The sequence below is a fragment of the Gorilla gorilla genome, chromosome 7 (assembly GCF_029281585.2).
Source record: "Gorilla gorilla gorilla isolate KB3781 chromosome 7, NHGRI_mGorGor1-v2.1_pri, whole genome shotgun sequence".
Taxonomy (NCBI): Eukaryota; Metazoa; Chordata; class Mammalia; order Primates; family Hominidae; genus Gorilla; species Gorilla gorilla.
Window position 1 is genome coordinate 71,466,307 of NC_073231.2, and position 288,358 is coordinate 71,754,664.

General features: G+C 36.8%; 1 protein-coding gene and 1 long non-coding RNA gene across 5 annotated transcripts; both read right to left on the reverse strand.

Annotated features, from left to right (window-relative positions):
- Positions 1-45,345: 45,345 nt before the first annotated feature.
- Positions 45,346-228,110, reverse strand: LOC129524112 (uncharacterized). 4 transcript variants are annotated; one of them, XR_008667766.2, is made up of 8 exons: positions 228,033-228,110; positions 187,551-187,859; positions 182,415-182,540; positions 126,336-126,448; positions 123,171-123,251; positions 76,511-76,674; positions 49,187-49,372; positions 45,346-46,688 (listed from the first exon to the last, which is right to left on the reverse strand). It is a non-coding gene; the product is annotated as an uncharacterized lncRNA (long non-coding RNA). The 4 variants fall into 4 exon arrangements; XR_008667765.2 differs by lacking the exons at positions 45,346-46,688; positions 49,187-49,372; positions 76,511-76,674 and having other exon boundaries at positions 119,454-123,251; XR_008667768.2 differs by lacking the exons at positions 45,346-46,688; positions 49,187-49,372; positions 76,511-76,674; positions 187,551-187,859; positions 228,033-228,110 and adding an exon at positions 182,928-183,444 and having other exon boundaries at positions 119,453-123,251.
- Positions 228,111-278,916: 50,806 nt separating this feature from the next.
- On the reverse strand, positions 278,917-282,833 carry PPDPFL (pancreatic progenitor cell differentiation and proliferation factor like). The gene is made up of 5 exons (XM_004046994.4): positions 282,518-282,833; positions 282,115-282,213; positions 280,864-280,941; positions 280,667-280,766; positions 278,917-279,770 (listed from the first exon to the last, which is right to left on the reverse strand). Exons 2-5 carry the CDS (start codon positions 282,167-282,169, stop codon positions 279,758-279,760), a joined length of 246 nt encoding a protein of 81 aa, XP_004047042.1. The 5' UTR covers positions 282,170-282,213; positions 282,518-282,833; the 3' UTR covers positions 278,917-279,757.
- Between the last annotated feature and the right edge of the window lie 5,525 nt (positions 282,834-288,358).

The following is a 288,358-nucleotide window of genomic DNA, read 5'->3' on the forward strand; positions in this document are numbered from 1 at the left end:
ATAGACTCGTATGTAGTGTCTTAATCTTTATTTTTTAATTAATTGTATGTATTTGTTTCTGATGATAAATATTTTGGTGTTAAATTGTGCACCGTATACATTCTGTATTACTTTTTCTAGTATTTTAATATGGTGCATATTTCAATTTTTTTTTTTTTTTTGAGAGACATTCCTTCCCCTTTTGCTGCAGCTTTTTTCCTTTTAGTCTGCCCTCCTCTCCATTCTTGTCATGTTTTCCTCGTGGTCTTTCTTAAAATGAATTGAACAGAATATATGATCATATATTAAAACCATATAAATGGAAATGAAATAATTAAACTTGTCTATTTTTAATAATAGAAACTAGAAACTATGCATTGTTGCAGTAATACTGGACAACTCACCTTCAGATAATCTGTTCTTTCAGACACATGCAAGCATCATTATATAGTAGAAGACAGTTCTGTTCAATGAATACAGAAAGGTAAAAAAGTTTAAGAAAATCTCCTAAATTTGATGAGATTTACTGTATTGGCATAAAGTAGTATATTACGCATTTAAATTGCTATTCCATTTATCTATTTTGTGACAAAATTACTGGACAAAATTATGCTACTATAAAGTTAGACTACTTTGTACTTCAAGCAAATATTGCCTATAGTTTTATAAGGTAAACACCAAAGCAGCTGTCCAGACTGGTCATGCTGATCACAACACATGAAATAAGTCAATGGTGCAGCTCTGCCTGTCAATGACACTGCAATGCCTATCCAGACATCTTTTCAAAAAATAAGCAGAAGAAAAAAAATGTTCAGATTTTGGACTTTATTTATTTTTTAAAAAAGGAGTTAGACATGACACTTTTAATGGACTTTAAAGTCTCCCTATTCCTAAATTATAAGTTTTAATAACATGAATAGAAACTCAATTAATAGTATTTTTAATGCACAAAGATTTATGAATTGTATGCCAGTTTTAACTGTACCTTCCCTATTATTACTAGATATTTGTAATTCAGTCATTGTCAATAGGCTTCCCTCGGTTCACCTTTGGATACCATTACTGGGAGGTGGACGTGGGGACAAGCAAATCATGGGATCTGGGTGTTTGCAAAGAATCTATTAATTGACAAGAGGAAGTTCTGCTGTCTTCAGAACTTGGCTGTGGACTGTGGTTTTGAGAAATAAAAAGCTCCTCTGAGCTGGTAATGCGCCTTTAACTACCTTCTGGTTACTCCAAATAGACATTTGTTTGGATTTGGATATTGGAATCATTTTCTCTTATAACATTAGCAATGGAGCCACTGCACCCATTTCTTGCTTCTTCAGATTCAATTAATGATGATTATCCTCCTTATCTGTCCTGAAATGAATCTTAGCACTACCAAATCTCCGGTTTATCCTGAGCAAGACAAATAAACCTCTAGCCACAAAAACATTTAGAGAAAATCACTTTACGTTCAAAGCTGAAAACCTCTCCTTGGTGCAAAGTTACAGCACAAAAATATGGAACATTTCATAAATTATTAATACAAAGTAAGTAGACTTAAAAATTACATTTCAAAGATTAAGTATTGTCACAGTAGTCTTTTGGATCTTATGTTTAAATTTCTGTTCCAATAAATACATTCTAAGCTCTCAGAAAGAATAAAAAAACTAAATAATGTAAATAGCATACTGTAACAGTGATATCATCAAATTTGTAACTCAGAAATGTTGCTGCTTTTTTGCTCCCTACAAATAAATAAATAAATATAACAAGTTTTTATTAAAAACCATGGGACAAGAGGTGTAATAGGAGTGCTGAGGTCTACAAAGCATGGTCATTTTCGGAATCTTTATTCAGTTGCAAATAAATAGCTAATGTATCAAATAAATGAGAAGTGATGATCTAATATTGATCATAAGGATATGATGAATTCAAACGAGAAATATCAGTGGATCTTCATGAATAGGAATTTAGCAAAAGTTTAGAATATGGAAGAAAACAAAATTCTTACTGATACAACAGCATCATTAAAATTGAGAAAAGCAGAAAAATATATATGTATGAGGGATCTTTCTTCACTGGAACATTAAGTTCTGGAGATTAATGGAAACTGACGTTGTTTTTTAAAAAATGTAGAATCAGATTTTAGAAAAATGTAAAGACCTGAAGAACTCTTTAAACTTCAACTTATAGGCCAGAAGGAGCCTTCTCCGCAAGGAGGACACAGCAGAACTGTGTGCAGTGTAGCTGTGGTAACCAAGTAGTTGATGATGGGAAGTTCTTTATAGAAGAATTCCAGCTAGTGCATGCAGAAGGAGTGATTGCATTTGGATACCTTGTTTTTTCAGCCCCCAGTGGAAAATAAAAATGGGTGGGGGCAATGAATAAGGATCACCTATAAAATAATTTCTTTTAACTATCAGAACTATATATGATTAAGCCTCCAGATTTATCAACAAATTTACAAAAAATGTAGAGTATAAGGAACATGAACAATGACACCATGGCGATGAAATGGGGCAGATCATGAATATGTAAAATCTTGTAGAAAAAAATAACTTAGTTTCAGTAAAAACAATGTATTTATAGATGAATACTTATTTATCAATAAAATGACATAATCTGTGAGTTAAAAAAAAATTCCAGAGCCAAAATATTTTTAAAATGTAGTTGGTGTGTAAATGAAACAAAATTGGTCAAATGTACACAATAGTTAAAGTTATATGTCGAGCATATGAGAATTCATTATATATTCTTTGTAATTCTGTGTTAGCTTTAACATTTCCATAGATAAAAAGTTAAAACAAAGTGAGAAAAGACCTCTGTGGTGGCTTTCAAGAATCTGTCCTATCCTATGACTCACTAGGAGACCTAATATCTGGGTTGAATCTCTCAAATATTCAAAGATTCCTCATTAGAATAAAAGTAATTTTTATTTAGAAAACCATGTAGTTTTTTTAGCAGAACTGCAAATGTTAAATGTAACATAATTAGTACAATATTGAGACATATGTGTGAAACCCTTTAGAATGAATGGAATATGAGACCAGTTAAAATGAAAATTAGTCTAATTTCTGCAGGGCAAATACTTCTCTTCACGGATATGAAATGTTCTTCTGAAAACTTTATCTTCCCAAATGTAAAGAAAAAAAACTTCAGAATTTTTTTTAGAAACTATTATATCAATGTCAGTTTAGAATTAACTTGTTGAAGATTGATAGATTCTCTTTTTATTTCCTATATTTTGAACACTGCAAAATTTCAAGTTCACAATGCTACATTGGCACAAGAAACTAAGGTAATACCCTCTGATGTTTTAACACCTGATAATATGTTTTTGGAGTAATTTTATGGACATGCCTTTAAGAAAGTGGCATTTCAAGAGTAATACTGTATGTTATACTCACTGTAACTAGATACAAATATGCCTTATAAACAATATTTTTAAGATTTCTGCTCTACTGCTTTTGCCACACATGAATTCTGTCTAGACTTTGAGGACAACATTCAGTTACAAAGCCCCAGTAAGCATATTTAACAATACTTACATTATCACAAAATTATGAAGGTGCCCAATGTGCTGAGGCTTTGCCCTTTAACATGAGCAATCCGTGTATTTGTGCTGTGCTTCTCTGGAAAAAGTGACTTCAACACTCTTTCTGGGCTGTAATAATAGAGTGCTTTTCCTCTCCAGAAATGCAAGTCTCATGACAATTACCACAATGGAAATAGGGGTTGAATGAAAAAATGTGAATGTGTTGTCAAAGTAATCCCAGTGAAACTTTTATAAAACAAAATTATATTTAGAGTGATAACATAACATATTGAGAGAAAAACGTGCTTGATGGGGCAAAAGAAAATTGAAAATAAGAGTGGTTACATAATGAAAGCAAAGCAAAATCTTTTGGAGAGTGTTATGGAGTATTACAATATTTGCATTTTTATATAAATTAGTGACATTAATCAAACTAATCATTACCTTTACTTCAGTCTCAAAGGACCTCTGAAAACTCTTGATATTTATTCAAAAGAACAAAATGTGATGAAATTTAATACAGTAAGATTCTTGCAATTTGGGGATCTTTTAAAGAAACTACCAGAAAGCAAATTATTTTCATATTTATTCAGTCTTTCATTTCATTCTTTATTATTTTTTGGTTTGCTATTAACTTTCTTTTCACCAACTGCCAGTTTGAAAAATGTCTACATTATTTACAACATCATTCCTGAATTATCAGATTTCATGTTGTACAAATGAAAACCTCTCATTCAATCTTCTTTATATTATCATACCCTAAGGTTTAGGAGTAAAACAACATCTAGAATTAATCAGATTGAAATTTTTATTCTATGCCCTTGTGCTGGCTAAGGATATACACCAAGTTCAAGAAGAGTCCGTAGACTCCTCTGTAGAAGCCCTTCTGATGCTGGGACCTGTGGCTGCTCTGCCTCCCTGCTTCCAGAGCAGTGGCGCAGATGACAATGTCCAACCTCCAGAAAAGCTTGAGACAGCAGGGCTGGCACGTGGGGCCTGGCATGTGATGAGAACTAAGCATTCCAAAGAAAGAGAGATGTAAAGAGAAAAAATTCCTTTCAGCTGCATTTTGTCCCTACATTTAAAATTATTTATTATCAAATTCCACTCACTAACTCTAAACTCAAAAACCACTCAAATCCTAACTATATGTGCTCAGAATTCTGTACCTAGAATAGTGCCTACCACGTGGTAGACACTTAAGAGAAATGATGGTAGAAATGAGATGGAGTAGACAAACTGCAACACATCATGCTTAGATATCAGATGACACCAGCAAAAGGGGCTGTGTAATGTTATTGGTGAAGCACAGCACACAATATGTTTGCGGCAGTTTTTGAAACTGGCTTTGATTGTATTCAGTAAAAATCCTGGGGAGAAAGCTATATAAACGATTTGAGCTTAAAGGAATTATATATTGATTAATGTTCTTTCTTTGCTGTCATTATCATTGCGATAATTTTATCAATCATGTAGCTGTCCAATCGCTAAATACTCTCAAAAGGTTTAATGTGTTGTTTATCTTTTATTCATATTTTCAATATATCTTTTTATGAAGTTCTGCAGGTGGAGATGGTCATATGTGGGTTGCCGAAGCTCTCGAACTCTTCTTCATTAGATCGTCTGTGTTCTCCCAGATACCACCAGTGAAGTATCATTTTGCCTTCAGTTTATACTTTCTAGCAATAACAAAAATATATTTTTAAATAGGAACAGAATATTTCATCCCCTTTATGTTGCCTTATTTTTTAAATAATCTATGGCTATGCAAACAGTTCCCTGTAAAGACAGAACAGAAATAATTATGCAAAGCTCATTTTGATTTATGAAAATATTTATGGTACTATTTTTTAAATATTTTTCTTCCATTCAGTCCTTGTGAGAATACACTGTGATGGTTTTGACCCTCCTAAATGTCCTTAGGCTTAAATGACCTAACTTAGAATCCCATATTTGTATTATTAAATTATAATTTTTATTATAATTTGTTATATCAAACAAAGAATGCATTTATGTAGATGTGATTGAATAGGAAACATAAACTACTGCCTATTATCTCGCATGTGCTTCTCTAGTACCTTGGCACTCCAATATGTCTATTTACAGTAGGAGAAAGTTTGGGAAATTTACAGATATAGTGAAATTAAGCAATTAATTAAAGTACTTCCACTTCCAAGTAACTAACACATCAATGAAAAAAAATCATAATGGAAATTAGAAAATGCTTTTATATGAATGAAAATTGAACACACAACAAACATATTTATGGAATACTGCTAAATAAGGGCTTACGAATGCATGTATAATGAAAACCTGCCATATTTAACTGAAATCAATAGCCTCATATTCTCGAATCAACAGCCTAAACTTTCACCTTAAGAAATAGTCAAAGAATAGCAAACTAAGCCCAAAGCAAGCAGAAGGAAGGAAATAAAGCTTAGCATTAAAACAACAAAACAGAGACTAGAAAACAGTGGAAAAAAATCCATGAAAAAATGTTTTTCATATGTGATGATTTGTCTAGTTTTGGCATCTTATTCTGTGGCCTCATAGAATGTGTTTGGCAGTGTTAAATCCCTTTATATTCTTGCAAAAGTTTGTGAAGAATTTATGTTAATTCTTTTTTAAACATTTAGATAAAGACACCACAGGAGGCCGGGCGCGGTGGCTCACGCCTGTAATCCCAGCACTTTGGGAGGCCGAGGCGGGCGGATCACGAGGTCAGGAGATCGAGACCATCCAGGCTAACACAGTGAAACCCCGTCTCTACTAAAAAATACAAAAAATTAGCTGGGCGTGGTGGCGGGCACCTGTAGTCCCAGCTACGCGGGAGGCTGAGGCAGGAGAATGGCGTGAACCCGGGAGGCGGAGCTTGCAGTGAGCCGAGATCGCGCCACTGCACTCCAGCCTGGGCGACAGAGCGAGACTCCATCTCAAAAAAAAAAAAAAAAAAAAATACATACATGAAGCATTCTCTATTAATAGAATAAAGGACAAAACCACATGATAATCTCAATATTTAGAAAGAATATTTGTAAAATCCAACCTTCTTTCATGATAAAAACAAAGAATAGAAGGAAATTTCTTCACCTGATAACATCTGTGAAAAACCCATAACTAACATTTTACCTAATTGTAATCCACAGAATATTTACTCCCTAAGATCAGCAATAAGCCAAGAATTACTGCTTTGGCCACTTCTATTCACCACTGTACTGGTGAATCTAAACAGGGCAATTAGGCAAGAAAAGGATACAAAAGATGTATTAATTGAAAAGGAAAAAGCCATATTTTATTTGCAGATGATAGAATCTTATGTACAGAAAATTCTAAGGAATCCACAAATAAAAAATACCATAAGATTAGTATGTAAAAGTAAAGTAAACTATATTTCCATATACTGGTCATAAAAATATAAAAATGAAACAAAATAATTTCACTTAAGTAATATCAAAAATATACTTAGGAATAAATTTTAAGAAATAAACATAAGATTTTTAAACTGAAAACAACAAAATGTTGAAAAAAATTAAAGAAGACAAATAAATAGAAAGATATCACATGTTCATGGATTGGATCACAATATTTTTAAGATGTCATTGCATCCCACATTGATGTACAGATTCAACATAATCCCTATTAAAATTCCAGCGACCTTTTTGGCAGAAAAATGACATTTATTTTAAAATTTATTTGGAAATCTACGGGATTCAAAATAACTAGAACAATCTTGAACAAAAAGAACAAAAGTTGGAGGGCATATGCCTTTGTGTTTAAAAACTTACTATAAAACAAAAGTAATCAAGAAATATGGTACTCTTAGGATGACCATATAGATCAATGGAATAGAATTGAGAGTCCTGAAATAAACTTTTTCATGTAATGTCAACTGATTTTTAACAAGGGTCAATGGAGGAAAGAGCAGCCTTTTCGAACATAGTGCTGGGAGAACTGGCTATCTACATCAAAAAAAAATTAAATGCTATGTCACTTCATAATTAAAAATTAAATCAAAATGGATTGTAGACCAAATCATAATGCTATCTCTATAAAACTCTTATCTGCCCCAGCCACCTGCTAAAAATACTTGAAGCTCTGAGATTTCTAACCTGCTTACAAGATTACAATTTACCCTGTCATCATTTTATACATGCTGGTAGAAGTCACAAGTCTCCTGTGTATGAAAAAGTACTTTAGGACTCAGCAGGCAACATCAGTATCATCACTGTTGCCTTCGACTCCCATGCAGGTGGACCCAGAGGGAGGCCTGCACATGCACAGGGTTATGTTACAGGCGCTGAGCTCTGAGCTGTGCTCCGTGATTAGGCCTTGTCCTTTACTCTGGAGAGAGACACTATATCTTCCAAGACCATTTGCTAACAAAGGCCTTTGAAAAGATATTCTGGAACAGATGGTAGTCGGAGCCTTGCTTGCAAGACAGGCAGAAATGCCCGACCCAGGGGAATTGTCTCCCAAACCATCACATCCATATTCCTGGAAGGAAAAGGGCAAAGGACCAGTGACATCTTTACCTTTTTTAAGCCTACTCCTTTTTAAATAGCATTAGCATTCAAGAAGCCTTTCCAACAACTTATTTCTTTTCTTTTCTTTCTTCTTTTTCTTTTTTTTCTAATTTCAGTCATGAAAAAAATGATACAGTATAGTTATAAATTCTTAGAACAGTCACACATTTAAATTGAGTTGTTTATTTTTTTATAGAGCCTTTATAAGGCTCTATATCAAAACATTAGGAGTTGTTTCTATTTCTACTCCTGGGCTCTTAATATTATCCTAAATGTTTTACATGACCGTGTATTAATTTTTTAACTTGAAAACAACAAAGCTAATTTCAGTCATGAAAAAAATGATACAGTATAGTTATAAATTCTTAGAACAGTCACACATTTAAATTGAGTTGTTTGTTTGTTTATTTGTTTGTTTGTTTTGAGATAGAGTTTCGCTCTCGTTGCCCAGACTGGAGTGCAATGCCCCGATCTCAGCTCAGTGCAGCCTCCTTCCCTCTGGTTCAAGCAATTCTCCTGCCTCAGACTCCCAGGTAGGTGGGATTACAGGTGCCCGCCACCATGCCCAGCTAATTTTTGTATTTTTAGTAGAGACGGGGTTTTACCATGTTAGGCAGGCTGCTCTCCAACTCCTGGCCTCAGGTGATCTGCCCACTTAGGCCTCCCAAAGTGCTAGGATTGCAGACATGAGCCATCGTGCCCGACTCCAACAACTCATTTCCAGTTGGCCTGAATTGTTTCACAGGACAACTCCTATCTATAAAGAAAGCCAGTAAAGGTCATTTTATGGTAAGGCACAGCACTGCCTAAAAAGTTGGAGGGGAGAATGGATATTGGAAGAGCAGCTATTAGTGTCTGCTTCTGAGTTTATATTTATTTTATCTCCCAAGGGACATTCTAAAAATATAAAATTTATGTTTGTCTTTCAGGCTAAAAAGTGGAGTCTCTCATTTGTGTTATATTGCTCACTAGCACTCAGTAAACATTTATTGACTATGGATATTTTTAGAGTTGCAGGTTTTCTATGGTCATTTTCACCAAAACAATGCTGTAAAAATTATGCAAAAATTATCTGTGCTAGATTTTCTTTTAATGTAAAGGCTTTTAATCAACAAAATGCATTTGTATAACAACAGTCACCCTCTGCTATATTTTGTTTTTGTAGAAAAACTTTTCAGTTCCTACCCCATATTACCACTTACTTCCTAGATTCAGTAAGGTCTCAACCGAAGTAAGAAACTTAACATGTAAATGAGCAACACTATCTTATATATATTGACATGTTATCACAATTATACAAATTGTGTATATTCAGATTTGTATAATTATTACAAATCATAATTTCTTATATTAACAAACAGAGGCATAAAAAAAGCACTCTTAAAAAACCTGTTGATTAGAAATCACTATAAAAAAGAGAAAGGGGATGGAACACAGAAAAGCTATGGCATTAACACGTCAAAATCCCTCAGAGAGGGCCTGTGACATCTGTAGGAAGGATATGATATGGCTTTAAAAGAGGGCGGGGCTGCCTATCCCAGAAATGAAGGGAAAAGGACTTGAGACAAATCAATAAACCTGGCCTATTTTACTATTTTTCCTAGGTACAGCGATCCATTTAAAAAGTACACAGCACATTAAAATTAAGTTCCAAATTGATGTCCTTTATAAGGCTCTATATCAAAACATTAGGAGTTGTTTCTATTTCTACTCCTGGGCTCTAAATATTATCCTAAATGTTTTACATGACCGTGTATTAATTTTTTAACTTGAAAACAACAAAGCTAATTTCAGTCATGAAAAAAATGATACAGTATAGTTATAAATTCTTAGAACAGTCACACATTTAAATTGAGTTTTTTAATTAAATATATGGTATTAGCAAACAATCAAAAAAGAAAAATAAATAAGTCACAACAACAAAAAATAAATAAAAGGCTTTCTGTTAGTTCCAAGTTTGTCTTTAAATGTATGTACAAATGCAAAACATTTACTGACATTTTCAGAACAACTTCAGCTGTTTCATTTTTAAATGCATATACACCCTATTGCACAAGTGTGGGTAAAAGTTATCATACAAGGAAAAACGTAAACTAAATATCCTGTGCAATTATGAAAGAACAGGCAAAGAAACAAAGTGAAATTCTAGAAGAGTATTAGCTTATGAGGTTGCACCAGTGGCTACTAATGGTTAATTAATTATTATTTATTAATAATGACCTCATTTTCATTTTAGAATTTCCTTTTTCTTTTTTGCACGTAGCAACAACTATGAATATAAACCTTTACCTAATACTTTGGCCGCGGGGTTCTCATTTCTTGTCTTTTTGAGGCATGAAATAACAGAATGTTATTAACTTCTTTAGGGTCAAAGATCCCATATGCTTTGTCTTTAGCAAACTAGATTTATTTGATCTGACTGGATTTGCTATATTTGTTTATCTGAGTTGTGTGATTAATACATGGGAAATAAAATACAAATAATGAAGCACTTTGGAAGAGAAATATTTGACTTACAAAATCATAACAGACATAACTAGTAAAATGTGCAGGTGTGTTCACAACACCTGCAAGAGTATAATCTACAACATCACAAAACAAAATGAAAACTCTTTCCAGCCCTTAAACTAGGCTTTCTTCCTTCAATATCTACATCTGAGAGTTTTCTACTCCTGCAGTCCTCACAGTAGGTGGTTCAATGTGCCTTTTCCTGCTTTCTTTGCTTGAATATTGTCCAGAGTACATGCTAGTAACTACATAGTGTGACAAGACTGTAAAATACAGCATTTTGCTTTCAATATAATGGAGAACTTGTCAGAAAATCTAGATTGTACCTGTGTTTTTCTTCCCATGCTGTTCCCAGAATTGTTTTTGCTTTTTCACCTAAGGGAAAAACAGAATGGCATACAGAAAGGAAAATGAACATTTGAGGTTTCAGTTACTGCCAATAAGTCTTTCTATTGGCTTTAATACAGCCACAGTGGAAATACTTGAAGGAAATCATCCTTATCAACATTTTTTAACTATATTAAAGTTAACTGGATATGTATTGAATATTCAGGGATCCTTCTGTGCATGTGTTTAATTACTTCGGAAGGCATTGTGTCCCTTGTTATCATAACAATACCGTGTAATGCGTCACTCCAAAGCTCATTGCCCCAGTCAACAATCATTTATTCTTGCTCACACAGCTGTGCTGGCTGGGGGTTGTCTGACCTAGGATTGGATTGCCTGGGCTTGGCTCCAAGCTGCAGCTTGGGTATAGAGTGCCTCCACCTTTCTCTCTCATACCTTAGACCTTGGGTTACCTGATGCATGTTCCCAAGTTGATGGCAAGTGTAAACTGGTCCTTTCCTCCCGTCACATCTGCTGATATCCCATTGGACAAAGATCAATCAAACATCTATGGAACTGAGAAGTATACATCATCTTCTATGGGGGAACTGCAATGTCATGTGGACAAGGGTGTGGATACATAAAGTGATGAACATAAAGCATGGTAACACCAATAGAATGTATTCCATGCTTGTTGTATATGACACATCATTTTATATCATACATAATTACATGGGTATATATACATATTCATAAGAAAGGTGTTTTAGCATTTCTCCATGCAACTATGATGCATACAATTTTAGCAGCATTTGAGTAAGCAGTTGTCCACATGACTCACACATGGCAAGTTCTCCCGTGCAGGCACCGATAGCCATGGTATTTCTTACCGGGGGGGTGGGGGGAGGTCACTCTGACTTTCACATCTGCTTATTGCTATGCTCTGTGACATCACCCAATTATGTCTCTTAGATCCTTTTTTCCGACATCTGTCCAAATTAGTTACCAGAACTGAGATCTTAAACTCCATCAGATTTTATGAGTGCACAAGAGGAAATATTCATCTTCTGAGAGTTTGAAGACATTAATTTTACTCTAGCAGCTGTTAAGCCTGTTTTCCATGTCAACTACACGTGGTTTATGTTTGTATGCAAAATGTATGTTGCAATGACATATGTATTACAATTTCACAATTAGAGAAAAGCCATCATGACTTGACATATCTATAAACTCTTGGCAATTATTTTAATATTCTGAAAACAAGTTAGAATTTTAGTGCTAATTGCATATATCTAATTCTTTTTATTAGAACTACATCTGCTAAACAGCATAAATTAGGAACATTTACTAGGTATTTTAATTATGTCTCTTGTCATTATAGAATTATTTTCTTTGACAAAAATTTATATCATTTCATTTTATTTACTATTCTCTAAAGATCTGTCATCTATTAAATGTGCAAATCTTATAAGAGAAAACTTTATAAAGCCACATGTTGTATCAAAAGTGAATACTTTTCTAATGTTTTTTATTATAATAACCTAGATTTATTATTCCTGACATTGAAACTTTAAAATTTCCTATTTGAAATAGAAATAACTTGAAACAGCCGGTCTAGGGAAAACATGGTTTCTCAAAACTAGGAACTGAAAAAGAAAAAAGTAAATGCATTTATATAGAGAGATAGTAAATAAAAAAGCACACTTTATAGCTTATAAAACTAAGATGCAATTATTCATTAAATAAGCCATTCATTAAATAAGCATTGAACACATGACAGTCGCCTATGCAAAGTGCTGGGTATCAATGTAAGTAAAATACACATCTCTTAACTTTCAAGAGTATGATCAGGAGGTTAAGGGATCTGTAGGAACAAATATATAAACAGGAAATGATGTTAAGTATTTAAACACACACTTAATATGATGGGGGATTATGACACATTAGGTGAGCCAGGTATGGGCAGAGGAAAACAGGAAATAAGCCTAAGATCATTGCTGTATTACATGATACAATTACGTCAAGTAAAAAAAATATTTAGTGGATAATTTTCTCAATGGAACAGGCCAATCAATGCAGAATTGATTGTAAAGTGATTATGATTCTTGTGCATGCACAGGTGCAAACCACTGCCCAGGGTCAAAGGAGTATCTATCTCGATCTCACATTTTCACCCATAGAAAGAGCCAGGGTCTATACCCCTCAATCTATGCACACTCTCTGTTATAAATATATTTAGCCATCCAAGTAAAACAAACAAAAACATGGTATAGGTTTTCCTATTGCTCCCCTAACAAAATCTCACGTACTTACTATCTTAAAACAATACCCATTCATTAGCTTACATTACTCTAGGTCTAACGTCCTGTATGGCATGGCTGGATTCTCTTCCCAGGGCTACGTGGGGCTGAAACCAAGGTGTCAGTGTGGACTGCTGTTCTTATCTGAGGTGTGGGATCCTCTTCTAAAATCCCTGGTTGTGGCAAAGTTCAGTTTCTTTCCACACTTTCCATGTGGCCTCTTCATCACCATCAAGCCAGGCTTGGTATGTGGGGCCTTTCTGGTTCTTAAAATGCCCTTTTTCTCCTGCTTTTAGGAGCTCTGTGATCATATCGAGCTCATCTGGGCTAATTTATTTATATTCACAATATCCATGGAGTACATATGGCATCCTGTGGGCCTTTAGCCTGCCTTCTATGAATATAAGACATTATTTCCCCAGAATGAAAATGTATATGAAGAAAGAGAAATATGCCACTGGAAAGTAGTTCAAATAATGAAAGTCTTTTGCTTGTTATAGCCTTCCTTTTTTTCTGTTCTTTTTCCTTTCCTTCCATAAAAGATTTATTATATGCTTTTAGGAAAATAACAAAAGCAGAATGTTTGCTAACCATCTATGGGTGAAAGAGTAGCAAATTTGGTTGAAGGAGATGTTGTAAATAATGGTATGACAATTCCTGGGACTCTGGGAGTCACTTAATAAGGAGACAGAAATAGATTCAATGCCAGTGTGCCCCTAATGAGAAAAGGGAATTCTTTTACTGAGGCCTATAATCTTGGGAATATGCTTTTAATTAAAATTATAAGTCTAAAACTTTTACTATTACTATGACTGTTTATAGCTCCCAATTTAACTCATGTAACAGAGGAGTGAGTGGATGGGTGGGCTAGACTTAAGATAATAAGGGAGTAAGGAGTGAAAGAAAACCCCACCTATCTCCTCACCTGAAGGCCCTGGACACGTCCACCCTGCTTTGGGAGTAAGGCAACAGGAGATTGAAATCAAGTTGGCAGTTGAGTTTTGAACTGTATTAGACTCCACAGTTCAATTTCCAAGAATTGTATGAAAATAAAACTAGTATGATAAAAGACAGACATCCAGTACACTCATTCCTTCTTCAATGTTCTATTTTATCATTATAGCCAGTGCCTGTGGCAGGCACACTCTGAGATGGCCCACAGTGTTCTGTCTCCCAGAATCCATACCCTTGTGTAATTGTTACCGCTTCAGTGTAGGCTGGATCTAGTGACTCTTTACTGAAAAATACAAAATGGCAGAAATGCTGGGATGCCACTGATTTTGCTAGGTTATCAAAAGGCTGTGGCTTTTGCCTTGAATTTCTCTCCATGCTCATTTTCTTGCTTTCTGTAATACCTTACAAAAGGAGAAGCAAGCTGGCTTAATGAGAGCAACTTTATGGAGAAGTCCGTGTGAGAAGGAATTGGTATCTCTAGCCAACAGCTAGGGAGGGTCTGAGCCTGTCAGAAACCAATGAATGAGTTTGGAAGCAGATCTGTCAGCCCCTTTCAAGCCTTCAGATGGCTGAAACTCCAACTGACACCTTGTCTGGAATCTCATTAAGCCATGAAGCACGTAGCTAAACACATTCTTTACCAATATAAACTGTTAAGTAATAATAATCTATTGTTTTAATCCATGTTTTCAGGTTATTATAGCAATAGATAACAAATATGCATAGTGCTCAAGTTTAGAAGGGATTATATGCCATTAAATTCACATTGCAAATATGAGTATATGGATTCATTTTTCCTTATAGGCAATATTATAAGCAAAAGTCAGACTCCTGGACAGCCTAGCAGAATGGGATTACTTTTATAAAAAGATGACCAAAGTGTTTGCATAAAATATTCTTCACATTTCATAACACCAAAGCAAAAGAGTACTTCACAGCTCAGGGGAGATTGTAAAATACCCAGATCACTTACAGAACCATGGGGTCATTTCATCTCTTTGACTTGTGGTATTTATTTCCACCAAGTTCTTTTTAATAAAGTCTGTGGAAGTTTCCCGGGTAAGTTCAAGGTGTTGTTCTTTCTGTAGTGCGTATTTCAAAAAAAAAAAAAAAAAAACAAGCTGACATTCTAAGCCTTTCAAAAGAATTCTTCTTCTCTTTTTTTGTTTTATAGAGATAAGAAAAATCAAATATTGTATTTCAATTAAAGATACAAATCATTTAAAAGATCAGCCATTTATTAATGAACAAATATGTTGTCAAAGAGGTGACAAGCAATGGTTTCAGTGATTTTATTTTATTTTCACTTCAAATTGCTTATTCCAGCTCTAACCACCTACATTATTATTATGAGCTGCTGTTAATTGAACCTCTATTTTATTCCTCTTTGTCCAAGAGCTCTACAAACACTCTCTATAATCCTTAAAATAACTCCACAAATGGAAGACATTATTTCCATTTCACAGATGAGGAAACAAAGTGGGAGTTATCAGGTAGTTGTCTGCCTATGAAATGGAAGAAAAGGCATTTGAATTCAAGTTTACCTAGTCCTAAAACTAGAAACCTCTCCTCCTCATGGTTCTAAAACACAGTATTACCATAATCAATAAATTAATTATTTATTGAAAATTAATAAATAAATATCATTCATAATGGCATTTGTCCCCAGTTTTTATTCCTTATTAATATAAAAAGCTTTATTTTCTGATGGATTATGCAATGATTATTTCAGGATCTAAGCATAAATAAAACAAAAGTCCCTACACATTTGTCAGATATAATCTGCCTACCAACAGGTTTTTTTTCGTTGACTGACAAGAAATATAATAATGGCCAATTTCTTCATGCTTTGTATTTAATAGTGTTAAATTGCAGCCTTCAATAACCTTTTTAATGTATTTCAATTTACATTTTCTCACAACTGGTAATTTTATTCTCAAATTCCCAGAAAATAAGAATAAAAAGGATTTACAATATGAATCTGCATTTTATTCTGGATTTATATATTAATTCCCAGGATCATAATGTTTCTCATTAGTGGCTAATAAAAGCTTCTAGAAGGGCTTCTCCTTTAAGGTTGTTTTTAATTACTTTCATCTAGAAAATTAATTTAACATAGATTATTTAATGATACAGTCACCAAATTAGCATTTACCCTATCTTACTATCCAGATATAAGGTATTCATTTAGGAAAGGTTAACATTTATCCAAGATGGCTGTATTTCTGTATATATTTTTTCAATTGCAACTTAGAAGTTCTGCCATCCCTGGTTCTATGGTAACTAAATTTCGATGAGTGATGTGCTGGAACCAGCTTGAAGAGGCTTAAGAAAGGTGATTGTTAGCATCTCTTCCAAATTCTCAGCTTCAGTGATGTTACATATACAGTTTGAAATCTGCCTAGTGGGAGTATTTACATCATGGAGAATGGAAAATGGTACGAACCAGGGCTTTAATCTTAGGCAAACCATTTTACTAGTTCACTAAAGATTACAGCCGGGTGTGGTGGCTCACACCTGTAATCCCAGCACTTTGGGAGGCCGATGGGGGCAGATCACAAGGTCAGGAGATCAAGACCAGCCTGGCCAATATGGTCTCTACTAAAAATACAAAAATTAGCCGGGCATGGTGGTGGGCCCCTGTAGTCCCAGTTACTCAGGAGGCTGAGGCAGGAGAACAGCTTGAACCTGAGATCGTGCCACTGCACTCCAGCCTGGGCGACAGAGTGAGACTCTGTCTCAAAAAAAAAAAAAAAAAAGATTACGATCCATGAGGAAAAATGAAATAACAAGGTGTTTTTTACTTAATACAGTAAGAAATTTTAAAAAGTATTAACTATAAGAAATACTAAATTTTATGAATATACTGAAATACAATTTAGCATATTTTAGATGAACAAATTAAGGTTTTGGGAGCTATTACAATGAGAAAGTCACAGAAAAATTTGGTAAGCAGAATCATTTGCAATGTTTATTTGGTAGACAACAGAGTCTGTGAAGTCAAATGACAATGCCACACCTAAGTAAATTTTGTTTTAAACAAAGTTCTCATAATTTATTTTTTAATGTTAATTGTTAGCCTGTCGGATTGTCCCTGTCCTGCCCACCATCATAAGTACAGGAGGAGAAAAGAGGCCAACAAAGGGGAAAGTATGCCAAATCTCAGAAATTCACTAAGTGACTATTTCAAACAGTTAACTTTTCAGCTCTTGAAAAAGTGTGTTTATCTAGCATAAAGAAAGCACCATTAGCAGATGAACTGAGATGCAACAGAAAGGTATTTTTGCATAAAATGTAAAATATTTTAGGTAAAACTGTTTTGAATTATAATTGAGTACAAACCTGATTTATGCCAAGAATAGTTTAGTGTGATTCCTCTATTTAGCTCAAAAATAAATAAATAATCATGGTGAAATGGCATGTATTATCCAAACATGGCTGTTCTTGCTGTATATTCAGATTGCACACTGTGGTCCTGCAAAGAATATATTAACAAACTAATCCATAGAGCTGAGCCCAATGTGGGGCTCATATATCTGCTTGGTTTTGTTCTTTAATAGCAATGGAGCTCTTCCACCATGACAGTGACTCAATGGCAGGTTTCACTATTTCAACAGCCCCATCTTGGTTGGAATGATACAGGCGCACATACCTTCTGAAGAGTATTCCTCTTAGGCAGTGCTGGGGCCCAGAATACCTCAAAATGAAGGCCTGAAAAGCAACCTCAGCAGCTGAGGTTTCTTTCCTGCCATCCTGTGTCTGGCCCCTCATTCTCCCCTGAGGCCAGTCCTAGAAAGGAGAAATTCTCTTCTTCAAGGTGGGTCATGGAAACCTAAGCCTCTTTTCCCCAAAGCCAGCCACGAAACCTAAAAATTACTCTAGCTTTCCCTACCAATTCTGTGTAAAAACTGGCCTTAAAAAATTGTCTGACCTACCTTGTTTGATTTTGGGTCATAGGACTCCCATTCCAAATAGAGACCTGCCTCACCCAGACGGAAGGAAAGCTACGCAGAGAGGCCAAGAAGAATCGAGACAGACAGACCCTGCCAGGGGTCCCCACTCAGTCTATCTGCATTAGATCCTACCTTTTCATCTCATCAGGTTTCTATACAGCTATCTATACTCTGTTGAACCTAAGCATAAAAATGCGCAGTTTCCCCTCTATGTGGGGGTCTTCATTCTGAAGGCTCTCATGTCACATAATACTATGATCAAATAAATTTAGATGCCTTTTCTCCTATTAAACTGCCTTTTGTCAGTTAATTTTCTGTGACCCTTCAGAGGGTGAAGTGGGAGTTTTCCCTTCAGCCCTACAGCAGCTTCAAAGTTTTACCTTTTCTATAAATTTCATTGCATTTAAAACATCATGTTAAGCCAATAAACAAATCATTTCATTTTAACAGAATGAGACCACAAAAGACATCAAAAATTAGTTAACATTTAGTTTAAAAATTAAGCATCTTCTCCTGGCTAACATGGTGAAACCCCATCTCTACTAAAAATACAAAAAATTAGCCGGTCGTGGTAGCAGGCGCCTGTAGTCCCAGCTACTTGGGAGGCTGAGGCAGGAGAATGGCTTGAACCCGGGAGGTGGAGCTTGCAGTGAGCCCAGATAGCACCACTGCACTCCAGCCTGGGAGACAGAGCGAGACTCCATCTCAAAAAAAAAAAAAAAAAAAAAAATTACGCATATTCTAAGCTATCTGTTATCAGATGTAAAATTAATTGAATTTATCATACTGGAGTTTTCTTTAAGAATTAAACTTTAAAATAAAATTTTATCAAAACATTGCATATTTGCAATTCACTATTTATTAATTCAATTCATTAACCTTATAATAAGCTAACAATTATTTCAAGCCAAGACAAAAGAATATTAATAAATATTATACTGTAGAACCCTGACAAACCACAAAGGCAAATTATTCCAAAGTAAAGGTAGTATTTGAGAAAAGCTAAACCACATCTAATTGTGGCTGTTGGTTCCAATAATTCATTAAAATGCTTGGGCAAGGTAGATTTATTTATGGCCTGAAGTTACATGAAATAGAGAAAGGGGATAAATAGTCTACTCAAAAGAGGAAAAAACGTTTAGCAGAGGATACAAGAGTTGCATTCATCATTGTGTGATCACTTCACAGTTTCACCCAACATCCTGTCATTGTTGCACCAATTCTCTCTGTTTTTCACTACTTTAAAAGGCCTGTGAAGTATCCAGAGCTAGCCCAACTCAAGGTTAAGGGACAGTCCTCCAGGCTGCCAGGCGTGGGCAATTCTTCTGATATTAGCTGTAGGTACAGGGTTCCCTGGGGCCACCCTCACTTCTGACTAACTGGCTGCAGCTATGGGGGCCCCACAGAGTCCATGATGATTGATACTTCTCTAGAATGACCCAGAGCCCAGGAAAGTGCTGTATTTATGTAGGGGCAGAAAGGTATGACACCTTTCCTCACCCACCATAAGGGTCACTGCCAACAGCCCTGTAACAAAAGACAGGTTAACAAAAGAAAAAGCATAACAAATTTATTTAATCAAAGTTATACATGATGAGGGAACTGTGAGAAATGGAGACCTAAAGATCCAGGGGAAAGTGTGTATTTATATGCTTAGATTCAACAAAGAATGGAAAGTCATGTGGAAATGTGATTGGACAAAAGGGTATGACCTCACAGTAACAGACGGAAGGGGAAACCCAACAAGGCTTGTGTGGTCAGAGTCTTCTTGGTCTCTGTGTATAGCTTTTCTTCCTCCCCACCCAGATATGGGGCAGAACTCCTCTGCATGATGGTCTTCAAGAGAGAAAGAAGAAAGTGATTTTTCTGGACTGTTTTATGACTTTTTTTTATGACTCACCTTGGGGAAGAGGAGTTCTAGTTTCTATGACCTGCCTTGGATAATTTCTATCTTTTGCTTTGGGGGAGAAAGACCAACGAAAGACAGGGCAATGGGAGGTCAGACAGACTTGCTTCTGAGGCCCTTCTGGTCTCCTTCAGTTCAAAGTGTTCAGCACGCCAAGGTGCCATACTTTGGGGTATCGTCTTCTGAGCCTCAACACCTACAGTTAAGATTTGATCGTCCCGTAAGAATATAAATCAGAACCAGGCAAAAGAACGGATGCATAGGGTGGAATTTGGGGCCGGGGGTTTCCCTTGCCATGCTCCTGTGTCTTCAGGGTGCCCTCCCCTCCCAGTGTGGATGCGCAGCAGTACTCAGAGGACTGCACACAGGAGCCCCCAGGCTGCCCAGGCTCCAGAGCTTCCACTAGGGCTTCGTTGCATAGGCATAGATGACTCAGGACCTGTCCACAGGGATAAACTCTATTTCCAGTCCCCCAGCCCCCAAAGGCCAGTCAATTTCACCTGTCCCAAAGCCTCAACTTTTAATCACATGATTGGTTTTTCTGGTTGGTGTCACCCAGAGTCGTCTTGTTAGCATGAATGATTAAGTATGGTCTGAGGGATCCACTGTGAATAGGGTGAAACTTCTATCTCAGGAAATTTCAAGGGCTACAAGTCACTGCCCAGGAGCCTGAACATAAGCCAGATATCTCTTTGGGTAAAGTTAATCATTCACTATACAGATGCCAAAGACCAAATCTGACTTTTTAACATCTTATTCCAAGCGCCTAGAATTATATGCAGCACGTTAACAGCATCTTGACAAAAAATTGCCAATAATTGAATTGAAAAAAGGAAGGAAGGGAGGGAAGGAGTAAGGGAGGGAGGGAGGGGAGGGGAGGGAGAATTGTTTTAGTTCCCATTAAAATAATATTTATCTGCACTGTTCTCTAAAAATATCTTACCATTTGGTAGTTTTTTTCTTTTTAGGTAATAAAAGAATGTATAAAGTCTGTTGCTTTGTGTTAAAGTTCATCTGTTAAATATTTCTTGTTTTGGCCTCTCAGTCTTTATTTCTCATTATTCTACAATTCAGTTAATTTTCTCCATTCAAACTAATCTTTTAGTAAACACATATTGACAAGTTACAACTTTCTTACCTCAGCACCACAAAGCAAACTGTGTTTATAATCAATGATATTATATCAATTCTTATTGTCATTATAAACCTCATTATCCCTATGCAATATGGCTGTATGTCCACCTTCTTCAGGAGAATCTACCTTCTTTCCTTCAAGCTTGTGGCCTAGCATGAAGTCAGGCTTTGGCTTGATAGGATAGGTTATGACACCTAACAGACTACATTCTATGATCTTACCTAATAGGTATTGACTATAATTTAAATGACGCAAGTTTCAATCCTGTAGTCCTGATGCATGATATAAATCCGAAGAGCCCAAAATCTGTTGATTCAGAAGACAGAAGTGGAAAAGACAGTACTTATTAAAAACTGTATTAAAAAATAGAAGCACTAATATTGTCTAGCAGCTCTACCTCCTTTTTTTTTTTCCGGCTCCTGTTAGGTTGTTAGGTAATGTGACATATTTGAGAAATTAAAATCAGTTTATAGGAATAACAACAACAGCATCAAAGAGTGAGATATTCAAGCCGTATTCTCTAGGTTTATATAATCACTTTAAAACACACGTAAGTATTATTAGCATCAGAAATTTTTGTACTAGATGTTGTGAGAAATAGTGATTATTGCATAGCAATGCATGAGTTTTTTCTCTTTAGAACCTGATAATCTAGTCATGAAAAATGATGACATATTCAAGGACACAGAGGAGGACAATAGGTTAGATATAGGAGGGTCACATTAAGCAATGAGAGAATCTTCTGGATCCCTAGTCCCTATTTACAACTCTCTAAAGTATTATCTCTGGGCACCCACCTGCTGATTTACCTCCTGTACTCCTCAACTATGACCTGGGGACTTGCTACATGGAATCAATAGCTCAGTTAGGATCCAAGACACGGAACCCAGACCTGAGACCAGTCATGTGATTCCCTGTGGCATGGACTGAAGTCCCTATTTGGAGAAGGGGAAGAGGAATTTTCACCAGGAAGTGGGTTGGATGACAGACAAGGCAGAGATTCAAGAGTCAGAGCTGAATCTCTTAAAACAAAAGTGTGAATTATATTTATTCCAATAAGTTTACTGGGTGGAACTATATAAACTTTTCTCTTCCTCCTCATCATTATTTTCCCTTTTCTTATTGATATTAAACATATAATGCCTCCTGAGGAACCTATGTTTTCTCTACACAACCGACTTATAGTAACTGAGTTGTAGCACGAGTTAATTTTTTTGTAAGTTTATCACATAAATTACTATAGAGCAATACTCTTCAAATAATTTTTTTAGACATCTAAAGTAAGTTAATTAATTGATGGTGTAAAATTCTTAAGCTTGACCATCAAAGTGAGGTGAATATTGAACAGGAAATAGTAGCCTTGAAGTAAGAGTTCCATACAAGTCCCAGCTCCATCAAAATTCACGGTTAGGAAAGATACTTGAGCTCTCTGACTTTTTATATTACTATGTACGCAAAGCTCCTAGGCTCATTCCTGACATATGAAGAACCCAGTAAATGGAAGTTATTACTATTATAAACATTTAGAGAAGTCTAATACAGGACAAAAAATATCAAAAATATTAATATTAGGCTGCAAATACTCAGGAAATTGGTGCATTGTAATCTATATTTTTCAAAAATATTTGCTCTCTAAAATGTTTTTTCTATTTTTAATATGACAGCAATGGTAGCGAAGTCTTAGTCCAGCAACACTTTGCTAGAATAACTTTGAAGACATAAAATAAAAACAAATAACAGTAATAAGTGTCCTTACCCATGAGGTGTGCTATGAAGACTTGATGGTTGCAGTGAGAAGATGAAAGTGCTGTGAAGAAATAAAATGCCTGACATTACATTTCATAACATTTTCACTTTTTTGAAAAATTGCCAGCTTTATTAGAGTCTTCTACAGTTTCAGTGAAAAAGCTTGTGGAATAAGGTGGTATTTATCATTACCACCACTTCAAAGGAAAAACACTACCTCAGATTTTAATGGCATCAATGTTCTAATTATTTTCCAATATGACTGGGCTACCACAATCCTATAGACAACATAAGTAAATGAAATCCAAAAGATTTCAAAGAAAAATACACTCAATTTTAATAAATTAGCATTTGTTTTAGAGGCTTTACTAAAATGGAAAATACGCTTTTTTATATTGAACAACTGAATACTTTTCTTTCAAATATTGTGAATTATTCGTCTTCTAGATATAATGATATTTGCAAAGCAACAACAGAAATTACTGCTAATTGCTATAGTGAGCAACCAAACCCATGCAGTGAAATCATTAAGCAACTTTATTTTTGTCCCTAACTGTTCACTTAAATATATTCTCTTGAGAGCTTGTTTGGAGTTTCTATCAGGGGAGCTCGGTAACTTGTATGCCCTGAACAGAAGACCAGTCGTCCTCTACTGGGGATGGTCATCCTCTTCGACCAAGCGCACAGCTTCGTGAGGGACACACGTGGAGCAGTGAGGGAGGAAGAGGACACCTGCCTAGGCAGCCAGATCAGCTGAAACAACCCTGGCGATCAATGGGGTGACAGATGTTGCAGCCAGATCACCCTCACATCCAATATATTCTCTTTAAAGAGCTCTTCTCTTGACCCTGGATAAAATTCAGGGCATGTACATTTTAGGGTAAGTAATGTCTCTGCATGACTGGATTGAGCTATCAATTCTATGTAGCTAGCCCCCATGTTGTAGGTTTGGTGTATAAGAGCTAAGTCAGTGTGTGGGTGCCCTGAGATAATACTTTACAGAGTTGCAAATGGGGACTAGGGTTACAGAAGATTCTCTCAGTGCCTAATGTGACCCTCCTATATCTCATCTGTTGTCTTTCTCTCAGTCCTTAAATATGTCATCAATTTTTATGACTAGAGCTTCAGATTCTAACGCGAAAACACTGTGGACTGATATGCAATAATCACAAGAAATAATGAAACCTATTATTTCTTGTTCCTTAGAAATACTGAAAGGCCCTCCATGCAGTAACAAATATATCTAACTAAACGTGGTCATAACTTTAAACTACATTCAGAGCCACCCTCTGCCCCACACCCTGCTAAAGGTGTGAGGTATGATGGAAGTGTTTTGTCCCTCCTGCTATATTTGTAAGGGTCTGCGACCAGGCTCTTTGGGACTCACAAGCATGAAAAAAAGATTCACTCTGGTCAAATCACGCCCCTAGTTGTAGAAAATATGAACTCCCTATGGCTCAAAAGTCAAAAGCAGACCCAAGAGGCCGTGGAAGGGTGAGGGAGTGGCCAAACTCTCTGTGTTCTTATGAAGTGTTGCAGAACCTGTTTTTCAGCAACCAATCAGAAAAGAGTTTCTGGAAACAACTGCATCTGGAAATTTCTGAGCTGACCACCAACAGACACCTAGAACTACCCAATTAAGAAACACTGGTGATTGAGGTTTAAAGACCATCTAATCCAGGCCCTGTCCTTACACCGCTGACTCCTCTTTCCTGCCCTGCAAGGTTTTTGCCTTTATAACCCCTAACTCTCTGACCACCACCCCTACTCAGAGCACACTTTTATTTTGCACCAGAAGTTGTATCTCCACAATCTGCAGGTTGCTTTTAGAGAATAAAATTCTCCATTTGCATCTGCAGATCTCATTAGTCTCATGTTAACATTCTCTCCTAGCATTATTTCATGGAATTTTCAACACTCACTCTCTCTGCCACCACAATTACTAGGGTTCTCTCACTTGCAACTCCCTAGTTAGAAGAATTCTCTCTCTTCCAGCTGATCACCGATGTCATGTTCTGTAAAAACACCAAATCACAGTGGCTTAACACACACACTCACACACATGCACACACAAGTTTTATGAGATTGTGTAAAAATCAGATGTGAACATTAACAGCCTCTGCTCCACACATCCAACTCAGGTGCCCAGGCACCTATGTGAGAACATCATCTAAAGCATCTGCCCTTCAAGGCCCTGACTGGAGAATAATTTGTGGGATATTTTAAAAGCTAAATCTTAAAGTAGTCTTTGTCATTTCTGTCCATCTTTCATTGAGTAGAACATATTCTATCTGCATTCCCAAGTTCATTGCAGCATATTCACAGTAGCCAAGATATAGAAACAACCCAAGTGTCCATCGATGGGTGAATGTATAGGAAAAAAAATACATATATGTGTGTGTGTGTGTGTGTGTGTGTACACATATAAATAGGCCAGGTAAGGTGGCTTACTCCTGTAATCCCAGCACTTTGGGAGGCTGAATCAGATGAATCACCTGACGTCAGGAGTTTGAGACCAGCCTGGCCAACATGGTGAAACCTTGACTCTACTAAAAATACAAAAATTAAGCTGGGCGTGGTGGCATGCACCTGTAATCCCAGCTACTCAGGAGCCTGAGGCAGGAGAATCACTTGAACCCAGGAGGCAGAGGTTTTAGTAAGCTGAGATTGTGACAACAGCTCTTCAGCCTGAGTGACAGAGTGAGACTCTCTCTCAAAAAATAAAATAAAATATAAAAACAAGTGTGCATATTTATGTGTATATATGTATAGATATACGTATAGATATACATATATCTATACATATAGATATACGTATAGATATACATATATACACATATGTATGTATATATACACATATGTATGTATATATACACATAAAACTAGTACACATACATGCATATGTGTATATACACATATGTACATAATGTGTCTACATATATAAAATGTGTATACATATATGCACATATATATGCATATGTGTGTATACATATATACACATATGCATACATATATAACATATATACATATGTGGAAATCCTGCCATTTGCAACAAAAGGGATGAAATTAGAGGACATTATGCTAAGTGAATTTAGCCAGAGGCGGAAAAAAAATACTGCGTGATCTCACTTGTATGTGGACTCTAAAATATAATAAAATACATAAAAACTGAGGGAAGAATGTGTTTACTAGGGGTTGGGGATGGAGAAAATGGAGAGATATAAGTCAAAGGGTAGAAAGATGCAGTTTTATTGGATACATACGTCTAGATATCTAATCTAAAATGTAAGGATTATAGTCCATAATATTGTAGGAGGGTAGATTTTTACATACTCTTACCACAAGCAAAAAGGGAAGGGAAAACTATGTGAGCTGATAACATGTTAATTTACTTGGCTATAGTAATCACTTCACTATGTATATCAAAACATCATGTTGTATATCTTAAATATGTACAATAAAACATAAATAAATTTATTTTTCAGAAGTCAGACATATTTGCAAAGCATTCAAGGAAATGTAGTCTTCCTCTGTGTCCAGGGAGAAAATAACAAGGGTTGTCAACCTCCTCTTATTGGGCTCCTGCTTTATTCCCTGTGAACTGTCCTTTTCCACAAGTCTGGTGGACCACTTGGATGGAATCTGAGTAACTGCATCCAGTTCTCGTGTAAGCAGCCTACACGAGTCACATTGATCTACAGAACCTTCCTATTTATTCTTTGCCCCAGCCATCGTCCTGACAACAGGATAACAGATCCTCACACAGTCACCTCTCCTAGGCCTGCCATCAGCAGAGCTTGTTGGTCTTTTCTCAGATATAGGTTAGAAATCTATCATGGCATCCACCTTGCAAAAGCTGTCAGAAGTGGACCAACTACTGCCCCTTTCACTAAGCAGCTAAAGTAACAGGGTTCTCCATCCCTTTTCCTTGGATATATGGAATCTCAGAAGACCCACAGCTGTCTCTTCTTACCTCAGACTTTCTCCTCCTGCTGTAGGCTAAAAGTACAAATCAGTTTTATCTCCCTACCCTTGGAAGTGTTGATGGTGGTGTCAAATATCTCTTTGGAATGAGGTGTCTATCATCTTTGTCTATTAGCCAAACTTATGGCTAAAAAGTGGCATGATAATACTTTCCTATATATTTAAAGAGTGCAGTAAGTTTTCTAAGTAATCTCCTATATGGGACAAAGATCATATGATTAGAATAATATATGTTTATCATGGTTTTGTGGTTTGATAGAAAAGATTCCTATACATGAAAACAGTTCTCTTCAGTGTGACTCATAGTAACAACAGGTTTGCAATTATTTCAGCAAATTCCATTGAGTTCCTATTTGGTGCCAAGCATTAAACTAGTTGCCATGAAGTTTCTGCCCTCAAAAACTTCATATGCTATTGGGGAAATTGACTGTAAAAAAAATAATAAAGATGTTTGATGATGCTATGGTACAAGTGGAGAATGTGAATGGAAGGTGATATCAGACTTTGATTAGAGAAGCATCCATATTTACTGGATTACAACATCAACTAATGATGCCCCTCATTAACAGCTGGCATTCTTCCCCTCACCATCACTTCAACAAAAATTGCACAACTCTCATTTCTACCTGAAAATGATTGTGGAGCTCTTAGTAGAGTATGTGTCCAATGGCCACGCTCTCCATAATAGGAAGTCTGTCTTTCTAATTCGATGTTAAATGAACTTAAGTGGAGCTAAAATGTATTAGTAATTAACCTTTCCTGAGATACCATATGTAGCTATTCGCATCTGAGAAACATTCAGTTCAAAATGCATATACTCTCCCAGAATGGAAATAAATTATATCTTTATAAATATCAGGCAAATAATAAATCACTTTCTACAACTAACACCTACCCACTACTGCTTGGTAACAAAGAAAGTTCACAGGCTCTACTGCAACCATTAAACACTTTTGCTGCAGGTTCATTGCGAATGTGCTTAATGATATTCTTAGTCAGATTTTTAAAATTCCTTTCATTTCTTAGATTATTAAAGTCTTTGTTATTAATGGGCATTTGATTTTATCTAGTTTTTCTTCATTTATTGAGATGATTATGTTTTTAATGAGGCAAATTTCATTAATCAGTATTCTGTTAAGCAAAATTTGTATTGTAACTGTTCAACCAACTTTGTATTTCTTGAATAAACAACTCTTGATTAGTGTGTACTATCATTTTTATGTATTGCTGTATTTTTGATTTTTTAAACATTATGTTCCTAATAACATATTTGCCTTTCTCTCTTTCTTCCTTCTTCCCTCTCTCCCTCACTCTCAATTTTCCTTTCTCATTTACTTACAATAATTTTTGGATTTGAAATAAAAATTATGTTGACATGAAGAAAATTAATAAGTAATTATTTCTAGATTTTGGACAGATTTTTGTACATAAGAGCTATTTCTTTCTTAAATTTTTAAAGAATTCACCAGTGAAAACATCTGGGTCTAATGTTTCCATTCTGGGTCTAATAGTTCCATTAAAGAAAACTTTATTTTTCAAATTAAATTTCTTTATTTGTCATAGAAAAATTTAAATTGTTCATTTTTTCTTGTTTCAGGTATATGTTTTAATTCATAGATTTAAAATTTTTATCTACATCATCAAATTTATGTAAAATTGTTCATAGTATCTCTGTAAATCTTCATGTCTGCAGAATATGTTATGATGATCATATATGATTCCGATATTGGTCATTTCTGCTTTTGCTTTTTATCTTTGATTAGTCTCAATAGTTGTTCATCAATGTTACTTATAATTTACAAACAAACCTTCGGCTTTGTTGATTTTCTCTATTTAAATGTTTTATCTTTCTTCTATTTACATACTTATCTCTACAACTTCCTTTTTTCTGTTTTGGGGATTTTTTTTTTTTTTTTTTGCTCTTTTTTTCTTACTTTTTGACATAGAGAATAATATGACATGAAGTTTAGATCACTAATTTGCAACTTTTTCTTTTTAATATATGCATTAAAAGCAATATATTCCCTTTAATCCCTACTTTGGCAATACCCTATGTGTTTTCATGCATCCTTTTTTAATCCTGTTCAAAATTTAGAAGATTTTTGTCATGAGTACTTTTTGTTGTTCACAACCTATTTAGAATCGGTGTGCTTAATTTCCAGATTTGGAGCTATTTTAGTTTACTTTCTGTTGATTTCCAGTTTAATGCAACTCTGGCCAAAAAACATTCTCATTGTGAATTAAATCATCTGAAATTTGTTGCCTGTTTTATGGCTCAGGTAAATCTCCCAACTGCACTTGGAATAAGTGTGCATTCTACAGTGTTTTACAATAACTAACATATGTCAATTAGGTCCAGGCAGTTAATCACATTGCTCAATTTATGTCTTTACGGATAATTTTCTCTGTATGTTACATCAGTTATGGTGAAAGGTGTGTTAAAATCTCCAAATACACTTGTCTATTTCTGCTTTTCTTGACAATTTTTGTTTTATATATGTTTGAAGATATATTATTAGATGCTGTATTGGTTTGTTTTCACACTGCTATAAAGATACTACCTGAGACTGGGTAATTATAAACAAAAGAGGTTTAATTGACTCACAATTCTTTATGGGTGGAGAGACCTCAGGAAGTGTACAATCATGGTAGAAGGTGAAGAGGAAGAAAGGCACATCTTACATGGCAGCAGGAGAGAGTGAGAGTGAAGAGGGAACAGCCGAACACTTTTAAAATCATCAGCTCTCATGAGAACTCATGCATTATCACAAGAACAGCAAACGGGAAACCATCCCCATGATCCAAACACCTCCTACCAGGCCCCTCCCCCAATACATGGGGATTACAATTCCAGATGAGATTTGGGTAGGGTCACAGAGCCAAACCATATCAGATGCATACAAATCTAGAGGCATTATGTCTTTATGTTAGATTCTTTTTCATCATGAATTATAATTCTTTATTTCTAGCAATACTTTCACTTCTATTAAACATACATTATATTTTAACTGCTATTAATTTCTCCACATCATATTTCTTCTGCTTCGTTTTGCATAATATATATTTTTCTACCATTTTATACTCAATCAAGTTGTGTGCCCTTTGTTCAAAATGTAATTGTATTTAACTTGTAATTAACATATTGGTGGGTCCCTCCTTTTTAAAATCCTCTCCGACAAGGTTTTGATTTTGAATTAGATTTTTTTGTCCAGCTAAGTTATATTTAATGTAATTACTGCTCTATATATTGTATACTTACTTGCTTTTCCTTTGTTCCTCATGTTGTTTTCTTCTTTAGTCCTCCTTTTTTGCCCTTTTATATTTGTATTAATCTTTATTATGTTTTCATTTATCAATTATTTTATTGTAACATTATTGGAATAGAAATAAAGGAAGACCACCTAAATGAGAAAAGAAAAACTTGTTAATGCAGAGATTGCTACAGGAAGGAAGGCAGCCAGACTCACTCTGTTTTGACAGAGACTCACAGGTAGGCAAAGAAAGTGGAAAGTTTTATAGTAGAAAATATGTGTTGTGATGAGGCTATTGGTCTGGGGAAGCTGGAGGTGGCTAACTTGAAGGAGCATTCTATGTGATTGGCTAGAGATCCATATTTGGCTTTCCCTGGATGGTCCTAAGATAGAAGCAGGGATAAAAATTAGGGAAGTTGGCAGTCATTGACCAAGTCCTGACCATTTGGAGCTGATAGCTATAGTTTTTGGTGGTTGATTTCCTAAACTGGCTGCTGCAGGGTTTCTGAGTTGGCACCCTGGGCTGGCTGCTGCAGAGGTGTTGGTCAGAGTTCTAGTGTCTTGGGTGGTCTGTCTGTTTGTTGTCTGTAAATTCAGTTTCTCCACAGCTTTTTTGTTTTGCTTTTGTTTTTTGCCTAATTGTTCTGCCTCTACATATTTCTAGAACCTTTGATTGTATACCATACCTAATACATAGAAGAACTCTGGAGATCCCAGATAATATAACTCACACACCTTTCCTGTGCTAAATAGATAGGATGAGTGATTGATCATCTCATTCCAATGAGAAATTGATATGGGGCAGGTTTGGTTCACTTGGACATGTAGAAGTTTTCGGTTTCTAGCTCCCTGGACTCCTGTGCAGCCCCTATTCTCAGCAAGTGTTCCAGGGAAAACTAGCCATAGTGTTGAATCCCTGCAGGTTTTGAGTTTTTTAGTGCCAATCCCTTATGAATGAAAACACTCTACTGATTTCTCTTTCTCCCAGTAGAATCTTTCTGTCTTATACAAGCAAAGCTGTCCTTACCCAAAATATAGGAAAGTGCCTACAAAGGAAAAACAGCCAGATATTACCAAATTACCAAATTTTAATTTACTAAATCTTTGTTTTTCAGATATGCAATGTCATTACAATGTGATTTATGCATTTTAGTCAGCTTTTCTAACTATTGTACCAAGAGCATTTGTCTGCTATGATGTACAAAGTCTGACAAAAAGGAGTTAATATTCAAAGAATGTGTTTATACCAATAACTCTAATTTCAGCTTAACACCAAGGTTTTTCCCACTTTTATTAAACAATATTTCTATTTTCCTATGCACAGTAAGATAGTTGATTCCCAAATGATATATCTACTCATTGCTCTATAATATAAAAATGTATGATTTTAGTATGACTAAAATCAATTATTCTATCAATGAAAATTTTAAGCCTAACTTTTAGTTTTATTTATATTTTTCTATGCATATATAGTCAAAATTATATGGACAATTATATGGTTCAAATTTCTCCCCTAATGCATAAGATACCTGAAGAACAACAAAAAGAGAAGAAATTGTGTGTTCTAGTCATCTCCACTTTTTTCCAGCACCAGCATAAGCAAACTCTGTCTCTAGTTGCCACAGTCAAAAAAAGAAAATGAAACAGGACTAGAAGATTTAGTCAGATACTCTCAATGTCATCAAAGAGTACCGCATGAAGAGAAAGAAATGTATTTAAAATTTGCTATGAACTTAAATAGTCCCTGATAGATATTAAAGGAAATTACCATCCACTTTTCGAGTAGCTCTCATTATAACAATATGTTCCCCTCTGCACTTTGTGGTTTCCTCAGAAATACAAGCAATAGTCCTCTTTATGAATAACACTCTCAAGACATGAGCAGTGCAGGTTTGTCCCAGGATGGAGATGGCTTCTCCTAGGACACACAGGAAGAGTCCCTCTGCACTCAAATTTCTGGCTTCCACTTAGTCACTTCAGGCTCTTCATGTTAAGAGCAGGCAAGGACACAGGTCCCCACCCTGGCAGGCATAGTAGACCTTGTCATAGGAGAACACAGAGCTGGTATTACATACGAAGCCTGAGAAGGACATGAGAACAGCTTTTGTACCCTTGGGTCCATGTTTGCCAATAAGTGAAAAGGCGAAGCCGCCACACTCTGAGAAGACATCATGACCGGTGTTGCAGATCCCTTGATGATAAGGATTTGGATCACTCAGCCAGGTAATCCATTGTACCCTGCAGAAATGCTCATTGAAGATGACGTCAATAGAACATGGTGAGAGTAGTGGCAGAAAATGACTTCAAGAAGATGAATGGGAGTAGAGTAATGAGCATACTTCATCTCAATAGAATTCATCTGGTAATGGAAATCCATTTTCCAAGAGGGAGAATATGGAACCAAAGAACACATGAATGGACTGTAGTGTGTTGCCTTCCACAATTTCTGCCAGGAATATTTTCAGCCGATGCTCCCGGTGTGCCCCCTGCTTATGCTTCTTGGTCAAAGAGCACAGCCTCAACACAAACCATGCTTCTCCCCGGGGGCAGCCAACATCCAATTATTGATGTGTAGACTCTGTCTCTGCCTCTATTCCAGACAACTCTGAAAAGCCATCCCAACTCCAGACCCCTGCTAGGATCAACTAAGCACTCTACTGCAACTGCATCACAGCTCAACTTCATCACCTGCCCAGCTGAGCTTTATCTTTTCCTTATAAGCATCCGGAAAACACTATCCATGAAACCTCTTGCATCTAAATCTTTGACTCAAAAGCTGTTTCCCAGGGACATCTAACGAATAAAAATGCATTTATTTGGTGACAAGGATATTCTGCCTAGCTGGTTTTCCCTAAAGAGAATCCAGGAAGGATTTTTGCATAAAAAAGTTGTGTGGGAGGTCATTGAATGAAGATTGGGACAGAAGGCAGCCTAGGCAGAAAGACCAGAAACAGTGTAAACAAAGACCCTGATATGACTAGGGAACGGTGGAAAAAGTTGCGGAAGAGAAATCTTGGGTATGTGGATAGAGTGGAAATGGCTGAGGTAGAAAGGTTAGAGCCAGTCTGTGAAGGGTCCTGTGTTCCCCCTCACACTGGGGAAGAGCAGTGTCACACGGAGTTCTCAGTGCATCCAGAGTTGACTAAAATGTATGCCCTTCTTTAGCTACTGTCCACTTGGAGAAAAATAACCAGTGTTTCTCTAGTATTATGGATCAAAGTGGTGACTTACAGGATTTCATTTAAAGCCCAGTAGATGCCATGGCCCAAGAGATATAATCCATCTTGCATTGCCTCACATTTGTTTTCCTGAAAACTCAGCAAGATAATGTAATTGAAGAATGAGACCTTCATAAAGGGCAAATGTGAATATCAAGCAGGGAAGTGAAGGAAGGACGACTGGATTTGGAATTCCAGGAGCTTTGGAAGAAGTTGGAGTAAAGTAATCATTTGATTGTGATCTTTATTATTGAGAGCTGTGAGGCCCAAGAAACAAAGAAATTGTTTAAACAATTATATATACTGTTGACCCTTGAACAACAAGGTATTGAACTGTGTGGGCCCGCTTATACATGGAATTTTAAAAATAAAATATACACCAAGTATGCCTGCTTCTCCCACCTCCCTTGCCACTTCCTCCACCTCTTCCGTCTCTGCCACCCCTGAGACAGTGAGGCCAACCCCTCCTCTCCCTGCTCCTTCTCAATCTACTCACTGTAAAGACGATGAGGGAGAAAAATTTTATGATGATTCACTTGCAGTTAATGAATAGTAAGTATATTTTCTCTTTTTTATGATTCTCAATAATATTCTACTTTCTCTAGCTTACTTTATTATAATAATACAGTATATATATATATATATAAAACACATACAAAATATGTGTTAAGTGGTTATGTTATCAGTAAGGATTCTGATAAACAGTAGGCAATTGGTAGTTAAAATTTTGGGGAGTCAAAAGTTATACACCAAGTTTTGACTATGTGGGAGGGGGCATCAATGCTGCTAACCCCTGCATTGTTCTAGGGTCAACTGTATAGTGTGTGTGTGTGTGTGTGTGTGTGTGTGTGAGTGTGTTTGGGTGTATATACAAACTGAACACAAAATTATAGAAAAGATTCAAAAGAAAATTTCCCACCATACTTGAGTTACTGAGATTTTCATAAGCCCCTTGAGTTCTCTAATAACTTCTATTTCTTTTTGTTTACTTCTTGCGGTAAGAAAAAATGGTGGTCATGAGACTAGCAAAAAGAAATCACAGGGAAGTAAAAAGCAACAGCATGCAAATTGTTTTTTACTTTGCACAAGATTCCTTCCGACTTGTGATGCCAGAGAACAGCTAGCTCACCTTGTTCTTGGCAGACCCAAGAAACTACCGCTGCCATTCATCACCTAAACAGTGGTTACCATTTGTTGGAAGTGCATACTTGCTGTCAAGGATTGCTTGTCAGAGATACTCTGAGAACACAAGAGCTCCCAGGCTGCTAAGTTTCCTCATCCCGGGTGATCTTTAGCTATGAAATCACAGCTCACACTTACCCTCCAGTAGTACGGTCCTCTGAGCTGAGAGCTTCTGGCCCTTTTCCTCCCGTGTTGTTCCTTTATTTCTAACATGTTATCCTTGGATACAGCAGAAATGCATGGGAGGTGGCCCAAGGTTCAAATTCCAAATATTGGTTTATGTAAAAACAAATACATATCTATTTTTGGCCGGGCACAGTGGCTCATGCCTGTAATCCCAGCACTTTGGGAGGCCGACGCCGGTGGATCACAAGGTTAGGAGATCGAGACCATCCTGGCTAACACGGTGAAACCCCGTCTCTACTAAAAAATACAAAAAATTAGCCGGGCGTGGTGGCAGGCATCTATAGTCCCAGCTACTCGGGAGGCTGAGGCAGGAGAATGGCATGAACCTGGGAGGTGGAGCTTGCAGTGAGCTGAGATCGTGCCAGTGCACTCCAGCCTGGCGACAGAGCAAGACACCGTCTCAAAAAAAAAAAAAAACATATCTATTTTTTGTGTGGATGAGGCAAATGGGGGCTTATATTCATATCTAAAAGAGTTTCTTTCAATAACACTACAACAGTATTTGTCATTCAAGTTTATAATGTTGAAAACTGTTCTTTTAAAATCTACTCACTTCCACTTCTGCAAGTTTCTTTTTCACAAACTACAGACATTTTGCCTGTTAGGAAAATATTAACATAATACATTTCCAGATCCATGAGAAATCACAGCATCTTGTCCTGGCTCTGCTCCTGTGTTCTCTCAGAGGGGTTATCAGAAGTCAGGAAAATAAGTTTTGTAGGTGGTCTACAATCCTTGCTCCAGAAACACTGAAATTTAAATTTTCAAGATAGAAAAAGTACATTTATTTCAATGTATTTAAAACAAGTAAAGTCAGGCATTATAATCTCATGCTTCAAAACAATTCAATTTTTTCTACCAGATAATAGACCTAGCAAACTCTTGATGATAGTGTCAACAACAAAACTATCAGGAATAATTCACTCATTGACAAGAAGGAAACCTTCACATCCTTTCAGAAAGAAGCCTACATGTTTCTATGCATGTGTCAGGTATTTAAAATGTATTACTTGTGTGTCCTTTGCTTCTTTTGTCTGCACTTAATACTAATGAAGATACAGAAAATTACTTTATGAATGTTTCTCAGGGTGATGCCAATAGGAAAACTCAACATTCTCTGCTCTCGCCATCTCAGATACGAGCAGAATATATCAGAATAATTAATTCCAACTGATGCTAATAAGAGGAATCATTTAACTATAATTTAACATAATTATGTTGAGGATAACAGGGGGCGAGGAGGATGACCTCTCTCCTCTGCCTCAGGGTGTTGTTACTCATCACTCTGCCCCAGGAGCAGAGGAAGGAGAGCCTGCTGCAAAGCAAACCACCAGTTATCAAATAGTCAGCTGGGCCAGAATTAGTTATATATGCAGTAAATGAACACTCATTTGAGTATGACCTTTTCCTCAATATATTTTGGATAATTTCACATCTTAAGAGTACATTTCAAAAGCTTTTGTCAACTACCAATAACCTACCTGAATTTAAATTGACTGAACATTTTTCAAACCTCATCTTCTTTTACCAGAGTTTCGCTTTGCTGTTGGTATTTTCTGAATGATTGCATTATGCCTTACCTTCTGTATACTTCAGGTGCAAATCTCAGTGGCCACCTGTCATCATCCACATGCTTATCTTCTATAGTGCTGCTTCATCCTACAGCCCACACACAACCCTTTGGATATTCTCCACTGCATCCTCTTTCATCAGAAACATCTTGATATATTAATCAGAAATCATGCTTTACAATCTGCAAACTCTCTTATATCTACTCGCCTTCTCATAGCATTGTCTTGACTGTTTTGTGAGAAACCTGGTCTTATCCCAAGGCTCATTTAATCTTTCTCTCTTCATTTGCCCTTTCATCTCAGGATCTTAAGGTGACATAGTGTTTTTTTAAATTTACCTGCCATATCTTTGAAGCATTGCCCACTCCACAATCCTCCAAAATGACCTGCTATTTCAGCCTCTCTCAGAACTTATTGCCATGCTTTCCTCCCCATGCTGCCATCTGTACAACTCATCACAGTCACTTCTTTATTTTTAAAAAATGTTAGCACCTGTCTACTGCATTTCAACTCCTGCCATCATTGTCATCAGCAGCAGCCATAGGACAACCCATTCCAAATCCCAGTGTCTTGGTTCATTGGCTTTCTCATCCCCTGTGGTCTTCTCTTCACTTTATATCAGAAACCCACTCTCATGCTCGTATCTAGGACACAGCCCAGCCAGAAATGGCATCAGCACTAAAATACCAGGCTGACCAACATGGTGAAACCCCATCTCAACTAAAAATACAAACATTAGCTGGGTGAGGTGGCATGTGCCTGTAATTCCAGCTACTCGGCAGGCTGAGGCAGGACAATTGCTTGAACCTGGGAGACGGAGGTTGCAGTGAGCCGAGATCGCGTGACTGCACTCCAGCCTGGTGACAGAGTGAGACTGTCTCAAAATAATAATTAAAATAAAATAAAATAAAATAAAATAAAATAAAATAAAATAAAATACTAATTCCAACCCTTCTGCTAACCAATCTTCACCTCCTTTTATATTTCCAGTTCACTGATGCAAACTTTTTCTATTAGTCATGCAGTCTTTCCTGTTTTCTTTTCTCTCCCAGCATTACTTAGATGTCATGGTTTTTATTGCACTAAATTGACTGCAAATAACCTCGGAAGACTTTTCCTATATTTTGCTATGATTCCAAAAAATGAAAATGTAAGAACACTGTGGCTGAGCCCAGCAGTTGGCCTGCTCCAAAGAAGCACAAATATATTTGAACACATATTTTGAAAAAGTACAAAGCCAGGATGACTCCCTTCGTATTAAATTTCCGATAGAGTACATCAAACATTTAACATTGTCTGGAACTGTTTATCTCACTAATAGCTTTCTTTGTATCTTTCCTTCTTCCTTTCTATAACAGTTTAATGACAAAATTCACATACCTTAAAATCAATTCTTTTAAAGCGTACAATTTAGTAATTTAATATATTCACACAATTGTGTAACCATCATGCCTAACTTTAGAACATTTTTTATTTCCCTTAAGAAACCAGAAGTATTGTTAAAAATATTATTATTTCTTGGTAAATTGTCATGACATGCTTATTGGAAATCAATTGACCCTAAATGTGAGGATTTATTTCTGAACTCTCAATTTTGTTCCACTGACCTACCTGTATTGTGTATGTATATGTCTATTATGCCAATATTACGCTTATGCTGTCTTGATCATTCAAGCCTTGTATAGTTTTAAAATAAAAAAAAACTGTGAGTCCTCTATGACTTATTCTTTATTCAAGATTTTTTTGGCTATTCTGTGTCCCTTTAATTTCCAAAACCCAGTTTTGAGTTAATTTCCCAATTTCTGCAAGATAAAATAAAATAAATAAACAAGTTTAAAAAGGCAACTGGAAATTTGAGGTGAACTGCACTGAATTTGTAGATTCATTAGGAAGTATTGCCATCTGCTATGGACAGAATTGTACCTCTCCCCATCCACATGTTGAAGTCCTAATCCCCAATGTGACCCCTATTTGGAGATAGGGTCTATAAGGAGGTAATTAAGGTTAAATGAAGTCATAAGGATGGGAGCCCTAATTTGGTCTGATTAATAGTCCTATAAGTAAAGGAAGAGAGAAATCACTCATTTTCCTCTTGCGTGGACAATGAAAAGATCATGAGAGTACATAGTGAAATGGCAGTCACCTACAAGCCAACAGATGAGATCTCAAATGAAACCTGTTATGCCAGCCCCTTGAATTTGGACTTCCAAGACTCCAGATCTGTGAGAAATAAATTTCTGTTGTTTAAGACATCGAGTGTATGGTATTTTCTTATGGCTGACCTAGCTGACTAAAACATCACATAAACAATGTTAAGTCTTTTGTTATAATAACATAATGTGTCTTTACATTTATTTAGGTTTTAATTTTCTTCAATGATGTTTTATAGTATTCAGTACAAGTCTTGTGCTTCATTGTTAAATTTATTCATCCTATTGTTTTTCTTAACTTCATTTTCACATTGTACGTTGTTAGTGTATGGAAATGCATTGTACTTTTGTGTGTTGATTATGTATCCCACAACTTTGGTGAACTTATTTACTAACTCAATAGTTTTGATGCAGATTTCTTAAGTTTTCTCTGTAAAAGATCAGGTTATCTGAGAATGGAGATAATTTTACTTCTTTCTGTCCATTTGGGTAACTTTTTTTCCTCTTGCCTAATTACTCTGGCAAAAACTACAGTAAAATGTTGAATAGAAATGGCAAGAGTGGACTTCCTTGTCTTCTACCTCATCTGAAGGGAAAGCAGTCAGTCTCTCACTGTTAAGCATGTTTTTAGCTGCAGGGTTTAAGTGGAACATTTAGGCTATTTATGTTTAAGGTTAGTATTGATATGTGAGGTGTTGTTCCTGACATAATGTTGTTAGCTAGTTGCCTTGGAGTTCCAATTGTGTAATTGCTTTGTAAAATCTGTGATCTTTGTACTTACAGGTCTTTTTATGATGAGTAGCATCCTCTTGTTTACATGTTCGGAACTTCGTTGAGCATGTCTTATAGGACCAATCTAGTGGTGATAAATTCGCTTAGTATTTGCTTGTCTGGGAAGGACTATCTCTCCTTCAATTAAGAAGCTTAGTTAGGTAGGATATAAAATTCTTGGCTGGCAATTTTTTTGAAAGGGGCAAAAAACAGGCTCCCAATCTCTTCTGGCTTGTAGTGTTTCTGTTAAGTCTGCTATTAGTATAACGGGATTCCACTTATAGGAGATTCATCATTTTTCTCTAGATGATTTTAAGATATGTTCTTTCTCAGTGGTATATCTAAGAAAGATAGTCTGCTGTCTATATGCTTGTTGACATTTGTTTTGTGTCATATCTCCCAGGCGTTGCCTAATTTCTTGTATCTGGATGTCTACATCTCTAGCAAAATAAAAAAAAAATCCTGCATTATTTCCTCAAATATGCTTTCCAAATTTCTTTATTTTTCTTCCTCTTCCTCAGGAATTTCTGTAAATTATATGTTTGATCACTTAAATAATTTCACATTTCTCAAAGACATTGGGTTTATTTTTTTCTTTATTTTTGTCTGACTGGGTTACTTTGAAAGACAGATTTGACTGATCTTCAAGCTACAGAATTATTTCTTCTGCCTGGTTTATTCTATGGCTAAAGTTTTCAGCTACACGTTTAAATTCCTTAAGTGAATTTTTTATTTCCAGTAGTTCTTTTTTTTTTTTTTTAAATATATCTATCTCTTTCTTCATTTCCTGGATTGCTTTTGTGGTTTCATTGTATTGGCTTTCAACCTTCTCTTGGATCTCAATGATCTTCTTTGCAATCTATACTTTGAATTATCTATCTGCCATTTCAGAGTTTTCATTGTGGTTAGAGTTCTTTGCTAGAGAGCTAGTGTGATCCATTGGTGGTGTCACAACATTCAGGTTTTTCATGGTACCAGAATTCTTACACTGGTTACTTGTAATCTGGAGAAGCTGACACTTGTTGGTTTTGAATTTACTTTTATTTATATTGGGTTTTTTATCTAATTTTATTCACGGATTTATTTGTGCCCTCAACCCCTGACAAGGGTGTTACTGTAGAGGATTTGTGGTAGGGTATTTTAGCTTTGCTTCTGTAGCCCTCTGTTCTTCCATCAGCCAGATTTATATTGGGTTGTGCAGTTTAACCTACAGGCCAGTAGGTGATGCTTATGGGTAAGAGGCAGCTGAGGCAAGAGCAGATGGGTATGTACTTGATCTTTTGTTTATTGTGAGGTGTTCTCTGTTGTTTCAGATGATGCGCTGGACTGTACAACATCCAGTGCCCTGAGCTTCCTTTTTGCAGAGGAGAAGGTGAGATGCACCTAGGCACAGCTGGACCACCTGGCTTGCCCATGGATGTTTCAATGACAAGCACAGGTACCAGCATGGACTAGAGTGCCTGGGGGAGCTTCTGGTGAAATGACCTACGTCTCTGGGTGAGGTAAGGGGTCTGCACTAGCTCCACCTCCCAGAAAGACCAGAACGCTGTTTCCCTATCACACCCCTATCCCAGGGCTCAAGAGTTTCTTTTCAGACACACACTGTTGTCTATCTCCAGGCCACAGAATATGCCTCTCCTGCTGCTCTCCAGGGGAGTGGTTTCCAGCAGATCCTCTTTACTCACCCCAGTATAGACATCTTTATGGCTTGCATGTTATCGGATTTGGTAACACTGCTGCTTCATGTAGAGGGGGAGAATTTTCACCTTTTGGCACATGTGCAGCTTTAAAAAAATAGATAGGACAGGAAAAAATTACAAACAAAAATGTATTTAAAAAAATAATTGCCTACATCATTATCTTTCTGGTCCTCTTTATTTTTTCAAGTGGATTTTAATTATTGTCTAGTGTCTTTTCATTTCAGCATGAAGGACTCCTTTTATAATTTTTTTATGACACATCTGCTAGGTCTTCTCAGAGAGAATTCTCTGTTTTTGTTTATCTGGGAATGTCAATACATCATTCATTTTGAAGCATTGATTTACTAGATGTAAAGTTATTGGTTGACATTATTATTTAGCACTTTGAACATGTCACCTTTCTGCCTTATGATTTCCATGGTTTCTGATGAGAACTCAGCTGATAATCTTACTGATAATCCCTTTTACACAGTAAGTCACTTCTAGTATTGTCTTTGGTTTTCAACAGTTTGACTATGATACATGTGCATGTGGACCTCTTTGAATGTATGCTAGAGTTAATTAAGCTTCTTGGATGTGTAGATTAACATCTTTCATAAATTTTGGAAATTTTTAGCCATCTTTTTGCCCCTTTCTCTCTCTACTTCTTCTTCCTGGACTTCTATTATGGTACACAGGTCGCTGAGGCTCTGTTCACTTTTCTTCGTTACTTTTTCTTTCTGTTCTTCAGACTAGATGATTTCAATTGATCTATATTCAAATTACCTGATTGTTTTACTCTCTTAAATGTTATTAAGCTTTTCTAGTGAATTTTTAATATCAGTTATTGTATTTTTCAACTCCAGAGTATCTATTAGTTTCATTTAAAACTCATTTCTATTTCTCTTTAGTGATATTATTTAATGAATACATCATTCTCATACATTCTTCCAATTTTGTAAACATATTCTCCCTTTCTTCATTAAACATATTTGTAATAATTGATTTAAAGTTTTCATCTAGTAAGTCTAGTGTCTGAGTTTCCTCAGAAACAGTTTCTATTGACTTGTTTTTATTTTTCTGTATGCAGGACAAACTTTCCTGTTTCTTTGTATGCACCATAATTCTTTTCATTAAAACCAAAAATTTTAAATAATGTAATGTGGTATAATTTGAAATAGACCCTCCTGCTAGTGTTTGTTAGTATTGCTATTGCTTGTTGCTCTCATTATTGCTGTTGTTTTTTGTTAGATTCCTGAAATAATTTTTAGGGTGTCTATTTTTTTTCCAGTATGGTTGTTAAATTCTCTTAGTTAAGGAATTAACTAATCACAATGCAAAAATTTTCTTAAAGACCTTGAATGAATATGTCTCCCAGCTTTTGTCAAATAGCTTTGCGTGTGTGTTATATGCGTTTTTCAATACTTTAGTAAACAGTCATATTATATGTTTGTACAGGACCTTAAAGTCAGCCAGAGGTGAGAGCTTAGGGCCTTTTTGGGTCTTTTCTGACCCTGAACATGTACATGTCTTTCTTGAGTCCTGTGAATATGTCAGACCTATTTCCTGCATCCTATTGATATCTCATTCCTAGTTTTCCTCTGAAGGATTCTGGCCAGCCTTTTGGTATCTCCAACTGGAACTGCCACCTCAGGCATCTGTAATATTAATCATTTGACACTCCTTATTTTTGACAAATGCTCTCAGCACAGACTTGTTTACATAAACTAAATTCTGAGTTGCATCAAATAAAGACAACCCCTGAGATTCTGTGGGGCATGGCCTTTGGAAAGCTCCAAGCTCATTGTGCATCTTCCAGTGTTTCCTTGGCTGCTGGTTTTCACAGCTACTGTCAATGTAAGGTTGGTCTTCAAGCTGATTGTGGTTATGTGGAAAGACTGAATGGGAATAGGGCAAGTTAAGAGGCTACAAAATTTGCTGTTTTTATCTGGATTCAATGTTTGTTTTTAAAGGTGTCTTGCATTGTTTCAAGCTTTTAATTTAATGAACATGTTGAATTTGACACTTTTGACAATGTTCTCAGTGCTTTTTCCATAATGGTGAATTTTGAGTCTTTGATCTGCCATTCTGGGAATGTTTCTCTAAATACCTCTCTTTCTCTCTCTGAAACAAATCTTTCTAACCTTCCCTGTCTCTTCATATCTATATACCCTCTTTCTCTCTCTTTCTCTCTCTTTCTCTCTCTCTCTCTCTCTCTTCACCATCCCAACCCCCTCCTCTCTCTTTTTCTCTTTGTGTACAGGTAACTGCATACCGCTTGGTAAAATGAAAGGGATTCCTCTTTCATTTTCTCAATATCACTCTACAAATCCGTCTGAACCACTGTCAGCTTTCTTCATCTTCCCTGGAATAAGAGTGAAGGGTTTGTTTTTCTCCTGTCAGGCACTTACCTTCCTCTCCTGCTTGAATCTTTTTCTGGCATTTTCAGAGCTTTGTTTTTGTGGATCTTCTTTGTCTCCTGATCAGCTGCATGCACTCTCTGGCTTTCACTCTCCTTGTCATCTTCTAACCCTCCCTCTCTCCCTCTGGGCTACCTCATTCCAATCAGCACCAAACTTAGATGAATCACTAGAAAGATGAAAAGACATTGTCATTGGCCTAGAAAAGTCATTCATCTCTGAAATTAGAAATTTTTCCCTCAAAACAAAATTTTATGTAGGCTGATCATAGCCTGCATGAGCATCTCATTATACGGCTGCCTTTAAAATACCTCCAGCACATCAGCCATTATGCTCTGAGCACACTGGCTTTATCCTAATTTCTCAAGCACAATGAAAGCTGTTTCCATCTTAGGCCCTTTGTAAGGTTCTCTTTCCTTGCCATGCCTAAACTGTAGGCTTCAGTCACATTTCAAAATAATTGTGTCATATTAATGCATCCAATTATTTGTGTCTACATGCATTTTACCCAACAGTCATTTACCCTTAAAAATGAATTACCACACATACCTACTCATGTAGTAGTCCCTGGATTTTTATTTAAATTAAACTTATGACTTTATTGAAAAAGATGGTGGAAAGTAATATGATTCTAGACAGCTCTATCACTTACTAATTGAGTGGATATAACATAAATTACTTTGTCTCCATAAATCTTAGTTAATTGATCTATAAAATTAGAATAATGACACTTACTTGCTTGGGTTGTTGTGAGGATTAAATAGGATAATAAATGTATTATGTGAATACCTGTAACTACATTAGCTATTACTTTTATCACTGTTTTAAAATTAAAATGATCATAAGAAAAGTAAAACTGAAGTAATCATCTTCAGAAAATGTCATGGGCATTCATCAGTATAAAAACAATTAGTCAGAGTATAAATTCTAAAATATAATTATAGAATGTAACAGTACATAATTGTTTCTAAAATAAATTAAGACTGAATTTTTATGTTAACAAATGAAGTTAAAGTCAGTAGAGAGATACAGTCTTACATAGGCTGTGATATTAAAAAAAACTTTACCTTATTTAAAGGGGAACTAAAATTTATCTAACAACTATTTTTCTGTTGTACACTGCAATTGATTAGATACATGCTATGTCATTCCGTTCTCATTGGAATCAAATTTAAAAGTCTTATTATTCTTATCATATAGAAAACTGGGAGTTGGAAATCTTAAGTAACTTACAAAAAATTGCATAGTAATTGAGATAGAAACGAAAACCTATTGATATCGACTACTAATTCTGGTGTTTCTCTTGTACTATACTTCCAAGTTATCTAGTATTATTAATTACCATTGGATTTTGCTAATAAATTGTTTTAATTTTTCTTACAATGTTTAAAAATATGTTCATTTCCTCATTGTTTTACACTTAATTCTGAAATTAATATTTTACTTAGCCTTCATTTTAGTTCAAAACAATTCAAAATACACAAACTCCAAATTTTATGATGTGTTAATATATGTTCTTACTTATTTATAAGAAAAGCTCATTTCCAACTCCTTCCACAATGGATGTGCCTGATTAACAAAAGCTCTGTTCAAGACCTGAGTCAGTGCCCACATTTGTTCTATCTGGAGGGATGACCATCTTCAACAAATGGTTTCCAAGATACTGTATTTGTCTCTGTCTAGTCAAAAGAGGAGGAAGGTATTTATGTGCAGGGCGTGACAGTGGTGTACATAATCAACTCACACTCTGTTGGATAGAACACAGCCATGTGGTGGATACTATAAAGTGAGTTTGAAAAGTTAATTTGTTGTGTAAATACTTAACCAGTGTCTGACACATAATGGAATATCATCATTAAAGTTTATATTATTTGCAAAAAGTAAAAAAAAAATCTATATTCAATTTAAGTTAAATACAAATATTTTTCAATTCTCTAATTTTTCAGGAATACAGTCATAGCAAAATTCTACTTGAGTTTTACTTCTATTTCTCTTTTAATCATATTAATCTCTGGCAGTTTGGTGACAAATTGAAAGTGTTAAGTGGTATCTTATTTTCTTATTGTTTCTACTTTAAAATCTTTGGATTTAGGGGATAGCCCACAAATAATACACTTTTGGAAAGCTAGATAAATTTTAATTCTGAAAACTTTTATTCAAATTATTAAAAGATTCTATCATCTCTTTAGTAATTCCTTTTCTCTTTTCCTTTCCCTAATTGGCAATAGGCAAGAGTATACAGAAAATTGCAAGTTTTATCACCATTTTGATAAAAGGCCAAAATAGTTCACCAAGTTACTGTTTAAATCCTTTCAAATTGTAAAAGATAAGAGTATACTAAGTTTACTTAGAGCCCATAACAAGCGTTTAAAATTAAAGTTTATTCTTATAATAAATAAAAATGTAATTCTTGTACTAAAACCTTCCCCAGAGAAATTTTGAAGATTCCCATGAAATTGTGTTAAGTTCTTTGAATTATTACGGCAATTTGACAAAATTTAAATAAAACACTTAACATTTAGTTTGCATTTGTGTCTTTGTGACAAGACATAACTTCACTGTCTAAAAGATTAAGACATTTCCGACTTCCTTGAGATAAACACAAAAGTGTATAAACGAACTCACCATAACATAAATGTTTGCATTTCCGCAACATGTTAGCATAAAAAGGCAATACAATAAATCCGGATGTATGTTAAGTTAAAAGAAAATAAACACCATATATTGGATTTAAAAAGATAATTTAAAAATCATAATTGACCAATAGTCAAAATAGATAGGTTATGTCTATGTATAAGAAGGTTTCACTTTTTTCTAAATTTGTTTGAATTAAGGATATAGTCTAACTCAAATCATTAGTCTAATTTCTTTTTGTATATAGTGTGATCTCAAGAGCTCTTTAAAAGTTCACACCAAATGCCACATTCTTTACATAAAGATATTTAACCAAATACTATACACACACACACACACACTCATTCACTTTCAAACCATACTGTGTCCGCAATTAGTGGGTTCTTGGTCTCGCTGACTTCAAGAATGAAGCCACGGACCTTCGTGGTGAGTGTTACAGTTCTTAAAGATTGTGTGCCCAGAGTTTGTTCCTTCTGATGTTAGGACGTGTCCGGAGTTTCTTCCTTCTGGTGGGTTTGTGGTCTCGCTGACTTCAGGAGTGAAGCCGCAGACCTCCGCAGTCAGTGTAACAGCTCTTAAAGGCGGCGCATCCGGAGGTGTTTTTTCCTCCCGGTGGGTTCGTGGTCTCGCTGGCTTCAGGACTTCAGCTGCAGACCTTTGTGGTGAGTGTTGAACAGTTCATAAAGGTGGCGCCTCACGAGTTGTTCATTCCTGCCAGTGGATTCCTAGTCTCGCTGGCTTCAGGAGTGAAACTGCACTCCAGCCTGGGCTACAGAGCGAGACTCCATCTAAAAAAAAAAAGAGAGAGAGAGAGGAATAATGTTGGATTTTGTTGAGGGGTACTTGTTTCTGTTTTATCTGCCAGTTATTTATTTTAGATTACTGCTATAATTAAGAATACCCTCCTGAAAACTAACTCTAAGTTAATGTGGTTCTGAGGGATGTTCATTTGGGCCATGGGACAAAATATTTAAAAGTTCTTACTTATGGTTTTCTATTTTCAGGACCAGCTATTTTGAACATATTTCCTTTTTAGCTATACAGTTGTGCCATAAATAGTGTATGTAGATCTTACCCACGGGATCTATTACAGACAGACTCTAAGTCAACCCCCGAATGATCCACAGCTCCCAGTGTTCACACCTTTGTAGGATCTACTCTCTTCGAGTGCATGCTTCCCACCGAGAGAATATAGCAAAGGTGAGGAGATGTCACTCTTAGAATTATGTTCCTATATAAGACTCTGTCTTGTAGAACTCTTCATTCTGGAGATTTTTCTTGCTGGCTCAATGAGGTTGGTAATGGCTAAAAAAGTTATGCGGCAAGGAAATAAGGGCAGCCTTTGGTAGCTGAGAAAAGCCACAAAGTGTGAAGGGCAACCTCTTGGAGGGGAGGGCAGACTCTAAGAATGGAGAGTGGCCTCCAGGAGTGAACGGTGGCCTCTAAGAGTGAAGGGCAGCCTCTAAGAGTGGAGGGTAGCCTCCAGAAATGAATGCTGGCCTCTAAGACTGGAGGGTGGCCTTCAGAAGTGGAGGGTGACCTCTGGTAGTGGAGGGTAACCCCTGGGAATGAAAAGTTGCCTCTAAGAGTGGAAGTTGGCCTGTAGGAGTGGAGAGTGACCTCTAGGAGTGAAGGGCAACCTCTAGGAGTGGAAGGTGTCCTCTAGTGTGGAGAGCGACCTCTAGGAGTGAAGGGTGACCTCTAGGAGTGGAAAGAGGCCTCTAGGAGTGGAGAACCACTACTGAGAGTGAAATAATCCAGGAACAGAAAGACAAACACTGCATGATCCCACTTATATGTGGAATCTAAAAGTTGTTCTCATAGAAGTAGAGAGTAGAATAGTGGTTACCAGAGGATGGGAAAGGGAGGGGAGAGTGGAGCAGGGGAGAGATTAGTCAATGGGTCCAAAGGTACTGTTGACAAGGAGGAATAAGTTCTGTCATTCTATTGCATCGTAGGATGACTAGAGTTAAAACTAATGCATTATATATTTCAAAATAGCTAGAAGAGAGGTTTTGAATGTTCTCATCACAAAGAAATGATCATTTTAAGCTGATGGATATGTTAATTACCTAAAGTTGATAATTACACAATGCATGCATGTATCAACATGTCACATTTTACCCCATAGATATATACAATTATTATGTGTCAACAATATATTTTTAAGTTAAAATTTTGTCTTTTTTTCTGTGATGAGAATTTATAAAAAATTAATTGGTCTAGTGAAATCTTGTCTTATGAAACAAAGTTCACCAATATCAACAATTATGTTAAGATTTTGGAAGTCAAACTTGCAAAGTTAAAGTTACCATAGAGTTAAATCACTTTTGAATAATCCACCATTTAGAATTCTGTTCTCTAATCATCTTACAGGCACGTGAAAGCAAGTGTCCAGGTGTGCGCGTTACAGCCTGCCTTCAAGCATTCACTTTATTTTTTGCATTCACTTTGTATTGCTGGTCCTAGGCCTCTTTCCTTAGACTTTTCTTGCCCTTCTGCCGCCCTGCTGTGCACCTCTGAGGGCTTATTTTGAGTCCCGTGCTTGCTTGTCTCCTAGGTCAGTAAGATTCTAGATGAGTTTGAATGGAGGATAAGGGGATAAGGGCTGAGAGAATCCAGGCCATGTCTCCTTTCTCTCTTGCTGTCACAGATGGCAAAACCTGCCATGTGAGAGTGCCCTCCGTGCCTGCAAATCCTTCTGACAGGCCTGCTGTGTTTCTGATTTTTGCTAGGTAACCCCAATCCTGGGTGCTGGTGACAGGGACTCTTTCCTATGTCACTTCAGCGTGAGGTTGCTGAGCTCTGCATCCCCTGCTTGGCTTCTCACTTCTTACGTTACCAGTGAAACTAATTCTCTATAAATTTCCCTGTGTCTTAACTGTGTTCAAATACATGGAGTAGCTTCTGTTTCATGGTTGGACAGTCATTCACAACCATGCTATTAAAAACTCTTAAATAGTACAAATTAATAAGTTTATGACTTAATTGAATAAAATTGTTGAATAGTTTACTTAATGTTGAAGAGTTTATATGCCACTACCATTATCATAAATAATATAGGCATTAATAATGTACACATTATTTGATCATATCCTTGGGATAGTGCCACAGAGTCAAAAAGTCTGGAGGTTTTAAGACCCTTAATGCATTATGAAGTTATTTTTCATCAAGGCTGAACGGATGCAATGTGCACTCCAATGAAGGCTAAATATCATTATTTTAAAACCTTTCGCTAATTTCATGAGCAAACATTTTCAGTTCTTGCTGCTGTGTAACAAATTACCTCAAACTTAGTGGTGTCAGACAGCAAGCATTTTACTATGCTCATGGATCCAGAAGCTCAGGAGTCTGGCAGAATCAGCTGGCTGCTCCATTGCTCCTCTTGGATGCTGATACCACGCCTGGAACTCGGTTGGCAGAAGGCTGGTCCTGAGGGCAAACGGTGACTCCCTCACAGAGCTGATGGCTTCTGGGAAACAACAGTGATGCCCATCAGCACCTCCCTGTGGACCCTCCAGCATGACAAAGGACATCTCACTCTGCTGTCAAGGCCTCAGGAAAATCAAGTGGGAGCTGCATGGCCTTTTCTGACAGCCTTGAAAATCACCCAGATCACTTTCACCATACTGTGTTGGCTGAAACAGGAGCAGGTCTGCCTGGTCCAAGCGCATGGGGAAGTGGCAAGGTCACATTCTAGAAGAGCAGGTGGTACCAGAAGATTGTTCCTGAGAATATAGCCTTCTCAAAAAAACAAATGAGAACACTCTATATTACGTCTCAGAACTTCTTTTTAAAATTTATTTTCTGATTTGAAAAAATAATAAACAGTGTTAAAAGTTGCAGAAAGATCCCTGGAAAAAGACTGTTAACAGAAGTATTGGAAAATGAAAAAATATATGTCTCTTTTATGCTCCTACCCTTATTTATAAAATGAATAATAATCAAACATTAACATTCATAATCCATGAAGATAGTTAAATTCTTGTGAGAAAGAAAAATACCAATATGGAAAAGTACACACTGATCATTCAAATGTGCTTACCAAAGATACCAGTCTTCAGGTCTAATGTATCTTACCCATGTACACAAGCTTGAGAGAAGTCTTTGAGCAGATGTCAACTAATGTAAGAAAAAAAATCCCTTATGCTAAAACTTCCAAAAATCCTAGCTCACTCTTCATCTGAGGAAAATCTCTAGCTCCCTCTGTTGGGAACATTGAAATTTACACACTAAACAACCTTCAGAACATACGGGGAACTCTCCCATCCTTTTAAAATGGGAACTCATCCAGGAATCTGCCCTGTGTCCCTTGATAAGACATGCTGTTGAATGGCTTCCTTCTTAAATATCTTATGCTCCCTGAGGCTTTCTATAAATTTGATTTTAGCTGAAACCTGACATGTGTTGCTGATAGTGCTTCAAGAATGCTTCAAGAATAATGAAGAGACTGTACAACTTATAAAGCAAGAAGAAAATATGGGTAACACATTAAAAGCAATGTTTCTTTGTGACACTTTTATAATAACCTTTAAAACCAATATGGTCTTCCATCCAGTCATCTGTGATTTACATATAAATTTGGGAAGTTATTTTGTATATTTGTTGCAGCAACTTCTCTAAACACAAAAATACCAAGATGATCACCAAATAGACTTATTAATTATGTTACTGAGTTATAGTCCAGGAAACTCAAGTTCACCTATTTTCAGCATTTGGCTATCAGTTGAATTCTGCTTTGGATTTAGACTCCATGCTGGTGTCAGTGAGTAGTGTGATTTCTCACAACAAATTTTCCTTTTCCTGTTCTTTCAAGCCTTAGGTGTGGTGCATAATTTTTTAAATGACAATAGGTAGAAGTAACTAGGTCATTGAGTTGAACCCAAACATAAACAGAGAGGGAAATTTAAATGAGTAAATGTGAGTTTTGAAGATCCAAAGAATGGGATTTTCAGTCATACCTTTCTCCCTAGTGAACTTACTCCCTAGTAATCCAGCACTTTGGGAAGCCGAGGCGGGTGGATCACCTGAGGTCAGGAGTGTGAGACCAGCCTGACCAACATGGTGAAACCCTGTCTCTTCTAAAAATACAAAAATTAGCTGGGCGTGGTGGCAGGCCCCGGTAATCCCAGCTACTCGGGAGGCTGAGGCAGGAGAATCGCTTGAACCTGGGAGATTGCAGTGAGCCAAGATGGCCATTGCACTCCAGCCTGGGCGAGACTCCATCTCAAAACAACAACAACAACAACAACAAAAACACAATATTATCCTCACAGAGCTGTTGAATAGGATGAAATTAGTTAATATGTTTTCCTCTATAAAATGTAAAATACCTACTTCATAGGAGTGTGGTGGGAGTAAATGTGTTATGATATACAAAGCACTTAAAACAATTTCATATGATGTTATGACTTACATGTTAAATGTAACAATTCTTAAGCACTTTATCAAACTCATTACATTTTATAGGCTCTCAATAAATAGTAGTAGCTCCTCATGGCATTTGTAGGAGTAACAGACTGTAGGGACAATGCCTAACCTCTTTTTAGAATGTTACTATTGCCAGTGCTGGCCAGCCAAGGTCTTAAGGACACTTCTGTAGTTGAACAGATTTCTGTTTATCAGTAGCTGATGCAACAACAGAGATTTCACATGATCAGAAACCATGGGGTGTCAAGCCCATTAGGAAGGGCTTGTTATAGAACTGGGTTTGAAATTAGAGGATTAGAGTGAAGATTCAAGGAATCATTGTTTTGCTCTAGATAGGGTGCTCTCTGTAGAGGGTTTCTATAATAAGTTATCCATACAATTTTTATCTAAAAGGTGGAAGGCATGGAGTGGGATTAAACATGCACTTGGTAAAGAAGTACCTATTGTTTATAATAGCTCAGAATAGGGTTGCTATCGTCTGAATGTTTGTGTCTCTTCAAAATTCATACGTTGAACTCTAATTGCTAAAGTGATGGCACAGGAGGTAGGGTCTTTGGGAGGTAACTAAGTCATTAGGGCAGAGCCCTCCTGAATGGCACTAGTGCCCGCATAAAAGAGGCCCCAGAGACCCCTCTCACCCCTTCTGCCATGTGGACACAACTAGGAGACAAAATCTAAGAGGAAGTAGGCCCTCATCAGGCACCAAATCTGCTGGCACCCTGATCTTGGACTTTACAGCCTCCAGAATTATAAGAAATAAATATCTGCCATATATAAATCACCCTGTTTGAGGTATTAGTCAAACTGACTAAGACAGTAGTGTTTAGTCATTTCTCTAGTTTGCACTCTCCTTGTTTACATGTTTTTAGGCAGCACTGTGAGGTGGGTATTGTTTGCTCTGCTGCATGACATTTTGGAGTGCTGTTGTCTAATGTGTTATGTGAAATTTCTTCTGTTCAACACCACAGGCCAGCTGCAAGCGTGAGGCCAGCTCCCAGCTCACCATCATATACATACACACACACACTAATATTACTACTGTCAATAGATATCAACTTTTTGTAACATAAATCTAAGAAAAGTACCATATACATATACACATATACCAATATTACTACTGTCAATAGACATCAACTTTTTGTAACATAAATCTAAGAAAAGTACAGTATTATTATTTATGTTTTCTTTCTCCTCACTGCAGTTTTACATATCACTAGCTAGATGTTTTATCCTAAAGATTTTTATCTTTAGGATATGGGGGTTTTATAACTTTTATCATGACACCTCCAAATCCAAGATTCTTTTATGAGCACTTAAATTTAGCCTGTACACACACCCAGCTGTATTACATAAGCTCTTCCAGAATCAGGCTTCAGTTCCCCTTACCGCCCCCACACCCACCACCTGTACCACCTGCTGTGGCTGATGCACTCCTGCCTCCACGCCTTTACTGGCTCTCTTCTCTCAGCTTGCAAGACACTTTCAGAAATTGTCTTTTATTTGAATAAATTTAAATTAATTGCATCTTAGGCTAATAATTCTAAGGAACCTAATTTTGATAAGTAGAATCCATAAACATTGGTTGGTATGCTTATCAAATTTGAGGCATCTCACCAGATTGAGATACAAAAATAAGGCTGCATTTCACTTAATATTTGAAATAAAGTGCTTCTGAGCCCCACAGGTGAGGTTAGTGTGCAGTTCATTCCTCCATTTTCAGATCCTTTCTGCAACATTATAAGAACATTAGAACACTCAACCTCAGGGTTTAGTCCAGCTGCCTTGTACATTGTCCTCATTAGCAGAACTCAGCTGCCACAACTACCACTGGTGCTGAGGCTCCAAGTATACTGCCACACTATTTTCACCACCAACACTGGAGGTCTGGAATAAATGGAAACTGGGAGATTCTAAATATCTGCAAACTTCTGATTTGCTGCTTTTCCACTGAAGATGCCAAAACACCATGCGTTTCCTCATTGGTTCTGAGGAAGGCCACAATTCCAAAGTATTCAATGTTGTTTATGGCAAAATTCATCTGGACTTATAATAACATCATTCTTTATCATTTGGCTTTTCTTTTTTATCCCCTTCTTGTACCCCCACCAGCTCACACACACAGACATACTTGGATTCATGCTGTTCCCAACGTGCCATGGCCCATGATGGTCATCAGGAGCTCCAGAAGCAGCCACACACCACACCTTGACACCCCTTTACCAACTCTCCCATAAGAGAATGCTCAGATATTGAGCCCAAGGCACTTGTTTAAGAAGAAAACAACAAAAACTAAAAAGAGAATAAAAAATAAAAAGACATACTTTGAAATGAGTTTCTCTTTTAAAATAAATGTGCATTCTTGGTGTCAGATGACTTCCGTCAGGGCTATTAGAATTCATGAAAGTCCTGCTACCTACATTGATCTTCACAACAAAACGAATAAAAACCTTTATCCCATTTTTCACTAGAGAAGTTAGCTCCTGTGAAAATATTCTCACCACTTTCCAAAAGCATTTAGAGCAGAGTTTCAGAAAACAGCAGCCTTCATCAAGATTTGCAAATGCCTGTTTCCCTAGAAGCAACACTTGCTGACTCTTAAAAGAAAACACTTTATTCTGAAAACATATTTAAAATTCGACTTATCAGCCTCCATATTACATAAAGTCTGTTGATTCGTCTCTCACTGACTTTGGTATGATTTGATTTTTGTTAATGTTGAATTGGTGGTTTGGGTGTTTGCACTGGGGCATGTTAAGACTGTAGCCCCTTATAAAATACCTCAGAGGGAGTGTAGGATCACGCATTTCACACTTTATGTAACTCAACTCAGCATCCAGTCCAGTGTTTGCAAATGATGTTTAGTCATTTTGTTACTTACCCGGTTATAATTCACTGTTGGTTTTAGAGCTTTGGGTGAAGAACGCTAAAATAACTCAAATAATAATTTTAGATCATAAGGAAACTCGTTACGTAAGTTCAATGAGTTCCTTCTTAATTGACGTATATTTCAATACTTGGACTTTGATAAAGTTATTTTATAGGTCTTTTCATTAAATTAACTTAGAGAATTGATTAGCCATAAAACAGGAAACAGCATATGTGTAGTCAAAGGAAACCTTTTCTTTGATAAAAATACTTTCATAAATATTCTGAGAAAATGAAAACTTCCAGATTATAATGCTATTACTGACATAATACATTTATTCATAATAAGTAGAGAACTGTTAAAAGTTATAAAATTTGAAAAGAAATGTATATAGTAACTTGCTAATTTAAGTTTTTTTTTTCTTTTTCTTTTTTTTTTAGACAGAGTCTTGCTCTGTCACCCAGGCTGGAGTGCAATGGCTCAATCCCGGCTCACCGCAAACTCCACCTCCAGGTTCAAGCGACTCTCCTGCCTCAGCCTCCTGAGTAGCTGGGATTACAGGTGCACATCACCATGCCCGGCTAATTTTGTATTTTTAGTAGAGATGGGGTTTCTCCATGTTGGTCAGCCTGGTCTCGAACTCCCAACCTCAGGTGATCCGCCCACCTCGGCCTCCCAAAGTGCTGGGATTACAGGCATAAGCCACCGTGCCCAGCCCAGTAATGTTTTAATAAATACCCATTTAAGACTTTTACCTGACACCTAAACTCATAACAAAGATATTTTAAAATGTTAGATTTTCACTCACATTAGTATACATTAACAATTTAATGAAATGCAAAAACATAATGCACTACTGATCCTGTAAAATTAATTTAAGTGTTTTATTTTTTGCTCTCCCCCATAAGGATGGGTGTACTATATCCCCTTTTATGGGTGGATTTGCAAGAATCTGTAGAATGCTAAGGCATGTTTTGGCTCAGGAATTATTAAACTATACTCCAAGAATATCATTTTTAGGTTTCTTGTTTCTTTCTTCCAGGCTGTTCCTGGTTCTTTGCATTCATCATTTAATTTATGCACTTTGGCTGTCTCCAGGTGGGAACTTGTGAACAAGCTTTGGTGAGATTCCCACAGGATATTACACACTGCAATCTGGCAACAGCGTACATCTCTAACATGAAACAAAAGGAAATGCTCTGAAAACTTTTGATTTTCTAATTTCTATATCCAGAAGACAATTTCATCATTTATATTGTCGACTTTTCCAATGAATCTGGCAATGTTCAAGATGTTCATCCTGTACACCTGGAAACCTTGCCAAACAGACAAACATCCCAGAGGTTCAAAAAAGTTGAGGACTAACAATAATCACTGGTGCTGAGCCGATTCCAGCGTCTCCTGAATGAGTCCGCTGAAGTCTGGATTTGGTGGGCAGATTCTGGAGCGAGGTTCTGGGTGCTGCTGGTGCTGCTGGCTGCAAGGGACAAATGGGCTGACCCCTCGAACAGACGACCCGAAAGATTGCACAGGACTCTGACCCCTACAAGACGGCCTGGAACATGCAGGCCTTGCTCAGCAACAGTAGTCAGCACTGGAGCATGCTTCAGAACGTAAATAGCTGATGGAGAAATACTCAGCTCTTCCTTATGAATAATAGTCGTGCTTCACAACCAGGCCTTGCCATCTGCTGTGATCTTTTATAACCTGTGTTCTACTCTATTCTCAGTTACCAGATGGTGGGTTCCAGTTTTGTAGAAAATCCACGTTTACATTCTTTTCACCTTTTCCATTCTCTTTTCCCTCACAGATACCTACACTTAGCCTTTGCCTCTCTCAGTTGTCTTGTAACCTGGAGAGCATTTGTGGGCAAAAAGAAGAGAAATTATAGACAGTGACCTAAATTCTAATAATAACCTCATCACTAGCAAACTGCCATTTTAGTTAATTCATTGAAATTCTCTGGGTTTGACTGACAACATGGTAATAAAAACGCTTCTACATGCCTGTGTGTTGGGTCCTATCCTTAGAGCTTTTCATGTCTGATTTAATTTTCATACTAATCCCACTTCACAATGGAGGACAATAAAATTTGAAGAGTTTGTGAATTAGCAAGTATGGTGTCATTCATTATTAGCAAGACCAGAATAATTTCTGCTCTGTGGAAATAATATTTGTTTGAAAGACACAATGCAATATTATGATGCAACAGCAATACATACTGTTTAAAAAGGATCTGAATACCAGTAACTTTTAATATTCCCTGTCATTCCTAATTCTCAGTGCCACAGATTATAGACATTTTACTATATTTCCATCAGGGGCTGATATGTGGTATGAAAACTACTTTGATAGCATAATAAATATGTTTCTAGGGGGAAAGAGGAAAAGGATTAGAAAGTCTTAATGTTGTATCTTGCTTCTGGTTAAATTTTAGGTTATATATGTCATATGATAATTTGTAAGACCTTAAAATCTGGTTTTCTCTTTTCTTCTGACTAGCAATATCCATGTGGGATTCTAAAATTAAACTTTTAAAGTTGAGGCTGACAAGCAGTTGATTGTTATTCATGATTGAATTGACTGCATTTGTCAGCTGTAACACACTTCTGCTTCCTCATGTGGTTGGTTCAGAGGCTCTCCAAAGAAAGAGAAAATATATAAGACAAAGTAACCTAAGAAAAATTCTGAGCACATTTATAAAATGTATCATCTATCTGTCTATCTATCTATCTATCTATCTATCTATCTATCTTATCTATCTATCATTTTTCTCTCCTGTCTTTAGTATTTGTTTCTCTCTTCACTTCCTTCAACCTCATATTGAATTTTCCTCCAAGTGTTTAGTCCTAAGCAATGTCACATTTAGTGATTAAATGTGGAATATTAGAATCTCATACATTTAGTCAAAACCCTTCATTTCATAGGTGATAGAATGTAACCAAAAGAACCAAAATGACTTGTTCAAGCCATCTGGGAATTACCTGACAAATTTAGAAAGATAATCAAGGATACTATTGCTTCAGTATGTGGGAGTCTTTTGCCAAACTGTACAAAAGGGATAAACTAATAATTAATTGCAATTTAGCTTTCATTATTTTACTACCAAAATAATCATTTCTTAAACGTGTCACTTACATTTATTCTCTAAATTTGGCAGCAGTCCATTAATACATGTTAAAAATAAATTTTAAAATAGGAACTTTCAGTCAAGGCAGAGTAGCTTACACCTGTAATCCCAACACTTTGGGATGCTGAGGCAGGAAGATTGCTTGAGGCCAGGAGTTGGAGACTAGCCTGGGCAACATAATGAGATCCCATCTTTACAAAAAATAAAAAAAAAATTAGTCAAGTGTAATGGCTCATGCCTGTGGGCCCAACTCCTCTGGACAGTGAAGCAGGCTGATTATTTTAGTTCAAGGAGTTCAAAGCTGCAGTGAGCTATGATCACACCACTGTACTCCAGCCTGGGAAACAGATTGAGATTCTGTCTAAAAATAAAAAAAAAATAGTAAAATAAAAAAAACAAAACGATATAGGAATGTTCAAAATGGAAATAAGATTTTGACACAGAGACATGCATTTTTCAATAAAGGACAACATAAATAATGTATGCTGAATCAATATTTGCACCTATGATACAAACAATTCAAAAGAATAATGGCAATGATTATATCTAGCACTGAACTCAGAGAAGTTTGGAAAACATCAGGTTGTGAGCAGGCTAGTCACCAAGTTAAGGGTAGAAGTGCTGTATTCACTAGGACTTTCAAGTTTCTCCTTCTCAAGAAAGCATGAAACAAAAATTAATAATTTTTTTAAGGCTCAGATCCACAATGTATTCGTCGGTTTTCACACTGCTATAAAGAACTACCTGAGACTGGGTAATTTATAAAGAAAAGAGGTTTCATTGACCCACAATAGTTCTTCATGGCTAGGGAGGCCTCAGCAAACTTACAATCATGCCAGAAGGTGAACGAGAAGCAACACCTTCTTCACAAGGTGACAGGAGAGAGAAGGAGTGAGGGGGAGACTGCCACACACTTTTAAACCATCAGCTCTCAGTTCTTGTGAGAACTCACTCACTATCATGAGAACAGCATGGGGAAAACTGCCCCCATGATCCAATCACCCCCCACCGGGTCCCTCTGTCACATGTGGGGATTATAATTCAAGATGAGATCTAGGTGGGGACAGAGAACAGAACCGTATCCCATAAGACAGAAGGACTATAGGAAGCACATGCCTGGGAGGTTCTGGAAGCCAGGGCTAGTGGTTGTTATTCCTGTTTATATCAATTTTTCCAGTCATTGAAACTAGAATAATTCATCAAAGAAAAGTTTTGTATCAAACTTTCATAAACTCATAGCAGAAATGTTTAAGAAAATATTTCAATTTCCTTACCTATATTTTTCCATTTTAATTTTACACTGGAACAAAAGCAAAATTAAGCAACACAATATGTCTCCTCAATGACTATTACTTTTTTCCTTTAGAAAAACATTTTTACTTTTGAAAAAAACTACTGCTTAGTGAATAAAATAATGATTAAGTCAGTCTCGATGGCACTAGACATGAATTTAAGACTATTTTATCTTTAAAATGACTAGAAACAGTGAAACTATATAATGATTACATGTTTATTTTTCTATTTAGTTATTTCCAAAACTCTTTAGATTTCAAAATGAAGAGATGGAAACCAAAGTTAACCCCACACAATATTAAATCACTTGGTAGAATTGTAGAAGAAAGGGATGCCAGAGCAAACCAAAGCAATCCCCTCATTTTCCACTGGAGAAAAACGAGGGTGAAGAAAATGAATGGCAAGGTGATACGGCTACAGCTCTCAAGAGACAAAAATGGGAGTCAATATTTGCTCTCTTGATCCACACTCCTTCAAAAAGGTATCTCTTTCTTTACAAAGCATGTTTTATTCAATTAATATTTATTGAACAGGTTCTATGTTGAGGTACTATGCTAGATTCCCAGAGGAAAGAGCTTTGATGAGATGAATAAAAAACCAGTTACATTTCTATTATGCAAATACTGTCCTAAGTGAAGGAATTATAAGCACAGCCCCATGAGGAATCAAGAAAAAATAAACAAAACAGAAGCTATGTGACAATTAACCAACATAGTAATAAGTGTAGCATGACAAGAAGACATCTTGGAAGCATAAATGATTAAATGTATCTGGAACAAGCAGGAATATAAGACCCGTGTGAGTATCCCCATCATCGGAGAATATGTGTGGGAGAGCAGATGTTTAAGAAGATTGTATGTGAGAAAAAAAAAGAAGGAAGGTGAGATGAAAAAAGGAAGGAAAAAAGACAGTGAGGGAAGGAGAGTTTGGAAAATAGAAAAATATTTCAGGAACAGACTGAAGATGTATATAGTGTATTGTGAAGATGTATATAGTGTATTGTGAAATGGCAAGTAATTGTTCGTGACTCAGAGTATATTTCAAGGAATAGCACAGGAAGTGTTGCTAAAAATACTCGCAAGGATGAGATCATGAGTGGTTTGCTACACCGTGTGAGGAAGTTAGGCATTCTCCTTTGGGCATAAGAGAGAAATTCTAAGATTTTAAGCAGAGGTCTGGATTGGGCACAGGTGCCTTACAAAACTGGGGCTGCAGAACACTTCAGAGGGACAGGAGAAGAGTTGCATAGGGATTAATCAGAACTTATTCCTCCAGGATCCAGCAATCGAGGGAGAGAGACATTTAAAAAACTAAGACAGTAGACCATAATCACGACTTCTCAGGGGCATAAGTGAGTGTTGAGAAAAACCAAGTGTTTATTTTTATTAAGAAAACAGTTTATTTTGAGGGGTCAAAATGATTTTGACAGATCAGAGAATAAAAGAAATGGATTTGATCTAGAAAAAGGAGATTGACTAAAACCCACAGACTTGAACGTGTTTGCCTCACATACATCTCTCAGAATCTGTTTCACAGGGCTTTTGTCCTCAGAGGGCTCAGCCTCCGCAGACCTCCAACCAATCCTAGCGTTCAGCTCCCAGGGCTTGCGGTGTCATAGGCAACTGAGAAGAATAAAGTTTGAAATAGCATCAAAAGAAGATTTCATATCCAAACACGAAATGTATTCCATGTTAAGGAAAATATGGTGAGATAAACCAAATACGTCAAGCAGGAAACCAGGGAATCCCAGAAGTGGAGGAATGTTGCCAGATAGTTCAGAAGTGGTCCTTCCAACGATGGAGAGATAATGATGACCAATCCATCATTGCATTACTTCTTAAATTTTTGTTTTCTTTTATTTATGCCTTGAAGCAAGGAAGGTAAAATGGTAAAACAAGAATGGCAAATAGATCCCTTCTTCCACAAAACTGGTCACTTGCTTTGAGCAGTAACTTTGAAGGACTGGGAAAATATGGAGCCAAAAAAAAAAAAAGTGCCAGGATTCCAACATGGCTTGGGAAAGTTGATGTGGCCTGACCGGTGTGGGACATGATACATGAGGATGCATGTACTCCAGGTGAGGCAATCAATGCAGTTAACATCCAAATCCTTCAGAAAAGCCAGTCACCCGGGGTGGGGGCTTTCTTTTAGGATCCCAAACCAGCAAGGGGCTTATGACCTCACTAGGAGCCTGACGCTTCCCACTCCCGCAGCTTCCCAGACCACTCGGGTTAGAGCAGGCATAGTGGTGAGATGGCTGAAGAAGACTTAACAAGGACCATTACTAGGAAGAGAAGAGAGACACAGCTAAAAAAAAAAAAAAAAAAAAAAACGGCCAGAAAGGGGAAATGCGGGTAGAGAAACCCAGTATTGTTATTTAGTTTGTGGGAAATTATTATGTTTTCCTCTCACATCTTTATTGACTGAAATCAGGGGAGGTAGAAAAGTTGGTTGTCACCGTACAAAGAGTTAATCTGTGTGTGTAAACACGAAAGAGTAGGAGAGAGAGTGTGAAAGAGACCTCTGTGAATGGGAGCCCTCCCCTTGACAGTGATGGGAAGCCCCAGCCAGCTCCCTGGGTTCTCTCTGAGGCCTTTGGGCATGGACGGGAACCATACTGCTGGCTTTCATCGGCCTCCAGCTTAGAGACAGCAAACTGTAAGACCTCAGCTGCCATAATCGTGTGAGCCAGCCAATCTTTACAATACATCTCTTTCTATATGTGTATATCTGTATCTACATCCACTGATTCTACTTCTCTGGAGAACTCTGACTAGTACAATAATATCTGCCAAATCAATTTAAATTCTCATCCATTCATGCATTGTTCTTTTTTTCTTTTTTAGTGATGACATTATTAACCTTCCTGCCTCTCACAAAGGGCTATTTTTGGCTATTAGGGGCTAAAGAAATGAATGAACACATCCACAGCCTGCTGGAAGGCGGGAGCATGACGGAGCAAAGATGAGACACTTCATCTAGAGCCCTTGGAATCTCTTTCTCATCCCTGCCTCTACTCTACCTCAACTTCTGCCTGTAAGACAAATGTAAATGGCACTTGGACTTCTCTAGGTGAGGAAGGACATAAGCTGTGTTTTGTATTTCAGATATACTGACTTTGAAACAATTAAATAGATGCAGAAAAATCTCCACCTTTTTTTCCTCCAAAATAGCAATTCTCCCATTTATATATTATAAAAGAGTAAGTGGACACAGTAGATATAATATAGTATGTTATGCATTTATGATACAATTTTTCATGGCCTTTCACAAAATATTAATCACCACTCATAAAGAGCAATGCCAGGTAAGCATCAATTTTCTTTCAGTCTTTCGGCATTTTAACTATGCTTTCTGGGAACTTCTTCATGCCCTCAGGGATCACAGGTGATAAATAAATAGATATATTAATTTTAAAAATTGATCTTCTGGAACAGGATTGTGCTCTGAGCTGCTTGCCTTCAAAAATAGCCTTCTCTATAAATTATAGAGTTTTAATCTACTTTTCAACCCTTATAACTCATCTGCTTTTTTTCTTAGATAACTCTATTCTGCATGGCAACCAATGAGTTTTCATCTGAAAGCAAAATTTTTTCCCTGTAACATGACTTTCAAAAAGCAACTAAAATTCACATTTTGTTAGCCTTGGCTATAAATATAATTATGTTTCCATTATCAAAATGAAAATGGTGAAAAATATTTTTCAAAAGGTCAGTGTTTCCACACGGACTCACAATTACAATTTACTGATTTAGTACACATATTGTATCTCTAACTTACTACACACGTGTAGTGTGTGGAATCTGGGGTACGGTAAAGTAGGAAGCCCCAGGAATCTGTCTCCCCACCTAGACAGCAACTGCACTGGCATAATCTGTTGGACGTAACTATTTTGGAACTCCTGAGTCTCTGGACGGCTTGCAAATTCCAGGGGAAGGCTTGGACAGTAAAGTGCAGTTAATTGCAGTCAATTTCAGCTCTTAGCCCAGAAGCAGCTACACAGTCTCTATCCCAGCCCCATGGCTGGAAGCCGGCCACATGTTCCTGGAGCACCCTAAACACAGTGTGCAGTAATCAAGGTGGGATAATTGACCACGTTCTCCAAATATCAAGAATTTTTTTTAATCTAATCACTGATTGGGGCTTCTGATTACAGCGGTGCAGACAAAGAAGATGAGCTATTTTTGTACTTCCTCTCATTGTTGGAAGCCCCTTCCTTTCCAGTGGAAGTGACTGTCTGGGTATTTAAAGGTTGAACACTCCTTTACTTCTTTGTCATTCTTATTTTCCCCCTTTTGGGAGTCAGACATGAAACACAAAAATATTCGAAAGCAACTATATTTATAGGAGAAATTAGAAAGTCACTGTGCAGGCTGGGCAAGGTGGCTCACTCCTGTAATCCCAGCACTTTGGATGGCAGAGGTGTGTGGATTAATTAAGGCCAGAAGTTCAAGACCAGCTGGCTTATCATGGTGAGACCTTATCTCTACAAAAATAAAAAAGCAAAAATTAGCCAGGCATGGTGACACACACCTGTGGTCTTAGCTACTCAAGAGGTTGAGGTGAGAGGATTGTTTGAGCCTGGAAAGTGGAGGTTGCAGTGAGCAGAGATCCCACCACTGTACTCCAGCCTGGGTGACAGGACAAAATACAATTAAAAAAAAAAAAAAAAAGACACTGTGCAAAGCACTACCTCAGAAATAACTTAAGAAGACCTGAAGTTTACTCTTCAGGCTGATCCTTGGCACAGAGACAGCCCATAGCAATTCAAAACATTTTTTTTTTAAATAGCAAGATACACACACACACAAAACAAAGGGGAAAGGGGATAATTTGATTTCCAGAGTTACCTCATTATTATATTCAAATGTCCAGTTTTTAGCCAAAAAAAATCACAAGACATATTGAAAAACGTGAAAGTATAACCTATTAACAAAAACAACAGAAACTGACACTAAGTAGGACCAGATGGTGAACATGCTAACAAGACTTTGAAACAACTGACAAAGATACTCAGGCATGGAGAATGTCAAGAAAATGATACATGAATAAAATAGAAATAACAAAAATTGATAGAAAAAAACTAAAAATAAACCAAAAGAAATTCTAAAGCTAAAAAGTATTAAAATAAAAATTCACAAGGATTCAAAGATAGGTTTGAGCAGACAGAAGAAAGGATTGGCAAACTTTAAAGATAGGGCAATGGAAACTGTTGAGGCCAAGGAACAGAAAGAAAATGGATTAAAGAAAAGTGAACAGAGCCTAAGGAGCCTGTGGGATGCCTCAAGCAGGCAACATACTCATTGTAGAAGTTCCAGAAGGAGAAGAGAGGAAGAAAGGGGCAGAGAGATAATTATGGTCTTCCTGCTTTGTACATAAAATACAGTGGTTCCCTTTTTTCATTGTTGAAACTGCCAAAAAAAAATGGCATTTTGATTTTTTCCTGATTTCCCTTTAGTTGCCAACAACTTTAACATGTTGCAAATGTTTCACTCAGTTGTATATTTCACAGAGAGTAATCAAGGCTTCTATAACCCCTATCCCTGTCCCTGCCCCCAATGTTATTGCTTTGGGCATAAGGAAGAATAAACTACTTCAAAGTGACAATGTTTTAAATTGCCCAATTATTGCCCATCATCTAGAGCAGATATTTTGATACATATGGCCATCACTAAGTTATACAAGATACAGCTGAGGTTTCCTTTCAAGGCTACTGAGAGGTTCTGCCCATATGTTTTGCAAGTTGAGTGACTCAGTGTTCAATTCTCAGTATTATAATATGGTCCCACAGCCTTTAATATATTATTTGTAGTAAAATCTCATTTTTTACATTTGATCTTTTTAAGTAGCTGTGTGTGAATTTAAATTCTCATTACTTATGTTTAAGAAATGATTTATTAAGGTCACCAAACATTTGTAATGATATACATGAGGTAATTTTACACTTACTATGCTGTGAAGATTTATGATCATAGTTTATTTTACAGGAACATTGGTAGCTCTAACTATTAATTTGTTTGATACTTAATTTGTTATACATCCCTTTCATTCATACATAAGATTTACTGATTTATTAGTTATGCCACATAATTCAGGCATTTTTAAATGTAGGGGAGTTGGACAAACTAATTCTTGGGCAGTCTTAGTGGCCTTTGTAGTTTCTCAGATCTTCAGGTCTTTAAGAATAGGTGGTTATTTATTTTTGGAAAATGCCCTACATGAGTTTGCTAAAGGTTATGCAATAGTTTCCTGAAACATTTTTTGAATTGACCTCTCTTGCATTTTCCTTTTCTTGACATGTTATCTATGGCCATTATAACAAGAAGTGTGTAGATTCCCAAAGTATCCTGAAGATATAGAACTAAATCTGAATATGAAAGGAAGAAGATGGTTTTCTGAACTCACTTTCTGTTCTTGGCATCTCTGACTTACAAATTGACAGAGGGAAATTTGAGACTGTACTATTATTCTAGATAGTTAAATTCAAAGTACCTTCTTTAGTTGAGAAAGAATATCACAAGCTCTTTTCAATACCTTACCATAGAGAAATTAATAGTGAAATTTGTATTTTGTTACTCATAATCAATACTTGCCATTACAAGTATTTGTTAAAGTAAGTATAGCTGCCGTAAACCTGCAGCCATTTCCCAGTAACAACCGCATATTATGGAGGATACAATACAAATTTCTGTCCACTCCTCTGGCCACCACATATTTAAATGCATTTTTTCGTACATGTAAAACACATGCATTTTCTCCCCAAGAGACAGTCCAACAATAAAGTGGGTGTGACAGCTCAAAGTGGGTATGACAAAATTCTCTCCATCAGCATGTCATCTTTTTGGTCCACCTGCTTACAAAATTAAAAACAAGCTATCTGCCTCCTGCATGTATATACCAAGTATACAATGGTGGGGCATGATTACGATAATCACAAGAAAAACGGCAACTGACGAAAGGGAAGCTTGGGGTCCATGCTGCAGTCACTGATCTACGGCAATGATGAAAACCTGATGGCCAAGTTGTAGAAAGCACCCTTTTCCCAGAAGGATGTGGAAAGACCCTCAATTAGACTCCAGCCCTTCTATTTGGGGAGATTCCCTTGTGTGACATCCTTTGACTCTGGCTTGACCCTCTGTGGGGGCCCTCCCTTTGACATCATCTCCCAGGGCCACATCTGATGGGGTTTGGGGGATCTTGTCCTTAGTGGAGGGTAAGCAGCTTTTAGCACCTTTTATTCTGCTGGGAAAATTTAAGGACCTACAGGCAGTCTTGATACCCACAGAATTTTTTAGTAAGCAATAAAAAGAAGGAATAGACTTCTGATTCATTTGTTTCCTGTCAATTTGATGTGCCTGCACTCACCTAAAGTTATTTCCTAGGAATTGTCCTCAAGCCCACATTTGCTCATTATTTCTCCATCCCCATGCATTTTTTTCTTTCAATTGAATTTTGGCTACCATCATGCCATCTGAAGCAACAACACTTAGTTGAGAATGAATCGGCTTAAATCTGGTCTCTGTTCTAGAATTGTGTCCCCATTTTAACCAATTAATCCCTGCAGAGGCTTTTTTGTTCAAGTCTTTTTCAATATTACCTCTTATGTTTGCAGCCCCAAAACAGTAAACTTTTCCAACTCTGCATGGCCCAAATCTCTGTGTTCTCGTTTATCCTTTGCCTCCAATCATAAAGGAGTCAGGTCTTGTCTGAGTAATTAGCTGTCTCTCCTAGACTAAAAAAGGACTTAAAAGCATCAACCTAGATTGAAAAATATACTTTTAAAAGGAGTTTTCATTTCCCCAATGATCAACAGTCATTACTTGACATGAAATTTTTCATATTATATTTTATGAATCTGTGAATGTTTTATACATCAGCCTAATTAAAGAAGGCTCCCCTTAGATTTAATCCAAAGGCAAGGAATAATTAAAGCATTTTCATTTATATTATAGTATATGTATACGGGGAAAAGTAATAGATATTCATATTTAATATTCATCTTTATTAAAATTATCCTAATTATGCACATGAAGTTGTCTGGGTCAGAGACAGATTTCTTAGTAAAATCTCACAGTAAACAATAAGTATGTGGGTCCTCTTGCCCTAGTCATGTCTCCTGGGGTGCCATAAGAGCCAGGTCAAGTGTTCTGCACAAGTAGCCGGGCCCCCCTTAGAAGTATAATGTGCTGGAGTCAAACTCCAACCTTTTGAAGGGAAATAAAACCTCTGGAGGAGCCAGATTGTCCCATGCATTGGGCCCTTTACCACCTAGACATGTTTCCAAGTTTCCAAGCCTCTTTCCTCCTTGAATTGTAAATACAGTCATCCCTCAGTATCCATGGGAGTGTCCAGGGACCCCTCAGATATCAAACTGCATGGACACTCAAGTTCCTTATATAAAATTGTGGAGTATTGGCATATAACTTATTCACATCCTCCAGTATACTTTAAATCATCTCCAAATTACTTATAATACCTAAAACAATATAAATGCTGTATAGATACTGTTTATACTATATTGTTTAGAGAATAATTACAAGATAAAGGATCTCTACATGTTCAGTACAGATGTAACTATCTTCTTTTTTCTTTCAAATATTTTCAAGCCCCAGCTGGTTGACTTCCATGGATGTGGAACCCACAGACATGGAGGGATGACTGTACCTAAAAGGAGAAGGTTCTTCTGTCCCACGGACCTTAGGGCTTAACCTGAGGACCTAGTCTGGGCTGGAATATTTGCGCTTCTTAGGAAGATCTGAGAAGTTTTATTATGCTCTAGGAAAAAAGCAATTGACAGGACAAATGTCTCTAGACCTAATCCTTTTAATATGTCTAGAGTCCAGGAGGTTGGGGCTTCTAACGGGAGCATTGAGAAACCCACAAAAGTTTTACTCCATTCTTGTTGTAAGACCCAATGTCTGGAGACCAAAGGATAGCTTTTGAGGGAGCCTCATTCTGTAGGGGCCTTTTCAGGTATAGCATGTTTGCCTGAAGACCTTCAATATGAACCTAGACCAATTTTAATTAAAAAATAAAAACTGCTTCCAAACCCTGCTCTCTGTCAACAACCACTGTTCCTTATTTCTCTCTGGATTGTAAGCGTCCCTAAAGACAAATGTTCCTACAACTTTTTCAGTATTTCCGATTGCTTCTGTGGGGGAATACCCAGATATAGCCCACATGTGAAAAAGCAAGGTGTGGAATAGTGGGCCTGGTACACTACCATAGGGGAAGAGTGATAAAAACAGCATAAATAATTGCTTATTAAGACGGAATTTTATATATAGACGTATGTGCACTCCATGGATGGAAGCTACATTTCTCTGAATTTTTAATAGTTTTGATTTTAAAACTTCTAAACAATTTACATAATTAAAAAATAAAAATAAAAGAATCCCTACAAATATACAACAAAATTAAATAGTTAAAACTGATCATATATCATGTTGATGGCTAAAACACACAAAGAAGAGACATTTAAAGTCCAAAGAAATTGTGAAGTGTATTCAGTAATCATATTCAGTAAGAATATGGCATAGTTTTCTGAAACCGTAGTAAAACAATCATAATTTCTTTTAAAGACATTAGAAGCCAGAATTTTTTGCTAAAGAAAAAAAGAGGCAAACTATGAAAATAAAGTATTAACTGAAAACATTGCTGTCTTAAATTTGAATTGGAAATATCAGTCTAAACTTACAATTAATGTTTCTCTTTGCCTAACCCAAGGTTATGACAATTTTCTTCTATTATTTTTACCTAAAAGGTTGGTAGTTATGCTTATCACAAGTAGGTCTGCAATCAAACTGCAGTTGATTTTGGTGTAGGTTATAAAGAAGAAAATTCAGTTTTTTCATTTTCTCCCCTGTGTTCTGAAGTTAAATTGTTTTCCTAATGCAGTATATGTTTTATTTTGTTGGATTTTCATTGTTATACTTTTAAGAAATTTTGGATTTCTATTTCCTAACAATGTTAAAATATTAAAACACTTTTATTTGACTTAACCCCCTTAATTTAAATAATTATTTTATGTGTTCTACTTTTACATATATTTGTATTACATGTAATGAAGTTACCCTTTCTGTTCCTCTTTCTATATGCATTTCTGTGTTCAAATCTGCAATCATTTATCTCTCACTTGAAGCACTCACTGTAATAACTTTTATAACTATCTTAGTGTACCATCCTTTCAATTTATTTTTTGAAAACATCTTTATGTCTTATTAATATTTTAATTTTCCCATGATTTAAATGTAGATTCTATTCTTCCAGCTTATGAATGATGTCATTTCATCGTCTGGCTTCCCATCATTTTCACTGAGAAGTTAGCTTTAGATTTAGTTTTGCTCTTCTGAAGGTAATATGTCTTTTGTTAATCTATTCGTAGGGTTTTCTCTTTGCCTTTCAGCATTTCGTTATAACTATTTCCTTTATATTTATTCTGCTTGGCAGTAGCAGAGCTTCTTAACTCTGTGGGTGAATCATTTTCATCAGTTCAGCAAAATTTTTAGCCATTATCTCTGCTCTTTTGCATGTTTTTTTCTGGAGTCTCTTTCTGAAACCCTAATTACACAATATGACATTTTCCCCACATATTCCTTATTCTATTTCCTGTATATTTTTTCTTTCTCTACATGTCTCTGTTGAATATTTTCTACATGTCTTCTACTTTGCAAGTGACATATTCTTGTGTCTAATCTCCTAAATCCACTTATTGAGTTCATAATTAAAGTAAATATATTTTTAAATTCTGGAATTTTCATTTAAAATTTTTACAAATTCTAATTCTCTTTTCATACATTTTCTCCACCTTCCTATTTTTTGTAGATATTAATGATAGTTATTTAAAGTCCTTGTTGCTAGCCCCATATCTGAATTAGGTGCAGATATGTTTCTATCTTCTGTGTTTTCTTTTTTTTTGGCTTTTTAATACAATTCATATTATTTATGTGTCTAGGAATTGATAGGCTGCCAGATATATGTATAAGCAAGGTTCAATGTAGTATCTTCTTCCACAAATGCTCAGCCTTTACTTTATTAGCCAGACACAGTGGTGAGGAATCACCTGATCCAATCCTGGGCCGAGATGAATCTGGCACTTACTAATTCGGGAAGTTTCCATCTACTGTGGTGCTTTCCTATAAATATTGTGAAGCAATCCTGACTTCGAAATGAGATAATGGTGTTAGCAGCACTGTCCTTCTCCTAAATAGGTCTCCTAATAGGTGACAAAATATATTTGTGATCCAGTTGAGAAAATTTGAACACGGATGGAATATTAGATAACATTAAGAAATTATTGTTTAACTTTTAGTTATAACTATAGTAATGTTATGTTTTTAAAAAGTATTTTCTCTTAGAGGTACACACTGAGGTATTTGCAGATTAAATTGAAGTCATGTTAAAAAAATTGAAAGAAAAAATTAGGAAGTCAGAGCTGTAAGAGAGAAAAAGTACAGTTGACCCTTAAACAACACGAGTTTGAGTTATGTGCGTCCACTTATACCCAGATTTTCTTCTGCCTCTGCCTCCCTTGAGACAGCAAAACCAACCCCTCCACATCCTTCTCTGCCTACTCAACGTGAATATGATGAGTATGAAGACCTTTATGATGATCCACTTTCATTTAGTGAATAGTAAAGATATTTTCTCTTCATTATGATTCTCTTAAAAACATTTCCTTTTCTCTAGTTTACTGTATTGTAAGAATACTCTGTTGTACATATAACATACAGAATGTGTATTAATTGACTGCTTATGTTATTGGTAGGGCATCCAGTAAACAGTAGGTTATTTAGAGTTAAGTTTTGGGGGTGAGTCAAAAGTTATGCTTGGATTTTCTACTGCTCAGAGTCAACACATTGTTGCTGACCTAACTCCTACATTGTTCAAGGGTCAACAGTAATATCTTTTACTCACCCATCACAAGGTTTATGGATGAGGCATCTATAACAAAAGACAGATTAGTAATGGAAAAGCATACACGTTTGTTTAATGTAAGTCTTAGGTGACTTCAAAAATGAAGAACAGGGAAACCTGTGTATCTTCACGCCGAGTTTTTTGAGTGGACAGTCATGAAGAAGCATGATTGGACAAAGAGGGTATGACTTAATGGTAATAAACTGCAGGGAACCTAACAAGGGTTTGTTCAGATTCTTCTGTATGTCTCTGAGTCTTTGAGAATAAGAACGTTTCTTTTCTCCAGGCATAATAGAGAGGGCACCTCTGGAATGAAAGTTTTATGACCTACTTCAGAGGAAGGTCAGAGAATTCTTTTATGACCTGCTTCAGGGAAGAAGGGTGAAGAGAAGATGAGAGTGACCCTCCAGGTCTGCTGCTCCCTAAATGCCACGGTGCCATATTTTTGGGTAGCATGTCCTGAGCTCCATCAGTTTATAGAGGAAACACAATTATCCATATGTATTTGAACACATATGGATAATAATATGTTCATCATTATAGAGGATGAGTTTTAAGGACATGTGGTTTTATTATACTGTTCTCAGATCTTTTGTGTACAACTTGAAATTTTCACAGTAAAATGTTAAAAGGCATTTTCATTTGATTTACATTCAGTCCTATTCATTTCAACACAATTATTCCATATGGAGTCTAAGTCTTTCTCCTTTCCACCAAACCCCAGTGCCATCCTCAGTTTTATCCCAGTGGCTCTAAATTCAGAGTATGTATTGGGATGAGTTGAAAGTGAAAAAGGTAGTGATGCATTCTCCCACTATGAGGAGGAAATTCCGTTTCCTTTCACTGCTCTTTTTGGTGGAGCAGAGAGGCAGATTAAGCAATAGATACCTTCCCTCTTAGACGGCCAGTAGTTGTCAGGCTATTTCATTTTCTGTTGGTTCTATTGGAAGCACACCTTGATTGTAGTTGGAAAGATCATGATCTCCCTATCCTATCTACAGGAAAGGAGGAATGGAAGAACACAAAATACTGGTAGAAAATACATGATGAAAACACAACCATAAATGCTAACATATTAATAATTACATTAAATATTAATGGACTATATATTCTAATTAGAAAACAATTGTAAAATCTGTACATTTAAAAAATACATATTTCTGAGTCATTCCCTCAGTTCTCCACCAGATCAGGAATTTTGCCCTTATATGTTTATGATGTACCTGTAGCACAAAACACTCACTTTCAGCATTCTAACAGAAAGCTTTCTCTATCTCTGGCTTATAGAAGACCATTATGAACTTGCTTGTAGAGATTTAAGTGCAAATGAAGGTAATTTTATTTTGTAGAAAATTTTTACAGTATCTCTAAATTGAAATTTTTTAAAAAATCACATGAATAATATATACAAGGATGATATGATTATATGTTTTCATTCTTCATTAATGGGGAAAGTATAAATGCCTTTGAGCTTTTTTTAACCTTTCATGTTGCAGGTTGCTAATAAAGCTTGATGTTTTCAGAGGGTGAATAGCAGGCATTTAATACTGTTTACTAAGATTTAAAAGCTGCCAAATGATGTTTAACCAGCACTTATTTCTTCATTCAACTCAATATCAACCTAATAAAATAACACACAGGCAGATAAATCATAAGCTACAAGAATGTAGGTGCAGGCATACTTTGAAGATATTGAGAGTTTGGTTCCAGGCTACTGCAGTAAAAGCAAATATCACAATAAAGGAAGTCACATTATATTTTTGGCTTCCCAGTACATATAAAAGTTATGCTTATGCTATGCTGTAGTCTATTAAGGGTGCAATATCATTATGTCTAAAAGGGCAATGTACCTTACTTAAAGAATACCTTATTTCCAAAAAAATGCTAATAATCATCTGAAACTTCACTAAGTCATAATCTTTTTTCTGGTGGAGGGTCTTGTCTTGATGTTGAAAGTTGCTGACTGATCAGGGTTTGGTTGCTGAAGGTTGTGGTGGCTTTGGCAATTTCTTAAAGTAAGAAAACAATAAAATTTGTTGCATTGATTGACTTTTCTCATGAAAAACTCCCCTATAGGATGCAGTGCTATTCGATAGCATTTTACCCACAGAATTTCTTTCAAAATTGAAGTCAGTTCTCTCAAACTCTGCTGCTGCTTTATCAACTAAGTTTATGGAATAGTCTAAATCATTTGTTGTCATTTCAACAACGTTCACAGCATCTTCATCAGAAGTAGATTTCATCTCAAGAAACCACATTCTGTGCTCATGCATAAAAAGCAACTCCTCATCTTTTAAAGTGTTATCCTGAAATTACTCGTGTTTTCACTCGTGTTTTCAGGCTCCACTTCTAATTCACTTCACTTGCCATTTCCATCACATTTGCACTTACTTTTTCCATTGAAGTCTTGAACCCCTCACAGACATCCATGAAGGGTGAATCAACTTCTCTAAACCCCTGTTAATGTTGATATTTTGACCTTCTTTCATCATTATCTATGGCAGCCATTGCATTGCAAAATGAATTTCTTAAATAATAAGACTCGAAAGTAAAAAATACTCCTTGATCAATGGGCTGCAGGATAGAAGTTGTGTTACCAGGCATGAAAACAACATTAATCTCCTTGTATATCTCCATTAGACCTCTTGAGTGACTAGGTGCACTGTCAATGAGCAGTAATATTTTGAAAGAAATATTTTTCTAAGAAGTTGGTCTCAACAGTGGGCTTAAAATATTCAGTAAACCATGCTGTAACAGATCTGCCGTCATCCTGGCTTTGTTTTTCCATTTAGGGAGCACAGGAAGAGTAGATTTAGCATAATTCTCAAGGGTCCCAGTATTTTTAGTATGGTAAATGAGCATTAGTTTCAGTGTAAAGTCACCATCTGCATTATCCCTTATCAGGAGAGTCAGCCTGTTCTTTGGAATTTTGAAGCCAAGCATTGACTTCTTTCTAGTTATGAAAGTCCTAGAGAGCATATTCTTCCAATAGAAGGCTGTTTAACTACACTGAAACTTTGTTGTTTAGTGTAGCCACCTTCATCAATTATCTTAGCTAGATCTTCTGGGTAACTTGCTGCAGCTTCCGCACCAGCACTTGCTGCTTCCCCTAGCACTTTTAGGTTATGGAGATGGCTTATTTCCTTAAACCTCTGCTCCTTTCAATCTTTTCTTCTGAAGCTTCCTTACCTCTCAGTTTTCATAGATTTGAAAACAGTGCCTTGTTCTGGCTTTGGCTTAAGGGAATGTTGTGGCTGGTTTGATATTCTACCTAGACCATGAAAATGTTTTCCACATCAGCGATGAGGATGTTTTGCTTTTTTATAATACACTTGTTTACTGGAGTAACACTTTTAATCTTTTTAAAGATATTTTCCTTTGCACTGAAAACTTGGCTGTTGACTGTAAGAGGGAGGCCTAGCTTCTGGCTTATCTCTGCTTTCAACATGCCTTCCTCATTAAGCTTAATTACTTCTTCCTTTTGATTCAAAGTGAGAGTCTTGCGATTCTCTTCTCACTTGAACACTTAGAGGCCATTGTAGGGTTACTAATCAACCTAAATTCAATACTGTGTGTCTCAGAGAATAGGCAGTACAGAGGAGAGGGAGAGAGACAGGAGAACGGCCAGCTGATGGAGCAATCAGAACATGCACTACATTTATCTATGAAGTCTTCTGTCTTACACGGGTGCAGTTTGTGTCGCCTCAAAACAATCACAACACTAACAACAAAGATCACTGGTTACAGATCATCATAACAGTTATCATAATAATGAAAATTTCAAAATACTGTGAGAATTACCAAAATGTGACACAGAGACATGAAGTGCCTCCCTGCTGTTGATAAAATGTTGCTGATAGACTTGCTCCATGCAGGGTTATCACAGACCTTCCATTTGTAAAGAAAAAAAAAATATTTGCAAAGTGAATAAAGCCAAGTGACTGTATCTAAATGCTTTAAAGAGAAACCCATTGATATGTAATTAAGTTATTCTGATTATTCTTGGCATTAATAGTCAATTCAAGGTTCATACAATTACCTGTTCATAGATTTCCTTTCAGTGGTGCTAAAATTAACTCATTTATCATGCTTCATTTTATATTTAGTTCCTATGGGACATACAAAAATGATTTTTTTTCAATAAGATTTAATTCCAAGTAACTATTTCCCATTAGAAAACTCTATGAGGAGCTTGTACAGGAATATATCTCATAGTCACCAAAAAGGACATTTTTTAACTTTGTTGAGACCAAGTAAATGATGTTTTCCATTTATCAGTAATATCACTTTTTACCCTGCCTTCAAGCTTTTTCTTGTGTTACAAAAATTCTATTTCTAATAGCATGTATTAACATGTCTGCTAGCTCAGAGGCCTTTTCTATTTCTTCCAGTTATTGGTTTTGATGGTTACAAATAATCAACATCAATGTTTTGAAAGAAGACAAAATAATAAAACACCACCAAAAATCCCACATACGTCTGAATATACATTATGCAAAAAAATTACATTTACTTTTCAAAGGAGTTAGAATAATATCAATACTTCTTTTTCATCTAAATGTATGTCTGAATGCCCACACGTAAACTCGAAATATTCATTGAAAAGATCAGTGAATTCTTCAGAATTGTGGCCATAGCATTAAAATCTTTGGAAAAATAAATATGCTTTTACAGGTTTTTAAAAAAACCAATGTCATCTAAATTATCAATTATCTTTGGTATATACCATCCTGCCGAAATAGTTAGAAAAGCTACAGTAATTAATATATGTGATTTCTTTTTTTTTCACATGGGGCATATCAAAAAAGTTCCAGTAAAGGGAAGAGTACATGTGTTTTATAGGGGGAATATTGCAAATTCCCTATTTTTGCATTAAGTGATATTTTTATTGAGTCCTTGATAATGTAGATTTTTTGGAATGACAGTAGAAATTTCATTCTGAGTTGCAAGGAATGGACTGATTGAATAATCTTATATGTGTGAGGGGCCATAATAATGGCTTATCACATATAGTTTGCCTTGCCTTGGGAAGTGATCCTGAAGTTTAAATCAAAAAGAAAAGTAACCCTAAGGATTATGAAAACAAAGAGATATTTAGTGAATTTGAGGCTCTATAATGTTTCACAGAAGCCCAATAGGAGTATGATAGCAGATACTCAAAACAGAATCGATCGGGTAATAATCATGCTGTTCTGTTGGCTTTGCTCCAAGAATATTTATGCATGTAAGGAAAAATGCAGAGAGGAGTTACTTTATTCTGTGCAGAATCTTTGCCTTCATAGGTAGAATAAGCACAAATTGACAAGCTCCTGCTGACTAGTAATATAATAATGCCATGGACCATGAGAGCGAAATGAAGAGAATAAACTAGGCAGCCCTGATTTCCACACGAAAAGCGTAGAGAGTAACTCAGCATCCGGGAGGAAGGATTAGTAACAGCTCGCATAATAAGAGTCCCACGAAAATGTTAAGCTTAAACATAACTGAAAATTCAGTTGTTATTTTCATTTCTGTTCTACAAACTAAAATGAAAATCAAAGACCAAAATGATTAAGACATCAATCCAATGTCTAAGGACAAGTAGGAGAGCCATTTAAAAACTTATTTCTGCCTGTTTTCAAATACCTTGTGTGGTTTGTTTCTTTGTTTTATTTTTTAAACTTTTCAGCTTTATAAAGGCTAAAAACGAAAGAGGTGTTCATTATGCAGGACAGACTAAGGCAGGCTGCAGTCCCAAACGCCTCAGTGCCCGCAGTCTGCAACCGGAAACTCCGCCGCGTGGCCCCTGCCTAGCTCTGCCTCTCTCAGGGCTGGTACCACATTCAGGCGAAGTGGCAGCCTCTGTCTAGGGCATTGCCAGCTGCCAGCACACAGTGTCTTAATTTGTATTGTTGCTGTAACAAATTACCACAAACTTAGTGACCGAAACCAACACAAACCTATGATCTCATAGTTCTGTGGGCCAGAAGACTCACCTGGGTCTCAGCAGGCTAAGATGGAGGCAGGCGGGGCTGTGCTCCTTCTGCAGGCCCAGAGGAGACTCTGTTTCCTCACCTTTCCCAGGTACTTGCTGTCACCCACGCCAGTGGGCTGAGTGGTGGCCCCCCAAAAGGTGTACACACATCCTGATCTCCAGAACCTGTGAATATTACCAGATACGTTAAAAAATAAAAAGAAAAAGTTTATTTTATATGGAAAAATATGTGATTAAGGATTTGAGAAAAGAGACTTATGCTGAATTATCTGAGTGTGCCCTAAATCCAATAAGTGCCCCTTATAAGCATGACACAGAAATATATTTAGCAATCTCACAGAGGAGAAGGTGAGGTAAAGATGGGGGCAGAGATGGAAGTGATGGGGCATAAGACAAGGACCGCAGCAACCACCAGGAACTAGAAGAAGCAAGGAATGGAAATCCCCCTAGAGTCTTCAGAAGGAGCTATCTTGCTGATACTCATGGACTTCTGTTGCTTGGAACTGTAAGATAATACATTTCTGTTGTTTTAAGACACTACCTTTGTGGCGATTTGTTCTGGCAGCCCTGAGAAACTAACACTCTTACATGCCTTACCTCCCTGCCTTCATCCCTCATATTCAAAGCCAAAAATGGCAATCGAGTCCTTCTCGCAGTGCTTTCTCTCTCCTTTTCTTTTTCTTTTTTTATAATTTAATTTTATTTTATTTTAAGTTCCAGGATACATGTGTAGGACGTGCAGGTTTGTTACATAGATAAACGTGTGCCATAGTGGTTTGCTGCACCTATCAACCCATCACCTGGGTTTTAAGCCCTACAGGGCTATTTATCTTGATGTTCTCTTTTCTCCCTCCACCACCCCTGAAAAGGTCCCAGTGTGTGTAGTTCCCCTCCTTGTGTCTGTGTGTTCTCATTGTTCATCTCATACTTATAAGTGAGAAAATATGGTGTTTGGTTTTCTGTTCCTGAGTTAGTTTGCTGAGGATAACGGCTTCCAGCTCCATCCATGTCCCTCCAAAAGACATTATCTCATTTCTTTATAAGCTCCATAGTATTTCACGGTGTATATGTACTACATTTTCTTTATCCAGTCTATCACTGATGGGCATTTAGGTTGATTCCATTTCTTTGCTATTGTGGATAGTGCTGCAGTGAACATATGTGTGCATGTATCTTTGTAATAGAATGATTTATATTCCTTTGAGTATAAACCCAGTAATGGGACTGCTGGGTCAAATGGTATTGATTCTAGGTCTTTGAGCAATTGCCATACTGTCTCCCACAATGGTTTAACTAATGTATATACTCCCACAGTGTAAAAGCGTTCATATTTCTCCACAGCCTTGCCAGCATCTGCTGTTTCTTGAATCATTAATAATTGCCATTCTGACTCGTGTGAGATGGTATCTCATTGTGATTTTGATTTGTATTTCTCGAATGACCAGTGATGTTGAGCTTTTTTACATATGTTTGTTGGCCACATAAATGTCTTCTTTTGAGAAGTGTCTATTTATGTCCTTTGTCCACTTTTTAATTGGATAGCTTGTTTTTTTTCTTGTACATTTATTGAAGTTCCCTGTAGATTATGGATATTAGACCTTTGATGGATGGATAGATTGCAAAAATTTTCTCCCATTCTGTAGGTTGTCTGTTCACTCTGATGATAGTTTCTTTTGCCGTTCAGAAGCTCTTTAGTTTGATTAGATCCCATTTGTCAATTTTTGCTTTTATTAGAATTGCTTTTGGTGTTTTTAATCATGAAATGTTTGCCTGTGCCTATGTCCTGAATAGTAATGCTTAGATTTTCTTCTGGAGTTTCCATAGTTTTGGGTTTTATAGTTAAGTATTTAATTCATCTTGAGTTAATTTTTGTATAAGGTGTAAGAAAGGGGTCCAGTTTCAGTTTTCTGCATATGGCTAACCAGTTTTCCCAGCACCATTTATTAAGTAGGCAATCCTTTTCCAGTTGCTTGTTTTCATCAGGTTTGTCAAAAATCAGATGGTCATAGATGTGCGGGCTTATTTCTGATATCTCTATTCTGTTCCACTGGTTTATGTGTCTGTTTTTGTATAATTACCATACTGTTTTGTTTGCTGCAGCATTGTAGTATAGTTTGAAGTTGGGTAGTGTGATGCCTTCAACTTGGTTCTTTTTGCTTAGGATTGGCTTAACTATATGAGCTCTTTTTTGGTTTCACATGAATTTTAAAGTAGTTTTCTTTCTAATTCTGTGAAGAATGTCCATGGTAGTTTAGTGGGAATAACCTTGAGTCTATAAATTACTTTGGACAGTCTTTTCACAATATTGATTCTTCCAATCCGTGAACATGGAATGTTTTTTCCACTTATTTGTGTCCTCTCTCATTTCCTTGAGCAGTAGTTTGTAGTTCTTTTTGAAGAGGTTCTTCACTTCCTTTGTTAGTTTTATTTCTTGGTATTTTATTCTTTTTGTAGCAATTGGGAATAAGAGTTCATTCGTGATTTGGCTCTCTGTTTGTTTGTTGTTCGTGTATAGGAATGCTTGTGATTTTTGCACATTGGTTTTGTATCACTTATTCTAAAATCAATCATGTAATTGGAAATAAAACACTCCTCAGCAAATGCATATGAACTGAAATAATAACAAAGAGTCTCTCAGACCACAGTGCAATCAAATTAGATCTCAAGATTAAGAAACTCACTCAAAACCATACAACTACATGGAAATTGAACAACCTGATCCTGAATGGCTTCTGGGTAAATAATGAGGCAAAAATCAAGAAGTTCTTTGAAACCAATGAGAACAAAGAGACAACATACCACAATCTCTGGGATGCAGCCAAAGCAGAGTTAAGAGGGAAATTTATAGCACTAAATGCTCACATCAAAAAGCTAGAAAGATCTCAAATTGACACCCTAACATCACAGCTAAAAGAACTAGACAAGCAAGAATAAACAATCCCCAAAGCTAGTAGATGACAAGAAATAACCAAGATCAGAGCTGAAGTGAAGGAGATAGATAAATAAAAATACTTCAAAAAATCAATTCATCCAGGAGCTATTTTTTTGAAAAAAAAAATAGACCATTAGCTAGACTAATAAAGAAGAAAAATAGAGAAAAACCAAATAGATACAATAAAAATGATACAGGTGCTATCACCACTGACCCCACAGAAATACAAACAACCATCAGAGAATACTGTAAACATCTCTATGCAAATAAACTGGAAAATGTAGAAGAAATAGATAAATTCTTAGACATATATACCCTCCCAAGACTGAACTAGGAAGAAGTTGAATCCCTGAATAGACCAATAACAGCTTCTGAAATTGAGGCAGTAATAAATTGCCTACCAACCAAAAAAAGTCCAGCACCAGACAAATTTGCAGCTGAATTCTACCAGAGGTACAAAGAGGAGCTGTTACCATTTTTTCTGAAACTATTCTCAACAACTGAAAAGGAGAGATTTTTCACTAACTCATTTTTTGAGGCCAACATCATCCATATAACAAAACCTGACAGAGATGCAAAGAAAGAAAACTTCAGGCCAATATCCCTAATGAACATTGATGCAAAAATTTTCATTAAGGAACCAGGAGTCATCCTGGCAGATGGGAAACAGGACTAGATTGCAGCTCTGACTCAGATGGACAGAACAGCATGCAGAGGCTTGAATTGTGAATATTAGCTCCTGATAGACTGCAAGAACAAACCAGCAATCTGGAGAGGATCCACGGGCCCTCTGAAGGTAGTGGACTACTCCTGCGAGACCCAGGAGACACCCCAAATACTGTGAGTGTCCCAACTGCAGAAGTGGGAAAAGGAGACCATCCATTCCCTAGCATACACTGCCACTGGAGAAACTGAAGGTCTGTTTGCTGGAGAAGTTTCTGACCATACCTGGAGCTGAGTTGATTTAGACAGCTGAGCAAAATACAGGGGTAAGGAAGCAGCAGAAGGCCCTGGGAGCTCACTGGGTCCCCAAACAGGCTATTCCTGCCTGACACCACAGGGATACATTGGGAAGGTGGCCAGAGGAATGGGAGAGAACACCATGGAAAGAAGGAAATCTACAGCTGAACTTTGTGACAATTTGAACAGGGTGAGACACCTCTTGACCAGAAGTCGGGGGAGGGTGTGAAACTGGTGGGCAAACTCCACAGGCAGAGGACAAACCAAGCCCTTTTCTTTGGCAGCTGGGAGGCAGGTAGCCTGGGGCAAGTTTTCAAGCCCATCTCACCCACCTCCTGAAAACAGACTCAGGGCTGTTAAGGGTAGCACAAGAGGAGTGAAACTGGCCTTTCAGTTTGCATGGGAGCTGGGTGAGACCTCTGACTGCCAGCTTTCCCCCACTTCCCTGACCACCTGCACGACTCAGCATAGGTAGCCATAATCCTCCTAGGTACACAATTCTATTGACCTGGGAACCACCTCCCCCCACCCCATCCCCAGAGCAGCCTCAGCAAGACTCGCCCAAGGAGAGTCTGAGCTAAGACAGGCCTAGCCCTGCCCCCACCTGATAGTCCTTCCCTACCCACCCTGGCAGCTGAAGACAAAGGGCATACACTCTTGGGAGTTCTAGGGCCCTTCCCACCACCAGTTCCTCTCCATACTACCACAGCTGATGCTCTCTAAAAGGCACCACCTCCTGGCAGGAGGCCAACCAGCACAAAAATAGAGCATTAAACCACCAAAGTTTAGACCCCTCATGAGTCCGTTGCACCCCCACAACCACCTCCACCAGAACATGGTATCCATGGCTGAGAGACCCATCAATGGTACACATCACAGGACTCTGAGCAGACAACCCCCGGTACCAGCCTGGAGCTGGGTAGACTTGCTGGGTGGCTAGACCCAGAAGAGAAACAACAATCACTGCAGTTTGGCTCACAGGAAGTCACATCCATAGGAAAAGAGAGAAAGTACTACATCAAGAGAACACCCTGTGGGACAAAAGAACCTGAACAACAGCCTTCAGCCCTAGACCTTCCCCCTGACACAGCCTACCCAGATGAAAAGGAAGCAGAAAACCAACTCTGTAATATCACAAAACAAGACTCTTTAAACCACCGCCCCCCACCCAAATCACACTAGTTCACCAGCAATGGATCCAAACCAAGAAGAAATATCTGTTTACCTGAAAAAGAATTCAGGAGGTTAATTGTTAAGCTAATCAGGGAGGCACCAGAGAAAAGCAAAGCCCAATGCAAAGAAATCCAGAAAACGATACAAGAAGTGAAGAAAGAAATATTCAAAGAAATAGATAGCTTAAAGAAAAAACAGCTCAAAATTCAGGAAACATTGGACACACTTATAGAAATGCAAAATGCTCTGGAAAGTCTCAGCAATAGAATTGAACAATTAGAAGAAAGAAATTCAGAGCTTGAAGACAAGGTCTTTGAATTAACCCAATCCCACAAAGACAAAGAAAAAAGAACAAGAAAATATGAACAAAGCCTCCAAGAAGTCTGGGATTATGTTACACAACCAAGCCTATGAATAATCAGTGTTCCTGAAGAAGAGAGAAATCTAAAAGTTTGGAAAACATATTTGGGGGAGTAATTGAGGAAAACTTCCCCGGCCTTGCTAGAGACCCAGACATCCAAATACAAGAAGCACAAAGAACACCCAGGAAATTCATTGCAAAAAGATCATCTCCTAGGCACATTGTTATGAGGTTATCCAAAGTTAAGATGAAGGAAAGAATCTTAGGAGCTGTGAGACAGATGCACCAGGTAACCTATAAAGGAAAACCTATCAGATTAACAGCAGATTTCTCAACAAAAATCCCTACAAGCTAGAAGGGACTGGGGACCTATCTTCAGCCTCCTCAAACAAAACAATTATCAGCCAAGAATGTTGTATCCACTGAAGCTAAGCATCATATATGAAGGAAAGATAGTCTTTTTCAGACAAACAAATGCTGAGAGAATTTGCCACTACCAATCCAGCACTACAGAACTGCTAAAAGGAGCTCTAAATCTTGAAACAAATCTTGGAAACATATCAAAACAGAACCTCTTTAAAGTGTAAATCAAATAGGACCTATAAACAAAAATACAAGTTAAAAAGCAAAAAAAAAAAAAAAAAAAGTACACAGGCAACAAATAGCATAATGAATGCAACAGTACCTCGCATCTCAATACTAATATTGAATGTAAATGGCCTAAATGCTCCACTTAAAAGATACAGAACCACAGAATGGATGAAAACTCACCAACCAATAATCTGCTGTCTTCAAAAGACTCACCTAACACACAAAGACTCACATAAACTTAAAGGGTGGAAAAAGGCATTTCATGCAAATGGACACCAAAAGCAAGCAGGGGTAGCTATTCTTATATCAGACAAAACAAGCTTTAAAGCAACAGCAGTTAAAAGAAACAAAGAGGGGCATTATATAATGGTAAAAGGCATTGTCCAACAAAAAAATCACAGTCCTAAACATATATGCACCTAACACTGGAGCTCCCAAATTTATAATATAATTACTAATAGACCTAAGAAATGACATAGACAGCAACACAATAACAGTGGGGGACTTCAATACTCCACTGACAGCACTAGACAGGTCATCAAGATAGAAAGTCAACAAGGAAACAATGGATTTAAATTATACCTTTAAACAAATGGACTTAACAGATATATGCAGAACATTTCATTCAACAACTGCAAGACACACATTATATTCAACAGTGCATACAGCTTTCTCCAAGGTAGACCATAAAATGAGCCTCAATAAATTTAAGAAAATTGAAATTATATCAAGCACCCTCTCAGACCACAGTAGAAGAAAACTAGAAATCAACTCTAAAAGGAATGTTCAAAACCTTGCAAATACATGGAATAAATAACTTGTTCATGCATGAGCATTGGGTCAAAACCGAAATCAAGAAGGAAATTTAAAAATTCTTCAAACTAAACAACAATAACGACACAACCTATTCAAACCTCTTGGTGGTGCTAAAGAGGAAAGTTCATAGCCCTAAACACCTACATCAAAAAGACTGAAAGAGCACAAACTGACATGCTAAGGTCACACCTCAAGACACTAGAGAAACAAGAACAAGCCAAACCCAAACCCAGCAGAAGAAAGGAAATAACCAAGATCAGAGCATAAATAAATGAAATTGTACAAAAAAAATACAAAAGATAAATGAAACAAAAAGCTGGTTTTTTGAAAAGATAAATAAAATTGATAGATTATTAGCAGGATTAACCAAGAAAAGAAGAGAGAAACTCCAAATAACCTCATTAAGAAACAAAACAGGAAATATTACAACTGGCACCACTGAAATACAAAAGATTATTCAAGGCTACTATGAACACCTTTACCCACATAAACTAGAAAACCTGGAAGAAATGGATAAATTTCTGGAAAAATACAATCTTCTAGCACAAATCAGGAAGAATTAGATACCCTGAACGGACCAATAACAAGCAGTGAGATTGAAATGTTAATTTAAAAATTACCAGTTAAAAAAAAGTCCAGAACCAGATGGATTCACAGCAGAATTCTACCAGACATTCAAAGAAGAATTGGTACCAATTTTTTTGACGCTATTCCACAAGATAGAGAAAGAAGGGAACCTCCCTAATTCATTTTATGAAGCCAGCATCACCCTAATACCAAAACCAGAAAGGACATAACCACAAAAGAAAACTACAGCCTGATATCCTTGATGAACATAGATGCTAAAATCCTTAACAAAATACCATCTAACCAAATAGAACAACATATCAAAAAGATGATCCACCATGATTGAGTGGGTTTCATACCAGGGATGCAGGGACAGTTTAACATATGCAAGTCAACAAATGTGATACACCACATAAACAGAATTAAAAACAAAAATCACGTGATCATCTCAATAGATGCAGTGAAAGTATTTGACAAAATTTGGCATCCCTGTAAGGTTAAAACTCTCAGCAAAATCAGCATAAAAGGGACATACCCCAATGTAATAAAAGCCATCTATGACAGACCAATGGCCAACATAACACTGAATGGGGAAGAGTTGAAAGCGTTCCCTCTGAAAACTGGAATAAGATAAGGATGCCCATTCTCACCACTCCTCTTCAACATAGTACTGGAAGTCCTAGCCAGAGCAATCAAGAGAAAGAAATAAAGGGCATCCAAATCGATAAAAAGGAAGTCAAACTGTCACTGTTTGAGGATGATATGATTCCTTACCTTGAAAATCCTAAAACCTCCTCCAGAAAGCACCTAGAACTGATATAAGAATTCAGCAAAGTTTCTGGATACAAGATTAAGGTACACAAATTAGCAGCCACCAAGGAGAAATTCAAATCAAGAACTCAAACCCTTTTACAATAGCTGCAAACAAACAAACAAACAAAAACACTTAGGCATACACCTAATCTAGGAGTCAAAAGACCTCTACAAGAAAAACTACAAAAAACTACTGAAAGAAATCATATTTCTTTCACGACACAAACAAATGGAAACACATCCCATACTCATGAATAGGTAGAATCAATACTGTGAAAATGACCCAAAGCAATCTACAAATTCAATGCAATCCCTATCAAAATACCACCATCATTCTTCACAGAATTAGAAAAAAACAAGTCTAAAATTCATATGGAACCAAAACAGAGCCTGCAGAGCCAAAGCAAGACTCATCAAAAAGAACAAATCTGGAGGCATCACACCACCTGATTTCAAACTATACTATAAGGCCATAGTCACCAAAACAGTGTGGTCCTGGTATAAAAATAGGCACATAGACCAATGGAACAGAATAAAGAACCCAAAAATAACCCAAATGCTTAGTGCCAACTGATCTTTGACAAAGTAAACAATAACATAAAGTGGGGAAAGGAAACCCTTTTCAACAAATGGTGCTGGGATAATTGGCTAGCCACATGTAGGAGAATGAAACTGGATCCTCATCTCTCACCTTATACAAAAATCAACTCAAGATGGATTAAGATCTTAAATCTAAGACGTGAAACTATAAAAGTTCTAGAAGATAACGTTGGAAAAACCCTTCTAGACATTGGCTTAGGCAAGGATTTCATGACCAAAACCCAAAAGCAAATGAAATAAAAACAAAGATAAACAGTTGGGACTTAATTAAACTAAAGGGCTTTTGCAAGGCAAAAGGAACAGTCAGCAGAGAAAATAGACAACCAGCAGAGTGAGAGAAAATTGTCACAATCTATACATCTGACAAAGTACTAATATCCAGAATCTAAAATGAACTCAAACAAATCAGTAAGAAAAAAACAAAAAATCCCATCAAAAAAGTGGGTGAAGGACATGAATAGACAATTCTCAAAAGAAGATATACAAATGGCCAACAAACACATGAAAAAATGCTCAGCATCACTAATTATCAGGGAAATGAAAATCAAAACAATAATGTGATACCATCTTACTCCTGCAAGAATGGCCATAATAAAAAAATCAAAAAACAGTAGATGTTGGCATGGATGTGGTCATCAGGGAACACTTCTACACTGCTGACGGGAGTGTAAACTAGTACAGCCACTATGGAAAACAGTGTGGAGATTCCTTAAAGAACTAAAAGTAGAACTACCATTTGATCCAGCAACCCCACTACTGGGTATCTACCCAAAGGAAAAGAAGTCATTATACAGAAAAAGATACTTACACATGCATGTTTATAGCAGCACAATTTACAACTGTAAAACCATGGAACAAACCCAAATGCCCATCAATCAACAAGTGGATAAAGAAACTGTGGTGTGTGTGTGTGTGTGTGTATACACACACATATATACACATCTATATATGAATATATATATGATGAAATACAATTCGACAATGAAAAGGAATGAATTAACAGCATTTGCAGCAACCTGGATGAGACTGTAGACTATTATTCTAAGTGAAGTAACTCAAGAATGGAAAACCAAACATCATATGTTCTCATTGATATGTGGGAGCTGAGCTATGAGGACGCAAAGGCATAGGAATGATAAAATGGACTTTGGAGACTTGGGGGGAAGACTGGGAGGGAGGCAAGGGCTGAAAGACTACTAACATGGTGCACTGTATACAGCTTGGGTGATGGGTGCACCAAAATCTCACAAATCACCACTACAGAACTTAATCGTAATCAAATACCACCTGTACCCCAATAATTTATGGAAAAATTAATTTTAAAATAATGTAAAATTTGAAAACCTTCAATAAAATACTGGCAAACCAAATCCAGCAGCATATTAAAAAAACTTATCCACCACAATCAAGCTGGTTGCATCACCAAGATGCAAGGCTGGTTCAACACATGCAAATTAATAAATGTAATTCATCACATAAACAGAACTAAAGACAAAACCACATGGTTATCTCAATACATGCAGAAAAGGCCTGTGATAAAATTCAACATCCCTTCATGTTAAAAACTCTCAATAAACTCGGCATTGATGGAACATACCTCAAAATAACAAGAGCCATGTATGACAAACCCACAGCCAATATCATGCTGAATGGGCAAAAGCTGCCAGCATTCCCCTTGAAAACCATCACAAGACAAGGATGCCCTCTCTCACCACTCTTATTCAACATAGTATTGGAAGTTCTGGCCAGGGCAACCAGGCAAGAGAAAGAAATAAAGGCCATTCAAATAGGAAAAGAGGAAGTCAAACTGTCTTTGTTTTTGGATTACATGATCCTACATTTAAAAAACTGTCATCTCAGCCCAAACGCTTCTTAGGCTGATAAGCACCTCTCTCTCCTTTTTTTCTATAGTCAGTTCCCTTGGGCCATCATCAGCAAATGTCCCCTGTGTTTAAGAAATAAAGTGTATTCAAATAGGAAGAGAGGTAGTCAAACTATCTCTGTTTGTGGATTACATGATCCTATGAAAGCCCCATCGTCTCAGGCCAAAAGTTTCTTAGGCTGATAAGCAACTGTCTTTCCATTTTTCTATAGTCAGTTCCCTTGGGCCATCATTAGCAAATGTCCCCTGTGTTTAAGAACTCATGTGATTATGTTCCTGGGGATAATCTCCTCATCTCAAGGTCCTTATGTTAGTCACCGCTGCAAAGTCCCTTTTGCCATGTAAAATAACATAATCACAAATTCTGGGATCAAGCTACGGAGATCTTTGGAGGCATTATTCTGCCCTTTGCAGAGAGTAAAAGACAACATAGTGTACCACATTAGGTTTCTTATAGTGCTTCTTCCTGGAATGACAAACATCATTTCCATTTATGTTTTATTGGCCAAAGCAAGTCATATAGGCATGTCTGATTCCACAGTGCAGGGGTATGTAATCAACATGCAAGAAAGAATATGGAATATGATAATGATCATACACTCTATCCAAGAGAGGCCAACTGCTTTACTGTGACACAAGGACACATGGAACTACTCAGGATGTACCATGAAAAAGACTTCAGGATGCAGAAAATATTAAGATGGGCATCTGTTTGGAAGGGAAATTTTTATACACTGTGGTAATATAAATAAACTACAAGTGCCACAAGAAAGGGTCAGACAAGTATCATAAAGGAATCTCATTGTAAATCATCTGAAAAGATTCATTCATTAATTTGAGGAAAGCCACGGAAGGTGTTTATGAGAGGTCACCACAGAAGATGGAGATTTATAGCCAGATATTTTTCTCTTCATCTTTTAAAATCAGGCCTGTGTATCAGTTCCATGTGGAGGAATTCCTGACCTCTTAGTCATACCAGGGTAGGTTCAATACCTCTCCTCAGTTTCCATAATAATGTGATCCACATTTTTAAAAACCCCAAAACCTTGTTATGCCATTGTGTACTTTTAGGCAGAAAATTGTCTTCTTTATGCAGGTATCATATTGTAACATAGTTCATTGAAGTTGCTCAATAAACTTCGAATCAATAAAAGGATTTAAAGTCAGTGAAGAGCTGATGAATGGAAGTGTTCTAAAAATATGTGAGACAATAAGTATATTTGCTAAAATATTGAGAAGTTAGAAGATATTAGACCTGAAAAACATGTAATGAAGTTGAATTAATCCATTTCCTCAGCTGAACATATACCTATCATCTACTAAGCTCAGGCATGAGGGATGACATGAGAAAGGGTCTGTCCCATTAAGTTAACAATGTAGTTATGTTAAGGGTTTCCAGGTTTTTGTCATCCTGAACAAAGAACTGGACAAAACACACGAATAAAGCAAGGAAGGAACGAAGTAACAAAAGCAGAGATTTATTGAAAAATGAAAGTACACTCTGCACAGTAGGAGTGGGTCCCAGCAAGGTGGTTAAGAGCCTGGTTACAGAATTTTCAGGGCCTTAAATATCCTCAACACATTTCCCATTGGTTACTTGGTGTACACCCTCTGTAAAGGAAGTGGTGGCCCATGATCTGTCTGATTGGTTGCTGGAGGGGACCAATCAGAGGCTGAAGTGAAGATACGAAGAAGTACTTTCAATTTTTCAACTGCCAAGCGGAAAGAAAGGGGAAGGTTGCAAAGAGTCCTTTTGTTACTTAGGAGTGGAAAGTTGGAGTTTTCCTTTTGATTTAGTTCTAGGAAGTCAGCATGAATCTACCTTAGGTTTCCTTTCTCCAGACCCTATTCTGCCCTCAGTAAGCCATGTCAGGACATCAACCCAATGTACCCTATCCAGGAAAACCATAGATGTCAAATAAATGTCAGACAGATGCAAAAAGATAATATGAACTGTGAAATTAATGTTTAAACAAGCATGTTGATCCACTATAATTAGGGTTAATGTACTATTCAACAACTGTCCCTATATATGTTAACCTTTCTCCTCTCTTTGAGTGGACCTCATTTCGTTGACACTTAAATGAGAAAATATCTGCCATTTAAATAAACACTTTGTTTTAAACATGGCTTTTCAAGATCATAAGAAATATACTTTAATCTTGTGCAAAAAAAGACATTATCCACCATTTGAATCTCTGTGCCCACTTGTTTCTATGTTTAGATTATGTGTTTTTACATTTCACATTAAAAGTGTAACTACTGGCCATTTACTTATTGCTGAGAACTCACAGACACTGATATTTTAAATATTTAAACAAGTAAAAATGCTTATTCAGAAAGAAAATTTTTAATTCAAACTAGAAGACTTCACCTTCAAGTAGGTCCTGGCCTCTAACCAGCGGAAATCACGCTATCGTGTTAATCACTTCCCTGCTATCCGGGTGGCCTTATTTTTCAACATATGCCTGTCTTTAATTTTCCCGCCACAACAATTAGAAACATTATGTGTGGTTTAGCAAAAAGCCTAGAAGTGATTTCTTTGTGGCTAGAGAGGCACAGGAGCAGAGTGTGCTGGCTCTTCCAGCATAAACGCATTTCCTTGGCGCTCCTTCCATTCACGCATACTTTTAGCTGCCACAGACGGAGTCTAATTCACTGAAGAAATTCACATCATTGTGATTCTCTGAGCTTCCATGAATTAAACTGGCATTTGCTATTATAAACCTCTGTTTTTAGGATTTTATAATAATTTTGCTGAGAAATATAATTTGATACAGAATTATACCGAATGGCAGCTAGAGCAGTACATCTTTTGACTGGATTTAAATTAAAACAGAAATGAAGGCCATTTTAGCAGCTTTAATTTACGCAACTGCAAAGATGTAATAAAAACTGTGCTAGACCCTGAGTTTATTCCAAAATGCTGTCTGTTACGCTGCAGCAGTTTGTACACCATCAAAGCTCCAGGGAAGCATTGAGCGGGAGCACTAATATCCTTCCTCAGACCCACGTGATGCCTCTCTCTCCTGTGTTTATGCAAAACAAACATTACCCAACAAAGTCTCCTTTGCTACTGCATTCAGTTAGCACTCCTTCAAATAAAACGCCTATTCGGCAAAGCAGGCTAATCCCTATGCCCTGAGCATTCTCTGATACAAATAACTAAGCATGTTTTTTCCATGAAGTAAGCAGCAGCCTTGGTCCTCCTTTTCAACCCTAGATACTTCCATTTATTTTGGTGAAAGAAAATCTAGCTTAGGAATCCAGTCATTATTATCACTGCTGTGAGCACCATCATTATCATCTCAGGGTATTAAAAATGAAACAAACTACATTAGCAAGGATTCTGCTGCAAATAACCTAGAACATTTGACCTATTTGAAGCTTAAAGGAATTAGAATAAGGTTGCCCACAACATTTTGGAAGGGCTGAAGAAGTTACTCTATGCTTTACTTCCGGAAATTAACTAGAATGATGCTGCCTGCCAGAGCAGACGTGAAATCTGTGACACTCATGAACTGAGGAACCAGGAATATGCCTCTGGAATGAAGCTCACTGTGAACTGCCAGCCAGGATCAAGACCTGCACCCTGCCTGTGTTGAAATTCCATCGTGAAATGAACAGCACAAGTCTTTTCAACGCTCAAGATAGTTAGGACCCAACATTTCCATAGGAAAACCCAATGCCTGTCCTCTCACACCTACCAGAACAAAAGCATGTGATCTCCAACAGCATCAAAGCCTTTACTTCATTCCTTCGTCCGTATCTCACATCAGCGTCTGATTCCTTGAATCCAAATCCCATATGGAATCCTAACTACCAGGTAATCTGGTAAATCTTAATGTTTAACTATCCAGTTTCTACAGTAAAGGAAAGCATATTGGAAGACTGTTTTTAAAACATATTTGGTTGTAAAAAAAAAAAAGAGAAAGAGAGAGAACATACTTTACATGACAATGCAGTACACATAAATCCACATACGCAGATAGACAAAATCCTTTTTGCTGTTGTACTTACCACTCATTCAACTAAAATTGCCCTTTCAACAAAGGAGGCTAATCCCTATGCCCTGAGCGTTCTCTGATGAATTTAAGTGTTTTCTGTCCGTGAAATAAGCAGTAGCCTTGCTTTTCCTTTTCAACCCTGTACACCTTCATTTATTTTCAATAAAAGAAAGTGTAGCTTAGAAACCTAGTCATTATTATCACCATACAAGTATATTTACATACACGTGTTCTAAAATAACACTAACTCTCCCTAGGTGTGAAGCACCCAGATATTTTCTATTCTATCTACTATTCTGGTCGATTCTAATTTATATTTTCACATTTGTTACAGGCATTTTATTTGAAGGAGTGCTAACTGAGTGTAGTAGCAAAGGGGATTTTGTTGGGTAATGTTTGTTTTGCTCTGGAGAGAGATGAGCCTGTATTATAAGGATGGTGAAATAAATATTAACTATCGACCTACCATATCTACCACAGAATGTTAGGGATAATTTATTTTCTTTTCTTTTCTTTTTTTTTTTTTCCTTTCCTCCTTCTTTTTTTTAAATTTTCACCAATCAGACAGAAAATAACAGATGTTAGCATGGATGCATAGAAAAGGGAATGCAATGTACTATTGGTGGGAATGTAAATTAGTACAATCTCTATGGAAAACAGTGTAGACATTCCTCAAAGAACTAAAAATAGAACTCCCTTTTGATCTGGCAATCTCACTGCTGTGCATCTACCCAAGGGAAAATAAATCATTATATCAAAAAGACTTGTATTCTTATTGCAGCAGTATTCGTAATCACAAAGTTATGGAATCAACCTAAGTGTGCCTCGATGGATGACTGGATTTTTTAAAAAGTATGTAATGGAATACTACTCAGTCATAAAAAAATGAAATCATGTCTTGTCCAGGAAAATGGATTGAACTGGAGGCCATTATCTTAAGTGAAACAACTCAGACACAGACAAACATCACACGTTCTCACTTATAAGTGCAGTCCAAATAACATGTGCACGTGGACATCAAGTGTGGAGTGATAGACATGGAAGACGTGGAAAATGAGGAGGTTGGAGGTGAGTGGATGGTGAGAAATTACTTAATGGGTACAATGTACCTTACTCTGTGATGGCTACATAGACAGCCTAGGCTTCACCACGATGCAATATATTCATGTAACAAAATGACACTTGTACCACATACATTTATAAAAACAAAAAAACTTTAAAACGTTAAAAAAATAATTTAGTTGAATTCATTCATATTTTAGACAAGGAAATGAAATAATGTTTCTAAAATCACACAATCACTTTAATAGTAGCAAATTTGAAAACAGAAATTAGATCATTTGGCATTTCATTCTAGAGACCTGACATTCATTCTACAGAAGCTTATTGAGTTCCTATCACACACTGACAGATTTACAAACACTATCCTGTTTCACCCTCAGAAAACTCTGAGACATAAGTATTATTATTTACCTGTCAAAGAAGAGAAAATTGATACTCAGATTAAGAAAAAAATCTCCCCAAAGCTTAACTGTTAAGCCTGGGGTTCAAACCCTAAATTGTGAGACCGTGGGGGTGTCTGTCTTATAATCCCCCCCCACACGATATCTTTTAGAGTGTATGCTATTCAACAGCAATGATTACTACCAATACTAGTAATGCAACTAAAACAAAAGGGAACTGATAATGATAAGGTTATTTATTACCCATCCATTGTTTATGAGTCATAATGTTACATGTACTATAAAATTAACTTAATTTCCTGAAAGGAAAGTTGTATTGCTCCTATTTTATAGGTAAGGATGCTGTGAATCAGTGAGGTTTACTGCAACCCTCAAGGTCACACAGCCAGCTATTAGCAGAGCTTGGATATGAACCTGGATTTCCTTGACTCCATGCACAGACCAGGCTTCCTAAATCAGCTAGCCTGACTCAGTACACACAAACTCTCAAACCTTAGTTTCTCATTTCATGGAAGTCACTATCTAAGGACTATAAGAAAAAACAAAACAGAACAAAAATACTGTGAGAGCAAAAATTCATAGCACTTCCTGAGTACTTCACATACTTCTTAGGTATTTGCCCATTATCTGTTAGCATATTCAGTTTTCAAAATAAAAGAAATAACATGTACCACAAAAATTTCATTGATACAGAGACTTTTATTAACCCTGTTACATATCTTGCTTATCTGAGGTCAGTGAAGTTATCTAGCCAAGGTTGCATAGCCAGGAAATGGTAGAGGTGGATGTTGAGACACGGAGTCCAGCCAGAGGCCAAAGTTTATGGAAACACAAATAATAGTGAATGTGAACAGTCAAGATAGGGAGATCTAGCTGTTTGGGGTGCACAAAAGTTTATGGAGGTGAAAGCATTGGATATGTTAGGTTAAGGATTAGTAGAAATGAGCTGTGTTATAAAGAAGACAGAACAATTGTTCCTCATTCACTTATTAGTAAAAAATAAATACATAAATAATTCTAAAAAAACTCACAAAGGCCAGGAAAAAACAAGGCTTTTACATGAAAGTCGTCTTAATTATACATACCATATATTTCTGGAGAATAGTGAGATAAACTTAGAAAACTGAGCTGCAGCCCAAAGTTGGAAGGCTTCAGATACTGAGCTAAGGAATCAGACTTAACTTCATTATGTCAAAGGTGAGCCCTTTAAAGAATCAATCAGGAAATATTGATTAATAATCAAAGCTGATTCAGGACTCCATGCCTTTTTCATGCTGTGACTCCAACTGGAATCCCTTTCTCTCTCCCTTCTTTTATGCCTGTCAATGTCCTGAACCAGGATAAAGCTTATTCATCTTTAAGGATCTGGTATGAACTTCACATCCTCCTGAATATCTTTTTAGAACTCAGAAGTCTGGATTAAACGTAGCACTTCCCTTTTATTTTAACACTCATATTAGTAATCTATATTAAAATATTTAGTTTATGTATCTTTCTGTCAATCTAGACTGTGAGTTCTTTGAATACAATTGTGAATGCACAGTGCCTGGCATGTAATCACTTATTAATGGATGGGTAGAATAAATTTCTGAATTTGAATGAATTATCTCAACCACTAATTTAACACATCCTCTACTTTAAGAATTAGTGTTCATATGAGTACTTTTATTTTTTCCATTACATTGTTTCTCAATGTCCAGATGCAAGCAATGAACCTGTAAACAAAATATCTACATGCTTACAGTTCATATATTTATATATAGATGCAAAATATATATAATCACGTAATAAATGAATAACATTGAATTATGCACTTTCAATCATATTATGAATAATTCAATGAATATTTATTATGCAATTATATATATATATTGCATCTATATATAAACATATGAATCAATTGTGGCCCCTCGAATTTAAATGCTGAAGTGTTAACTCCCCAGCACCTCAGAATCTGATTGCATATTTGGAGACAGGGTCTTCAAAAAGATAATTAAGTTAAAATGATGTCCTTAGAACAGGCCCTAATCCAATATGACCGGTGCCTTACAAGAGGAGGAGATGAGATGACATACAGACAAAGGGAAGTCCATGAAGACACAGGGAACAGAAAACCATCTGCTAGCCAAAGAGAGCAGTCTGGGAGAAGCCAACCCTGGCAACTCCTCCATTTCAGAACTTCAGCCCCCAAAACTTAGTGAAAACAAATTTGTGTTCTCTAAATCACCCAGTCAGTAGTTCTTTGCTATGACGGCTGTAGCAAACTTATACCATAAGCATTAGAAGGCAAAGAAATGAGCTTTCTAAGTCAGTAGCCATTAATTCTGACACTGAATTATGTGTAGGTACATGGCTTCCCATTACTGAGCTGCTATCCTTGGGGGAACATGCTTTTGCTGCTCCTTACTGTTGGAGCTAAGTGGGGTGGCTCTTGTGTCCACACGGCATATGGCACCTCATTACTGAATGTGTAAGTATAATGCAATGATCCAGTTCCAATAGTAAGAAGATAAACATGAAGAAGTGGGTACATGGATGTGAGTGTGGGGGATAGAGGAGAAAAAAATCAGCAACGGCAGTTTCCTCACTAAAGAGTTATCCGCAGGCCATGATTGAGTTGAATAGCTCTACTTACTTCATCCATATGAAGGCATTTCTAGTGTCTTCCATATCTCTACCTCCTCTGAGGCAATTTATCCACTCTATCACATAAGAATTTCAATTCTACACAGATTTTTAGTGCTGGAGTATGGTGCAGATGAGAGAAATAACCATTTCCCCCTCTCATATTAACTTAAAGCACCATTTTTTTTCTAAATTATTTCAAGCAACTCACTTGAAATATGTGTTGCCCACTATAACTATAATAACCACTGATACACTGGCAAAATCACACTTCTGGGACACATGGCTTTGAATGGTATATTTCAAGAGTTTGAGACGTGCATTCAGGATATAAGCTTTGGAAAACAGGTTATTTAAGGCTTACAGTAGCTGAATCTCAGATCCCACTAGTATTTAAACTGGAGAGAGTTGGTCCATGCATCAACCTCAGACTCACCTTTGATTCAGTTACAGCAGGGCCCTTTATGCACAAACTTACATAAATTATTTATTCAAGTTTTATCATGCTTGTACTGACAGCCTCTCAGCAAAATTAGAGGAAGAGTGTTGAATTGATGAATTAATTGAACTATTAATGCTTTGTATCTTTCCCAGACACTAACCTACCCTGCTAAATCCTCCCAGTGCCACTAGATTGGCTGGCCTCCCCTCAATCCAGTAAAGTCTCTAATCTTTGCCAACCTTTCTTTTTAATTCGTAACACTGAACACAGAGCCCGAGTTTGCCCCCAGGTAGTTTGTGCTGTTTTCTGCTCCCCTATGAAGAGATTCATTTCCTGGAATTAATTGCAACTGTGATTCACTGTGTCACTCACAGATATTTGATCTAGATTTTTCTTATTTTTATGAAAAGGTAGGATGTCTTCTCTGTCTTTTTTATCCTAACTGCTGCATTAAAGCCCATTATTTCTTGAACCCATTTCAATCAGGCTACTGTCACCTTTTCTCCATTGAAAGGGGTCATGTCCAAGTTAAGAATGACCACACAATGTCAAAACCAATGGCCAATTATCGGGCATAATTCACCCCCGATATTTCACATAGGTTCTTTTCTATTTTCCCTAAGTGCTGGCTGGTCTGAGACATAAAGGGACAGAGTACAAAAGAGAGAAATTTTAAAGCTGGGTGTCCGGGGAAGACATCACATGTTGGCAGGTTCCCTGATGCCCCCTAAGCTGTAAAACCAGCAAGTTTTTATTACCAATTTTCAAAAGGGGAGGGAGTGTAAGAATAGGGTTTGGGTCACAGAGATCACGTGCTTCACAAGGTAATAGAATATCACAAGGCAAATGGAGGCAGGGCGAGATCACAGGACCACAGGACTGGGGTGAAATTAAAATTGCTAATGAAGTTTCCGGGCACACGTTGTCATTGATAACATCTTATCGGGAGACAGGGTTTGAGAGCAGACAACCGGTCTGACCAAAATTTATTAGGCGGGAATTTCCTTGTCCTAATAAGCCTGGGAGCACTACAGGATACTGGGGCTTATTTCATCCCTACAGCTTTGACCATAAAAGACGGCCACCCCCTGAAGCGGCCAGTTTAGAGGCCTACCCTCAGGGATGTATTCTCTTTTTCAGGGATGTTCCTTGCTGAGAAAAAGAATTCAGCGATATTTCTCCCATTTGCTTTTGAAAGAAGAGAAATATGGCTCTGTTCCACCCGGCTCACCGGTGGTCAGAGTTTAAGGTTATCTCTCTTGTTCCCTGAACGTTGCTGTTATCCTGTTCTTTTTTGAAGGTGCCCAGAATTCATATTGTTCAAACACACATGCTCTAGAAACAATTTGTGCAGTTAACACAATCATCACAGGGTCCTGAGGTGACATACATCCTCCTCAGCTTATGAAGATGACAGGATTAAGAGATTAAAGACAGGCATAGGAAATCACAAGGGTATTGATTGGGGAAGTGATAAGTGTCCATGAAATCTTCACAATTTATGTTCAGAGGTTGCAGTAAAGACAGGCGTAAGAAATTATGAAAGTATTAATTTGGGCAACTCATAAATGTCCACAAAATCTTCACAATCCACATTCTTCTGCCATGGCTTCAGCCTGTCCCTCTGTTCAGGGTCCCTGACTTCCTGCAACAGCCAATCATAAGGGTTCTATTAATGGCCTCTCAGAAACAGTGAGCAGTTGACTGTCTCCTTGTCTTCATATACATTTTTACTATCCTCACAGACACTGCTTTCTTGATGCTTTCCTTCTTACCTCATTGGCTATTTCTTCTCAGTCTTTGCTGGATGTCCCTTGGTCTGACCTCTAAATGTTGGAATACACAGTGTTTCACAGTTGGATATTCAGAACTCTGTTTCTCAATCTACACTCACTCTTTACAAAGAACTCATTCAGCTCTACAGCTTCAAAGGTCTTCGGTATATCAATATAGGTGTGATGTGAGGCTCCCACTGAGATTCCAGAACAGTGTATCTACTTACTTAGTCACCATCCCCACTCAGAAACCTAATAAATAACCCAAACCTGATGTGATTAAACAAGCACCCTTGCTCTGTCACTCCCTTTTCTTTCTCTTCCCTTACCAAATCACTCTTCTCTTTCTCTTCTTTATCTTGGTAGATGTCATTACTATTTACCAAGTTCCTCAGACAGAAATGTATGAGGTATTTTGATTGTTTTAGTATTTCATTACCAAAAAACTTTACAATCAGTCAGTTCTACCTTCAGAATATATTCCCCCAATTTGGCTATTTTACTACCTCTCTGCCCTCCACCACAGTCTATGCCTTAATTATTTGTGTCTGTTACTAAAACGGCCTCCACCGTGGTCCTCCACCTCCACCGTTGCCTATTCCACATGTTCTACTCCCCACCTTGCAGAGTGTTTTTCTTTTAATATTTAGAAAAATTTTATTCCTATAAGTAAGTGTATTGTCAAAATAATCTTATAAAATAAATTAGGAAATCAATTTTCTTTTTCCAAAATGCTTTAACAGTGTCTCACACATTTAATAAAATGTAAACATCTTGTTTTGACCAACAGGGACCTTCAGGAACCAGCTCTTCCCCTCATCTCCTTGCCCAGCTTCACTGCAGCCATGTGGGTCTCCTTCCTGCACAAATCATCAAACTCATTTCTGCCTTAAGTCCTTTGCTTCTATGGTTCCCATGAAATATTTACCCCCAGATAGCCACATGGGTTGTGCCCTCACATATTCATGTCTTTACTGGCCTAATCCCTCTTCACAGAGGCCTCCCCTGACCTTTATTACAATACAGCCACCACCAGCCTCACTGTTGGCAACTTCTTCAGACTTTTATAAAATTCATTATTTTCAGCGACTCTTCTTTACATGAAATTATACTGCATATGATTGTCCTTTTTTGTCTCCTCATCTACCCTCAAAAATACTTTGCTTGTTAATTAGCTACCATGTTTCTGTATTCAAAAGGCAAAGTTTCTACAATTAGTATCTGATTTGCACTGTATGTGCATGGGGAGGAGTTGGACTAGAAGATCTTTGATATAAATCTATTTCATATTGCTTCAACATATTTTAAAACCTGCTTCACAGGAAAGCAGTTTTATAACCAAAATTACAGTCTCTGACTAACTACTTTTGTAGACTTGCATTGCAGTACCTGAACTGCACCTCCATATTTATATACTACACAATATTCCCAGAACCCAGCTGGTATTGATAGACAAAAGAAGACAGTCAGTTGTCAAGTGCTCACTTCAGAAAAACATCCTACAACAATTCTACTAATCAGTGTTCTGTCAGTAATGCACTTTCAATCAGCAATGCATTTTCAAAATGTATTTATAATTTCCTAACCCATGGAATAAAGCATAAGTTACTCATGAAAACAATCATTAGAACTTTCAAAACCAGTTTTTAAAAATAGTCTGTAAGTGCATATGCAAGAGCTGCACTTGCTTGTCAATACCAAGTGGGCAGTCTGGTTGAGGAGATAAAGGAGGATTGGAAACACATTCGTGGCTTTCTTCCAGTATTGTGTGAGAGGGACTTCATCTCCACCTGTCTTTGTGTCATTAACTGTTTAGCCAAAATTAATAAAAGTATAGAATCAGGGATATTTGGAGGAACAATTTCATAGGTCAAATATAAATTTACTAGGAAGCTAAATTATGTCTAACAATTTAGGATTCATAAACATGATTTTAAACTCAGGGAGGTGAGATTTAAAGATGACTGTAGCTAAGAAAGCAAAGGCTTACAGAAACCTGTACACAAGCAAGTCAATGTGTGTTTGGCACTGTCTGAAGAAGGTGCGTGACAAGCAGCAGGTGTGTGCAGCAGCAGCAGATGTGTGCAGCCCCAGGGACGACAGACTATGGCTCAGAGACACGCACACATCCTGTGATTCCTGTTATTCTATCACAAAGCCCACCCCATTCTAATTATGACCACATGTGCTTTCCTGTGCAGATTTTCCTACACTGAAAAGAAGCAGTGCTGACCATGAGGATTTTCTGGTTCTCCTATCTTTCCTTTTCAAAATGCAGTCTTTTATTCCCTGAATCATTGGCCAAAGTCTGCTCTAATCTATGACTCACCAAAATTTGTTACTGGCTCTGCAGAGTTAAGGAGAGGGCCACAGTTCAGGGTAACATCTTCATATGAGTTCCGTTTGTTGAATTATTTCCTGAGGGACTAGCTTTTCTTCCAAACCAATATTTCAACCCAAATACCTCTACTTCTAGTGTGGAACTGAGTTATAACCTAAGAATATGAAGGCATCTGATTAATTTGATTGAATCAATTGAATGCATTTATGATGGTGAAGAAAGTGATAGATTTGAGATTGCTGAATGAAATAGAAAATGACTGAAACAAGACAAGAATGTAGTATATATACACAATGTGAAATACCATTCAGCCTTAAGAAAGGGAAAAAGTCTGTCATTTGTGACAACATGGATGAAACTGGATGACTTTATGTTAAGTGAAATAAGTCAAACATGGAAAAAAATACTGTGTGTTTTCACTTATATGTGGAATCCAAAACCTGGGGAGTGGAAGAAATGAGGACATGATAATCAAAGGGTACAAAGCCTCTGTTAGATAGAAGGAATAAGGTTGATTTTTTTTTTAGATCTACTGCACAATGTGGTGAATATAGCTAACAATTTAGTACTCTACATTGCAATATCACTGAGTAAATCTCAGATGGTCTCATCATGAAAAAATCTAATATTTGAGGTTATAGATAGATCAATTAGCTTGATTTTTCAATTCACATTGTATTCCAAAATCATAACATCACTTTGTGCCCCATAAATACATACAACTATAATTTGACAATGAATAATAAAAACAAATAAATAAATAAAAAGCCTATATTGAGACCACATAAATAGCACTGTAAAACATAAACAAAACAACTTTTCTATAGAAATTTTAAACTAAAAAGTTTTATAAAATGACAAAAAGAAACATCCATTTATATATATGTTATATGTATCTCATATATATGCAGACACGCATATAGTGAAGGATATATGAAATTATGTATGTATATTTCATTATCTATATTACAAACAATTAGTCTATAATGTGTATCAGCCCTTTGTAAGTTATGATAAACTTTCAATAGGCATTGATTAAACTGAATTAGTTGAACCAAATATTGTAATACTGAGGGTACAAATCACTCAAAGAGGAGGTAGGGAGGAATTTTGAAAGTCCAGATTACATTAGAGCTGTGCTGAGAAAAGACTCTAACTGATGGATTCTTGATCTATCAGTGCCTTCATTTTGAATAAATATGGGGTATTGGGGAAAAAGCCACTTCACAATGTTTTTTCAAGATAGTCTTTAGCCCAAAATACCCCAAACCTTGTAGGTGTTATACATCATATAACATATAACATATATTATATATATATATATGTGTGTGTGTGTGAATGTACATATATATGTGTGTGTACATATATGTGTATATACATTTAAATATATATTTATTTGTAAAATATGTATATATAACCATCTTTCTTTGTCACATAAAGAATGCTCAGTTTTAGGTGAAGAAAATGACTCTCTTCAAGTTATACCACATTTGTTCTATTATTTTCTGCTTTTGTGTTTTCTTCTTTCTCCCCACACCCTACCCCAGAACTTGGCACACTGGCACATAGCTGCTCGTTGCCTTTCAGTGCCAGCAGGAAAGGCATTGATCAGTGGCATGGTGGATTCAAACCTACACATCCTACCAGTCTCTTTGGGCGTCCAGTCTCTTTTGGACTCTTTGGGAGTCCAGGACAGTTAGCAAGCCAGGGACTCCCAGGGAGCCATGTGGTTATATCAGAAAGTACTAGACCAAGACTCAGGAGGTGTGGGCCATGGTCTGGCTCTTTCATATTCAATTGTGTGACATTCTACAAATTGTTTCATCGGTATACACTTTATCATCTTCATTGCTAAAATAGAGATAACAATAAATAACTGATCTATATTACAGAATTTCTGTGAGGATCAAGTGCAGGAAAAAAAAGGAAATATAAAAGAATCTATTCCCCCAAAATATTATTTGGCTCAAATGCTACTATAAACACACAGTCTCTGTATAATGGAAATGATCAATGAATCCTAGGATCAAAGTCATTTTTAATTCAACACAGAAAAATTTGGAGAGGACATTGGGGATAGAATGGAACATAACCTGGATCAAATAACAGCAGATTGTAAATTCATGAAACTATAATCAACCATTCAACTTGATTAGGTTACCAGAGTAACACACAGCAACTTAAAATACATAATTTCTACACCATGCCCATTGGGCAGAAATCATGGGCTTTGTAATATCAAATTAGGTGAACTATGTTTAGTGATAGTAATAACATTAATTAACATTATTGGTCAATGACATTAGAATACCAGGTACTATTCTAAGGATGTAATAGATGAAATTTTCAGAGACATATAGTGCTATGCTTCCTGGAATGGCATAGATAAATTATCAATAAAATGGAATAATTACTTAACATTTAGGGAAGAGCAATATGAGTTCAAGTAACTCATTTTTTCTATTCCTATGAAGTTAGAATGTATTCTTCTAAAAACAGGTCATGGGATCAATTTTCCTACATACAATGTGCAGTTCTCCTCTTAGAGTTTCTAATCAAGCTGGGTAAAAAGGGAAATACATGAGCTCAAATCACCATATGGAGACAAAATATCTGGAAGTGGAGCTCAATATTAGTATTTTATCTGATCCACATAAAATTTGATTAATACTTCACTTAGGATGAAGAAGTTTCATTGGACTCCATCACTTCTTCCTCTGTGCTCTTCCTACAGGTTGTAATGCAACCTAATTGTTTCATTTATCACACAAGTGACAATCAGAATCATTGCAGGAAACAGATCCCATGGGAGCATGTTATCTGGAGGGTAGTTAATCAGAGAATAAGGTGCTTTTTAAGATCTCCAGAAGGACTGAAAGAGGGAACTTTACTCAGGACCTCTTGGGAGACTGTCAGAATCTCAGACAACTGACACTTCTGCTGCCTGGAGTAGGGGTTCTCAAGACCTACACAATGCAAATCCACTGCACAACCTGTGATCCAAGAAGCTGTCATAGCTACCAACACTAACATAGCTGCAGGTGGCAGGACCCTGAGACTCCAAATTTACTACCCAGGAAACTAGATACAACACCACAGGAAAACAATATGACATAACCTTGTCGATAACCAAAGATGTTAAGAACAGATACAACACAGGCATTCCTTGAAGATATTGTGGGGTTGGTTTCAGACCACCACAATAAAGTGAATCATTTGAATGTTTTGTTTTCACAGTGCATATTAAGTTATGCTTGTGCTATACTGTATTGTGCGCAATAACATTATTCCTAAAAAGACAATATATAGAACTTAATTTAAAAAATGCTTTATTGCTAAGAAATGCTAACAAATTGGGCACATGCTGTTGAAAAAACGGTGCTAATAGACATGCATGATACTGAGTTGACATAAACTTTTGATGTGTAAAAACCACAATATCTGTGAATCACAATAAAGTGGAACACAGTAAAACAACATATGCCTGTATAGCACTTGCCTCAGTTTCCTCTTCTAAGTCTCAAATGAAATGCAGCTAATTGGTGGATCCAGAATATGAGCTGCCAAGGAGTTGTAAAAAAATTTAGCTTTCAGATTCTGCAGCAGAGGATGCACTACAGGGAAATAAGTGCCAATCAACCACATTCCGAAGTCCAGTTTGGCGATTTGGCATTCTAATGAATAAAGATTCATTAGATCTGCACAAAGATCATTCTAGCTGCACTTAAAACCCAAGTAAGGAGTAATGTCAGGGAAGATGGCAGAGGAGGAGACACTATGAATCCGTCTTTCTACCTTGAAAACAATTATACTGAACAGAAACTCTCTGAAGTAGCGATTGAACCTCTGGAGTATATTTTAATGCTTTCAGCTTCCAGAGGAAGGCTTGGCTGGGAAATTGTGGTTAGTTTTGGTCAATTGCAGTGACTACACATTCTCTACCTCACAGCCCTCTGGCAGGCAAGTGGGCCCATCTTTCTGGTGCAGCTTGCTAGAGCCAGGGTGAGAATTCAGGACCTTGTCCTCTAAATGTTGGAGTTTTGTGTTCTGACTGCTGATGGCTGCTGTTGCTTGCTGAGGTTAGGACAGAGAACCTGGCTGTCATTGCTTCATCTCCAGCTTCTGGAAGTTTCCATGGGAGTTACATGAACGGCACCTGTTTTATTTCTTTATCTTTTTTGGCACCCAGGCCAAACATTAGGACATTTAAAAGCAGCAGTGCATATGGCAGAATTTGTAAAGCCACCTCACATGCCAGCAGTAATGTATTATGCAAAAAAGTCAAAACAATTAGTTTAGTTTTCTATTAGTTCGACCCCATGCAATTAACTACTGCTCTGTCCAATACTGGACCCGCAATCCTCATGAACACATCAACTCTCCAATGAGAGTCCTGGAAGTTTCTTGTGTAGTCAAATGGCACAAACTCTAAAGTTATCAGAATCCTGCATTCAGGAGAATCTGTCAGGGTCCTATCCATGAACTCCACCAAAGAAGCAAGAGTTGGACTGTAGCTAACCACAAACTGCTTTTTGAGAAGAAAGAAAGAAAACAATAACTGTCTGTGGTTGAAAAAGTCCAAGACAAAATTTAAAAAGGCCAAAGACAAAATTAACAAGGAAATTTGGCTATTTCTGTGGCACACAACAATTGAACATAATAATTATTATTGCTGATAGCATATGCTAAGACATATCAGAATTATAGGAATCTGATACAATTTTGGAACACATATTATTAACACATTTATATAAATATAACCCAAAGAATGTTAAAAACAATTTCATGTTTGACAATGCTTCCTGTATGATTTTCACATATCAAATAAGTCAAATATGTCTGCCTTGGACTTCAGGGGCCCTAATATATAAAACTTAGTTTGAGGCCAAAAGACTAAACTTAGAATTTGGAAAGTTTGTGAAATATCAAAGGTTTAAAACACTTGATATTATGAAGTATTACAGAATCACAAGTCATTGTAAAATAAGTCACTTGTTTAGCCAAAGTGGAAATCCAAAGATTTTATAAAGCACAGAACCTTTACCCTTTGATATCAAGGAGACAGTTTCCCAATGATAAGACCCAATAAAGATAGCATAGGCCAAACTGGATCTGTCTGTCTCATTCCTCTTTTCTTTCTTTCTTTTTTTTTTTTTTTTTTGCAGTTTACTCAAAAGGTAAACAAAAATTCTTTACTACCTCTTAATACTACACAAAAATCTTGTTTGAAAGAGAAAATCAAATTTTACCTTTGCATAGTATATTAACACTAAAGCTAATTTTAATGAAATTTTATAAACAAATCCATCTGGTGAGATTTCTATAAATCTTCCATAAACTTTTATAATTGTCCCATTCTTTTCCCCAACTTTTTATATCGATTTAGTTTATATCCATCCTTCTTTGTAGTCCTTCAATTTCAAACAATCCTAAAAAACCTCTAAACTAGGCAAACTTATTTTCTCTTTCAATAAAAACTACATTTCTATGTCTTCTTCTAAACTTTTTACCAAAGATAAATCTTACTTTTAAAAATAGCCTTTGCATATAGAATTGCTTCTTTCATATCTAATAGTTTTAATTACATAAATAATGACTATTCTAACTCTTAGTAACCCTAGTTCCAGTGATAAACTTAGGATTACTTAATTTAATATAACATTTAGATTTTAAGTTACTGAAGATAATTTTGAAACTAGTTTTATTTATTAAAGATTACTAACATCACATGAACTAAAAGCAATTCCTCATGAAAATGTTCTTGCAAAAGCAACATAAAAGAGTCTATGTGGCCAATAATTATTCTTTCTGCACTTTATGCAAATAATCAGGCCAAATATAATAAGACTAAAATTGATTTTCCAAATCAATTAGTCCTACTATGATTTGTTGTTGGTAAAAATGGGGGACTGGAGAGAGAAAAATTATGTTTCAAAAGAAACTATAGTATACCTGCTATTAGATTCTAGCATTGTTCATTATTTTTGAGTTTTTATTATTTGTCTACAATTCAGATTGGATCCTGAATTCTTTTCTGTCTACAGGTCTCCAAACTAATGATTTCAAATGTTTCTTCCATTTTTCTGGTTTGGAATCACTAGAAATTAAAACTGGTTTTCTTAAAGCCCTGCAAACTGCAGGTAGACAAAAACTTCAGGAGAAATAACAGAAACATATATACAGAAATATACAACCTTCATGCCTGCCTGTTGATGTACTGACTCCCCAGAAAGTTCATTTGAATGCCTGATTTGAACTATAATCTAGAAAACTGTCATATTGCCACTGCAAACTGAAGATGCTTCAGAGACCAGAAAAAACAGTCTATAGACTGAGTGCTCTGCACATTAACCTTTGTTTTTCTTGTTTCTCTAGAAATAACCTCTTACTAAAGATCTGTTCACCTGCATCATATATAGGGGCCTAGCCCATGCAATGACACCTCCTGGAATGGGAGACAGTGGTTTAACTGAACTGGTCTATTCTCAGGACTGACTAGAAGAAGATATAGAACAACGTATTTAAATTTGTTCTTTTCTGTTTATTTCAATTTGTCTTTTCACTCCTTTGTCTACCTCTATCTAACAACCTCTAATCCAAATCTTTCCAAAGCTATCAGGTGGGCTTTTAATATATGAAATTTTTTTTAAGTTTCAAATTAGGGACTGAAGGAAATCAAAATATTTTACCTCAACATATATTTCTTTGACATATTTTAAAATGGCTACAATGGAGCCAGCAGACAGAAGTGGCCTTGCAAATTTGTCTTCAGTGGGGGAAATGTGCATCTGTAGAGAATCACCACTAATGCACCCAGGTCTTTCCTTTCTAGGCTTTTCCTGGATCTAAGAGAGACTGAGAGTTTGACACCTTTAAAAGCCCGAAAAGAAACACTTACCATCAATTTTCTCTGAGGACTGCTGCTTATGAGACTTCATCTACATAACAAAGCCACCTTTGCTAGCCAGGCCTCTTCCTTTCTCCCTGTCATAATCTGTCTTGCACGAAACCTGATTTAGCCACATAATCTGTTTTTGCCCATGCTTTAAACCTGCATTCTTTCTGCATCTCTGAGATGGTACATAAGCTTCTGTACCTTGTTGAGGGCGTGGGCCTTCATTCTGAAGCCTCCCATACACACAGGTTAAATAATTTATGTCTTTTCTCCCACTAAAATAGTCCTTGATTATATTGAAGAAATTTCCTTCTATATCTAAACTGTTATGTGTTTTTATCAAGAAAGAATGCTGGACTTTATCAAGTGCTTTTTCCACACCAATTAAGACAATCTTGTGGTTTTTATCTGTCATTTAAGTAATGTGATGTATCACATTGATTTATTTGTGTATGTTAAACCAGTCTTTCATGTCAGAGATAAATTCCACTTAATCTTGATTTATAATCTTTTTGATGTGTTATTGGATTTGGTTTGCTAATATTTTATTAAGAGCTTTTGCATCAGTGGTCATCAGAGAAATTGGCCTGTAGTTGTCTTTTCTTGTGAGGTCTTCTCTGGCTTAGAGATCAAGGTGATTCTGGTTTCATATGATGTATTTGAAAGGATTTCTTCTAGCCGTACTTTTTGAAAGCACTTTAAAATATTAGTATTAATTTTTATTTGAATGTTTGGTAGAATTTAGGCATGGAGCCATCTGGTCCTGGGCTTTTTTGTTGTTGTTGGAAGGTTTCTGATAACTTCTTTAATTCCTGTGTCTGTTATTGATCTCATCAGGCTTTATATTTCTCCTGACTCAATCCTGGCAGGTTATGTTTTTATAGGAATTATCCATATTTTCTGCCAATTTGTGGGCATATAATTACTTATAATTTTCCTTTATGACTATTTTTATTTTGGGGTATCTGTTATAATTTATTTGATTTGGTTTAGTTGAATCTTCTTTCTTTTTTCTTAGACTAGTTGTGAAGTTCTCAATTTTATTTTTTCAGAAAAGTCAACTATTAATTTTATTGTTTTTTTCTCCCTATAGTCTTTGTCACCTCTGTTTGATTTATTACTGTTTTAATTTTTATCATTTTCTCCCTTAAGCTAATTTGGGGTTTTAATTGTTCTTCCCTATTTACTTTCTTTAGGAATAATGTTAAACTAATTCTTTGAGATTTTCTTTTTTAATGTAGACATTTATTGCTGTAAACTTTCCTCTTATAATTACTTTTGCTGCATCCCATAACTTTTGGTATGTTTTGTTTTCATCTTTGTTTACATTACAATAACTTTTTTATTTCCCTTTTGATTTCTTGTTTGACCCATTGATTATTCAGGAACGTATTTTTAAATTTTCATGTATTTGTGGATATTCAAATTTTCCTCCTCTTACGATTTCTAGTTTCATATTGTTATGACCAGAGAAGATACTTGATATGATTCCAATATTCTAAAATATGTCAAAACTTGTTTTGTGGTCTACCATGTGATCTCTCCTGGAGAACATTCCATGAGAACTTAAGAGAATATGTATTCTGCTGCCCTTTGGTAAAATCTTTCGAATATGGCCATTAGATTCATTTGGTTTTTGGTGTTATTAGCAAAAGCAAAACTAGACAAGTGAGACAACATCAAATTAAAAAGCTACTGCACAACCAAGCAAACACTCAGCAAAGTAAAAAGACAACCTATGACATAAGAAAAAATATTTTCAAACCATTTATCTGATCAGGGGTTAATATCCAAATATGTAAGAAACTCTTGTGACTCAATAGCCATCAAAAAAACAGCAACAAAACAAATAGCCCTATTTAAAAATGGACAATTGCCTTTAGTAGACATTTCTTCAAATAAGACATACAAATGGCCATTAGGTATATAAAAAGATGCTCAACATCACTAATTATCATGGAAATGCAAAGCAAAACCACAATAAGATGTTATCTCACACTCATTAAGCTGGCTATAAGACAAACAGACAAAAAAAATAGCAAGTGCACATGAGATTGTGAAGAAATCAGAGCCCTCGCGTACTGTTGAAGGAGATGTAAAATTGTGCAGCTGCTATTAAAAACAATATAAAAATAAATAAAAACAGAATATCATATCATCCAGAAATCCCATTTATGTGCATATATCAAAAAAACTGACATCAGGATGTCAAAGTGATATCTGCGATCTCATGTTTATTGCAGCATTATTCATGATATCCAAGATATGGAATTCATCTAAGTGGCCATCAATGGATGAGTAGGTAAAGAAAATGTAAGATTTACATACAATGAAATTGGTGACAACATGGATGAATCTGGGGGATTAGCTAAGTGAACTAAGCTAGTCACGGAAGTTCAACTATTGTGTGATTCTGGTAATAAGAGGTATCTAAAATAATCAAACTAACAGAAGCAGGAAGTAGAATGGTGGATTCCAGGGACTGGGAGGAGGGGGAAATAGAAAGTTATTGCTCACTGGGAATACATTTTCTGGTATGCAAGATAAATAAATTGTGTACAACATAGTGCGTGTGGTTAACAGTACAGTATTATGCACTTAAAAATTTGTTAGGTGTATGGATGTTAATTATTCTTACCACAAATAAAAGAAAAACAAGCAAATTTTTGGAGATGATAAATATATTTATTGCCTTGATTGTGTTGATGATATCATGGGTGTTTTTCTGTTTTATCTCCAGATGTATCAAATGACATACACTAAACATGTGCAGGGTTTTTAAATATAATTTTACCTTAATAAAGCTGATTTTACAAGACCTGTCAATAGCAAAATGACACTTTTTTTCCAAGAAATGGTGCTTTGAAAATTGAATATTCACAGGCAAAAGGATGAAACTAGACCATTACCATGCAACATATGCAAATAATAACTCAAAGTGAATCAAAGTCCTAAACATAAAAGCTTTTCATATGAAACTCTTAGATGAAAATGCAGAGGAATATCATGATTTTGGAGTTGGCAATGATATCATGGATATGACACCAAAAGCACTGTTAACAACAATAGAAAAATAGATAAATTGGACTTTGTCAAAATTAAGTACTTTGTATATTGGAGGACACTATCAAGAAAGTGAAAAGCCAATACATGGAATGAGAGAAAATATTTGCAAATCAGTATTTGTGAATGGGTTAATATCCAAAATACAAAGAATTTAAAAACTTCACCATAGAACAAATAGCCCAATTAAAAAATGGGCAAAGGATTTGAATAGACATTTCTCCATAGAAGATAAGCAAATGATCCATTAACACATGGAATACACAAATGACAAATAAGCACAGGGGGTCAGGTTCAACATCACTAGTCAATATGGAGTTACAAATCAAAACCACAATAAAACGCCACTTCACACCTACTGGGATAATAATAATGATAAGAATAACTAAATGGAAAATAGCAGGCATTGCTAGGGATGGGGAGAAATTGGAAGTTTCACGGATTTCTGCACTATGTAAAATAGCGCAGCATCTGTGTTGCATAGTTTAATTATTCCTTAAAAAGTCAAATATAGAACCCAGCATTTCCACTCCTATGTATATATCCATAATAATTGAAAGCAAGAACTCACAAAAATATTTACAATGTTCGTAGCAGCATTATTTACAATAGCTGAAAATCAGTGGGACAACCCAAGTGTCCATCAGCAGATGAACACAGTGTGGTGTACACATATAATGGACTCACATTCAGCCATAAAATGGAAAGCAATTTTATTTGCTACAACATGTATAGAACTTAAAATATTATGCTAAGTGGTGTAAGGCAGAAACAGAAGGGCAAAGTGCTGTATTATTTCACTTATGTGAAGTACCCATAATAGGCAAAGCCATAGAGACAGAAAGTAGAATACAGGGAACCAGAGGCCAGGTGGGAGGAGGAATGCAAAGTTATCGTTTAGTGGGTACATGGTTTATGTTGAGGATGATGAAGTTGTTTTGAGTACAGATACCAATGATGATTATACAACATTGTGAATGTGTTCAGTGCCACCAAATTGCACATTTATAAATGGTTAAAAAATGTTATGCCTGGCAGGTCATGGTGGCTCACGCCTGTAATCCCAACACTTTAGGAGGCCGAGGCAGGCGGATCATGAGGTCAAGATATCCAGACCATCCTGGTCAGTATGGTGAAACCCCATCTCTACTAAAAATACAAAATTAGCTGGGTGTGGCGGCATGCACCTGTGGTCCTAGCTGCTCGAGAGGCTGAGGCGGGATAATCGCTTGGACCCAGGAGGCAGAGGTTGCAGTGAGCCGAGATCACACCACTGCACCCAGCCTGGCGACAGAGCGAGACTCGGTCTCAAAAAAAAAAAAAAAAAAAAAAGTTATGCCTATTTTACCACAGTGAAAAATAAACCTACTAATAGCATCAACTTTATCACTCCACCTAACACAATCCAAATTTTGTTTTTGTAAGGAAATCATGACCTCCTCCCCAAAGTACTAGGAGTCTTTGTGGTTTTTTTTAGGGGATGTTTGTTACTTTTTTGTTAATTCTAATTTGCAAATTAACATCATGTCACTTAAAAATAATTTTAAAAAGAGTAACCATCAATATACTCTATGTAAAATAGTAGCAAAAGAGAGAGAAGAGGAGCATCTTGTTTGACAGTAATAAATACATACAGAACAAGAAGACCAAGGGACTGTTAGTGCTATCTTTGCTTCATGTGGCCACACTTAACACTTCCTTCCTCCACTCTCCATTCCACGTATCCTTTACCCTCAACTAGAAAGTTAGCAGGTCAGCATTTTTTACCTGGTGGGCTACTAAGCCCTCATTTTTTCAAGCGATTCTCCTGCCTTAGCAACTCCTGAGTAGCTGGGATTACAGGCATGTGCTACCATGCCCGGCTAATTTCGTATTTTTTAGTAGAGACGGGGTTTCTCCATGTTGGTCAGGCTGGTCTCGAACTCCCAATCTCAGGTGATCCGCCCGCCTAGGCCTCCTAAAGTGCTGGGAGTACAGGCATGAGCCACCGTCCCTGGCCTACTAAGCTCTCATTTTTAAGGGGTCCTAAGCCTTCACTGATGGGGTTACCCTTGTTTTTCATTAACTTTTACTACCAAAAATGGCAGTACTAGTTTGAATCCTAGAGGACTCGCTGGGATCTCTATATATCCCTCTCTAAGCACATTGCATAGTTGCAGTCATATGAACCTGTTTTTCATAAACCTAGCATCAGACAACAGAGGAGTCCCCCCCCCCTTTTTTTTTTTTTTTTTTTTTTTTCAGATGGAAGTCTTGTTCTGTCGCCCAGGCTGGAGTGCAGTGGCGCGATCTCGGCTCACTGCAAGCTCCACCTCCCAGATGCACGCCATTCTCCTGCCTCAGCCTCCCGAGTAGTTGGGACTACAGGCGCCCGCCACCACACCCAGCTTTTGTGTGTGTGTATTTTTGGTAGAGACAGGGTTTCACTGTGTTAGCCAGGATGGTCTTAATCTCCTGACCTCGTGATCCACCCGTCTTGGCCTCCCAAAGTGCTGGGATTACAGGCGTGAGCCACCACGCCCAGCCCACTTTTTTATTAGTTGGTTCAGGGCATCAGAATTCCAAATGGTAAATTTTTATTTCTGTGGAAGCATTACAGTTCCCCCAGTGGAGACATTCTGCTCTTAGATACTAAAATCACTAAACCAGTGTAAACCAAGTTCATGGATATGGAAAGAAAAATTTTGTGTGGTGATCATTAAATATAATAGCAGCAGATGCCACTTCGCCTCTACCCTTCTCATCCAGAACTCTAATACTCTTGAGTATGAGAGAAACTACAGAATGTATTAATCACTGTTTCAGAGAAAGTTGCAGGGTGGAACCCTAATCTTAGAAGGCACCACCTCCCACCTGGTGACATAAGTGGTCTTGAATCTTCCATTTTATTGTTCTGTAAGGTCTGAATACATAAAAGAGCATGGTATTTGGTGGCCACGGCGTCATCTCTTTTACTATTAAGTCTGTAGGACAGAAGTGGTGATGTGTGGAACACTGTGGTGATGAACAAGCATTCAGGACATCCACGATGGTGCTTGCTAGAAGCTTGGTGGACACTGAGTATAAATCCATATCCAGAAAAAGTTTCCACGTCAGGGGACGAAACTGCTCTTCCCTCTAGAATATATTGGGCCCAATTTAACTCAATTTAAAATTGATGTTGGTTTCAGTGCCATGCAACCGAAACTTTTCATGGAAGAGTTTCAGTTTATATTTGTTCTCCTGGTATAACTATTAAGAGTTATCCCTGTCCTCTCAAAAGTATCCAGATGAAGAGAAAAATTATATTTTCAGCTTCCATGCTGGAGACTCATATTGGTGTTATCTTTTGGCAATTTGGGCTCTAGCGGTTGTATTAGCCAGGTCATCTTTGGGCCCAGGAAGCTAATGTTGAGCTTTTACAGAACCTACATCTGTATAACCATGCTTGATTAATGAGGATATATATACATATATATCCTTTTGAAAAAACACTCCAGAGTTAAGTGTAGGCCAATTTCAGTTTCCATTTCTATTCTAGTAGCCAATGTATCTCCTAAATCCTTATCTTCAATAGGAGACTCATTTTGGATGAACAACTGCAATAATTTGAGTTACTTTTTCCGTTGTGTATGACAGACCATCAGACTCTTGCTATTCAACAGTATATATATATATATATATATATATCTTCACTTCCTTTATCCTTTTTTCTTTCTTTCTTGTTTTTTTTTTTTTTTTTTTTGAGATGGAGCCTCACTCTCTAGCCCAAGCTGGAGTGCAGTGGTGTGATCTTGTCTCACTGCAACCTCCACTCCCAGGGCTTAAGCGATTCTCATGCCTCAGCTCAGACTACAGGTATGCACCACCACACCAGACTAATTTTTTTTTTTTTTTTGTATTTTAATAGAGATGCAGTTTCACCATGTTGCCCAGGGTGGCCTCGAACTCCTGAGATCAGGCAATCCACCTGCCTCAGCCTCCCAAAGTGCTGGGATTACAGGTGTGAGCCACCATGCCCGGTCCCTTTATCCCATTTCTATTTTGACTACCCCAGAATCTTATCATTTAAAATGTTAGCTATTAACTGATTTGGTAGTAAATACTTTATTAAGTTTTCATGCCAGAAACATAATTTACTGTACTTATTTAAAGCACTAAATGACGTTTGTGCTTACAAAGAGAAGTGTGACCAGCCTTTATGCTGGGAAAGAAAGGCTCCCAGAAACGAACTCATCAGAACTGCAATCTATGACACTGTTATGAGGTTGGAGCATCTGGAGGCTGCTTTTGAAGCAGATGAGTTGAAGAAGGCAGCACAATAACCAAAATTCAAGGATCGAAAGTCAGAATCAGAGAGCCTCGCCATATTGGAAACACATGTTTCTCTCCACCACTAGCGAAGCTGGTGGCTTCTATTGGAAATCTGAGTATGGCTACTTCCTTCTTGACCCCTGGGCATGAGAAACTGGATGTTGGAATACTCTTGCAGGGAAAAGGGGGCAAAGCAAAACCACACACAAGCAGAAAATGTGGTTCCAGAACCCTGTTCTGTAGCTACAAACAGCAAAGGAAGGCAGAATATGGCTTCCTTTTCATCTTTACCTTCCAAATCTCAAAGGATGATTCTAATTGTTGAAATGTAATTTTCATCTAGAACTCTTGCTGCCAAGAAATATAGGAGCATGAGTTTTTGTTTTTCATGTTCTTCAGTGGAGGAACACACTAAGAGAGATAAGAATGGATGCTAAATGCCAAGAGATCATCTTCACACACACAACAGATCATCAGCACGTGATCTCATATGTCACCCTGTGCTTGTGTATGTGAACGTCTTAATGGTGGTACCCATGACTAAAACAGAACACTTGTTATCTAGAAAGCACCCAAAATTTCTTCAGTTGAATTGACAGATTAAGTGAAAATATTTACAAGTGGGAAATATTTATATCTATAAAAATGATGTTTTTATACAAGGAATTGTAATGGATGTGGTGGAGTAAGTTTTCTACTATGTCATATGTAGGACAGATGAAGAAATCAGTAATGTTTTACCAAGGAGATAGTTAATTCAGTGAAATGATGACATAATAGCTTTTACATGCCTCAGTAATTTCCACGTAGAAGAGAGATTTTATATATCTGGCAGAAGTAGAAAAAGTTGAAGCAAGGTATTAATGAAAATTTTAGAAAGCAGGCTTTTGGCTCAATTTGAGAAACAGATTTCAAACTTCTAGAAAATTCAGGAAATATTGCCTTGTGCTGCCACATGTTTTGATTACTGGATGGTGTAGTGTGGGCCAGGAGGAATGCATTCTTGCTGTGTTCTTCTCGAGTAGACTGAACTACAGCAAAAGTTTCCCAAAATGTTTTAGGAAAATTGTCTCCTTGAAATGTTTCTAATTGTTGTTTAAAAAGATTCTGAGATCAAATACATTTATTCAATCCTGAATGCCTTCTATCTTTAGTGCAGACTCCTCCCCAGAGATTTGTGCATTCTAATGAAAATTATGAATATCCAGAAGCATTAGTATTTATTTTTACTGCAGAAAACTTGTACAATAAAAACAAAACCAAATCAAACTAAACACCTTAAGAAAATGAGAAAACATTGAGGAAAATTTCCAGGACATTGGTCTGGGCAAAATTTTCCTGAGTGATATCCCACAAGCAAAGGCAACCAAAGCAAAAATGGACAAACGGGATAAGATCAAGTTAAAAAAGTTTTTGCACAGCAAAGGAAACAACAAAGTGAAGAGAACCCCAGAACAGAAGAAAATATTTTCAAACTACCCATATGACAAGTGACTAATACCCAAAATATATGAGGAGCTCAAACAACTCCATAGGAAAATATCAAATAATCTGATCAAACAATGGGCAAAATATCTGAATAGACATTTCTCAAAAGAAGACATACGAATAGCAAGTAGGCATATGAAAAGGTGCTCAACATCATTGACCATCAAAAAATTGCAAATAAAACTACAATGAGAAATCATCTTACCCCAGTTAAAATGACTCATACCCAAAAGACAGACAATAACAAATGCTGGTGAGGATGTAGAGAAAGGAGAACCCTTCTACGATGATGATGGAAATGTAAATTAGTACCAGCACTATGGAGAATAGTTTGGAGGTTCCTCAAAAAAAGTAAAGATTGAGCTACCTTATGATCCAGCCAACCCACTGCTGGGTATATACCCAAAGAAAGGAAATCAGTATTTCAAAGAGATATCTGCACTCTCATGTTTGTGGCAGCAGTGTTTACAAGAGCTAAGATTTGGAAGCAACCTAACTGTCTATCAATAGATGAATGGATAAAGAAAATGTGGCACATATATACAAAGGATTACTATTCAGCCATAAAAAATGAGATTCTATTATTGGCAACAATATGGATGGAACTGGAGATCATTATGTTAAGTAAAATAAGCCAGGCACAAAAAGAAGGCAAATATCGCATGTTCTCACTTATTTGTGGGATCTGAAAATCAAAACAATTGAACTCATGGGCATAGAGTAGAAGGATGGTTACCAGAGGCTTTGAAGGGTAGTGGGGGGTTGGGGGGGAAGTGAGTGCTCAATGGGTACAAAAATTAGAAAGAGTAAGACCTACTACTTGATAGCACAACAGGGTGATTGCAGTCAATAATAACTTAACTGTACATTTTAAAATAATTAAAAGAGTGTAAATGGATTGTTTGAAACACAAAGAATAAATGTTGAGGTGATAGATAGCCCATTGTCCATAATGGGATTATTTCACATTTAATGCCTGTATCAAAGTGTCTCATGTATCCCATAAATATATACACCTACTATGTACTCACAAAAATTAAAATCTAAAAACTTTTTTTAAAAGTATGAGAAATGCTTTAGGGGACCCTGAAAAACATGGTTAGGCATCATAACATATTTAATTTTGTTTTTTTACCTCATACTATGATGTCTCCACTGTGGGGTGCACAGCATGTCAAAGAGGTAGTAAATGAGAGAGGGGAAGAAAAATGTGAGGGAAGGATAAGAAAGAAAGGGTGAGGAAAAGAAGAAGGAAAAGTAAAACAAGCAGGAAGAAAATGAAATATAAAAGGGAAGAAGAAGAGAGGAATGATGGTTGGGATTTATGCACATAATTGGCTCTAGGTTATATCAATTCTTTTGTACTCCAAACCTTTTACTTTTCATTGTGGAATATAAAATACATCCCAGAAAAACGCCAAAAAAAAAAGCATTCTACAAATTTGCAGATTAAAAAGCTTCAAGTCCCTCACAGCCTTTTTAAACGTATCTGCATTTGTTACAACGTCTTTGAGATGATGAAAGATATTCCTACCCAACAATACTGTTTAGATTCAACATGGAGGGTGAGTCTGGCCATGACCTTCCTAATCCCTAACAGCTGCATTGCTGCCTGTTCTTAAGAAGCTGTCAAGGTTAGGAGATCGCTGTCCTACAGGAATGATTTTTTTTTTTTTTTTTTTTTTTTAACAATAGTCACAACCTAGAAAATTTGAAAACAAGGCATTCAGGGTGATTCAGGAGAGTGGCACTCTAACAATGCACTTAAGAATAGGCTATATTGCAATATGATACACTTCATGGTTACTTAGCGAAGAAAATCAATCTGGAAGAAAAGCATGGTTGGTTAGGCAGTAATTTTTCCAGAAACCAATATAAGGAACACCACAAAGAATTAGAAACACTGACACTAAAAATCGTTAGACTTCTGCACAGATGAGGGATTTGCATAAATCCCATTTGATGCCAAATAGACAACAGTATTGATGCTGCTCTCTGAGGATAGAAGGATTCAGATAAATTATTCTGTGCATGTAAAACCAGAGGATCTTCTTGCAGTTGCTAAACACAGCTTTGAAAGACCATCAGATACAACCTTCATGAGCTAACAAAACTCAGCCTGTATACCTAACCCTTGATGGTGCTTCTTGCCTTTCTTTAGTAAATGAGTAAAATCAAAAGTTGTTTAGATGGAAAACAAGCCTTGGGTTTATGCACACACTGCCTTGGGGAGTTGTGCAAATACATTATTTCAAAGGTAAAGGTTCAATTATAAGCTTATTTTCTAATTGATGTCACTTTACTCTGCAGGGAAAGATGCTCATTAAGTGAAGTGTTTCACAGCCTGGCAGGAAATGTAGATATAAAGAATGTTCTTGCCTGTGCCTTCCTCTTTCTAACAGATACATCAAGTCATCTAATGTCACCAGCTCCTCATACATTATCGCTTTAATATCCTCAGCTTCCTTATTGTACCACAGGTAAACATTTGCAATGCTTGCATACTAACAGTCTATTTGAGATGCAATTACTATACTGGCAGTACTCCAGGTCACAAGATGGAAATGTCTTAAGGAGCAAGAAGGAAGAAAGGTGGAAAGATTTTTCCACATGATTATTTCACATTGAAGCTCCATCAATGTGTCTCGTGTTTTGGGATGCCAGTGAACTCAGGAGAAGCCACTCTTAAATGTTACAGAGGAAATAAGCCAAAACAGACCATCTCCGTATTTGATATTGGTCAGGTGTTGCCAATTATTTCTTTTTTAAAAGAATGCACTAAAAACTGTATTTTTAATTTCAACAGTTTTGAAAATGATGAATCAAAATGTCAACTATCTAGAAAATTATTGTGTAAATTTGCCTCCTTTAACTTTGCAGCATTTTCTGATTTCTCTGTCTTTCCCTCAATTTAAAGATAAGGAAACGGAAACTTTGAGAGCTAAATGTGTTTCTCAAAGTCACTTGGACAGATAAAGTATCTGTCTTGCATTCCACATTTTGTTATTGAAAGGAGTGTGGGTGAAAGAGAGACTTTTCTAAGGGTCAGGAAAAGTAAATAATGTAATGTGAAGATTACATCAGAGTGGAGAGAGTTGGACACTAGCTAGAGTAAAACAGAAAGGTACAGACTGGAAAAAAGAATTTCCAGAAAACCTTAGGAAAATAATGCATAGGACATGGGCACGGATGGAAAATAATGCACAGGACGTGGGCACGGATGAGATGTGCAGCCAGTGAGGCTCATACATTTCAAAGTTATCTCATTTTTCAGGCTGGAAATAATTGCCTGGGTTTTCATAGACTTATCATTGGCCAAGAAAGGCTAATCTGGCTATTTCAGGATGGAATATGTTATAGGCCTAATTTGCCTCCACTTGAAACTCTATCTGTCAGCTGGAAAACTGGCTGCCCTTGCTTTTGCATTATATCAGTCCATCATGATCTGTATTTTGGTATAAATTGTAATTCTTGACTTTCACAATGCAATACTAGAGCTCTCCCTCCCACCCTTGAGACAAAACTTCATAAGGAGTTTTCAGTACAAACTTTAAAGCATTATTTATCTTCAAAATCCTGATTATTGGTTAAAGAGACAGCTCTCTTTTACCCACTTGCCTGATTCCTCAATCTGTAAAACATGCTATTCTTGACTCAATATCTATAAAACTACTGTGGAGCTTAATCTCCATGGGAAATTATTTCTCATTATAAGAGCTCAGTTTTCTGCCTACATAGTGAAAGTGGACAGAGAAAAGTAAGTAATACCAACAATAGACCTAATTACAGCATTCCTAAGAAAACAAAACATAGCTACATGATGGTGAGCTAAAGGATGTTAAATTGCCTTTCATAGGGCAACAATAAAGAAGTTTCTGAGGCTATAGATTTAAGCGACTCTTAGATTACTTTAAAGACAAACACAACCCTGTATTTGTGATATTGTTATTTATTTTAAAAGAATAAACATTTGGCTAATAAAAATACATAGGATGGGTAGGGACAGGAAAATATCACCTAAATAGTGTGACCACATGGAGTTTCTGGCTAGAAGACATGAACTTCAAATCTGACTTCACCACTCAGTAGCTGAAGTCTCTTCATATCTCTGAATCTCAATTTCCTATTCTGGAACATGGTAGTAATAATAATATTATTATTATTTGAGTATGCTCAAACCAAAGGTTTTCTTTGAATTACTAATTGAAATATGTATGCAAAATCAATGTATAAGCTGCTATTCAATATAAATACGTATGTTAATTTTTAAAGTATTATGAGCTGCCTTAAAAAAGGTTTGAAAAACTAACTTAAAGGAATGTACTTTTCTGATTACAGTTTTCTAAAAACAGATTTTCCAATAAAGCTGTATAACTAGAATCACTGATTCTTTTCTTTGCCACAGAAAGTAACTTAAGGCTGCCAATATGCAGTGTTGTTTCTTACTGACTTGTAAGCAGTTACTCAATATAATGCCTGTCACCAATTCCCATCCACTTTCTTACCTAAATGTTACTGCAACCCCTTCTTCAATTCCCTTCACAGATGAGCTACAAACTGAAGAATACATTCTCCCAAGTAGTGTCAGCAATTAAGGCATGGAAGAGAATGCACCTGGACCCTAAGGGAGCAAACAAGTACACTGAAGAAGTGAAGAACTTACCATCCCAAAATGTGCATAATTGGCATATTGATTATTTCAAGCTGAAAAAATTAGAGAAATTGTAGTTTCAGATAGGGTGAGCTCACTGTTCTTCCTACATGCAGCAAGCCATAAAGATTCCTCTGGGAGAGGTGCCCTCACCATATTAGGGCAAGGAAACAGCCCTTATCACCAGAGATTGAGAACTGGGTGGCTGCAATGGATCCGAATAATTATACTTATCCAAATAACTCTTATCTTCAGCTAGTTTTACACCCCACTTCCATATATCTCCTAGTCAACTCCCCTAGAAATTCACTGCCCCAGCCAGATTCTCTTTGTTCTGTCATTTCTTCTCAAATGTATTGTTCTTTGTCTAAAATGTATAAGAACATCTTGCTTTGGTCACTTCTTCAGACCTTACTCTCTTATGAAGAGCATAATGTACATGTAAAACTAATGAAATCTAGGTATACTTTTGTCTCCTTAATATGTCTGGTGTCAATTTGGTTTCTAGATCCAGCCAAAGAGCCAAGTGGGGGTTGCAGATGACCTCCAGCTCCCCTGCCACACCCTAGGGGAAGGGAATCGCCACTCAGCTTGTCACCTTCAGGAGTCCTCAGAGCCCCAGGTTATCAAGTCTTCCTTATTCGTGACCTCATCAACAGGGCCTGATCATTTCATACCTTAAATCTCCTATAACCACACCATTCTTCGTCTTCTTGCTGATATTTAGCCCTCATCACTTTTCTCCTGGATTACTTCTTCAGTGTTCCTGCCTCCAACCTGGCCACTTATCAAACCATCCTTCTCCATGTTGAGTCTGTCATAACACATCAAGCTGATTAAGTCACTCCCTTTTTAAAAATGTTTGCATTTTACCCCTCCCTTCTCAGAATAAACTCTAAACTCCTTACCACAGACACAAGGCCTCTGGGGACCTGCTGCCACCTGTTCACCTCCCCACACTCACACTCCCTACTCTGCACCTCAGTTGCTCCAACCACATCAAGGCTCTCCCATTCTTGTTCTTCTTCTTTTGTTTGTTTGTTTGTTTGTTTTTCTTTTTCTTTTTTTTCTGAGACAGAGTTTTGTTTTGTTGCCCAGGCTGGGGTGCAGTGGCATGATCTCCGCTCACTGCAACCTCTGCCTCCCAGGTTCAAGCAATTCTCGTGCCTCAGCCTCCTGAGTAGCTGGGATTACAGGTACTGGTCACCATGCCTGGCTCATTTTTTGTATTTTAATACAGACAGGGTTTTACCATGTTGCACAGGCTGTTCTCAAACTCCTGAGCTCAGGCAATCTGCTCCTCTCAGCCTCCCAAAGTGCTGGGATTACAGGTGTGAGCCACCGCGCCTGGCAGCCTCTCATCTTCTTAACATGAAGGTCTCTCCTCATTATGTTTTTAAATTTTCTTAACAGTTCATTAAAATATTACTCACATACTAGAAAGTTAACAAGTCAATTGATTTTGGTATATTCATGAACTATGCAACCATCACTGCAGTTGGGGACATTTAGGACATTTTGTTCATCAGCATCAACCGCAGGCAGGAATTAGGTCATTTCTATCTTTTGGCTATATAAATAATGCTGCTATAAACATTCATGTTTTAGCTTTTGTGTGAATATACGTTTCCATTCTTCTTGTGTATGTATCAAAGAGTAGGGTTTTTGGATCATATGGTAACTCTATGTTTAATCCTTTGAGGAATGTCCAAACTGTTTTACAAGGTGGATGTATCATTTCAAATTCTGCCAACAGTGTATAAGGGTTCCACTTTCTCCATATCTTTTCTGATACCTACTATCTGTCATTTGGGTTCTGGCCATCATAGTGGGTGTGATGTAGTACCTAGCTGTGGTTTTTTGATTTGCATTTTCCTGATGACTAATGATGTCAGGCACCTCTTCATGTGATTATCAGCTATTTGTAGATCTTGCTGGGAGAAAGATCTATTCAGATCCTTTGCCACTTTTTAGTTTGTGTTATTTGTCTTCTTCTTATTGAGTTGTAAGAGTTTTTTTATATATTACTCTAGAAACAATTTGCTTACCAGACGTATGATATGCAAGCATTTTCTCACAATCTGTAGTAAGTCTATTCATTTTATTAATGATGCCCTTTGACGCCCAAAATGTTTAATTTTGATGAAATTAAATTTATCTAGGTTTTTTGGTGGGGTTTTTTTGGAGTTATACTTAAGAGTATTTCGCCAAACCTAGGATCATGAAAATGCAGCTCATCTTTTTTTCTGAGTTAATAGTTTTAGCCTTGAATTCATTTTCAGTTATTTTTGCATATGGTGCAAGATAAGCATCCAAGTTCATTCTTTTGGATGTTTATATCCAATTATCCTTGCAACGTATATGAAAAAAATTTTCCCCATTCGATGGTCTTGGCAAGCTTTCAAAAAGTCAGCTGACCACTTGGCTTTATTTCTTGGGTCTCAGTTCTGTTCCATTGATCTGTATGTCTATTCTTGTGCCAATGCCTTGTTTGGTTTGGTTTTGTAATGAGATATGAGACTGGGAATTGCACACTCTCCTACTTGGTTCTTCTGTGTCAGTATTCCTTGGTGATTCCATATCTCCTGCAATTCCATTTATTTTACAATCAGTTTTCAATTTCCACAAAAGTCAGCTAGTTTTCTGACAGGTATTGCATTAAATCTGTGTGTCAATTTGGGAAGTATTACCATCTTCAAATTGTTAAGTCTTCTGATCCATAAACACAAGACAATTTTCCATTTATTTAGACCTTTAATATTGTTCAGGAATGTTTTGTAGTTTTCAGGGTACCAATTTGTATCTCACGATTAAGCTTATTTTTAAATTTTTTTTTGTTATTCTACTGTAAATGAAATTTTTTTCTTAATTTTAAGATTGTTTATTGTATCACATAGAAATATAATTAATTATTTTTATTGACCTTGTATTCTTCAACCTTGCAGAATTCGTTTATTAGTTCAGATTATTTTTGAGTGGACTCCATATCCAAGGTCATGGTCATCTGAAAATAGAGATAATTTTAATTATTTCCAATATAGAAAAATGTCTTTCTTTTTCTTGCCTAATTCTCTGGAGAAACAAACATAATAAAATGTTGAATAAAAGTGGCTAGAATGAACATCTTTGTCATTTTAAACTTAGAAGAAAAATATTCCATCTTTCATTGTTAAGTATAATGTTAGCAGCAGGATTTTCACAGATACCCTTTATCAGGCTGAAGATGTTTCCTTCTATTCCTAATTTGTTCAATATTTTTGTCATAAAATTGTGTTAGGTTTTGTCAAATCTTTTTTCTGCAATTAAAGAAGTCAAGTGATTTTTGTTTGTTATTCTACTGTGCATTGCATTAATTTTCAGATGTTAGAAATTAGAATAAGATTTTTCTAAGATTTTTTATACACAGATTTGTTTCAAGAAATACATTGGACATTTTTGGAATTTTGTGACAATTTACAAAAACCTGCTCTTGAACCATGTAGCCTAGAAATTTCAAAAAAAAAGAAAAATTTAGATATGTCATGAATGCATAAAATATATGTAGATATTAGCCTATTTTATGATTTACTACTATAAAATATACACAAATCTATTATAAAATGTTAACATTTATTAAGACTTTTGCACACAAATGCTTACAGATAAGACATAATGCCATTCGCAGTCAAGAGAGATGTAAACAAATGTAAATATGCAGTATTAAATCATTACTGCATACAATGAACATACTGTACCACTGTAATCATTTCTTAGCCACTTCCTCTTGATATCGTGGTAAGCTCGAGTGTTGTATCTGCTTAAAACACCCTGCGACTCTAATCGTCTCTGTGTGAGCAGTTCATTTTTTCTAGGAAATTGCACATCAAAGTAAAAAGTGATCTTTCCTGGTTGTCCAGTATTTTTCATCATGTTTAGTGCAATAGTATAAACCTTAACACCATGGGACCCATACAAAGTGTCACTAGTGGATACTGGAAGTGCTTCCAAGAAGGAGAGAAAAGTCATGGCATTCAAATAAAAAGTTCAACTGTTTGATGTGTACTGTAGATCGAGGTCTGTAGCTGTAACTACCTGCCATTTCAGACAGACAACTTGTCTAGTAAACAGACTATGTAAACTTACACTATTGATAAATACAGTAGAATACTGTAAGTGTATTCTCTCTTCCTTATGAGTTCTTAATGACATTTTCCTTTATCTCACTTACTTCATTGTAAGAAATACGGTATATAATACATATAACATACAAAATATGTGTTAATTGACTGTTATTTGTAAGCTTCTGATTAGCAATAGGCTACTAGTGGTTAGGTTTTGGGGGTGTCAAATGTTATATGTGAATTTTCAACTGCACAGTGAATCAGCACCCCTAGTCCTTACATTATTCAAGAGTCAATTGTATTCTGTTGTGGACTTTTGCATCCATATTTATAAAAAATATATACTCTATAGTGTTTGTATCTTGTCAGAGTTTTTGTCTCATGGTACTACTGACCTCAGAATGAGTTAGGAAGTGTTCTCTTCCTCTTTTTTCCAGGAGAAGGAGTTGGTAGATTGGTGCTACTTCTTGCTTAATCATTTGGCATGGAATTCACTGATGAAGCTGTCCAGAAATGGGCTTTCCCTATGAAAAGCCTATATGGGTAGTTTCTTTTTTTCTAATTACTAATTCAATCTCTATTTGTTATACATCTGTTCATATTGTCTATCTCTTCTTGACTCATACAATTAATCATAGTATTCCTTTATAATTTTTTTATTTATGTAAGGTTAGCAGTCACGCATTCTGTTTTATTTCTGATCCTAGTAATTTTAAACTTCCCTCTTTTGTTTTTGGTTCATGCAGCTAAAAATTTGTAAATTTCATTGATCTTTTCAAAAAGTCCACTTTGTTTTCATTGATTTTTCTCAGCTAGTTATTCTGTTCTCCATTTCATTAATTTCCACTTTAATATTTATACTTCTTTTTATTCTGTTTTAGATTTAGTTTTCTCTTATTCGTTCAGGGTCTTAGCTAAAAAGTTAGGTTGTTGATTTAAGTTTTTCTCCTTTCTTAATTAGGCATTTAAGTATAATTTTTTTTCTTTAAGCACTGCCTTAGCAGGACCACATAAGTTTTGGTATGGCTTGATATGTGTGTCTTCATTTTTACTTACCTCAAAGTATTTTCTAATTTCCCTTTTGATTGCCTCTCTGGACCACTGGTTGCTTAGAGTATACTTTTAATTTCCACATATTTGTGAGTTTCCCATATTTTGCTGTCATTGATTTCCTATTATATTTATTTGTAAGCATTGGTTTCTTAGAGTATACTTTTAATTTCCGCATATTTGTGAGTTTCCCATTTTTTGCAGTTATTGATTTCCTATTATACTTACTTTTAGTTGGAGAAGATAGTTAACATTATTTTTAACATTTTAGCTTACTGAGATTATTTTATAACCTAAATATAATATGGCCTTCCCTGAAGAATGTTCCATGTGCACTTGATAAGAATGCATATTCTGGGATTATTTCGTGGAGGGTTCTCTAGATGTCTATTAAGTTTAGTTGGTTTTAAACAGTAAGTTAGTAAGTTTAGTTGGTTTTAAACGGTATTGTTTAAATCTTTAATTTCTCCGTTATCTTCCTATAATTTGATTCATTACTTAAAGTGGGATACTGAACTCTCCAACTATTCATTTTTTAATTGTTTATTTCTCCCTTCATTTTTGTCAAATTTTCCTTCATGCATTTTGGAGTTCTTTTGTTAGGTGCATATGTAATGACATTTGTTATCATTTTCTGCGGATTGTTACTTCCTTAGCTGGCACACTACAGGATAAGATAAAATTAGTGTAACCATGTAGTACAGAGTTGACTCAATCAAAGTAAAGTGCACACATTGTGTTCACAGTGCTCTGTGTACACCTCCAACACAAAACCCTTTATTTATAGCTGTTTGTATACTTTTCATGCCTACTAGAATATGCACCCTTTGAAACAAGGCTACGTGATTCATTGTAAGTCTAGTGACTGCCATAGTTCATGGCATTTTAGATGAAAATAGTATTCAATGAATGAATGAATGGGTTTTGAAAATACTTACTGTGATGTAAAGAGAGAATGCATAATCCCAGCACTTTGGGAGGCCAAGGCGGGCGGATCACGAGGTCAGGAGATAGAGACCATCTTGGCTAACACGGTGAAACCCCGTTTCTGCTAAAAAAAAAAAATACAAAAAAATTAGCCGGGCATGATGGCGGGCACCTGTAGTCCCAGCTACTCGTGAGGCTGAGGCAGGAGAATGGTGTGAAGCCGGGAGGTGGAGCTTGCAGTGAGCCGAGATCGCGCCACTGCACTCCAGCCTGGGCGACAGATGGTGCTGGGAAAACAGGCTAGCCATATGTAGAAAGCTGAAACTGGATCCCTTCCTTACACCTTATACAAAAATTAATTCAAGATGGATTAAAGACTTCCATGTTAGACCTAAAACCATAAAAACCCTAGAAGAAAACCTAGGCAATACTATTCAGGACATAGGCATGGGCAAGGACTTCATGTCTAAAATACCAAAAGCAATGGCAACAAAAGCCAAAATTGACAAATGGGATCTAATTAAACTAAAGAGCTTCTGCACAGCAAAAGAAACTATCATCAGAGTGAACAGGCAACCTACAGAATGGGAGAAAATTTTGCAACCTATTTATCTGACAAAGGGCTAATATCCAGAATCTACAATGAACTCAAACAAATTTACAAGAAAAAAACAACCCCATCACAAAGTGGGCAAAGGATATGAACAGACACTTCTCAAAAGAAGACATTTATGCAGCCAAAAAACACATGAAAAAATGCTCATCATCACTGGCCATCAGAGAAATGCAAATCAAAACCACAATGAGATGCCATCTCACACCAGTTAGAATGGCGATCATTAAAAAGTCAGGAAACAACAGGTGCTGGAGAGGATGTGGAGAAATAGGAACACTTTTACACTGTTGGTGGGACTGTAAACTAGTTCAACCATTGTGGAAGTCAGTGTGGCGATTCCTCAGGGATCTAGAACTAGAAATACCATTTGACCCAGCCATCCCATTACTGGGTATATACCCAAAGGATTATAAATCATGCTGCAATAAAGACACATGCACATGTATGTTTATAGTGGCACTATTCACAATAGCAAAGACTTGGAACCAACCTAAATGTCCAACAATGATAGACTGGATTAAGAAAATGTGGCACATATACACCATGGAATACTATGCAGCCATAAAAAATGATGAGTTTATGTCCTTTGTACGGATGTGGATGAAGCTGGAAACCATCATTCTCAGCAAACTATCACAAGGACAAAAAACCAAACACCGCATGTTCTCACTCATAGGTAGGAACTGAACAGTGAGAACACATGGACCCAGGAAGGGGAACATCACACACCAGGGACTGTTGTGGGGTGGGGGTAGGGGGTAGGGATAGCATTAGGAGATATACCTAATGCTAAATGACGAGTTAATGGGTGCAGCCCACCAACATGGCACATGCATACATATGTAACGAACCTGCATGTTGTGCACATGTACCCTAAAACTTAAAGTATAACAATAATTAAAAAAAAAAGAGAGAGAATGCATGGCATGGCACATAAGGACAATTATAATTCAAACTTCTCACTTCTGTCTTTAAGGAGAAAGGTCAATGGTTACTAGCACACAGGTTTTTAACTACCTCTCTAGCATTGTTCACTTGAGGAAATCACTGAACCTCACAGAACCTCAGTTTCTTTATTAGTCAATGCACTTCCTATCTCTCAAAACACTTTATGGAAAAGAAAAAAGACAAAGAATGTAAAAATATTGCCAAATGCTAAGGTGTGAAATGGGGATGTCTATTGAAGGGGAGGCTGAGATAAACCTTTGGCTTTGCAATTTACAATCTTCAAAACCTTGCATAAGTTACTTCTGAGGTTTGTTTCTCTGTCTGTAAAATAGGATAACAAGAGTGACCTTTAAAGATTGTTTTATATGGCATACGCAGGGTGCTCTCTGCAGTACCTGACTCACTGAAGATACCACTTACATGTGAGGTATCATTATTACTGCAACTGCTATAAATACACGATATTTCTTAGATGTCATGGAATTCTAAGGCAGTGGAGCACATTATTGTTACGAAGAGAAAACTTCACTCACGAATTCGGCCAAAAAAAAGACATAAAGATGTTATTTTTGTAAAAAGCAAAAGGACAAAAGTGGCATTCATGCCTGTTTCCTAAATAAAAAATGTTACGTGCGTGAATAGAGAAAGTATTACAATAAGAAGTTTAAAATAATTTTTAAAAATAGAATAGAGAAAATTGTTTAAAAAGCATGTATTTGCAAAGACATGTCAGCGATTATGATATCACTTACTAAAAGTAGAGTTCTCCCACCAAGTAAGCATAGAAAAAACTTCACCAAATACTCCTGATTTCTTTTGGATAATCCTGGTAAAGTGCTATGAAGATAAAGTAACTTTCTGTGAGATAACTTAGTATCTTAAAAATATTAAGAATATTTATATCTTGTCTCATTTGAAGATGACTATGAAAATCATGGTTGTTGCTTGCTACCAAAGCAACCTTTTTTGAACACATGAGTTGACAGCATGCACCGTTAGTTTAATCAGAAAATCATTTCGGGCACCTTAGTGTCCATAAAAATGAGCATTATTTTTTCTCTCCTACCTTATCCATCCCCTTGAAGCTTCTATACAAATATTTCCTAGCAGTTTCCACTCCCTCCAACACCCAAAACTCTGTAGGAGAGACAGGACTCATTTATGCACCAAAAATGAAATGAAATGTGATGATTTGTCCTCTGAAACTGTACTGTATGTAGACATATTTGGCATGACCCAAATAGAGGCAGAAAAAAATGTTAAATCTCTCTCATGCTCAAATACCTCCCAAGAAGGAATTATGTGACTGGCTTATAAGAACCAATGCATAAGAAATTTCCTTAATTAGACTGTACTTTTTAAGGATTTTGAAATGTCAAAATCCAGTGTCTTCAGGGTGGTCTTTCTTAGCTGGCATCCACAAGAGGCAGCTGAGTTGTTAGAAGGGCACTGAGTCTGGAGTGGGGCTGCCTGGGTATGAATTCCAGCTTGCTGCTTACAGTCATGAGAATTTAGACAAAGAATTTAGAGCCTCTGTCCCTCAGTTTCTTCTTCTGTTAAATAAGTTAATAAAAGCACCAACTTTTTACTTTCTGGTTATCATAAGAATTAAACCAGTTAATACATGTGAGAGACTTAGAATATTACCTGACATATCATAAGTGATATATAATTAATTGTTCAGTAAAATCAGTGAAGGACATACAGATAGTTTTTGAACAAATATTATTTTTAAAATATACCAGACACAACTATTAAATAACCATTTTTGAACAATTCATTAACTCAACTATTTATTGAATATCATTAATCATGTCAGCAATTAATTATATTAATCATAAACATATTTATTATCACCCCTTAAAAGGAGACACAAATTCTACCCTTGAGAGATTTACAGACAAAAGTTGAAGGAACCTCTATGAGAACTTCAAATTTAGAAGTGCAAAATTGTATGTAACTGATCTACTCATGCCAATTTGTAAAGATCATTTTACAGTGATCCTTCCATCAAAGAAGTGAAAGAATTTATGTCCTTTTGAATTTCATTACAAGATCACATATTTTCATTTAAATAGAAATGTGCTTTTCATAATGCACCTCAGTACTTCATCTGCTGTCACCTACTAATATATTTCTTTATTGTATATGACATTTTTTCTGCCAATATAAAAAAATAGGTATTATATCATATATCATATAATATATGGGATAACATATAATTTATATATGACATATTAACATGTCATGTTTTCATATGCCAACATGAAAAATCTGAGCTCTATAAATTATTTTCTGCCTAAGGAATATCTATTACACATGGCATAAACTTCAGGTACAGCCCACTGAGCATGGACATTTCCGGCTACTTTCTTGGGTAGTTAAAGAAACACAATGTGTCTTTGCTCCCTGAGAGAAGCCCAACTGCCATCCGGAAAGTGCACTCTTAAGGGGGCTTCCATGCACGTAAATGAGTGTGGTAGACTATGCAAATCCAGGGAGTGCCACACACGTAAATAGCAGCCCTCTTTTCCACAGCAGCAAAACCCATCCATGGTAGAATCGAGACAAAGGCCAAAATGGGTATGGGGGCCTGAATGGGACTCTAGACTCAGTAGTCAGCACAGGCAATTATTTCTCCTGTACACATAGGTGGCATGAACACACAAGCAGAATTTAAACCACACACACACACACACACACAAATTATTACTGATTCCAGTAGTTTTGAAGTAATAGGGATTCAAACTAATAACAATTGATATTAGTTATTGAGCAGCTACAAGAATGAGATACCAAACTAAGTGCTTCATTTATGTCACTCACTAATGTGACTGTATTAACATCTACTCTATTACACGTAAGGACACTAAGAGTCAGAAAGTTAACAGACTCTCCAGAGCTCATGCATAAGCAACAGGCTTAGGTGATAAGCTCTGGGCCTGCTGAAGCCAGTGCCTACAATCCGAAATGCTGTGCTGCTCCTCAGCAAAAGGGGATTATCAGTCTCCACTAGACTGTCACTCCCCTCCTTGTTCTTCAGTTTTGCATGTGCTTCATGAAGCTTGACCTGCATTTTGGGTGTCTTAAGTGGCAATCATGAGCCATACTTTTTTCATGCTATTTCAAAATATAGCACAATCTTCAATATATATTAATACTCAGACATATACATCCAATTACCAAGTGTAGGGATGTTAGAGATAAAACCTAGAAGACTCAGACATAAAAGAAAGTGAGAAACAGGCATGAAAGGGAAGGTATAATGGTGCTAAATGAGAGAGAAGATGTATTTATGACAACAGACAACATATCAAAGGGCTTTTTTTTTTTTTACTATACTTACACATAGCATTTTTGCAAGGAATAAATCACTAGGAAATGCTCTAAGATAAATATTTTGAGCTGACATTTAACTGCCCAATACCTAACCAAGCTTGACAGGATACATTATTTTCCATTTGCAGTTTTATGAGACTTCATATTCCTCTGGTAAAGTGATGGGAAATGGGAAGACATGAAAGCATTGTTTTTTCACTTTTTTCCCATTTGAAATGCTCTTTGAGTGATACTGCAAGTTCAGATTTCTGTGGTTTGTATCTAACTCTTTTTTACCCCCCTTGACAGTGTCTTTTACTGAATTATATCTGAACATCAACCTTTCCTGAAATGTCTGTTGTATATTGTAAAAACCCTCACAGTTTATCACATAAGAGAGGCCTATGAAAACAACCATGAAGACTTAGCAAACATGCTGTCTGCTGCCAATTTACAAGGATGTAATTAGGAAGATTAGGTAACCTGCCCAAGCTCACACACTCGGTAAAGCACAGTGCTGGCAGGGCTGTCTGACACTGGCATTTATGCTCCTGGTTGTGAGACACTAGGCAGTGTCTCTAGTGATCCATTTCTGTATTTCAAATATGCTGGAAAAATATTGCTCATTCAAAAATATATCTTGTGCCAACTTCCCACTTACTAATCTCAATATGGAAGTGTGTCTTGCCTTCTCTTGATTCCAGTGAAAAGATAATTCTAGTGTAACCATATTGACCATTGCACCTACTGTGCTGATTAGACAATGAAGTATTCATATTTTGGCACACAATCCAGAGAGGAATAATCCTTCTTGATCCCCCTGTCTACCTATTCTGAGTTCCATTTGGTGTCCTTTGCCTTTCTTGCCAATTGTGGCTACTAGGAAAGATTATCATAGCAGCAAGACACTACAATTACTGTACCCAAGCCAACTGACCAATTTGACATTAATTCTTTCATTCAACAAATATTTGTTGAGTGCCTATTAAGTACCTATTGTGGATACAGAAGGAAACAAGAAGTGAAATGTCTCACATTTTATGGCAATAAATAAAGCAGGTATATAATATTAACAAAGAAAATAATTACATAAGCAAATAAAAACAAATTTTTGTTACTGGAAATGTTGTGTAGAGAATGGAAATACAATAATGGATAGTGGCAGATGAGGCAGCTATTTCAGACAGGGTTCACAGAAGACCTCCTGAGCATTAAGGTTTAAGCTGAGACCAGAACATACATCTTGGGGAAGATATTGCCCAACAGAGGAGACATCTAGTGCTTCCTCTGGACATCTAGTGCTTGCATTAATTTGGTGTCCCTGGGCTAGTTTTAACCTTTCTATGCTTCCGTCTCCTCATCTGTAACACAGATGCCTAGCGTTGTTGTGAGGAGACAATTATTTAATGTATATAATAGAGTAGCATCTATCACAGAAAGGGAGCATTAAAATTAACTACTGCTGTCTCTAGAAATTATAATTATGACTTTTCTCTTCCAGTTCAAGTTTCCCTCCAAGAGATAAGGACACCATGTTGAACTGGAAAGAAATGTTGATTTACGAACACATAGTTTATTTGCATAAACTATAAATACAAGAGTGAGGAAGACAACATATCTCCATTATTCAGAAAGTTCCAGCACTCAAGGCTTCAAAACTAAACTGTTTAATTAATATACATATGTCTGTTCTCTTTCAGTATCATCATTTACCACAGGTAAACCTTTCTGCAACTTCTCCTCAGGTCACTTTTTCCCTAATTATAGCCTACTGCATTGCTATGTGCATTTCCTCATTCTAACACCACATAATGAGGTAGAAGCCCCCTATTGTGGCAAGTTGGGACTCTCTTAAATTTACTGACTTAGTAGACTATACCTTAATCATATGGGATATTTCTAACCTTGCAAAATTTATATAATTACACTTTCTTTTTTTTGAGATGGAGTCTTGCTCTGTTGCCCAGGCTGGAGTGTAGTGGTGTGATCTTGGCTCACTGCAACCTCTGCCTCCTGGTTCAAGCGATTCTCCTGCCTCAGCCTCCCAAGTATCTGGGATTACAGGCATGTGCCACCACGCCCGGCTAATTTTTGTACTTTTAGTAGAGATGAGGTTTCACTATGTTGGCCAGGCTGGTCTCAAACTCCTGACCTCAGGTGATCTGCCCACCTTGGCCTCCCAAAGTGCTGGGATTACACGCATGAGCCACCACACCTGGCCATAATTACACTTTAAAACCCTCTAACAAAACACTTAATATGTTTACTTCTGATCTTAAAATATCTTCTCCAATGCAACACATTTCTGTTCTCTTCAGTGTTATAAAGTACTCTCCATTCTGTTGTTTCTTATTCCAATTTTCTTAACTTCTTATAAAAAAAAGAAGCCTTCCCCTTCAATTTCCCACTTCTTTTCTCCACATCAATACATTTCTATCAGGCATCATTTAGACAGTATTTCTTTACTGATGTTATTTACCTGGTTATAGACAGTCTTAAGTTCAAGAGTTTTAGAGTACAACTGTCATTTAGGATTTTCCTAGTTCATATACCTAAATAAGACAATTTGAGATGATTTTTTAAATTTAAAAATAATAAAATAAATTATTATCAATAATTTAATCCACATGTAATTATAATATTATATTAAACTAATTAAACAGTAACCTAATTATAGATTATGTAAAATGAAATTCTCTTGCTAGTAAACTGGTAATGGCTTCTGGCCAACTATCTGCCGAACTCAAGTAGAATTTGCCTGATTGAACATTATTAAATGAATACCTATAAGGGCATGGTGCAAACATAATAATCATAAAATAAATCTGTGCTTGCACATCCATGTTAGGACAGAGTAGTTAGTAGGAAACCACCACTCTTATGAAGCACACACAGAACAGCCAGTAAAGTATGACATCATCTGTTCAAAATCAATAGAGAGCTGCTGAGACAGAGGAAGCTGGAGAGAGGAAACAAACTTCAAGAGGAGATCTGACTTGTGCAGCCACATTTATCCTGAGTTTGTGCAACATAATTTCTAGAAGCCTTGAAAGAAAAAACTATGTAGTTATAAAGAACAAAGAATGGAGACCTTGAGGAAATATAAGACTCTTAGTTAAAACTATAGAGGGACAATGGAAATAAGAGGCAGACTTGGTCTCATCAAAACATACAGACCAGCCTTGACTGCACACAGTCCCCGAGTGGACTAAAGTGACTGCATCCTCCTTTATCAGACTCACCTAGAGAAAAGCAAACTCTCTCTAAAGAAAGATAACATTTGAAAGTTTTTGTATGTAATGCCCAGCATGCAATTAAAACTTACTCATTATGCAGAAGAATGAAAACAGACCCCTATCTCTCACCATACCAACTCAAAATCAACTCAAAATGGATTAAAAGCTAACATGTAAGACCTGAAACTATACAACTACTAGAAGAAAACATGGGAAAATAGCTTAGACATTGGTCTGGGCAAAAAAATTATGGCTAACGTTTCAAAAGGCAACCAAATAGGCAACCTAAAAAAATAGGCAAATGGGACTATATTACATTTAAAAAGCTTCTGTACAGCAAAGGAAACCATCAACAGAGTGAAGAAACAATCTATAAAATGGGAGAAAATATTTGTAAACTATTCATCCAACAAGGAAGTAATATACAAAATATACAAGGAACTCAAACAACTCAACTGCAAGAAAACAAATAATCCCATTACGAAGTGGGCAAAGGACATGCTTAGACATTTCTCAAAAGAAGGCATACAAATGGTCAACAGATATATGAGAAAATACTCAACATCAACAACTATCAGGGGACTGGAAATCAAAACCTCAAGAAGATATCTTCTTACCCAATTAGCATGGTTTTTATCAAAAAAGACAAAAAAATGCTGGAAAGAATACAGAGAAAAAGGAACTATTTATACACCGTTGGTGGGAATGTAAATTATCACAGTCATTTTTAATGGATATTTCTAAAAGAAAAAAAGCCTAAAAATAGAACGACTATACAATCCAGCAATCCCACTAATGGGTATCTAAACATCTGTGTTTATTGCAGCACTGTTCACAATAGCCAAGATACGGAATCAAGCTAAGTGTCCATCAATGAATTAATGAAAAAAGGCAATGTGGTAGATATACACAATAGAATACTATTCACTTTTAAAAAAGAATGAAATACTGTCATTTGCAGCAACATAGAGTGAACTGGAAATCATTATGTTAAGTGAAATAATCCAGTCACAGAAAGACAGATAGACACATGTTCTTGTCATGTCATCACAGAAAGACACATGTACTTACTCAAATGTGTAGCTAAAAAAGTTGACCTCATGGAAATGTGTAGCTAAAAAAGTTGATCTCATGATGGATATTGGAGGCTGGAAATGGAGGATGAGGAATGAAGTGAGGCTGGTTAATGGGTAAGCCATTCAGTTAGATAGAAGGGAGAAGTTTTAGTGTTAGCTCAGTAGGGTGACTACCATTAATAATAATTTATTGTATAATTCAAAATAGCTAAAAGAGAAGATTTGAAATGTTTTCAACACAAAGAAATAAGTGTTTAAGGTGATGTATATCCTAATTACACTAATTTGATCACTACACATTGTATGCATGTATTAAAATACCACACATACCTATAAATATACATAATTATTACATATCAATTAAAAAGAAAAAATACAGCACCATTACAAGCAAGGATTTTCCCCTAAGGGGGAAAACAGTGCACTAATTATACAAAAAGGCAGGAGGACAGAATGAAAACGAAAGAAAAAAGAGATAATAAAAATAAGCCTATGTTTGATCCAACTATCAATGTGAATTACCAATGGCTTTTAAATAGTATCAGAAGCAAACTTTACAAACAGAGGAAAATCTGTAAGCAATAGATTCAAAGATGCACATTTTCATCAGTTAAGTAGAATTTATTTTTAAGTTGAAATTCTAAAATCTAAAAAATATAATAATATTTGAAAATAAGAAATAACTAAAGTGTTTTTACAGCAGATTAGACATGCAGAAAGCAGGATTTGAGAATCAGAAGATGGTTCATTAGAAACGATGAATTGAGACACAGAGAAAAACACAATAAATGATGCAAAAAGAATATTAGAGATATATAGGACACAGCTAAAAGTGTAATATAAGTTTATTGTGAGTACCAGAAGGAAAGGAGAGGATGACTATTAGGTTTTGAATGTTCAACTTTATTACTTTCGTTCTGAATGCTCAAACAAGATATCTGGATGAGAGAAGTAGTCAGTATTATGTTATGTAATATGTGCACGACTTTCTTCACATAGGTCCTTACCTTGGGTAAGTGCCATAGCCAGATGTGAAAAACACATTCCTTTACAGAGGCAACGATAAGACTGGCAGCTGACTTCTCAGTTGATGAGCCAGCAGACAACATAATGATATCCTAAAACTTGTCAGGGAATATCTCAACTGGGAAATAGATGTCTTATAAAAATATCCTGCAATAATGAATGTGAAAAAAATGTATTTTTAGACAAACAAAATTGAGAAAACTAAATTTGACCTTAAAGAACTATCAAGGAGAATATTTTATGCATATGGAATATAACTCCAGGTTAAAAGAAGAAATTTCAGAAGTTAAGGATGAGGAATATAATGGGTAAATGTGTGAGTAAATTTAAATAAAAATTAACTAAATATTTACTTATAAGGCAATAATAGCAATCTTTATGAGACTTAAAATTATGCCCAATTAGTGTTTTTTTCTTCTCTTCAGTGGACAAATAATAATTGTATGTATTTATGTTATTCTACATGATGTTTTACAACATATATGTACCTTATGGAATGACTGAATAGAAGTAATTAACATATGCATTACCTCACATATTTACTGGGCTGGATCATAGCTCACAGCAGCCTTGACCTCCTGGGCTCATAAGATCCTCCCACCTCAACCTCCTGAGGAGCTTGAATTACAGGTGCAAGCCACTGCATCTGGCTCCCTAACAATGTGTGCGTGTGTGTGTGTGTGGTGACAACACTTAAAATCTATTCTCTTAGCAATTTTCAAGTTTAAAATATATTGTTACTATGGCCACTTTGTTGTACAATAGATCTCTTGTATTTATTGCTCCTGTGTAACTGAAATTTTATATCTTTAACCAACATCTTCCCAATCCCCACCTCACTTTGTAGCTCCTGGTAACCACCACTCTACTCTCTGCCTCTGTGAGTTTGACTTTACATTCCACACATAAGTGAGATTATAGTGTGTGTATTTCTGTAACTGGCTCATTTCACTTAGCAGAAAGTCATACAGGTTTATTTATCTTGTTGCAAATGATGGGATATCCTTTTTTTGTAAGGGTTCCATTGTGTACATGTAGCACATTTTCTTAATCCATACATTTGTTGATGGACCCATAGGTTGATTCCGTATTTTGTCTATTGTGAATAATGCTGCAATAAACACGTGAGTGCAAATATCTTTCTGATGTGCTGTTTTTGTTTTTTTGGGGGGGGTATATACCCAAAAGTGCGATTGCTGGGTCATATGGTAGTTCTATTTTTAATTTTCTGAGAAACTTCTTTACCGTTTTCCATAATAGCCCTACTAATATACATGCCCACCAATAGTGTGAAAGAGTTCACTTTTCTTCATATCCTCACCAACCCTTATCTTTTTTTTATAGTAATCATTTAAAAGCTGCTAGGTAAAACCTCATTGTGGTTTTAATTTGCACTTCCCTGATGATTAGTAATGTTGATCAATTTTTCATATACCTGTTGGCTATGCATATGTCTTCTTTTGAGAATTCTCTTTTCAGGTTCCTTGCTCAATTTTTAATTGCGTTATTTGTTTTCTTGCTATTGAGTTCTGTGAGATCCTTATAGATTTTGAATATGACCCCCTCATTATATGTATGGTTTGCACATATTTTCTCTTGTGCTGGAGGTTGTCTCTTCATTCTGTTCATTGTTACCTTTGCTGTGAAGAAGCTTTTCAGTTTGGTGTAATCCAGTGTCTATTTTTCCTTTTGAGGTTAGAACCCAAAAAATTATTGCCCAGACCAATGTCGTAGAACTTTTCTACTAGACTTTTTCCTAATAGTTTTAGAGTGTCCGATCTTACATAAGTCTATATTAAGTTAATTTTTGTATACAGTGTAAGAAAAATATGTGGCACTTACATGCATAATATCAATTAAGTAAAAGTTAGGAGGAAATTAATGCCATTAACATGTTCTAAAGTTGTGACTTTGAGAAGTAATAACATAATTTTATGTTACATGATATAATCCTACTCCCTGTGGTAATTATGAATAGATGAGTAAAAGAAAATATGACAAGTTAATACAAGGAGAAAATGCAAAAAAAAAATCTGATTAATCCATAAAAGACAATAACAGAGTGGAAAAGAAACATAAACAATGAGTAAAATAAAAACCAATTTGTTATATGGCAAATTTTAACTAATTCCTATGCATATATACTTACACTAAGTATATAAATGTTCTAAGTAATTTAATTAAAGACAAACATTGTCGGACTGGATATAGCTGCTAGTGTTAATTATCTGCCCATATCAATCAGCTTTTACTGTTTCTTTCATAATGGTCCAGTCTCTATTCTCCTACCCCTGTGCACGTTTGGCTGGAGGCCTTCTTTGGCTATAGCATCCTACTCTACACCTGTGTGCCTCCCAGGAATAACCTTCAACCAACGACTCCTCAGAGTTAGAAAATGAACAGCCTAAACACTTCGTTTTTTGGAGTGTGGAAATTATCTCTGAGGTGTGCCTTCTGTGCTGTCTGTCATTGACCCTGGTCAGATTAAGCTCAAATTACCAACAGAGGCTTCCTCTCCTTCCCTATCTAATTTGCCAACTAAAATGCAGTGAAGCATGTCAGTGAAGCATAAGATCATCACTGAATAAACTCTGTATATCAAAATCCTTGTCTCATGGTCTTCTCAGGAAGCCCAAACTATGTAATGCCATAAAAATATTAAATATTTAACTCAATGATACATGTGTGAGACAGGCTTTAAATAAAAAATAAAGTTTAAAACTAAAATGATGGAAAACAATAAAAATACTTTTCAAAAGCTTATGTCACTATTCTAATAAAACATGCTTAAAGGTAAAAAGACTTTCTAGAGATGAAGACTATTCTAAATCATAAAGGAAAATAAAGCTATACTTTTCTAAATAGCTATACTATTCTAAATCTCTATAACATAGCTTCAGATAAGTAGATATAATACTTCTAAATCTACATAATATAGTTTCAAAATAAACAAAACAAAAATTAGGGAATTCAAGGGAGCAGGGACAAGTATGTGATCATTTTGGGAGATTTTAATATGTCTTAAAATAATCGAGAAAATAAGTGAACAGGAAGACTGATCTTCATTGATAGAGAAAATCTGAGTAACACAGTGAAGAAATTGATGCATCAAGAAATTATGTAACATAACTATGAATATACAATTAAGAGACTTCACCTCATTTATCTATATAGAACAATTTAACGATTACAGAATTTGTTGTCTTTAGATCTACATACTGAATATTAACGAAATGACCATAAGCTGGACTATAAAGAAAGCCTCAATAACTATCAAAGGATAGACTTCATCAGAGTACATTCGCTGAGTAGGAAGAAGCCAGACATTAATAACAAAAATAAAACTATAAAAATAGGAAACTTGTTAAATAGTAAACAACACATTTCTAATTAATTTATAAATCACAACAATAATCTATGACACATAACAGAAGCTAGAAATATTTTCAACTGAATTATAATTATAGCAAAACATCAAAATTTGTTGCACACAACTAAAGCAACACTTTAGTGAAAAATTTGTGGTATTAAATGCATATGTTGTGAAAAAAGAAAGGCTGAAAATAAATAATATAAATGTTCATATCAAAAAGTAAGCTAAAAAACCATCAAACCTAACACAAAGTAGAAAAGAATACTAGTAAAGATAAGAACACAGTTTTGAGAATATAAAACAAGCATATTTTAGAGAATATAAAACAAGCATCACAAAAGCCAAATGTTGATTATTTGGAATAATTAGTAACATTTGTAAATTTCTAGCAAAATTGATTTTTAAAAATGAGACAGGAAACTATCAATACAAGGATTGAAAAAGCAAATATCACTGCAGACCTACAGATATTTGGAAAGATAATAAAAGAACATTATGATAGACTGCAATTTTATGCTATGATAAAAACATAATTGATCAAAACTAACAGAAGGAGAAATAAAAATTTGAATGCTCCTATTGTCAACTATTCTTACAATCCTTTCCTCAAAAGAACTTTAGCCCTACATGGCCTGACCAGTGAATTCTTTTAAATATTAAAGGAAGAAATAGCATTGACCACAGACAAATTCCACAGATAAGAATGAAAATAGGAACACATTTGTAAACTTTGTATGAGGTCAGCATATCCCTGAAAAGGACAAGAAAGGAAAATTTACAAATCAAAGCCTTCCATGAGCATTGATATAAATATCCTCAACTGATCAGCAAATTAATCTCTACAATATATTAAATGATACGATCTATTGACTAAACAGGTTCTTTCCTCTAAAGCAAGGGTGATTTAAAATAAGAAAATCAATAACAGCTCATCTCATAAACAGAAAAAAGAAAGAGGAGAAATCATGTAATAATCTCAGAATCATGCGATGAAATTCAATACCCAATCATAAGAAAAATCTACTGGAATCTATTAGAATTCCCAAAGGGAGTTCATCACAGCACCTACTGTGGAAGATTATGGGGCAACATGAAAAACACAAGAAATGAAATAGAAAACAAAATAGATGCTTTCATTAAAGCTTTATCAAAACTTGTGTTCTTATGCATCAACTGTGAGGCAACACAGAAAGCAAACTCCTTAAATCAATGAAGACTATAGATAAAACCTTCAGACTAGCCTATGTTACACTAAAGTATAATTATGAAAATAGTACAAAGAAATGTGTTTCAGCTTCACCAATTCCTTTGTGTTGCCTCGCAGTTGATGCATAAGAATACAAGTTTCAATATAGCTTTAATGAAAGCTTCTATTTTGTTTTCTATTTCAATTCTTACGTTTATCATGTTGCCCCATAATCTTCCACAGCAGGTGCTGTGATGACCTCCTTTTGGGAATGGAAGACTTTCTCCCACAGGTGCCTGGAGTTCTTCTAGCAGAACACCCTCAGTCATTCACTCCACAGGGACGGCCCAGCTAAGGAGAGTTGTGGCAGCCATGGCCAGGCCCAGGCCCCTTCTGGTGTGGTCACATCCAACCACTAACCAACCTGGGTATGTAAACTCCCACCCTTTCACCCCAACTAGGGATGATCTTGAGAGTCTTCCTACCCTCAGAACGCCCAGGGCACTGGCTGAGGCCTCCACTGAGCTAACTTCACAGCACACCTTCTTCCTCTGCCCAGCTGTCCTTCCCACTTTCCTTTCCTTGGCCTTTTTTCAAGAGCACACCCTGAGAGCCTCCCATAAGTCAGCCCTCTTGCAGTCAGCTTCCTAAGGTCCCAGACAGTTGCATCTTCATGGATTTATTTTTTTAATGGTTGTTTAATAATCCATAGAATTTAAACATCATAAATCTCTAATCTTCATTTTATATATGTATAATTATTTTCTTCTGTAACACTGAAACACCATTTTGTTGGGTGTTAATTTAATATTCTTTGAATTATTTTCTTAAAGTGCATAGCCAAGAGTAAAATAACTAGGTCACAATTTGTGTGTGCGTGTATATATATATATAAAATACAAATTATACTACCATATTCTATATGTGAGTTATATATATTCATAAGCATACAGTGTTGTCATTCTGTAGCATGTGATTTTGCCAGCTGGTAACACACATCAATCACTCTACTCGTACAACAGCTTTCCCAGTACATCACATAATTAGGTATGATTTTATTTGACAATTAAGAGATATAAAATAGAACCTCACCCTTCCTTTAGTTTGAAATTCTATTCACTAGCAATTTTAAAAATTACTTCTTTTTTCTATAATTAACATAATTTTTAGCAAAGTAATGGAATTAAAAGAAATGTTATATGAGTGTTATACCTAATTGTTCTCACTACTTTTTTCTAAACAGCTCATAAATCCCTGGTTTTTATACAGCTGTTCTCCTAGGAATCAAGGATATAGAACCCAATAATTAAAGTAGACATGTTTGATAGAGTTAATTCATTTTTCATCCAAATTGCTATTATTATTCTGACACAATAAATATGCCATTAATTAAAAATAACTGCTATAGAAATATGTAGAATTTAAAGCATATGAATCTCAGTTCTAGCACTTTTTAGTAATTTAAGCTTTCATAATCTTATTTACTTATCTGTATAAATGTGGACACAAACGCCCACCTTGTAGCGTAGACATGATGACTATGTGTGTAAAGCCGCTGGAGTAGTATCTGCTCTGTAAAAGAGCTCCCATGTTCTGCACTGTAGAAAAAAAGAGAAGATTCTGGCCTATATTTCAGGGCATAAATGAAAGAAAACTAGCCTATAGTAGGAGAAAGCAAATATAGGATGGTCCTGGATGGAGCCTTCCAGAGCAGCAGTCTGAATGAGAGATAATAAACACTATCTAGGAAAAACATGTATACTCATGTTTTGTAAGAAGATCTCAACTTCTGACAAGGACTTCCTGAAAATGGTCCTCTGCAGGCATGGACTTCAGGTAACTGGTTGTATATGTTTGCCTGTATCTCCTACAAGGCTGCTATAAATAAGACTCAGCAAAGTCCAGGCACTGATGACGTGAAGGAAAGAATGGAGTTGCTATGGATCCTAGCCAGGTCTGAAACCCTGACATTCCAAGCAGACTCAAGGGCATAAAGGCAAATGACGGTAGAAGACTCTGCTACAGTACGACTTTCCTGTATGATCACCTACCTGGTGATGCGGTAGCCCCTTGGGTGCAGATAGCAGCTCACTCTTAAAGACATTTGGTTATGATTTATTGGAAGAAAGGTGTAGCAACTAGATTTACATAGAAGTTCTAGTCACAGAATACCTGGGCGAACTTGAAGGCTTTTTCATCATTTGGGCTTATAATGTCATATCAAAGAGAATATTTAAAAGTGGATAATCCAAATACAATTTACTCGAGTAATATTTGTTGAATGCCTACTCCATGATAAGAAACCACTTAGAAAATAAGGATATAAAACCAAATTAGACAAGAGACTGCTCTCAAAGAGGTCAAGTGATCACTCTACCTTAAACAAAATTTATGAAAATGCATTTTTAAGTAATAATATTTTAAATTATCAAATAAAAGGCTACTTGTTAAAGACTAGACCAAAATGTTGCCCATAAATTTATAAAATATTTTCCTCTGTTCAGGTCCTTTGCCTACTTTTTAATAGGGTCGTTTGTTTTTTTTTCTTGTAAATTTGTTTGAGTTCCTGGTAGATTCTGGATATTAGACCTTCGTCAGATGAATAGATTGCAAAAATTTTCTCCCTATCTGTAGGTTGCCTATCACCCTGATGATACTCAAAAGAAGACATTTGTGCAGCCAACAAACATATGAAAGAAAGCTCAGCATCACTGATCACTAAAGAAATGCAAATGAAAACCACAATGAGATACCATCTCATGCCAGTCAGAATGGCCAACATTGAAAGTCAAGAAACAGCAGATGCTGACCAGGTTGTGGAAAAATAAGAATGCCTTTACACTGTCGGTGGGAATGTATGTTAGTTCAACCATTATGGAAGATGGTATGGTGATTCCTCAAAGATCTAGAGCCAGAAATACCATTTGACCCAGCAATCAATACATCCACATGTGTTCATTATAGCACTATTCACAATAGCAAGGACATGGAATCAACCCAAAGGCCCATCAATGATAGACTGGATAAAGAAAATGTGGAACATATATACCATGGAATACTATGCCGTCATAAAAAGGAATGAGATCATGTCCTTTGCAGGGACACAGATGGAGCTGGATGCCATTATCCTCAGCAAACTAATGCAGGAAGAGAAAGCCAAACACCACATATTCTCACTTATAAGTGGGAGCTTAACAATGAGATCATAGGGACACAAGGAGGGGAACAATATACACTGGGGCCGGTTGGGGACTGGTATGGGGGGAGGGAGAGTATTAGGAAAAACAACTAATACGTGCAGGGCTTAATACCTAGGTGATGGGTGGATAGGTGCAGCAAACCACCATGGCCCACAGATACCTATGTAATAATCTTGCACACCCTACACATCTACCCCAGACCTAAAAATAGAATTAAAAATTAAAAAAATTTCCTCTGAATCAGATATTTACCTACCTTTATATTGCCTTATGTTATCCATTCATTAAACTCAGTAAATATTTATTGAGAAGCTATGAGCATATAGCAATGAACTACAGAGAAACAATTCCAGCACGTGGGTATGTGGGCTTGAGAATGAGAAAGACTGGGGACATTTTGTAGCTTGGACATTGGGAATTGCAGTAGTAATAAGGGGTTGAACAGATGGGAGAAAGGAAAGAGTAGAACTTGCAGGGAATAGAACAAACTGGGGAGAAAAAGACTGTTAAAATCAATAGGACCTACTCATGGAAGGATTAGCCTTAAAGTGAAAGGAGATATCTTCCACAGAGACCAGTGGAAAAGAGACAAAGGTGAGCATAGATATTTGGAGCTGTCATAAGTGGATTCTGAGAGTGTCTGTTCCCCTCAGTCTCAACTATGGTCCTGGCACAAATTAGATGTTCAGCAGACACCTGCGGAATAAATAAGAGATAAATTTCAAAACAAAATCTCCACATAGAATGCTCTTACAACAGTGACACTATAAAAGTATGTAAAAGATTAGCAAAATTCTCAATAATGTAAGATGAATGTATATGTCTGTCAGTTTGTGATAATGATTCATAAAGGACAAAGTCTGTGAGAAATACAAAGGAAAGTAAACAATGAAGTTTCAATTTGCTTCTTACTCATAAAACTCCCAGAAATTTTATGTCACTATAATTAATCCCTAACAATTCTGAAAATGCATGAATGCTAAATACTTCAGTTATTCTTAAACTGTGACAGGCCGTTTATTTGGAACACTGTGTTTCAGTCTCAGTTCTGTTCAAACCTCAATAAGAAAAAACCCATGCAGTCGTTGCCTAGGTGGAAGACAGGATCATATTCAGGTGATTTGTACATAGCAGGGACACATGTTTGAAATTGCTAGCTTTTCCTAGCACCTGTGGGTAGTCATTGCATGTCAAACTGAGCAAGCTGATGTCCAATTCAATTCTGCTAGAGGAGGTGGAACCCAAGTTAATGTGGGTTGTAGGCCCAGCCAACTCATTTACCTGTGGTCACTGGGTGGAGGGCTGCATGCAAAAATGATACATGATGTTGTGTCACTTTGCCCTTGGGAGCACACAGGTGAGGACATACAGAGGTGTGTTTCGACTCCCAGCTCCTACTCCACACTTAACTAATGACATTGGGCAAATCATTAAATCATTAAGACTTTCCAAGCCTCCATTTTCCTTTTTGTAAAATAAAGATTAATGGAGCCTCTTGCAAGACTAATAAAAGTATTAGAAATAATATATTTAAAGCATTCATATGCAGCATGGAATGTGGTATAATTTTATAAATCATAGGCACCATTAGTAGAAGTAGCAGCATTAATAGCCTAATTCTTCTCAACCCGTGATGAAGCTGATATCAAGATTGATTCTTAGCAATTTTAGCTGCCCCTTTTTAAGGAAGATTCTTGCTCTGTCACCAATATAAATTCTGTGGTCAACTCTTATTTTGAATTAAAAGTTTTTATATTTATAATTTAAAGTTACGAACACACTGTGAAATATGTCACAATGTCTTCCCTAAGTGTCACATTGCTTTCTGTGGAACCTAGATACACCACGTACTCTAGAACAACAATGTAATTACTTGCATAATTTTTTGAAGAGTGCTTTCAGCCTTGCTTCTATGTGACTTCAAGAAATTACTGCTGGTTAATAATTCAGTCCCTGCTTAAGCACCTGATTCATAATTTAGGAACAGGTTGATAAAATAAATATTCACTTGAGACAGGAATTAGGTATTCCCACGTGCAACAAGCATTGGTGTGAAAAGCATTGATGTGAACAAGGTTGCCCTCCCAAATTATCTCACTTTGTAATAATGGCCCAGACCAGGAGCAGAGGCTCACGCCTGTAATCCCAGCACTCTGGGAGGCTGAGGCAGGTGGATGACCTGAGGTCAGGAGTTCGAGACCAGTCTTGTCAACATGGGGAAACCCCGTCTCTATTAAAAATACAAAAATTAGCTGGGAGTGGTGTCAGGTGCCTGTAATCCCAGCTACTCAGGAGGCTGAGGCAGGAGAATCGCTTGAACCCAGGAGGAAGAGGTTGTAGTGAGCCAAAGTCGTACCATTGCACTCCAGCCTGGGTGACAGAAGCAAAGCTCCATCTCAAGAGAAAGAAAGAAAGAGAGAAAAGAAAGGAAAGAAGGAAGGAAGGAGGGAAGGGAAGGGAAGAGAAGGGAGAAAAGAAAGAAAGAGAGAAAGAAAGGAAGGAAGAAAGGAAGAAAGAAAGAAAAAGAAAGAAAGGCTCAGAATTCAGAAGACAGAATATCAATCATGCTTTATTTCAGAGAAAACTTAATAATACAAAAAAAAGTTTGCATCAATTTCTCTCAAGGAATCTTCAAAGTTAAAAAAGATTAGCTATTTTCCTCAGCATCACATTTATGCCTTTAAAAACATCTACATGTTCTAATATTCTAAAATTTACTTGTATTAGGCCATTCTTGCATTGCTATAAAGAAATACCTGAGATTGAGTAATTTATACAGAAAAGAGGATTGCTTGGCTCAGGGTTCTGCAGGCTGTACAGGAAGCATAGTTATTCTGCCTCCAGGGAGGCTTCTGGGTTGGGACACAGATCAAAAATATATCTTTACTCATTCTTATTTAGTTACTGAAGCTAACAGAAACTTATTTATTAAACTAAATTTATTAAATGCACTCTTCCTATTTGTATGGCACAAATGGCTGTGTGTCTGAAACCAGGTCAAGGCAAAGTATCCATGACTATTAGGGATGGTGATAATGACAATGATAAAGATAACAATGATAATGGCAGCAATGAAAAGCACTAAAAGATCTAGTTTTTAAAGTTATTTTATAGTTAACCTCTCTCAGCATTCTGCTTTTCAGTATTGGCATTCCAGAAACTAGAAGAATCTTACTCTAAATATAAGAATATCACTGTTGCAAAGAATATAGCATGTGATGCTCTCTTGAATGAAGAAAAATCAATGATACTTCCTTTGGAGATTTCCACTGGAAAATTTTTGGATAGCTTGTCAGTCCTTACCAACAATAACTGTCCCTCTCTCAGTCCATAGGAAATTTACATAATATCTGACTAGATTTGACCCCACTGGCAAAGGAAAGGTCTCTCCCTGGGAATCTGAAGTTATAACTTAAGAGAGTCCAGACTCAAGTTTGAGTGGATCACTAGAATGTGACAACAGGAGTGCCAGCATGGCCAGCTGCTGCGTGCCCACGGTATGGTGGACACTGCAAACAGACACAGAAAGTAGGCAGGAGAGACAGGGGAAGCACACCGGAAGGCCTTAACTCCTGTGGCTTCCTGCTTCTAGCCCTTATCTACCATCTGGCTGCATTGACTAAGACACCAGTACTTTTACAATGAAGTCTCCATTTTTGATTTTGCTGGTTTAAACAGGCTCTCATTATTTGAATTGAGAGGAGATCTAATCAAGATGGAAGACAGGCACTATTAGAGCACAGAAGGACTGAAGTTAATTTTGCTAAAAGACTGGTCTAGGGTTAAAAATTGGGCAAAACTTTGAAATATATGATTAGATGTCAATGGGCTTATACACAAATATTCCAAGGGTGATAATAGAGTATTAAAAGGCAGAAATGGGAGAAAGTGTGGGTGTTTGATAGGAGTGATTACTGTCGTGTGAAAGATTTATTATGTGTATTGGAGACAGAATGAGAGAAAATGAGAAAAATAGCTTTTGGGTTCAAATAACAAAAGATCTTAAACGCATTCATAAAATATTAACAGTTTATTTTGTTATCAATGGAGGTCCACCAAAGTCTGTGACCATGGGCAGAAAACAAAAAAGGATAAATCTCATTTTCAAAACTTTGTACAAATTACTTACAGTCATCCTTCAGTATCTGCAGGGGATTTGTTCCTGGATCTCCGCAGTTACCGAACTCTGTACATATTCAAGTTCCGCAGTCGGCGCTGCCGAACCAGCAGGTGAGATAGTTCTTCCCTCCACATCCAAGATTTCACATCCCACTAATACTGTGTGTTCATTTCAGCCGCATATAAGTGGACCCAGCCATTCACACCTGTGTAGTTCAAGGGTCAACTGTGCTACCAACTTTCACATTATTTCCAGCTTCTTTTTTTTCTAACACTTAAAAAAATAGGCCATAGGCCAGGCGTGGTGGCTCATGCCTGTAATCCCAGCACTTTGGGAGGCCGAGGTGGATGGATCACGAGGCCCGGAGATCAACACCATCCTGACTAACACGGTGAAACACGGTCTCTACTAAAAATATAAAAAATTAGCCGGGCGTGGTGGCGGGCGCCTGTAGTCCCAGACTCGGGAGGCTGAGGCAGGAGAATGGCGTGAACCCGGGAGGCAGAGCTTTCAGTGAGCCGAGATCGTGCCACTGCACTCCAGCCTGGGCGACAGAGCGAGACTCCGTCTCACAAAAAAAAAAGAAAAGAAAAGAAAAGAAATAAAATAAAAAGTAAATAAAACAAAATCCATCTCTGTGACTTGGATCTTGGAAACTTGAATATGACTCTTTTGGAAATGCATGTTTGGACATGGATGTTATGACCATCATTTTGTGATTATCTGCCTATGATAACAAGGTGTCTATTCAATACTAAGATTGTGTTGATTCAGCTTATTTACACTATATAGCAGATGACAAACTGCATCTCAGATCAAAAAAGTGACCTGTCCAAGACCTCTTAGCAGGAAAGGCTTAGAGCACAGTTACAAATTGGAGTTTATAACCACAGCCAGAAGCCATAGAAAAGTCTTCATAGAGGAGCTGGGATTTGATTTATGTCTTTTTAATTTTTTTAATTATACTTTAAGTTCTAGGGTACATGTGCACAACGTGCAGGTTTGTTACATATGTATACATGTGCCATGTTGGTGTGCTGCCCTCTTTAACTAGTCATTTACATTAGGTATTTCTCCTAATGCTATCCTTCGCCCCTCCCGCCACCCCACGACAGGCCCCAGTGTGTGATGCTCCCCACCCTGTGTCCAAGTGTTCTTATTGTTCAATTCCCACCTATGAGTGAGAACATGCAGTGTTTGGTTTTCTGTCCTTGTGATAGTTTGCTCAGAATGATGGTTTCCAGCTTCATCCATGTCCCTGCAAAGGACATGAAATCATCATTTTTATGGCTGCATAGTATTCCATGGTGTATATATGCCACATTTTCTTAATCCAGTCTATCACTGATGGACATTTGGGTTGGTTCCAAGTCTTTACTATTGTGAATAGTGCCACAATAAACATACGTGTGCATGTGTCTTTATAGCAGCATGATTTATAATCCTTTGGGTATATGCCCAGTAATGGGATGGCTGGGTCAAATGGCATTTCTAGTTCTAGATCCTTGAAGAATCGCCACATTGTCTTCCACAATGGTTGAACTAGTTTACAGTCCCACCAACAGTGTAAAACTGTTCCTATTTCTCCACATCCTCTCCAATGCCTGTTGTTTCCTGACTTTATAATGATCGCCATTCTGATTGGTGTGAGATGGTATGTCATTGTTGTTTTGATTTGCATTTCTCTGATGGCCAGTGATGATGAGCATTTTTCCATGTGTCTGTTGGCTACATAAACGTCTTCTTCTGAGAAATGTCTGTTCATATCCTTTGCCCACTTTGTGATGGGGTTGTTTGATTTTTTTCTTGTAAATTTATTTAAGTTCTTTGTAGATTCTGGATATTAGTCCTTTGTCAGATGGGTAGATTGCAAAAATTTTCTCCCATTCTGTAGGTTACCTGTTCACTCTGATGTTAGTTCCTTTTGCTGTGCAGAAGCTCTTTCGTTTAATTCGATCCCATTTCTCAATTTTGGCTTTTGTTGTCATTGCTTCTGGTGTTTTAGACATGAAGTCCTTGCCCATGTCTATGTCCTGAATGGTATTGCCTAGGTTTTCTTCTAGAGTTTTTATGGTTTTAGGTCTGACATTTAAGCCTTTAATCCAGCTTGAATTAATTTTTGTATAAGGTGTAAGGAAGGAATCCAGTTTCAGCTTTCTACATATGGGTAGCCAGTTTTCCCAGCACCATTTATTAAATAGGGAATCATTTCCCCAATTCTTGTTTTTGTCAGGTTTGTCAAAGATCAGATGGTTGTAGATGTGTGGTATTATTTCTGAAGGCTCTGCTCTATTCCATTGGTCTATATCTCTGTTTTGGTACCAATACCATGGTGTTTTTGTTACTGTAGCCTTGTAGTATAGTTTGAAGTCAGGTAGCATGATGCCTCCAGCTTTGTTCTTTTGGCTTATGATTGTCTTGGCAATGTGAGCTCTTTTTTGGTTCCATATGAACTTTAAAGTAGTTTTTTTCCAATTCTGTGAAGAAAGTCATTGGTAGCTTGATGGGGATGGTATTGAATCTATAAATTACCTTGGGCAGTATGACCATTTTCACGATATTGATTCTTCCTATCCATGAGCATGGAATGTTCTTCCATTTGTTTGTGTCCTCTTTTATTTCACTGAGCAGTGGTTTGTAATTCTCCTTGAAAAGGTCCTTCACATCCCTTGTAAGTTGGATTCCTAGGTATTTTATTCTCTTTGAAGCAATTGTGAATGGGAGTTCACTCATGATTTGGCTCTCTGTTTGTCTATTATTGGTGTATAGGAATGCTTGTGATTTTTGCACATTGATTTTGTATCCTGAGACTTTGCTGAAGTTGCCTATCAGCTTAAGGAGATTTTGGGCTGAGACTATGGGGTTTTCTAAATATACAATCATGTCATCTGCAAACAGGGAAATTTGACTTCCTCTTTTCCTAATTGAATACCCTTTATTTCTTTCTCCTGCCTGACTGCCCTGGCCAGAACTTCCAACACTATGTTGAATAGGAGTGGTGAGAGAGGGCATCCTATGGATAAATTCCTGGACACATACACCGTCTCAAGACTAAACCAGGAAGAAGTTGAATCTCTGAATAGACAAATAACAGGCTCTGAAATTGAGGCAATCATTAACAGCCTACCAACCAAAAAAAGTCCAGGACCAGACGGATTCACAGCCGAATTCTGCCAGAGGTTCAAAGAGGAGATGGTACCATTCCTTCTGAAACTATTCCAATCAATAGAAAAAGAGGGAATCCTCCCTAACTCATTTTATGAGGCCAGGATCATCCTGATACCAAAGCCTGGCAGAGACACAACAAAAAAAGAGAATTTTAGACCAATATCCCTGATGAATATCAATGCAAAAATCCTCAGTGAAATACTGGCAAACCAAATCCAGCAGCACATCAAAAAGCTTATCCACTATGATCAAGTGGGCTTTATCCCTGGGATGCAAGACTGGTTCTACATATGCAAATCAATAAACGTAATCCATCATATAAACAGAACCAAAGACAAAAACCACATGATTATCTCAACAGATGCAAAAAAGGCCTTCAAAAAATTCAACAGCCCTTCATGCTAAAAACTCTCAATAAATTAGGTATTGATGAGATGTATCTCAAAATAATAAGAGCTATTTATGACAAACCCTCAGCCAATATCATACTCAATGGGCAAAATCTGGAAGCATTCCCTTTGAAAACTGATTTATGTCTTAAAGAAAATAGATAATTACTCAAGTTGAGGGTAGGAGGCAGGTCCATGTGGATGGCTGGGACAGACATGAGAAGCTCTGGGTCCTCACCCATCTTGGTTACTTACAAGCTGTGTGGACTGGGCAGAACCCAGAGGAACCATCTGAGCCTGATTTCTTTTATAAAAAATTGAATGTATTCTTTCTGTTTATGTCATAGGGCACTTGAAGGCATGAAATGTCATACATAAAACACAACAAACATGCAATGGCAAAAGTTTCACAATAGGATCACACAAGCAAACATATTGAACAATAAATCATCTCCGTTTATCATGGAATAAATGTAGGGAGTAAAGAGAATAAAGAATGAAAAATAGGGTGGTGCCAGCACACGCTGGTGTGAAACCCAGGGGAGGATGATCCACATCTTGCTCATGGTTAGTGCCTGGACAGAGCCCTGAGAGGGAAGCTTATAAGCCGGAGCCCCTCCTTATGCTCAGCTGCTCTTTGCATCTTTGACAGTGACATAGTTCCTACCCAGCATTGGGCTCCAGTTGTTTCTTTGGTGCAGTATAAATCTTCTCCTGAGTTATATTATTAGCACTTAGATCCTACTTCAGTGTATTTAATTCCCTCCAGATCAGCGAATTTGTAAATACACTTTGGCACATTGCTGGGGCATGCACAGTGTTAACAAGTATACAATTTGAGATTAGTAGGTTTTACATGTGGCTTGTGGAATCAGAATCATGGTATCATCATATTCTCTATTTGTTTAATAAGCAAAATAGGCTAAGTATCTAGGAAGATGAAAAGAGCAAGCAGGCTTATTTGGATGAGGAAGTGGTCAGCTCCTAGGTGGTTTCTTAGCAGCTTACAGAAGCTCACAGGGCACTCTGAGGTCTGATTGGCTGCCGTGGGAAGATGGAAGTTGGAAGGCCAGAGAGTGTTTAGCTTACCTCAAAAATTTTCAGATATCCTCAACTTAAAAACAAAAATCTGCAACTCAGCAGTTCTATTTTGCTTGTTCCTAGTGTTCTAGAGGTGGCTTTTAATTTCCAATGACTCTATGTTCTCTCCAATGTAAAGATTTTGCTGCATGCCAAAGGCTTCTCACTCTCCTTAGAAGCACTTTCACAGACATCGAAGGGAGACAATCTTCTACAGCCCAACTGGCTCCCAGCCTGACTGTCTCAAATAGTCAGGAAAAATATGATTTCCCACCAGATAGGCTCTGACCTTTCCAAGCCCATTTGTAGGGAGCAGCTCATCCAACTGCACCACCCAACCTGCACTTCATTGCTCAAATTGCAGAGAATTTTAAAATAAGATTCTTCTAAAGTGATTAAGCCCATAGTATGAACTATATATAGTTACTTAGTTAAATGTATCACTATCTGCATGCTGTAACCTACTAAAAGTATGCAGTGAGGTACTCATTGTTGCCTTATCCTATTTGGGACTTACTAAAACTCTTAGAAGAGTCTATCACACCTCGTCTATTTTCCAAAGTTATGTGCATTAACAAGGTCAGGTCTTTGGCCCTGGGCTTTATATTAATTGCAGAGAATTCTCAGTTTTTCTTTCTGCAAATCTGGTGAATATAAATTTATACATAGAGCCCCTGTCGTGTGTTTTTGTTTGTTGGGTTGTGTGTTATTATGTCTCTGGCTACACCTCAGAAGCTGTTAATAGATCCATGGATGCATGGGCATGCAGTAAGACAAAGCCACTTGTGTCTGCCAGACAGGCAGAAATGATTTCTCTCTATCAATGCTTTACATTTTGGCCATGGAAAATGCCTCAGAGATTACTCAAAGAAGCATCCTCCGAAGTGGGGCATCACTCAGGTTATTTTCTCTGACTCCCCCAGATAAATATAATGTTTGTCAAACATTGTCCATTTTGTTCCCGGTACATATCACACATCACTGTCATATGGCATTGTAAATTGACTTAGAATTACACTGTAAGTTTTCATAGAGAAGGAACCATCCTTTTAATTTCTTTGCCAATTGATGTGTAGCAGTATCCAATAAACTTTTTAAATCCATTTACAAGCATGTATTTATCCTCTGCAGCAGCAGTCCCCAGTCTTTTTGGCTCTAGGGACTAGTTGCATGGAAGACAGTTTTTTGACCGATGTGGTGGGGGTTGGTTCCTGGATGAAACTGTTCCACCTCAGATCATCAGGCATTAGTTTGATTCTCATAAGGAGTGCTCAGCCTACATCCCTCACATGCACAGTTCACAGCAGCGTTTGCACTCCTAGGAGGATCTAATGCCCCCGCTGATCTGACAGGAGGTGGAGCTCAGGCAGTACCTCCTGCTGTGTGGCTCCTTTCTTAACAAGGCTGCAGACTGGCACCCATCCACTGCATGGGGGCTGGGGACCCCTGCTGTACAGTGTACCAGACTGTGCGACAGGTGCTGGGCATACAATGGAAACAAGACAGAGTGGACCTTAGCCTCCTGGAACTGCCATTCTTATGGGGATAGAGATGAAAAGAAGCAAACAGAAGCCTGAAAAAAAAATCAACTCAATAAAGAAACAAACAAGAAAAAGTGTGAGAGAATGATAGAGAGGGAAGGCCTGTCACTCTAGGTGCCCCTTAAGAAGAAAACTAAAGGAAAGGAGAAATGTTGAAGAAGAGCCTTCCAAGAAAAAGGGGGTCACATACGCAAATGTCTTTATTTGGAAAGCAAAAGAAATAATGTGTGCATGAACAAATGGATGTGAAACACACACACACAGAGACACTTTAGGCTAAGTGTTTTATATAAAAAAATTATTTCCCACTATATGGAAGGCAGCCTTGCTAGAGGGTTTTCTAGGTCTCATTACCAGTCATCACCCATGAGCATAACAGCTGTAGGCTTTATTTTTATATGGTTTAATGTAGCCCCTCCTGATTGCAAACCCAAAGCAGAGCCAGAAGGAGGCTGCCAGAAAGCAAGGCAGCACCGTGATCACAGGGAACTGCCCAGGGCATGCTGATCCTAACCCCAGTGCACCTCCTGGGCTATGCATAAAGGAGGCCACGTCCTGTGAACTGTAAGCTGCAGGAGAAAAAACTTGTTTATTTTTGAAAATTGGGCCAGTTTTGGTAAATATTTCCCATACCTGGGTTTACAACGTGAGAGTTTGTTTTAGAATATTCAGTACAAACTCGTAGTTGGGTGGCATCATAGCTTATAGGTTGAGATTGTGGGCTTTGGATTCAGCCTTCCTAGGTTCAAACCCTGACCCTATGACTTTCCACCCATGCGATTGCTTTAACCTTTCTGTGACTCAGTTTCACCATTCCTGAAGGTATTTCTCCTGTTCCTCTGCCCATTCTCTCCCTACCCTATTTCCCCTTCTTCTTCCTCTAGCTATCGCTTTGATATAGACATGTACTGAGGTCTTGCCCATGGGGATTGAGATCAAATTAATGCTGCAAGACCATTAGAACAGTGCCCAGCTCCCGAGGGGCCTATTACAATGAAAACTTTCATCATTAGAATTTTCTTCTTTTATTGAACCAAAATCTCCATCTTTTAAAACTTCTATTGATTATCTTAGAGTTGCCCCTTGATATAGCATATGATCTCCAAGTTCATTCAAATACGTTTAAGAGTCAATTGCACCTAAAGCTCTGTGTTATTTGTTGAGAACACTTTAATTTCAAGTTATCTTCCATATTGATACGCCTGCAAATAGCTGCCGGGTTTTCATTCCAAATTTAAGGTATTCCCCAGGCTGTTTTACATTTGCTTTTATTCTGAAGTGTTTTTATACTTATTCAATGCTCACATAGTCAAAAAGCAGATGACAACTATTTGGTATAGTTGTGTCTCCCTATATAGTAACAATTCTAAGATATCAATTTTATTTAAAAGGGAGAAAAAAGTGTTTTTGAGGACAATCCTCCACACACAGTAGCGGGTGACCTAGGACCCCTCCTTGGACTCTGAAGCGGTTCTGATGCCCAGGCCGTGGGAAGGGCCGTCATAGGCATCCGCTCTACTTACGCCGCACATCGCAAAGGCATGACACTCTCGTTGTCCAGAAATTATGCCAGGTTTTTGCAATGCCTGCTAGCTATACAGTGCATACACTCACCCCTCATCCCTACAGCCAGCTTACCTCTTAGAAATAGACTGAGAAATAAGAAAGTATGAAAAAATAAGAAAAATCGAAATCATATACTTTATTAAAAAGGGCTACAAGAGCTTGGTCTGGTCCTATATGGGCTTTTTGTCACTTAATTCTAATAATATTTGAAATTTTTCAATGTTTAAAATCAAAACATAATAATTCATATTTTTATAATGACAAAATATTTTAAACTTTTCTTTGGTTTAAGAAGTCTGAATGATATGAAATACATTTTTGAAAAATTTACCACAAAATAAAGCATGGTGATTTGTTTGCTAATTTTATTTTTAGGTTTTTGAGCTTAAAGTGGTAAATTCTTGTGCCTTTTGAGAAATTTGGCTCTTCAGAAAGTATTAATCCTAGGGAAAATCAGATAGCTTTTTACTATGTATGTGTGCGTGTGTGTGTATGTGTGTGTGTATATATATATACACGTGTTTGTGTATTTATGTATTTATTACTGTAAGTGATCTGGGCTTGGGGAAAATCATTTATAAAACATATAAAGTGTTATATCTTTTTAATAGCTTATAAAGTGAATTATATGTACCATGGAGCTTGATATTATAAAATATTAACATCTCTAGACTAAGATAACCCCTGTATTTGAACGCTTTATTTGGAATCCTTTCATAAGCAGTAATGCTCTAATGTGCTGTATGGATCTATTTTTAATTACCTTTATCAGATAGCAATCAGAAAGCTGATTGGGAACCTAGATTTTGAAATGACAACAACCAAATCAAACCTAAAAAAATTCAATTTTTTTCTGTTTTTTTAAGTGATTTTTATCAAGACTGGGCAAACTGGAATGTTTGAGCTATATAATACCCACCATGCTTTTTTTTTCTTTTTCGAGTACTTTGGGAACTTGATAAAATCTTAAAATACTCTCATAAACATAAGTATAGCAATAATGGGAACCTTAGAATTTTCACTTTAATTCATTTGTATGTTTATGTTATGCAGAAACATTGTTTCCATATTTCAAATTAAGAAATTGCACCTGAAATCACTGAAGAATGAATAACTCCGTTTCAGTCATAAGCATCCTCAACATTATCAACCCAAAATAAGATGCCCTTAATTCTTAAGTTATCCTCTAGCCTCCTTTCTTCCCTCCCCTTCACACATAACGATGTTTTTTAGTTTTCAGTGTAGAAGTCTTGCACTTCTTTTGCTAAATGTGTTCTTAAGCATTTCATTTTTGATGCTATTGTTATAAATGGAATTGTTTTCATTTAAATTTTGGATTGTTTCATTGCTAGTGCATAAAGGAAGATTGATTTTTGTGTATTGACTGAGCATACCAAACCCTTGCTAAACTTACCAGCTCTTCATTCTAATGGCTTCTTTCTGGTTGCTTTAGGATCTTATATGTGAAAGATAATTTCAAGTGCAAATAGAGCTAGTTTTTACTTCTTTCCTTCTAATCGAGATGACTTTTATTTCTTTTTATAAAGTAATCTGCCTGCCCACACTTTGCTTTAGAAGCATTAATATATACAGCACATACTTCTGTCATCATATCTGTAACACTAAATGACACTACTTAAACATCTTATTTATCTTAGCAATCCAAGTTGCCTGACGTATCACGGACATTCAATAAATACCCGTTATATGATTGAATGAATCTCTAGTGTTTCACTGTTGCACGATGGAAAACATAAAGTGCATTTTGTATTTTACAGTATACATCAAATACAGACAAGTAACAAATTAGCAATTTTGAAATTTTTAAGCTATCCAGTATTGTGCAATCTAATTACAAAATTTGCCACTACTTTAGGCTTAATAGAAAGTTTTAAAACTAGTTCTTTCCCCAAAATTTTAATATATTACCAATAAAATGAAGGTCTTATAAGTTGAACTCATTTTAAATCCAGGGAGAGAGTGAATAGTTCTGCAAACCCAAGATGTCATGCACAGCATCAGGACACACGTCATAGTTCAGTGAAGGTGACAGGGCACAGTTGTCTCTCTTCACAGAGCAGAAGTATGAACCGTGTGTGGGGGAGCAGTTCCTCCTTGGTCCTCAGTCCCCACGGGGTGCCAGCAATGCCTCCTGCACAGATAGGCTGTCCTGGCCAGAGCTGGGAAAACCAGAAGCGCTCCTTCAGAGGATTATATAATTTGCTTTAACCTTAACAAAATGTCACCTTAACGATCCAAGCTTTACCTTTAGCAAGTCCTCTCTTCATATACTCATTAATTGCTAAAAGAATAACAACTGAAGATTGGAAAAACTTGTTACAACATGGACATCTCTCAATTAATCACCATGCCATCATATGATTAACACATCCTAGAAACACATTTTAAACGTGTTAAAATTTGACTTTTCAATCAGAAAGCAGCAAGGCTACAAAAGTAGATCGAAAGATTCATCAAGGATGGAAAAATATGTTTGTTTGCAATATAAAAGAATATATTATGTATCTATATGCTGTAATTGAATTAAAGTCATAGAAGTGTCTTGATTCTGGCAAATGTGGCTGTCATCTGAATGTAAAATAAACACTAAGAAATGAATGCTGCAAATTTAGAGCAAAAATTCAGGAAATAACCCTTGGACTTTAAAACTCGAGGATCTAGAATGTATCCAATAAAAAGTCAGCCTGCAGAAAGACCCCTTTTCAAACTCCCAGTTTCTAAGTGGTTAAAGCTTACTTAGAAACTACCTGGAACTCCCTGCTCTGGTCTTTGTAAACAGCCGTCATAGTCTTTTACTCCAAAAATCTTAGCTGGTTTTAATATGATGTATTATTTTTAAATATTCTGCCTTATACAATGTTGGTTTCTATACTGTCTTACATCCCACTCCCCTCTGGAGTATGAAACCATTGAGCACAATTACTGTTGTCTTCTTTTTTCATTTTTAATTGGCAAATACTAATTGTATCTATTTATGGGATACAACGTGATGTTTTGATACATGTATACACTGTGGATGATCAAATAAGGCTAATTAACATATCCATCACCTCACATACTTATTTGTGGCAAGAACATTTAAAATCCACTGTTTTAGCATTTAGAAATTATACGCCATTACCTATAATTACTCTGCTGTGCAAGAGATGATTCCTCCTGTCTAACTGAAACTTTGAACCTTTTAACCAACATTTCCTCTTTCCCCGCCCACCACCTTCACCCCAGCTGCTGGTAGTCACCATGCTACTCACTACTTCTGAGTTCGACTTTTTTAGGCTCCCATAAACACTGAGACATGACAGCTACTTCAAAGTATATATTCTGTTTTATTACAACAGACCCACACTTCCATTTCAAGCTTCTTCTTCTTCTGAAATCTAATGAGACATCATGTACTTACAAAATTAATTTCAATAATTTTAGGGGTACAATGACATTTTGTTACATGGATGAATGATATAGTAGTGGAGTGTGGGCTTTTAGTGCACTCACCACCCAAATAGTGCACATTTACTATCCGATAGGTAGTTTTTCACTCTGCACCCTCTTCCAGCCTCTCCACTTCTGAGTCTCAAGTGTCATTATACCACTCTATATGCTTTTGTGTATGCATAGCTTAGCTCTCACTTACAAGTGAGAACATGTATACATCTCAAATTTGTTGAGAAAATGACATGTCAAGAAATGAATTCTCTCAGTTTTCTTATATAACTTGCATAAATATATCTACGTACTCTCAGAACCTTCCTTATGCCATCACCTTATTTCATCTGTCATTGTACATCTTGAATTCTGAATCTTACATAATACTGATTTCTTCCACATACATCACATACATGCATCATTTCCCACGCCAGAAAGTTCAAAATAGGCCAGATGCAGTGGCTCACGCCTGTAATCCCAGCACTTTGGAAGGTTGAGGTGGTTGGATCACCTGAGGTCAGGAGTTCGAGACTAAAAATACAAAAATTAGCTGGGTGTGGTGGCGGGTACCTGTAATACCATCTTCTCGGGAGGCTGAGGCAGGAGAATCACCTAAGCCTGGGCAGCAGAGGTTGCAGTGAGATGAGATCGCACCATTGCACTCCAGCTCAGGCAACAGAGTGAGACTCCATTTCAAAAAAGAAAGAAAGAAAGAAGGAAGGAAGGAAGGAAGGAAGGAACGAAGGAAGGAAGGAACGAAGGAAGGAAGGAACGAAGGAAGGAAGGAAGGAAGGAAGGAAGGAAGGAAAGAAAGAAAGAAAGAAAGGGAAAGAAAGAAGACAGAAAGAAGGAAAGAAAGAAAGAAAGAAAGAAAGAAAGAAAGAAAGAAAGAAAGAAAGAAAGAAAGAAAGGAAAGAAGAAAGAAAGAAAGAAAGAAAGAAAGAAAGAAAGAAAGAAGGAAAGAAAGAAAAGAAAGAAAGAAAAGAAAGAAAGAAAGGGGGGAGGGAGGAAGGAAGGAAGGAAGGAAGGAAGGAAGGAAGGAAGGAAAGAGTCAAAATAAATGGAAGAAACTTTTTCACCAGGACTCCTCTTCAAACTGCTGTCTGATCTTTCATTTTTCCCTCAAAAAATTCCGAAGAAGAATGTACTCACTGACTCCACTTAGTAGTCTTATACTCCTCAATCCCCTCAATCCAGTACAACTCAACTTCTCCTCTTAAGAGTCTACAAACATGATTAATACAGAGCTCACACGTGAATTCTTAATAGCTAAATCCAAGGTATTTTTTTTCAGCCATTTTCTTCTTTGCCACCTTGGATTTTGTCTTTTGGGTGCTTTCCTTTTTTGAGACATTATCTATTTCCTTAGTTCTTTATTTTAATAGACAACATAGAGTTGGGTCTTATTTATCCTCTCTGACATTCTCTGTCTTTTAATTGGTCAATTTAGACCATTCACATTTAAAGTGATATTAGCATTTTGTATTAATATCTAATATATTTACAACTGTTTCCTATTGATTGCATTTATACTTTGTTTCCCTTCCCCACCCCTAACCCCACCCCACCTCCATCTTTATTTTACCTTCTCTAATTTTAATTAAATATTATTAATGATTCCATTTAATCTAATGTCTTAGAATATCATTTATATTTCTTTTTTATCATTGGTTTTAGTGATGCCTTTGAATTCGTTGCTGTGTTTTTATTTGCATATTTGCATTAACTTATTTCAAGACAATAAATACAGAACTGAAATTAGAGCAGAGTCTTACACTGGTGGGCACTTCTCTCTTATGTATTCCTTTCCTGCAAAACAAAAGGCAGAATGCCATATTGCCCATTGACAACATATGAAAGACAATTCTTTAGCATTTTATTTTACTTTGGAAATGTTAAAAAAAGAACTTCTTGATTTTATTGGTATAGTGTACATACAAAAAATTAATAGAAGAAAAAGAAAACTCCAGTTTTCATAAATTCATAAATTCAGTTATCTAAACACACAACACATATCAGTTATTCCCATAATATAAATACTTTAACATGTAAAATTATTTTCACTAAGAAACATACGGCTCATTCCTCATCTCAACATGAAGCCACTATTACATTATCTACTCTATTTTAAGGTGCTTATTTCTATTGACTGAAATTTATTTTGTTTTCATAAACATTATTTTAGAATAGTTTGATTTATCAAAAAGTTTTTAATATAGTATAGAAAGTACCATACAGCCCACACACAGTTTACCCTATTATTAGCATAATATATTGTTATGATTAACTTGTCACAAATTAATGAATATTAATACATTACTACTAACTATAGCTCATGTTTTATTCAGATTTTCTAAGTTTTCCCCTAATATTATTTTCTATTTTTTTTTTTTTTTTGGTCTTGCTCTGTCACCCAGGCTGGAGTGCAGTGGTGAAATCTCGGCTCACTGCAACCTCCGCCTGCCGGGTTCAAGCCTCCGAATGCCGGGTTCAGCATTGCTCCGCCTACTGAAGCAATTCTTCAGCCTCAGCCTCCCGGGTAGCTGGTATTACAGGTGCTTGCCACCACGCTCGGCTAATTTTTGTATTTTTAGTAGAGACGAGGTTTCACCATGTTAGCCAGGATGGTCTCGATCTCCTGACCTCATGATCCGCCCACCTCGGCCTCCCAAAGTGCTGAGATTACAGGCGTGAGCCACTGCACCCAGCCCCCCAATATTATTTTCTAATCCATGATTCCATATAAAATATTGTCTTAAACTTAGTCAACATGTTTCTTTAGGGTACTCCTCAGGCTCCTTAGTTTTTCAGGCTTTCCTTGTTTTTAATGACTTTGAACAGTCTTGAGTACAAGTGACATATTTTCTAGACTATCCCTTCATTGGCATTTGTCTATGTTTCACACAGTCAGACAGTGGCTATGGGTCTTAGGGAGAATGATCACAGAGGTAAAGGGTCATTCTAATTACATCATGTCAGGGAACAAACAAAATGAATTGTCACTGTTCATATTGACTTTGATTACCTGGCTTAAGGGAGGGTTTTTTAGGTTTCTGACTGTGAAATCATAAAGTTCCCCTTTCCATGCCGTATACATTCTAATCAAATAACTATGTGCAGCCCATACTTAATGAAGAGGGACTTAGGGTCCGCCACTTTGAGGGCAGAGTATCTAAATACATTGAATTCTACTTGACAGATACATCTGGTCTTCTTCATTAATTAACTAATTAATTATATAAATGCATACACACACACACACACACACACACACACATACACACGCAGGCATTTATTTTATATATTGGGTTTCAACCCAATACATATATTTTATACTATGGGTAATAATCTGATATTGTGTTATTTATTTTTGTTCAAATAGCTTCAGCTTTGGCCATGTGGAAGCTCAGTTGGCCCCTATGCTCATTGGCGTAGCACAGTAAGTGTGTGTGTGTGTGTGTTTTCTGTACTTTCTTACTTTCTGGAACCTCAAAATACTACAGATTCATTTTATGTATTTCCTGATGCAGTATTAGAATCAGTCATTTCAACAAGTAGCCGTGGCTCCTTTAATGGCTGAATGATGTTAGAAACAAAGGTTGGAGTCCTAGATACCAGTGCTACTCATGTGACAAAGCAAAGAGATACATATAGAAAGTACCATATATATACGTATGCTGCCTGTGTGTGTAAACTTATCTGTGAATATTAGTTATGTGTAAATCTGTGTTTATATCAAAGTAGAGATGAGTTCACACTGACTTTTTCTCCCTTGCCAGTCAGTAACCTCTCACTCCAGAAGTGAGAGACCTGGCTCCCACCACACCCAACCATTACATAATCATTCAAATCCGCTGTACATGTGTAGTGGTTTTAGAATTGTTAACCCCACGGAAAACAAGTTTATCAGCTACAGTACAATACAATGCCTCAGTACATTTCCTTGTACCTTTAATCTTACAGGCTTCATTTATTTGCAGAGTCACTTAGGTCAGCACACTCTCCCCCATTTCTTTTATTGAGGTTGTTTCATATATTTGTAATACAGTTAGATCCTTTTATCACATTCTGCATTTCATTCTAGGATCCCATTACCTCTTAATTTTTTTTAATTTTACATATATTAAGATTTGCTCTAGTGCTGTAAATTATATGGGAATTGAAAAATGCACAATGACATGCATTCACCATTATAGTATCATACAGAATAGATCACCACGTTAAAAAAAATTCTCCGTGCCTCGCCTATTCAAACACCCTCTTCCATAAACCCTAGGAGTCACTGATCTGTTCACCTTTTCCAGAATTTCAAATAAATGAAATAATACAGTACCTAGTGTTTTCAGAGTGGTTTGTTTCGTGTAGCATATATAACTCATGTTTTTGCATGGCTTAATAGCTTATTTCTTTTCAATGCTGAATGATATTCTATTATGGAACACCACAATTTGTTTATTTATTCGTCTCTTGAAGAGCATCTCAGTTGCTTCCAGCTTTATTATGAATAAAGCTTCTATAAATACTCATGTGCCAGTATTTTGTGGGCATTAGTTTTAAAACAACTTGAGTAGATACCTGGAATGCAATGGCCTGATTGCATAAGATTATATTTAGCTTTGTAAGAAACTGCCAAAATGTCTTCCAAAGTTAGTGCATCACTTTGAATTCCTATTAATAATAAATGAGAGCTCCTGTTGCTCTGCATATTTCTCAACAACATCAGATTTGAAGGATTTTAAACATTCTCATAAGTGTGAGTGGTATCTTGTTTTTAATTTGCATTTTCAGAATGACAAACAATGTTGCACATCTTTTGTCCTGCTTAGTCGTCATCTGTATTCTTGGGTGAGGGGCCTTTACAAAATTTTTGCCCATTTTTAATTGGATTGTTTTTGTATTGCTCAGTTTTTAGAGTTTTTTAAATATTTTGTGTGCAAACCTTTAATAAGATTTGTCTTTTTGCTTGAGTTGGGCTTGATATGTTCTTTTTTCCTCTAATTTTCTAAGGTGGAAGCTAAGGTTTTATATTTTAGATCATCTTTAAATAGAAGTGTTCAAATTTCTCTCTGAGCACTGCTTTTGCTGCCTCCCATGTACTCTAATGTTTTATTTTAATTTTTATTAAGTTCATAATAGTGTTTTAAATATATCTTTAGATTTCCTTAGATTATGTGTTATTTAGAAGTCTTTAGCTTAATTTCCAAATATTTGATGGATTTTCCAATTATCTTAATGTTATTGTTTTTAATTTTCATATTTTGTTGTCTTAGAACATACTTTGTATGATTTCTGCTCTTTTAAATTTGTTAGAGTGACTCATTAAAACAAAAATAACAATATAACATGTAAGCTCTGGGTTGAACACTAAGAGTTTAAAAGCAATGCATACCTAAAAAGCCAACAGATGGGAAAATATAATAACAATAACAGAAGAAAGTATATACTTTCTCAACCCAATAATAGGCAAGTAAGGAGAAAAAAGAAAAAGGAGAAAAACGGTACAAATGGAAAACTATTAAGACTTTAAATTTAAGCCAAATATGTTAGTAATTGTATTGAGTCTTATTGGACTAAATGCTCAACAAAAATACAATAATGTCAAGATAGATAAAAATACAATTAAAATACGACACATACACCTCAAAGAAAGCCTTGTATTCTGCTTCCCAGAGACATATCATAAATAAAGGACATGGTAAGTTTGAAATAATAGAATAAAATAAGATGTACCTTAAAAATTAATTAATCGAAACTATGCTAATATCATACAAAATGCAATTTGATTACAAATATTACTGAAGACAGAGGGACATTACATAATGACAAAAGTCAGTATAACAAGAAACCTGTATTTTCCTCATTTCTAATGCATATAATAACACCATCTCAAAACTCTATTAAGTAACGTCTAACAGTACAAAAGAAGAAACAGATAAGTCTGTAGCACACTTGGGGATTTTAGTAAACCTCAAATGATGCAATGGACAAAACAATCAGTGTGAGTATAGAGGATTTTAACATGGTTGACAAACCTATAGACTGTGTTTATTTGGTAAAAATTTGTTGCACTGTGTACTTAAGATTTGTAATTTTGCACATACGATTAGTTATTAATTATTCAGTTGTATTGTAGAGAATCAGTGATCACCTGGCCAGGGATAGGATGCAATGGCATACAAATGAGGACATGTTCAGATGCCATGGCCTTAAATTTGACTAGAGATGATGGTAGTAGCTCAAGTTAAGGAATGATTGCAAAAGTGAATGGATTAAGAGAAATATCAAGTACTTAGTGATGATTAATGATATGTTTGTGATGAGAAGATCAAAGAAATATCAGTGTATTTTTTAGTAGATGAGTTTTTTTAATGAAATCGAAAAATCATTTTAGTTTGCATCAGTGAATTGGATATGAGTTTGGGTGAAGAATATGAGAGGTTAAAAAGGACTCATCCATGACTTTCACTTCTGGAATTGCACTGGGTGGATATGTGCAAAACACAGGGGGAAAATGCACTTATTTGCATATCTGTGTCCACTTGCCTTACATAAAACTCCTTGAATAGAGGACTATTACAGATTATTAGCATCTGTCTTCCCTGTTTGAAGTTCAGCTGCTGAATCACTGTGATGGTAAATGTATGATGGTTGAATGATTCTTGATTTGCTACCTATGTTAGTCCGTTTTGCTTGTTATAAAGGAATACCTGAGACTGGGTAATTTATAAAGAAAAGAGGTTTATTTGGCTCATGGCTTTGTGGGCTGTACAAGCAGGGCACAGCATCTGCTCAGCTTCTAGTGAGGCCTTGGGAAGCTTCCAATTATAGTGGAAGGCTAAGGGGGAACAGGTGTGTCACATGGCTAGAGAGGAAGCTCAAGAGAGGAAGTGATGCTGGGCTATTTTACACAACCACCCCTCACATGAACTGCAAGTGAGAACTCACTCATCACTGTGAGGAGGGCACCAAGCCAGTCATGAGGGATTTCCCCCCATGACCCAGACACCTCCCACCAGTCCCACTTCCAACACTGGGGATCACATTTCAACATGAGATTAGGAAGGGACAAATATCCAAACCATATCACTACCCCATTTCCTGGATGTTGGCACTCTGTGGAGCAGAGAAACAACCAAGTCTCAGCAGCTTGTCTTATACTCTTTCCTCAGAAATTTTAGAATGAACATCCTAGTTGGGTCTATTTCTGAAAGTAATCTTCAATTAACTCACATGTTTTAGCTGTTTAAAGATCAGAGGAGCTCTCCTTACATAACCCTATTAATAAAGTGTTGTATCACAGGAGGGGAAAAAAAACCCTAAATGTATGATTTTGGAGGTCATATAATACATCCGTTGTGTAATCAGTGTCACATTTAAGGCAGCAAATAAGAAAGGAAAATGCTTGTCTGGATCACATCATCCAGAAGCCTATAGATCCTGGCATTTGCAAATAAAAAAATCAAAATAACCATCATGTCTTTTATTACCCTCGTAGTTATTTAAATAACCATTATTTCTATCATTAGATTCCATATTTGAAGGTTGCTCATTTTTCATTGCTTATATACATCTTCTTCACTTAACTTTAGCCATTAGTTATCTAATCACCGCCAGGCTCTTACGCCAGTAATTCTAGCACTTTGGGAGGCCGAGGCAGGTAGATCACTTGACGTCAGGAGTTCAAAGCCAGCCTGGCCAACATCGTGAAACCCCATCTCTACTAAAAATACAAAAAAAAAAAAAATTAGCCGTGTGTGGTGGCAGGTGCCTGTAATCCCAGCTACTTGGGAGGCTGAGGCAGGAGAATCGCTTAAACCCAGGAGGCAGAGGATGCAGCGAGCCAAAATCCAAGATTGCATCACTGCACTCCAGTCTGGGTGACAGAGCAAGACTTCATCTCAAAAAAAAAAAAAAAAAGGAAAAAAAACCCACACAAATTATCTAACCACTGTCCTATATTTTATTTGTATAAATTTAAGGGGTACAAGTGCAGTCTTAACTGTTGTATTTTAATATCATTTTAAAGATGATCAGATTAAAAAATTAATAAACTTACTGCTTTAAATTATAATATACTATGTGGAAAATAAGCCTTATGTCCAGATAACATTTATAAATGCTATAATAATATTGCTTCAAAATATACCCTATACTAAGAAAATAAACTTATTATATAGACATTGAGCCGTGATAAAGTGAATTTACAACATAATTATTTTGTTATTATGTGGAACTTTTTCTCTTATACCAATTTACTAATGGAAGAACACTTAAAACACTGCTGGAGGGGAAGTAAATAATTGTTACTATAATCTTTTATTTCACTGAGAAACCAACCAAAAACTGCATTGAGTGCCCAGCTCAAAATTGCATATGAAAGTATAAAAATATCACCATAAGAGTATGATATATCTTAATTTTAAGAACCTTGTTTATAACTATAAAAAGAAAAAATAAGTAAATGTAATGAAAGTTAACGTTAATTAAATGTCTTTAACAAAAGCAACAAAAGGAGATTCAGAATAATCACATTTTGGATAATTGACATGAGGAAGTATAAGATCTGATGGTATCTTATGAAATATGTAGATTAATAGTATTAATACCCTAAAATACTAATTTGTGTTGTGCTTCTATTTATTTTTTCTCAGACAGGGCTCAACAGATAGCCTCAGAATAAACTTTGAGATAGGTACAATTATCAAGAAGCAAAGTCTCATTTTCCACAGAAGATGTAAGTTGGTATTTAATGTGTTAATTATTTCCTTTAAATTAGATATACAGAAAAAAATCAAAGCACATTTACATGAAATTGGAAAAACGGATTTTATGCCTAGGGAATATATAAAATACATAAAAACTTCCATATGAGCTGATTGGCAGTTTCTTCATGAAGAACTATAATTGTAATAAATTATGTTTTAAGGATCAACATTTAATTTTGCTTAAAATTGAATATTTACACTAACTAATAAGATACGTTTTCTACTGATTACTCTATAGCATAAAAGTCTCACATATAATTAATATTTGAGCCGTGATTATGTTTTTATATCTACCAATTTATCCAACAATGATTTAATGAATCTTTAGTGTGCCAGGCACTAAACCATTCAGATTAATAAGTATGACAAAAATGAAAACAAATTTTTACTAGAAATATATGCAAGATCTTAAGAACATCAAATACTCTTAACTATAATAACAGTATTTTTCCACAGTACTTAAATAGTTGTTCATAAACTACCCTCTGTGTGTCCTAACATTTAGCTTTTATCAGATTTTATATTCCCATTAAATTTAAATTTAAGGATGTTTCATTCATGATAAACCACTTCATGTGCAATTAGAAACTAGGGGAACAGAATTGGGCACGTGTCAAGTATAACACTGTGGTCATTAAAGAGATCCTACCATAGATGCTCATGCCAGGCTTACCTTAGATGAAGACTATACTTCTGCATTTGAGACAACATTGATTCCTGGACAAATCGCTTAATGTGATTGGTAATAAAATAAGAATTCCTAGAGCCAATAAAATGCTTAAGATAATAATGATGAACTTATGGTTTAAAACATGAACAAAAGTGGCGTAACAAAAATATATTTTTCTTGAAGCATATTGCAAAATACTGTATTGTAAATACATTATTATTAAAATTTAGAGCCAATAATTGGCATTTTCTAAGGACCTAAGAATTTTTAAAACATGTTTACTGCTTTATATAATAATGAAATCAATACATCTCATTGTAAGGCAAATTTGAAAACTATAAAAAATGTAAACTATAGGAAAGATATACAGAAGAAATTTAAAAATTGAAATCCCAGCATCCAGAGTTCACCAGGGTGATATACATAACTATATTTTATCTCAAACTGAAATCATAGAACAGATTAAATTTTTAATACACAGAATTTTAGAACTGTTTTGGAGTTACAGAAAACAATTATACCGGGACGTCCTGTTGTGGGGTGGGGGTAGGGGGGAGGGATAACATTAGGAGATATACCTAATGTTAAATGACAAGTTAATGGGTGCAGCACACCAACATGGCACATGTATACATATGTAACAGAACTGCACGTTGTTCACATGTACCCTAAAACTTAAAGTATTATAAAAAAAGAAAAAAATTATAGATAGTACAGAGTTCCCCTACATCCTACACTCAGTTTTCTCTATTATTAACATCTTACATTACTATGACACGTTTTTTTTAATTAATGAACAAATGATGGTACATTATTGTTAACTAATTAACTAAAGCCTACACCTTATAGAAGTGTCCTTAGTTTTTAAAGGATGTCCTTTTTCTGTGCCAGGATCCCATCTATGTTACCCCATTGTAATTTGTTGCCATATCTTCCCAGGCTACTCTTGGCTGTGTGAGTTTCTCAATTTTTGTTTTGTTTTGTTTTTAAGAACCTTGACATTTTTGAAGAGCCTTGGTGAGATATTTTACAAGGTGTTCTGTTAAAACTTCTCTAATATTTTTGTTTTAAGAAGACTGGTATTATAGGGTACTGGGAGGAAGGCCCAGAGATAAGTGCCCATTCCATCTTATCCTCTCAAGAGTGCATGCTATCAACATGATGTGTAGCCGGCGGTATTGACCAAGGTCACTTAACTGAGGTAGTCTTTGTCATGTTTCTCCACAGGAAAGGTACTCTTTATTCCCCTTTCCATATTGTAGGCTTTATAAGAAGTGCCTATGCACACAGTCCACACCTGCGGAGAATGCAGAGTTACAGTTTTCCATTGTGAGGGCAGAATTCAGAATGCCTATGTAAATCACTTGGAATATTTCTACATTGGGAGATTTGTCCTATCTATCTATCTATCTATCTATCTATCTATCTATCTATCTACCTATATATCTATCTGTATCTGTATGTGCTCATGGATATTTATTTTATACTTTGGGCTATAATTTAATACTGTTGTATTTTTTGTTTGTTTGTTTGTTTTGCTCAAATATTTCTTGGTTTGGCCATTATGAGCTCATTTCAGGGGGCTGGTGTGCTCCTTTGAAATACCCGCATCAAAGTGTGTGTGCATGTGGATGTGCATGTGTGTGTGTTGGGCTCTTTCTTCCTTTCTGAGACAAGATGTCCAGGCCTATCTTTTACACTCCCTTCCCCAGTCCTAGAATCAGTTGGTACTGTTATTGGAGATAGATGTTAGTATTGGCTGTTTCTTGTCGGTAGGGTGCCAGATTTATTTTTGCATTCAGCTTTTTAAAAAATATATATATATAATAAGAATTTTCTTGTTAAGTTTTAAGTTTGCTTTTGGAATTGTTTTAAAATGCAGTAGTCCATTGTACATTTTGTTGAAAAATGATTATTTAAACAAGAGGCAATACTAACAATATAAATATGCTTGCAATTTTCCCTGTTCCTAATAACATAGCACACCTCTTTTTCTGCAAAATGAAGCTGGCTTTTATTTTAATAAAACAAATACATTTTGTTTAATACCTACTTCTCATAGTTTATATATTTGTTAGTAAATAAGTAAAATATGTATAAAATAATAATAGTCCAGATGAGATTATTAAATTTGATAGAAAATGTACTTGCAGGATTTAACAACAATAACATAATAGAACTAGAACAAATTTTCATTTTTAATTTTTGTGGGTACATGGTAGGTGTACCTGAGATGTTTTGATACCGGCATGCGATGTGAAATAATCACATCATGGACAGTTGGGTATTCATCCCATCAAGCATTTATCCTTTGCACTGCAATCCATCCAATTATTCTCTTTTAGTTGTTTGTAAATGTACAATTAAATTATTTTAACTATAATCACTCTGTTGTGCTATCAAATAGTAGGTCTCATTAATTCCTTCTAATTATTTTTCATGCCCATTAACCATTCCCACCTCCCTTCTCTACCTCCTCCACTCCCACTGCCCTTCCCAGCCTCTGGAAACTATCCTTCTACTCTCTATGTCCATGAGTTTAATTGTTTTGATTTTTAGCTCCCACAAATATGTGAGAACATGTGATGTTTCTTTGTTTATACCTCATTTAACTTAACATAATAATCTCCAATTCCATCCATATTGTTGCAAATGACAGGATTTCATTCTTCTTTATGGCTGAATAGTACTCCATTGTGTATAAGCACCACATTTATTTTCATCCATTAATCTGCTGATAGACACTTAGGTTGCTTCTAAATCTTGGTTATCGTGAACACTGCTGAAACAAACACGAGAGTGCAAATCTCTCTTCAATATACTGATTCTTTTGTTTGGGTATATACTGAGCAATGGGATTACTGGATCATATAGTAGCTCCATTTTTAGTTTTTTGAGGAACCTCCAAACTGTTCTCCATAATGATTGTACTAATTTACATTCCCACCAACAGTGTACAGGGGTTCCCTTTTCTCCACGTCCTTGCCAGCATTTGTTATTACCTGTCTTTTGGATATAATCCATTTTAACTGGGGTGAAGTGGTATCTCATGGAAGGTTTTTTTAGGGTTTTGTTTTTGTTTTTTATTTTTGTTTTTGTTGTTGGAGACAGGGTCTTGCTGTGCCATCCAGGCTAAAGTGCAGGGGTGTGATAACAGCTGATTGCAGCCTCGACCTCCTGTGCTCAATTGATCCTCCTACCTCAGCCTCTGGAGTAGCTGGGAATATAGGTGCATGCCACCACACCCAACTAATTTTTTTGTGTGCTTTTTGCAGAGATGAGGTTTCACCATGTTGTCCCGAGCTCAAGTGGTCCACCAGCCTCAGCCTCCAAAAGTGCTAGGAATACAGGCATGAGCCACTACACTTGTCATCGTTGAAGTTTTGATTTGCATTTCTCTGATGATCAGTGATGTTGAGCACATTGTCACATGTCTGTTAGCCATCTTTATGTCTTTTTTTTTTTTTGACGGAGTCTCGCTCTGTTGCTGGAGGGCAGTGGCATGATCTCAGTTCACTTCAACCTCTGCCTCCTGGGTTCAAGCGATTCTCCTGCCTCAGCCTCCCAAGTAGCTGAGACTACAGGCATGCGCCACCATGCCCAGCTCATTTTTGTATTTTTAGTAGAGATGGGGTTTCACTTGTCTTTTGAAAAATGTCTATTCAGACCTTTTGCCATTTTTAAATGGGATTAATAGATTTTTTCCTATTGAACTGTTTGAATTCTTTACATATTCTAGTTATTAATCGCTTGTCAGATGACTAGTTTGCAAATATTGTCTTGTATTCTGTGGCTTATCTTTTCACTTTGTTGTTTCCTTTGCTGTACAGAAGCTTTAACTTGACATTATCCTATTTGTCCATTTTTGCTTTGGTTGCCTGTGCTTGTGGGGTATTACTCAAAACATTTTTGCCCAGACCAGTGCCCTGGAGAGTTTCACCAATGTTTTTTTGTAGTAGTTTCATAGTTTGAAGTCTTAGATTTAAGTCTTTAATCTACTTTGATTTGATCTTGTATATGACAAGAGAAAGAGCTCTAGTTTCATACCTCTGCATATAGATATCCAGTTTTCCCAGCACCATTTATTGAAGAGACTGTCTTTTCCTCAGTGTATGTTCTTGGCACTTTTGTCAAAAATGAGTTTGCTGTAGGTGTGTGGATTTGTTTGGGGGTTCTCTTTTCTGTTCCATTGATCTATGTGTCTGTTTTTATGCCAGTACCATGCTGTTTTGGTTACTATATCTCAGTAGTATATTTTGAAGTCAGGTAATGTGATTCCTCTTAGTTTTGTTCTTTTTGTTTTGGCTACTTTTGGCTATTCTGTGTCTTTTATGGTTCCACATAAATTTGAGGATTGTTTTTTCTGTTTCTGTGAAGTATGTCATTGGTATTTTCATAGGAATTACATTTAATCTGTAGATTGCTTCAGGTGTTATAGATATTTTAACAATATTGCTTCTTCCAATCCATGAACATACCTCCATTTTTGTGTGTCCTCTTCAATTTCTTTCATCAATGTCTTATAATTTTCATTGTAGAGAACTTTCACTTCTTTGGTTAAGTTAATTCTTAGGTATTTACCTTTATATATGGCTACTGTAAATGGGATTACTTTTCTGAGTTCTTTATCAGATTGCTCACTGTTGGCTTATAGAAATGTTACAATTTTTGTATGTTAATATTGTATCCTGCAACTTTACTTAATTTATTTATCAGTTCTAATAGTTTTCTTGTGGATTCTTTAGGTTTTTCCAAATATAAGATCATATCATCAGCAAACAAGGATAATTTGACGTCTTCCTTTCCAATTTGGATGCTTTTTATATATTTATCTTGTCTGATGGCTCTAGCTCAGACTTCCAGTACTATGTTTAATAACAGTGGTGACAGTGGGCATCCTTGTCATGTTCCAGATCTTAGAGGAAAGGCTTTCAATTTCTCCTCATGATGTATGATACTAGCTGTGGGTCTGTCATATATAGCTTTCATTATGTTTAGATATGTTTTTTATATACCCAGTTGTTTAGGGGTTTTATCATTAAGAGATGTTGATTTGTATCACATGCTTTTTCAACATCAATTAAAATGATCATATGGTTGATCTTCATTGTGTTCATATGATGTATTATATTGATTGATTTGCATATGTTGAACCATCCTTGCATCCCAGGGATAAATCTCACTTGTTCATGAAGAATGCTCATTTTAACATATTGTTGAATTTGGGTTACTAGCATTTTGTTGAGAATTTTTGCATCAATATTCATCAGAGAAATTGGCCTTTAGTTTTATTTTCTCAATGTCTTTGTCTGGTTTTGGTATCAGGTAATACTTGCCTCATAAAATGAGTGTGGAAGTATCTCTTCCTCCTCTGTTTTTCAGAATAGAGTATGATTGTTATTAGTTCTTTAAATCTTTTGTAGAATTCAGCAGTAAAGCCATTGTGTCCTGGGTTTTTCTTTACTGGGAGACTTTTTATTACAGCTTTGATCTTGTTGCTTGTAATTGGTCTGTTCAGGTTTTAGATTTCTTCATGGTCAATCTTGATAAGCTGTATGTGTCTAGAAATTTGTCCATATCTTATAGATTTTCCAATTTATTGTCCTGTAGTTGTTCATAGTAGCTACTAATGATTCTGTGAATTTCTGCAGTATCGCTTGTGTCCATTTTCATCTCTGATTTTATTTATTTGAATCTTCTCTCTTTTCTTAGTCTGGCTAAAGGTTTGTCAATTTTGTTTAACTTTTCAAAAAGTCGACTTTTTGTTTCATCGATCTTTTTAATTTTTTTATTTCAATTTCATTTATTTCTTCTCTGATATTTATTGTTTCTTTTCTTCTACTAATTTGGGGTTTGGTTTGCTCTTGCTTTTCTAGTTCTTTAAAATGCATCAGTAGGATGTTTACTTGAAGTTTTTCTTCTTTTTTGATGTAGGCACTTATAGCTATAAACTTGCCTCTTAATACTACTTTTGCTGTATCTCACGAGTTTTGGTATATTGTGTTTCCATTAATATTTGTTTCAAGAAATTTTTCAACTTCCTTCTTAGTTTCTTCATTGACCCACTGTTCATTCAGGAGCAAATTGTTTAATTTCCATGTATTCGTATAGTTTCTAAAGTTCCTCTTGTTACTGATGTCTAGTTTTATTCCATTGTAGTCAGAGAAGATGTTTGATATTATTTCAATTTTTTAATGTTTTGAGACTTGTTTTGTGACCTAATATATGGTATATCCTTGAGAATAATCCTAGCACTGAGGAAAATAACATGTATTCTGCAACTGTTGAATGAAATGTTCTGTAAATATCTATTAGATCCATTTGGTATATAGTGCAGATCAAGTCTAATGTCTACCTGGTGTTCTATTTTACTGCGGCTGAGCTGACACTCAAACCACAAGACAGTCCTTCCCACTCTTCCCTTGCCATTCCATTGACAGAGAACCCTCACCCCATGGCCACCACCACAACAGGCCCATGGGGAGTGCAGCCAGAGTACTGCTGATGTTCCCTTAAAGCCCAGGGGCTCTTAAGTCAGCTTGCAGTGAATGCTGCCTGGCCTAGGACTCACCCTTCATGGAAGTGCCCCCACCCTCACCCCCAGCCCAGGGCAGATCCAGAGATAACATCCAATAGCCAAGTCCTGGAATCTGGGACCCCAAGAGCTCACTTGTGCCCTACTCTTTGTGGCCAAGCTGCTACCTAAGGTAAAGGACAAAGTCTCTTTTACATTTCTCTCCACTTTTCTAAAGGAAAAGGAGCCTCCCCCATAGCCTCCAGAGCTGGAAATATGTTGAGTTTCACCTGAAGCCAGAAAGTCTCAGGGTCTCACCCAAAGCCCTAGACGTAGTCCCTGGCTATTGCTGCTGGTTATTTAGAGCACAAGGGCTATTCAGTTAGCAGGTGATAAATCCTGCTGGGAGTAGGTCCTTTCCTTCAAGGCAGTGAGTTCCCTCCTGTCCCATGGTGTGTCTAGAAATGTCATTCAGGAGGTAGGACCTAGAAAGGGGGCCTCACAGTTGTGACAAGTTCCCTATCCTGCTGTAGCTGAGCTGGTCTCTAAAATATAAGACAGGGTCCTCCTCACTCTTCCCTCTCCTCTTCTCAAGCAGAAGTAAAGGGTCTCTTTTGGAGCTGTGAGCTGTGCAGCCTGGGGTTGGGGAGAGGTGATGCCATTACATCTTAGACTACCTGGGCTGGTGTCTCAGTAGGTTGCTTGCCCACCCCAACACGAGTCCTCTGACTCTGGGCACAGTTATGCACTAGGACTCGCCTGGGAGTTGCCATCCTTGTGGCTAGACTTCCTTTCAAGATTATTTAAGTTCCCAGAGCACTTTGTCCTACACTGGCAAGGCTTGCAGGAACTGAATATCTAACCGCTGGAATTGGTGATTCACATCTGTCTAGGTCTGGTCTATATGCTTCCTCCATAGGTGGGCTTCTGCTGAGTTTGGTCAGGTTTTGTTCTCTGGTATAGCAGGGCAGCACTGAGTTCAGTGCCTCACAGTTGTTGTGCTCTCCCTCTTCCCGGCACGCAGAATCACTCTCCACACCATGCCCCCACTGCCAGGGGTTGGGGAGAAGTGGCATTAGCTATTCAAAACAGTTTCTCTTACCTCTTCCGTGCCTCTTTCATTGATATGAAGTTAAAACCAGGTACTGTGAGTGCTCACCTGATTTTTGGTTCTTATGAAGGTGATTTTTTTGTGTAGATAGTTAATTTAATGTCCCTACAAGGAGGGACAATCATTCTGCCGTCTTGGTCTACCCCTGTCCAAACTAGAAATACTTTTAAAAAAACATTAACTAAAATTTCTTCAGAATAATTTCTAACTTTTTTCCTATATACTATTGTAGATAATTTACAGGGAGTGTACAGATAAAAATATGTATTTTAAAGAGCATATTTGAAAAAAATTCTAGAAGAAATGGGGGTATCAAAAGATGAAATAAATTATAATTGATAAGAATAAATGCTGAAGATTTAGTCATGGTTGTAGTAAGCAAAATAAGAACAAAAACTACCACAACTACTTAATTGAAATAAGCCTTCTATAGTGATATGGCACTGGCTACAATTTGATTCAAGAGCTTCGGCATTGCCTGAACCATGCTGTCATTGAGTTCTTTATATATTTCACTGAACTAGTCTACTAAGTTCAGATTCTGTGGCTAATTTAGTCATTTTGTCAGACTTCAAAATATTACCCAAGGTTTACTCTCTTTGACTTCCCTAACAGTACAAACCTGATTTTTAGCCACGCTGGAGGATAGTCATTGGTGAAAACATTGATGTTAAAAGAGGGAAAGTATCCCTTGATAAAGGATAACAGTAGTTTCAGAGCAGGTGGCAGAATAAAATCAGAATTTTGGATTGACCACTTTTGTTTTCTCTTTTAATTCAAAAGAGTTAAACAAATAAAATATATAGGTATGTGATATATAAACAGAATTGAAAAGAAATATATTTTTGCCAACATACATATACATTGCATATATTCTGAAATATAATTGACTAAAATGTCAGGCCATGAAGGTACAGAGTATGAAAAACTGTTCCCAGACACTAAATAGGGCATGAATAATAGTAGTTGAAAATGCAGTTTTAGGAGGAGACAAAACCCCTGAGCATAACTATTAGTTACTTTCTATTAAAGATCCTCTCTCAAGTAATTGAAGAATTCTGCCTCAGACAAAAATTATTGTTAATGGCTTCAAGATGATGGGCTATATTTTAAGCAAGAAAGGGTTTAACTGAGCACTGGACAAGCATATTCAAATTTTAAAACCATACCTAGGACTACTTTTTTCTAGTCAAGAAGGAATAAGAGAAGTTAGAGTCACCCTGTAATCTAAAACTACCAAGATAAGAGAAAATATACACCTTAATGGCACTAAAATATTGAATTGTAACAGTCCAAGAAGGACAGTGATATCTACAAAAAGAGAAACTAAAGAATGGAGTACTACAATTTTCCCAGCTTACAAACTGATAAAGTTTAAAGATCTTATAAAGAGAGGGAGAAACACAGTAAGAGCCTACAAGTCTCCATGAAATAAGGAATTGGGAGCCCGGAGATCTCAAAATATCAGGAATCCACAGGACTGAGTACCAGAGAGGAAACAGCAGCACAGAAAACTGAAGACGTTCAAAGAATCCCCCTAACTCTTCACCTGAATACTGGTAAATAAATGCATGTGAGGAAAATATCCAAGAGGAAGAAAGAAATAGCAAAATTGATAAAGAGAACTGTACATGAGGTTTACACAGATCTGAGCATAGCCCTGTTGACAACACAGGCATATTCAAATTTTAAAATGCCTTATGGTTCATTGGGTATTTGGTAGAGTACTAAGAGTTTGTCTTAATATTGAGGAGAAAGTAACACTGGAATAAACACTGCTCTGACCTCGTTTAACCAGTGCTTAAAGTAAAGACTGAAAAAGATCAAAATTGTTTCAAGAAGTTGTCCTGCATCAAAACAAAGCTAAAGAATATCACAGAGATGCAAAAATATCCAGCACTCAGCAAGTAAAATTCTGTGTCTGACATCCAATAAAAAATTACAATGAACAGGAGGATATCAAAAAATGGTGAAATTGGGACTTTTGAACATTTTTTTCTTCATACATCAAAAGAAAACTAGGAGAAAGATCAGAATAAACTTTTTTTAGCATTCTAGAAATTAACCAAAGTTTTACAGCAGAGGAGCATTTATACCAGAAAACTTGCTGAATCTCAGTAAGAGTGAGCTTTTTGGCATTTTATTAAAGGGAGCATTTGTCAAAATCATTTACGGGCAAGTGTTTTAACTTCATCACTGCCTCAGGTGCCAGATAGCAGTCTGGGCAAATGATAGAGTAACCAAAAGCTTAGGAGAAAATGTTGGGAGTGAGATGCCCGTAAGGGCTTTTAAAAGCTCTGATATACTCTTGGAAATCTAGAAGTCCACATGCATGCATAGGACTGTGTGCATTCCCAGGCTGGTATACATGGTGTTCTCAAAAAAGGCCTGAAAACGTCCTAAGCTGTCACTTCTGGCTGACCTTGTGACACTGCGCAAGCCAGAAGTGAAAGCTAAGGCAGAGCTGTAAGGTGTCTAGCTGAATGTTGAAAGCATGCCCCAACATGCACAGAAAGCCTCTCAGCAAAAACTGAGAGACTTAATGGTTCCAGAAATGGAGGCATATTTCTGCCTAGTCAATAGCTAAACACTAAGCTAAATGAATTGAGACATCAATGACTACACATGCCAAAGAATGCAGACATTAAAGAATTAGATAACAAAATTCACTAAACAAACAAAGCTACAGCAAGCAGCAACAACAACAAACCAGAGAGAAATGAAAGATTATTATTTCTGGAATTGAAACATTATATCATTTTAAATGTCCAGATTTTTTAATGACGTATAAAAATTATTTTAAACCATGGCCTGTAGGAAGGAAAAAAAAGCAATTAATAATAATTGTCACTTTACTAAAGAATATCAGATATTGACCTTATTAGACAAAGATTTAAATTAGCTATTTTAAGTATGTTCAAAGAGTGAAAGTTTACATTCTAAAGAACTAGGAGAAAGTATCAGAATAATGTCTTACCAAAACAGAGAATATCAGTAAAGAGATAGAAACGAAACCAGCTATATTTAATAGTATTTTAAATGTGTCACCCCACTGCTTTCTGACTTCCATGGTCCCATAAACAGAACCAAATAAAAATACTAATAAATAAATCTTTCAACAAACAATGCTGTATCTAGAAAACTGCTCTTCAAAATTGAAGGAGAAATTAAGACATTCCCAAATAAACTAAAACTGAGAGAATCTGTCCCTGGAAAAATTTCCCTACAAGAAATTCAAAGGAGAGTATTTCAGGTTGAAAGGAAAGGACAGTAAACAGTAAGTGGGAAATACATGAAGAAATAAAGTGCACCTTACTGGTAACCACATAGGTAAACGTTAGACAGTATAAATATAACTTTTGTTTGACTCGTATTTTTGCCCTATGTAATTTAAAAGACAGCTGGGTGAATGCATGTTCTGATGTAAACACACGTGTAAAGATGTAATTTGTATAACAATAACATAATGGAGGGGAGAAAATGGAGCTATCTATATAGGGGAAAACTTTCTGTATACTATGAAAATTTAGCAGGTATTTATCTAAATGAAATTGTAAGGAGTTAAAATACTATTTGTAATCTCCAAGGCAATCACTGAAGAAAATCTCAAAAAATACATATTAAAAAATAAATTAAAATGGTACCATAGAAGATATCTACTGAAAACAAGAAACCAATAATAGAAGAATGGGGAGAAAAAAGGCATAAGACATATAGAAAACAAATAGGAAAATGATAGACATAAATTCTACTTATTGGTAACTACATAAAATGTAAATTATTTAAGCTCTCTAATTAAAAGACAAATATTGCTGAAATACCTAAAAAACATGGCTCAACAAAATATTTACCACAGTAGACACACTTTATAATCAAATATACAAATAGTTTGAAGGTAAACAAATAGAAAAAAGTTATGTCACACAAACTTATCACAAAGGAACTGGAATGACTAAACTAATATTAGACAAAATATATTCTAAGACAAAATTTGTCACTAGACACAAAGAAATATTTTATTTTATTTTATTTTATTTTATTTTATTTTATTTTATTTTATTTTATTTTAACAAGATCTTGTTCTGGCACCCAGGCTGGAGTGCAGTGGTGCAATCTTGGCTCACTGCAACTTTGAACTCCTGGACTCAAGAGATCCTCTTATCTCAGCCTCTAAAGTAGCTGGGGCTACAGGTGCAAGCCATCATGCTCAGCTAATTTTTCTATTTTTTGGTAGGTGGGGTTTCTACCATCTACCCCAGGCTGGTTTCAATCTCCTGGGCTCAAGCAATCCACTTGACTGGGTGACTGGGCCTCCCAAAGTTCTGGGATTACTGGCATGAACCACTGCACCCAGCCGAAAGACATTTTTAATGATAAAATGATTAAGCAAACAAGAAGCACAAATAATATTAAGATATATAGTACTTAAAAAGAAAGCTACAAGTACACGAAGCCAAAATTGAGAGGAAAAGTAGGCATTTCACAATAATAAGACTGCAATACCTCTTTTTCAATGGTGTATAGAAAAAGGAGACAGAAGATCAGTAACGAAATTGAAGACTTAACACAATGCTGTAAGTCAACTAGACCTAACAGACATCTACAGATCATTCCACCTAGCAACAGCAGAATACACATTCTTCTCAAGTACACATGAAACACTCACCATGATATACCATATGTTAGGCCATAAAAAAGTCAAAATAAATTTAAAATGATGGTAAAATTGTACAAGAGTATGACTACAATGTAAAGAAATTAGAAATCAATGACCGAATAATTTTCACAATCACAAATATGTGAAAATTAAACACCACACCTAATAAACAATAGGTCATAAAGAAATCACACAGAAAATTAAAAAGAACTTTGAGATTAATGAAAACAAAGGCACAAGATACTAAACTTATGGGGAACATCAAAAGCAGTACTTAGAAGGAAATCTATAGCTTTAAACATTTACACAACAGCACAATAAAGATCTAAAATAAACCTTTCACCATCCACAGAAAGAAGAGCAAACTCAACACAAAACAAGCAGAAAGAAAAAATAAATATTAAAGTGGAAAGAAATGAAATGAATCATAGACAAACAATAGAGAAAATTAAACCAAATATGTAACATTTTGGAGAGAACAACAAAATAGCAAATCTTGAATAAGATTGGCAAAAAACAGAGAGCAGACTCAAATTACTGAAATCAAAAATGAAAAGAGGAACATTACTCTTGGCCTTACAGATATAAAATTTTTATGAAGACACTATGCACAATTGTATGGTAACAAATTAGATAATCAAATGACATAGATACATTTGTAGAAAGACATGAACCATCTAAACTAACCCAAGAAGAAATAGACAATATAATAGGCTTGTGACAGATTAATTTTAAAACTATTTCACAGCAAAAAACCCAAGATGAAATGACTTTTTGGTGAATTCTGCCAACAAATACTAGCAAACTAAATTAATTTAGCAACGTGTTTAAAAGATTAGAAACAACGATCAAATTAGATTTATTTCAGAAATTCAAGTTTGGTTCAACATAGAAAAAATTAATAAACATAACACATAATATTAATTGAATAAATGGGAAAAAGACATAATTTTCTCAATAGAGAAAATACTTGGAAAAATCCAACATTATTTCAAGATAAAACTCTCAACAATATAGGAATAGAATTAAACTTACTCAATCTGATTAAAGCAATCTAAGAAAAACCAGGGCTAATATCATACTTACTGGTGAAAAACGGGATGCTTTCTCCCAATATCAGGAACAAGACATGAACATGTGCCCTTGCCTCTTCTGTTCAACAGTGTATCAGATGTTTTAACCAGATAAATTGGGCAGGAAAGGAAACATCATCTAAATTGAAAAGCAAGAAGTATTTGTAGATGATCTATCCTTTATAAAGAAAACCCCAAAATATTAAAAAAAAAAAAACAACTCTTGGAGCTAACAACCACATTCAGCAACAGTGCAAGGTCCAAGTGTTGGACAGTTTCTGTATAGCCTTGGCAGACCTAGTCTTCCTCCGTCTTGTTGATTGTAGTTCTCAGAATAATTGAAACATGTGTGAGCATGCAATATCCTGAGACAGGGAGGAACTGCTAGAAATAGACCAGGCTTTGTTATTTGCCCTCCTAGGGAAGAGAACTTCTTGAGTTAGAGAAGAATTGCTCAGGATAGCCTGAGCTTTATTCTTTATCTTAGAAGCAAGAAGCCCTTCAATGCTTTAGCTCAGCAACTCACATGTCCCCTGAGTTAACCCAAGGTGGGTTGCCTTTTGGGATCCCTAAGCTGCAGTCCAAGTGTGGCATGTTCAGTCAGGACTCCATCCACCCCCGACAGCTCTCCAGAGCCTCGGCTGACCAGCTTCTGGGCTTCTGGATCCTGGGCTTCTGTTGTCCCTTGCCACCTATCTGTAAGTAATAATCCTGTTCCATATAACTTGTACAATGTGAGTGTTGTATCTTACTGTACTTGGGTGAATAGTAAAGGTGCAGCCCAGGATGGAGTGAACAGAAGTGTTTGGATCCTGCTCCTGGTGGTTGGCATAGCAATGATCTTTGTTATCCTCCATGCAATGGGAGTCCTTCCTTAGTATTGGTAATTAGTCACCATGGTCATACCAGCCTGAACATGTGTGATCTTGTCTGATCTCAGAAAATATTGATAATTAGTTAACCTGTTTCACACCAAGATCAATATTTAAAACTCAGTTGCATTTCTATATAGTATCAATGAACAATCCAAAAACTAAACTAAGAAAACTATTATACTTACAATAGAAAATAAAATAAAATATTAAGAATAAATTCAACCAAAAATGTGCAATGTAATGCACATTTGTAAATAGAAAACTAGAAACATTGTTGAAAGAAATTAAAGAAGATCTACATAAATGGAAAAACATGTTATGCTCATGTGTTAAAAGTCTTAATGCTGTTAAGATAGCAATACTACTCTGGTCAATAATACTATATTTTATACTTGGAGTTTTATAAGAGAGTAGATCTTAAATGTTTTCACCACACACACAAAAATCGTAATCGTGTGAGGCAAGAGATTGTGGCAATTATTTCACAATCTGTTCATGAATCAAAACATCACATTAAATACCCAACATATATACAATTTTTATTTATCAAAAGCTGGAAAAAGCAATCTCTATCAAAATTCCACCTTTATTTTTCACATAAATTACAAGCTGATCCTAAAGTTAATGTGAAATTCAAATATTATTAGGCATGCTAAGAAGCAGGAAAATAAAACACACAGTGGATATAAAAATCAGTCAATAGAAGCTGAGCCAGAAATAACACAAGTTTCTAAATGAGAATGTGAAACAGTTATTATAACTGCAATTCATATGTTTAAGAAGTTAGAGAAATAGAAATTAAAATAAATAAGCTACTTTATCCTCTCTCCCTCCTATAAGGGTTGATGCAGAGTACATTACCCCCAGCAATACAAATACATGTGTGCAATATGTCCACTCAGGGAATCTCATTAGCTACTCAGTACCCACATTTTCATTAGGAGCTGGTCATACAGGTACCTTCTGCCTAGGAAGTACCGAAATTCCAAACTCCCAGGAAAAAATTACGTGTTCAGGATAAGCCATATTATTTTCACAAACAGTCTATGCACAATGAGCCACTCTTATCATTCAAAGAAAGTTTTATATCAGTCAAGGGAAATGTTTACCAATCAAGTTCCCAGATGCCAGTCAAGGGTAAACCTTTCAAGAATAAGTTTCTAAGGATAGGCAGTCTCAGCTCTGCTACATTAACCATTTTTGCACAATATGGAATACTCAAGCAACACCATTAACCAATGTGCACTAACTGACATTTATGGATTACTCCACTCCATCCAATAAGGGCAGAAAATTTATTATTTTTAAGAGTACATGGAACATTTAGCAAGAGAGACCTAATATGGACCATCAACAAGTCTCAATATGTTTAAAAGAATTCAGGACCATAAATAAGTCTCACTACCGTTTAAAGGATTCAAACCACCAGAAGTAAGTTCTCTGACTGCCACAGAATTAAATTAGAAATTATCAACAAAAAATATTTTTGAATACCCCCAAATATTCAAAATCTGAATAGCACAATTATAAATAACCCATGGAGCAAAGAAGAAATTGAAAGGGAAATTAGAAATTATGTTTAAATAAATAGAAATAAAAAGCTAATATATTAAATTTTGTGGGATATAGCTAAAACAGACCTTAGGGAAAATTTTACAGCCTTACCACCAAGATTAGAAAAGAAAAAAGTTTCAAGTCAATAATATCAGCTTTTACCTTAAAACAAAATAAAACCAAAACAAACAAGCAAAAAAAGAGCAAATAGATTCCAGAAGCTAATAACAATAATGACAGTAGTAGTAGTAATCAAAATCAATAAGAAACAGAAAAAGAAGTAGAGAAAAAACAATGAATCTAAAAGCTGTGGTTTTTAGAAAGTTAATAAAGACACAAATTACCAATACTATGAATGATGAAATTGACATCACTACAGATTCTAGAGATATTAAGATGATAACAAAAAAAAATTGTGAACAGCTTTATGCCAGTAAGTTATACAACTTAGATGACAAATTATTTTAAAAACACAATCATCAAGGCTCATTAAAAATAAATAAACAATCTGAATAGCCCTACATCAATCACAGAAATTGAAACTTCAGTTCCCACAAATAAACCCATAGACCCCATATCATTTTGCTGAGGAATTCTACCAATTACTTGAGAAATAATATAACTTTTACATGAAATCTTGTAGAATTGTAAAGAGGAGGAAAATATCTACTCATTCAATGAGGCCACCAAGATTTTTATATAAAATCTAGGCAAGGGCATGACAAGAAAATTGTAGACGAGTGTCCCTCATGAACATAGGTACAAAAATCCTTAACAAAATTTTGATAAGTCTAATCAAACAATATAAAAAAGGATAATACAAAAAATGCAAGGCTGACAATAAATAGGCCGATAATAATATAATTCACCATATAATCAGACTAAAAACAATGGTCATCTCAAAAGATGAAGAAACAACACTTGACTTCAAGACTCATGCAGTTACAATAATCAAGGTGTGATATCAGCATCAAAATGGAAAACCAGATCAAGAAAACAGAATAGTGTAAAAGTACACCCACACAAACATGGTACACCCACACAAATATGGTCAATTTGTTTTTGACAAAAGTTTAAAGACAAATCTGTAGGAAACAAATAATCTTTTTAACAAATGATCAGTTGTAAGTATATATAGAAAAAAACTTTGATCTATACATTGCAACATAAACAAAAAATAATAAAAATAGATAATACTCAAATATTAAATGTAGAAATATGAGATTTCTGGAAAAAAATTACAGGAAAAAAATCTTTGTGATCTTGAGTTAGGCAAAAAAAAAAAAAACATTAGATAGAATAGCAAAAGCATGAATAAAATAAAATTTAAATAACACAAATTTGGTGTTATTTAAATTGTGAATTTCTTGGCTTCAAATACAGTGTTGAACTAATGAAAGACAAGCCACAGACTGGAAGAAAGGATTATGAAGTCACATAAATGATGTATTCAAAATATGAAAATAAAGTCTCCAAACTCAACAATAAGAAAACAAGAAACATAACTTTAAAAGTGGACAAACATTTGAATAGATCCTACACAAAAAAAGATATATGCATTGCAAAAAAAAACATGAAAATATGCTCAAAATCATTAGTTACTGGGAAAGTTAAAACCACAATGGGATTTCACATCCACTACCATGTCTAAACTCATAGTTACTTAACAAAGTGTTAGCAAGCATGCACTGAAACCCAAGCAATGCTGGTGGGAATGTAAAACAGTACAAGCACTTTGAAAAACAATACAAGTTTCTACTAGAATGTTAAGCATACATTTACTATATGACTCAGGAATTACACTCTTAGGTATTTACACAAGAGAAATTAAAGTCCATAGCCATACAAAGACTTCTAGACAAATATTTGTAGCCAGCTAATTTGTCATTACCTACAACTGGAATCAATCCAAATGCCCAAAAGATGAAATTATAGATAAATTGCTGTATATCCATTCAGTGGAATTCTACCCAGCAATAGCAAGAAATAATTTATTAAACAGACAAACACATATATTAATCTCAAAATAACTATTTAGTTAAAGAGGAAATACAAAGATCATAGTATATACAGTACTCTTCACATAAAGTTCTGGAAAATGCAAACTTATTTAAAGTAACATCACTGCCTGGGAATGAGGAGAGGTCAGGAAGACTCAAGAGGGAGGGATTACCAAAGGATGGGAGATTCTTTTGGGAGTGATAAATAGGATGTTCATTGTCTTTAACAATGAACAATATTGATGTTCATTATTGATGTTCGTTGTACTTTGATAGTTTCACAGGTGTACATCTATCAAAAGCTATCCACTTGTGCATTTGAAGAGTGCAATTTATCATATGCCAATTAAATCTAATAAAATTGTTTTAAAATTATATCTAAAAGAGGTATTGCTTGTTTATCCAAATTGCTTGTTCAAGGTGGTAACCAAAAGCTAACTCAGTGGAAGACTACTAAGGTAACTGGCAAAGAGACGTCCATGCACGGCCTGCCTTGGCTGTGACTGCTGCCCTTCTTTTAGACAGCCTTCTTGTAAGAAAACAGATAGGGCAGCACAGCACCAGGAAGCCGGATGGCCATGCTGTTTTCCTACTGACAAGGCCTGCTGTTTTGCTACAAGACCCAATCCATTGTCATCTGTTTCTTAATCAAGAAAATAAAGACACTGATACTAAAATTCTATCATTTATCTCCTGTCAGATACCAGTCAGTTAACTTACCTAAAATTCCATTTCTAATACAAGTAATACTCAGGTTTCTTTGTTGTCCTCACAGGTTTTCATCAGTATCAAGTGTCTTCATTATTTCTTCTACTACGTGATCTCTGGAATTGAAATTACAGCCACTGTCTTTGCTCTCTTTTATACGCTGTGGTCTGATTGCAGTACATTTTTCGTTTTTGTTTTTGTTTGCCACTGTTAAACTGTATCTTTAGGACAGCGATGATTTCAACGGTCTGTTGCTCCACTGGCTTTTTTAACTGCTGGAATGCACACAGTACAGCCTGAGATCCCAGATTACAATGCCTCCTAAAGAACATAAAGAAGATAAACATTTTCCAGTAGGATAAAATTGTTTTCAAGATATCCCAACAAAATGATTTAGTACTTTACCACAGAAGTTTACACAATTAAAACAAAAAGTTTACACAATTACATTTTGCTCTCAATAATCTATGAAATACACAATGCTTGACATATTATTAATCTCTAAAACACGTAAAATCAGGAAATTAGCATCAGTGATATTATCTTTTGATTTTACTTTACTCCTTTTCTCTCATTTCCTTGCTCAGTTAATATATTAGTGTGGTATTTTTTAATGCCTCACAACAAATGCTAATGAATTATTTATCATTTTCTCGCAAAATGGCAAAATATGAGATGGTTTATACTACCATGTGGAATTAGGGCAGGTAACCATAAATTACCACAGTGAGTTACAGCTCTTATGCAGGACAAGGTAGCTTTGCTAGAGTAGACGAACCTAATCTCATGTCCCTGCTATACAGTTACTGATCCGGGAAATTATTATTTTTCTTACTCATAGGCAGAAGAATCAGAAGCAATGTATCCTAACATGAAATGGGCATAGAATGGAAAGTCTGTGGTATCTCCCTTGCTCTCTCCTGGATCATCTAAAATTCCTAAAAATATCTCATTGGTTCATTGCATTAACAGCATCATGGTCATTGGAATGTGACAAGTATTGATATATCTTGGTAAGACTCATGTTATTCAGACTATCGGAAGGAAACTCTACAAAGACTCAGAGGCCGCATTGATAAAGATTTTTGGATCCTGGTATCTGGGGCCTGCCAAGACATTTCTTTCCTATATTAGTCACTTGTTGCAATGTAACCAATAACTGGGGCTTCTGACACCTCAGGGCCTGCCTGGGCTAGGATTGACCTCCAAGCACATTCACATGGCTATCGCTGCAGACCTCAGTTCCTCAGGCCTTTCCACAGGCTTTCTGGATATCCTCATGATAACAGGGCTGGCTTGCTGGGATTAAGCTTCATCTTTTGAGAAGAGTATCAAAAATTTTGTGGATATATTTTTACAGCCACCATATCCTCTATTGTATTGCAACTTGTACCTCAACTATTAGGAAAGAATCACAACCACTGGTAGGCCTCTGAGTTTTAGAGACAGCATATTCCATACTTAGGAATACTTCTCGGACCCACTTTTTAGATGATATGATAACTGCTAGTTTTGAGTGGAGTCTAAAGCAAATTTCAGCAGCAGGTCTTGGCTGCTGTACAGCCATCTCTGCAAATTGAGCCATATGGCCCGGCAGAACCCCTGGTACTAAATGTTTCTGTGTTGGGAAAAGACACCATGTGGCGCCTCCAGCAAGAGTCAATAAGAGAGGCACAGTGCAGGCCCTAGATTCTCAGAGTAAGACCAGGCTGCCTGCAGCAAAGTCCAAATATCATTTGAAAAGCAGCTTCTGGCATGCTACCAGGCCCTGAGAAAGAGAGCACCTGGATACAGCACACCAAACTGCCCATGAGGCTGTCACTGCCCACCATTAGATCTGTACTGTTGCATACAGTGGCTTCTATTGTCAGGCCATGCAGCATCCATCAGTTATAAGGTAGGAGTGAAACATTGACAGTGGGCTTACATAGTGCAAAGGGAAGACCTAGGCTTCAGAAACAGGTGGCTAAGGCCTCCATGTCATTGGCCAGTGTTGCCTTGATAGCTCTCTTTCAATTCACACCAGTAGCCTCATGAGGGGTTCCCCACAACCAGCTAAAAAAGGAAGCAAATGCCCAAGCCTGATTTACAGATGGGTCAGCTCAGCAAGTTTGTGCAAGCCAGAACTGCTGCTGTGCCCTGACCCTACTCAAAAGTTCCCTAAGAGACTATGATGAGGAAAATGCTCTAAGGGCTAGGGGCTTGAGCCTTGCACCACGTCATCTGCTTTGTGTGGAAGCAGAAATAATCCAAGGTAGAGGCATATATGTCCCAATGGGCAGTCGTGAATGATGCTTGATTAGGCAAGATTATATGGATAGACTTACAAATTGAGAAAAAGTGTGACAATATTTTTATTGTATGTTAATTCCTACCAGAAAGCATCTACTGCAGAGTAGTCACTAAACAACCACGTAGACAGGATGGATTGCTTGACTGACGTCAAGTTGCCTTTGTTCTTTGATACTCCCATGCTTACAAATGGGCTCATGAATACCACTGCTATGGTGGCAGAGGTGCAGGCTGTGCTGGGCCCAATAACTGGAGTTCCCTCTCATCAAGGATTGTGTAGCCACTGCCCTCACTGAATTTTGACATGTCAGCAAAAAAGAACACGTGTCAGTCCCCCAAATGGTACCATTCTTCTTGGAGACCAGCTGGCCATTTGGTGATAAGCACATTTCATGTACTTCCTTCCACAGGGAGAGTGGTGAGAACTCGTAATAAAGGCAGGAAAGGTAATATGTTTCCCACTATAGTGTTCCACGATGGCATCTCTTGGTGCTCCCACACCCAACTGTCACTGGGCAAGTACAGCAGCCACAGGCTGATAAGTGCATGCAAATCAGAGGCTCCCACCCCTTACAGAAGAAAACTAACCTGGACCAGAGAAGTGTTAGCTGAGATGGAGCCAAATCTACAAAGGGTGGTAGAGAAAGGACAGTGGTGTTGAATACTAGCTGTAGTCTCGTGACACACTGTAGCTTTGGAGACTATAGTCTGTCCCACCAACCTTCCTCTGGTAAGTTCCCAGAGAATCCTGGGAATGCTATACTTGGATAGAGAGAACTCATATGATAATCAAGTGGATGTGAGAGATTTAAAGAGAAGAATACAACAGGTGTTGTTAGTGTCCTACCCAGATTTTTCTTTGCTCCTGGGGACACCCTCACCTAGCTGCTGCAAATGCTGCAGGTCATGGCTTTCACCTACACAACTTTCACTGGAGAATTGCCCACTGCAGAGAGGAGACCCCTGACCCCACGTGCCTGGGAGTTTACACCACCATGAAAGCCCTCCACTCACGCACACCCTGGAGCATCCACAACTAATTAATTGATACCACGGTACAAAGTTAGACCAGCTTTCTGCAAGGTGGAATTTGTGCACTATAGTGTGTGCCCTCAACCACTCTCCTAACCCCCGACACCTGGATTAGACACAGCTGAACTTTTCTAATAACATTTCCCTGCTTGGGCCATTGTTCTTTTCCATTCTGCCTCCCTCAGTTCAGCCAAGTCCCTCCAGTGGATACTGCTTTTAGAGAATGTGCCTTGGAAATTGGCTTTTAAGGAAATTGAGTTTGATTCTTTTTACTTCCATTAGAGTATCCCACCAATTATATTTATATTTCACAGATAATGTTTTCAGGAATATGGAACTAGTTTGGAAGGGAGGAGGAAGAGTATAAATCCACTTTAAGCAGAATCTGTGGTTACTATAAAAGTATGCCATGTGAACTGGATAATGTGAGGCGTTTCACTATGGAGATTAATTGCTGATAACTATTTGGTCTTTAAAGTTGATTTTCATAGAGATGATTTTGGTTTAACAATAACAAATACTTTTTTTCTGTGTAGTTTTTTTTTAGTTTTCTTTTTCTGACCTCCCCTAATCAAACTTGCGCTTCAAGACCTGAAGGCCCTCTTTCCCTCTTTCCCACAAAAGCATTAGTGAACCCTCAACTGGGACTTTCTTCTCTCCCTGCCATGAAATGTTCCAGCCCCTTATATGCAACTCATATTAACTCCTTCCTTTCCTCTCATATACTTTAGATATTGAAATAAATGACCTTTCTTTGGCTATCAGGCTGCAAGTCACTGGGGACCAGCATCTCTGACTATTGAGTTTTTTAGTGTTTCTCCCAGAATCTGACCAAACTGCCTTCCATCATCAATGACTGGGAGTCAGATGAGGGTAGATAGAATTCACACAGTGATGGTGTGTTACCAGAAGATGCAGCCCGCCCTTAAAAAATACATGAAGGCCCATATTATTCCATGAATCTACGTGATTATGAGTGGCCAGGCATGATTGCCTGTGCCAGTGGGAGGATAAAAGAGGAAAGAAACTCCCTGGATGCTTGCTGTGTGTTAAAGACTCACATAGACTGAGAGTTTAATCCTCATGACACCCTTCATAGACAAGAGTCATTAATTCCATTCTACAGAGCTGGAAATCTAATTCAGAGCTGCAAAGTAACCGGGACTTGATTACTTAGTGGCTGAGCCAGAATCCAAGAGAAGTGATTTAAAACTTATGCTCTTTCCACTAAACCCCTTTCCCTGTTGAGATCCAAATAACTTGAAATTCTATGATTTAACCACCATTAGAGATAAGTTTCTTCAATAAAAACATTTTATGCATTTATATAAACATGGAACATTTGCAATGCCCAAAGTTCTGGGAAAGACGCTAAGAACATACAAACAGTAAATCTTAAATAAAAATTCCCCTTCTGAAAATCCATTATCTTTCACACTGAAGAAGGAAAGGCCTTTGCCTAGGATTATACATAGAGCAGTACTGGTTTGTTTTTTTGTTTGTTTGTTTGTTTGGTTTTTTTGGTTTTGTTTTTTATTTTTTTTTTTTTGAGACGGAGTATCGCTCTGTCGCCAGGCTGGAGTGCAGTGGCACGATCTCGGCTCACTGCAAGCTCCCGCCTCCCGGGTTCACGCCATTCTCCTGCCTCAGCCTCCCGAGTAGCTGGGACTACAGGCGCCCGCCACCACACCCGGCTAATTTTTTTGTATTTTTTTTTAGTAGAGATGGGGTTTCACCGTGTTAGCCAGGATGGTCTAGATTTCTCGATTTCCTGACCTCGTGATCCGCCCGTCTCGGCCTCCCAAAGTGCTGGGATTACAGGCGTGAGCCACTGCGCCCGGCCACATAGAGCAGTATTGTTATTCCTTCATTGAAGATCCAATTTCTATGCAAAAGCATGTTATTTTCAGGTTCGCCAGACTTCTAGCTAGCAGAGTATTTAAGTTTATGAGATTCCAAATTTAAAGTCACAATTTGTATCCTAGATTGACCAATAACAACTGTGATATCTTGCACAATTTTACCTCTCAAAATTTTGGTTTATTCACCAATACAGCATCCTTGTAAATTTGTTATGGGTCTTACATGAGGTGAGCTATGGCTTGGATATGGTTGTTTGTCCCCACTAAATCTCATGTTGAAATTAAATCTTCAGTGTGGCAGTGTTGGGAGGCGGGGCTGAGCTGGAGGTGTTTGATTCATAGAGGTGGATCTCTGATGAGAAGCTCCGTGCTGCTATCATGGTAGTGAGTGAGTTCTTACTTTTGTGAGACTGGGTTGGTTCTCAAGGGAATTGATTAGTTCTGTGGAAGTGAGTTCTTATAAAACTAGGATGCCCTGGGTTTGGCTCCTCTTCCTACGAGCCCACTTCGCCTCGACCTTCTCTGCCATGTTTTGTCTCTGCACAAATGCCCACACCAGAAGCTGAGCAGATGCCAGTGACATGCTTCTCGTACAGCCTGCAGAGGTGTGAGCTAAATAAACCTCATTTTTCAATAAACTACCCAGCCTCAGGTATTCCTTCATAGCAACACAGAATGCACCAAGATAAGGAACATGTAAAGTACTTAAGGAAACTTCTGAAACATGGTAGGTATACAATAAATTGTCATGTGGCAGGATAATTGGTGTCTCAGTAAAATATTAATACTAATTCCTACTAAAGCAGAAATATCAGAAAGAATGAATATTTTTCCCTCCTTACTCTGCTCCCCTATACTTCTGGAGTGTAAGGAGGGATTTGAGGATAGCAGGCTTTTGAGCTGTAGACCTCTGGAACTTCCTGTCTATAACCTTCATCATAGTGAAATGCTTTTATTTTCAGAAAGAGCTGAATTATCCTAGAGGTAAAACGTTAGAACTAGAGTCTCAGAGAGGGAGAAGGGACATGTAGCTTTTTGAGGAAGTTCCTCCCAATACTGGAAAGGTGACAGATGTCCAAAATGTTTCAACATGGAGTTGATCTGTCCCACACTTTTGAATGCATGAGGAGATGCAAAGCCCTCAGAAGGGAATTGTTGTATAATTAATTTAGGAATGCACAGCTCTGGGCTCTGGGCTCTCGGCTCTGGTCTAAAAAAGGTCCTTCTGCCCAAAGTAGGCCCAGGAGCAGTGATACTACCAACTTCAAGAGTCTAAGGTCAGTGATAACCATCCTGAGACCAACACTCCTGGATATGGACAGTGAGGTCCCCCTGGGCTTCAGATAACCACAGAGGAGTGAGCAGGGAGAAGATGGAAATCCAAATTAGCTTAGGAGACAGAGTTTGCTACTGGATTAGAAGGATGAGAACATTCAGAGCATATTGTGTTAGAGAAAAAATGAAAGGTGAGTGACTTTGTTCACTCTTGCTATGTAAAATAAAACTCACAAGCAAAAGTTGTTCTAGCTACTTGCTTCCCACCCCTCCCCTTAAGGCATCCTGTGATTTCATGTAATCTCAGTAAAAAGCAAAATTCATTCCTATTAACTTTTTGAAAAAAAAACTATTCTACGTTTCTTTCACAAATTGTGTTTTAATGTGTTTTGAAATGATAAAAAAAGAAACAATTCATCCCTTTTTAGATGACTCTTGCAAACATGACAGTCTAAAATTGGCAGACTCCTGCAGTGTTTAGAAAAGAAACCAAGACTTTGAAAATACATTAGACATTTTGCAATAGAAAAGGAAAGTTAGAAGAAAGCAAAAATAAGAGTTTCCAGGGAAGCCTCTGGTCAGAGGAAGACGAAGCGGGGCTCATGTAACCACGGGGGACTCTAATTGCTTTCTTTGCACCAAAGACAAACTGCAGAGAGCTCAATTCAACAAATATGTCTGGAGTACTTTCCATGTACTCAGCATTTTGTTTGGCAATGGGGATTCAACGGTAAACAAGGTGCAATTGCTCTCTTTGAGGAGATGACATCAACTGTACAAATACAAAGGAAACACAGTAATTTCAATAAAAAGACATGCACTCAGGGGAAGCACAAAAAGAGTATGCCTGGCATCCTAGAGAGGAAGATTACTGGTTTAAGAATGACTAATATTAGCTAGAGAATGGAGGGAAGGGATGGAGATGGAGGAGGATATGGGGCAACTGCGAGACAAAGAAGACCCTTAGGAAAAGACAAAGAATGAAGGTAACAGTTTGACGTGCACAAGGAAACGGCAAAAGTTAGAACATGAGATGAGAAAAAACCCTCACAAGAAAGGCTGAAATGGTAAAGATTTCTTATGTTCCTAATATATAACATTTGTAGAGTGCTTACTGTATGCCACATGCAGTCCCAAGTACTTTACTTGAATTTGCTAAATCAGCACATTAATCCTATGAGGTGGTTATGATTTCTCCCATGTTTGGAGTGACAACTTAATGTATTATGCATCTGAGAGTCAAAGGAGAGCACTATTTAATTATTAGGCTGAGATAACAGGTACTAACCATGACTTTCAAGGGAAGCTACAGTGAATGGTTATCACCCTGTGCATTTTTCACAGATTAAAAAAAATAACAAGGGACCGAAGGATTATCTCATGTCCAAGGCCTCACAACTGCTAAGCATTGGAGATTTGAAAAGGACACAAACAAGGGCAAGAGAGAGGGGCAGGCCACAAATAATAGGGATTATGAGCAGGGATGGAACATGCAGTGGGTAAAATAGCAAGGCTTGGGGATGGATGGAGCATTGGTGGGGAAAGAGAAGTCTAGTTGAGATCCCGGATTGTGGTCCAGTCAGATGTGTGGATGGTGATGCCATTTGACTGGGAGTTGGAGTCAGGCCTTGGGAGGAAGAGCAATTCCAGAAGAGAAAGGATGAGTGCTGCCAGCTGTGGGTAAGGTGCAACTGAGGTGTGTGGAAGCAAACACTGTTAAAGAAAATTATTCAATGACTCTTGTTAAAGCACAGTGAGGCCGACTTTACTCAGGACATTATGATGGGCACAGGGGCCACTGCAACCAGGTCTTGCAGTGGGAAGACAGACTGGGCTCCATCCTGAATACAGCCTGGGCAAGTGGGGATTGATAGCCAAGAAACAGGATGGTGATCAATGGAGGGAACACTACTAAGAGGGAAGTCAGGGGCAAAGGGGATTCTGGCTAAAGCAACCTCACAGGATTCTTACTGAAGGCAGGCAGGGCGACCAGATATCACCTGGCAACAGTGGGGATGAGGAACTCAATCAAATTTCATTGAGGGTGATCAGATATCGAGAATCGGGGACCCTGGCTAAACTGACTTAGCAGGTTCTTTGCTAAAACCGAATTTTACAAAGTTCATAAATGGGCCTAGGAAGAGGTTCACAAGCCTGGACAAAATTTGGCCAAGAAAAGAATCATTGTCAACATGTCCAGCAGGATTTAAATGTATACATTTTAAATTCAGTGGATAAATTAGGGAGAGAAAGAAAATAAGGGGAAAAAACTATAAGCATATTGAAACTGGTTAAAACCATGAGAATGAAAGAAACTATCAATAGATAAAGTAAAAAATACTAGTAACTATTTAAGGGACCTGGGAAGGAGAAACAAAATGTTTTATTATGCATGTCACCCAGATTAATCTCTATATTCCTTGGGGTTTGGGCTCTTCACAAATTTACATTCAAAGAAGATCAGTCTAGCATCTCAAAATAACTTGAAAGTTATTCTTATCCTTTTATGTAATTTTTAGTAACATTGTATGAATTTCAATTTATCACACCCAACATTTCTCATCAGTGTGCTTTCTCTACTTCAATCTTTTACATTCACATCTGCTCACCAAACCTCAAACTGTCTTCCCTGCACCCCACCATCCCCCTGACACACACACACACACACACACACACACCACACACAGCCACACACGCAGGCTCCTCAGCATTTCTCTGGCTTTGTCACACCACACAGATAGACTCTATTCTGCTGGAAGTGGCCGCCCAGACGATGGGGTTCAGGCTCAGCCCCTGAGAGGGCAGCTCTAGGAGAATTGGAGGACTCAGAAGCTCTTTGGTCCCCAGCTCCCCCACGGCCTCTGGAATTATAATTTCCCCAGGATAAAGTATGAAGAGCTCTATAGGCAAATTAGGTTTTTTATTTTGTTTTTTTTTAATTTCTAATCTTTCTAATTGCTTTGCTAACAGCAGAACATAGGAAACTGGTGGCAACTGAAAAATGTCCACCACCTTACACAAAAACAGTGCAAATGTGGTGAGAAGCTGCTTTGGAAAAACAAGAAAGTCGGTCGAGCCCTTTCCCAGTATTAACTGAATAGATGAAGACCAGCATCTTATTTAATTGACATTAGACCTAGTGGGAAATTATAAGTGGCAGATGATAAGCACCACACGTTTAAGCCCTGAGTGGCTATGTTCAAGCCAAAATTTTAAACATAGTCATATTTTCTCTCTGTTAACATCACTTTAACATTTATAGTCCAGATACTCACTGCAAAAAGCATGACTATAATTACAGTAGAAACTTATTTCTACATTAGTTTGGTACGTTTGTATTCTGCCCCATCCCTTGAAAATGACTATTTTTATTTCCAGGCATTTATCCATCTCCTCTAGGTTTTCTAGTTTGTGTGCATAAAGATCCCCATGGTAGCCTTGAATTATCTTTTGAATTTATGTGGTTGTAATATCTCCTCTTTTGTTTTTAATTGAGCTTATTTTAATTTTCTCTCATATTTTGTTGGTTAATCTCACTAATGATCTATCAATTCTGTTTTTGAAGAACCAGCTTCCTATTTCTTTTGTATTTTTTGTTTGTTTGAACTTCATTTAGTTCTGCTCTGATCTTGGTTCTTCGTTTTCTTCTGCTGAGTTGGGGTTTGGATTGTTCATGTTTCTCTAGTTCTTTAGGGTGTGACATTAGATTGTCTATCTGTGCTCTTTCAGACCTTTTCTTGTAGGCATTTAATGCTGTGAACTTTCCTCTTATCACCACTTTTGCTGTATCCCACAGGTTTTGATAAGTTGTGTCACAGTTATTGTTCAGTTCAAATAATTTTTAAATTTCCGTCTTGATTTCATTGTGGACCCAAAGATCATTCAAGAGCAGATTATTTAAGTTCCATATATTTGTATAGTTTTGAAGGTTCCTTTTCTAGTTAATTTCCAGTTTTATTCTATTGTGGTCTGAGAGGATACTTGTTATGATTTCTGTTCTCATAAACTTATTGAGATTTGTTTTTTGGCCTATCATATGGTCTGTCTTGGAGAGTGTTCCATGTACTGATGAAAAGAATGTATATTCTGCAGTTGTTGAGTAGAATGTTCTGTAAATATCTATAAAGTCCATTTGTTCTAGGGTATAGTTTAAGTCCATTAATTCTTTGTTGACTTTCTGTCTTGATGACCTGTCTAGTACTGTCAGTGGTGTATTGAAGTTCCCTATTACTGTTGTATTGTCTTCTCTCTCATTTCTTAGGTCTAATAGTAATTGTTTATAAATTTTGGAGATCCAGTGTTAGAGGCATATATATTTAAGATCGTGATATTTTCCTGTTGGACTGATCCTTCATCCTTCTGTCTTTTTTTACTGTTTCGCTTTATAACCTGTTTTGTGTGATGTAAGAATAGCTACACTCCTGCTCACTTTTGGTTTCCATTTGCATGGAATATCATTTTCCATCCCTTTACCTTAAGTTTATGTGAGTCCTTATGTGTTAGGTGAGTCTCTTGGAGACAGAAGATATTTAGTTGGTGGATTTTTATCCATTCTGCCATTCTATATCTTTTAAGTGAAGCATTTAGGCCATTTACATTCAATGTTAGTATTGATATGTGAGGTACTATTCTATGCATCCTGCTAGTTCTTGCCTAAATAAATTTTTTTCATTGTGTTATTGTTTTATAGGCCCTCTGAGATTTATGCTTTAAGGAGGTTCTGTTTTGGTGTATTTTGAGGTTTTGTTTCAAGATTTCAAACTCGTTTTAGCATTTCCTGTAGTGCTAGCTTGGTAGTGGCAAATTCGGCATTTGTTTTTCTGAAAAAGACTAACTCTCCTTCATTTCTGAAGCTTAGTTTCGCTGGATACAGATTTCTTAACTATCAATAATTTTGTTTGGGGAAGCTAAAGATAGAACCCCAATCCCTTCTGGCTTGTAAAGGTTTCTGCCAAGAAATCAACTAATCTGATTGCTTTTCCATTATAGGTTACCTGATGCTTTTGCCTCAGAGCTGTTAATATTCTTTCCTTTATCCTGACTTTAGAAAACCTGATGACTATATGACTGGGTGATGATGTTTTTGTGATAAATTTCCAAAGTGTTCTTTGAGCTTCTTTTATTTGGATGTCTAGATCTCTAGCAAGGCCAGGGAAGAGTTCCTCAAGAACTCTCTCAAATAAGTTTTCCAAACTTTTAAATTTATCTTATCCTCAGGAACACCAATTATCAAACCAATAATAAGTAGCGAAATTGAAATGGTAATTTTAAAAACTGCCAAAAAAATCATCCAGGGACAGATGATTTCACAGCTGAATTCTATCAGACATTCAAAGCAGAACTGGTACCAATACTGCTAAAAATATTCCAAAAGATATTGAAATAAAAAATCCTCCCTAAGTTATTCTGTGAAGCCAGTATCGCCCTAGTACCAAAACCAGGAAAGGACATAACAAAAAAAAGAAAACTACTGACCAATATCCCTGAAGAACATAGATGCAAAATACTCAATGAAATATTAGCTAACCAAATCCAACAGCATATCAAAAAGATAATACATCATGATCAAGTGGGATGCAGGGATGGTTCAACATACACAAGTCAATAAATGTAATACATCACATAAACAGAATTAAAAACAAAAATCGTATGATCATCTCAATAGATGCAGAAAAAGCATTTTACAAAATCCAGCATCACTTTATGATAAAAACCCCTACCAAAATTGGCATAGAAAGGACATACCTCAAGTTAATAAAAGCCATCTATGAGAAACCCATAGCCAAATTATACTGAGCAGGGTAAACTTGAAAGCATTCCCCCTGAGAACTGGAACAAAACAAGGATGCCCACTTTTATCCCTTGGACATAATACTGGAAGTCCTAGCCAGAGCAATCAACAAGAGAAATAACTAAAGGGCATCCAAATCAGTAAAGAGAAAGTCAAACTCTTCCTGTTCACCAATGATACGACTGTATACCTAGAAAACCCTAAAGACTCATCCAAAAAGCTCCTAGATCTGAAAAATGAATTCAGTAAATTATCAGGATACAAAATCAATGTACACAAATCAGTAGCACTGCTATATACCAACAACAACCAAGCAAAGAATCAAATCAAGAACACAATCTCTTTTACAACCGTTGCAAAAAAATAAAATACTTAGAAATATACCTAACCAAGGAGGTGAAAGATTTCTACAAGGAAAACTACAAAACACTGCTGAAAGAACTCAGGGGATGACACAAACAAATGGAAACACATCCCATTCTTCTAAATTGGTAGAATCAATATTGTGAAAATGACCATACTGCTAAAATCAAGCTACACATTAAATGCAATTCCCATAAAAATGCCATCATCATTCTTCACAGAACTAGAAAAAACAATCCTAAAATTCACAGGGAACCAAAAAAGAGCCTGCATAGCCAGAGCAAGACAAAGTAAAAAGAACAAAACTGAAGGCATCACATTACCTTACTTCAAACTATACTACAAGGTTATAGTTACCAAAACAGCATGATACTGGTATAAAAATGTCATGTAGACCAGTGGAACAGAATAGAGAACCCAGAAATAAAGCCAAATACTTACAGCCAACTGATCTTCAACAAGCAAACAAAAACACAAAGTGGGGAAAGAATGCCCTAATCAACAAATGTTTCTGGGATAATTGGCTAGCCCCATGTAGAAGAATGAAACGATCCTCATCTCTCACCTTATGCAAAAATCAACTCAAGGGGGATGAAAGACTTAAATCTAAGATCTGAAACTATAAAAATTCTAGAAGATAACATCAAAAAAAAAAAACCTCCTCTAGACGTTGGCTTAGGAAAAGAGTTCATGACCAGGAACTCAAAGGCAAATGCAACAAAAACAAAGATAAATAGATGGGATTTAGCTAAATTAACAAGCTTTTGCACAGCAAAAGAAATAATCAGCAGAGTAAACAGACAACTCACAGAATGGGAGAAAATCTTCACAATCTATGCATCTGACAAAGGACTAATATCCAGAATCTATAAAGAACTCAAACAAATCAGCAAGAAAAAAATATATCCCATCAAAAAGTGGGCAAAAGACGTGAATAGAAAATTCTCAGAGAAGATATACAAATGGCCAACAAACATATGAAAAATGCTGAACATCACTAATTATCAGGGAAATGCAAATAAAAACCAAAATGAGATACCACCTTACTCCTGTAAGAATGTCCATAGTTAAAAAATAAATAACAGATGTTAGTGTGGATGTGGTGAAAAGGGAACAGTTTTGCACTGCCAGTGGGAATGTAAACTAGTACAAAACACTATAGAAAACAACGTGGAAATTATTTAAAGAACTAACAGTAGAACCACCATTCTATCCAGCAATCCCACTACTGGGTGCCTACCCAAGGGAAAAGAAGCTATTATATTAAAAAGAGTCTTGCATATGGATGTTTATAGCAGCACAATTCACAATTGCAAAACTATGGAACCAGCCTAAATGCCCATAAACCAATGAGTGGATAAAGAAAATGTGATATGTATACAGCATGTAATAGTATTCAGCCTTAAAAAGGAATGAAATAATGGCATTCCCAGCAACATGGATGGAGTTGCAGATGATCATTCTAAGTGAAGTAACTCAGGAATAAAAAACCAAATATCATTTGTTCTCATTTATAAGTGGAAGCTAAGTTATGAGGATGCAAAGGCATAAGAATGATGTAATGGACTTTGGGGACACTCCGGCAAAGGCGGGAGGTGGGTGAGGGATAAAAGGCTACACATTAGGTAAATGTACACTGCTTGGCAGATGAGTGCCATCAAATCTCAGAAATCACCACTAAATAACATATCTGTGTAACTAAACGCCACCTGTTCTCCAAAAACTATTGAAATAAAATAAAATAAATAAAATGATAATTTTCCCTTTCCTACGATAATTTGAATGAGAGTAAAAAACATCTTCTAATTTTCCTAAGTCAATATTCATATTTTTTTCTAAACAATAATGAAATTCCATTCCCATAGTCCCTTGGCAGTTAGCCTTTGAGTCCAACAAGAACAAAATAGCACTTTTCATCTCCTAAGTGAGATCAGATGGCTTTTAGAGGTTTGGCCTCAGTGTTTTCAGTGGCCTGAGTGTGAGAAGATTAAGATGCCTTTGTGCTTCTGAAAGTCCTCAGGATTCTTGTAGCCTGCTGGGGAGAGGAGAGGAGCAGGCAGCCGATCGTGCCCCCAGCTCAGGGCTGTCTCTATGACCACAGGTCCTTCCATCAAGAGGGAAGCAGAGGCCACACCACAAAAGGGCCTCAGATTTTCCTCTAATTTGACATTTTATCTGAGAGGAACATAAAGCCATAAAAACTTTTAAGATGAATAGCTAGAGCACAGAGAATTTTTAGGGAAGTGAAACTACTCTGTATGATACCATAATGATAGATATGTGTCATTATACATTTTTCCAAACCCATAGAATGTACAACATCAAGAGTAACCCTCATATAAACTACAGACGTTGGGTGACAATAAGGTGTCAATAGGTTCATCAGTTGTAATAAACATGCCACACTGCTGGATGATGTTGATAGTGGCAGGGCTATCTATGTGTGGGGACAGGGTAGATGGGAACCCTTTATCTTCTCCTCAATTTGCCGTGAACCATTCTAAAAAATAAAGTATATTTCTAAAACATTTCAACAGTATGCTAGTCAGAAAACTAAATCACAAATTGCAGAAACATATTCTGGTTAATTTAAACCAAAAAAAAAAAAAAAAGAAAGAAAGAAAGGGAAAAGGTGAGAAGAGGAAAGGGGAGGGGAGTACGGGAGTGGAGGGGTGGAGAGGGAAGGAATTGTGAAGACTTCGTAATAGAACTCCAGGCAGATCAGGCCAGAACACAGGAGGGTGTGCATGGTGAACCCACAGCTCTTGCAGTCACTCTACCGTCCCCTCCTCCAGCCTCCTGCTCTTGGATGCAGGTGCTCCCCTCACCCAACTTGGAACCCCTCCCTTTCCTCAGTCTGTCAGCCCCACTCCTGCCACACCAAAGCTGGAGCACCAGAGACCTCAGAATTGGTCCATTCCACTGCTCGCCTGTCCCAGTCTCCAGCTTTGGCCTGCTGCAGCTGTGGGCCCATAGGAGCACCATGGGAGCACCACAGGAGCACCAGGGGAGCACCACGGGAGTGCTCCAGGAGCACCATCACTTGAATTTGTTTTCTTGCTCCTTTCTGTAGTGCCCCAGCTCATGGCTGTGTCTACGACCACAGGGCCTTCCATCAAACAGGATATCTACCCAACTCCACATTCCCTCACAGGGCCTCTGACAAGCTCCAAGTCCTGCTTTCTTCTGTTTTTCTCTTTTATTTGAAAGTTTCATTAGTTTTCAAGCATTTTAATATATTCTAGTCTCTAATGTGAGAAGATAATTTTGCTTAGGACTTCAAGGAAATATGGATGGTATCGTATGAACTTTTTCAGTCACACTCCAGTTTTACTTGCAGCCCTGCTGTTTTTTGCTCAGTTCCACTTCTTCAGAGGAAGAGGTGTGAGCTTTGGTCTAATGCTAATGCCTCCACCCAGACTGGGTATCCCCTTCCACATATTCGCAGACTGCATGTCACCAACCACCAGAGTACTACTTACTACCCCCTGAGCCACCCCAGCTTCCTGTACTTGAACATATCAATGACTGCAACAAAATTCCCCAGCATTAACACCGAGACTCTCATATCTTTCTAATGTTAGTAAATGGCAACTTCTTCCTCTCTGACCTGAACAATCAGGAAAAAATTTTGATGTTTTTCTTTGATTCCTTGCTAATATTCTATATCCAATCCTTCAGAAAATTCTGTTGGTCCTACTTTAAAACATTCATGATATGAACCTTCAGGGCCACCTTGCCCTCCTGGGTCAAAACCATCATAACCTGTCGCCTGGAAAACAGCAACATCTGCTCCACTGAGTGCTTCCCTCTCCTCTTGCATACCCATAATCTCTTCTCTACACAGCAGCCACAGGAGTCCCTTTGAAATGCCAGATCATGTCACTGCTCCATTCAGAATCCCCCAAGTCTGACTCAGGCACTCAGGAAGACCCAGTCTTCCCAATAGCAGATACAGGCCCTGCTACTCTCTGAATGCCTCTCCTCCACCGGCCTCTTTTCTTACTCCTGCCAGGCCCATGGTATCCTTTCTGGCTTCCACTCTCATCTTGAGTCCTTATCACTCAGTTTTCCACCTTCCTCTGCTCCCCATATAGTGATTCTCATTTTTTTTTTCCAAGTACATAATCAGATGCTCTCTTACTAAATGGCCTTTCGTCGCCAGTCACCTGGTATACAATAGCTGTTCCTCCAGCCCTTGGCACTTGCTGTGGCATTCACCCCTCTTTGTTTTGTGTAATGGCACTTACCCACTGACACTGTCTTCACTTGTTTTTATTCCTCCTGTAAGATAAGTAGGCCATTTTTATTTTCATTGCTGTGTCTCCAGAGCTTAGAGCGTTTTTCTTTCTTTCTTTCTTTCTCTTTCTTGCTTGCTTTGCTTTGCTTTGCTTTGCTTGCTTGCTTTTTTTTTTGGAATCTCACTCCATTGCCCAGGCTGGAGTGCAGTGGTGTGATCTCAGCTCCGTGTAACCTCCACCTCCCAGGTTCTAGCAATTCTCCTGCCTCAGCTTCCTGAAGTTCTTGACACATATTTAATGCTCCATAAATATTTGTTGAGTTAAATAATTAATTAATATATTTGTTGCCCAAATGCACTCCCTACCCAAATCATCCCAAAATGATTGCTAGAGAGATCGGTGTTATACACACGTACATAGATATGAATTATGGATGGTTCCACTTCAACCAAGTCTTGTCAATCCAAACTCTTAGGCCTCTTAGTCCCCTCTTCCCTTGAGCATTGCTGCCATTACTTCTTTGTTTCCCAACAAGAACTTGGAAGTACCTTCTGAAAATGATCTTCTGGTTCTAGATATGTTTCTCCCATTTCCTTTCCCATACTGCTAGAGTAGGCCCCCTCTATATTATTAAAATATAATCCTGATTAAATCATACAATGGTGAAAAATTCTTCAATAGTTCCCATGGCCGACATGATAAATTCCTAATATTTGTATCGTGTATGAGGAGATTTGACATCACCACTAGAGGGTGGGCACTGTGTTGTTCTGACAAGGGACCCAAATGCTTAGCATGGTGCTTGACATATAGTGCATAAGCAATCACCATTTGCCAGTAAAGAGAAAATTTTTAAAGTTGATTTGTCTATCTCATGTTCATCTTTCCATTCAGTAACCTCTCCAGTAAGGAGGGACTCGTGTCTCCAAGTTGTGCTGAACGTCTTCCAACTCTTCAAAGGTAACATACGTTCATGCCTCTCCCCCTGCCCTCCAGCCCAGGCTACCCTATGTGTCCGCCTGAGTTCTCCTCAAGCTTTGCTTCTTGAGTGAAGTCCTCTCTATGCACTTTCTAGGTTTCTCCAAAACATAGGTCTGTGCCCACCTCAGAATGCTGCCCCAGCACCATTTTCCTATAATTCTGTAAAAGATCACACTCAACTGCAATGTGCTGTGTATGTCTGAGCACTGTACTCTTACCCATACAAACACAGAATCACCAACACACACACACCTACACACATCACACCTGCACACACTGCGTTTCACAGTACACACAAAGAATATAAACTCCTTAAGGGAAGGGACTAGAGCACACTATAGGTGCACAGTGGACACCAAGCAAATGTTTACTGAATAAGTAAACAAAGGAATAAAAGAATGAGCAGAGAATCTATGAACAAAAACAAATTCAGTGAGGAAAATTCTCAACTGTCTCTAAGATTCAGAGGTAGAGTGGCATCAGGGTCTCACCTTTGCCAAAAATCATTTAGGGTCAAATTTACACTGAAAGTGTCTCATGGAGTCAGCAGAAAACTCAGAGCCTATTAGGCACAGCCATACCTAGCATGGTGATAAAAAAATAAAAACAAGGGATGCAGGAAGCTAGCAGTGCAGTCATTGGACTGGGAACAGGGGAATCCCTATTTGTGAAAGCAGCTCTCAGAAATTTGGAAAGGAAGATTGAGATGAAAGAAGACATATCCTGCAGCATATATAATTCAACCTGTCAGGACTTAACAATCAGATACCTGATCTAAGCTAACAATAATTGTTCACAAAGCTGCATGAACTATGTTGCATATAGATTGTATGAGTTTGTATTCTTTCATACTTACATTTTCAGCAGCTATTTATAAATTTGTATTCTCAACTAACATATTTGCCTAAACTTTCTATAATTAAAGCATACAATATTATTTCCAATATAGCCAATTATGTGGTTAATTAGCTAATTACCCATAATTTCTTCAATTCTACCCCAGTGACAATGGTAAAATAAATTAACATTCCTTCTAAAAATCAGCAGTAATTAGGGTATTTTAGTTGCACCAGCATCTATAGTCACAATAAGACTAACACACACACCCCAATAAAGAAGGAATAGGAAGAAAATTTCATATCATAAATCCATATGCAAATGAAAAGTTTTCTTCTTCATAATTTCCAAACACTGTTATCCATCTCTACAGATTTATGGAATCCTTGAAGGGATATTAACAATGATCTACTGGCATGTTTTAAAATCCCCCTTTATTTGTGTTTATCGAAATGAAGCCCTAAGTACTGCTCCAATTTAACTGAAATCCTATTCATCAAAATATTTCCCTTTTCTCTTCCTTCCGTCCCTCCTCTGCCAACCCAGTGATCCTGAAGCCCCTAGGTTCAGGAAACACGGTCTTAAACCCACTAGGCTCAGAAGCTTACTTTTCACTGTTACATTTCTCTGAGCTAGTAATTGTTTTATGTGTACATTTTTAAAGCTTTGTATTTATTTTATGTAAACATCCATCTGGTTCTATAGCTATGTTTGCTTCCTTTAGTAACTTGCTAATAATGTTTAGAGAATTAAGATGTCTTTATATTCAGCCTCAGGAATAAAGTGAAGAATACATCTCTTTCCTGCACATCGCAGGTCCCCAGCTGCCTTACTGAGAGCTTTATATACCATTTCACGGAAGAATCAGCACGTGATAATCAAATCAAAACACATATCTCTATGATATGCTCTTAACTCGGCATAAAAGAACATCTCCACCTACAGATTAAATATACTAACACACAGTGGAAACAAGCTTCTATTCAGTTTAGCCTAAATTCATAGAGCATGAGTTATTGGTTTTGGTCACTTGAGTGTGAAATACCCTTTTTTAGCTGCTAGTCAATCAAATTAGAACAAGTATAATTTTCAAAAACTATTCTTGACACACCCACTGTTTTCTCTCCTTTCATCTACTTTTTCTGCATTTCAATACATGTGATATTTACATTGTGAGATTCCTCTAAGAGATGTTTCAACTAATCTTCTATTTCTCAATAGAAATATTGAGAAATAGAGGGAATTGAGGCAATTTCTCAATTGCCTGAGAAATACTGATTGTACAGTGACAATCATGAAAGGAACTCGAGGTGGTCTACCTTTCCTACAAATACATATTGATTTCTTTCCATAAACATTTGGTCAGCATCAATGAGGTAGGGGCTAAGGGACAACGAGATAGAGACTAAGAATAAAATCGGTGAAGAAAAATAGACATGATCCCTATTTTTATGGAAATTAAAATTTAATAATTTAGTAATCACAATGACTATAAAGTAATTAACTGACATAATTGCTCTAAAGAAAAATAAAACATGGCTTTATGGAAATATTTAAACTATGGAATTAGAAAAGCCTTCTTGAGGAGGTAATAAGCTGAGATATAAAATATTTAAAGGTAATCTAGTCACAGGGGAAGGAACGCATGTTTCAGGGAGAAGAAACATATCTGCATGTGAAAGTTCCATGAAAGATGGAGCATTAGTGTGGTCAAGGAAGGGAAATTGTTCAGTGTGTTGCCTCACAGATGGCATCAATGAGCACCCATCCTGGGCCAGAAATCTTTATCCTAATGACAATTGGCAACAGTGGAAGAATTTTTAAGCAGGTAGGATTTTATTGGTGATATTATCAGTTTTAACCTTTGAAACTATCAGTGCTACAGTGTAGGGAGAAGACTAGCACAGAGTTGGGGAAATGAACAAGGGAAGACACAAATGGCTATTTAAATGCATGCAAGAAATGTCAGCAACTTGGACAAGACAACAGTTCTCAATCAGAAGAGAGGTGCTCACTCCTCCAGGGATGTTTACAAATGAGTGTGGGAATTTTGGATGTCACAGTGGATTCAAAATCTAACAGCATTTATTAAGTGACAGCCAAGACACTAAATGTGCTGCATTGCAGAAGATAGTCACCTACAACAAATGAATCTTCTCCCAAGATGCTAATAGTGCTCCAGTGGAGAAAAACTGGAGTAGGGTGATGTAGACAGAAACAGGAAAAAGTTACTGAAACTTGGTGCTGGTACAATGTGAAAGAGGAGGCCAAATAAATGTTTAAAATGACTTCTAAATTTCTGGCTAGCAAAACCAAATAGATGCAATTATGAAATTGGGGATCACAAGAAAAAGTAATTATTGAGGAAATAGAGCATGACTTTATTCCTGAGCATGTTGACTATGACATGTATTTGAGACAGATAGTATAGATATTGGAAAAGCAGCTGCTAAATAGATCTGGACCTCAGTGGAGTGGCCTGAAGTCACTTATACATGGTAATTGAAAGCATGGCTGTGGATGGATAGAGTATAATGCAAGAAGAGAAGAGGGCTTGAGGCCGAAAGTTAAAAAACTGATATCTAAATGTCTTGTAGGAAAGGAAGAGATAGCGGGGTCATATGAAAAGGAGCAGCTACAGCAAATTTAAAAACTGTGACAGATTATGACATAGAGGCCAAGGGAAGAGTGTCTCAAGAAAGAATAAAAGGTCGATACTGCCTAATGTTATGGGAAGCTAAAATACTAACAAAATTAAAAATATGTCTTATTTGATAAAAAGTGATTGTTGATCTCAGTTAAGAGGGTTTCAGTGCAATGATGGGACAGGAATGCATTTGAGAAGAGTTGAGACTAAACAAATAGGAGAAAATGGAAACAGAAAATACAGAAATGGCTCTTTGATTAAACTGTCATGGTAAAGGAGAGGAGAGACTTAGAGCAGTCTGTACAGAAGAGTGTCTTCCAGTTATCTACTGGTGCATGTCAATACACTCAGAAATGCTGAGGGGCTTGGAATAGTGCAAATCCTTTATGCTTTCCCATGGTTCTGAGGACTGATGGGGTAGCTAGTGCTTTGCATCTCTCCACTGCCTGCAGCAACAGCAGGCTGAGGCTGAGGCCAAGACCAAGGATCTTCTCATCAAAATTAGGTTGAGATGCAGATGAGCTTATCAAATTTATTCTTCCTCAAGCAATCTGCTATTTACTTCCCAGCACATTAGGTCGAGTTCTGCTTTTTCCCTTTGTCACCATTGTCTAGATCTTTCCGTGTCCTTCAATTGTTCAAATCCTATCCACCTTCAAGTCCCAGGCTTAATGCACTCTGCTCCGAAAAGGATGACTTCCATGGGCCAGGGCCACTCCATGTTTCATCGTGATGTTCTTTCACTAATTGATTGCTTATTAACATTTGTTCATTGTTTTTTATTAGAAACATTTATTATACCAGGAGAAGAACAAAACAACTGCAGATGAAGCTCTTTGGATTTGTTCCTGAGGCGAAACTCCTCAAACGCCATTTCTCTGAATCGGAGATGTAGGAGTAACACAGTAGAAACCTCCCAGCAACAGAGGGAAACAGCAAAGCATGCAGCAAACAAGGTTCATAGCAACTTTGACATTGAATGAGGCACAGATTACCAGTTTCTTTTACTGTTTTAATTAACTCTATTAGGATATCATTTTTGCACAAGAAACAGCATCCTTTTAAAGTATACAATTTCATAACTTTTGACAGTTATAGTCAGTCACTAAATGGCAGCAACAATTAAGAGACACATTTCCTTCATCCCCAAAGTTCCTGTGCCCCTTAGTCCATGCATCCCTCCAACATCCTCCTCAAGTGAAGGATGATCTGTTGTTGCCATGATGAATAGTTCAAATTTCTAGAATTTATATAAGTGGTGTAATACATTGTATAGACTTCTGGGCCTGGATACTTTCTATTAATTATTTTAAGTTTTATCTATGTTGTAGTGTGAGTCAGTAATTTGTTTTATTTTATTGCTGAGTAGTATTCAACTGTATGGATATACTACATTTTGTTTATCCATTTCAACGTCATTGGCATTTGACTTATTTCTAATTTGGTGATTTTATGAAAAATAGCTACAAAAATGTGAACACAGGTTTATGTATGAACATATATTTTTATTTCCTTTGGTGACAAACCTATGACTTGAATGACTTGGTTACGTAATAAGTGTGTATTTAAATTTTTTAGAAACTGCCCAAAACTTTCCTATTCACCAAAAGGGTATGAGAGTACCAGTTGCTCCACATCTTCTTCACCACCACTTAGTATGTCAGTATTTTATTTTAGCTACTACACATAGTGGCATTCCAATGTGGAATGATGTGCATCCTTTTTAGGTGCTTATTGGTCATTCATACATCTCCTCTAGTGAAGTGTTTGTCAAAAAAGTTTTTGTCCATTTTTATTAGGCTTTTTGCCTTACTATTGAGTTATAGAAGCTTGTCTTTTTATTTTTTTCATTCAGGACACACATTTATGTATACATATATTTGTAGCTTTATTTTTTATTGTGTCCTGTAAGGAACAAAAGTCATAATTTGGATAAAGTTTGACTTATCTTTTTGTCTTTTGTAGATTTCGCTTTTTGTGTCTTATCAAGTCTTCGTTTAACCCAAGTTCACAGGTATTTATTCCACTAGTTATATAAGCTTAGCATTTACATTTAAGCCTATGAAGGTTTGAGATGAAGTGATATAAGGTAAATTTTTAGTTTCTTTATGTGACTATTCAGTTATTCCAGCACAATTGGTTGAAAAGACACTCCTTTTCTCATTGAAATGCTTTCACAGCTTAATAGAAAATAAACTGACCTTATATGTATAGGTCTATTTTGGGGATCTTTATTCCATTTTACTTATGTATATGTGAATCCTTCACCACACTGTTTTAATGTAAAAATGCTTTATACTTAGAACTAAAACTAGATCATATAAATTCTTTAAGTTTGCTTTTTCACTTTAATATTTTACTGGTGGTTATGGGCCATTCACACTTCCACATATATTTGAGAATCAGCTTGTCAGTTTAAAACATGATGTAATTTTGATTGGATTTGTTTTACCTGTTGATGAATTTAGAATAAATCAACATCTTTAAAATTTTGCATGTTTCAACTTATGAATATTTTTCTCAAGTCACATAGGCTTTTTAATTTTTTTACAAAAAGTTTTGTAGTTTTCAGTGTACAGGTCTTGCACATATTTTTATACATTATTTCTAGATATTTTATTCCAAGAGATGCAATTATAAATGAAATCGCATTTTTATTCCAATTTGTATGCTTTTGTTTGTGATTTTTTTTCCATTTGATTTGTCTAATGTAGTTGATATAGTTGATTTTGTATATGGACCTTGTAACCTGGGACCTTGCTAAACTCACTTTTTAGTTCTACTAACTTTTTAACAGATTTATTAAAATGTTCTTTTGAGAAGTGTCTGTTTATATCCTTCGCCCAATTTTTGATGCGGTTGTTTGTTTTTTTCTTTTAAATTTGTTCAAGTTCCTTGTGAATTCTGGATATAAGACCTTTGTCAGATTGATAGATTGCAAGAATTTTCTCCCATTCTGTAGGTTGCCTGTTCACTCTGATGATAGTTTCTTTTGCTGTGCAGAAGCTCTTTAGTTTAATTAGATCCCATTTGTCAATTTTGGCTTTTGTTGCAATTGCTTTTGGCATTTTTGTCATGAAGTCTTTGCCCATGCCTATGTCCTGAATGGTATTGCCTAAGTTTTCTTCTAGGGTTTTGATGGTTTTGGGTTTTACATTTAAGTCTTTAATCCACCTTGAGTTAATTTTTGTATAAAGTGTAAGGAAGAGATCCAGTTTCAGTTTTCTGCATATGGCTAGCCAGTTTTCCCAGCACCATTTACTGAATAGGAGATCCTTTCCCCATTACTTGTTTTTGTCAAGTTTGTCGAAGATCAGATGGCTGTAGATGTGTAGTATTATTTCTGAAGTCTCTGTTCTGTTCCATTGGTCTATACGTATGCTTTGGTACCAACCAGTACCATGTTATTTTGGTTACCGTCGCCTTTTTGTTTTTTGGAAGTGTTTGTGAAGAATTGGAGTTAATTGTTCTTTATTTGTTTGGTAGGATTCACAACAGAACCTCCTGGACCTGCACTTTGTGTGTCTGAGAAATTTTTGTAGCTACTAATTTAACATCATTACATGGTATAAATCTAGTCAGATTTTATACTTTTTTAGCTGAGTCAGTTTTGGTAGTTTTTATATTCCTAGAAATTAGTCAATTTCATCTACGTTATCAAATTAGTTTAATTCAAATTTTTTTAGTGTTGATTACAATCCTTTTTTAAAAAAATTGCATACAGTCAGTGGAATGTCACCATTTTCATCTGTATTTTAGTAATATGAAAGTTTCATCTCTTTTTTCCAATATAAATAAAAGTTTATCATTTTTATTTTTTAAATAACAAAACTTGATTTCATTTTTCTATTTTTATTCTTTATTTATTTTGTTTTTGTTCTAATTTAATTACGTTGTTGCTTCAGCTTAATTTTCGTTAAGTTTTCTCTACTTTTGCTAGTTTCTTAAGATGGAAAGTTGAGCTATCAATTTGAGATTTTTCTCCTTTTATAATAAGCATTTACAGCTATAATTTTTTCTCTAAGCACTGCTTTAGTTGCATTCTGTATGTTTCAATATTGTGTTTTCTTTTTATATGATCTCAAAGTATTTGCTAATATCCCTGAAGACTTTGCATTTAACCCACTCATCTAGAAGTTATAATGTTCAATTTCCACACATTTGTAAGTTTTGCAAATTGCCTTTTTTATTAATTTTTAATTTGATTGTATTTTGGCCTGACAACATACTTTGTATCATTTTAATCTGTTTACATGCATTAAAATTTACTCTATGGCCTAATACATGACTTATCCTGAATAATGTTTCTTGTGAAAGTTAAAGAACATGCATCCTATATTTGCAAGGTGAAGTTACTTTTATTAGATTTGTATGATTTAGCCCTTTTTACTATTCTATTTCTTTGTACCTCTTCTGTCTAGTTGTTGCATCTTTATTCGAGTGGGGTAATGACATCTCTAACTACTGTTGAATTATATATTTCTCTTTTCAATTCTGTCAGACTTTATTTGATGTATTTTATTGTTGTGGTTAGTTTCATATACTATTATAATTGATGTGCTTCCTAATAGATTAATCAGTTTCTCATTGGAAAGTGTCCTTTTTATCTCCAGTAAGTTTCTTTTGTCTTAATGTGTATTTTGTCACTTATTATTAGAGCCCTTCCAGCTTTTCTTGTTGTTATCATTATTGTTTGCATGGTGTATCGTTTTTCATCCTTTCACTTTGAACTTGTTAATGTATTCGAATCTATCAGGTGTTTCTCTGGAAAGCATACAGTGAAATCATATATTTTGTTTTTAGTCAATTTTGTTATTTTCAGTCCTTTTGTTGAAGTGTTTAACACATTCACATACAATGTAATTACTGATAGACTGGACTTCTGTCAGCCATTTTGCTCTTTGTTTTCTAAATGTCTTAAGCCTTCTTTTCCCTCTCTTATACAATTATGAAATCTTTTGCATTAAATAGATATTTGCTGGTCTAAACTTTAATTCCCTTGTTATGTCTTTTACTTTTTATTTTTGTGTTGTTTTCTTAGTTATAGTCCTGATGATTATACGTAACATCTTAACAGAAAACATTCTGGCTTGGATTACTAAATTTTACTTTTTTTTTTTTTTTTTTTTTTTGAGACTGAGTCTCGCACTGTCGCCCAGGCTGGAGTGTAGTGGTGCCATCTCCGCTCACTGCAAGCTCCGCCTCCTGGGTTCACGCGATTCTCCTGCCTCAGCTTCCCTGGTAGCTGGTACTATAGGCGCCTGCTACCACGCCCGGCTAATATTTTGTATTTTTAGTGGAGACGGGATTTCACCGTGTTGGCCAGGATGGTCCCGATCTCCTAACCTCATGATCCTCCCGCCTCAGCCTCCCAAAGTGCTAGGATTACAGGCGTGAGCCACCGCGACTGGCCCAAATTTTGTTTTTAAATACTAAATTTCAAAAATATACAAAAACTTTGGTCTAATATAGCTGTGTTTCCTATTCTCTGCTTTATGCTATTATTGTCATAAAAATTAGATTGTTTTATATCATAAGTCCATCAACACAGCTTCTTAATGATTGCTTTATGCAATTATCTTTTAGACTGGACATGTGGAAAAAAAAAAATCTATGTAGTTACCTTTACTGGTGTTCTTTATTCTTCCTGTGATTTGGAGTCTACAGCACTGTCTACTATTCTTTTATTCAGCCTGAAAGACTTCCTATATTACACCCTGTGGGGAAGGTCTATTGGCTCCAGGTTATTTGTTTTTGCTTCCTGGAAATGTTTTAATGTATTCTTCATTTGTGAGGGATGGTTGAACTATTCTTGGTTTACAAATCTTTTTCAGCATTTTGAGTATATCATCCCCCTGCTTTCTGAGCTCCATGGTTTATGATAGTAGTCAGCTATTAGTTTTATTGAGAATCTCTTGTCTGATAAGTCACTTTTCTCTTGATGCCTTCATGATTCTGTCCGTGTGTTTGGCTTCCTAAAAGTTTGGGCCGAGTGCAGTGGCACATGCCTGTAATCCCAGCACTTTGGGAGGCTGAGGTCAGAGGATTGCTTGAGTCCAAGGGCTCAAGATCAGCCTGGACAAGATAATGAGACCCCTATCTCTACAAAAAAATGAAAAAATTAGCCGTGTGTGGTGGTGCACACCTGTGCTAGCTACTTGGGAGGCTGAGGCAGGAGGATCCCTTGATCCCAGGAATTTGAGGCAGCAGTGAGCTATGATCACACTACTGTACTCCAGCCTGGGTGACAAAATGCAACCCCATCTCAAAAAAAAAAAAAAAAAAGTGATTCTAAAGGGTTTGTGCTAAATTTGGTGAGATTATTATAGTTGGAATTCATTGTGTCTTGGAGGTGCAATGTTTCGGCCAAATATGGCTATCATTTCTTGAAATATTCTTTCTTCTCCTCTTTGTCACTTTTCTCCTTTTGATACCCACATTACGTGTTTGTTGGTACATGTGATAATGCCTGACATTTCTTTGAGTCTTTGTTTTTTAATTCTTTCTTCTTTCTCCACTTTAGAATGAATAATCCCAATCGTCCTATCTTCAGGTTCACTAATTCTTTTTTCTGTCTACTTACATCTGCTATTGAACACATCTAGAGAACTTCTTTCTAATTTCAGTTATTGTACTTTGTAACCCCAGAATTTCTATTTCGTTCTTTTTTATAATTTCTATTTCTTTATTTATAACATCTATTTGTTGAGACATTGCACTAATGTTTTCATTTAATATTTTGTACAAGGTTTCTTTTTGTTATTTAATAGATTTAGAATAGCTGATTTAGGGTCTTTGTCTAGTGAGTACAACTGTCCTCAAAAACAGTTTGTATTCACAGCTTTTATTCTGTGTATGGACAATACTTTCTTTTTATTTGCATGTGTTATATTTTTTCCTGAAGATTGTAAAAAATTTAATGTGACAATTCTGGAAATCAGATCTCCCTCTTTCCTAAGAATTGGTTTTGTTCTTGTCTGGGTTTTAATGACTTTTGAAGACTCATTCTATAAAGTATTTCTCTTTCTTCAGCTGCTGCCTCTGATGTCTCTTCTCAGTTAGCTTACTAGTCAGCTAACGATTGCACAGAGATTTTGTTAAATGCCTTTCAGGAAGCACATCATCTTTTGCCAATGGGCTCTGTGTATCTGTTGGTTCACATCTTCAATATTTCAGCAGTTTACAGTTCTTCCCAGACATTTGCTTTCTGCCTTCATGGAGCCTCAACGTCACTCATTGGTGAGACATTAAGGTATTTCTTGTGCATGCTAATATGCACATATGTATGGTCTTATAGATCTCCAGAGTTATATCAGATCAGAACTTTTCAAAAACCCTAAGTATATCTCATTTAACTTATTTTTGAAGTAAGTTTTTTTTTTCAGGTCTTTTGTTTTACCCAACTGGTAGCACCACCACTACATAGTTGATCTGCCTGCCTCTGCCTCCCAAAGTCCTAGGATTACAGGCATGAGCTACTGTGCCTGGCTCACCAATCATTTTCAACAAATACTCAGAGGATAAGACTTTCTCAGCCAGGTGCGGTGGCTCACACCTATAATCCCAGAACTTTGGGAGGTCAAGGCGGGTAGATCACTTGAGGTCAGGAGTTGGAGACCAGCCTGGACAACATGGTGAAACCATGTCTCTACTAAAAATACAAAAATTAGCCAGGTGTGGTGGCATGCGCTTGTAATCCTAGCTACTCAGGAGGCTGAGACATGAGAATCACTTGAACTTGGGAGGCAGAGGTTGGAGTGGCCTGAGATCATGCAATTGTACTCCAGCCTGGGTAACAAGAGTGACATTTTGTCTCAAAAAAAAAAAAAAAAAAAAAAAGACTTTCTCATTGATTGAATTTTGTGTCAGGTGAACTATAGACAGTTTGTGAATGGGACTTTTCTGGAGAGCTCTCAGATCAAATAGATACATCTTTCTGGGGATGGGACTTTATCAGAAACTATGGACCTATTCCACTCTTTCCAGTGGCTGCTAGGCTGCTGGTTTTCACATCACCATGCTTCTGAGGCAACTGGTTTTCAAGGCTGCCATAGAGTTCAGAGGAGGGATCAAAATAGAGCAAGTTTTAAATGCTTCAATGATTGCTCTTCCTACCAATATTCAGCTGTTTTTCTTGCCTTTTTGGTCCTCAGAATGTTGCAAGCCTTTGGTGAATTTCCAGAGTTCAAAGAAAGTAGATTTTGACAATTTTGGTCACTATGTCCCCCTTGCTTTTATTGGGAAAAAGGCGACCACATAGAAAAGAAGAAGTCAAATGCTCTCTCTTCACTGATGATATGATTCTATACTTAGAAAACTCTAAAGATTCTGCTAAAAGGCTCCCAAAACTGATAAAGGACTTCAATAAAGTTTCAGGATACAAAAGCAATGTACAAAAATTAGTGGCATTTCTATACACCAGTAACATTCAGGCTGCGAGTCAAATCAAGAACACAATCCCACTTACAAAAGCCACAAAATAAAATAAAATATAATATTTAGGGATGTATCTAACAAAAGAGGTAAAAGATCTCTACAAGGAGAAATAAAAAACACTGCTGAAAGAAATTATAGATGGCACAAACAAATGGGAAAACATTCTAATGCTCATGGACTGGGAGAATCAATCATTAAAATGGCCATACTGCCTAAAGCAATTTAAAGATTAAATGCTATTCCTACCAAACTATCAACATCATTTTCACAGAATTAGAAAAAAAATTCTAAACTACACGTGAAACCAAAAAAGAGCCCAAAGAAGGAAAGCAATCCTAAGCCAAAAGAACAAAGCTGGAGACATCACATTACCTGATTTCAAACTATACGAAAAGGCTACAGTAACCCAAACAGCATGGTAGTGTTACAAAAACAAACACATAGACCAATGGAACAGAATAGAGAACCCAGAAATAATTTCACGCACTTACAGCTATCTGATCTTTGACAAAGTCAACAAAAATGGGCAATGGGGAAAGGATTCCCAGTCAATAAATGGTGCTGAGATAGCTGGCTAGCCATATGCAGAAGAAAGAAACTGGATCCTTACCTTTAACCAATACAAAAGTCAACTCAAGGTGGAATAAAGACTTAAATGTAAGACCTCAAACTATAAGAATCATAGAAGAAAGCCTATGAAACACCATTCTGGTTATTGACCTTGATAAAGAATTTATGACTAAGTCTTAAAAACCAATTGCAACAACAAAAAAAAATGACAAGTGAGACTTAATTAAACTAAACACAGCAGAACAACAACAACAACAAAAAACTATAAGCAGAATAAACAAACAACCTCTAGAATAGAAGAAAGTATCATAGCCACAAACTATGCATCCAACAAAGATCTGAATAAGGAACTTACACAATTCAACAAGCAAAAACCAACCCCACTAAAAAGTGAGCAAAAGACCAGGTGCAGTGGCTCATGCCTGTAATACCAGCACTTTGGTAGGCTGAGGCAGGCAGATCACTTGAGGTCAGGAGTTCGAGATCAGCCTGGCCAACATGGTGAAACTCCATCTCTACTAAAAATACAAAAATTAGCCAAGTGTGGTGGCAGGCTCCTGTAATCCCAGCTACTCGGGAGGCTGAGACAGGAGAATCGCTTGAACCAGGAGGGCGGAGGTTGCAGTGAGCTGAGATCGTGGACTGCACTCCAGCCTGGGTGACAGAGCAAGACTCTGTCCCCCCTGCCAAAAATAAGTGAGCAAAAGACATGAACACTTCTCAAAAGAAGACATACTAATGGCCAACAAACATGAAAAAATGTTCCACATCACTAATCATCAGAGAAATGCAAATCAAAACCACAATGAGACACCATCTCACACTGGTCAGTATGGCTATTACTAAAAAGTCAAAGAAACAGCAGATGCTAGTGAGACTGTGGAGCAAAGGGAATGCTTATACACTGTTGGTAAGAATGTAAATTAGTTCAACCACTGTGGAAAACAATTTGGAGATTCTCAAAGAACATAAAACAGACCTATCATTTGACCCAGAAATCCCATTACTAAGTATATATCCAAAAGATAATAAACCATTCTACCAAAAAGACACATGCACTCATATGTTCATCACAGTATTATTCACAATAGCAAAGGCATCAGATCAACCTAACTGCCCATCAAAGGTCTACTAGATAAGGAAAATATGGCACATATACACCATGAAATACTATGCAGCCATAAAAAAGAATAAAATGATGTTTCTTTGCAGCAACATGGATACAGCTAGAGGCCATCATTCTAGATGAATTAATATAGGAACAGAAAATCAAATGACACATGTTCTCACTTATAAGTCAGAGCTAAATATTGGTTACATATGGACATAAAGATGGCAACAGTAGACACTGGGGACTATTAGAACAGGGAGGAAAGAGGTTAAGGGTTTAAAAACTAACTACTGGGGACTATGCTAAGTACCTGGGTGGCAGGATTAGTAGAATCCCAAACCTCAGTATCACACAATATACCCATGTAACAATCCTGCACATGTACCCCCAAATCTAAAATAAAAGTTGGAAAAAGTTTAATAGGAAAAAAGAAATTAATTTTTTAAAAAGACAATATGTTAATGAATGAATATGGCTGTGTTCCAAGAGAATTTTATTTACCAAACTAAGACTGCTGCCATTGGGCTTTAAGTTGCCATCTCCTGCCTCAGTTTATTCTAAATGCCCCAGACCTTCGGACTTCTAAAATCTTCACTAATGTCAAGGAGCCTGAATCTTAATGGGATTTATGGCTCACCATTGCCATGCAAGCTTTCTAAGGTATTCATAGAACTTGTCACTTCCTGGTCAACATATCAACAGCAGGATGTCATCCTTATAGTGTACCACCAAGATTTCCTCTGGGATATCAATATGATTAATTCATATTGATTCACATTTGAGTGATATTTTGAATCACATCATATTGATTTAAATTCATATTAATTCATATTAAATTCAGTCTATTGTAGTGGAATGTTTTGCCTTTTTCATGTAAAAACCATGTTTGATTAATATTACTCTCAGCGATGAGTACTGAGAAGAAAGCCATATCAGTAGCATAAAGCAAGCAGCAAAGGCTCTGTGGATCTGTTGCAGTAAAGATGGCACATTCCCAGTTGCTGCAGTAGAGACCTGGCCAACACGGTGAAACCCCATCTCTACTAAAAATACAAAAGTTATCTGGAAATTGCTTGAATCTGGGAGGCAGAGGTTGCAGTGAGCTGAGATTGTGGCACTCCAACCTGGGGAACAGAGCAAGATTTCATCTCAAAAAAAAAAAAAAAAAAAGAAAGAAAATTAATTCATGTTGGCTAAAGTGTACCAGTTGAATTCCAAAGCCATTTGGAATTATTTCTTATTTAATTTCACATAATTTTAATTTGACAGGTAACTACCTCACTAGAACAAATAAAGGCATTGCAAAGATATACATAAATATGGCGGTAAATTTGTGGGTGCCTTAATAGAAATGCATTCTAAGAGCAGGATAAAGAATGTTATTAAAAGAGTGAGGTTCATTTATAGGTGTCTCAGCAAAAGTGATCCATTATAATTTAGTTAGCAAGTTTGACAGAGCAATGTTATTTTGATATATGAAACAAATCTTCAAAGAATGTTAAAATCATTATTTGATCTTTGCCTTTACAAAATGTCTTCTTATTTTAACTTACTTAGAATAATGTTAACATCTTTTCAAGAAGTACAGCGTCATTAAATACTAGAAAAGGAAGATGATGATAATGATGAGTAACAGTTCAGCATCTTAGACCAAGTGTCACTGTATAATCTCACAACGGTCGGCGTTGTTGGTTGCTACTATTTCCTCTCTCCACTGTCAACATACAACATTATGCAGTGTCATAAAAGAAGATTCCCGAGCTTAACCCTAAGTATACTTGTTGGAATCTCTGGTACCGAGATCCTGGAATACCCTCTGTTAGCAAGCAGTCCTCTGTGGAATCTTGTGTACTTTAAGGTGTGTGTGCTCCAGCTCTGACTTTTGCACTAGAAATCATGTAAAATACTGAGTTAGGGGCAGGGCACAGTGGTGCACACCTGTAATCCCAGCATTTTGGGAGGCCGAGGTGAGCAGATCACCTGAGGTGAGGACTTGGAGACCAGCCTGGCAAATATGGTGAAACCCCGTCTCTACTAAAAATACAAAAATTAGTCGGATTTGGTGGCGGGCACCTGTAATCCCAGCTACTCAGGAGGCTGAGGCAGGAGAACTGCTTGAGCTTGGGAGGCGGAACTTGCAGTGAGCCGAGATTGCGCCACTGCACTCTAGCCTAGGCGACAGAGCAAGACTCCGTCTCAAAAAAAAAAAAAGTTAGGAGTTCAACTCCAAATTCAAATTGCTCTAGAATTTATTAATTTCAACCTTGTATGCTGGTTCCTTCATGTTTCTTATTTAACTCCTCCCTTAGAAACCTATTTTATTCTTCATTTACTGGATCTGTTCTCTTCCCTTAATGTTATGCCCTCGTATCTAGTCGATCCTGACTTTTTATAATGTACCCCATTTATTTGGGTCTACAATCCTTCCTCCTTACCCCCTCCTTCATTCTACTCCTTCCGAAAACAAGGGCTGCAAGCCCACCCTGGGTTCCTCTATACTGCTGGCTTCTGCTTCAAGTCCCTCCTTCTGTGTGGCTGCCGTAGTGCAGCGATCTACCCTAGAGCTGCCATGTGCCACTGGATATAGTGAAGAATAGAAGAGACACTGCAGATTACAAAGTGACCTCTGCCTTTTACCACATGAAAAAAGTAGACCAGAAAAGTTAATTGGCTGCAAGATCCCAATAAATATTAATAGAACACAGCTCCTGCCAAATACTCCAGGCCCGAACACATGCAGTCACAGTCTCTGGCCACAGCTTTGATCTTTTCCAGCAATGCCACCACCCAGAAGATCATGTCTGCTGCATATTTGGCAGGACACAAACTCCAGATGCCAACACAACTTTTTAGCTTGAGCATATTCTGTCAGTCATTTTTAAAAGATTGAACACAGCTAAAATAGAGGCCATTATCAATGTTTAATAAAATATCTAGAGTTTCAGAAGGCAAACAAATCAGAGAAAACAGAAACTGAAGTAAAACTGTGTATGTAGACTATTAAACGTTAATGCCAAACCAGTATCTTGAAGAATTTTGACAGTGGCACATATTTACATTTAAACATTCATTTTAACTACATGCTTGCTTTTAAATAAATGATTCCATGTGTGCCATGCATAGCAGAACTACTGATCAAATTAATAATTATTCCAAGATCCGTTACCAAAGAAAGCTATTTGTGTGTAAACTGTTGGAAAAGTTCTTACAAGCCAGTTAACATAGCATTTATTCAATTATAGTAAAGTCAAAAAGTCAAATTTCACCCCACCATGTTCCTCTGTCTAGATGTTGAGGCTGGACAGTGGTATTATAAACCTCTTGGGCCTCTAGATTCGAGGAAGAGGGATGAGAGGCAGTGACTAAAGAAGAAGAGGACATAGAACAACCCAAAAAAGAAGTTAGGCTGCTTCATAATTAAAGGAAAAAAAACTTAACTTTCTTAGCTTCCACCGGATCTTTGTAAAATTAAATATTCCAACCAGGCAAAGATGGTTTAAATAGTTGGCAAAGCAAAGTTACAAGTCATGTTTCTTATACACGCAAATGGTTTAGGCCCTTGGCCGGGAACAAAAGAGAGTAGCAAAAGCTATACTGACTTACATTTATTTTTCATATTTTGAGGTGGAATATCAGCAGATTATCCATTCAAGAAAAATGTTTTCCTTTAATATGTGTGTAAACTGGCCTGTGCCTGAGAATTAGCAATGAGACTTAGAATGGTATGTGAATAGATGCATTTCTTCCAAGAGTTACCTGCTAGAAGCCAGGTAACTTGTCACTCTCCCTGAGTGTAGAGAGACCCCGAGGTGACCTTGCTTGGGACGTCAACTGCCTTGTTCCAAAGAATTTTGAAAATCTGCCTGTGCAGAGGATCTAATCTTGTGAAGTTCTCTGTGCAAGCAGAGGGATGGAACCTATGATAAGAGCTGTGAGGAATGAGGACAAGGGGGTAATTTAAAGAATGGTTTCTCTCAGAGAAAGAAGAAGGACTAGCCTTTAAATGGGCAAGGAAGATTGAAATTGAGAGACAACATGGGCTCTAAAATGAAAGGCTTAACTTTTTTCCTTTTACTTTGGAATATGGGAATATTTATTATTGAAATCCAGTTTTTAGCTTTATTTGTTTTTATTTTATTTTTATTTTGTTTATTTATCTATTTTCTCCAAGATCGCAGTGAAAATTAACCTTACACAGCTTTTATGTTAATGGCAGTGGGAAAGCTAAAGAAAGAGGTAATAAAGAGTTATGATTTTCTCTGTCACTCCTAAACAGAAGCAGAATGCAAGTAGGTGACCAAAAAGCTGGAGTAGAGAAACAGAAAATGGCATTAAATAGATGAGGAAGGTACTGATGCATGAGTTACATTAGAAGGTGGGTATGCTTTTAAAAATCATATATAAAGTATACAATCCAAAGGGATACAAATCCTAGACTTGACAAAACTCTCTTCATTCTAGAAATCTATATTTTAAACATAGTATGAGATCTACAACTCAGCAGAGAGTTGGTAACTCTCATTTTCAAAGCTAGCCTTTTCAGAGACTCTATGGAGTGTGGCAGTCTAACTTTCTATCATGACATTTGTTTAGGCTCCGTGGCATTCTCTCCCAGGCCCACATTGTTGCTAGACTTTTTCTCCTGTTCTATCTGGCTTCCCTTTTCTTGAGAACACTTGCCCAATAAATAACTTGAAAATATTTTTCCAATCTAACTCTACTTCTAGGGAAACTGACCTAAGACATAAACCAAGTTTTGGGTTGTTTCTTTTTTACTCTTCCCAAAAGACTTCCTGAATTTCTCACTTATCTATTAGCCAAATATATGTCCATTGATTATTTTTACATAGACCATTTTCACAATAGGAAGAGTTTCCAGTGAAGAATAACATCAGGCTCATATTAGAGTCCTAAAGTAAAAGCTTTGTTAATGAATGATTAGTGTTACACTTTTCTAAGACACTTGCTCTCAGTTTTATTAGGAGTAGAATCTCATTACACCAAGATCAGAGGGACTAGATAGATAGCAAATACACCCACACATTCCCATCCCTGGCGTTTATGACACAGCATTTTCTCTGGTAGCATCTTTTGCACATTGTCACAAAATTGCTTCACTCCTAATTCTACATTGTCTTCTTTTAAGTAAAATCACATGTAGAAGAATTTACAAGATAAGCTACAATTTGTCTTTGGAACACTCACATGTATTAGTTTATTAACCTTGGTAGTTGGTACTTGGAATAAGAGCTCCTGGAAGGCAAAGACTGTCTCATCATTTTCTCTATCTCAGAATCTAATACAATATATGTCATTTAATAGATCATTACCAAAAATCTCAAGTCACGAAGGAAGAAGGTAATGGAAGTAGAAAAAAGAAAGAGGAAAGATAATTTATGAGAATTCTGGTGAAAGAGCATGCCACTTTCAAGGGTATTTTCAAGGAAAAACAGGCCTGGCTGGGCTGCAATGAGCAGAGTGCCTAAAAGAGATGAAAACTTTCCAAGAAAACTTCAAACTGTGATAGAGTCTCTTGCAAGGGCAAGGGAATTCTGAGCACATCCTCTCAGTAACTATAACCCCACTACTGACCATGGAATCTAGAACGCCAGTAGAGGAAATAAACAATTTATTGAGTATATAAACACATAATATTTTACCAGTTTAACAACCCAGTGCAATTTCATATAATAGCTATCAGTTTTATTTAGTAGCTACTGATCATGTTCAATTTCTCAAGGGTTTTGAAATCCAGCAGTTCCCAATGACATAATTATGTCATACGACTAGATTGGAGGCTCGCCAATAATCTGATGACACCATCATTTCTATTTTTACCTGCGTTGCTTCCAAAAATGTCTGATTCGTGCGCACTGAGTGACGCCAGCCTGGCTTTGTTTCTCTTCTCTTCTCCTCTCTCTCTGTCTCTCTCACACGCACAGACACATGCACACACACACACACACACGCACAAAACCAGAGCTTGAAAAATTTTAGATGATGTTTCCAAAAGTGTTTCATGGCATGACTTTTATCTCTGTGTATTCATTCAAGTCCAGGGTCTGGTTCTTAAACTTCCCCTTTGAAAAACTGAATTTGTCAGCAAGAGGATGAATGTATTATATACCTCTTGAAAAAGCTCAACCAGTTTATAGCGACTTTGCAGAAAATGAAGCTACCCACTTTCATTTACAATAAGAAATATAATTGTAATATAACTGCAATTTGGATTATTCTGGTTTACTAAACTTCTCAAATCATAAGCAAATATCCATAAAATCCACCAATTCATGATATAGGCTTCCAAAAGAGCCACTCTAAAACAATGTTAAGTAGGCATGGAATGCTATTAAAAATACTAGATATCATGATTCTCAAAAGAAATACGTTGCATATATTAATATATGCAATATCATTTTCCAATATTTTGTCAATGTAAATGCAGCCAAGTTTTAGGGGAAAAAAAATGTTCCTTCTTTTTCTTTCCAAAAGAGGATATTTGGCTGGAATATGTCTTCTCAGGTAATAATCTCCCCTCTTTAAATCTGCAATGTCTCTGGTTTATTCCCGTAGCTTTAATTCATATTTGTTGAGCAAAAATTTATCAGGTGATCTCATTTTTGTACTTTACACAGAAAAGTTAACAAGGGAGAGAGGTTTGGGTGACAACTAGGCAAGAAAGGACCAGTAACAAAAGGCTTGGCCAATAAGGCACAGCAGGTCAGCTTTTCCTCTATGAGCAATGGGGAGCCACAGAAGATTTTAATAAGCAGTGAGAGGACTAGGCCTTTCATGCATTTTAAAAGATGACCCTATCTTTTAAGATTTATCTAGAAAAGAGTCATGATCAGAGAGCAGAAGCCTGTTGGGAAGTTCTTGCAATCCCAGGTAAGGAGGCTTGCACAGGCAGGCGGTAGCCCATGCGGAAGGAAACTGGGATGTGTTCCATTTTTAAAATCCAAAATAAGTTATATGTTCCACCCAAGGTTATAACTTTCGGGACTTTTCTGTATTCTCTCTTTAACAAGGAAGTCATCTTGATTAAACTGGATTTTTTAAAAATGCATTTGTGTGCTTATGATGTCAACCAGTAAAATGTGATATATTTTAGCTAATTTTACTACCATTCTCAGTACTGAGTGTAAATTACTTTAACTTGATGTGTTTGATTTCTCAAGTATATCATCTTTCTCATTTTTCATTTTTATATAATTAATTTTTTACTAATAAGTTGTTACTACTGAAAGCAATTCAAAGGACACTTTCTTTATGTTTTTGTCTCTACAATGTTTCAATCTAGAATCAACCCAGAGCATCACATTATTTTAGGTTTAATCCTGAAAAGTATTTTTAACCCCCATTAGCCTTTCAATCCTTAAAACCACATTTATCTCCGCCATTGTTCAATATTTGGTCCAAAATACAACCATATAGAAATATTTGAGATACAAAAATAATAGAGGCAAATAATAGAACCAAGAATATGAGGACTGGTCTGTTCTGAACAGTACATTTTAACTTGATTATCATAAAAAAATTAATTCTCTAATTCAGACTGTGCCAAATATCTTTTCAGATTTACCTCCCTATGACATGCCGTATTTGCCTAGAATTCAGCAACTATTTCCATGGGTCTATATTTCAGGTCTTAGGTTTTTACTGGTTTATTTTTACCATAGAAAAGCTCATACTGTGTTTATATGTGAGAATAAAAATTACATAAAATGGGCCCTGATCTTACTATATGGATAACTGATTACCTCTAAATCTAAGCAAAAGCTGGTTCTGTGAAAAGACCAATAAAATTGATAAATATCTAGCCAGGCTAACTAAGAAAAACAGAGAGAAGACTCAAAGTATTAATATCAGAAATGAAAGAAGAACCATCACTACAGATCGTGTGAACTTTAAACAGATAATAAGTGAATATTATGAACATATTATTATCTTCACAAATTGAATACTTTAGATGAAATGATCCAGTTTCTGAAAGACAATATCAGAAGTAGATATTCTACATAAGCCAATCGATATTAAATAAATACTAATAACCTTCCAAAATGAAAGCATCAGGTCCAGATGGGTTCACTGGTAAATTCTACTGGTAAATTCTACTGGTAAATTCTTATCTGAAGAAATTATACCAATTATTTACAATCTTTCTCAGGAAATAACAGCAGAGAAAACACATCTTAATTCATGTTATGAGGCTGGCAGTACTCTAATGCCAAAACCAGACAAAAACATTACAAAAAAGGAAAACTGTGGACCAAGAACTCTCATGAATGTAAATACAAAATTACACAACTAAACATTAGCAAGTTGAATCCAACGATGTATAAAAAGAATTACATGTCATGACCAAGTGAAATTTATTCCAGGTATGCAAGGCTGATCTGACACTTGAAAATTAATAATATAATTCAATGCATCAATAGGATAAATAAGAAAATTCATATGATCATATCAATAGATGCAGAAAAAGCATTTGACAAAGTTTAACATGGACTCATGATAAAAACTTTCAGCAAACTAGGAATAAGGGAAATTTCCTCAACTTAATTAAGAACATCAACCAAAAATGTACAGCTAACATTGCACTTAATGGTGAGAAGCTAGATGCTTCCCCTCTCAGCTCAGGAGCAAGACAAGGATGTCCCCTCACAACACTTGTCTTCAATAGTTTACTGGAAGTTCTACATAATACAATAAGACCAAAAAAGATAATAAAACATAAAGAAATTGGGAAGGAAGACATGCACTGCCTTAGTTTATAGATGATTTGAATTCTATGTAGAAAATCCCAAAGAATCAAGAAAAATTTCTGGAACTAATAAATGATTACACAAAGGTTGAAGGATAAAAGGTTAATAAACAAAAGTCAATTGATTTCCAATATGCCAATAATGAGAAAATGGAATTTTAATTTAAAGACACATCATTGAACTGGCACTTCTACATAAACAAAACTACAAAACTCTGATGATCAAAGTCAAAGATTTGATAAATGGAGAAATACTCAATGTTTTTCTATCCAGGAGTATAAGAAGACTCACTGCTGCCAAGATGTCAGTTCTTCCCAACTCCATCTATAATTCACATGGAGAATGTAATGTGAAGATTAGAGTTATTCTGTTACAAGCCAAGGAACATCAAAGATTACGGGCAAACTATCTGAAGCTAGAAGGGAGGTTCTCATAGCCATTAGAAGGAACTATCCCCACCGACACCTTGATCTTGGACTTTAGCTGCCAGAGTTGTGAGATAATAAGTTTCCACTGTTTAAGCCACACAGGCTGTGGGGGCAGCTCTAGCAAAGTAATATAAAAACTCTTCACTTTCTGCTCAATATTTTGGTGCATCTAAAAGTTCTCTAAGTTAATGTAAATTAATTCATTACTTTCAAAATTATTATGGTATATAGGATAAGGACTGCATCACTGAAGTTGAAGAGAATCAAAGTATCTTTTTTATAGTGCACAATGCATGACTCAACAAATATAACATTTAGATCTTTACTGCATAATTGTTTTAATAATTGCTTTACTTAAACTGAGGTTAAGATTTTTGTATAGGCAACATCATATCTGAAAGGGCTCCTGGGCTCTCATGTGGTTCAATTTTGTCTCTAATTTGTTATTTGCCCTTGAGCAAATCACTTTTAAGCTTCCAAATTTCGTCATCTGTAACACAGGGAGATTTAAAATAAGTGGTCCTTAGACACCCTACACTATTAAAGGTCTGTGAATCAGCAATGATTGAAATGTTACTGTTCAAATTAACAAGAAATGGCCTGAGATATGATAGCCCACTTCTGAATAAACTCAGTTTGAAAATTATAAAGTACCACAAAAGTAAGTTATTGTTGTAATGCCACAGCTTCCCATGCATTGTATTTCCAGATACATTATCAATTCAGCAACTCAGAGAAACAGGCGCCAAGTTGGGATTCGGTGCCCAAAGGATGTATGGGGGGCAGGAACAGGAAGAGAGGCCATTTGGACCCCTGAGAAGAGGAGAAGCAGTAAGGGATCGGGTAGCACAGTGCAGCTCTGAGACAGCCTAGGCCAGTCCAGTGGGAACCCCAGAGCCTTGCTTGTCTGTTATAGGAGTCCTGCGTCAGGTGGAAATGGGACGGCTCCCTGCGCCACTGTGCTCAGTCATTAACAGGACACATCCCAGAAGAACATGGCCTCCTCGACCTCCGTGGCACGTTCCACAGTGACAGCAGCTGGAGGCAGTCAGCTGTGAGACCCATCTAGCAACAGAATGTCTCCTAAGGGAGATTGAAGCAGGCAACACCAAAGCTGCAAACACAGATAAAGAGTCACACCACCAATGTAGAGAAGTTCTCAGGACTGCAGTAATTAAGTTAACATATTCTCATGCATGAGAAACTGTCACTAGTTGGTTGAGCAAACATTTTTACTATCATATTGATTCATTTCTTGTCATTCAGTCATTCAGGAAATATTAAGCACCTGTGCGCTAACATTAGAAACACAATGATGACGTTAAAGGGTGTTCTCTGAACAAATTCACAGTTTTGAATAAAACAATGCAATGCAGGCTGGGTGCGGTGGCTCATGCATGTAATCCCAGAACTTTGGGAGGCCGAGGCAGGTGGATCACGAGGTCAGGAGATCGAGATCAGCCTGGCCAAGATGGTGAAACCCTGTCTCTACTAAAAATACAAAAATTGGCCGGATGTGGTGGCTTACGCTTGTAGTCCCAGCTACTCAGGAGGCTTAGGCAGGAGAATTGCTTGAACCCAGGAGGCGGAGGTTGCAGTGAGCTCCGATCGCACCACTACACTACAGCCTGGATGACAGAGTGAGACTCTGTCTCAAAAAAAAAAAAAAAAAAAAATACACAACTACTGTGATAAATTCCAAGTTTATTACAAAGGATTTCCATATAATGTAAAATTATGGTACAGAGATTTGAAACAAAAAATAGTAAAAAAATTATTAGTTCTTATTATTTCTAAAGCTGTCAAATCTCCCAGACATGTGCTTGCATTTGAAGTTGATTTATTGTTTTTTTAAATGAGTGATATGCAGCACTGGTAATTTATTTTGAAAAGTTCACATAAAATCACAAACTCAGAAAACAATTAAAAGAATATTGATTCTGGTGCTTCAGAGAACTGAATAGAATTTATAGATGAAGCTGGCAGATTTTCTAGAAGCATAATAGAATGTGGATGGCATACATGTGGAAGCACACTAATACATACTGTATACTAATTGAGTATTCTTGTCTCTGTGCCATTTGGACATGAAGCATAAAAATAAAGTACAAAAGCAAAATCAGTATATTTAGAAGACAGGTGTTGTTTATAGAAGATGCAAATGAAACATGTTATAAGTAGAAAATGCCAAAGAAAACCCAGGGTACGTTGGTTGTAAGTACCATAGAGATGCACAAAGTAAAGATGGTAGACAAATATTTTCATGATTACAGACCTTCTTCTGATTACATATAAGCTATAACCCAATTCATATTCATGTTAAAGGAAACAATAAGATGAAATTTCATGAAGAAAAGTAACTTTGATTAATTTGGAAATAGTGATATCCTCCAATGACCATTCACAGAATTTATTTATGTGTTGCTATATTAGTATATCATTTATTTATTTATGCATTTATCTCTCATTCAACTTTAAACTCTTCTATATAACATAAGTGGAACAGACTAGGCAACACAGAAATAAATCCACATATCTACATCCAACTGATCTTCGACAAAGTCTACAAAAACATACATAAGGGAAACATACATACACCATCCAACAAATGGTGCTGGAGAAATTGGATATCCATATGCAGAAGAATGAAACTGGACCCCTATCTCTTGCCATATACAAAAATCAACTCAAGATGGATTGAAGACATAAATGTAAGACCTGAAACTATAACAACACTACAAGAAAACCTAGAGAAAGTTATTTCAGACATCGGTCTAGGCAAAGAATTCATGACTAAGACTTCAAAGGCACAAGCAACAAAAACAGAAACAGACAAATGGGACTTAATTTAACTAAAAAGCTTCTACACAGTAAAATAAATAATCAAGAGTCAACAGAAAACCTGTAGAATGGGAGAAAATATTTGCAAACTATGCATCCAACAGAGGACTAATATTCAGAATTTACAAGGAACTCAATTCAGCAACAACAACAAAAATAGCCCCATTTTCTCACTTATACCATATGTTCTCACTTAAAAGTGGGAGCTAAAAAATACGTAAACATGGACATAGAATGTAGAATAATAGATATGGGAGACTTGACAGGGTGGGATGAAAGGGATGAGAAATTACTTAATAGATGCAAAAATCCACTTTTCAGGTGATGGTTACACTAAAAGCCCAAACTTCACCAATATGCAATATATCCACTATAAAACCTGCACTTATACCCCTTACATGTATGCGAACATACAAAACACTTCCATGTAGATATAGTGCTTTATCCATCTCTGTATTCCCTGAATTCAGCATGAAGATGGACATGTAACAATGACTCAACAGAATATTTAATAAACAGCACAAGAGATCTAGGCAGCGGCTCAGAAATTACTGTTAATTTTTATGATGCTTTCCTATCAATATTGAATCGATGTTTTCAAAAAGTCTTCTAAAATAAGCAATACATTCAATTTCATTTAGAGTAATAAGAACATGTGTTAGAATTCTGTGTCTAGCTGACTACTAGGCAGCTATGTCCTTCTTTAAAAATCATTATTATTTCTGGTGCCACACTCACGTAGAGAAACCATCCTAAACTAAACTGAAACACTTTAGTTTATTTATCATTTATTAATAATAGCTGAGGAAAATAAAATATTCGATTCCTTGTATGATTAAAACAATTGGCACCTTTTCTGTTGTTTTCCTATTTGAATTTTTCATATGTGCCACATATTCTTTTGGTTAACTATTTCAAATTTACTTTTCTCCTGTGCAGTCGCTAAGTAATCATTAACTATATAATGTGTACTTTCTTCCATCACTCAGGTTTCAGTGAATAATTTGATATCAATGCTTTATACAATGTAGAAAATTGTGCAAATGGAGTCTACATTGCCCTATAAGAAACCCTCATTTTATGTTAGAATTTGAAAGCAAGCTTGGTTCCAAGACCGTCACTATGGAGAGATTTTATTTCTACTTTATACACTACTCCAAACGATTGCTTTTCTCATTCCCCTTCTGACATTTCCATGATATACTTTATATCTACACCAGTTAAGTAGACTTGGATTTCTGTTCCAATCTACTTTTCAAATAGTTTTTACATTGTTCCCCTAGGTTAACTTATATTTACTAGAAAAACTGTATGGAAAATATCATACAATATGTGTATTCCATTCTACAAAGCCTCAGAAAAGAACTGTGTTGTACCTGATCCAGCCTCAATTTAGAGAAAACATATATTTTATTTTACTGTTTATTGTAGGTAATTTTTATTTCAAATGGGATTTAAGTAAGAAAAGTTCAAGCTGCACAACTGGAAATATATTAAAGGCTTTTAAAATGTTTCTTTGAATTAGAAACCTCTTTCTTCACAATTTTCACATATTCCCATCTTGTCCTTTTTAAAGCAATTACACAAACAAATCTCATTTGGCCAGATATCTCCCTCTGGCTACTAATCAAATTATTCCTTTCCTTTTAATCTCAACATCTTAAATAAATCTCTGTATTTCAAGGAGGTAATACAATTATGTTACTTAGAAATGTGACAATAATTAGCAAATTCAAGAGAATTGACTTAAAATATTAAAAATATTGAGCATATTAAAATAATAAATGAGAGTAGACTACAAAACCAGGGCTTTTATGTTAATTTTCCCAAACATTTCCAGCCTATAAGGTCACATTATCCTGTGACCTTATGTCTGACATGTAATATTTTTAACACCCAACCTGCTCAACTGCAGGGAATCTAGTCATCTTATCTCTAAGTATGGTCCACAAACCGCAATGAATTCACAAGTAAGCTGTTGGAGTCCAAAAAGTAAATAAATAAAAGTACCCAATTTATATTTAGTTCTACATAAAATTTAAGTCAGTTTTTCTAATATTTAATTTGTATATTGACACTTGTTCCTTTATTTGACCCCAATGGTCCTGTGCCAAGTATAGTAAGTCAGAAGGAGAGTGGGGAGCTCACATTCCTGAAGTGTTGACTGGGTCACTTCCATTGACTCATTCTTTTCCAGCACGTCATGTGAAATTAGAGTTTACACATGCCTGACTATATAGGTTTATAGATGGATTATTTTTCTAATTTAGGTTTAATTAACGTCAAAAAATAGACAAGTAGCTAAAAATGCCCTACAAAAAAAAAACAAACTGTGGATCAAAGATAATTTTAATAATGCAAGTGTACAAACTAGAAAATAGCAGATCTGACATTCTTCTGTCTTTGAATGAACTGTATATTAGATACTTTCCAAATTAAGAACTTTTATGATATAATAAGATTCAGACCAAAAATATTTATAATAACCAAGATAATTTATAATGGAAATGTAAATAATTATAATTGATTATGAATGTACAAATTATGTTTTGAAATGTTACTTAATGATAGCATATTTATATAGCTGAAAAAGTATAAAATATAAGTGTTTACTGGTAGAGATATGTATACATAAAGTTCCGAATCTGTGCAAACTGAAGAAATTAAAAGATTCTATTCTCTTAAAAAGCTGGATGATCAAAGGATTATATACTAATTTTAAGGATATATGAAAAACAAGTCACTCAGAAATATGAGGGTAAAAAAATTAACTGTCTTGATGTTGATAATTGAAGTAGACAGGAGGAAAATAAAAACAAGAAAATCTAAGGTAGTATCCACACAATTTTGCCTTTCCAAAATCACACTATATAGTTCAAAAAATATCAAACAAATAATTTAAATAGGTACCCAGGAGGCAGTGCCTCTAGAAAATGGGCAGAAAAAATTGAAATCTTTTGTAGAAAAATCCAGTTTCAACAAAGGCTTCAGTGGATTTGATTTAAAGACATTCTAAATAAAATGAGTAGTTTAAAGACAAAAATCACAAAATGCACAAAAGAAAAATGCATGTAAGTATAAACAGCAATAATGGAGAGAAGAAGAAAGCTTCAAAATCTTTGGATAATAGAATTATTTAACTCCAAACACAAAATATATGTGTTTAAAAAAGTAGAAAGCAAAGACCAAAAGTGTTTAAAAGAGGATAACAAATAATACCTATAACTGAAAGATATAATAATTTACATTTAAAACTCATTTGATGGGTTAGCGAACACAGAGCTTAAGAAATAACTAGAGAATTGGAAGGTAAGGACAAAAAGTACCTAAAATGCAGGAAAAAATTGTGATATATGGATAATGGGGTAAACGTATCCCAAAAGTTGGTTATTGTATAAAAGGTGTAAATTTGATTTTTCAAAAAGGTAGGCAAACTAATAAATAAAAAAGAAATCTCAAATAATAATATCTATGTCTACATCTACAACAATTGATTTATAGGTTTAATGAAATTTCTAGAAAAAATCCCAGAAAGTTATTTTTGCATACTTAAAGAAGCTTCCTCTAAAAGATATATGGAAAGCCACAATCCTGCTAGTAGCTAAAACAATCTTAAAAGAATGAGGTGGAAGGAATTACTACAACCATTATTATAATTAAGACAGTATGGCATTGGTGGAGGGATAAATGCATAAGTCAATCGAACAGAATATAGAACCCAGAAGTAGAAGTAGACCCACACAATACTTTCAACTATTTTGTTTTGTTTTGTTTTGTTTTGTTTTGTTTTGTTTTTTGAGATGGAGTCTCATTCGGTCGTTAGGCTGGAGTGCAGTGGCGCAATCTAGGCTCACTGCAACCTCTGCCTCCCGGGTTCAAGTGATTCTGCTGCCTCAATCTCCTGAGTAGCTGGCACCACAGGCGCCTGCCACCGTGCTTGGCTAATTTTTGTGTTTTTAGTAGAGACGGGGTTTCACCATATTGGCCAGGATGGTCTCTATCTCTTGACCTCATGATCCACCCGCCTCTGCTTCCCAAAGTGCTGGGATTACAGGCATGAGCCATCACACCCGGCCCACATTCAACTGATTTTTAACAAAGAGGCAAAAGCAATTCAATGGAAGAAAGATGGCCTTTTCAACAAATGGTGCCAAAATAATCAAACATCCATATTTAAGAAGTGAATCTTGACTTAAATCTCACATCTTATTCTAAACATTAACTCAAAATTGATAATAAAGTTAAATATAAAACATTAAACTATAAAACTTTAAAAATAGGAGAAATCTTTAAGATATGAGACAATACTAAAAGTATGATTCAAAAAAAAACCTGATAAATTCAACTTCATCAAAATTTTAAAATTTGCTTTGCGAATCACTATGTTAAGAGGGTGAAAAGAGAAGCTACAGACCAGGAGAAAATATTTGCAAACCACGTATCTACCAAGGGAATTATATCTAAAATATATTTTTTAAAACTGAAAACCCATCAGTCAAAAAGCAAATGATCCAATTAGAAAATTGGCAAAAGACATGAACAACATATGAAAGATGTTCAACTTCATTAGCCACTAGGGAAATGCAAAATAACACAAGACATTTTATCAAAATGACTAAAGTGAAAAAAATAGAGACAGCAATAAATGCTTATGAGAAGGTGGAGAAACTGAACCATTCATATATTGCTGGTAGAAATGTAAAATATTACAGTGACTCTCAAAACAGTTTAACAGTTTCTTTGTAAACTAAACGTGTAATTATCATACTGTCCAGAAATTGTATTCTTGATCCTTTATCCCAGAGAAGTGAAACTTCTACCCACTCAAAATTCTACACACAAAGGTTTATTGCAGCTTTATTCACGATGGTCAAAAACCAGTAACAATTTGGATGTCCTTCCGTGGGTGAACGGTTTCACAAACTGTGGTACATTTGTATCATAAAATACTATCAGCAAGTAAAAATATCAAACATTCATATAGTCAAAAACTTAAATTACTTTTTGGAAAATCATGATTGGTAAAAAAAAGTCCAAAAATTTAGTAATGTATCATTTTATTTATATAACATTCTTGGAATGACAAAATTACAGAAATGAAAAGATTATTGATTGTCAAAGGTTAAGTAAGAGACGGCTAGGAGGAAGGAGATGTGGTTTTAAAAGGATAACATGAGGGATCTATGTGGCTTTTGGGAATGCTTAGTACCTTGACTGTAGTTGCAGATACATTAACTGCACATGTAATAAAATGTCATAGAATTAAATACACACACACACAAATGAGTACAAGCAAATTTGAAGAAATCTTAAAAAATTATATCAATGCCAATATTGTACCTTGATATTGCATGTGTATACACAGCCAGCTATATAAATATACACACACCATAATTTATTTGCAAACTGTGTTCATTTTTATGTAAATATAGTACACAATAAAGATAATACCATTGAGGAAATTGAGTAAACCATACAAGAGATATCTGTATTTTTTCCTACAATTGCATGTAAAGGTAAAATTACCTCAAAATAAAAATGCTAAAACAGAAAATGTAAAACAAGGTCACAAATAACACTCAGGAATTACAAGAGGATGCTACTATAGGTGGTGTTAGGAACTAAATTGTGATCCCCCAAAATTCATATGTGGAAGCCTAAACTCCAAACTGACTGCATTTGGAGATAGAGCCTGTAAAGAGGAATTAAGGTTAAATGAAGTCCTAAGGGTGGTATTTCTAGAAGAGGAAGAGGGAACCCCAGGAGAAGACAAACACAGAGAAACGGCCATGTGAGGATGGAGTGAGAAGGCCCGTCTGAAAACCAAAGGGAGGTCACAGGAGAAACCAAACTTGCAGGCACCTTGGTCTTGAACTTCCAGCCCCTGGAACTGTGAGAAATAAATTTCTATTGTTCAAGCCACCCAGTCTGTGGTATTTTCTTATGGCAGCCTGATATAGTTTGGCTGTGTCCCCACCCACATCTCATCTTGAATTGTAGCTCCCATAATTCCCACATGTTATGGGAGGGACCCCATGGGAGGTGATTGAATTGAAAAGTATAGGTTTCCCCCATAGTGTTCCCATGGTAGTGAATAAGTCTCACAAAATTTGATGGTTTTATAAGGGGAAACTCCTTTCTCTTGGTTCTCTGATTCTCTCTTGCCACCACTTCTTACAAGAATTGCCTTTTGCCATCCACCATGATTGTGAGGCCTCCCCAGCCATGTGGAACTGTGAGTCCCTTAAACCTCTTTCTTTTGTAAATTGCCCAGTCTCAGGTATTGTCTTTATCAGCAGCATGAGAACAGACTAATACACAGCCCTAGAAGGCTAATATAAATACAAATGGCATTAAAAAGAAAATAGGAGAATATTATGAACAAATTAGTTAAATCTATGTAAAAAAGTTATAATAGATTCTGAGATAAATATATTTTAAAATTAGATCAAGAAAAAAATTAAGAAATAATCACAGCTACTTTAAAAAGTGAACTAATAGGTAAGAAATCTTCCCCAAAATAAGACAAGTTAGGCTGCATTATGAAAAGTTCCCATTTAATGTATAATTAATACATGATTCAAATCATAGCAGACTTTTTCAAATAAAAAAAAGAAAAAGATCCCCAATTCTAAGAAACTAGCAAAAACTTCATATCAAAACCAGGTTCATAAAGTATAAGAAATTAGTTCAAGAAAATGTTATATATGAATATAAATGCAAATGTACTAAACAAAATATAGGCAAACTGAATCCAACAGGTATTCACTATTCATTAATAATTATTAGTTGGATCTATCTATCTCAAAAATGCAGATTGATGTAGAATGTAGATTGGTGGCTCCCTACTGCCGGGGAGGGTGGCCAGCTGGAAATAAGCATTGACTGCTGATGGGGTTGGGGTTCTTTGGGGGAGGTGATAAAAATGTTCTAAAATTAACTAGGGTGATCATTTAATAATTTTATGAACATACTAAATACCACTAAATTATATACTTTCTGTAAATTCTATGTTATATAAATTACAGCTCAGTAAGGTCGTTATACACAAAAACATAAAAGAACAAATGGGACTAATCTATGTGATCGAAATTTAAAAATACATTGCCAGACTTGGGGAGGGGATTGGGAAGAGGTACAGGTAAGTTTCCATGGCATGGTGGGTTGCTTTCTACTTTGGGAGGTTGTTACACGGTTGTGTACAATCATCAAAACTTCAGTGAAAAGGGGTGTATTTAATTGAGTGGTAATTTCCCTTAATTTTTTTAAAAAACAAAACCTGTAATCCCAGCACTTTGTGGGGACTGAGGTGGGTGGATCACTTCAGGTCGAGAGTTTGAGAGCAGCCTGGCCAACATGGAGAAACCTTGTCTCAACTAAAAGTACAAAAATTAGCCAGGTGTGGTGGCACACAGCTGTAACCCCAGCTACTTGGGAGATTGAGGCAGGAGAATTGCTTGAACCCAGGAGGCAAAGGCTGCAGTGAACTGAGATTGCACCTGCACTACACCATGGGCAACACAGTGAGACTCCATCTCAAAAAAAAAAAAAAGTTTCCTACTCTGGGATACTAAAAACACAAGCCAAGTACTATGCTAATAACTTTTCATGTGATGACTTGTCCTAACAACAATCCTATGAAGTTAATACATTTTTATTGATAAAGAGACTGTGGACAAAGAGGTTATGTAACATTCTCAAGATCTCAGAGCTATTGATAGGAAGAGCTAGAATTTAAAGACAAGCAGTGTGGCTCCAGCGTCCACCTACACTTTTCGAACAATGATACTACACTGCTATCTGTGTGTATCCAGGCATAAGTTGACAGTGTGCAGTGGATAATGATTCTTGGTGGATTTTTTATTTTCCTCATCACATTTCAGGCAGTGCTTGTTCCATAATAGACATTCCGAGAAATCCTGCCAAATCTCACTGTTACATTTACTAGGGAGAAAGGTCTTCTTCAGAGTTTGTTAGTATTTTAGAACAGATTCGAGCATGATGCATGTGCTGTACATGGGTTGATTCAGATCCATTTTAATAAAATTGCTCTCACTAATGGTAGAATATGGTACAATGTGCACAACACAGGGACATCTGGGTTCTGGGCCTACTTTGACTATCACCTGAAAGTACAGTCTTGAGAAATCAGTCAATCTTTGATTCACAGTTTTTCTCTCAGCTTTAAAAATCCAATTTAAGAGCAAAAAAAGGCAAAAATATCTTGTAAGTTAAGAAAATAACAAAACCAGAATTATACTCAGTATCATTGACTCACTGAAGTAATCAATGTCCCATCTTAGTGAATATTAATATCTCTTCACTTCACTGTGAGCTTCCGTGGAGGACCCACCTAACCAATCCCCTAGAAATCATGGCTTTTTTTTTTTTAGTTATTTTAATATGTCATTGTAAATTGTGAACCACATTCACTGATTACCGACTTGTCTTTGAGTCCAGTGACAAAAACAAAACCCATGCGCACAAGTTACATGCAGTAGGTTTATTACTTACAGATAGTCAGTGAGGGACAACAGAATCCTAGAATCCATGAGGAGCTGGTCCTCTACCTCAGGAAAGCTGCTCAAGGTGGATGAAGACTTGACTGAACACACCAGCCACCCTTGCTCCACAGCTGAGGAACCCCAAAAGGCAACTTGCCCTGGATTTGATACCCCAGGGTGAAATGACCTGCTGGGCTAAAGCATTGAAAGATATACTTTTTCTAGGGAGAGACTGTAATAGAGCCCAGGTGTTCTGGCCAGCTCCCCCTTATCTCAAGACATTGCATTTCCAGAGCATTATAAAATTATTCATGAGAACTACAAATGAGACAGAAGAGAGAACTGGATAAGTCCAGAGCCATCTGGAAAACTGTCCTGCACAAATCATTAATGAACATAGCACCTTATTTGTTATTTCCACAAGGGCTTATTATGTGCTAGATTCCTTAGAGTGAGTAATAAAAACACTATATTCTGTTCTTAGGAAGTATTTTATCTAAGCTTTACATGCCACAAAAAAAGAGAATACAAAATATTATATTTTACATTCTGGAAATCAGCCTTCCTAAAAAATAAACATTTAGTGCTATGCTGCTCAGTCTTTCTTCCATAATGAGATTGCACATAAATAGAACAGGGAAGATAATATTAAATCTATTAAAAATCTATTTTATCTTATTGCTACTGAATAAATTAATGATTGGTTGCACAGACATTTGCAAGAGTAAATTACTGAATTTATATTATTCCTAATGAGGTCACTAGTGAAGAGCTATATGGGTCTTTCTTTGGCCCTCACTGGCTTACAGATTAATATTTGCCTGAGATATGAACATAAACAGAATGCTCAATACATCTGCAGGAGAAGCAAAGCTGGGCTTGCTAATTCATTTGATGATAGCATCAAAACAGTTGCTGCAACATTTCAGATGCTCCAAAAATTGGCAATAGAACACATCTTTTACATACACATTGAAAGTTAGATTAAGTTTCCAATTCATTTAGAAATGAGCACAGAATCCTAGAAGAATGGAGGTGGTCACAGGACTGGGAGCACATAACCCAGCAAAACATTTCAGAGCTCTGAAAGTTGCTATTAGGAGCTTCCAACATACTAGCGACTTTGCCCATCAAGTATGGTCATGCTGAATCTAAGAAGTTTAGTTTTAAGTTAAATCACTGTGTCTTTTTTTTCCCTCTTTTCCTTGTGCAGTAGAAATTAATTTACATTTTACTGATTTATAGCATAAACACAATAAAGTGCAAAAATTATAAGTGCACAGCTTAATTAATTTCCAAATTCATTGCATCTATCACCCAGTTTTAGAAACAGAATAAAAACAGTATCCCATAAGCCCGAGTTATGTACCTTCCTAGTACTGAACACTTGATCCTGCAAGGGTAACCACTATTGACCTCTCTCTTCATAAATTAGTGTTGCTCATTTTATTTTGTAACTGTATGTAAATGGAATCATATATTAATAGTATGTGTTCTCGTTTTTTTGTAATTTTTTATTTAACATCATGTTTAGAAGACTCACCAACAACATACCACATACCTATAGTATGTTCATTCTTATTGCTGTTTTGTATTACAGTATATAGATATGCCTTAATTTATCTATTTTGAGTTGCATGTGAAGCTTCAGACTATTACAACAGTACAGAGCCGCAGTGTATGACTACGTCCAGCGTATGCAAACACTGTCAAATAGTCATTCAAAGTGGCTGGATCAACTAACAGTCCTAACAGCAATGTTTGAATGCTCCATTTACTTTATGTACTCCTCAAGCTTAGTATTTCCTGTCCTTTTAAAGTTTAACTTTCTGTTGGGTATGTAGTAGTATTTAATGTGGTCTTATTTGCATAATCTGCTGACTAAGGAAGCTGAGTGAGTTTTTAAAATATTCATTAGCTATTGAGATGTGTCTATTGTGAAGTGTTCCTCCCTGTTTTTCCCACATTTTTTTCTCTTTTTCCATTTGTAGGACCTCTTTATATAGCATGGATATTAGTATTCGTCTGACATATTTATTACGAATATATTCTTTCACTTTTTTGGTTTGTCATATGTATTAGAGTTCTCCAGAGAAACAGAATCAATAGGATATCTATACATATGGAAAAAGAATTATTACAGGAATTGGCTCTCATGATTACAGAAGCTGAAAAGTCCCACTATCTGCCATCTGCAAGCTGGAGACTCAGGAAAGGTGGTGCCATAGTTCACAAAGGCTAAACCCGGAAAGTCCAAGAGGCAAGTCCTGGTCAAAGTCCAAAGGCCCTAGAGAAAGGAGCACTAATGTCGCAGGGCAGGAGAAGATGAAGGTCCTCACTCAAGCACTGAGAGCAAACTTGCCCTTCCTCTGTTTTTGTTGTATTCAGGCCATTAATACATTAGCCCTTGTTTCTGTAGCTCTCTGATGCCTTTGCTATATGGTTTTGAAATTAATCCAGCTTTCCTACTTGTTCTAGAGGACATGTTGGCTCACTGCTAAAAATAGTGTTACTCCAAATAGTATAACCTCACTCAAAATAGTATTCTCTCTCTAGTCCTTCCTGTAATTAAAGCATACATTACTATTAATATTAAGGAAATAGCCACCCCACCCACATGTCTAAGCTTTTAACAGAAAATATTTACAGCAAATCAGCCTCAGCAAATCCACACATATGTGTGGAGGAAAGAAGCTATGCCCAGGTTTCTCTTAGCACTGTCTCTGCCACACTGGGTTCATGGGATCTGTTTACTTACTGATGTCAGTGGCTTCATAAATGCGTTGAATGTAACTAAGTAATATTTAATACTTATAGCTAAATTCCTGCACATAATCAAAGTACAATCACCACAGAGTTGAAGAAGCACAACTTTACTGACACAAAAAAGTGAAAAGAGAAAAAGATTTGATTTTAATCCCCATACTATTCAACTCTTATGTGTTGCTATTGATTAATTATTAATCTGTTTAAGGAATGCTGTAGGAGATGCTGGCTCTCTTGAAAAGTAAAAGAGGAAGGTGATTGTCCAGTATATTCTCTCCTTGTTAAGCCACAGAGAACATGAGTTTATTTCTTACTGTGATTTTAAAAGGCAAATTGGAGTGTTCCTTGGGGAGGTGACAAGCTATACACAGAGGGGTTCAATATATGGGAAATGGAAAAAGAAATTAGGGATATTTAGTATGGGTACACAATTTAAGCAAAATTAAAATTGTAAATAGTTTAAGAGCTGCAAAGGAAAGTATGATTAAACATGTTTTATATTTCTCATGAGTATAAAACTAGGAAAAATAATAAAAAAGACATACAGGGGACATTTATATTACCATAGATTTGATTAAATAATTAGAGCTATCCAAACATGGAATAGCTAAGTACAGTTGGAGAATATATCAATAATAGTCTAGACTGTGGGGGGAATACTCATATTGTATGAGGAAATAGATATTTAAAACACAATTCTATTCATAATTAGCCTTGGAAAAGAATAAAGAAAAGTAAATATCCCTGTGGGGGAAAAGTTATCTTAAACTGAAGAAATAAAATAGAAAATAGACAAATATATAAACTTTAAAATTAAAGAAAACAAATTTATTAAACAACTTTTAAGGTCATATTGAAGGGACAGTACTGAGGACAGGCATCATTAACAGATTGAGGTCTCTATAAATTATGTGAAGCAAATTATATTTTGATAAATTTAGGGAGATGTTTATAGTTAAATAATTTGTCTGCCAAAAGAGTTGAGAATGAGTCCTAGCTAATGGAAATTTAAGTTTGTTGAATAGTGCTATACATAATAATATAGATGTTTTGCAAAATTTAAGACTTTTTTAATGAAATGCACCACTCCTGATGCAAGTACAATATGATGTTGATTTTCTCAAAGGCAGTGTTTTAACATAAATCAAAAGGCTTTAAAATATTCATAACTTTTGCCGTGGTAGTTTCACTCCTAGAAATATATTCATTGTTGAAAAAGTATCTAAAATTACATTTGTTTCAGCTTTGCTTAGAGGGTGAAATATTGGATAAATCCTAATTTTCAACAGCAAAGAATTGGTTCAAAAATTTGATATTCAATAGCATGTTGTGAAGTAAAAATGAGATGTGAATAATTATTTGTTGATGTTGCATATGTGTGTATAGACTATGAATACAGGAGATAAGTACACGAAGGTGCTCTGCATTACTACTGAGTAAGGAAATGTTACAGTCTCACCAAGGCACCACAGTGCAGCAGTATCATGTTGTGAGGTATCTATCACCTGGAGTTCTTTGTCTCACAACCAAGAGAATTAAGGAGCATGGACAGAAAGGATGAGTTTGGAGCAAAAGTTTAATAAGCAAAGGAAGAAAGCTTCCCGCAGCAGAGAGGGGGCCTGAATGGGTTGCCATTTAAACAAATGAATGCAAAGGGTTTTTTGAGAAACCAGTGAGGGCTGGGTGTCTCATTTGCACAAGGTGTGAATTTCTGGTAGCTCTTCCCTATCCTCCTAGTGCTCATGAGGGCCCTTAGCTTGAGTTACTCCATATTGTTTTGGTCCCTTTATGGCACATGTGTTAGGGGATGGAATTTTCCATTGCGGGCATGTCTGGACAAGTAACCTATGTAGACTTTCTTATCTGTGCAGCTGTGGGCATGTCTTAGGCAAGCCCTCCTGTGTAAATTCCCTTATCTGCGCCTGCAGCTTGATTTTTCAGGCTGTTCATTTGTTTCAAAGAATTCAATCAAGGACCCACCCTAACCTCCTGACAAGTTTCTTCCTTTCTTCTCTCTCAGAAACACAAGTAAGAACCACAAGGATATGCAATTTCATCCCCAGAACAAAAAAAAACTTGAATAGGATGAACATTATTAGCTGGAAATGAGCATTCTCACACAAATTTTTTTCTGCTTTTGTGAGTCAAGCCAGGGTCATTCTTTTTGTTTGTTTGTTTTTGTTTTTGTTATGAGACAGAGTCTCCCTGTTGTTGCCCGGGCTGGAGTGCAATGATGCAATCTCGACTCACTGCAATCTCCGCCTCCTGGGTTCCAGCAATTCTCCTGCCTCAGCCTCCCCCATAGCTGAGATTACAGGTGCCTGCCACCATGGCCGGCTAATTTTTGTATTTTTAGTACAGACAAGGTTTCACCATGTTGGCCAGGCTGGTCCCAAACTCCTGACCTCAGGTGATCCACCTGCCTTAGCCTCCCAAAGTGCAGGGATTACAGGCATGAGCCACCGCACCACATTTGCAAGCAATAGTGACAATGTCTTCATGGTCCTCCTCAACACCAGGTAGGAACTCACTTTTGGTGCCCTGCACTTCAGGTGCTCCTCTGATTAACTTGTTATTTTGTTATTCTGGGATGGCTATCCTTATCATCCTCTACATGAGAAATAAGAATTGTTCAAAAATGTCTCAAATCAATAGCATTTTTGCTGTTGGGTAAGAGAAGAGGTGCAAACTATTGAAGGATGTTTTTATATTAAGATAGAAAAAAAAGTTTTAAAATGAATCACAGAATAACCCCCCACAGAATAAAGTCTCTTTCCATTTTTCCAGAAATAAATATTATCTTTAGTCACATCAGAATACGTGTGTTTTTATTAGCAGCTGAGATTACTAAAATTGCCATTAAATTAGGTCATCCAATTTAACTTGCATATGGATTATGATTTATCTTTCTACCCTGTTGTTTTACTAATAAAATACCTCTTCAAACATGAACACAAGTTTATTATTATTATTTTCACCACATCCAGTGTACAGACTTTATGTTCTCTTTAATGGCAGTTGATTCAAAGCAACTGAAGAACAAATGCCTTTTTGGGAATCTTACTGACAAATGTAATAACACTGGCATGTAAATAACAATTTTCTTCTGAAAAAGGGGCAGAGAGCCAAAGTTGTAATGTTTAAAGTGAATATTTCATCCAGAATATGTGTTGTATTAATGGAAAAACCAAACTCTGTAAAATATTTAAAGAGGTTTATTCTAAACCAATATGAATGACCATGGCCCATGGTACAGTCTTAAGAGGTCCTGAAAAAGTGTGTCCCAGGTGATCAAGTTATAGTTATTTTTATACATTTTAGAGAAACAGGAATTATGGGTAAAATCATAAATCAATACATGGGAGGTGTACATTGGTTCCGCCTAAAGAGGTGAGACATCTTCAAGTGGGGGCTTACAGGTCATAGGCGAATTCAAAGTTTTTCTAATTGGCAATTGGTTGAAAAGTTAAGCTTTGACTAAAGACTTGAAGTTATTAGAAATAAATGCTTGACTTAAGGTAAGGAGGCTGTGGAGGTCAACTTTTTCATTGTGTAGCTGAAGCCTCATAGGTATCAACCCTCAGAAAGAAAAGATGGTAAACATCTCTTTTAAGGCCTTAAAAAGGTGTCGGGCACTCAGTTAATCTCTCCTAGATCCCAGAAAGGCCTAGAAAGGGAAAGTATGGCTGCAATAATGGAGATTCTCTACAGATGCAAATTTCTCCCACAACAGACAGCTTGGCAGGGCCATTTCAGTCTGCTGGCCCTGTGGCAGCCATTTCTAAAAATGCCAAAAAAATATATTTGGGGGCAAAATGCCTTGATTCCTTTCAGGGTCTGCTATCTGTCGTGTGCTGGTATACCAGAGTCTGGTTGGAATTTTGTATCTTATTGCCACAAAGAATATTTGGTCACTTTCATGATCTCTATGTTAATGTTAATGCTGGTCAATTGTGCCTAAGCCCCAAAAGGGAGGGAGATCAGGAGGTGTGTCCAACCTCCCTTCCTGTCATGCTCAGGAATTCAGTTTTCTCTGGGGTCTCTTTAGCCCAGAGGGAGTCTGTTCAGTCAGTTGTGGTGGCTTAGAATTTTATTTTTGGTTTACAGTTGTCTGGAAGGGGAAGTCTATATGAAAGCAATTCTCACCAGAAATAAAAGAAGCCACAAATATAAGGAGGAATGTAATTCTGAGGTTATCACCGAAAGGTAAATAAATTATACTGGAGGAGGGAAGGATTGCGAAAATGACTTGACACTATCCTTTTAAATATTTTAAGCGTGGTTCATATTAAAACAGATTATAACAAATTACTATTTGATCCTATCCAAAACTATCTGGTCATAATGACTACTCCCAACTGTATGTTGACTTCATTTACAAAACACTTTAAACTCACTTCAGATGACTGGGCCTTGGATTGTTAACTTGCTTTGATAAAAAGGAGCAATGCATCAGAGTAAGCCAGGTTGTCCCTCTTAATGAACCAAAAAGGCTTTGATGAAACAGTATTGGTTAGTGCTTGTAGAGATAGTCTGGTTTCTCTTGGCTCCTTTATCCTCTGTTGCTAAATAAACAAACAAAAATTGAATTTACTATTTGAAACCTAGTCTAACTAAAACTCCAATGTTCTTAAATTCTTGGCGTTTATCCTACAACTAAAGGGAAAAAAGTGCTACATTCAATAAGGATTTGCCCCTAGTGTTGTTTTTTACAATGTAAAGCAAAATGAATGAATACTTTGTAAGCATTGCCTTTTAAAAGTGAAGGAGAATGTGTGTGCGAGTGGATCTGTGCTGACCCAGGGTTAGGCCAAGAGTGAAATGCATTTCTTTGTACATGCATGCAAAAATGAAACAAGAGTAGAAGGGAGGTTAAAAAAGCCTATGGCAGATGCAGAGACAAAAACAAAACTCCTTACTTTAAATCTGTGCTTCTGGTTAGCTTCTTTTGCAGAGAGGCTAATGCTAGGTCTCAGGCTCCTCAAAGGAATCCTGAAAGTGCTTACTTCCTGCCTGTTTGAACACTCAGAAGTATGAGTTCCTTGTCTCTCTAACCCTAATGGGAACTGGGAGCCTGAGAAGGGGGACATAGAAGCACAGCTCACAGACATGGGCTTCAACGTGCAGTTTTCAATGGGGAGAGAGCACTTATGCAGTGCACAAGCCACCCTGAGCTTAGCAGGAGACATCTATTTACAGGAAGGCAGACTGTGACCAGAGGAATCTACCCTAAAATGAAGTTCTTTTCTCAAGCACATCTGTGCCCAACCCTTTCTTTTCAATGTATATATTCCTGACAAGTACAGCAAGGTGACAATCACTTTCAATTGTTTTAAATAAATTTGCTTTAAGCATTAGCCATTTGCTAAATCTGGAGCAAAAGGAAGAAACACATTGGAATGTGACAGGTGCCACAAGCAAGGATCCTTAAGCCTATGAGGAGAGTCAGAGCTTTCAGTGCCGCACTGGTGGAAAGGAGAATTAATAATTGAGGCCTGCCAGAAGCATGGGGATGGCAGCTTGCCTTGCCTGTTGCTGAGCAGGAAAATGACCTGCCTTGTACCCAGGTTGTATTCTTACATAATTCGTCTTTGGTGGAAGGCCTTTGTGGTGAGCAGAATAATGTCACCCCATCAATGTCCACATCCTAATCTCTGTAACCTCAGAATATGTTATCTTAAATTTCGAAAAAGGGACTTTGTAGATGTGGTTAAGTTAAAAACCTAGAGATGGGAAATTTATCTGATAGTATTCAGGTGGTTCAAATGTAATTGCAAGCAATGGTCCTTCAAAGAGAAAAAGGAATAGAAGAAGGATCAGAATGACTCATCATGAGACTCAACATTTGTGGCTGAGTTTGAAGATGGAGAAGACATGGAAGGTTGGCGGGCAGTCCCTAAACCTCTGAAAGCCAAGGAAACTAATTCTTCACTATAATCTCCAGAAGGAACCCAGTCCTGCAGACACCTTGACCTTAGCCTTGTGTTGGACTTCTCATCTCTAGAGCCAGAAGAGAATAAATTTTTGTCATTTTAAGCTATCAAGTTTGTGCTGATTTGCTAAGACAGCCCCAGAAAATGAAGACAGGAGGTTCCTCTTTTTTTCCTACCCCTCTCAATACAGTAGTACCCAACACCTCTACCCCCGACAAACACTTTTGGTAAGAGTTACACCCAACACCCACTCCTCGAATCAGCATCTTTATAGAAGAACCCATGGAGTTCAGTTTCATCTACCCCAGGGGTGTCCAATCTCTTGGCTTCCCTGTGCCACATTGGAAGAAGAATTGTCATGGGCCACACATAAAATATACTAACACTAACAATAGCTGATGAGCAAAAAAAAAAAAAAAAAGTTCATAATATTTTAAGAAAGTTTACGAATTTGTGTTGGCCCATTCAAAGCCTGGGCTGCATGTGGCCCACACACTGTGGGTTGGACAAACTTGATCTACCTAGTCACAGTCTTGAGCTAACCTTGGCCTGACAAGCAAATCTATCAATTCAACAGACATTTAGAGAGCACCACCAAGCTCTCTATGAGATGGAGCAGGGATGAGGGATGCCTCTTAGGAGCCTGCTGGGCCCTCCAAACATGGAAATAAGGGAAAGGAAAATCTTAAATTCCTTCAAAGGAAGTTCCAGACACTTACCTAGTCTTGAGGAGTAAATAAGCAAGAAGGTAATAGTATCTTAAAATAATAACCAAGGAAATCAGAGGCTCAAAATATCTGATTTCTCATGGAAACTAAAGATAACATCTTAACATATGTCCCTGAGTTGTTTTTCAGAAATCCAACCTCCATGAAGTGGAAAATCCTGCCTGCTGGCAGGTAGACCCCAGATGCAGGGGAACTGAGGGCTGAACTCAGACCACTGCCCTTTGTTCTAAATTTCTTCCTGAGGGACTTGGAGAAAGTCATGCCCACAGGCCAGAGCTCAGCATTCCTTTCTGCTGACCCCAGGTTTTTAGACAAAGCTTAATCAATCACAAATCAGAAATCTTTCCATCTATTTATGACCTCTGGACCCCACCTTGAGATCTCCCACCTTTTTATGGCAAACCAATGGATACCCTCCATGCATGCCTTTGCCTGAAACTTCTGCCTCTCTGCCTTTAAAACCCTTGCCTTTAGGCCATCAGGGAGTTTGGGTCTTAAGCATCAGCTCCCTGATTCTCCTTGCTTGGTGCCCTACAATAAATTCTTCATTTTCTCTGCCTGCAATTCCAATATCAGTGTTTGCTTTGGCTGTGCCAGGCAGGGAGGACCAAGATCAGTTTTGTAACATCTGCTAGATGTTTATATAAAAAAATGAACTAGACCTGGTCCTCAGGAATTGTAGTCTAGATTACTAATATTTAAAGAAATACTGAACCTTCTAACTTTCCCTGGCATTACCTATATGACTATGAATTATTTTAGCTATGGCTTTCCTAGTCATAAAGTTCGGAAAAAAACCTACATAAAAATGCTTGCTTTGAAAGCATTAGTAGTGCAAAACTCAAAAGAGTAAGGAAAAATAACAAATAATTATCTGAATTAACCTCTAGAACACCCTTATAGGATGAGACAGTCTTGTTACTATTATAATGTAATATATGGAATTCATAGATGTTAGGTAATGCTAAAGATCACACAGCTAGCAACTGACAAATCTAGATCTTGCTCTCTCTGCCTCCAAAAAGAATGTCCTCCACTTTGCTAACTGGCTCCAATTTCATTTTGATGTTAGTAAAAGTCATCACTCCATTATATTTGCATAGAAAAAAATTGAGAGATTTATTGTTATTCAATCTGATCTGTATATCTCATTGGATTGCGAAGATCAAAGAATATATTGGAAATCCCTCTGTAAATAAATCACTCTTGTTTCCTTCAAACATTAAGATTATTTTATTTCTCTAAAAATAGAAATTTTTTACTGTCATTATTCTCCTTTTTTAAAAATTTTTAATTAACTAATAATAATTGTTTGGGTACAACATGAGATTTTAATATGTATACATTATAAAATAATGAAATTGTTAGAAACAGATGATTGGTGCCATGAGGACAAAGGATCTCTCAGCAAGGCAATCTTTACTTTCTGCGGAAAGGGTGCCCCTCACAGATGGAACAATGGTGAGAGCACACCTGAACAAAGGAAAAGCAGACATATTTATCCCTTACGCACTTGGGTCATCATTACTGCTGTGTCCTGGATCATTCAGCTGGAGCTTGACTTCACAGTCTTAAACTGATACCCAATTTGCTAATAACCTAAAACTTTCCTAAATAGGTAAGTGCAAGGAAGAGCAAAGAAGAAAAGGAAGTTGCTTATGAAAGGTTTAAGGAAGCAATAACATTTCCAAATAAAGAAGGGGCATAAGCTATGAGCTAAGACTTTCCTGGGCCTGTCCAGACATTCCTGAGTAAGCCACAGCAACTAACTGGGCTAAAGTGTAAGAACTAAGAGTTGATAGGAGGCTTTAGAGTAAGGAGCTATTATTCCTAGTGTCTATTATTTTATTTTTAAACCAAGACTAACTTTGAAGAGGAACTTTTCTACACTCTACAGTTCCCTCCTCTTTTATTTTATAGTTCCTCTTCAAACTTGCTTAACATGTCTTGGCTTAGTTGTTTTCATTAACTCCTGGATTTATGGTACTACATAACACCTAAGAAGAAGTAGTATATTTATTATAATTGTTACAGAGGTAAGAATTGAGGCTAGATTTTTTTATTTTTCTGGTTGATGAAATGCCAGGTTAAAAGGGATAGCCAATTGAACTACAGCACAAGTACTGCTCTAATTATTTGGCAGAATGTCCAGCAAAGGTCCTCCATAATACTGAGAGGTGACAGCCTGCTGGAAGCCCTCACTGCCCTCACTCGCTCTCGGCACCTCCTCAGCCTTGGTGCCCGCTCTGGCCATGCTTGAGGAGCCCTTCAGCCTGCCGCTGCACTGTGGGAGCCCCTTCCTGGGATGGCCGAGGCCAGAGCCGGCTCCCTCAGCCTGCAGGGAGGTGTGGAGGGAGAGGCATGGGCGGGAACCGGGGCTGCACGCGGCCCTTGCAGGCCAGCTAGAGTTCCAGGTGGGCATGGGCTTGGCTGGCCTCGCACTCGGAGCCGCCGGCTGGCCCCTCCGGCCCTGCCGCCTGGGGCAGTGAGGGGCTTAGCACCTGGGCCAGCAGCTGCGAAGGGTGCGCCGGGTCCCCCAGCAGTGCCAGCCCACCAGCGCTGCACTGGATTTCTCGCAGGGCCTTAGCTGCCTCCCCATGGGGCAGGGCTCGGGACCTGCAGTGCCCCATGCCTGAGCCTCCCCACGCCCCCCCAGGCCATGGGCTCTTGCACAGCCTGAGCCTCCCCGAGGAGCAAAGCCCCCTGCTCCGCGACGCCCGGTCCCATCAACCGCCCAAGGGCTGAGGGGTGCAGGTGCCGGGCGTGGGACTGGCAGGCAGCTCCACCTGCCGCCCCAGTGCGAGATCCACTGGGTGAAGCCAGCTGGGCTCCTGAGTCTAGTGGGGACTTGGAGAACCTTTATGTCTAGCTAAGGGATTGTAAACTCACCAATCAGCACCCTGTGTCTAGCTCAGGGTTTGTGGATGCATCAATGGACACTCTGTATCTAGGTAATCTGGTGGGGACTTGGAGAATCTTTATGTCTAGCTAAGGGATTGTGAATGCACCAATCAGCACTCTGTGTCTAGCTCAAGGTTTGTAAATACACCAATCTACACTCTGTATCTAGCTAATCTAGTGGGGAGGTGGAGAACTTTTGTGTCTAGCTCAGGGATTGTAAATGCATAAATCAGCACCCTGTCAAAATGGACCAATCAGCTCTCTGTAAAACAGACCAATCAGCTCTCTGTAAAATGGACCAATCAGCAGGATGTCGGTGAGGCCAGATAAGAGAATAAAAGCAGGCTGTCTGAGCCAGCAGTGGCAACCCACTCGGGTCCTCTTCCACACTGTGGAGGATTTGTTCTTTCGCTCTTTGCAATAACTCTTGCTGCTGTTCACTCTTTGGGTCCACACTGCCTTTATGAGCTGTAACACTCACCGCGAAGGTCTGCAGCTTCATTTCTCAGCCAGCGAGACCACAAACCCACCAGAAGGAAGAAACTCAGAACACATCCGAACATCAGAAGGAACAAACTCCGGACACACCGCCTTTATGATCTGTAACACTCACTGCGAGGGTCCGCGCTTCATTCTTGAAGTCAGTGAGACTGAGAACCCACCAATTCCGGACACAATACCACCATACATACACTCGGGGATGAATAAGTGCAGACTGATGGGTCGGCTCTTGGAAGTGCCTGACTTCACTGCATCCTGTTAAGTCTCCAAGGAATGCCAACTTATTCACCTTGTCGTTGGAGACATGAGGTAAAATTGGTCTTGGAAGATGGAGACTGGATGGCCCTCAGGGGCTGACCCGCAGGGTGTTGAACCTCAGGAAATAGCAGAGAAAGAGCTTGGCACTATTTGTTATTCCAGGCAGTGGAATCTTGAAAAAGAGCTATCATGCACTCCATGTCTGCTTGATTTGAGGATCATCCTAGTGGAAAGGGAACAACCTGGGCCTCTGACTTACCATGTGCACAACCATAACAGTCATTTTTGTTTAAAGTGCAAATGGAATATTTAATCCATTCTAACCAGGCATTTACATCTTTATACCCTGTTTCAATGGCTATGGTTTGCCTTCAGTTCCCTATTTCTTCTACTGAGACCTTGGTTTTGTCATTTGGCATGAGGTGACTCAGAATTTGATTTTGTAGGTTTGGGAAAGGGGCACTTGTAGGAGGTGGAAGAGGGAGAACAAAGTGCATCTTAAGTAAGCCTATAGGATCATTTCCAGTGGCCTCTGCTCCTAAACCACAGAAATGCTCTTAAGTGGGGTTAGAGTTGCTAGTGGTAGGAATGGTAATGGATATAAACACGGGGTTACACTGGTGGGATTGACAATTGCGGGGTAGGGGGGCAATCCCTTCAGTAAGGTGGAGATGGCTTTAAGTCGGCACATCCCTCCTCAGAGGTCCAGCCTCAATCTTTAGTAGTCCAGATGACATCTACCCACTGACCATATAAATTCCAATTTGGGGTATCTTGGTACCCCCACCAGAAGCAAGCTGCAGGGGTGGCAGTGGCCTCCCTGGAGGGGCAGAGGTATTTTCCCGAAGTAGAGAGTTGTCTCTGGCTTTGCAAACCTCCACAAGGTATAAAAAAGCAAGCATCAAATGTTATAACCTGTGGTGAATCTGATTTGGTTACATTGATGACAAGATGAGGGGTAGTTAGAGGGAAGGAAAGAAAAGAAAAAGATAGATAGACTAATCTTTTTTTGGCTTTAATTTGGTAGGACTTGATCCAGGAATAATGGCCCATGATTCTGATGATAATGGTGCTTGCTTGACTTGGTGTGATGTGTCCATCCCCTTTCCACTGTGCCAACAGCAGTCTCAGTGGTTAGCAGCACAAGGTAGGGTTCTTCCCAGGGTGGCTTGAGTTGCCCTTCTTTCTACCCTTTGATGAGAACGTGATCTCCAGGCTGTTGCTGATACACTGGGAACTCCAAGGGCAGCGCCTGTGCTAAAAGACCTTTTGTTTCAAGGGAAGAGAAGGTGAAAGAGAGACCAAATATATAATTTCTAAGAAATTGATCCTTGGTTTCAAATGTGTGAACATTAGCTGAGGAATGTAGGTAAGGTAATCCATATAACATTTCATATGGGGATAAGCCAATACCTTTCCGGCGAGCAGTCCTAATCCTTAATTACTCAATGGAAAGACATTTGGTCCATGGCAACCATGTTTCCAAAATAGTTTAGTTAAAAGGTTTTTAAGAGTTTGGTTCATCCTTTCTACTCTTCCAGAGGAGGAGGGGTGCCAGGGAATATGAAAGTCCCATTTTATGTCTAACAGGCTAATTTCTTAATAATATGTGCAGTGAAATGGGTCCCATTGTCTGAAACAATATTTTCTATTATTACAAATCTAGGTATAATATGCTAAATTAATGCCTTCACCACATTACTAGCAGTTGCCTTTGAGAGAGGAATAGCTTCTACCCAGTGTGTGAAATGATCTACTATTACTAATAAATATTTTAGACAGCCAATTGAGGGCGTTTCAGTGTAATCTATTTGGACACTTTGGAATGGTCTTAGCCCTGGAGTCCTTCCTCCAAGAGGTAATTTTCTTAGGGCCTGTTTATTTGTTTTCTTACTTATCAAACAACCATCTGTGACTTGTTTAGCTAAGGTATAAATTCCAGTGCACCTATAAACTCTGAGAACCGCATCACACAGAGCTTGGGGGCCCCAATGAGTCCCTTAATGCAGATGAGATAAGACCTCCCTCATAAGGGGCTTGGATAACATTTCCCTTTGATCTGGGAGTATCTATCTTCCTTCTGAATTCTCCTGAGCTCCAATTTCCACTAATTTTTCTTTCTCAGCCTGAGAGAAAATAGGAACTATAGTGGAAGGAGGAAGATAAGGAGTCAAATGGAAAATGGGTGTCTTAGAGACTGCAGCCTTCTTGGCTACTTGATCTGCAAGATTATTCCCTCGGCTTTCAAATGAGGAATCATGTTGATGTCCAGGAGCATGGACAATAGCTATTTCCTCCGGCAACTGGAGATTATTTAGAATGCGGGTTATCAATGTTTCATGAACAAGATCCTGACCTGTATTGTTAATGAGGCCTCCTTCAGCTGAAGTTTCCCAAATGTATGGGATACTCCAAAGGCATATGTAGAGTCAGTATAGATGGTTCCTATTTGGTTCCTAAATATTTCAAAGCCTGACTGACAGCACATAATTCACAAGCCTGAGCAGACCAACTATTAGGTAATCTTCCTGATTCTATTTCTTTGAGAGTTTCCCCAGAAATTACTGCATACCTATTATGTCGTGTTCCATCAAATACCCAGGAGGATCCACCTGTAAATAAATATCTCCCCGTTTTAAAGGGAGTTTCTACGAAGTCTGGCTGTACCTTTGTGTGATAGTCAATTAAATCCAGACATAAGTGTTCCGTTTTTAGCAATGGGTTTCCTGTCAAGAAATCTGCTGGGTTAAGTGAATTATCTGTGGTTATGGTTAAATCATCTTTTCCTAATAGTATAGCTTCATATTTTAAAATTCTAGAGTCAGTGAGCAATCCTCCTGCTTTCTGGTTCAGGATGGCTCTGACTTGATGAGGTGTACTGACTGTCAGTTATCCTCCAAAGGTTAGCTTCCTACTTTCTTCTACTAATATTGCTGCGGCCTCAATGGATTGAATGCACTGAGGCCATCCACAGGCGACAGGATCTAAAAATTTAGACAGGAAGGCCATTGGCTGCCAGCAACCACCACATTCCTGAGTAAGCACTCTTAAAGCTACTCCATTGTTTACATTAACAAAAAGATGGAATGGTTTTTCTAAGGAAGGTAAAGCTAAGATGGAGCAGACATTAGTCTCTCTTTTAACTCATTAACTTGATCAACCTCTTCAGAGGACCATATAAGCAGATCAGGCACTCTTTTAGTTAATTTTTCATATAAAAATTTACTCCCCAATGCATATGAATCAATCCATAGATGACAGTATCCAATTAACCCTAGAAATTTTCTAAGTTCTTGTTTGTCCAGGACAATGGCAAAGACACAATTCCTTCAACCCATTCGGGTTCTATTCTTCTTTTCCCTGCACTGATTAAGTGACTTAAGTATCTAACTTCAGGTTCTACAAATTGAAGTTTTCCTTTTGAAACTCGCAACCTCTCAGAATGTAAGTGATTTAGAATGTATCCAGAAAATTCAGTTACTTTTTTCTGTGTCTTCCCCAGATATAAGAATATCATCCATGTATTGAAGTAGACTCAGTTGCTTTGGAACAGCAGCCTTCTCTATTTTTTCTAAAGCATGACTAAAAAGATTTAGTGAGTCTGTAAATCCCTAGGGCAAAACTGTCCATCTATATTGTTGTTTCTGTCCTATATGAGGACCCTTCCATTCAAAAGCAAATATGTCACAGCTGTCTTTGCCAAAGGTCATGCCCAGAAAGCATCTTTTAAAACTATGATGGTGAACCACTGATGACTGTAGCAAATCTTACTAAGAATAGTGTATGGGTTAGGCATAATAGGATAAGTGGTTTGGATTATTTCATTAATAGCTCTAAGGTCTTGCACTAATCAATATGACCCATCTGATTTCTTGACCAGTAAAATGAGAGTGCTATATGGAGACATACAGGGTTTGAGAAGCCCATCCTTGATAAGTCCTTCAATCACAGGTTTCAACCCCACCCATCCTTCTAAAGAGATACGGTACTGCTTCCTCCTTACTATCTCCCCTGGAATCTTTAATTTGATTTGGATTGGGGGAATTTGTAACTTCCCTCGATTTCCCTCCTTGGACCAAATATCAGGATGAATGTACTTTTCATCTGCCATAGTCAGCAAATTTAGAGAAGTTGGAAACTTCTTGGGCCAAATTGTAGACTCTATGCCTAATTTTAGCATTGAATCTCTCCCTAATAAATTTGTTCCTGCTTCACGAATTAATAAAAATTGAATACAAGTTGACCAATCTTTATAATTCACCTCTGTGTTTTCTAAAATCTTTACTTTAAATCCTCCTCCTTTCACCCCAGAGACTAGCAATTACTCTGGAGAACAAGTTAAATCAGCTGGGGTAAAACAGACAAACACACAGCTCTGGAGTCAATTAAAAAGGTGATTAACTCATGGTTGGGTCCCACCTCTAAATATATCAAGGGCTCCTGGTGGGACTCGAAATAGAAAAGAGAGCCCCTGATCCCCCCTATTCTTCTTCAAAAGTAGGCATGAGTGGAAAAGCTTCCTCTGCACTCGTCAATTCAGGACACTCTTTCTTGAAATGGCCTGTTTTTCCACATTTGTAACATCTATCTTGCTCTCCTCTCCTTAGCCCAGGACCTGTTTGTCTGTCTTTCTTCCTTCCTCTCACATTCACAACTTTTACAATTACTTTGACTTTCTTCTTTGAAATACTGACCCTGCCTCCTTTCCTTTTGCATTCCAGAATTCCAGGGCCCTCCTCTCTCACTGCCTTTGGAAAACTGTGCTGGCACGGGTCTAAATTTGCCCCCGGCATCATTTGCCCCAGTGAACTTCGCCAAAATATTTTGCTTTCTGCCTTTGCCTTTCTTCATCCCTCCCTACATATACTTTCTGGGCTTCTCCTAAAAGCTCTTCTATTGACAGATTCTTCCAGTTTTCTAGCTTTTGCAACTTCCTTGCAATATCCGGCAAGCTATCAGTAACAACGTGCAGCTTTAACATCCCTTGCCCAACGGGGCTTTCTGGATCTAAATCAGCATGTTTTCTCATTTGATCTCTTAATCTATTTAGAAACTTCATGGGCCCCTCATCTTTTCCTGTTGTTTATCAAAAGCTTTAGAGAGATTTTGAGGTTGGGATGCTGACTCTCAAATTCCTTGAACAATCATTTCCTTTACATCTCTCATGTTATTTGGGTGAGCTGCAATATTATTGTCCCACTGCGGGTCTTGAGCTGGAAATTTAGTATCAGCTGCTGAGGCATCCTGGCCTGGAGGATGGCCATGCTCCCAGGCCGCCATAGTAGCTCTGCAGATCATGTTCCGTTCTTCCCTTGAAAAAAGAATACCTACAATGGACATTAACTAGGTCCAAGTGTATAACTGAGGGCTTAAAAACTGATCAATCTGTTCTGCTACCCCATCAGGGTCGTCTAATAATGGCTTAAGTTCTGTCTTTAGGCTACGGACCTCAGAAGCAGTTAAAGGAGTGTTTAGGAAGCCAATCGCGCCTCCTCCCTGTGGCACCTCCTTTAAAAGAAAAAGCTTTGAAGCTGAACCTGATTCCTTAGAGGAGGGGAATGGAAAATTTTGAATATCCTTTTTACATTGTTCTACCTCCTGCCGGAGCCCTTTATTTAAAGAGGAACATTCAGGATGGCAATGATCAGGCTTTTGAGGTGCTAACTCCCAAGAGCCTGGATTATACAGGAGGCTAGGAAAATCTGGGTCAGGTTCCAGGGCCACCACTTGGGAAGCGGGAGGGAGGGATGGGGGCTGTGCTGCAGGAACAGTAGGGGCAAGGGCAGCAGGAGCAGGCTCGGTGCCGGCAGGAGCTGGAGGCTCCCCAGATGGCGACAGAAATGAGGGAAGTTGGTCCAAGGGGTCCCACTTGCATGGGGGTTGCTTGTGGATAAAAACTTCACTCTCGTCAGGTGAGACTACTCCCGACTTTATTCTGATCTCTGATTGTTTTCCTCCTCCTCTTAATGGGTAAAGGAGAACTGGCCGCTGTCGCCAACAGAGAGCATAATTTATTTCTTCTTGGGAGACAGGGCTTTTGTTGTTGACATACATTGTTAAGAGTTGACAGACCCAATCCTTATCTGACCCAAATTTTGGCCAGATAACTGCAGGCTTGAGGATCAGTTCTTTGGTTCAAGTGAAACAACAATATTTTATCATTTGTTGCTTTTTCTTATGCTTAGTCCTTTCATTATCCTTCCAATATGTTAACATATACCCTAAAGGACTATCAGAAGGAATCTGATCACCTTCACCTCTCCCTGAGTCAACTTTACTCCCTGTCCTTGTTTTACTAGAAACGTTTCCCATATTGGGTACTGGTCAGGTTCAATCTCCTGAAATTTGCAGAAGGTTCAATCTCCTGAAATTTGTGGAAAGTTGAACCTCACAAACCAGGGATGTCTTGCTTGCCTGCCCTGGAAGTCTCGACCCCTTAACCCAGGAATGTCTTGCCTTGCCTGTCCCAGGAGGTTGACCTGTTTCCTCCTTTTCCCCTTCTGAAGGTCCCTTGCACACTTCCCACTCATGTTGTCCTCTTTGGCTTTTCCCCCAAGGGAGAATTAAGCCCCTGTTAGCATTGGCATGCCAGTATAAATCCCACAGCAGGATCCGCCCTAAGCCATATGAGGTAGCTACGGAACCACAGAGAGGACCCACTCACTCCATCCAGCAGTAGGACTTGTCACCACCCACAAAACAATACCGCAAGCAGGGTTGTCTGTGATCATTCACGCACACACACATTCAGCCCTCCAGAATTTGACCACCAAGGAAGTACTTTACTGGCTGTCACAGCTTCTCCTTCCTTGGTCTGTGCACAGAGTTGTTGCCACAGTATGTGAAGATCCTTTACCCCAGGTTGCAGGCTAGTTTCTTTCCGCGTTGCTGAGAGTCACAGTTTATTTGTCACACTGGGTAGGACTCAATTCCTTACCTCTGAGGCCACCGCAAGAGGCAGCAGGGCACCTCCTCATGAGAGAGGACTAGAGACCACCCCCAGAGGAGAATGTATCCCTGTTTGGATTGCCACCAAAAGTTGTTAGAAACAGATCATCAGTGCTGCGAAGAAAAGTCAGCACAGAGACAAAGGATCTCTCAGCAAGGCAATCTTTACTTTCTGCAGAAAAGGTGCCCCTCACAGATGGAACAATGGCAAGAGCACACCTGAACAAAGGAAAAGCAGACATATTTATCCCTTATGCATTTGGGTCATCCTTACTGCTGTATCCTGGATCCATTGGCTGGAGCTGGACCTCACAGTCTTAAACTGATACTCGATTTGATAATAACCTAAAACATTCCTAAATAGGTAAGTGCAAGGGAGAACAAAGAAGAAAATAAAGTTGCTTACAAAAGGTTTAAGGAAGCAATAACATTTCCAAATAAGGAAGGGGCATAAGCTATGAGCTAAGACTTTCCTGGGCCTGTCCAGATATGCCTGACTAAGCCAAAGCAACTAACTGGGCTAAAGTGTAAGAACTAGGAGTTGATAGGAGGCTTTAGAGTAAGGAGCTATTATTCCTAGTGTCTATCAATTTAATTTTAAACCAAGATGCACTTTGAAGAGGAATTTTTCTACTTTCTACAGAAATCAAGCTAATTAACATCCCCCACCTGACACACTTATCATTTATGGTGAGAACTTTTGAAATTTACTCTCAGAAATTTTTAGTTGAACAATACATTATTATGAACTATAGTCATTGTACTATGCAATAGATCTCAATAATGTATTCCTCCTGTCTAACTGAACTTTACCCTTTGACCAGCATTTAAGTGGAAACCTCCATAGCTAAAAGTCTCTTTGGATAGTTAAATTCACTTCTTAAGCATGCACTCTTATGTATGTTCTGCATATATTAAAGTGTTAATTAACAACAGCTAATAGGCATTAAGCATCTATTATATTGCATGCCATATTCTATGTGTTAAAGCTTTATGGACATACTCTATTACATCATTGAAATAAACCCAAAGCATACTTTTTTTAAAAAAACTATTCTTATCTTAAAGATTAGAGAAGTGATATTTAAAGTTTAGTAAATTGCTAAAAGTCATTGAAATAGTGTTAAAGGTAAGATTTCCATCCATGCAATCTAACTTTATAGCTCCAAAGCCAAATTGCAGCCTAAGCTTACACGTATGTTTCATCCTCATGTAAGTGATCTGATGTTCAGTTACAGGCTTAAGCTCCAGCCCAGAAAAGATGATATTTAAATAATTATTATTGGTCCCCAGGAACCTAGAAATATATTTTAAGCAAATAATTTAAATTAATCCTGGCCAGGCGCGGTGGCTCACGCCTGTAATCCCAGCACTTTGGGAGGCCGAGGCGGGCGGATCACAAGGTCAGGAGATCGAGACCATCCTGGCTAACACGGTGAAACCCCGTCTCTACTAAAAATACAAAAAATTAGCCAGATGAGGTGGCAGGCGCCTGTAGTCCCAGCTACTCGGGAGGCTGAGGCAGGAGAATGGCGTGAACCCCGGGGGGCGGAGCCTGCAGTGAGCCGAAATCACGCCACTGCACTCCAACCTGGGCGACAGCGAGACTCCGTCTCAAAAAAAAAAAAAAAAAAAATTAATCCTGTGATGAATAAAACAGAAAGCACACATTCTAGTATGATAATATTGTGTATGTTTATTGCAAAAACTGAAATTAATTATTTCTTCTTTAGTTGTATATGAAGTTAATACATGCAAAAACTTGATGCACCAGTTTTTATATGGCAATATAAAGTCACAACTTAACATTACTTTTCCTAGAATTCATCTGAGATAACCCATAGAATAAAAAACAGAACTGAATAATCAATCTCCATTGAAATTAAAATAATTTTTAAAACAAGGGCCACAAAAAATGAGGGAAGACAGACAAGGGAAAAAAAAACAGTGAAGACGAAATAAAAGTGTATGAAAACCTTCAGAGAAGATATGTATAGTTGTGGGTTTCAGATAAAGCGAGTAGGTCACCCCAAAGCACAGGAAATGAGGCTTAAAGTTATCATTCTTTCCTTTAATATGTGAACTGAAAATATCTGAGACAAGACTCAGTCAATTTTGAAAGTTTATTTTGCCAAGGTTAAGGACCCACCCAAGACACAGCCTCAGGAGGTCCTGATGACATGTGCCCAAGGTGGTCAGGGTACAGCTGGCTTTCACACATTTTAGGGAGACATAAGACATCAATCAATACGTGTAAGATTTACACTGGTTCCATCTGGAATGGTGGGGCAACTCGAAGCTGGGGAGCTTCCAGGTCATAGGTAGATTTAAACATACTCTGATTGGCAATTGGTTGAAAGAGTTATTATCAGCAGAAAGGAATGTCTACATTAAGATAAGTGGTTGTGACCAAGGTTTTGTCATGCAGATGAAACCTCCAGGTAGCAGGCTTCCAAGAAAATAGATGGTAAATGTTTCCTATCAGATTTAAGGTCTGTGTTAATGTTAATGCTGGAAGGGAATAATGAGGTTTCCTGTCATGGCCTGAACCAGTCTTTCAGGTTACATTTTAGAGTGCCCTGGCCAAGGAGGAAGTCCATTCAGATGGTTGTGGGGCACAGGGAGCAGCGGGGGGTGGGGGGGGCACAGGGGATGTTGAAATTTGTTTTTGGGTTACAAATAGTAGCAACAGATGTGAGGCTGGTTAGGAGCACTTCCCTGGTTCCCATTTAACATAGAGCTGCAAAAAGTAGAGAAGATAGAAAAGTTTTAAAAACACACAGAAAAGCCATATTTTTAAGGAACAACATGTTTGTAAAACATAGGTAGAGAATAGATACTTCATCCTGCAAACAACTCTGCAGTGACAATTTTGAGTTGCACTGGGAGAATATGGCTTAAAGAACACACATGCATACACTACACCTGGCTAATGAAGAACCCTGGTCACCCAGAACACACAACTCCAGCTCACTCATGCAAAACTCTTTGGAAAAAGAAACTTAATTAGAAATAACTTTATTTAAAATTGATTAAGAATATTAAAAAGAACAAGCATAGACTATGTGAAATATTCTCTAAGAAGGAGCTTTGATGAACAAATTTCAGGCCAAGAGTATGCAAACAACAAAATTACAAAATTACCAAAGAGCAGATGGAAATTTTACCAAATATATTGACAATGATTTTTTTAAAAAGAAAGTATGACCTCCATAAAACAGAATCAAAAAACACAAATAAAAGAACTGAATGTGCTATAAATATTTAACAAAAGAGATGAAACGTCAACACAAGAGAAAGAAAAATTAAAATAATTATGATAATCAAGACCAGTAGTTACAGCTTAAAGGAGAATAAAATCATGAAAACAGCAAGAAACATGGAATTGAGGAATGAGAAAAACAAGAAAAATGAAATGAAAATGAATACGTTTCTTTCCATTCTGGGAAAGTGATTGTAGGGAAGGCAAAACAAATTTTTCTTTTCACATTCTGAATTATTAGTTGGAACAGGCCCCTATAACAAAAGATAAGTTAACAAGAGAAAAACAAATAGAAATTTATTAACATGGATATTGCATGTTCTTTCTTCATGGGAAATACCCAGGAAGTTAGTGGTTCTGAAAGAGGTGACTGTGAGACGGCTTATATGCCATCATCCACAGAAACAAAGACAGAAGCCTGTGGGGAGCACTACCCATGCAGGGATACCAGGAAAAGCTTAGTGCTTGCAGATATAAGTTAGTGCCTTCTCTCCTGGTAAGTCCTGGTGATTTACAGCCATTCTTCTCTCCCTCTTGCAGAGAGGGAGCACACTTAACGAATAAAAATTTCCTTCATGGATTTACATTTCCTTGACAAAAGGGTAACTTCTACTCTATTTTCAGAGTTTCTCTTGTGTCAGCAGTTTCTCAAAATAATCAGCTCAAAATAGTCCTTATGCCAAAGAGGTATATTTTGGGGTGGCATATTTTGATCTCCTCCATGGTGTTAGTGTAAATGACAGATTAAAGACCTCCAAAAATACTCTCCTTTATAGAAGCAATGAGAATACTGCAAAAATTGTCAGAATAAATTCTTCAGAACTTCAGAAATTAACCAAAGTTTTACAACAATCCAGAATATTTATTTAAGAAAAATGATTGAATACTGGTAAGAACATTGAGTTGTGTGGCATATTAACTTCCATTCTCATAGTCCTCTCTTTAGTTCCACAGTGGCCATGAAAACAGTCAGTTTGCCATCACGGTGAAAACTAGTAGCCTGGCTGTCACTGGAGATGACAGAACAGGGTTTGAACTCCTACAAAGCTCAATTTCTTTTCTTTTTCTTTTTTTTTGAGATGGAGTCTTGCTCTGTTGCCCAGGCTGGAGTGCAGTGGCACCATCTCAGCTCACTGCAAGCTCTGCCTCCCGGGTTCACGCCATTCTCCTGCCTCAGCCTCTTGAGTAGCTGGGACTACAAGCGCCCACCACCATGCCCAGCTAATTTTTTGTATTTTTAGTAGAGACGGGTTTTCACCGTGTTAGCCAGGATGGCCTCGATCTCCTGACCTGGTGATCTGCCTGCCTCAGCCTCCTAAAGTGCTGGGATTAACAGGCATGAGCCACCATGGCCGCAAAGCTCAATTTCTAAAAAAATTGCCATTATTCAAATTGTTGGGTGGTTCTCTGGAACACCTGACTCTCAAGGCTATTTTTATTTGATCTGACACAGAGCTTGCCCAGAGAAAGCTCACCCAGTATAAACAGTCATTTCTTTGTAGGTATTTCATTAAAAAAAGAAAAAATAATTAGATGGAATTGTCTATTATCGTGGCCACCCAAAAAACAATGGGGAAACCCTGAAAAGGAAAGCTGGGGGGAAAAAAGGGGTCAATAGAAGCTCTGGAAAGTTTTGATAAGTTTGATATATATAAAATTGGGAATGCCACATGCATACACAGGGTTTAGACTTTAGAAGACAATGCTGGGGCTGCAGAAACCGATTCCCCACAATATGATGCTTTGGCATGTTGCATGCTTTGAATATGAAAAGGCCTCAGAAATAAGTCTCTGAAGTGAGGTCTGTCTCTAACCTTTTGCCTGCTTCCCTGTGTCTCTGATCCTCTTTTCCAAAGCACCAGGAGGGACTCTCTGGAATTTCCTTATATAAGAAAGCTTAATTCCAAAAGAAATGCAATTGTCTTAAGACTCCTTCTCTAGGAATCTCATCAAATAACCAAGAAAGACTAACCCCAGAAGAGAAGACACTGGGAGTCCTCATCATACCCGACAGACTTCATTTATTCTTTTGAGGAAGGTTCTGGGAGATTACCTGTGGAACTTTAACCACATAATAAGCAGGGAGAATTATTTACTGACCATTGTCTGACCTATTCATTCTCCCATTTTCCTCTCCCCTATGGAGAGGTCATTTAAGCCTCAATCATCTTGGCTCCTCTTTGACTTCTTGTTTTGCATGACTGCCATGAACACATATGCACATAATACATTTGTTTTTCTCTTGTTAGCCTGTTTTTTGTTATGGTGTGTTGGCAATGACCTTATACGGTGGTCATCACCGCCCTTCTGCCCCAGAAGCACTAAACTTTTAAAAGAACCACAGGTATATATGTTCATTAGGCAATGGTTTCTTAGGTATGACACCATAAGCACAAGCAACCAAAAAAAAGGATAAGTTGGGCTTGATTGAAATAAAACATTTTATGCTTCAAAGGAGGTTATTAACAAAGTAAAAAGACAACACACCAAATGAGAAAATGTATTTGCAAATCATATCTCTGATAAGGGTTTAGTAACCAGAATACATATAAGAGACTTAAAGCTAGAAAATAAAAAAACAAATAACCCAATTATAAAAGAAACGAAGAATCTAAATAGACATTTCTGCAAAAATAATATACAAATGTCTAATAAACATCTTTAAAAATGCTCTACATTAATCACTAGGGAAACGTAAATCCAAACTACAATTTGATGCCACCTTACATTCATTAGAATGGCTATAAAAAAAAGATGGACAATAACAAGTGTTGACAAGGAGGTGGAAAAACTTTGAAAGACTCACACATTTCCTGTGGGATTGTAAATGAAGCAGTTCTTTGGAAAACATTTTGTCAGTTTTTAAAAAGTTAAATAGGAGAGTTACTATATGACCCAGTAATTTCATTCTGAGCTCACACAAATATTTGTACATGTGTTTGAAGCAGTTTTATTCTCAATAGCCAAAAAGTAGAAAAAACCTCATGTTCATTAACTGATGAATGAAACAATTGTAGTAAATCAATAAATAGAATAATATTCAGCCATAAAGAGGACTAAATTATTGATACACCTGACAACATGGATGAACCTTTATAAAAATGCAAGTAAAAGAAGAAAGGCACAAAAGACCATATAATGTAGAATTCAACGCATATGAAATATGCAGAACGAACGAATACATAGAGACAGAAAGTAAATTTGTGTTTGCCAGGGTCTGGGAAGAGAGTGTAATGAAGGGCAAGTTCTTTTTTTTTTTTTTTTTTTGAGACAGAGTCTCACTCAGTCTCCAGGCTGTAGTGCAGTGGCGCGATCTTGGCTCACTGCAACCTCTGCCACCTGGGTTCAAGCAATTCTCCTACCTCAGCCTCCCCAGTAGCTAGGACTGCAGGCAATCACCACCACCCCTGGCTAATTTTTGTATTTTCAGTAGAGATTGGGTTTCACCATGTTGGCCAGGATGGCCTCAGTCTCTTGATCTCGTGATCAGCCCACCTCAGCCTCCCAAAGTGCTGGGATTACAGGCGTGAGCCACTGTGCCCCGCCTGAAGGGCAAGTTCTAATGGGAATGGGATTTCTTTTGGGGGTAATAAATTGGAATTAATTAGAATTGAATTAGCAGTGATGGTTACACTACTTGTGAATATATAAAAAATAACTGATTTCTTGTGTAGTTTAAAAAAGTCTCCTTTATGGTATACAAATCATATTTCAATTTTTAATAGGATTATGAAAAAATTTAAAAATATGCAGAAAAATGGAACTCAACCATATGCATAATCAGTGTGTGCAAGGAAACAATCAGAACAATGAAACAGAAAAATATCATTTGCATAAACCAGTAAAGAAAAACTTTCAGACATAAAGAATTTTTCAAATCTTTACATTTCAAAGCAACACTGTATATGAGAGAGGGGAAAATGACACAAAGCAAATAATTCTAAGATATTCTAATAAATGTGTGGAAAAAATAATAACTTGAACAGTTGTATAAAATATAAAACTCCCTATTAAAAAGCAGGATTCAGCAATTTATATATCATGCAATTCCAGACTACCTTGGGCCCACTAAGTCATCAGGGAGAGTCAGAATGGCCCAAGAATTTCTAGCCAAACAATAATGCTAGCACAAACTCAACATTAAAGAACAAATAGGCATGTGGGTGTCCGGGGAGCACTGTTTTTGTAAGTGATTCTTTAGGAAACTATTAGAGGATGAATCTCATTAAACCAATTAGTAAACAAAATTATTGAACAAAATTTCAGCACTGGGCATTGACTACATGAAATGACTAAAGTTTAAAATAAATATGATGATTTTGTTTACAGAAAAAAATGTAAAAACCTGTAAACCCTGATGATGTAGAAATAATATAAAATTTCTAAAGTTGGAAGGGGATGGGGAAAAATGTGGGAGTTTATGGACATCTCCATCTCTGATTTTCTCAATTTTTTTAAAAAAATCTAGTTGACAGATATAATTAGAAGTTGTTAGCTATATGGAGGAAATATAAGTATATTTCAAGGTGTAAAAATTTAAAAAGTAAAGTAGTACAATCAGTTGATATGTTGGTAGAGATTAAAGAAGAAAGCATTGTACAAAGGAGAAGTAAATCTTTTTGCACTGTGTGAATAACCATGCCTTTTGCTATAGTAATATCAGTGTGGTTAATTCCAATGTTGATGCGTAATACATAGTGTAAGCACTGTCGTTTTGGAAAGACCTAAATAATTTGATTTCAGAACAGGGTTTGGGCTAAGGAATGTTTGTAATTCCATAATTGTATAGCATAGACAATATATAGATATTATCTAAAGAGGCTTAAAGATGTTTTTAAAGTTAATATTATCTTAGGTAACCATTAGAGCAAGTAGTAGTATATAACCATTTTTTTGAGAAGGAAATCCAGAAAGCCAGATGTATGTAAAATATATTTGAAAGGTCTAAAAATAAAATTCACAGCAGAACATATGAGAGATGAAATAGTACCAGACATATCTACTGTTCATTACATAAAGATAAATGAACTAACTTTGTATATTAAAAGAAAAAATGAAAAATTGGAATTGAAAATAAAATTGAATATAAGGTTGCAGAGAAGCAATATTCATGTAAATAAAGTAATTCAAAAAGTTTGCACAGAAAACATTCCAGGCAAATGAAAACACAAACAAAAATATGGATATCATAACCTTAATAAGGCAAATTATTGAATTCAGGATTATAAATAAATAAATAAATACCTGTTACAGAGAAGGGCACTTTACAATAATAAACATTATAATCCACAATGCAGATTTAACAGTTATGATTACTTAGAAGAGCATAGCATCCATATTCTAACAGCAATAACTACATGGAAAATAAGGAAAAACAAAATATTAGTTGTAGGAGACTGTAATTCACCTCCCAATTTGTGGCAGATAAAACTAATTAAAAATAAAAGCTTAGAGAAAACCAAAAATAATTAACAATTGAGTAAATCCAATTCATAGATGTATAGAAAGTAAAATATAAAGAAGACCCCAATGACCCACACCACTGTATAATACCACCCCCTTAAGTGTGGAAGACATATGTAATTTGCTTCTAAACAATAAAATAAGACAAAGGTTATGGGTTATCACTCCTGTGGTTATCTTACCTTATATGGCAAAAGTGGAGGTATTCTGTCAATGTAATAAAGGTCCTTAATCAGTTGACTTCAAGTTAATCAGGAGAGATTATCTCAGGTGGGCCTGACCTAATTAGGATAACTCATTAAAACCACGTCTATAGGACAGAGAAAGCAGAAAGCAGAAATCAGAGAGAGGCCTCTCTCTGTCTGCCTCTGCAATAGGAAAGCAGACAGGCATGGGAGGAGGTTGCTAAGTCCCCTACTGTGAAGGAGTTTCAGAGGTAAGGGGCATGAATGGAAGGGCCTGTTGGATTCCAATTTGGACAGATTCTAGAATCTTTTGTTGGAGGAGGCTCCATTTAATGTGGGCTGATTTGCAAGTGACAGCATACACAGACTTATGTAAAATTTGTAAATGAGGAATATGTTCCCTCTAGAACCCAAATGCCTAAAAGAGATTGGGGGTGCTGAGAGTTTATTGACCCAGCTGTTTCTTGACAGTGTAAGGGACTGAGCAGCCCTTGGCTTACCAAATAATTTTCGAGAATGTATCCAAGATGGGGGAGTCTTGCACTATGTGTGAGGCAATGACCCACCCTTTTTATGAGCTCCTTTGTATTTGTGTGCTCTGAATGAGTGTGTCATATGAATCTCCTTAGAGGGGGATGTTACAATATAGTGTCATACCTGTGCTTCTGGAGAAAGGTAGATGCAAATAGGATTGACCTGCAAAGGCTGTGTGTGGTGGCAAGGCTGCCGGAGTACCCCATGCATTATGTAGCAAAGGTTATCACGTCCCTTTAGAGGTGAAGGCAAACTGCAGCTGAGAGGCTGACAAAAGAGGCACTGAGCAGAAGATAATGACCAAATCCAGCATAGCGAAATATTTACCAACTTCTATATTTCAATAATATTGTGTGTATGGGGGTGGTGCTTAGTTGGTGGAACCGCAGAATTAAGAGTGCAGGAATCAGGCACCATTTATTCTTTCCAGGATTAAGAGCAGACCAAATTGAGCTATTAAATGGAGAAGCCATAAGAATAACCACCCTCTCATTTGATACATCTTGTGTCATGGGTTTTAATCCTTGAAGTCCCTAGGAGTAAGGGTGTTACCGGGAGTAAGATCCATGGAGTCTCATTTTTTTTTATGATAATTTGTAAGTGGCAAAGACTTCATTTAATTTTAATTGATTACTCATTGTATGAGAGCACCCATGCCCACTATGGGATATTTTAAGGAAATGGGTGTTTTGAGCATGGGGAAATTTCAATACTTAAGGTGAGGCATACCTGTTTGTAATCTCTTTATGTTCAAGAGCTCCCCTAAAATTATGGGGGGTACTTTGTTTAAATTTAGTAGGATCACCAGGAATTCAGAACCTATCCTAGAGAGAGGTGCAGGAGTCAATACGAGACCTTTTATCAGAATTTTTGCTTAAAACATTACGCTAAAACGTAGATAAATTTTAGTTTTCCAATTGGATCAAACTGTGGATCTCTGTTTCAATTTTTGTTTCCCTTCCCGTACTCAGGATCTTTTTTTTCTTCCTTCCTTCCTTCCCTCCTTTTTTGGAGGGTACTTCCGGGTAGTCCCTCTCTACCCTACCCTATTTCTGAGTTGTTTTCTCCAGAGAGCCTCAAATGAGTACTTTCAGGGTTAGGGCATTCCCTGTGACACTGGTTGCTTTATAGGGTTGAAGCCTGGCCTTAAGTTGGGTTTGAACTAACCTCTTTGTTGTGTGCAGATGCCATGGCTGTTTCTTTCTGTAGCCCTAAATTGCTGAAAGGGGAAGTCTCTAAAGGTGGAATGGCCACGAAATGACATGTTGGCTACTTTTCCTTTGAAATAGATATGGCTTCAACACAAAGTTATAAAGATCATGTGGAGGAGCTCTACACATCCTTCACTCAGTTTCCCTTAATGGTTACATCTTACATAATTGTACATCAATATCAAAGAAAGGGATCTGATATTGGTGGAATGCGCGTTTACAGCTGTCATTTACAGCATGTGTAGATTCACTAACCAGCGTTCACCATCAGGAGCACAAGACTATTCCATATCCACAAAGACCTGCTTCCAGCCACCCCCATAGTCACACCACAACCCTCACGTAGCACCCCAGCCACCAGTGACCACTAATCTGATTCCATCTCTGTAATTTGTCATTTTGAGAATTACATACAAATGGAGTCATACATTATGTAACCTTTTGTGATTGGGTTTTTCACTTGTGATTTCCTGGGCATTCATCCATGTTGTCATGTGTATCAATAGTTCATTCCTTCCTATTGCTGAGTAGCATTCCATCAGACTATATGTATCCCAGTTTATCTAATCATTCACTCATTGAACGATATATTTCCAACTAGGCTAAGTTGGTTTATGAATAAACCTGCTAAGAGCATCGGTGTATGTGTTTTTGTGTGAACCTGATTTTTCATTTTTCTAGAATAGACGCTCCGTTGCAGTTGCTGAGTCTTAAGGTAATTGCGTGTTTAATTTTATAGGAAACTGACAAACCATTTTCCAAAGTGTCTGTAAAATTTTACACTCTGACCAGCAATAAACCAGTGACCCAGTTTCTCCATATCCTCCCAGTGACTATCTTTTGTACTATGTTGGTGCACAAGTCATTACTTTTAATGGCAAAAACTGCAATGACTTGTGTACCAACCAAATAATTTTGTAAAGTGTCTGAAATATTCTTTCAAGTACACATGAAAATCTTAAAACAATTGTTGCTTCAGAGACTAGGAACTGGATTTGGGGAGTTAAAACAGAAGGAGAGACATGCTTTTTAAACTACTCTTTTTTGTTTCAGTTGAAATGTATACTATGTATACTATATGCACATAGTATTTATTCTACATAAATTATTATTTTACAAAAAGCTGTGACTGCTTTATAAAGTGTGCCACACTTTCGAATTCTTAGAAACTCCTGATAGGCAAGAATCCTGTTTCATCCCCTGATGTATCCTAGGTGCCTAGAACAGTGTTATACACTTAGTATTGTAGTATACTTGTACACATTTAAGAATAACCAGTCAGTCCTTGATCATGAGTTCCAGTTAGGAGGAAACTTCATTCTAATATCACGTGTTGTCATTGCTCACCTAGAGACACACACACTCTTATCCTTCTCATCCCTGACCCAGTAAAGGGACCTTCTAATTCCTCACAAGCAGTCAGGGGATTCCAGGCCAACACAGAATCTTTTTTTTTTTTTTTTTTTTTTTTTTGAGACACCTAGGCTGCAGTGCAGTGGTGTGCAATCTCAGCTTACTGCAACCTCTGCCTCCTGGGTTCAAGCGATTCTCCTGCGTCAGCCTCCTGAGTAACTGGTATTACAAGCGCATGCCACTACACCTGGCTAATTTTTGTATTTTTAGTAGAGATGGGGTTTCACCATATTGGCCAGGCTGGTCTTGAACTCCTGACCCCAAGTGATCCAACCGCTTCAGCCTCCCAAAGTGCTAGGATTACAGACGTGAGCCACTACGCCTGGCCCAGCACATAATCTTGACTAATAAAAACAGGACCTCTCATGTGTAGAATGCTTAGTATGAATGAGTCACTTTGAAATTCTACAAACATTTTAGTTTTCGATAATTTAAAAACTTTTATTAAAAGTAAGACTGAATGGAGCTTGTGATTATAATATAGTGTGGACTAGAGTACACTGCAACAATTACTCATTGAAATAACAAAGTAAATAATGGTGATTGTTATTAATCTGAAAGCTTTGTGTGAACACTTTCCAAAATAAAAAGCAAATGCTTTACAGATCACTTCCCAAAACTGTTGCTAAAGCTGATTCCATTTTTGGAAGCCCTTAGATGAGCGTGGTGTGTGTGACTTAGACATTTTACTATCTGGAGGAATGCAAAACAATCCAAATTCTTTATAAAAAAGATTGTTTGTTCTTAAAATATAAAATATATTAGTATGATATGTGCAGTAATAAAGATCACAAATATATAAGCTTTTCCTTATTCATTCTTTAAGGCTGCTTTAAATATTTCTTCTGTTGAATTTTCTTAAAGTTTAAAGCCCCAGCAGCAATTGTTAACATCAGCATACTAGTTGTTCTTCCCTTCTACCTTTCTATAACACGCAAACTTCTTTAGCAGGCATTTAGCAGACTTTCACCACCACCCCCCTGCCCCTGTATCCCCCGCCTCCTCTGCTGGCTCTTTCTTTCCAGGAGAGCAAGTGAGATTACCTGCCTTCCCTGGAGTCCCAGGTGGAATGTTCCCTGTCCTGACACTCCTGTGAAATGAGAGTATGATGAGACTGGAATCCAGCTGAGAATCTGGCACATGGGAGATAGGCAAGAAATCATCATTGCATAAATAAAACAGACAGCCCCCTGGGACATCAGCACACATCTCCTTTCTCCAATCATGTAATGCTTTCCTTTCCTCCCTTCCTTCTCTCTCTTTCTTTTTCTTTCTTTTCTCCTTCCTTCCTTCCTTCCTTCCTTTCTTTCTTTCTTTCTTTCTTTCTTTCTTTCTTTCTTTCTTCTCCCCTCCCCTCCTCTCCCCTTCCCTTCCCTTCCCTTCCTTCTTTTGAGATAGGGTCTTGCTTTGTCACCCAGGCTGAACTAAAGTGCAATGGTGTTATCTAGCTCACTGCAGCCTCTACACCTGGCCTCACCCTCTCAAGTAGTTGGGACCACAGTTGCCACCAAACCTGGCTGATTTCTTTTTTGTATTTTTTACAGAGATGACATTTCTCTACGTTGCCCAGGCTGGTCTCATCTCAAACTCCTCAAGCTACAGTGATCCTCCCACCTCCACCTCCCAGCATACTGGGATTATAAGTGTGATACACGTGATGGCCCATATTATTCTATTTTTGAATGTGTTTCTTAGGCCTTCTGTGTTCATTTTCAAAGCCATGATGACACTGCAGAATGACAGAAGAAAATATACATTATTATCAGGTAAGCATAAACACAATATACATTTTATATGAATGGAGATAAATTGAAAAAAATCATTTTTAAGATTGCATTTATCTCTAATGGAAGTTATGAATGAATTGTGACCTAAAAAAAAGGACATTTTAATTTAAAATTAACAGCTGTCTGTAATTATTAACATTTAAGGATGTGAAAGAAAACTACCTACAAAACTTGATAGTCTTTCTGAACTCCAACTTTTCCTACAATGTGTGAACTTGATTGCTTATGTATATTTAACTTCTAACCCTTCCTGATTTGAAATAACCTCACTATTTTACATGATTTTTGTTTCCAGAATCACTCACTTGCTCTCCCAGGTCATTGTGCATTTTTCCACACCAAAATTACCACCATAGCTTAACAGAAGCAGCTTGTTCCCAGACTTTGGGCAGAGGGACAGTGGCAGTTTTGCCCATAGGCAGTGTAAAGAAACGTTATTCTCTGTACCGGAAACAAATCTCCAGAAGCTCTCATTGAAGAATGAGATTCCTAGCCCTCAACTCAGGACTATGGGTGCGGGATTTCTGGAGAGGAAGCCCTGCTATCTGCACTTTCTCAAACTCCCCACACGAGTCTTAGACACATCAAATTGTGAGAATTTAAAGGCTGCAGATTTGCCAAAATAAATTGCTGCTTGTTTGGACAGCAAACAAGGTGCTTATGGAGTTTTACACTGCTGTAATACACTTCTAGCCTTTCTCGCTGCCTTACTATGTTTTAACTATTTAACATTAGAGAAGTCATTATTGCTATCTGAAGAAATATGAGGTATGCTTCACCCAAATGCTATGAATAACTAATTAGAATGATTAGCTGGAGAGCGATTTGACTCTCTGAAATTTAACATGTTCTAGAATTTTGAAAAAGGAAAGCATATGGAATAGTGTTTAAAAAATGTTTCCAGAAAGAAAATACTTGTTCATTGATTTGGAATTAATAGGCCAGTTACAGATTTGTTAAACTTTTAAATATGTGTAAGAGTAGTTAATTCACCTCCACAGATCCCATTTCTTATTCCAGTCCTACACTGCTCCTTTAAATGAGGCCTACCTCGCTTTCAATTCAAAACCTTACTCCTGTAGAGTCCAGAATTCAGGACCAATTGAGATCTTACATTCACCATCAGACTCAAATATGCTCCTAACTCAGGGACTGCCATGAACACCAGTCAAACATAACAAGGTAAAAGGATGTCTTTTGCACAATAGAGAGAAAACAATACAGTCTTCTTCCAGAATATTAAGCTGTATCAGCAGTGGTTAACAGAAGATAAGTGGATATGTGAAATCCATCTGGGATAAAAAAGAACAAAGTAAAATGATGAGTTTACGAGTTTTATCTGTCTTCCTTTTTCATGGTGAAATTTAGCTTGAAATCTGAAGATAAGCAGCTCTCTAAATATGCTTCTTAAGATTGAACAGATATTTTCAAAGGTAGTTTATTTGAAAATAAAATGTTAGTCATTCTTCCCTGAAAAAGAATTTTAGAACACTAACCTTTGTAGTGTATTGACATACAAATCATCGTTCCAATAACTTCTTTCATTAATTCAAAAACCTCTGCTAAGCATGAGAAAAGGATAAAATATTCATTAAGCTTAAATTTCATTTGGCTGTTAATCAAATAATTACTAGAATGCAAAGGATTTAATATATTTGGGGTTTATAATTTGGAGGCAAACAAACTCCAATACACCTAACTAAAAATAATGAAGCAAAACTTGTATGGTCTAACCCTCTTAGTCAGATAAAACTATAACAGAAATATGTTTTTTTCTGAATAAATGAAATAAATATTTGGTTATAATGAATTTAATTAAAAGGTATTTAAAAGCTGAGTAAAAGTTGTTTGAAGATGTACTAGAAACACATCATAAGCTTTTTTCTTAGCCTTTTGAGAACCAAGTGATTTGACTATAATGGAGAAAACTTTTCAGACCCCGGAACCGAAATACATTCTTTCTACATTATTGTGTAAGGAAGGTGATAGTGTAGCTCTCTCTTTTTTCTAGTCCTTTGATATAAAATTTTTCTAGAAATAAAGTTTGTCAAAAAGAAACTAGAGACAACCCTTTAATAGCAATGCACTTACTCACTTGGTGTGAGGGGTAGAAAGGAAATGATAGGGTAGAACTTACCTTGTTAGTTTAGAGAATTATTTCAAGGACTAGAGACACCTGAGCGCATGCCCCACTGGACTTGGATTACTTTGTATGCATGCCACTGTGCAGTGTTATTGGGGACAATTTATAGATCACCCTGAGGGACTTGAAGAAGAAAGGGCATAGTCCCCATACCCTGCCATTTCTCAGTGTGGGTGTAGTTGGAAACAAAAGCTGTTGACAATTTGACCTCCACATGGAAAATGCAAAATTCTTCCAAAGCCATTGCCTCTTGACAGCAGTGTAACGAGAGACGATATACACAATGCAGAGCATAGCAAGCCCCACTGGCTATTTTCTCTGCCTAGAGAACTTCTCACAAAACTGGTCATTTCTCCTCTTTCAGGACTCCACCCCCAAAGCCAGCTTCTCACTGAGTCCTTTCCTAACTTCACCAATCAAAGTTGCCCTCCCTCTACCTCCACCCTATCTCATCACTCTCCCACAAAACACTTCATTTCCTTTACAGCACGTATCACTATTAGAAAACATTTTCTTCAATTCTTTATTGATTTAGTGTTTCCTCCTTCCCGCTGAAAAGTAATGCTTCTTGAGGTTGTGACCAGTCCTGGCTAAAGAACTATTGCCCTTCCTTTGCAAATATTTATTGCATGTCAGAGGCGGGGTACACAATGTTCAGGAAAGCAGACATGACCCTTGATCTTACCTTCTTGTAGTTTATAGTGTAATGGATGAAACCTATATTAATCAAATAAGTACACAAACAATTGTAAAATTACATCTGTGATCAGTGCTGGGAAGGAGAGAGACATGCACTAGCTGAGTGGACAATGGAACATCTAATTGAGTCAGGGAGGTCAGAAAGTTTCTCAGTGGAGATGACTTTAGAGCTACGGTTTCAAAGATAAGTACACCTTAAGTGAGGAGATTCTAAGCTGAGGGAAATGGAAAGACCCTGAGGCAACAGGGAAAAATGATGTACATAAGAGACTGCGGGAAGGCAGATGCAGCTGAAACACAGGAAGCTGTGGGGAGCAGGCTGCAGGGATGGATCATAGGGGTCACCAGGGGCTGGACCAGAGCTGGGACTGGTGAGCTGTGACTTTACCCCTAATTTATTAGGAGCGATTGAGTCTTCTGTGTGTGCAAATGTGGGAGGGTGTGTGTGTGTGTGTGAATGTTCACAGGGGAGTATAATCAGGTTGTAAATTCTAAAGATGGTTATGGTTATTCTGTAGAGGACAGTTGACTGGAGAGAGATAAAAATAGTGTAAGTGGACCACTTACGAGGTCATGGCAGTACCCCAGGGACAAATGATGGACATTTGAATTCAGGTAGTGCACTTGGGAAAGAAAGTAAGTAAGTAGATCCCAGAAACATTAAAGATATAAAATTGAAAGGACTTGATGTTAGATTGGATAGGAAAGAAAACAGGACAACTTGCTACTTACTTGAGTTGATTAATGCTGCCATCATTATCTGAAAGCAAAGATACTACAAGGAGATATGGTGAGGTATAGAGATCATGAACTTGGCTTTGACGTGTTAGGTTAGAAGATTTTATAGGGAGGTTGAATAAATTATGACTTGCTACACTTCTTGAATTTCTATGAGTTAGAGTTTTAGCCCTATTCAATTCAACCTGGCCAATTACTTTCACTCTTTAAAATAATTTTGTTTATCATCTTTCTTTAATAGCCAAATGGAAGCCTGCAGTTTTGTTTTCTACAACTTTAAATTCTACATATTGTATGAAGCACCAAGAAGGCCTAAACACCAACTCAAGAACTTTACGGTAGTGAGAATTGAGGGATGGGCTGTTGGTGGTTTTATCTGTAAAGAATATAAAATCAGTAACTTGAAACCTGAGATCAAAACCATATATCAAAAAAACATAGCGGAATACCAACACACAGTTTTATAGAACCTGAGCCTAAATTATCAAAATCTTACTGCATTTAATACAGACATCCAAGTCCAGTCAAATAACATTTCGTAATATCAGGTTAGAATGTTCACAGCACATTGCAAGTCATCTGGATTGATGTCACCTCCCCAACACACTTGGCCTTCACTATTGATTGTCTACCCAACAAGCAACAGAGCCAGACAGGAGATATTTTATCTAAAATAAAGCAAAATTATGCTGAGATCTATTTGTGATGTACCTTTTAAAGGCAGTGCAAAAATGTCTTCTGATACATCGAGAAAGATTATCTCGAATTAACCAGAAGATATTTTGTTCCTTTTATTTATTTCTATTATTTTAATTTTGTAGAAACTCTGGGATAGTATGCAGAAATTCTTTCCATTTTTAAATCATTTTGTGAGTTCAATTTAATGTTACTTTCTGGAAAGATTTCTTCTTTTTTTTAACATATCTATCTATCTATCTATTTCATCTATCTATCTTCACATATGTGTGTGTAACCACTCTAAAATATTTAATTACTATATATGTTCAGAGTTTTGACTTAAAATTTTATGTAAAATTCCATTACTTTAAATAGTAATAACTTTCAGAAAGAGCAACACTAGTCTAAACTAATATAAAAGCTGTAATTTTTACAAATACATAAGCCTTCCCAAATAAGGTAATTTAACAAATGGTATTTTTCTCAGTAAACAAAATAAATGCCAACTTGCTAACCTATTTTGCAAAATTCATCAAGTAACCTAAACAAGCAATCTGTTCATACATATATCAAGTAGGTAAGAAAAAACAGAATTTGCTGATGATATTAAAGTAGAAACAGGACCTTTCCACAGTTTACCATTTTTTTCATAATATTTTTCTCTCACTTAAAAAACTCCATTTTTAATTACTATGATTTAATTTGAACCAAAATCAAGTAAATATATATATATATATACTCCTAAAATTTAATCCTCTTCTAGAAATAGAGAAAATGTGTTCATGCTGGCAGCCACCAGGAAAACCATCACATGTAGACGGTGATGTGGATCAAAGGGATGTTTGAGTCCTTTCATTAACAGCTACATGATAAAGGGACACAAGCTTGAAGAAATGCCTTTCCCATTTGGAACAGGTAAATGATCTGTCTGCAATATCTGTCACTGCCAGTGGCCAGCCTGGATGCTCTGTCATGGTTATGTGGTTGGGCAGGAAGACCATCCTACTAAGGGTTATGTGTGCTTCACTGGATTTTTAAGTCAGCATTGGCCCCATGACTGTAGTGATGTCTACCTCTAAGTGAGTGAGTATCCCTGATATCTAAGTCTTACATCTTATACTGAAAACTACTTGCAAGCAATACACAGAAACTTATCAATTGAAACTTATTAAGTATTATCTACCCAATATTCAAAGAAGAGAGAGCTATTCTACTCAATGTAGGGAATATACTTATGCAGAAAATTTCAGTGCCTTTTTATATTAACATTTATTATTTTCTAATTATGCACAATACTTGTCATATTAGAAAAATTTGGAGATATGGAAAAATATATTAAAAAGAGAATGAAAAATGCCCATAATCCCATCTCCAGAAATAGCCCTGTCAGCATTTTGGTACAGTTCCTTCCAGTCTATCTTTATGCATATGTAACTTTTTAATACAACTACGATTGTACCATATATGGTGTATTATGCTAATTTTTAATGCCATAATATAATTTTCCATGTTATTAAATATTATTTAAAGTCATAAATTTTAAAGTCTATACAATGACCAATTGATTAGCTCTAATATACTTAATGATACATATGCTATTTCCAACCTTCATTCTTTTAAAAAATTGAATTTTTACAATTATTTTCTAAAATTTTGAATTCAATGCCCTTTAAACCATTATGTGAAACACTGACAAGTCAGTTTTAAGGCATAATAAATAAATCACTCAACAGACAGAAAAAGAGTCTAACTTAAGTTTTTTTAATAAAAATGATATAAGTAATGAAAGAGCTACTTTATGTAAGTCACAACATTTGAAGACATATTACTTTAAAAGGGTGTCTTGTTTCTAAAGGCACACTTTTCAAAGATGCACCAGGTAGCAAGTGCCACTTCCAGCGATAGTCTTTGTGTTGAGAAAAATGCCTAAACTTTTGTTATATCAGTGGCTGCTGTGATCTTGTCTCATAAATGAGATCTCAGACACATTTTTGTCTTCTTACAATGGAGAAGAGTCCTGGAATAGCTGGGGCGCTGAAGGGGAGCCATTCATGTATGGACCACTGCAGCAGGCAGAGGATCTTGATTGTCAGAATCAACTGTTCATGCTACATAAGGCAGGCAACCGTTACCAACATGTTCATCAAATGGCAGTGCAAAGATGATCAGCTACAAAGTGCTCATCTGCAATCTGGGTTGACTTTATAGTAGTCAGAGAGGAAGGGATAAATAAATGAAACACTCTCCAGATAATTCAAATGAATAAACTTGATAAAGAGTGTCAAGAAAACATCTTTCCAACAATTAACCTTGCATTGGCTTTTAAAAATACTTTAAATAATGATTCTAATTTTAAATAATGATTCTAAATTTGTCTTAGAAAATTCATCAGAATCACTATATTTCAACATTGGCATCTATGAATCCCTTTATTATAGATTCTTTCTATTCCATTTAGTTACTAGGCATTCAAATGTCTAAAATCCAAAATAAGTAGTTTAAATATATTAAATTACAACTGTGCTAGTCAATGTGTTTGAGTTCAAAATGTCTGAAAACAACTGCACACAAACTCCCAATTCAACCTGTCTAGTAATTTTGCACCACACAGAAGCTAATCAAAATTAGCAGTGTTATCCTAAGGTTATTTAAGACAACAACTAGACAATGGTTATTCTTTTCCTGAAGGTATGAGCAAAACAAATTTAGACCCTTTCCTCTGATTCTCAGTCCATCCCCTGCCAAACAATGACACAGTTTGGCATATGACTTCAATCACTCCTGAGTGATTCAACTGGAAAGGGTGCTATGATCTTCCTGACAGCGACCTGCAAGGAGGGAGCTGTGTTAGTGCCACCCTCATCCCTCAGGTGCGCTTCATAGGCAAGGCTCACTGCTCTCAAGAGACAACTGTGTACCCTAAGTGCGTAGCATAACACATACCATATGCATTATTTCATTCACTAAGTAAGAACTGCCCTTATCAGAGAAGGCTAAAACTCACCCAGTAGCAGACAGATCTTTTATTCTCACATTTGAAAGCACAGGTTCAGAATGGAAAAACGATTTAAACCACCAGGTGGATTCTGCCACTTCAGGCAACCCTATTAAATAAAATTCATGTTACTCCTTATCAAACAAATTTGAGATTAAAAATAAAAAGAAATAATAAGGATGACACTGAAAGAAATAACTAAGTACCTTGCTGTGGTTTGTCGTCATCTATGAAGTTAACAGAATCAGAGCTAGTTAAAGAACTAACTGAAGAAACACTGGACTCTATAGGAAACAAATGATATTAAACAAATAAATAACTGGCAACCAGACAAGCAAATTCGCATCATTTATATACAAACTGTCAAGTAGCATGGTTTGAAATCATTTATTCCTGGCTTGTGAATTCATGAATTGAAAAACTGATCAAACTACCGATCAATAGAAAGCTGCTATATTAAGAAATACTATGTTCTACTGATAAGATATACTCATTTCCAAGGCAGGAAACTCACTCTTTCCTTGGATATCAATGTTGAATTTAAAATGTATTATAAATGTTTTCAGATTCAAAAACTAAGAAAGAACAAGACCAAGAATAAATATTGTTGTACTACATTAGAAATATTACATATATGTATATTTAAAGTTCTACAGAAGTCATCAAATCTAGAAATTAAGGAATTATTTGGAAAGAACAAACATTTTGTCTTATTAGGCTTGTATTTAAAACCTATGTCTCTTATAAGATCAGAATATAAAAGTAACTCCTGTGGATAAATAACACCAAGTAAATGAGCATAAACTTTCGTAAAATGAATAAATCAGTAGTTGTCTCTAACACTTATACTTCAAACAACCCTTGAAAGAAGAGTTTTCTATGTGTTGTTGCCATAGATACTTTTAATAACTACTAATTTGGTTCTGAAATGCTTATTTTATTTTATGAAATTTCTCAATCTTCTCTAAGAAGCTACAATTTTCTATTTGGCCATGAATATGAACAGATGGATAGATTAATAAAAATAAAACTGGCCAGATAGAAGTTGGCCTATTATCCATAGCAGAAGATGGAAATTAGAAAATTTTTGAAGTAAAGTCATGTTATCTTTTCTTTTCTAAAGAATTTAATAATACTTTATTTATGTAAAATTATCAGTTTTTAGTGAATCTTACAGAATGCAAGGTACATAAAATTAAAATGTACTAATGAAACATAAGCCGATGTTCACTGATTTTTAAGTGTCAATGGCTTCATCGATACAGCGTAGCTAGAACAAAGAAGTGCCTGTCAGCACTGGATCAGAGAAGTCCCTGAGGCCTCCTGCTTTCTTCATTGTCACCAATAGTTTTCTCCCTTAAGTTCTGAAGGTAACATGATACCTGTGTTAACAATATCCCACAAACATCACCTCAAATCATATTATCTAGGGATGTCTCTATGATGATGCAACTTACTTCGATAATACTGATTTCTGGCTAGAAGGCAACCAATGGAAGGTACGGATGCCATGGCTTTACCCGTGAGAAAGCACCCAAGAAGCTGTGAGCATCAATCTGAAACAGCGACACAGAAAAGAGACATTGATATGAATAACAGGGAGTTTCCTTTTCTTTTTTCCACGTGACTGTTACAAAGTATTATAATTTACCATGTAATAAATATATGATAAAAGGAATTTAAATGTTTACACAAAAGTTCAACCAAATATACTGCAATAAAAAGATGCAATTAAGTAGTACATTTAGGTGAAAAAGAAAAACTATACATCCAACTATACACAATACACAGAACTTACTCCATCTAAAACAGACCTAAAGGTCAGAGAAGTGTTAACTCAGCCATGAGGTAGTCACTCACCGATTTGTTTTCTCCAATTCGTTCTTTTAAAATAAACGTGGTTCTAAAGTTTCTTCAGAAAATACATGCTTTGAAAGAACCAGTTCTTAGGGATTGAAGAGAGGCTGCACCACCCACGCAGGGCCAGAGGTAGGTCCGTGATGGGGGACCCCTGAGCACACCTTATATTTAGAAGCCCCAGGCTGGCTGGAACCTGAGCTGTGGGTGACTCGGAGTGAGGTGGGCACACAGCCAGTCAGAGGCAGCAAGCAAGCACTGTGTCTGCACGTCTGCCCTCCAGCCGGCCAAAGGCCCTCCGAACGCAGCAGCCTGCCAAGTTCGGCTGCAGTCAGCAGGGAAGGACTTGGCCCAATGCTCTTTTGGACTCAGCCTCTTTAATATCACAACCGCTGGTGACTACAGAGAGGGAGGCGATACACAAGTGTCTCCTCAGCCTTAGATACAATCACACACTCCACCTGCAGCACCACGCTGGGCACGTGTGGGATGCACAAGCAGCCTGCTATCGGGCTGGGGAGACTGAACATACCTGCCCACAGTTTCAGTGAGGCAAGGCAGAGTCCCACGGTCAAAGCGGAGCAAGAAAGCACTCTAGGAAACATTGAAGTCTTCCTGAAAGTGGGACAGAGTCAGTGGAACTTGATGGACGGATGGACAGTGAGTTAGAAATTCTAGCAGGAATGACAAGAGACAAATGGAAATCATGGGTAATAAGAGGATATTTATGACATTGTATCAATATCATTTACTGATACAAAAGCTAAGTTTTATTCTGATTTTAGTAACATTTCTCAGATAGATTGCTTTGCCCTTTCTTTTTTTTTCTTTTCCTGAGGCGGAGTCTCACTCTGTCGCCCAGGTTGGAGTGCAGTGGCGCGATCTGGGCTCACTGCAAGCTCCGCCTCCCAGGTTCACGCCATTCTCCTGCCTCAGCCTCCCCAGTAGCTGGGACTACAAGCACGCGCTACCATGCCTGGCTAATTTTTGTATTTTCAGTAGAGATGGGGTTTCACCGTGTTAGCCAGGATGGTCTCGATCTCCTGACCTCGTGATCCACCCGCCTCGGCCTCCCAAAGTGCTGGGATTACAGGCGTGAGCCACTGCGCCCGGCCTGTTTTGCCCTTTCATAGACTCAGTTGACTTATGCATCAAATTGTGGCTCCCTTTACACTGAGGGGTGATTGTGGCCATTGCTGATTCGATTTGTTCGGTGGCTATTGGTTGTGTATTCCTAACACAATTTTTGTAGCGTATACATTGCTAAAAAATTATTCATGTCAGCTAGGTTTTCAAATGTATTCAAAACATTTACTGTAGTATGCCATCATGGTTCCTTTCAAATATTACTCCAGACACAGGACAAAAAGACAGCTACATGATCCCACTTACATGTGGAATCTAAAAAACTGAAACAGACAACAGAAGAGTGATTACCCGAGGCAGGGAGATGGGGGAGTCGGGAGATGTTGGCCAAGGGTACAAAAGCTGCAGTTATGTGGGATGAATACATCTAGAGATCTAATGTACAGCAGGATTGTAGCTAATACTATTCCACTGCGTACTGGAAATTTTCCAAGAGAGCAGATTTCAGGTGCTCTTAACACACACACACACACACACATGCACACATACAAAATAAAAGAACCATATGATATGGCTGTGTTAATTTGCTTGAGTGTAGTAATCATTTTAGCATGTATAGATATTTCTAAATGTCATATCATGTTGTACATCTTAAATATACACGATTAAATAAAAACAAAATAAACAAATAATAAATATCTACTTCACCTGACTGTCCTTCCTTTTTGTTGTTAATATCATTTATTTAGGCCTCTTCTCCCTCTCTGCTTTAATAATTAGTTTTTCTACAGCTTTGTCTACTAAAGCCAATTTTTTCAAAGAAATATTTAATCCTCTCTTGTCTCTTGGTTTTGTATTTCTTTATTTTCTGTTATGCTTTAATTCTTGTTCCTTTTAGTTACTCAAAAATTACACTTCCTGTCATTTATTTCAAAATATTTTATAACTACAATTATCACATTTCTTGAGTGTTTAGGAATGCTTTCTCTTTTCCAAAACTGTAAGACTTTCTTTAACTTTGAAGTTCAAGGGTACATGTGCAGGTTTGTTACACAGGTAACATGTGTTGTGGCATTTGCTCTACAGATTCTTTCATTACCCAGGTATTAAGCCAAGTACCCATTAGTTATTATCCTGATCCTCTCCCTCCTCCCGCCCTTCACCCTCCAATAGACCCCAGTGTCTGTTGTGCCCCTCGATGTGTCTATGTGTTCTCATTATTTAACTCCCACTTTTACGTGACAACATGTGGTATTTAGTTTTCTGTTTCTGTGTCAGTTTGCTAAGGATCATGGCCTCCAGCCCCATTCGTGTTCCTGCAAAGGACATGATCTCATTCTTCCTTAGGGCTGCATAATATTCCATGGTGTCTATGTATCACATTTTCTTTATCCAGTCTACCACTGATGGGCATCTAGGTTAATTCCATGTCATTGCTATTGTGAATAGTGCTGCAATGAACATACACGTGCATTGAGATGGAGTCTCCCTCCGTTGCCCAGGCTGGAGTGCAGTGGGCGATCTCGGCTCACTGCAAGCTCCACCTCCCGGGTTCACACCATTCTCCTGCCTCAGCCTCCCGAGTAGCTGGGACTATAGGCAGACACTACCATGCCCGACTAATTTTTGTATTTTTAGTAGAGATGGAGTTTCACCGTGTTAGCCAGGATGGTCTCCAGCTCCTGACCTTGTGATCTGCCCGCCTTGGCCTCCCAAAGTGCTGAGATTACAGGTGTCTTTATGATACAATTTATATTCCTTTGGGCATATGTCCAGTAATGGGGTTGCTGAGTCAAATGATTGTTCTGTTTTTAGGTCTTTAAGGAATTGCCACACTGTTTTCCACAATGGTTGAACTAATTTCCACTCCCACCAACAGCGTATAAGCGTTCCTTTTTCTCTGCAACCTTGCCAGCAGCTATTATTTTCTAAGTGCTATCTCTTAATTGATGATTTCTAAACCTTCTGCCTTGTCATGAGATAATTTCTGATTTTTACTCATTTTTGAAGTAGTCTATGGAAGTGGCTTTCTATGCACTTGAGAATAACAAACATTATTTATTTACTGTATACTGCCATTATTTTACATGTGTCTGCTAGATTGCATTACTTAACATTTTAAGCAAATAATTCTTATACTTACCAATGTGTTACTGCTTGATCTACCAGTTTCCTGTATATCATCTAATTATATTGATTTTTGTTTTATGAATTTTGAAGTTTTGGGATGGGGCACGCAATAATCACGATTATAATATTGTCTGAGTGGATATTTGCTTTGTCTTCTTTTATCATTACTAACGTTTTACCTTTGTGCTGTTTGTTTAATTAGCCTAATATAATATTGTAGTACCAGCTTTTTATCTGAGTAATCATAAAGTATATCTTTTTGTATCCCTTAATTTTCAACTTGCTGTTCTCTCTGTATCAACAATCACTTACAAGTATCCTTTAACTGTATTTTTTCCTAATGATATCTGTTTTTTGAAATATTTGAGTTTAGCCCACTAATATGTATTGGAATGACTCACAATTTGAACTTTAGAGGTTGAGATCTTCCTACATAATTTTTATGTCTCAGTCACATATATGCATGTGTGTACTTTAAAACCTTAATATAAATGTAAATTTAGTTAATTTATCCTTTATTGTCTGTACTGCATTTTGAGTGAGTACCACAGTGTTTCTTCCAATTTACTACTTCTCTTTTTAACTATGTCCTACCTAAAATTTAGCTTGTGTGTATGTATACACACACACAAACACATACATATGTATGTATATGTATTTACCTATTTAAATTTTGTTGCTTTATTTCTGTCCTGTTTTTCATAATTCTTTCATTTGTTTCTCTGACCTTCTTTAACATGATTACTATGAAGTCTTGGTTGAAACCCTCTATGAAATTAGCATCATTCCATGTGCATTCTGTCACAGTTGTGACTCTGTTGGCTGGCTTTCTTAGCAGGAGATTTCTTCATAAGTTTTGGCTGTCAGTTTGCAGGTTCATTTCGAGTGTTCTCTCTGTCCTCTGTACTCTCCCACCCACTAGGCCATCCCACCTCTCCTGGCTAGTGGCATCACGGTGTTCAGGTACCACTCTCACCTGACCCTAGTTTTTGTGTCTTTGAATCATAACATTACTCACATTTTATTAAGTTATTTACTTCTCTCACATATTAAATTGCGAGCAGGTCAAAGATGGAGGTACCTCTATTCATTTCAGCTTCAGCAATGCCCAGCACAAAACTTGACAGATATGGTAGTTTAGGTTCTAAAAATGTAATTAAACTAATGCATCCCTTCTTTGCCTGGTAATAAGGATTACATCCTTGGGTAATAATTAAAATGTCACAACAGGGCTTAGATTTAAATGCTATAACTGACATAATTAGAGTAATTTTTACCTGATTGCTGATTCAAGTTTTTTTTTAAATATCCAAGTACGAAAATTAATCACAATCACATGCTCTGCAAGTCTTTTGTCCCAGAGTCAAGGGTGCTAACATTTTTATTTGATAATGACAAGAAGAGAGTGACTGTCTAATTCCAATGACATGCTGAAAACCAGCAGGGAAAATGGAGCTGTCCTCTGCACACTCCTGTTCAGACAAGTTGTAAGATGTGCCCTACTGAGATATCAGCCTCTTAAATGGTTGAGAAAGGATTCAGAAAGACTAAGTTCTAATTAGTCAACTGCAACCCTTCTGAGAGATGATCTGTTTATCACATGTAAGATACTATTACCCTTTCTAAATTTATTGACATTGGATGCAGTAGTAAATAGATATCAGATGACTAAACTTGCTGATAATTCACCATGACCCTGTGTTGTCACAGACCACTGGCCATGTGTGCAGTATGAGAGGTTCAATATCTGACTGTCTTGGAAGACTTAAAGTGTCTAGATCTTATTCTAATCTGCGGTTATAAAATATCTGATTGTCCATATAAGATGTCAAGAATTTTAAGTGTGTCACGATATTCAGGCCAATAAATGTGCTATATTAAGCATAGCATAGTCACTCCTAATAACTAATGCTGCAAATGAATATGTGTAGCACGTACTCTATAAACACATGGCAATCTGCATTAAAACACTGTTTCATTTCATAATTGTTGCAGAAAAGGTTGCCAAAAACTAGTTATTGACTATCTCTGGGCCTCCACAAGTGACATATGAAAAAGGAAATAATAATATCAAACTTTATTTGAAATTCATTTCAGTTTCAATACATATAATTCAATTGTTTGTTTAAATTTTATATTTCTCTGAATTGTCTGTAGTCTATCCATTAATTGTCATGATTTTACACAACAGAAACCAATCTCATCTAGAATCAGGAAACAATGTAATGGGAGAATGGTGGTCAGTTCATACAATCATTAGGAAGCATAGAGCAGTGTGCCCTCATGAGCAGGATTCTCCAGAAAAGATCCTGGGAGCTTACACCGGGTCATCAGGTACATGAATTGCCAGAGCCAGGACACGGGAGGAGGTGCCCCCAAACCACTTCCCATGGCACTGGAGCTAAAATTGCCACAGCCACACATTTCAAGGGCCGGGCTGCTGGACCTTCTAGACAGCCTCTAAAAAGTAGCATCCTAAATCCAGTGGGCACCCCAAATCTGCCTCCTTACACCCTGGCTGTTTAGTGATCCGCTGAGAAAGTTGTTCTTATCTACAAGAAGGCAGCACAAAACGATATAATATTACAGTATGTTCTCCAGAAAATTATTGCCCTCCTTCTTCTTGGG

Bases quoted from the DNA above. Each gene is read 5' to 3' on its own strand.
- PPDPFL (XM_004046994.4), bottom strand. From the start codon at position 282,169: ATGGCATCCGTACCTTCCATTGGTTGCCTTCTAGCCAGAAATCAGTAT. The intron at 280,942-282,114 runs GTAAGTTGCATC...TGTTTCCTATAG, and splicing joins CAGAAATCAGTATTATCGAA to AGTCCAGTGTTTCTTCAGTT. The intron at 280,767-280,863 runs GTACTTAGTTAT...TTTATTTAATAG, and splicing joins TGACGACAAACCACAGCAAG to GGTTGCCTGAAGTGGCAGAA.